Source organism: Anser brachyrhynchus (assembly GCF_964034855.1).
Source record: "Anser brachyrhynchus genome assembly, chromosome: 12".
NCBI classification, from domain to species: domain Eukaryota; kingdom Metazoa; phylum Chordata; class Aves; order Anseriformes; family Anatidae; genus Anser; species Anser brachyrhynchus.
Window position 1 is genome coordinate 12,412,773 of NC_137707.1, and position 208,855 is coordinate 12,621,627.

Below are 208,855 nucleotides of genomic sequence, written 5' to 3' on the forward strand. Positions count from 1 at the left end.
TTTACAACAGCTAGACAAGGAGTATACATGGCCAGTCTCCAAGAGTGACACCATTGAAAAGATACAGGCACGAAGAACTGATAATGAGGATGATGATTCTGATTTTGGCAACAGACCTTCTGCTCCCATTTCATCACCTGAACCTAAGCCCGATTAAACAGCCTCCTTGTACCCTGTTATGAAAGGGTACTGCTGGAGACAGAGGTGCTGCCCCACCACCCCAGGTCTCGATGACCACAGTGGCATTTGATGCAGAACAGCTATGGCAGATGTCCTTCCTCTCCATGGGCTGCTCCTGTTGGGTTTTCCACATGGACACTGACAGTGGCTGTCCAAGATGTCCTTTATGGACAAGATGCCATACCCCAGGGCATGGTGTCTATGTTTAGCAACAGCAGGAGGGAAAACAAAACTCTTGCCAAATCAGTGCCTGGGGGACCAAAGAGCCGAGCCTCAATGTCACATGGTGGAGCCCAAGGCTGGAGCACCATAAGGGCTCAAGGGCTGCAGAATTGGGCAGCCTTAATGGGAATCACCCCCGAAATGCCAGTCTGTTGAAAGGAAGGGTGAGTCAGGCTGTTTCGAATGCCACAGGGAGGTCAGAATAATAAGAATAAAGAAGAAAATGCTTGAAAATCCCCCTTCTGCTCCCCTAGTCCAACTATTGGGAAACTAATAGAGGAACTTGTCCTCTGATCCAGGGAAATCTGACTACCTGTCTCAAGTGACCAAAATTTTAGACTTGATATTAGCAAAAAATAAGTGAAGCAAGGGGCTAATGTGTGTGTGTCTGGACAACCTTGATGCTGTGCAAGCACCACTCGGCAAACAGTCAAAACAGTGGTGTGTTATCAATGACATGTTAGCCATGAATCTAAAAGATACACTTTACAGATTGTTATGAAGAAAACAATCTCCAGTTATGGTATCTGCTTTAGTCTTATTCATATGTATGTGCCATCCAGGGCAGCTCTAGGTGCTGAAAGGACAAATGGAAGAGGAAGTTGAAATTCATGGTATCAGTCTGGTGCTCAGGTTTGTTTTTGTTTATTCCAGACTGTGGACTCAACCCAGAGAAGCTCTTTTTTTGCCATCACAAGACTTTTGCCCATCCTATTTCCACCAGGAGATGCTTTTAGGTGAAGAATTCTCTGAGACAGCATGTGCCCTGCTGGATGTGGCCCAGACATTCATTGACGGTGGAGGAGATTGTTTACTCCTGCCTGCTTGGTGCCAAAATCCAAGTCTGCTCTGCTACTGTGGAGATGTGTCATCTCACTCTTCCAAATCCAGCCACCTCAGTTGCTGGACCCTCCTGTGCTGCTCCCTCTGCTACTGGTTGTGTGAGATTGTACATTTCCTCATGAAAGCTGTAGTTTCTTCTGTTTTAATATGCCAGATGCTCTTGCTATTTCTCCTCTTGGCTGGCAAATCTAGATTTGTAGTAGCAGCAGTAAGTGGTCTTGCCCTTGTCTCAGGGATGACATGGTCCCCAGGTGTTCAGATGAGTGATGACATGATATTTCTTTCACACCTAGACTTCCTAGATTCTGTATTGCCTTCTTGCTTCCTCATTTTGAAAGGAACTCCAGAAATACTTCTGGTTTTGGTAAGCTGCCCTCTAATTTGTCGTGAGCACACAGTTCTGTTGCAGACAATTGTAGGCTGTAAGGCTTCATGTGTGATTTCTGTGGCAGTTCTTGCAAGCCATGGCCTGTTCTGTTGCCTCCAATAGTTGCTCACGCGCTGCATTATCACCACTCAGGCAGGCTCTGTCCCGCTGATTCCTATTTCAGTCAAGAAAGTTTTTCTTGGCACTGCTTGCCCAGAGCAAGTGGTGCAGGAAATTACTGTTAAAACAGAAATCCAGTGGGTACAATAAGGTCAAGCTAATGGACAGTGACAATAAAAAGAGGAAAAGAGTCCTTGAAGGTTTGTGTATAAGCATGATGAATCCATGTAACATCATCACGAATCAATGATTATTTAAATTAAGCTACTTTTGCAAGCAGGATTTGCTGCTTAATTCCTTGCTTCTGCTTTCATTTCCCATGAGAAGGGCTGCTCTGCTGTTGCCGCAAAAGGAACTTGGAAGCTAGTGGTGCTTCTCCTTGGGGAGGCAAACTGGTGTTACACACAACGCAAGCCTCTCTTTTCATGGCACACCTGGTATAGCTGTATTATGAAGATGCACTCTTGCTAATGATCCTGCAAGACACCTGGGAGATGAGGGACTATAGATAACCGAGGGGTAGGACCCTCTGTGCCCAGGCACAAAGCCCTACTGGGATGATGGCCAGGCCCCTAGCCAGAGATCAGCCAATCTGACCAACCGAGCTCAATTACTTGCAAAATAACTCTGAAGAGTTCTCCCAAAGCATTAGTGAAGACTCGCAATGGTAGTTAAAAGGCAAGCAAAAAGAAGGCTCACACAGTGCTGTTATTTCTTACAAACACGAGTTTATTAAGACACAGGCACAACTCAGTGTAGCAGCAAAGGGACCACTGCCAGGATCCGGGCACGAGGCTGGGCCAGCATCTCACCAGGGCACAACTTTCCCTTTCCAGTCGAGAAAGGTCCCGGTGTCCTTCTCAGAGAGGGAGGAGATCACATTCAGCATCCCTCGCACACTCACATCCACTGTCACACGGGTCTGCAGGGACAGAAACAACCGTGTGTGCCCAAGGGGTGGCCAGGATCCGCCCTGACGCCTGCTTGGTTCACTGCCTCCCTGCACGAGGGCTTGGGGCTCTCTGGGGTGAAGGAGGAAAGGCCAGCACAGAGAAAGAAGAGCCCTTGTCTTGTCATCTCATCCCCTCATGTGCCTCAGGGCACCTGCCAAAGAGCTATCCCACAGCCCAGCATGTATGGAAGTGTTCAGTCCACAGAAAGCTCTACATTCCCAAAACAAGAGGTTCTTCCAAATGTTGGTCAAAAACTCTCCTACCTTATCTTCTATTGTGCCTCCCATGTCTGTTTTCACCCAGCCAGGATGGAAAGCAGCACAGAGGATGCCGTGTTCCCGGTACCCCAAAGACTGGCACTTGGTGAGCATGTTCAGAGCAGCCTGCGGGGAGACACCGCAGGGATCAGGGTGGGGAAGAGGATGGGGATATGTGCAGACCCCACAGCACTCTCCCCATGCAGATGCCCAGCCCAGACAGCCCACAGTCCCCTGTGGTCTGGCCAGGGATGAGGCACAGGAATGTGCCATGGGAGGGAAACGGCGACTGACTGCAGCTCAGCTGCAGCCGTGAGAGTTGCAGGGACTGAGGGGAAGGTTGGGAGGTATGCAAGATTGTTCAGAAGGGAAAATGTCCAGGCTCATGCCCAGCAGCGTGGCAGTACCTTGCTGCAGCGATATGAGAGAGCTTGTCCGTACTCCCAGAGATAGACGTCCTGAATGGAGCCAGCATAGCTGGACATGTTGATGATGGCTGCCTTGCTGCAGCTCAGCCCTGAGCCCGGGCTCCCCTGGGCAGCCTTCTTCAGCAGGGGCAGGAATGCCTGAGAGGAGAGGAGAAGCGGGGGGTCCACATAGAGGTGGTGCAGGGGAGAGGACCAGCTCCTTCCACAGTGGGCAGCGCTGCCACCAGCACCACCAGCAGCTGCCTTCCTCTTCCCCCTGCCCCTTAGCACCAGCCCCAGTCGGTTCCACCAGCTTCTTGTGGGAGCTCGGGAGTGCTGGGCCCGTCACCAGAGCAAGAGTGGAGCTGGGCCCTGTCCCACCAGGACCAGTGGGACATGCTCCCGGGAGGAGCATACTTTCCATGCTCCTGGGAGGGCCGTGGGGCCGCAGGGCAGGGATGTTCCTGGAGCTGTGGTGAGGGCCTCACCTGGCTCAGCAGCAGGGGCCCAATGGTGTTGGTGGCGTACATCTGGTACATGTCCTCCTGTGTCACGTTGTCAAGAGAACTGTTATTTCCAATTCCAGCATTGTTGATGAGGAGGTTGAGACCTGAGCCCTTAAGGCGCTCCCCGACGCTGGCTGCAGCTGCCTTGATGCTGGCGGGCTCGGTGACTTCTGCAGGGCCAAGGCGGGGAGGTGAGCACCTGATCCCCTTAGGGGCTGCCACCATGCGTGGTGCTGGGGGTCAGAGTGGTGTGGGCAGAGCGGGGAGCCCAGGCAAGGGACCCTCAGCCTCGGGGTACGGCTGGGGCACTTACCAAGTGGGATGATGACCAGGTTGGGGTGCTTGGAAGCCAAGTTCTGCAGCTCCTGAAAGAGATGGGATGATGTGGGCATGGAAAGGCAGGACTGGCTGCACAGAGGCTCAGCCTTTTCTGGCACCACCTCATGCCCAGCGTCCTGCTCCCTCCATGTACCACGTGTCTCACTCTGCCCACCATGGCCATCACCTGCCCCAGCAGCAGAAGCTCCCTGCCCAGCCCCAAGGAGCCCTGGGCACAGCTCATCCCATGGCCGTCCTACCCCGGCTTTCTGTGCCCTGGGACTGTGCCCAGGGCTGCAGCCCCGTGATGGAGACCCTCACACATCCCCGCCTCGCACCACGGGGCTGCTCCTGCACCGGGCGCTGCCCTGCCCTGCTGTCCCCCACCGCCACCAGCCTCACCTGTGCTCGCTGTCCCTTGGGGTCCCGACAGGCTGCAAAGACCCACTCGGGTGGGTTTGGCAGCCCCAGCAGGTGCCGGACAAACCCCAGGCCGATTCCTCGGTTGGCTCCAGTCACCAGAACGGAGCGGACACGAAGCTCTCCCATATTGATTCTCCTGCCTCTGCTCCAATGTTCATTGTTTGTTCAGTTCCCTAATGCTTCTTATAGTGTGTTGAGCTGCCACCCCACCCACACAGGGCTTGCACAAACCCTTGGCTCTGGGTGCAATCTCTCCAGCTCTTTGAACTCTCTAGGAACCCGGTTCCTGGCTGGGAGCCATCCCTCCTTACTGAAGCGCAAAAATCACCTTGCTTTTTATGGCAAACTCTGCTTGTAAGGTGTGTGGAAGGTCAGTGTTTGCTCCAGAGGTATCTGGTCAAGGCCCTTTTCCAGTGCAAAACCAGATACGGAAAAAGGGAGGAAGCCATAAAGAACACACAGGGACACAGACCTTACCTAAAAAGGATAAGGGAGGGTGACAGAAGACTCAGATGGTGAGGGATCCAACTGGGGAAGGTGCCCCACTTGACCTGTGGTTTGCAAACAGGCAAGGACTTGTGGGTGATGGGATGGTTGGAGGCTATCTTGGGCACAGTGATCAAAATGACGGAGTTTTTGATCCCTAGTGAAGTTAGGAAGGCAGTTAGCAGAACATAAAATCAGAATGGTTTGGGTTGGAAGGGACCTTAAAGATCATATGGTTTCAACCCCCCTGCCATGGGCAGGGACACCTCCCACTAGAACAGGTTGCTCAAAGTCCCATCCAACATTTCCAGAAATAGGGCATCAGTAGCTTCTCTGGGCAACCTGTTCCAGTGCCTTACCACCCTCATAGTAAAGAATTTCTTCCTTATATCTAATCTAAACCTATCCTCTTTTGGTTTAAAGCCATTACTCCTTGTCCTGTTAAGAGTCCCTTCCCAGCTTTCCCGTAGACCCCCTTTAGGTACTGAAGGCCTCTATAAGGTCTCCTCAGAGCCTTCTCTTCTCCAGGCTGAACAACCCCAGCTCCTTCAGCCTGTCTTCATAGGAGAGGTGCCCCAGCTCCTTGATCATCTTTGTGGCCCACCTCTGGACTCGATCTAATACTTCCATGTCCTTCTTGTGCTGGGGGCTCCAGACCTGAATGCAGGGCTCCAGGTGGGGTCTTCACAAGAGCAGAGTAGAGAGGGAAAATCACCTCCATCTCCCTGCTGGCCATGTTTCTTTTGGTGCAGCCCTGGATACGGTTGGCTTTCTGGGCTGCAAGCGCACATTGCTGGCTCATGTCGAGCTTCTCGTTAACCAACAACCCCAGGTCTTTCTCATCAGGGCTGCTTTCAATCCATTCCACACACCCCTCCCAGCCTTTATTTGTGCTTGGGATTGCCCTTTGGTTTCCAGAGGGCAGACTTTTGCCAATTTAGAGACCTGGCTGACAGAGTGCCCTGGGAGGTGGTTCTGAAAGGCAAAGGGATCCAGGGAGGCTGGACATTCTTCAAGAATGTAACGTTAAATGCACAGGAGTAGGCCATCCCAAAGCACCAACGGTGGAGCCACTGGGGGGGAAGGCCATCCTGGCCGACCAGAGAGCTGCTTCTGGAACTTAGGAAGGAAAAGAGAGTCTATAGACTTTGGAAAAAGGGGCAGGCAACACAGGAGGACTGTCAAGCTGTGGTCAGTCTGTGCAGGGAGAAAATTAGCAGGGCCAAAGCCCAGCTGGAACTCAATTTGGCTAGTGCAATAAAAGACTATTAAAAATGCTTTTATAAACATCTCATCAGCAAAAGGAGAATTAGGGAGATTCTCCATCCTGTATTGGATGTGAGGGAAAATGTAGTGATGAACGATGAGGAGAAAGCTGAGGTACTTCCTGCCCTTTTTGCCTGTCTTTATTAGTAAGGCTAATTGTTGTCAGGGTACCCAGCTCCCTGGGTTGGAAGATGGTGATGGGAAGCAAGATGAAGCCTCTGTCATCCACTGGTAAACCGTAAGTGACCTCCTACATGTTTTGAACATTTGTAAGTCTGTGGGGCCAGACGAGATTCACCCAAGGGTGCTGCTGAAGGAGCTGTGGAAACGCTTGCCCTGCCACTTTCAGTAATCTACAGGGAGGTCCCGGGTGAGTGGAGGTTGGCCAGTGTGACTCCAGTCTACAAGAAGGGCGGGAAGGAGGCTGCAGGGCATTACAGGCCTGTCAGGCTGAGCTTGGCACCAAGGCAGGTTATGGAGCGGATCACCCTGAGTGCCATCACGAGGCACATACGGCACAAGCAAGTGATCAGAAGCAGCCAGTGTGGGCTTATGAAGGGCAGGTCCTGCCTGAATAACCTGGTCTCCTTCTATGACGGGAAGCCCCGCTTAGCTGATGAGGGCACAGTTGTGGATGTTGTTTACCTGGATTTTAGTCAAGTATTTGCCACCATCTCCCACAGTATTCTCCTGGAGAAGCTGGCGGCTCAGGGCTCAGACAGGCGTACGGCTCGCTGGATGCAGAACTGGCTCGAAGGCTCCCGGGGAACGGGGTTCAACCCAGCCGGCAGCTGGTCACCACTGGTGTTCCCCATAGCTCAGTCTTGGGGCCAGTTTTGTTCCACAATTTTAGCAGTGTCCAGGAGGAAGGGAACGGAGTGCACCCTCACTAAGTTCACAGGTGACACCAAGGTAGGTGGCACTGTCAAACTCCTTGAGGGCAGGAAGGCTCTGGCAGAGGGATCCGGACAGGCTGGGTTGATAGGCCGAGTCCAACCTCAAGACATCCAACAAGGGCAAGTGCCGGGTGCTGCGCGTGGGTCCCAACAACCCCGTGCAGGCCTAGGGAGCAGTGGCTGGGAAGTTGCCCAGCAGAAAAGGGCCTGGGGGTGCTGGTCAAGAGCCGGCTGAACATGAGGCAGCAACGTGTCAGGTGGCCAAGAAGGCCAACGGCATCCTGGCCTGCATCAGAAACGTGTGGCCGGCAGGACACGGGGTTGTCCCTTGTCTGCAGCTCTCCCCTGAGGAGACCGCACCTCAAATGTTGTGTTCAGCTGTGGGCCTCTCACTCGCAGAAGGACCTTGAGCTGCTTGAGCATGTGCAGCGAAGGGCAACGAAACTGGTGAAGGGACTGGAAAACAAGAGTTGTGAGGAGCCACTGAGGGAACTGGGGTGGTTTAATCTGGAGAAGAGGAGGCTGAGGGGATACCTCAAGGCTCTCTGCAACTCCCTGGAAGGAGGTTGCAGCGAGGAGGGCTTCAGTCTCTTTTTTGAGGTACAAGTGACAGGACATGAGGGAATGGTCTCAAGTTGCGCCAGGGAAGGTTTAGATTGGACATTAGGAAGAATTTCTTCACAGAGAGGGCAGTCAAGGATTGGAACGGGCTTCGCAGGGAAGTGGTGGATTTCCCATCCCAGGAGGTATTTAAGAGACATAGGGTCATAGCACTAAGGATCATGTTTTAGTGATGGGACTTGGATCGGTCAAGTTGGGTCTGGTTGACAGTTGGATGTGATGATCCTGAAGGTCTTTTCCAACCAAATGACTCCTGGATTGCATGTCCTGAGTCAAACCTCCACTTCATCTCTGATTCTAGGGCAGTAAAAAGTGCACTGAAGACAGGGCTGAGCTGCAGCAGGGCCGCGATTGTCAACATGTCCTCCGAAGTGGGCTCCATCGGGCTGTGCCTTGGGGTGCTGGAGGCCCCCATGTACCCGTACCGTGCCAGCAAGGTGAGGGGTTGGGGGAGGTGCTGGGTATGTTTCCCCACGGAGGGGGGAGCTCATGGGACCCCCCCCACCTGCCCCAGGCCACCCATCCCCGGCCTGGTCCTCCAAGGGTGAGCATGCAGAGCGCCAGCCCAGGCTGTGCCCATGCTCCACTGCAGGGCAAAGCCCCATTTCCCACCTCCACAGCCCTTCAGCTGCAAAATATCTCCCTCCCGCCCACACGTACCCAGCTCCCCCAGCCCCGTGTGGTGCTGGCATGCCTGTGCCTCTTCCAGGCTGCCCAGAACATGGTGACCAGGTGCCTGGCTGCAGAGCTCAGGGACAAGGGGATCTTGTGCACGGCGATCCATCCCGGCTGGATGAAGATGGACATGGGGACAAAGCAGGTACTGTGCTGTGCAGGGAAGCAGCAGCAGTGCTGGGTCCTCTGCTGCAGGGGGCCCCCACCTGATATGTGGCTGCACAGTGCTCTGCACCCCAACTGCCTGCACTGACCACCACTCTCTGTGTGCCCTCAGCTGCCTGGGCTCCCATTGGGACCTTTCACTGGATGAATCCTGTGCTCCCGACTCACCCATGTGGCCCCCAGCCCTGGGGAGCCCAGCTCCACAGACTCACAATGTGTGGCAGAGCCTGTCGAGTGCACAGACAGATACAGCGACACCACTGCTTTCAGAAAAGGGTTTATTGAGAATGTGGTCGAGGTCGGGCAGCAGCCAGGATCTGGCATGAGGCTGGTCCAGTGTCTCACCAGGGCACAACTTTCCCTTCCCAGTCGAGAAAGGTCCCGGTGTCCTTCTCGGAGAAGGAGGAGATCACCTTCAGCATCCCTCCTACGCTCTCATCTACTGTCACGGGGGGCTGCAGGGGCAGAGGAAAAACATGATGATGTGTGCCCAAGGGCTGGCCGGGGTCTGCCCTGGAGCCTGGCCCGCAGAAAGCAACAGCTCAACCAAGGGGGAAGTGGAGCCAGGGGAAGAGGGGCTGAGCAGGGCACCCAGGTGATGGGGCCGCCAGAGCTCACTGCAGGGTCCCGGGGCAGGGAGAGCTGCCCACAGTGGTGCTGGAGCAGGCAGGGAGGTCACGCTCTGTAGCTCGGGGTGACAACAGCCTCCCGTGGAAAACCAGCACAGGGGCTCGGATGGACCCACCGTGGTAAAGCTCCTACCGTCTCTCCGGCTGTGTTCCCCATGTCCGTCTGCACCCAGCCAGGATGGAGAGCAGCACAGAGGATGCCGTGTTCCTGGTAGCCCAAGGACTGGCACTTGGTGAGCATGTTCAGAGCAGCCTGCAAGGAGACACCGCAGGGATCAGGGTGGGGAGGAGAAGGTGCCTGCATGGTGACACCTGCAGACCCCAGAGCCGGGGCTGGCAGGGCCAGTTCTCTGCAGCAGCTCTGTCCTATGAAGATCCTCTCCAATTAGGTCTGGGATCAGGCACGGGAATGTGCCTTGAGAGGGAACCAGTGACTGACTGCAGCTGAGCCATGCTGGAGGCTGTTGCAGGGACTTCCAGAGATAACACTGGAGGGCTTATGCAGGCTTTGGTTAAAAAAGAAGTTTGGGTTTGTGCCCAGCACTGCACATACCTTGCTGCAGCGATACGAGACACATTGTACATCTTTCCATAAATAGACTTCCTTGATAGAACCACCAATGCTGGAAATGTTGATGATGGCTGCCTTGCTGCAGCTCAGCCCTGAGCCTGGGCTCCCTTGGGCAGCCTTCTTCAGCAGGGGTAGGAATGCCTGTGAGGAGGGGAAGGAGGAGCATGCACAGAAGAGGTTCACTGAGAGAATTAGTTCCTTACATAGAAGGTCACATCAGAACCCCAGAATCACAGTACTGTTGTGGGAGGCAGAGATCTTTGGAGGTCATCTGGTCCAATCCTACTACTCAAGCCACCTAGAGCCAGTGGCCCAGGACCATGTCCAAGTGACTTCTGAATATTTCCAAGGAGGGACACTTCACAACCTCTCTGGGCAGCCCACGATAGCACTTGGTCACCCATCAGTGCTCAGCACCAAGTCAATGAGTAAATTCTGCTTCCCTCTGGCTCAAAATGTGAGGTTCTGCTCTTTAACATGGTCCCACATCTCTGCACTCTGATCATTGCCAGTGGAGAGACCCCAGGCTCCAAAGTGCCAGAGCCCTCAGCCTGCTGCCCACCATAGTCAAACCAGAAAGCATTCACTGTGCTCAGCATTTCCAGGACTACTTTGGGCACCTGCTTCTGGCAGCAGGAGGCCAGAGTAAGACCTGAAGTGTGTTGGGCCTGTCATGAGGTCAAAGGCCCAGCAGGCAAAGAGCGGAGCAGGGCCTTGTCCCACCAGCCCTTTCCATGCTCCTGGGAGATCCAAAGGGCTGCGGGGCAGGGATGTTCCTGGAGCTGTGGTGAGGGCCTCACCTGGCTCAGCAGCAGGGGCCCAATGGTGTTGGTGGCGTACACCTGGGACATGTCCTCCTGTGTCTCGGCGTCAAGTGTCTTGTAAACCAGCATGCCAGCATTGTTGATGAGGAGGTTGAGACCTGAGCCCTTAAGGTGCTCCCCGACGCTGGCTGCAGCTGCCTTGATGCTGGCGGGCTTGGTGACTTCTGCAGGGCCAAGGCGGGGAGGTGAGCACCCGATCCCCTCAGCGGCTGCCACCATGCGTGGTGCTGGGAGATGGAGCCCCCACCCCAGGGACGTGGGAGGACGCACAGCAGGGAGCCCAGGCAAGGGACCCTCAGCCACGGGGCATGGCCGGGGCACCTACCGAGTGGGATGATGACCAGGTTGGGGTGCTTGGAAGCCAAGTTCTGCAGCTCCTGCAAGAGACGGGACAATGTGGGCACAAAGAGGCAGGGCCGGCTGCACAGAGGCTCGGCTTTGATCCAGCACCACCTCACACCCAGCATCCTGCTCTGCCAACCCGCTCCCTGTGGACAGGTCTCTGCGCATCCCGCACAGCCCACAAGCCACGCGTCTCGCCCTGCCCACCATGGCCATCACCTGCCCCAGCAGCAGAAGCTCCCTGCCCAGCCCCAAGGAGCCCTGGGCACAGCTCATCCCATGGCCGTCCTACCCCGGCTTTCTGTGCCCTGGGACTGTGCCCAGGGCTGCAGCCCCGTGATGGAGACCCTCACACATCCCTGCCTCGCACCACAGGGCTGCTCCTGCACCGGGCGCTGCCCTGCCCTGCTGTCCCCCACCGCCACCAGCCTCACCTGTGCTCGCTGTCCCTTGGGGTCCCGACAGGCTGCAAAGACCCACTCGGGTGGGTTTGGCAGCCCCAGCAGGTGCCGGACAAACCCCAGGCCGATTCCTCGGTTGGCTCCAGTCACCAGAACGGAGCGGACACGAAGCTCTCCCATATTGATTCTCCTGCCTCTGCTCCAATGTTCATTGTTTGTTCAGTTCCCCAATGCTTCTTATAGTGTGTTGAGCTGCCACCCCACCCACACAGGGCTTGCACAAACCCTTGGCTCTGGGTGCAATCTCTCCAGCTCTTTGAACTCTCTAGGACACAGTTTCTGGCTGGGAGCCATCCCTCCTTACTGAAGGGCAAAAATCACTCAGCTTTTTATGGCAAACTGGTTTTCTGGTGAAACCTGGTCCTGTAACCCAGTAGCTCATGGCCACGCTTTCCAGGAGGGTGGGTGCTGGGTGAGGAGAGAGGAAACAAGTGGGAGGGATACAGGATGGATACCCCATGGGTCAGGTACAGATCGTCTTCACGAGCATCCTTCAGGCTAAATGGGCTTTCCAGATTGTACCCATGTAACAACTGAAACAGTCTGGTCTCATTCTCCTTCCCTTGGTTACCTCTGTCAGGTCATGCCTCACATGGCCACGAGCTGATTTTTGCTGCTCTCCTCTGTCTTCCAAGCAAATGCCCCACCACTGATTGTCTCATTAAAGCCCTGTGGAGGAAATTCAGCATGGCCTGCTTGCAGAAGGAGGTGGACCCTGCACAGTCTGCAGGTCATCACTTTGCTCTTCATGCACTTTGGATGCTGCCTCACAGTGCACTAATCTAAGTTACTATCCCACCACTTTGGCCATGCTGGAGCCATTGCTGTTGTCAGGGCTTCCACTCTCAGCCTTATCACTTTGCAAATTAGATCATGTTATTGTGTCTCCCTGCATTTCACAACTTTTAATTTGTTTTCAGGATTAAAGAGGAAGTCATTGATTAACAGCCTGATTATTGCAAATGCGTGACCATCTCTCTGCCTCGTGTACTCGTTGGACCTTGCAGTCATCATCCATATCCTGTGTATGGATTCTGTTCTGTAAAGCCATTCGCTTCACATGGTTGTAGAGTAAAAGGCTAATGTCCTGTCAACAGGTGACCACTTTGGACCTTTCTCTGTGCTTCTTTGCCAGTGGCAGCACCCTGGTATTTGGGCTGTATGAGCATGGCCTGCAAAGTTGTGCAGAAGTCCTTCAGACCATCTGGGCTTTCTGAAGTCCTGCAGGGCAATGGGTCAGAAGGGGCTAAAAACGTTTACTGCTGAATCCTCTAGCCTCTTATCTTTTCCACTTCCTCTTTCTTTCCATTTTCCACCAGTTGAGCAAATCCTTTGCAACAGGGCTACGAAGGGCTCGGTTGCCGAGGGTATTCTCCTGCAAAGATAAATGTCTTGGACAAAGCCCCTTGGTCTACATCACTCATAGCAGTGGGGCATAGATGGCTCTGCACTACCGCCAGTGAAGCCCAGTGCTGCCCAGTTCCTCAAGTGAGGCGTTACAGATTTGCAGTTCTGGGACTGGTGTGGGTGCACATCATGTGTTCCCATCCCCTTCAGTGTCACTGTACCTAGCTCCACTGCAAATGAAGACATTTCCCGTGGCAGCCCCTTGCTTTCAAGCACTAAGTCCCAGAGCCATGGGCACAGGCTGCTGGGTAGATGGGCAGCATGGGAGTCACAAACACTGCCGCCACATTTTGTTCTCCCAGGGGTTGTCTTGGCAGCAGTGTCAACCAGACCTGCTTCCTCCCAGCCGCACTGCCAAAACTACTACAAAGTTCCGCTGTGCCAACGTTACACCCCAGGGACCCCTCTGCCTCTCAGGCCGGCTACACGGTCACCATGGTGCCACCAAGGCAGGTAGTCCTGCCCTGCCTCATTCATCTCCCATCTCCCCTGTGCCAGCACTCACGTTTGGGCAGCTTAATGGAGGGCATGATGGTCCAGCTGCACAAGGGATTGAGTCTTCTGCTCCTAGTCTGCTCTCACCAGGCTTTCCCCCAAGCTTGGCTCGGGCAGTCACAGCATGTTTTAATCCAGAAGAGGACAGACGAGTGTTTTTTCTTAAATCAGCTTGGACCTCATCCAGATGTGGACTTCAGGCCATTGAGAAATACTCTTATTGGCAGTGTGATCAATTATTTCCCAGATGTGTTAAAAATTAATTGTAAATAAAACATTGAGTTTTCCAAAAGGCCTGTTTACCAAGAACCCTTGCAGCAGTAACTGTTTTAAGGACAAGATTAGCAAGTATAGGCATGCCACAAATCACAATGGAGAACTCCACTTAATTTTTGCCAAGCTCAGACAGAAATTCGCAGTTTCTGCTGTGGTGGTGTTGAAATACCATTGCCATGCACATGTCTGTGAGAGAACTGAATTTTGCACATCCTACCTCAGCATCTCAGCAGGAGATATTCAGTCCTTTTAATATGCCTTCTTTTCCAGCTGGATCAGGCATAAACTTCTCTCTGTATCCTGGAGCAACCCCAGCCGCCTTCTGCTCCTGCAGCAAGCTTTGTTAGCATACCTGCACTGGCTTCCACCTCCTTTGAGTAAAATTTACTATTTTGCTTGCTTGGGGTAAATCCTAAGATAAAACCCAAACCACAGGTAAGAAATGCACACAAATACAGTGTCCTGTGTAGTACATGGAATAAAAAATAATGTTTGTCATCAGGCAATACCCAACATTTACCTTTCTGGATCTCGGGACAAATGTTCCCTGATAACTTTTATTGTTTAGTTCTGCTGCTGCTGTTCATAAGTCTTTGCACACAGGTACAATACCACCTTGTTAGGCACTCATACATTTCATTCATTTACGAAGACAATCTCATCACTACCAAGACTAGACTTTTACCTTCTTTACTCTTCTGCTGTTTGTAGCTTTTCTTTAATGATAATTCCCCTTTTTGTAGCCTCATACTACTTTCTGCACCAGCATCCTGTTCCTGCTTTGCTAGTCATCTAGGGCCATACTTTCCATCTTCTTGGTGCAAAATTCCTCTGCTGCTCACCATCAGTACAAATTTCTGGATTTTCCAGCTGTCTCCCCCCCATGAGTTTTGTCTTAGGCTGATCTCTCACTGAAGATTTTGTCAATTCTCCCCTGCCTCAGCACACCTACCAGTTTGTGGGATTGGCTTTCCAGCCCCAATAGTTCTTTTCAATGTCCTTTTCTGTATTTTCACTTTCTTTTTATGACCACAGACCACAACTATGCTTGCCGATATACACTGTTGGCAGAGGAGTGCAGTGCTCTTCCACTTTGTGTAACAGACTTCCTCTGCTTTTCCTCTTCTGCATCATTGCCCACACAGCATGCTAGAAACCTCCAGCGTGCCTCAGAACCAGATAACACCAGAAATAAAAAATAACCTTTTAAATCTCATATTTCTGCTGTGTCATGATGTTTTTGAAGCTTTCAACTGTTTTAGAGCTGTTACGTTATAATGTTGACTTTGCTGTGGGGCCCCATGCTGGATTGTTGACCATTAAAGTCTAAACAAGCACTGCTTCTCCGGGGGTCAAAGTCCAGCCTGGAGCGAATGTGCACAGAAGAAAACAAATAGCCTTGCCAGGCTGGCAATGGAGCTTCATCACAAGTGCTGCTGTCCCCAAGGCTCAGCTGAGGAAGGGACTTGGGAGATGCTCAGGGATGCAGACAGCTTTGTACCGAGACATTCTTGCATGGTCTGAACCCTACAATGAGCAAAAGCAATTATTTTTAATAAATTGCTTCAGAGTCCAACAGTGCTAGTGGTGGAAGGCCCTGCTTTATAACCTGTCCCGTAGACCCTCTGACAGCCGTATATCACATACAGATGCTTTCCATCTTTCCATGTCGGAAGGAGTCAGAGGCAGCTTTCCAGGACGTGATCTCAGCTTCTCCACTATCAGTGACTGCAAGCTCGGTTGTGTTCACACCCATCCAGATATTCGTACAAAGGGCAATTACAGCGCTACTTACAGAAGTATTGGGAAATACACTTTTGTTTGTTAGCCTGGGGAACAGGGCATGGCAGAATTATCTTTACTATGTTTAATCTACCGTGTAAGTAGCAACAAATGTGCTATTATTTATCAAGCCTATTTGCTTGGCAATGTGTTCAAGATTGTATAGGGTCATGTCTTCACATATTCTTTATTTGCCAAAGAATAAATAGATAGCAATGAATGAAAAACTAATCAAGGGGCAGGGTGGGGCTTTCTTCTGCCACTGCCTGTATCCTGAAGCTGGGCAAGGCATGCCTATGTGACTCATTTTCTTGTTGGCTGAAGAGGACTAGTGATACCCCATTGTGAAGAGACTGTGCTTTTAAGCTCAGGGTGAGAACCTGAGCTTAAATACAGCTCCCAGGCAAAGTGAGGAGATCCTGGTAAGGATTCTCATGGCCCCATTTCAAAACCTTGCTGTTTTTCCAGCAGCCAGTATTCTTCAATGCTTCTGGATTTTAGCAGGGCACAACTACCTCCTGCCCCAAACAGCCATCCCCACCACAGCTGAGCTGGTTGTGAGAGGCCTGCTCAAGCCCTCCTGTGATGCTCATCAGGCTGCAGGAATGCAAAGGCTTGGTTGTGTCTTCCCCCTCTTGTCAGGGGGCCATGCAGGGGCAACCTCTTCCAGGGCTGTGATGTGTCCAGCTGCAAAACTCCATCCCGCACTTTGCTTACGTTGTGTGGAGCCTTTCACAGAAATGATCAAGCAAGCCCATCTGTAAATATTTGGGAACAGAAATTTACAGTGAAGGCTGCCACCCCAGAGCCATGGCAAATATGCCTGTGGAATTGTGTGGACCTTGCCAAACACTTGCTGGAATGAAGCTTATTGAAATTGAAAGATTGAAATGAAGCTTATTGAATTGAAGAATGAATGATGAGGAAAATGAGGAGAAGACAAGTGCTTGGGCTCCTGGGACAGAATATGGAAGATGGGGTTGTGCAAAAGTACTCAAGCATGACTAGCTGCAAGACAGACCTTAGGGCACAGAATCATAGATTCTCCTGAGTGGGAAAGGACCCATGAGGATCAAGTCCAACTCCTGACTCCACACAGCACAACCTAAGAGATATCCAAATATCCAAGAACATTGTCCAAACACTTACTGAACACTGACAAGCTTGGGGTCATAACTGCTTCCCCGGGGAGCCAGTTCCAGTGCCCAAACACCACCTTAGTGAAGAACCTTTTCCTAATACTGGATCTGACCCTCCCCTGTCCCAGCTCCATGCCGTTCCCTCGGGTCCTGTCGCTGTCCCCAGAGAGCAGAGCTCAGCTCCTGCCCCTCCGCTACTTTTGTGAGGGAGCTGCAGGCCGCCATGAGGCCTCCCCTCAGCCTGTTCTGCTCTGGGCTGAACAAACCAAGGGACCTCAGCCACTCCTCATACATTTTCCACTGTTGACCCTTTACCATCTTTGTTTTCCTCCAGTGGGCACATTCTAATATGTTTATATCCTTCCTACACTGTGGAGCCCAAAACTGCACGCAGTACCTGAAGTGAGGCCATGTCAGTGCTGAGTATAGTGGGACAACCCCATCTTTTGACCAGTTAGCTAGACTGTGTTTAATGAAGCCCAGGATATGGTCGGATCTTTGGCCACCAGGGCCTGTTGTTAACTCATCAATCAACCCCCTAGACCCTATTCTGCAGGGCTGCACTCCAGCTACTCGTCCCCCAGTCTATACGTACATTCAGGATTACACCTTCCCAGGTGCAGAATCCAGCATTTGTTCTTATTAAATTTCATACAGTTGGTGATTGCTCAGAGCTCTAATCTATCAGTATCTCTCTGTAAGGCCTCTCATCCCTCGAGGAAATACAATTTTTTATCATCTACAAACTTACTTAGGTGCACTCAACTCCTGTGTCGTTGATAAAAACATTGAAGAGAATTCCTTTCTCTGCAGGGGATGGCTTGGTTTCAAGGCCTGTTTGTGAGGGACGTCTCTCCCACAGCAGGACGGGACATTCCTTGTAAAGGTCATGTGGACAATACTAAGGGCTGGTGGAATGCAGAAAACAGGAATATGTTCCAAAATGGACCCAGAATCTCTCCAAGCTATTGTAAAATGTAAGTGCCATCAACAAGTCTGTATGTTACTGTTCAATTAGCGGACAATGGGTGCACATGCCATGACCACTCTGCAAGACTTCTCTGTGCAGGTGGTTCCATGGAAAGGCTCAAGACAAAACCCGTGCTTGGAGTTTGGGAGGTCTGGGGCAGAGTGGAAGGTAATTCTATGGTTCTTGATGAATAAAAGAACAAAGAAACAAGTTTTGACATAAGAAAGAAAAGTGAAGTTGTAACACAGATTGTAACACAAATGCTGTAACAGCTACCCCATAATTACTGCCATTTCATTCAAATCAGGAGACTTGTGTGGGCTTTAAAGATCCTTCTGGTATGCTTCCCACCACTTTGTTTGCAATGGTCTTCTTGTTGATTGCTTCTCAGCTCTTCCTCAAGCTCTTTGCTTGAGTATGCAAAAAGCTGTAGTCCTACTTGCTACTACCACCTATAAAGCACACTCAAGCCACAGGCTTCAACATGGGTGGAAGTTACAGATAAAACCACTGCACTTGAAAATGTGCTCATGGTTATAGTGGCATTCCAAAGACTGCTAATGGCAGAATCATGCTTTACCAAACAGTAGAAAGTTACAAAAGTTTCTTCTTTCTTCCTTTCTTTTTCTTTTTCTTTTTCTTCCTTCCTTCCTTCCTTCCTTTCTCTTTCTTTCTTTTCTTTCTTTCTTTCTTTCTTTCTTTCTTTCTTTCTTTCTTTCTTTCTTTCTTTCTTTCTTTCTTTCTTTCTTTCTTTCTTTCTTTCTTTCTTTCTTTCTTTCTTTCTTTCTTTTTCTTTCTTTCTTTCTTTCTTTCTTTCTTTCTTTCTTTCTTTCTTTCTTTCTTTCTTTCTTTCTTTCTTTCTTTCTTTCTCTTCCTTCCTTCCTTCCTTTCTTCCTTTCTTTCCTTTCTTTCCTTTCTTTCCTTCCTTCCTTCTTTCCTTCTTTCTTTTTCTTTCTTTCCTTCTTTTTCTTTCTTTTTCTTTCCTTCTTTTCCTTCCTTCCTTCCTTCCTTCCTTCCTTCCTTCCTTCCTTCCTTCCTTCCTTCCTTCCTTCCTTCCTTCCTTCCTTCCTTCCTTCCTTCCTTCCTTCCTTCCTTCCTTCCTTCCTTTCTCTCTTTCTCTCTCTTTCTTTCCTTCTTTCCTTCTTTCTTTTTCTTTCTTTCTTTCTTTTTTTTTCTTTCTTTCTTTCTTTCTTTCTTTCTTTCTTTCTTTCTTTCTTTCTTTCTTTCTTTCTTTCTTTCTTTTCTTCTTTCTTTCTTTCTTTCTTTCTTTCTTTCTTTCTTTCTTTCTTTCTTTCTTTCTTTCTTTCTTTCTTTCTCTCTCTTTCTTTCTCTCTCTCTTTCTCTCTTTCTTTCTCTCTTTCTCTCTTTCTCTCTCTCTTCCTTTCTCTTTCTCTCTCTCTCTCTTTCTTTCTCTTTCTCTCTTCCTTTCTCTCTCTCTTTCTTTCTTTTCCTCCCTCCCTCCCTCCTTCCCTCTCTCCTTCCCTTTCTTTGCTTTCCTTGCTTTCCTTGATTTCTTTCCTTTCTTTCAGTTCTTTTTCATTTCTCTTTACAACCTCCTGGAAGCCTCACAACATTTAACTAACAAAGTTGCCAAAAATCACTAATCCTCTGCTTTGAAGCCCAGAACTGGGGCAAGCAACGCCCCCACAGGGAAGCATTCAATGAGAGCTGCTTGCAGCTTGCCTTTTCTCAGGGTTCAGTTGCTTGGATTCAGGACGAGCTCCCGCGGGGCCCAGCACACTAACCCTTTCCAAGCAGCGCATCGCATGCATGTGGGGACCCAGGAGGAGCTGAGCGGTCCCGGTGGGACAGGAGGCTGAAGTCCCGCTCCCCGGTGTGGCTCACCATGACCAGGTGCCTGCACCCCTCTGTCCTTATCTCCAGCCCGGGTGGAGGAGGCGAGAAACCCTGCTCCAGCCTGAGGCAGGAAAAGGGAGAACGGGACTTTTGGTTACACAACGTCCTTAACGAGGGTTTCTGCTTCTTACTTTTTATTATTGTTTTTCTGGTGCATTTACTGGTGCCAGAGGCGTTTTGTCTACTGTTTGTGTGGGGAAAAAAAAAAAAAAAGGAACAAAAACCAGTACCACAAGGGTGCTCTCACGCACGGCAGCTCGCTCCCGGTCACCGGGGCCCAAGCAGCCTCAGCTGGGCCCCAGGAGGGAGGCGCCAGGCCCGGCCCTCCCCGGCCAGCACCAGCGGCCGCAGCGGGCTCGGGGGGCCAGTGTGGCGGGCATGGCGGCGCTGCGGGCGAGCACCGTGCTGCTGACCGGCTCCAACCGGGGCATCGGGCTGGAGCTGGTGAAGCAGCTGCTCGGGGGGCCTCGCCCGCCCGCATGGATCTTTGCGACGTGCCGGGACCCCGAGGGGCCGCAGGCGCAGGTCAGTGCGTGGCCGGCCAAGGGACAGGCCAAGGGACATGGCGCGCGGGCCTGAGCTGCGGGCAGGGCTGGGTACGGGCACGGCCGGGGGCTGCACCGCGGCCTGCCCTGCGGTGGGCGAAGGTGAAGGCGGCAGAAAGCCCCCCTGTGCCACGGGGGGCCGTGGGCGTGAGTGGCCGCCGTGCTGCCGGCCTCTGTGGTGGGCAAGGTCGGTGGTCCCCGGGGTCCGAAAGCAGCCACGGGACCCTCCTGCCCCAGTTTTGCAGTTCGCTAAAATGCAAGTCAGACGCGCATTGTTTCGGCAGGAAGTCACGGGAGCATCTGAAAACGTGCAGCTTTCCTTCTAACAACAACATCAGCTCTGGTTTTCCTCCGCTTGCTGTCACCCGCTGAAATACCAGAGGGGAGGTGTTTGCTCCGCTGGTTTGTTTTGCTGTCCCTCCTCACAGCCCCGCTGCGTGCAGGGCTCGGCGCAGTGCCTGCAGGAATCCCACCCCAAAAAGCCCCCGAGGTAGTCGGGAGCCCCCTGCCCGTGCTGTTCAGGCTCATGGGCAATGGCAGGGAGAAGGCACCCTGCTGCAGGTGCAGAGCTCCTGCTGCTGGTGCCTACGCGAGCTGCATCAGAGCCAGTTCAGCGCTTCCCTTTTTGCCGTGTTCTCCTCCCTACACCTGCGGGGCTCGGGCAGTGCTGAGATCAGAGGACTTTTTGCAGGGCAGACTGGAGCACGTTTCTCCCAGGTGGTCAGGGTGCATTGCTCTCAGTGCAGGGTGCTCTGGTAAGACTTGTGGCGGTGTTTTCAGGACGTTGCTGATGAAGTGGGTGACAGCAGGAGGCAGAAGGCAGGGTGAGCCTCTGTCAGGCTGATGCTACCGCAAGAGCTCTACTCATTCCTCATGTGCCTTCGGATGTTGGGGGTGAGAAGCTGCTGAAGCCAGCAGCTGAGCAAAGTAGCAGGGGAAGGAAAAATGCCCATCAGCCATCAGAAATCGCTGAGAAGTGTCTTCCATCATTTTCTGTGCCCAGAGGGAATGTGGGAACATGGAGCCTGATGGTGACACTCAGAGACACGGGGTCAGTGACTCCCACTCCACAGCGGTGGGATGTGGTCCCAGGATGAGTCCCAGGGAAGCATCCCCTCACAAGGAGCTGCCAGTCTGTTTTCCCTGCAACATTCTCTACGGGCTTGTTTGTGAGAGTTTTTTAATAGTTCTAAAAGTAATCATTTTGGACATGTTGAATGTGGTTTGATTTCGGTTGTCTAGGACCTGCTATAGTTGAAGAAAGCTCAGAGCAAAGAGCTGCTAGGAAGTGTAAAGCTGAGCATTTCATTTGGGATTTTATTATTTTTGAAAACCGATTCTGAATCCTCTACGTCTGGTGGCAGTAATCAAGAAAAATTTGCAGAGGGTTTCGTTTCAGTTGAGCAGGTGAGACGTAGCATCCAGAGCGACTGTGCTGCTTGGCTCCAGACAAGACTGGATAAAAATTCTAGCTGTCTTAGTCTGTTGTGGCACTCAGGACCCGCTCTGACTTTCTTTGGTCAGCGATGCTGGACATGGGAGGATGCAGGGTTGGGGGACCAGGGAGCTCTCAGACCCCTCTTGGTGCAGGGAGAGGTCTCTGGAGATCCTGCCTCATCCCACACCTCCCTGTGTTCTCAGGCGTTCGTCAGATGATAAAATAACCTCTTTTAAACCACTTAGAAGAAAAAAGACAGAGCCATCTGCCAGGTTTTTGTAGGGGGGGAAGCAGATGCTGCTTGCTGTGTAGTTCTTCCCTCCTCATCTTCACACAGGGCTGTGTGTACTTGTGTGAAGGTGCTTTAGGTGCATGCTCCAGGGTTTTCCTGCCTTTGTATTCATCACCCAGGCCAGGATGTTCAGCTGGGCCCTAAGGAGACACAGTCCCGCTGAAAGCACCTGGAAAGCCAGGGAAAGCCAAAGATGGGGCTTTGTGGGGCTGGTGACCCGCAGCAATGAGGATGCTGCCACATCAGGAATGGCAGGAATGCACTCACAGTCATTCCCACACCTGTAACACTGCCAGCAGCCTCTGGGAGATGCTTCTGGCCTTATGCCTGCTCAGTGTGCATCATTTCCTGGGTGAGCTGGTCCTTAATAATAAATGTGCAGTCATCCTTTACTGTGGCTCTGGCTGGGTTCTTGCCTGTAGATCCAGCAGGCTTTGGGAGGGTGGCCACAGTACCTTGCAGGCGTGCTTGTGTTGCACTCTGCGTAAATGGTTTCAGCTTTGTGGAGCTTGGAAAAACCCTGGGTGCCTTATCCAGCCGTCCACAAGTGCTCAGTAACATCCTGAAGATGTTTTCCTTGAGATGGCTGGTCGCTGGTGCCCTGGTATTGTGCTTGGCATCACATCTAGTTGTTTCCATGTTTCTTTTCACAGGAACTGAGAGATCTGGCATCCAGACACCCAAACCTGGTTCTTGTGAAGCTGGGTAGGTGTGCTCTGCCTCTACCATTCGTGTCCACCAGCCACAGTGGCTCCATTTCTCCTCCCCTCCCTGCCACCAGGCTCCGCATTTGCCTCCATCTCTTCAGAGCTGCCCAACGTTTGGCTTCAAGTGCTGCTGCCACTGAAGGCCCAGCTTCTCCAACCCCATCTCACCTTGTAAGGCTGCGCAGAGCCGTCCTGCAGCAGGTCCTGCCACAGCTCATCTGGGGACAGCCCCTCTGGGGACTGTCACAGCAGCGCGTTGTCACCCTGGGGTTGTTTGCAAAGGGCTCTGCCCTGGCCAGGTCCTCGAGCTGCCCGAAGCAGAGCACCCTACACCGCACATTGCGGAGACTGGGGCTTGTGGGTGCCGGGGTGCTCTGGGCTGGTTGCACAGCACCATCTGGTGCCTACAAGTGGAAAAGACCGCTCAGGTCAGGGTGCTCAGCTCTTTCTCAGCTGCTCAACCCCCATCTTCTCCCTTAGGCCCCTTGGGTGGACCCCAGACACAAAGATTTCGAGGATGTTGAGCGTTCAGAAATAAATCTAGCTGTCCTGCTAGGTCGAGGAAAGTTAGACCTATCTGTGGCCAGCTGCGAGCTGTCCTGGCAGCAGACCGTTGGTCAGGCTGACGCACTGCGAGTGAGAGCGACTGCTGCGGGATGGGCGCTGCTTGGGGATTGCAGCCTGTAGAGTAAACCCAGGACAGCTGCTGTGTGCTGAGATCTGGTCGTCCACTGCCACCTGGGTCAAGGCCTGTCGCCCGTCCTGCCCCAGCACCTCCAGTCTGAGCTGTCCACAGGAGTACCCACCGCTGTCAGCGCCCGGTCAGCCCCAGGGCTGCTCTGGCCCAAAAGGAACCGGAAAAACCTGGGGAAATGGGGTCAGCCCTGGTTCTCAAAGCCCTTTCTCTGTCACCGCAGATGTTGCAAATCCCTCAGCTATTGCCGACGCAGCGAAGATTGTGGAGGGGAAGCTGAACGGCGCGGGCCTGAACCTGCTGATAAACAACGCTGGCATCTATGCCCAGGTGTCGCTGGAGACGGTGGACTCTGACGAGATGATAAGGACATACAAGACCAACGCGGTGGGGCCGCTGCTGATGGCCCAGGTAACGCTCAGGTCAGAGCCCACCTCAGAGAGGGAGTTTGGCACAGCCTCTCTTCCTCCTGTTCCTTCTGACTTGGTCAGCCACGTGCCCCGTTGCTGTCTGTGGTCATGGTGGAGGTCGCAGAGTGCTTTCCAAAATTTCCCAAGGCTGTGGGAGGGAGGGGACGGCTCCAGCCTGTGCTCCCACCCCGTCCTGTCTTGGTTTCCCACTGCTCCTCCTCACCCCTCCGCTGTAGACAGGCTGGGTTGCAGTTGCTGTGAGTGGGGCTAGCTGGGGGCACAGGCATCCCACCAGGCTGCTTCTCCCCAGACATTCCTGCCCTTGTTGAAGAAGGCTGCCCAGAACAGCACAGAGAAGGGACTGAGTTGCAGCAAGGCAGCCATCATCAACATCTCCACTGTCATGGGATCCATCGAGAAAACTCCCGAGTCCTTCTGCAAGCCTGTCATCTCCTACCGCTGCAGCAAGGTAGGGAGATGCGGGCTTGGGAGCCGAGTGGGAGTCAGAGCTGGCCTTTGCCAGGCCTGGTCTCAGGGCAGTACCCGAGGCTGTGAGTTGGAGGGACGTATGTGTGCTGGTTGCTGCCTGAGTTCTCCGGGCACCTCCATGTCCAGTCCCTGCCCACCTAGGGGATGCACACACCGTGCTCCATCTCCTGCAGACCTGGCATTGGGTTTTTCTCCCTCACCTTGAGGCAGAGATGGGAGTGGAGGCTGGAGTGTGGTGCTTTCTACTGCTCAATGCTTCCTTCCTCCTCCAGGCTGCCCTCAACATGCTCACCAAGTGCCAGGCTCTGACCTATGGGGAGGCCGGGATCCTCTGCGTGGCGCTTCACCCTGGCTGGGTGAAAACCGACATGGGCACCCAGGAGGTGGGTGCTGGCTGAGCAGGGTCACTGGGATGTGTGGGCATTGCTCGAGAAATAACCTTGCTGCAGGGTGCACCTGGGGAGTAGCATCAGCGCATGCCCCGTGCCAAAGCCACACACCCAGGGCTAGAGGGGGCTTGTTCAGGGGAGAAAAGACTTCGGGCAGTCCCGGAGATGGGCAGAGAGCCCAAATCCAATAGAGCAGAGAGGGGAGGAGCAGCACCTTCCCACAGTGTCCCCCTTCCTCAGAGAGCTGCAGGCCCAGGAGGTCTCACCCATAGGTGAGAAGCCTGCAGGTAGCATTCTGCTTGCAGCAGGATCTTTGACACCGCCTGTTTGGCTCAGCTGGTGTGTGTGGTTCCTGCAGCTGCTCACAAAGCCTGTAGCTGGCTTCCTAGCCCAAGCCACCTCCATCCAAGCCATGCAGATGCCCAACTGTCCTCTCACATAACTGGTCCATCCCACCTCCCATGGCTCTCTCCCCAGTCTGGGTGGAAGGAGCCTTGCTGGGGATGTGCATGAGCTGACTGGGGGCTGGTGGGTGACCAGCAGGGGTTGCGGGGTCCCAGCCCTGCTCCTCACTTGTGCCCATTGCAGGCTGACCTGACGGTGGACATGAGTGTGCGGGGGCTGCTCTCTGTGCTGCCCGTCCTCTCTGAGAAGCACAGCGGGAATCTGCTCAACTGGGAAGGCAAAGTGATTCCTTGGTGACCCCCTGCAAGGGACCGTGCGGTGCCAGGAGGTCTCCGGGTGCCCTGAATCACCAGGGTGCTCGGCCCCCTGCGGCCTGCAGGTGACCTACTTAGGACTCCGCCACCAGGAGTGCAGGGCAGTCTGTGATCCCTGCATCCGAGTCGCTAATAAATGCAGTCACAAGTCGATTAGTGCCTCTGCCTTCTCCCGGCTGCGGTGCCCTCACTGAGACTGTCTCTGCCCTGGCCCGAAGCTGTCCTCTGCAAAAAATAACCTGGCATTAGAGCAGTCTGTCTGCCTTGCCTTCGGCTGCTCTGAGCAGAAGGCAAGCCCCAGGGAGCATTTCGCCAGCCCAAAGCCTTGTTGTCTTCCCTGGCTGCTGAGTGTGCGTGGATCTGCCTGCTCCCTGCTGTACTTGTGTCCATCTCTGGCGGTCTCTTTGCTACAGACATCCTGGTGGCACTTTGTGCTGGGCACCGTGTCCTTGTGAGCAGCCTTGGGGCACAGCTGAGAGGTCCAGCAGTGCCACAGCCCAGTTTTGTGATCCCAGGCAGCCAGCTGTTCCCATACTGGAGCTGCAGCTGGGCACAGCAGCCCTGGGTGTGGGAAATCCAGCCCCAGGGGGAGCACAGCATGGGAATGGCACTTCTCCTGCACGGAGAGGCTGAGAACATCAATAACTGGGCTTCTGCAGCAGACAGGGCTTCTGCATGGGTCGGGCAACCCTGGGCTGCATGATTTTGCTTGAGGGTGGTAACAGCCCTGAAAGAAAGGGCTTTGGGGTGCTGCTGGCTTTTCTCAGCTTTAAAAAGCTGAAGGTTTCCACCCATACCTGCCCTTCCTGGAAGGAGCTTCCCCTTGGGGGATGATGGAGAAAAGCAGCCAGGGGCTCCTCCAAAAGCAGCTGAGCAGAGCAGCCTGGCTTGCAGAAGAGAAAAACCCAGAGCTTTCCCCTGAGCCCCCCATTTCCCAGCCCAGCTCCCTTGCCCAGGCCTCCCCCCGCGGGCGGGCAGAGCACTGGGGCAGATGGCCACGCTGGGGCCACGGCTCAGCGCCACCGAGGTGAGCTGTGCCCCTGCGAGCTCCAGCAAGCCCCGGCACCAGCCTGCCCTCCCCAGCAGCCTGCTGAGTCACAGGCAGCAGTGTTTTCCTCGCTGGCTCCAGGTCCTCCCGAGCCACTGGCGTTTTGGTAGCCCAGACTTCAGAGAGGCCAGGAAAGGTGACAGCAGGGAGCATCTGCCACCTGCGTGCAGCTCGGGCCAGGTTCCCGTGGCTGCAGGTGGCAGAGCTGCCGGAGCTTAAAAGCTTGTACCCCTGTATCCCTCCTTCCTGCGGGCCCCAGGGGAGAGAGGCAAGCTGCCTCTGCAAAGTTCAGGGGTGCTGGGAGCGGATGAGGATGGGTTTCCCTCACTCTGCAGGCAGGTTCTGGAGCCAGGACACCTGGGTCCCAGCCCCGGTTCTCTCCCAGAGCTGCCCCAGCCCTGGCATGAGGCTAATGCCAACTCCTGCCTGGTCGTGCCAAAGGGAGCCAAGCCCCAGGGCTGCTGGGAGCTGTCTGTCTGTCTGTCTGCCCCGTACCCAGGCTTCCTGCACTTTCCAAGCCTGTAAAGCGCTTTCCATGGCACTCAGAGATGGCGCTGTGCGCCGTGCTGGGAGCGCTGCCCATGGGTGAGGCACCCACCGCCGCATGACCCCATCCCGGCAGGGAAATTCTGGCCTCAGCTCTGTCCTCCTGCACCCGGCATCTGTCCCAGCAAACCAAGCAGCGCTGGGGACAGGGAGCAACGCTGCTGTCCCCAGCTGAGGGCTGCTTCGTGCTCCGGAAGCCCGGAGCTGGGCTCTCTCCAGCCACCTGACTTCCCATGCAGGTGCTCGCTCCTCTTTGCTCTTTTCTTTCCCAGCCCCACCTCGCATCTGCGGCCAGAGGAGATCTGTGAGCATCCCTCTCTCGCTGCAGCCCCCCCGGAACATCAGGCTGTGGCAGGGCACCTGTAGGAAGCCTGGCACAGCCGCCTGCCCTGCCCCTCGGCTGCCCGGATGGCGGGCTAAGTGCTGGCTGGCCAGTGCTGGTGCAGTTCAAGCCTGGGGCAGCACAACGCAGCACCTTGCTCGGGGACATGCGAGGGGCCCTGTGGGCAAGTCTCTCTGCTCCAACACTTGCCAAGCGGTGTCGGCTTTTCCTTTGCTCAAGTTCCGGGTGTTTGTGCTCATGCAGCTGATTATCTCCACGCTTCCTCTCCAGCCTGATGTTTCCTGCTTCGCTCACTCCCTTTTGCTGGCGTTGCCCTTTGTGTCAGGCTTATCTCCCGGTTCTGGGCAGCGTCAGACCTCCGTGCTCCCCCTGCTCGCCGTGACGGAGGCTGGTCGCGCCCATCGCCTCTCTGCTCGCTGGGGAACAGATTTCTTGCTTTCTTTGATTTCTTCATTCTTCCAGCTTTCTCTTCCTTCCGTGCCTTGCCCTTTCCTGCCACTGCTGTCCTGGGGGAGGATGGCTGGCAGTGCCACTGCTTCAGTGGCCGTGGGAGACGGGGAGGCTGCAGCAGAGCGTCCTAGGAGAGCCCACACCGTGCCTCCCAGAGGGCTGCAGCAGGGGGCAGCTGAAATGCCAGCTCCGCCTGGCACCTGTCAGCTCCTTGGGAGCACAGGGCAAGGAGGATTTAGGATCCACCTGCATTTAGCAGCTTAAAGCGGGATGTCCTTGATCCATCGATACCCTGAAGCGTTAGGACAGGTGCAAACTGGACTGGAGCATTGCCCGCCCTACAGCGTGCACATCTGCAGAGGACACAGCCCAGAGAAATTAAGGAATTTGCCCTTGCAGGTGGTGGCACTGCAGTGCTGGGTTAGGAGAGCGGGATGCTGGGGCAGTCTCCTAAGTGCACACCCTGGGGCAGCAAGGGCCCGTTTCCCAGGGTCTTCCACCTGGTTTGAAAGACCAAAAGCTGCTGGCAGAGCCGTTCTGCACCGGGAGCAGGGGCCGGACAAGCCCTTGGGGAGTCCCAGGGGGACTGTCCGTGACGGGGAGCCATGGGCAGGTTCTGCGTCAGGGCAGGGAAAGGATCAGGGCAGCCTCCCGCATCCAGGTGGAGGGAAAGAGAGGAGCAGGGCTGGGGCAGGGCTGCTCCTTCCACGGGTCCGATGGCCCCAGCTCTGGGAGGTGGAGCAGCAGGCAGGAGGCAGGTCAGGGACAGCAGCACACGAGGAAGCGCCGGGACGCCAGCGCTGGGACAGCCAGCACAGCCTGTCTCAGCAGCTCCAGACCTTCGCCGGTGGGGGGAGGACCAGGAGCAGAAGCAGCCAGAGCTGCATGGACCTCAGCCAGGACCTGGAGATCCTGTCGGAGTGAGTCTGCATCTTCTTCCAACCCAAAGAGCTCTTCACCCTGCCAAGGTGCGGGCACTGCCCATGGCATGGAGGGACGGGGCAGCAGGACGGTCGCAGTGGGGACATCCCACGGCGCTGCGGTCCCAAGGCTCAGAGCCCCAGTGACCGTCCCCAGCTGGGAGGGCTGGGGATCACCTGGGGACCTGCAGCTAGTGGGGGGGTGCCAGGACGAGCAGGGGAGGGTGCTGGGTGCAGGAGGAATGCAGCTTGGCAGGAAGCACATCCCGAGGAAGCCGAGTGGTGCCAGCAGATAATGCGCCCAGGCTTCCTCCCGCACCACCGCAGCCGCGGGGCCGGGGCTGCCGGCCGCTATCTGGCCCTGCAGGCCCACCAGCGTCGCCCCCCTCTCGCCGTATTATTATCGTTAGCTGGGAGGAAGCAGCTCGCCCATCCCCACCTCGTGCTTAACCCGCTGCTGCCTGCCCCACTGCCCTCTGTCCCTTTGGCCAGGGGCTGGAGGCTCCGTGGTGGCTCGAGGACGGTGCCAGGAGCTCGCCGCTGGCTTTGCCTGCTTGGGGACCAGCATCTCGCCCGGCCACGCTGCGTCCCAAGGGGGGACTCCTTCCTGGCACAGCCCCACGGCCGCCCCCACCACGGGAGGATGCTGACTGGCATTGAGGGAAGGTCCTGAAGGGCTTAGCTGTCTGTGGTTCCCTCCCCATTGTCTCTCCCCTCTCTGAGCTGGTCGGATCCTGCCCGGCGCTTCCTTTGGAAGCCTCCTGGGGAGGCACCGTGGGGCGGCCGCGTGACGCTTCCCGCGCCCGGCTTTGCACAGATGTAGCTCAAGCACCTGGTGAGCACTGCGGAGGAAATCCCTCGTGGGGAACAGAATCACAACATTTCTCCAGCTCCATTTAAAGAGCCAGGACAGAGCTGAGCCACAGGGGCTCTGGAGGAGACTTTTTTCTGCTCGTGGATCCTCGGATAAGCAAAATTCAGTCATTTCAGCGTTCTCCAGATTACCTTGTTCTCCTGCAAGTGAACTCTGCCAAATTGTCCCCCTCCCCATCTTCTTGTCTGGCAGGGAGAGGACCTCAGTCTCCTATCAGCACAGCCTAACCCTCCATGCTGCAGCTGCGTCCTCCAGTGCTGCGCTGAGCGCTGGTGCCCACGGGGCCAGGCAGGAGCCGAGGTACGTCACCCAGCCACCAGCGGCCCCGGGGACACCACGGGGACAGCACATCAAGCCAAAGCAGGAGGGCTGCAGAGCCCAGACAGCACCCTGGGGTGCTGGGCAGGGTGGGACCTTTGGGGTGTGCAGGGTGCAGGATGGACATGTAGTGCAGGAAAGGTCTGGGGAAGTTGGGCAGGGTCCTGTTGGGGCACAATCACTATTTGGATCTTCCATGTGCTGGGGGCCCTGGGGACAGCGGATGGGGTTCGACTGTCCAGGGCCGGGACAACGCCGTGCTCAGCCCCGGGCAGGAGGTGGTTTGCTGGAGGAGTCGTTGCTGCAGCCCCCGGTCCCCTGCACGTCACCACCCAAACACATCGGGGCGACCCCTCTGCAAACCCAGGGGACGGGGACTGGCGCAGGGACTTCAGGGATGTCCCCGGAGACCAGTGGGTTCCCATCCCATGGTTTCTGTTGCAGCCTTTGCTGGAGACATGGAACAGAATGGCCAGGGAGCCAGGAAGCTCCAGGGTTGGTGTCACCAGCCCCAGCATCTCCTGCTGCCCCCTCACCTCCATCAGCATCTCCCACCCCGCACCCTTCCCTTCCACCCCACAAAGTGCCCCATGGGTTGGCCCCGCTGGCACAGAGACATCCATGCCGGTGATGTTCTCACGTTGCCTCCCTGCCCCTGGACTGGGTTTTCATCCCCACCAGCACCGCGTTTTGGCAGCTCAAATTGTCTTTCTCTCCAGTGTCCCCCTCCTTGGAGCCAGGGAAGTGGCGCTGGGGAGGAGCTTGGCTTCTCCTGTTTGTTATTACAGGATAAAGTTACTCTTTAAAGCAGAGCCAGCGCTGTCAGGGCTGCATACCATCAGGGAACATCGCTTGTTCCCAGCGGCTCCGATTCTCTTCTTGTGCTCGCTCGGAGCCACCACGCTCCCAGCCCCAGGCACAGCGAGGGGGGCACGGATGGGGGGACCTGAGAAGGTGCTTGGAGGCTTCTCCTCCCACCCTGCGAGGGCCGAGAGCAAGGAAGACGGCCTCTCCACGAGCAGGAGAGCTCTCCTGGCTCTGGGGTGCATGGGGAAACAGAAACAAAAAAGCAAGAGCCAGGGGCAATGGAAGGGCAGGAGCAGCGTGTCCTTGCTCAGCATGCAACTGGGAGGGCTGGTCCCGGATCCAGAGGTGTCCTTTGCTGGGGCCTGGCAGGGGCCGAGCAGCTCCCAAGTTGGTGTTTTCGGGGGCTCGAGCTGGGGCTTGCTGGGGGCCGGCCCCTTGGTGCTCAGCAGTGACGTGTGCGCGGGGTGGAGGGGAAGGAAACGGAGCTGGGGGGGTTTCCTGCAGAGCTCCTGCACCTTCTGTGCTGCTGCAGATGTCTCCAAGCCGGGCGGGGAGCCGAGACCCCGTGCAACCCAAGCGAGGCGCCAGGTCCCCAGCCCGCGCCCACTGCCGGCAGGGTGACGCCGGCCCCAGCGCGGAGTCGTCCCCGGCAGGACGATGAGAGGCAGCACGTGCCAACAGCCAGCCGGCTGCGGCATGCCGAGCGTGTGACAGATAAAGGAGCCGGGACCTGGCGGCACTGACACGTGTGTCGCGGGCGTGTGAGGCCCCTGGACCTGCGGGGAACCAGGGGGCCCCCGGGGCACAGGGGAGCGTCGGCCGCGGTGGGAGGGCAGGGTCCGTGCTAGCAGCACGTGTCCCCGTGCTGCCGCTGCTCCACCATGAGGACAGGCAAGCAATGGGGCAGAATTGCCCAGAAGTTTGGGTGGTTTCCAGCGCTGGAGGTTTTCAAGACTGGACAAAGCTCAGAGCAACCTGGCCTGGCCTCAGACTGCCCTGAGCAGGAGGTGCCTTCCGACCTGAGTTATCCTCAGGGATTAGGGTTGGAGAGGTGCTGGGGGTGTGTCTGAGTCCAGCGGTGCCCAGAGGGGGATGTAGGCAGGGAAGAGCAGGGCTGATAGGTGGCGATGGAACATGCAGGACACTGTCATGCTCCAGCTGGACATGCACGCCCATTGCTAACTTGATGGGATCATTCCCACAGGAGATGTGGGCCAGCCCTGGCCACTACCGCAGTGGCTTGTGTGCTTTTTCCAAGAAACTTTTGTACCGGGCAGCTGTGGCTGCGTGAGACAGGGCTGCCTTCACCAGGCTCCTTGCATCCGTGTGTCCCCAGGGCTGGCATGAGCCTGGAAGCAGCCACGAAGCCAAGGGTAGCCCGATGCCTGTCCCTGCCGCATGCTGGGATCACTCAGGAGCCTCCTTGCTCCATGACATGCTCTCACTCACATCAAGAACACAAAAAATCGGGTGTTTATGTGCCTTGCTGCATGATCCAGGCTGGTGGAGCCGTAGTCCAACAGGGACAGGAGATGGTTACAGCCGCTTCCTATTGCCCTGCAGCTTGCTCATCCGTTCTCATTTCCTTAACCCATGTCCCAGTGCTTTCTTTGTTATTTTATTTGGAGGGCAGGGATTATTTGCTGAAGGCTGGGGGTTGCTGCTGGGGGTGCTTTCACATATCTCCGGCCGCTCTGGGAGACCAAAGTGGGGCTGCCTGAGCTGTGCCTGGGCTCTCAGTGACCCAGAGCTGGGCCCGGCGTGATGCCGAGTGCCGGGGCTCGCAGGAGAGCGCGCTGCTCCGCTGCCCGGCCGTGCCAGCGCCCCGCCGAGCCGCGTGCCGGTCTTGTGCATGACCTCAGCCTTCCTGCTCGGTGCGGGACAGGCCCTCAGGGGCTGCAGGAATCCTCTGAATCACAAATACTTTCGGAGTGATTACGCCAGGGTGTGAGATGTTTCCTACGGCGCCGAGGTGGGGATGGCTGCCTGCGTGTGGGAGACATCACGGGCCTGGCGTCTGGTCAGCTCTGTGCCTGTCCCCTCCAGCGGGGCCAGCGCTGGAGGTGTTGCTTGCTGTCCTCCCGGGGTGGATCTGCTGCAGATCCGCCAGCTCTGGGTTTTCTGTTTTTGCTGCAGGGCCCGGCCTTGGGTGCCAGCTTGCCCGGCACAGTCTGGCCGAGCTGGCTGGGTTTCCAGCAGGGCTCGGAGGAGCGTGGCCAGCTGTGAGTCAGCTGGGGCTGCGGAGCTGGTTGCTCACACTGCCCCAGCGCTATCCTGCCTCCGTTAACTCCTTCACAGGTCACGCTCCTCCACCGCGCACCCGGAGGAGCCAGGAGCCTGCAGCGGTGCTGGCTCAGCTCGGAGCGTGGGGCTCGTGGACAAGGCACCTTGCTCTGGGGCATGGCCGAGGTGAACCGTGGCTGCACTGCACGAGCAGCCGGACGTCCTGGTGTGAGGCTTCGGACGCTGGAGGCTCCGTCCTGCACCGCTCCAGCGCAGAGCAAGAATGCAGAGCATGCAGCTGCTCCGGGGCGTACGTGGAGGGAGGCATGGAGCCAAGCCCTGGCCTCATGCCCTCTGGAGAGAGGGGAGAGGAGGACGTGGCTCGAGGCCCAGCCTCTAGTGAGAAGAGTGATTTTGGGGGAAGAAAGCCTCCACGTATTTGTCCGTGCCGTGGATGCGGCTCAGAGGGCTCGCTGCTGGCTGGTGGGTGCCGAGCCTCCTTAAAGCCAGGGCTGGTGCTCTGGGCAGCAGCCAGGTGGCTGAGAGCACTCAGGTGGCAGGCTTTTGCTGGCAAAGGTCAACCATGTCGAGCAAACTCCTGGTGACCCCGCAGAGCCCATGGGCCAGGCAGAGCCTTGGCAGAGGGAGGGCTGAGCTCCGGGGACCCGGTCTGGCTGGGCAGGCAGGTGGAGGCTGAGGAGCTGTTTAAAATCACTGCCCCTTGTTCTGTCTCTCTGTTTCTGGAGAGCCACCTTCTCGGCATCGCGGGATGGTTGAGGTTGACCAGGACCTCCAGAGGCCACCGGGTCTAACCCCCTGCTGAGGCAGGGCCACCTCTTGCTGTCAGGGTGTGGGTGAGGCCAGCCTGGCGGTCTCATGTTGGGGTGCGCTGTGCTGTGTTGGCCAGCCCTCTGAGCCAGCTGCTGACCTGCAGGGACAACTGGACGTGCCGTGCAGAGCAGCTGCGGGGTGCAGTTGCAGACCAAATCCACAGCTGCCTTGCCGGGGCGGTGGCAGCTGCCTGAGTTTAAGCGAGCCTGGAAATCCATGGACCAAAGTGCTGACCTGGTGCTGGCACTGCTGGGACTGGGAGCACTCTGAGGATGACCCATGTGTGCTGAGAGCATCCTCCAGGTATTCTGCAGGGTCTTCTTCCCCACCATGCTTTTTTTGGTAAGGACCCCAGCAGGGAGGCCAGCAGAGTGTCTGCCAGGGGCAGGTCCCGAGCTTAGCAGGGCACCTGTGCTTGCACTTTGAAGGTCCACACATCCCTCTGAGCATCCACACATCCCTCTGAGCAGTGTCAGAAGGGGACAGCAGTTTTCTGCCTTCCTCCAAGCACGTGGCTGCCCTTGGAGAGCTTTTGGAGGTGGGCAAGGCAGCGACACCATCCACAAAGTGTGGGTGGAATCCACACAGGACATGACCCATCCCAGATGCTGTCACAGCTGGCGAGAAGGTGCTCAGTGCGCCAGGCATGTGTTGGGCCGTCCTGGTGGGATGGACACTGCGTGGCGCAGGAGCTTTCAGGTGGGTTGATCGATCCCCATGCTTCCATTCAGTTCTCTCCATGCCTGCCTGCAGCAGCCCTTTGGTTTGGCTTTTCCCTGCTATCCAAGGGTTCCGCTGTCCTCTCTGCCACATTTTCTCCGCCACTCCTTCCATACAACCAGGCCAGCCTTGAGAGCTAGGACACCTGGCTTCCCACAGGCTGTCCCTGGCAGAGCCCCCCTGGCTCCACATCTCTGCTCCGCGGCACTGCTCCGCTCCTCGGTGGCCCCACGAGAGCGGTGGTGGCGCAGCGGTTTCCTTGTCACAGATATTGCCCTGCTCTGCTGAGCTCCGAGACGTGGCAACGATCTAATTAGCGCTTTTGCATTGCAGGGCTCGCTGGAGCACCGTGCTGTCTTGTCCTTGCTCCGCGGATGTCTCGCTGGGGCCCAAAAGGCATCAGTCCCACTTAAAACTGGGTCGGTTTGGTATGATCTAGGACGAGCAGAGAACGATGGGCTTGGGAGACAGGGGAGGAGTGGGACGCATTCGCCCTGCAGATGTTCCTGGTGGCGGGGCAGCGTGGCCTCCTCCCTCCCCACCACGCAGGGCTCTGTGGAGATGGCAGTGGCATTTAGGGCTGCCGGGCAAGGCTGCGCTCCAGGGCACGACACGGAGCGCAGGGTATGGCCCGCGGCATCCATCGGGATGGCAAAGTGCACCCACGGCGGGGCTGCCTTCATCAGGGTGCTGGGAGGCTCCTGCCCTGCGGAGGCTGGAGGCTGGTGGAGAGGAAGGCTGTGGGTCTGTGCCTGGGCTGTCCCCCGGCAGAACGGGATTGCTGTTCAGCAGAGGGGAGGTCGTGGTCTGTGCGTGGCTCTTGCTCGCTGGGGGTGGGCAGGAAGGCGGCGAGATCCCCGGGTGGCAGCAGAGCTGGGCTCAGCGATGCTTGGGTCTCCGCCGCCGACTGACCGTGCAGCCTCGGTCACATCCCTTCCCCTCCCAGAGGTGCTTTCCCCTCGGCCTGCACGCTGCATAACGTGCTTGGAGCTGGACCCTGGGGGGCCGTGGTGGCCCGACCGTGGCAGGGGGCTCCATCCACTTGCTCTCCTGGTGGGGACACACCGGGTGCGGGCACGGGTGCCAGCAGCAGCACACAGGGCCACCAACGCCAGCGCCGTGCGGGCTGTCCCCAGGCTCCTCGGTGGGCACGGGCTGGTGGGGGCCCATCACGGTCCGTGGGGACGCTCGTCCTCACCCTGCTGGCTGTGCTGGTCGCGGTCGCAGCGGTGGCGGTGGCGGTGTCACCGGTGGCGGTGTCACCGGTGGCGGTGGCAGCGGTGGCTCCTCGGGGAGGGCCGGCGGGGGAGGCGCTCGGTGGATCCGCCATTGGCGCCGGCCGTGCCGTGGTTTCCTGCCGAAATCACATGGCTCTCGCGTTTCCATGGAGAGTGGCCGGGGTGGGCGCTGCCAAGCGCCTGTGAGCCTTCCCTGCCTGCTCCCCGTCCATGGGAGAGGAACAAAGGCGATGCACCCAGCCAGGCCTGCTCTCGCCACCCGCGCCGTCCCCTGCCTCTCCTGGGACATGTGAGTGCCACCGGCCCCGACACCCGGCCCCATGGTGGGGGGCTCCGTGGCGGGGTCGCGCCGTCAGCTTGTCCCTGCTCGGGTGGGGACAAGGACAGGGCTCGGCTGCTCCGTCCTCGGGTCTGGACGGAGGCACCGAGCGTGGGCTGGGGGCCCCACCGCCGCCGGGCGCGTGGGCCGAGCACCTTGGGGACGCGGGGATGCGGGGACGGAGGTGACACCGGTGACACCGGCTGCCCACGTCGGGGCGGGGGTCTGGGGCAGAGGGGCGGAGGTCCCGTCCTGCCCCACGGGGGACGGGAGGTGACGGGGCTGCGGCAGCGCCCGGTGCGGGGCCCCGGGGCGCCGGGTGCCGGCCATGGCTGGGGGCTGCCTCCTCCTCCTCGCTGCGGCCGGGCAATGGAGGGAGGAATGCTCGGAGGAATTAATGAGACAGATCTGGCTTTGTTGTGGGCCCCATCCTCCTATCTCCCGGCCCTGCCAAGAAATCCTTTGGGAAGCCAAGCGCCGTTAACCCCTTCCCTGCTGTGACACAGGGCTCGGCTGTGCCCTGGCCCCATATGGATCCGGCCACGGCACCCCTGTGGCCATCAAGGGGACCTGGCGTGTCCCACCACCCCTTACTCCCGGCCGTGGCGGCTGGTGGAGGTCCCCGAGGCTTTGCCATGTTCCCGGTGCAGGGGACAGCTCGGTGGGGTGGGAGCTGGGGTGCTCCGTGCCGTCCCCACAGCGGAGCCGAGCAGGGGCGTGGGGACCTGCGGGAGGTGACGCGTGGCTCTGGGCTGTCTCCTTGCGGTGCTCCCGAGGGGGACATCCCGATGGGGTGCCTGGAGGGACCTGGGGCGGGGTGCCCCCCAAAATGCCCTTGTGTCGGGCTCCAGCCCTGGTGGTGGAGGCTGTGACGGGCACACTGCCATGCCCCGCAGCGGCTCTGGCCTGGAGAACCAGGTTTTGGGGTCCCAGGGACGCAGTAAGGGCAGGGCAGTTGTCCCTGCCGTCCCCGGGGGACATGGAACTGTGGAGCCCCAGCTTGGTGTGGGCGGGGGCCGCTGCAGGGCTGCTCCCACCGCCCATCTCCCCGGCTTGTGCTTTGGGGCTATTTATAGGGCTGCCGTTTATATCTGTGCTATTTCTGCCCTGCATGGGGAAGGCGCGAGGAAGTGACGGAGAGGACTCCAGCCTGCTGTGCCCAACCCACCGGGGCCGATTTTGTCACCAGCATTGTCACCTCCTGCCCCCTCCCAGGTCTCCCCCCATGTCCACCAGCTCTTCTCCCCCCATCCTCTTTTGGGTGGCAGCAGCTCCTGTCCTGGCCCCTTGCCATGCCCGTGCTGTCCCCAGGAAGGGCCCGAAATAGCTCCTCCATCACCTTGGCCTTTGTCTAATTGGTGCTGGTGCCACCGGGGGACCCTGCTTCTTGGGCAGGTGGCCTTGGAGCTGTCTCCTCTGTAACACGCTGCGGTGGTGCTGGGGGCAGCAGGGAGCAGCCAGGGATGTCCCCGTGTTTGGTGCAGCAGGGCTCCGGGAAGCTTGTCTTGCTCCCTGTGGAAGGGCAGGCATCCTCCCACAGCGCCTTGGGCTTTCTTTGCCTGCCAGGACCGAGGCCGTGGCCATGTCTCCACCGCGGGCTGGTTGGGTTCTACTGGGAATTAACATTGCGTCTGGATGCCTCTGCACCCTTGAGGGTTTGACGTTTTAAGGAAGAACTGAGCAAAATAACTTTGCCTGTGGCTCTTGCCATGGCCTGATCCAGGGGATCTCCCATCTCGATCCCTGCACCTTGTGTTTGGAGATGCCTTGTTTGGGATGGGGGAGGCTCGGGGCAGCTCTCCAGGCCCAGGAGAGGAGCAGACGGAGGGGACATCCCCTGGAAAACGTCTGTGTGCGGTGCCGTGCCCACGTCCCGTGGGTCTTTTGGTGGTCTCCCAGCGGGTGATGCTGATGGCAGTGCTGTGCCTTCGCTGCCTGCGTTACCGGCCGCCCACTGGCAGCTTCCGCAGAGAGTCCGCGTTAAGCTTTAATGAGGACAAACGAGCTGGCATGGGCCAGGGCTGCGGGCGCGCTGCCTGGGCGTGTGCCGGGCACCAGCCCCATGCGGCTGCCAGCGGCGCCGGCACGGTGAGGCCGTGCAGGAGGTCGGCCTCGCTTGTGCGGCAGCCTCCGCGGCTCAGCAGCCTCCCTGGCCCCGGGGCCGGGAGCTCCGTAGCTAGCTCTGTCAGGGTGAAGGATGCTGTTTCACCTCCTGGTGCGTCCTGCTCAGGGGGTCTGCAGGGCCGGGGGAGATAGGGGATCTCACCACGCCTCGGGGCTGTGCGGGTGGCTGGCTCTGCTCCGTGCCCGTGTCACTGGAGCGGAGGCTGCGGGCAGGCGGGTGACAAGACGCTTCTGTTGCCAGCTCCCTGGCGTGGAGGCCTTCCTCTGCAGCAAGCACCAGGATGTTTTCTGCAGGCTGCTGGCTGCTGCTGGGGGAAATGCCCCCAGATGCCTCTTCCCCGCAACTCCATGTGGCATGAGGGTGGCAGGGTGCACCAATAGCACCCCAGCGCTGTAAGCACCCCGTAAAGATTCTCCCCTGATGCATTTCATCCTGAACCTTGCCTGACCTCCCTCTAAAAGCAGCAGCAAACAGGAAGGGAGCCGGGGAGGGAGGCGTCTCTTCCTGCCGTGGTGACGGCAGCCTTTTCCAGCCGGGATGGGGCCGGGCTGCTCCAGCCTCCTCCTTCGGAGCTGGGGCTACGGCCAGACAAAGGCCAGGACCCAGGCAGGGACCTGTGGCCCCAAAGTGGGTCACATCTGTGCCATGGACAGGCTGCAGGGTCCCCTTGCTGTAGGATGTGCCACGCTGGGCAGCTCTGCCGCTCTCCGGGGACAGAGACTCGGGTTCCTCTTGCCCTTAGGCTCAGCACTGCTCCACAAAGGACTTTTCCGTGTCCTTGCACCTCTCCTGCCCCTTGGGATCCGGAAACCCGTGGGAATGTAGCCTGTTCTGGCTCACCGTTCATGCCCTGCTGATTTTAGTGCTGAATTCCTATGCGGAGTGAAAAGCCTGGGGAGAAACCCCACGTCGTTACAGGTACCACAGCCATGCCCTTTGGTCCCCACATGGGAATTGCACCCAGCATCTTTCCAGAGCCCTGCAAGGAGGTCCTTGCTGAAGCCAGCTGCTGTGAGACACAGGCTAGGAACGTTGGCCAGGAAATCTTTTCCCCTGGCAGCTGCTGCGTGTGGTGTCCACATAAGGTGCACAGCGGGCATGCTGTGGGACACCCGCAGCAAAGCCAAGGCGGGCTTCAAAATTAAACAAAACAAAACAAAACAAACAGAACAGCCATCCAGAAGAGAGCAGCAGCGACGTGAGCGCTGCCTGCTTGTGCTGGGCTTATCAAAGGGGCCCCTTCCCGGTGGAGGGGACGGACGGACGGACAGACGGACGTCCTCCCTTCCCCGGACCTTGAGTCACGGCCGGGGGCCGCGGCAGGGCCGTGATGTCAGCCCGTGGGCAGGGGAAGCGTGGGAGGGGACAGCCGCCCGGGGCAGCCCTCCCCGCGGCCCCGTGCACCCCAGCGGCATGAGAGCCAGCCCGACACCGCTGCCCGCAGTGCCCCGCACGCCGCTCCCCGCCGGACGGGGACGTGCCGCCGCATCCCGCCATGAACGGCAAGCAGAAAGGTACCGAGCGCCCGCCGAGGGCTTCGCTGAGCTTTCACCCAGCTCTAAAATCACCCGGGGAGCTGGGAGCCTCCCAGACACCAAAACGTGGCCGGAGCGGGGCGAGGGGGGCATGGATTGGGGCTTGGGTTGTGTGTGTCTTTCTGGGGAGGGGAGGCTGGGGGTAAGGTGCTCTGTGCCACGGGGAGATGCGGGGCTGTGGGGACGCTGGCTCTGCTCCCCGTAGCCCTGGCCGAAGCAGTGGCCCCGCAGAGAGCTCAGCGCTGATGTGCAGCAGATGTGGCGCTCAGGAGCTCGCGCGTCCCCACCGCTCGGCAGACCCTGGTAACCTGGGGGGGTGGTGAGATGGGGGGGCCCTGAGGTTTGCAGGGCGATGTGGCCGGTCTTTTGGGGGCCTTTTTTGGGTGAGGGACTGCACCCTCCTTGCCCCGGGGAGGAGAGCTGTCCCTGCTGGGGTACCAGGGACGGGTGTCTGTGACCTGAGGGGCAGCTGTCACAACACGTGGTGTCGCGATAGGTGTGTGGTGGTCTAGGACCTGCCACCTGCCAACCCCCCCAGCTGGGGGGTCCTGGGGCTCCTTCCCTACACAGGGACCACGTTCCCCTGGCAGGATTTGGTGGGGAGCTGCTGGTGCCCAGCACGGCACCCTGGAGAAGACCAGGTTGGGGTGAAGGAGGCATTGGGACCTTCGCAAGGTTCTGCCAACCCCACCAGGATCCTTCCAGAAGCACTTGGGAAGCATAGCCCCGTGAGCATCTCTGAGAAGTCTCGCAGCCCACTCCAGAGCAGGAGCAGGGGCTGGTGCCCCTTGGACGGGCCACGTTCCCATCTGGGGGGCATGGAGGTGATCTGCAGCCCCTCCGCCCCCAAAGGGATGGGGATCCTGCTGGGCGCTTGGTCTGCGCCCTTGCTGGTGGGGACCTGTCCTTCTGCAGGGGATCCAGCCTGCTGGGTGCAGCCACCTTCAGTGGGTGGTCCGGGGCCACAGCTCAGATATCCTAGGAAACACACTGTGCTTCAGCACTGCGTTGGGGACACCCCCTGGGTGCCACTTTGGGGCTTCCATCCCCCTCGGGGAGCCCATGGGTGCCCCGGGATGGGCAGCGGGGTGCGCTGTCACTGTGTCCCCCCCGTTGTGAGCCCTGCCCTGCCCTTCCTTGGGGACACTCCGAGGGGTAAATAAGCACTTCCTCCAATTCTTCCCATTCGCAGCTCCTTCCCTTTCCTGCCTCCCTCCCGCTCAAGGAGCCGGCCAGCGAGGGCGGACGCCGACACTGCGCCCAGGGCTCTGCGGGTGCCAGCGGGGTCTGCGGCTCCGGCGGGGGCCGTGACCCGTAGCACCGGGAGTTTCTCTCCTGGTTGAGTCACGGGGGGGCTCTGGTGCCGCTCACGGTCTCTGACTCATCCCGCTCCCAAAGCTGATCCCCCCCTCAGCGTGCCACGGGCTGGGCTGGGGGCAGGCGGGGAAGGGGCCCGGGAGAGGCAGAGCGCGGAGGAGGTCAGAGAAGAGGCGGCTCCCAGGCCCTCTGCTGATCCCCGGATGCTCCCATCCTCCGAGCTGGGGCGGGAAGCAGGAGGCAGAGCATGGCCAAACGCTGTCCCGGGCCGGAAAGGGGCTGGCGGGGGGCCGGGGCGTGCGTGCGGGTTAAGGCAGCAGGGACGCAGCTGTGCAAACAAGGGCGCAGTGGCTGGAGTGGAGGGAACGGCGCCAAACGCCCGCGTTTGCAGGCTCCAAAGGTTTTCCCTGCGGTGCACCCTCCTAGCAAGGGCGAGCTCGCCCAAAGGTGCCCTTGCTGGGGTGCCCCGCGGTGCCCGGGGAGGTGGGTGCACCCTGTTGGTGCTCCAGCCTGGCTGTGGGTCCCAGCCCTGGGGGCCATGGTGCCGGAGGGCGCCGCGCTGGCCACCCTTGGGTGCGATGTGTCTGGACGTGGCGGTGGGGCTGGGGGCTCGGAAGGAGCCGGTTTGGGTTCCTGGGGCGTCCCAGGCTCCCGCGGTGTTGATAAACCCGAAAGAGCGACCTGAGGCTGGTGTCTGAGTGTCAGAAACAGAAACCAGCTGGGACCAACCCAGCCGGTTGGACTGCCCCCTCCGTGCGCGAGAGGAAGCTGGTAGCAGCATTCTTGGTGTCCGAATCATCTGGAGAACACCAGGCACCGGCACAGGGGCTGGCGAGCCCACGGGGAGGGCTCCGGCGCTCCCCGCCGCCGTCGGCACAGCTGGCAGCACCTGGATCCTCTGCCCTCCCGGCTGCCTCCGCGGGCAGGGCTGGACAGAGCGACAGGGACAGACAGACGGACAGACGGACGGACGGGCCAGGCTCCTGGACTGTGCACCGTGGCAGGGGAGAGCTGCGGGTGCTCCGCGACTGAGGCACGGCGAGGTGCAAAGCTTCGTCAGAAGGCGGCTTCATTAGCGCTGTAATTAGGGGCAGGGGGCGGGGGCTTTGTGGGGCTGGCAGGGGCAGGGACGCGAGGCTCCGTGGGGCTGCTCATCTTTGGGGCTGTTTCTCAGAGGGCTCGTGCAGCGGGCTCGGCTGGTGGCGGGGACACGAGCGTGTCGGTGTCCCCCCGGTGCTGACCTCCCTGCACTGAGGGGCTCCAGACCGCCGTGGGCAAGATGCCGGGGCCAGCTGCCCCTTCCGAGCGTGCCTCGGGCTCTGCTGGCGCCTCCGGTACCAGGTACCTCTTATCTCGGTAATGTCAGGAATGCACCGCGCTGGGGCTTCCCCTGTTCCGCGGGAGGAGTGTGCCAGGAACAGACCCCAGCGTGCCCAGCTCGATGCCTGCCTGTGCCAGGCGTGAGCATCCCCCGTGGTCAGCAGGAGGATGGGGTTCGTGGGGCATCCCCCTCCTGGCACAGGGGATGGGCTGCGGGGCACCGCGTGCGGGGATGCAGGTACTGGAGGTGCTGGGAGAAATCACTGGGATGTCGCAATGCGGGGAGCGCTTTGGTATGGGATGAGGCCACCGGTCCCTGGGCTGGGGCACAGGCATGTGGTGCTGTCAGTGGCCACAGCTTGTGGCAGCGCTCCTGGTCCCGATGCTCGAAGCCAGGAGCGTGTCCCAGCTGCTCGAGCCTCTCTGAGGGATTTGGGAAGAGAGGTCGGGCATCACTCCATCCTGGGGAGTTATGCTGCCGAAAGGCATTGCCCCCTGCGACATCCCCAGCATCCTTCCCACATGCAGTACCCGCACACCCCGGTGCCTGATGCCCCTCCTGAGAACCCCCCCGTGCCCCCACGTTGTGATATGGGCAGCACCGGTGCCACAGGCCTTGCTCACTCAGTGGGGAGCAGATTAAACAGCCCTGCAGAGGGTAATCTGCCCAGGCCCTGCAGGGATTACAGCTCCTCCTAATGAGCTTAATTGGGACAGTGTTGTCCTGACGACTGGAGGGACTGGCACCAAGGTAACGCCGAGGCTGCGGGACCCACAGAGCCGCTTGGCTTGGACCGAGCAGCGAGGTGGGGAGGTGGACCTGCTGCTTCCCAGCCCCGCTCGCACGCAGACCATCAGCAGTGGCAGCTGCCGGCTCCTTTTGGCCTCTGCCCAGTGGCCCTGGGAGCTGGGGACGCCCGGGCTCACCCTGGTGCTGGGGGAGGCTGGGGCATGGCTTTGCAGCGGCTCAGCAGGTGCGTGGGGACGTTGGGGCCGGGCTGCAGGGCTCTGCCGCACCGGGGGAGGCTTTGCCTGGCCGTGGAGGTGCCCCAGGCCCAGGCTGGTGACACCGGGCTCCCCGGCCTCTGCTTGAGGCTGCAGGGCCAGGAGGAGCCACAGACCGTCTGTGGCTACGTACCTCCGGCAGTGGCCGGGGACGCAGCGATGCTCTCCACGGTGCAGGGTGGCAGCGGGGTCCAGGCCCCGGCACTCAGAAATCTGCTTCGTCCTGCCCGAGGCGCGCGGCTGGCATTGCCTTGGGGACAGGAGGCAGTTTTGGGGCTTCTGCGGTGGCTGCGGGGACTTCCCAGGGTCCCGGGGGGCAGGGAATGGCTGTGCCTTTCCTTTCCCGATGCAGAGCTCCTGGAAAGGGCCGGGGAGTTTCCAAAGCACTTTGTTGTCCGTGGGTTTCCATCCTGCTCGCCGGAGCGAGAGGAAGTGAGCATGGAGACGGCAAAGGGCCGGGCAGCAGGGTCCGGCCCCGCACCCTTCCTGCCCCGGTGGCGAGGTGGCCGGGGGTGGCTGGGGGACAGAGGGACACATCTGGGGATGAACTGGGGCTCAGGAGGCTGGCCGTGATGTTGGGCACTGGGCATCAGCCTCTTCCCGTGGCTTGCACGGGGCCACACGGGGACATATCCAGGTGCTGCAGCCACCCTGCTGTGTGGGTGCCACCGCTGTCCCTGCCTCAGTGGCAGCCCTGCCTGCGTGCACTGCTGCTGGTGACCCCAAAATCTCGTGTCCCACAGGGAGGCCCTCCAGGTCACACTCAACGATGTCGCTGTCTGCGCGCCCGCAGCGCCGAGTCCTCGTCGCCAAGATCAATAGGAGCCAGTCGTTCGCCGGAGTGAACTCGACAGCGGACCGGCCCTTCAGGTAGGAGAGGGGTGCTGGCGCTGCTTGGTGCGAGGGATGGGGACAGGGACGGGGACAGCACTGGTGGCAGGACCCGAGGTGCTGCCCCTTCCTGCTGCACCTCCTGCAGGGACCTTCGTGGTACCCAGGGGATGTCGCGCTGGGGGCTGCGGGGAGCGTTGAGGCCAGGTGGGACACTGAGTCCATCCCCAACCCTCATCTGTCCCTGTTCCAGCCGGGAGGAAGGGCCCTGCTGCCGGAGCATGGTGGGGGCAGGCATAGCACGATGGTCCTCAGGAAGTCCTTAAGGGTTTCCCTGTGACCACCTCGTCATGTTTAATGACTGCAGTGAAGGAGCCTGTGTGGTTTTGAAGCTTTGTGTCTCGACCGCCTTGACGTCCTGTGGCTGCGAGTTTCTCTGTTTGAGTGCCGGCGTGAGTCAGGGCTTCCTCTGGGTCATTGTAAACCTGTTGCTGGAAGGTTTTGTTGACTGCCCATGAGTTCTGCTGTGAGGAGCGGCGAGCAGAAGGTCCCTGCTTAACCTCTCCACTGCTGGCGATTTTATGGGGCCCATTGTACGGTTCCCCCTTTGCTGAACCTGACATCAAGGGGAACCACCCCCAGTGCTGCTCATCCCTGCACCCTCTGCTCCTTTCCTAGCTCCTCACGGGGAGGGAGCTGCGGGTGCGTCTTGGGACAAGCATGCTGTGGGTTTGGGCTGTGGCATTTTAATGCTTTTGATCCCATTTCCATGCTCCTTACCTCCCAGTGCACCCAGCACCTCCCAGCCAGGAGAGACAGCCGGGTGGCGGGGGAAAGCAGTGCCGAGAGCAAGCCAGGCTCCAGCAGCACCTCTAGGAGCCTTGCCAGGCTGTGGGACGGCAGCGGGGTGGGCACAGGGCTGGGCAGAGCTTCCCCATGCCTGGGAGCAGACCTCCAGCCCTGCTCAGCTCTCGTCCCGAGGAGCTGCTCCCCTTCTGCAGGTTGCTCCTGTCTGGAGCCTCTGAGCCTTTTTGTGGGGCTCCAGCTGCTGGCCACCAGCACACGTCTCTGGACCTGGGGGTGCTGGAGTGGCAAGCAAGCGATGGGGAGATGCTCGTGGTGCCCAGGGCCCTGGAGGATGAGAATGAGGAGGGATGGCCATGGAAAACAAGCACTTGCCCATCGCGCTGGCTTGGGATGAGGCCAAGACATTTACTTTCCCGTACTGATATTTCGGGGAAGTTTTCTGGCCGCTCCTCCAAGGAGCCGCACAGGATGGGAGGTCCGGCCCGGGACGGCGCTGGTGGCACGGCCGCGCTGGAGGGCGGAAGGGAAGATCCGGCCCTGGCGTTGCTGGAGGGGCCGGGGAGCGACTGTTGCACAAGGCAGGAAGGGCGGTGTTGGGGTGGCAGGAGAGATGTCCCTGCTCCGTGTTGCTGTGCCGATGATGGGGTGACAGGCTCCTCGTCCCCACGTTGCTCCCATGCTGACACCGGCTGGGGTCCCTCTCTGCAACCCCACAGTGGCAACCCGGGGTGCTGGAGATGGAGCAGAGCATGGTCACCTTCTGGGGGATGGCCAGGGCTGGAGATGCCCCCATGGCCACTCCAGGAGCTCAGCTTGGCTCCAGGAGGTGCAAGTTTGCCTTTGCTCTCCCTAAAAGGAGCCTGGGACCCCACAGAGGCATCCCCATGGCCAGCATCTCCAACCCCTCTGAGATGGGGTTAACGCCCCGCTGTCCTCCACCATGGGCTAAGCAGGTCTTTCCTTGTCCTCCACGTCCACTTTGGGGTGGCCAAATACATCCAGGGCCATTCTCCCTCCTCGCTCTCCCGTCTGCCGTGGCAGTGAGGTCTGGCACTGCCCGGGAGGGGGCTTCATGGGGAGGCTGAGCAGGCACAGGACCGACCTCGGTGCCTGTGGTCCACGCACCCCAGCTGGCCGCTCTGCAGCACGGGTGCACGAAGCGCTTCTCCTCCCTGCGTGCCGGGTGCCTGAGCTCCCCACCAAATGTTTGCATCACTCCTTTTGGCCCTGGTGCTTCCTCCAGCAGGCAGGAGGATGCTGCAAAGTGCCCGCTGCCACGTGTGGGCGCGGGGTGGGAGCCGTCGGGGCGGGCGACAGCAGGGGCGCGGGGGCAGGCAGCCCCGCAGCCGTGCACAGCCCCGTCTCGCCCGGCCCCGCTGGCCGGTTAGACTGGCTGCCAGCGAGTCGTGGGAGAGGCAGGCAGGTCCGGACGGAGCTCCCAGGACCTGGCCTCCTTTCCGGAGCTCCCTGTCGCGAGACAGAGGGTGCCCAGGGGGACCCCGGCGCTGCGGGCTCACCCTGACTGTGCCGGCTCTGCCTGCCTGTCTCGCCAGGAACCTCTCGCCCTTCACGCCCACCGTCTCCCGCAAGACTGGCTCCAGGGTCAGTAGGATGTTCTCAATGTCCCACAAATCCCCACCACCCAAGGTGCCTCAGCCCAACCGCCTGGACGAGGTGTACGAAGCGCTCAAGAAGGGCTTGACGTAAGTGCTGGGGCCCCCCGCGGCTGGGTGGTTGGAGCCAGGGAGCACCCACGTGGGCCCCCCGTGGCCGGCTTGGCATGGGTTGGGGGTGGCAGCCACCCAGCAGGGACACGCCAGCTCTCCTGGGCACGTCCTGCTCCTGCACAAGAATTGCGTGGGGAATGGGAGTGCGAGTCCCAGGGTCCCACAGCAGGAGGGACGCAGTGGCACCACCTCCCCGAGACCACCCCCAGCTGGGGTGCGCCCAGTGCTGCAGCAGCGCCCCATGCCACATCCCACGCAGAAGCTCACGCGGGCTCCCTTGCTGGGGTGGGGAATGGAGTGTGGGGCCCCGTGGCGTGGTTCCAGACTGACCCCGCGGTGCTGGTGTCCCCAGAGCCTACCTGGAGGTACACCAGCTGGAACTGGAGAAGCTCAGCACCCAGATCCGCGAGTCCAAGAGGAATTCGCGCCTGGTGAGTGATGCTGGGAAGTGTCTCACGGGGAGCGATGCTTTGAGCAGACCCTGGGTTGTGGTCATGGCTGGGACTTGGTCCAGCTGTGCCCCAGGGAACAGCCTGCTTCTGTGGGGACATCAGGGGCCAGCCCGGGCTCTGGTGTCGGGCTGCGCGGGGCTCCTGTCCTGCTGCCATGCACTCTCCAGCCCTGGCTGGGTGCTGCATGTCCATGCTGACATGCTATGGGTGACGGGTGCGCCATGTGCCAGGGCTCCTTGGGTGGGCAGAGCTGGCTTTGTGCTGCGTCTTATCCCTCTCCTCTCTCCTCCAGGGCTTCCTCTACGATCTGGATAAGGTAAGCGGGAGCGGTGCCCCGTCCCCCTTTGCCTCCCCACATCCCAGTGCCAGGGATGTGCCGCCGCCAGCCCCTTCCCTGCTTGTGCTCCACCTCTACTGCCCTCCTTCCCCTGGCTGGCCGGGACTGGGGCTCTGTGGCAGGGTGGCAGGGGACAACACAGAGACTGCTGGTGGCTTTTAGCCCTCTTCTTGGGACATGTCCTAGCTGCAGCACGAGCATGGAGCAGGGCCGTGTCCTGTCCTGCAGCTCCTCTGGGGGAGCCTCTCACGCCATCTCCTCTGTTTTTCCAGCAAGTGAAGTCAATTGAGCGCTTCCTGCGTCGCCTGGAATTTCATGCTAGCAAGGTAGGAGCTGCGGAGCGGCCTGGGCTTTGGGTTTCTGGCCTCCGTGTGGCACAGGGACTGTGGAGCCTGCTTGTCCTGCGGTGCCTCAGGCACTGGGAGACCACCTCAAGAAGCCACTGTCGCTGCCTGCTTCTTGTCCCCCTGCCCCTCACTGCACCTCTGGCCTGTCCTTGCAGATCGACGAGCTCTACGAAGCCTACTGCATCCAGCGGCGGCTCCGCGATGGGGCCCACAACATGGTCAAGGCTTACAGCACGGGCTCGCCGGGCAGCCGAGAGGCACGCGAGAGCCTGGCTGAGGCCAGCAAGGGCTACAAGGAGTACACGGAGGTCAGGCACCAGGCGCTGGGTGGGCTGGGAGGGTGCTGACACCATGGACTGTGGGTGACGGGAGCTCTGTCCCTTGTCCCCAGAACATGTGCCTGCTGGAGAGCGAGCTGGAGAGCCAGCTGGGCGAGTTCCACGTCCGGATGAAAGGTAAGGCATCCCTCCCCAGCCCCGGCCCTACACCAGCACATCTTGTCCTGACGCCCCTCTGCCTTCTCTTGCAGGGCTGGCAGGTTTCGCCCGGCTCTGCGCTGGCGACCAGTACGAGGTTCGTGGGGCTTTGGGCTTACAGATGGGGATCTGCTCTCCTCCCTCCCTGCGGTCCTCGCTGGGTCTGGGGGACGTGGGTGGGCCTTGTCCTGGGTGCCGGTGCCGCGTTTGGGGCGTGTGGTGGGTGGCCCTGGATGTGCAGAGAGCATCTCCCCCATCCCCATGTCTCTGCTCCTTCCCCAGATCTTCATGAAGTACGGGCGGCAGCGGTGGAAGCTGCGTGGGCGCATCGAGGTGAACAGCAAGCAGGTGTGGGACAGCGAGGAGATGGTTTTCTTGCCTCTCATCACCGAGTTCCTCTCCATCAAGGTATGGGGCCCTGCAGGGAGGGCAGCAGTGGGGCAGGTAGGGTGTGGGCCAGGGGGCACCTTCCTGGCCGGAGCCGTGTTAGGGAAACAGCGGCGATGATTGTGGTGAGGACACGTGTGAGGAGCCATGTGCTGGCTGTGGGAGGAGAACATGACCAAGGCAGCACCGGGACCTGGTGGGGGACCAGGACCTCACCCAAATCCAGCCCTTGCTGGGGATGGAAGATGCTGTCTGGTGGTGGTGGCATCCTGGCAGCATCAGGGGTGCTGCGTGCACAGCTGCCAATGGGCTCATCTCATCCTCTCCTCCTCCTCCTTCTCCAGGTGACGGAGCTAAAGAGCCTGGCCAACCATGTGGTGGTGGGCAACGTGTCCTGTGAGACCAAGGACCTCTTTGCAGCTCTCCCCCAGGTGGTGGCTGTGGATATCAACGACTTGGGTACCCTCAAACTCAGCCTGGAGGTGACCTGGAAGTGAGTACCCCGGCAGGCTTTGCTGGTAGCACATGGCAGGGCGGGGGACCCAGCGCTGGCCTTCCTTGAGCTTTCACCCATCCCAAAACTTGGCTGCAATTCTGGAAAGTCAAAAGTGGACTGAAGAGCACACTGCTGTGCTATCCAACACCCTCCCACTCACTGCAGAGCAGGGTTGAGACCTCCTGGCTTGGGAAGCTCCCCTCACCTCCCTGCTCTCCTCCGCAGCCCCTTCGACAAGGATGACCAGCCCTCGGCAGCCAGCAGCGTTAACAAGGCCTCCACGGTGAACAAGCGCTTCTCCACCTACAACCAGAGCCCGCCTGACACGCCGTCCCTGCGGGAGCAGGCTTTCTACGTAAGTGTGGGGCCACATGGAGCTGCCTGTGGCTGGGGCGAGGTGGCCTGCGGTGGGATCTGCTTCATTGAGTTGCGTGTGTCAGGAGAAGTCCCGATGGGTGGCACAGCTTGGGGACAAGGGCGGGCAGACCTGCCCTGGAGCTCTGCTCCATCCGTCCAACCACGGCCCCCGGCACCGGCCCTCCCACCCTCACAGCTCCTCTTCTCTCTGCCCAAGAGCCCGGCGCGCGCAGCCGACAAGCACGGCTGGTCCTTGTTGGACATCTTTCGGGAGACACTCTTGGAGAAGCTGTCTCGGAGCTGCTCCTGCGGCGACGTCTCCTCGGTCGAGCTCAGGAGATGGCCGCGGCCAGGCCGCGTAAGTGCAAGGGCTGGAGCCGGCCTGTAGCGTAGCCCAGTGGCGTGGCCGTCCTGCCGTAGCGTAGCCGCTCCTCGTCTCCTACTTGCCAGTGAGTAGAAGGCCTGGCCGTGTCCCTGCTGGTGGCCGTGGTGTGCTGTGCCGTGGCGGCGCTGGCGTGGCGCTAACGTGGCGCGGCGCTGGCACGAGGTTGGCGCGGTGCTGGCGTGACGTTGGCTGGTGTGACGCTGGGGTGACACTGGTGTGACGTCGCTGTGACGCCGGCGTGACGTTGTTGACATCTCCGTGATGTCATCGTGATGTCACCATGACGTCATCGTGGCATCAGTGTGATGGCGGTGCTGCCCCCTGCGGGCTGGTGGCGGGGCTGTCGCTCTCCTTGCAGCCGAGGCCTCCCGGTGTCGCGCCCGCCACGCTGGGTGCCGCCGGCTGGAAGGGGCAGCAGCGCGCCGAGGGGTGCCCCTTCCAGCCCTGAGGGTCGCCGCGGCTTCGGTGCCTCCTGACACCCTCTCGTCCCCTCCACAGAACATGCTGCGGCGCCAGGAGGAGCTGGAGAACGGCACGGCCTGGTCCATCTCCTCCGAGTCGTCGGACGACTCCTCGAGCCCCCAGCTGTCGGGCAGCGCCCGCCACGCCGCCAAGCCCATCGTGCAGCCCGAGGTGCAGGCCTCGGCCCCCGCCATCGAGATCTCCTTCTCTCAGCAGCAGGAGGAGGCTGGGGCCGGCGGCGGCGTCCCTGCCGGGACGGCTCTGCCGGGGCACCCGGAGGAGCAGGGCGGCCGCAAGAAGGACCCGGTGGCCAACGGGCACGTGCCCTACGCCCGGACTCTCAGCCACATCAGTGAAGCCAGTGTGGACGCGAGCATGGAGGCCAAGGCTGTGGAGAGCCTGTGGGAGCCCTCTCCCAGCCCAGAGGACCCCAGTGCAGGCGAGCCGGATGCGGACTCCCTCCCTGGCGCCTCAAATTCGGTGCCAGAGGCCTGGGCGGGGCAGGACAATGGCCCCGAGGCCAAGCCCCGCGCTGTGGTGGCGTGGGCTGAGACTTGTGAGATGGAGGCCGAGCCAGTGGCAAGCCCGGCACCCAGCCCGGCACCGGCACAGGAGGTTTGCGGCAGTGAGGCCCCCGCGCCGGCCGCGGTGCTGGCACAGGCCCCCGCCGAAGAGGAGCACGTCCTCGCCCCACACTTGGCCGCCAGCCCCCCAGCAGTCCCACGGGTGAAGGCCGTGGACTCAGGGCTGGAGGAGGCCATCAGCCTCCTGGCCTCAGCCCTGGATGACTATCGGGGACAGTTCCCAGAGCTGCAGCCCCTGGAACGGGAGCTCAAACACCTGGAGGAGATCCTGCTGGTGAGGAGGCTCAGAAGGATTCCACAACAGTAGTTGGGGACAAGGGGCAAGGATGGTGGGGCCATCCCTGATGGCACTGAACAGGGACGAGGGTGGTGGGGCCATCCCTGATGGCAGTGGCCAGGGACAAGGGTGGTGGGGCCACTTTGGCTGCCTTGCCAAGACCTGTCCGTGCCAAGACCCATCCATGCCATCCCTTCCTCCACAGCACAAGCAGGGTGTGTTCCTCAGCCGGGCCTCAAGCATCAGCCTCACGGTGGAGCACGCTCTGGAGAGCTTCAGCTTCCTCAACACCTCGGACATGGAGGACTCAGAGGGCTCCGAGGAGGATGCTCTCCAGGACGAGAGGTGGGCAGCAGGGGGCTCGCAGAATGGGGACTGGGGCAGGATGCGGCCCTGGGGCAGCTGGGATGGGGGTGCCCAGTTCTGGTGGGGTGCCTCCCTGCACATCTAGGTGGCCCCATCTCAGCTGGGGACAGTCCCAGCCCGTGAAGTACCAGGATCTGGCCCTGCTGGGGAGCACAGAGCCACCCCGTGTCTCCATGGGCACTGGGTGCCCTGTGCTCCTGGGACCGATTCCTTTGTCCACTCCTGAGCAGCTGTGATACTGTAGGTCCTACAGAAACTGCCCAGTGTTGCCCCCACAGCAGTGGGTGAGGAAGGGCTGGATCCAGGCTTCCTGCACTGACCTGGCTCGGTCTCTCCCTGGTTTGCAGGAGGGCCAGCAGAGCCCGGCGTGGGAGCAGGGCCCCCAGCGCTGGTGAGGTGGGAGCAGATGACGCAGGGACATGCAGTGGCTCCGACGGCAGTGCTGACCCCATGAGCACTGGCAACGAGTTCCTGGATAAGGCCCTGGTGCTTCACCTCCACAACTGCAACCGCCTGCTGCTGGTGAGAACAGGGGCTGGGGCACGGTGTTGGGACACATCCCGGGGTTGGCCGTGGCTCCCTGAAGCTTCTGGCCCTGATAAACCCCCTTGAGACGTCTCGCTGTTCTGCGGTCTGGGCGCTGCGCTCTGACCCTAATGCCCTCGGTGTGCCTGTGCCTTGCAGAAGCTGGGCACCTTTGGGCCCCTGCGGTGCCACGAGATGTACGCCCTGGACCGGCTGCTGCGGGAGGCGCAGGTGCTGGAGATCGTGTGCCAGCTGACGGAGGAGCGACTGGAAGCAGCCTGCTCTGCTGCCGGAGGTAAAGGCGGCGCGGGGCTGCGCGGGCAGGAGGTGCCAGCCCAGCACCAGAGGAGGCTTGACAGCGCCTGTCCCCACAGTGGTGCAGTTCTCGACGCGGAAGGAAGGGGTGCTGCCCCTCTGGGACCGCTGCGTGGAGCTGCCCAACGTCTACACCTGCCCCGTGGAGCGGTTCCTGCAGGTGCTCAGCGCCCAGTACGCAGCGCCCATCAACGAGCGGCACCCAGGACTGGCTGATGCAGGTGAGCCCATGGGATTTGGGGAGGGAGCCGCCAGCCCAACAAGGTGCCTGCGACTGCTGCACAGCCTGACCCCGTCCCTGTCCCACAGTGTGTGTGAAGCTGGTGGAGGATGTGCTGAATCGGCGGCTGCCCCGGCGGCCCGGCGGCACCCAAGGCGAGCAGGTCACCATCTTCCAGTACTGGAGCCACTTTGAGTCCCTCGGCGCCCTGGTGCTTGACACCTACGTGATGGAGCTGGCGGAGGAAGGTGGGTGCCCTCCTGCCCTCTCAAAACCCTGGCTTGGGGTTCCCAGCCCTGAGTATGGGGTGGCACAGGCTGTTGCACCCACGCTGTAGGGTGTGCAGCACCTCCACACGCCACGGGCCACCACCCAGAGGCTCGCCCATTGTTGGGGCAGACCTGATCCATTACTGGTGCACAGCCCCCTCCCATGCTGCCTTCCTGGGCACCTTCTGGACCTTGCAGGTCCCCAGCATCGCAGCTCGGTGCCCCAGCAGCTGGGCACCAGCCCTGGGCACCTTGTGTGGGGTCCCTGTGCCTGGTGTGTGCAGGCTGAGCATGCAGCTGCATGGGGAGGAGGCAGGGGCGAGCGGGCTGGCAGTGCTCACGCGGCTGTCCCCGCAGTGCTGCTGGCGCAGAACCTCAACTCAGACGACCAGGACGTGGTGCTTCGGGCGCTGAAGCGTGTGCCCGAGGGCCGCCTGAAGAAGGAAGGGCTGAAGGCGCTGAGCCTGCTCCTCGTGGAGGGCAACAGCAAGGTGGTGAGCGCCGTGTCGGCCCAGCTCCGCAGCCTGGCGGAAAACCCCCGCTTCCGCCAGCGGGTACGTCGCGGGTGCGAGGGGAGGAGGTGGGCTCCAGGGACGCCGCCCCGCGCAGTGGCACTGACCCCTTGCTCTACCCCAGGCCCTTGTGTGCTACCTGGACCAGCTGGAGGATGAGGAGGTGCAGACGCGCGTGGCCGGGTGCGCGGCGCTGGGCTGCCTCAAGGTGAGAGGGGTGTCGGGAGGAGCAGCAGAGCCCGTGGGCCATTCGCTTTCACGGCTGGGCTGGCCATGGGGTGGATGAAGAGGAATCTGCGTGCCCAGGGCAGCCCAGCAGTGCCCCAGTGGTCTCTGCACGCCCTCTGGCTCCTGGGAGAAATGAGCTGGTGGTGCCCAAAACTTGCCAGAGAACCAGGCAGGGGCACCAGGAAGGGAAAAAGGGAAAGGGCACAGTCAAGGGACTTTGCAGCCCAGGGCTGGGCTGGAGGAAGGAGAGCTCCATGGGGACTTGGGGACTTGCCTTGCCAGCCTGGGTCCTGCCATGGGGACCTGGAAACCTGTGCTGCCTTCCCCTCTGGTCTGTGTCTACGTGGATGGTGCTGCCAGCAGTGCTCAGCCCTTTGCCCCTCTCCCACAGGCCAAGGAGAGCATCGAGCAGCTGGTTTACCTGTGCCAAACCGACAAGGAGCCCGTGCGGGAGGCAGCCAAGCAGAGCCTGATGCTGTGCGGTGAGTGTCCTGCGGCACCCCTGCTCCCTCCACGCTCTCGGCTCCCTCCATGCCCCCAAGGGGCATCTCCAAGCCCCACGCTGCCCGCGGGAGAGGGTGACCTGCGCTGGTCCCTGCCTACGCCACGCTCTGGCTCATGGTGCCCTAAGCTCTGCGGGGCGAGAGCAGGCTGGCGGTGGGCAGTGAGGGCCAGGAGTCCCGCGGCCACAGTGCTAAGCGTGGTTGTTATTTATTATTTGCTAGATGGCACTGAGAGAACCATCTGAGTGGGTTTCTAGGCCTCCAGGTCGCGGCAGCTGCTGCACAGGTTGGGACACGTGAGCCGTCCTCGTCCCCCAGTCCCCGCTCCTGCCGCTTTGCTCACGAATGTCTCCGTCTTAGCGCCTGTCAGCCGTGTCACGTTTTGGAGTCTGTGTGTCTTGGTTGTTCGTAGCGCCCATCCCCGTGGCACCGCCGGCACACGTAGGTGCCTTGTGTCCCGTGTCCCAGCAGATTGTCCACGTCACCAGCTCCTGCTGGGGATGGCCGCTGTGTGCAGATTTGTGTGCGGGGCTGCCAGGCGAAGATCCCTGAGCCAGCTTGTGGTGTGGACGTGTGCATCCCTGTGTTTATGTGGGGGTTCTGGCGAGCCCTCGGGGTCCCCATGTGGGTGCATGCAGATGTGCCCAGCTGTTTGGGGTGCTGTTTGGCACAGCCCCGAGTCCTGGCCAGTTTGCCCGAGCCAGGCTGTCCGCAAGCGTGTGGGGCCAGCGGCCAGTGCTCCTGGAGCCGAGCTGCGGGTGATCCCTGCCCCGTGTGGGCACGGGCATGGCAAGCAGCTGAAGAACAGGACTTGCAGCATCTGAATCAGGAGCTCCGGGGGCTTTTAGAGCCTGATCCCGGCTAGGACCTGTCCAAGGGTGTGCTAAGGAGAACAGGAAAGGTCTCTGCTCTGTCTGAACCACACTGGCTCAGCTCTGCCGGGCATTAGCCATGTTTTCCTTAAAGGCCGGGGAGGGCAGATGGGGACAGGCAACGGCCAGAGCTTCTGCAGTTTGCTTTGCTTCACTGACCACAGCATGTGCTTGCAGGGGAAGATGGCAAATCAGCTCACCGGCGGCTGGAGGAGACCCTGGACAGCCTCCCGAGGATCTTCGCGCCAGCCAGCATGGCCAGTACAGCTTTCTGAGACGCCGCACGAAGCCACCCGCCATCCCTCGAGGGCAAAGGCACCGCTGGGCTACCTGGGCTTGCACGGACTGGGCCCAGCCGGGAGCCAGCAGCCCCCAGCTCGCGGCAGCACAGCGCAGTATTACCCCCGCCGGCAGCTGGCCGCGGCCGCACACTGCCTTACGGAGCACCGCTTCCCCTGCCCCCAGACGCTGGCCATGCGGGGTGCCACGTACGCACCCCCAGGCGAGGAGGGGGGGAGCTCGCCGCACGTCCCACCCTTCTATTGCTATTTAAAATACACGGGGAAACCGCCCTTCCTGCCCCGCCGCCGGGATCGGAGCGGCAGGGAGACGTTCTGGATTTCTCTGCCTCCTGCCTTCCCGTCGCGCGGGGGCACGTGCCCTTCCCCGGAAGGACCTGCACTTTGGAAACGACGCCGTTTCTTTCCAGGAGTCGCCTGGGCTGTGGGGACTGCTGCCCTTTGCCGCCTGGAAGTCCCCAGGACTTAAATAAAATGAAATATGAGATATTAATATATTCTGCTGGCGTTTCTTCTTTCCAGCTCCACGTGCTCCTGTCCCTCCCCAGTGGTGGCTGCAGGGAGTGTAGCGAGATAACGGCCCCAGCCCAGAGCCCTTCCTGCCCTGCTGGGAAGCGCTGTGGAGGGCAGGGGCAGGAGGAGTGACAGAGGGACAGACAGACGGACGGACAGAAGCTGCCACCTTTTTTTGGTTTTATTTTATTTTTTATTTACAGATTTTTGCAGAAAAACGAAAGCAAAAAAATTCTTTTTCTATAATGTCTCTATAAATCTATATATAATGTAATTACAGAGAATGACTAATTTTGATTTTAAACCAGAAATAAAAAACAAACCTTTAATGAGCGTTGGTGTCGCTGCGTGGGTGTTTCTCCGGCCCCGATGCCACGGGGCAGTGCGAGCTACTGGTTGGTGCAGCAGGCTGCGGGGCCGGGAGGGGTCTCACAGGACAGGTGGGATTTCTGCCCGCTCCCAGGGCGCGCCGTGCTGTCCTGCCCTCCAGGGATCCTGTCACGGTGGCGATTTAAGCACTGCTTCCAGTGTTGTCTTTGCAAATGCACCTTGGTTCAGCTGTCTGTCAGGGGAATGCTTCTGGGCCGGCAGAGCTGGGCTCAGCTGGGTGTTTCTCGAGTGTTCGGCAAGCTGAGGATTGACACCGGCCTTCGGCCTCACCCAGAGGAGAGCAGGCGTCTCTTTTCAAGCAGCGGAAGGAGTTTCCACCCTGCCTGAGCTTTGCAGGAGTTACCGAGGTGCTGCAAAACCTTGGCTGCTGGGCACGGGAAGCCTCACCCAGGTGACACGAGTTGGGCATGCCAAAGCAGACAGAGCAGGGTCACAGCAGCGGTGGTGCCCAGCGCAGGGAACCACGATCTGCCCTCAGAGAAGGGAGGTGGTGGCTGCTGGCACGGTGGGCTTGGGGACACCCCAGGAATCAGGATGCTTCCCGCTGGAGCGCTGTCACTACTCCCGGGGCAGCCCTGGTTTCTACTCTGTTTTGTGCCTGTGGCGGGATCCCAGGCAACGGAGCCAGGGTCAGAGCTCGCCCAGCTGGACTAGGTTTTGAAACCCATCTCCACGGGGGATTTGGGACCTCCTGGGTTTCCTCCGATGGCAGCAGAGGCAGGAACCACCACGGTCAGCGCCGTCAGCACCTCCCTGGGTTTCCCAGCAAGTCCCAGCCTTCTGGTCCTCTGCCCTCACTAACGGCCCTTTGCTAGGCTGCCTCAGACCCCCAGCGCTCATCCTGCTGGACATACTCGCACCTGCCCCTTCCACAGTTCTGCCTTTGCAGGGATCCGCACGGACCAGGGAGCTTAGGCTCTCGGGCTCTTCCCTCTGCTTCAGCAGGGGGCTGCCAGCAGAGGTGCATGTCCCCTTGTGGGGAAGGGGGCCCGCAAAAGGGATGGCAGCATGCGGTGGTGCACGGGGTGTCCCCGGGGGAACAACTTCTTTGTGTAACTGGCTAGGAGCACCAAGTCAGAGGCGAGGCGCATGCTGCACCCGGGCACCTCGCGCTGGGGTCTGCGTGAGCACTGTAAGCCTGCGAGGCCAGCTGGTGGCAATGGGCAGCTCTCGGCTGGTCTCTGCCGCTCAGGTCTGCGCTGGGTGAGTGGCACAGAGCAGCGCCAAGCCGACACCTCGGCAAAGCCTGGCACCTGTCCGGGCCTGGGGGCTGCTTTCAGAGGAAGCGTTCCGGACTTGGTTTCACCTGCAGACAGGACTGCAGGAACGGCACTTTGCTGCGGCAGCGCTAGCTTAGCATTCCTCCACCTGCTCTGGGGGCTGCGCGAGCCCCAGGAGGAAAGCGCGGCGCTCCCCCCAAAGCTCTGCATCGCGCTGGCAGCGGCGAGGGTGAAAACGGGGGTCCCGGCTGGCACGTGCTGCAGCTGGCAATCAGCTGAGGACAAGAGCACCCTGGAGGTGGAAAGTGGCCCAGACTACTTCTATCTTTGGTGTTGTTTCTTTTCCCCCTGAGTAACTCCTCGGAATAAGAACAGCCCCGTGCTCCAGTGGCCAGAGCCACGCATTCAATTCACTCATCTACGTGGGTGTCCTCCTTGCCCTGCCAAGCCCCAGCCCCGGCCCTGCAGCACAATGCCGCCTTCCAGGGTAAGCTGCACCTTGGCTGCAGAGATCTGAGCAGGAAAGCAGCCTTCTGTCAGGGCAGGCAGGGCGCTGCACGTCAGGACAAAATGACTCTGCCCCTGGAACTCCTAGGAAGAACCTCTCTTATGTATTTCTGGGGCTATGCGAATATCTGGGAAAAAAATGTAATTTAAGGAGTGTATTTCCCAGCCCCTTGCTCTGAATGGGTCCGTTCCATCACCCAAGGACCTACTGGTGATGCCCATCCCCACGGACACTGCCAGGTCACCTGGAAACGCAGAACCACCATTTTAGCTGGAATAAACTCCTAAGAGTCTTCCCCTTTGGGCAGCACCCACGTAAAGCACTCACTGCAGTTTGCATCCTGCTCGTCTATTTTTTGAGGGCTGCCGGGGAGCAGGGCAGCCGTCACGAGAAGCAGCTGCCTGAAAGGAGGGGGAGGACCGAACTTTCCCCTCCAGGACTTCACGTGTCCTCCAGCCCTTGTGCAGGAACCGCACCGCTTCACGGGACGAGCTCGCCGGGTGCCGCTCCCAGCGCACGGGGACGGATACTGCGCCGCAGAGCACATTTTGCAGCAGCATGTTTGCTCTTTCAAAGGAGACAGTGTTCCAGCACCACGTTTGTCAGCCAAATCTGTGTCAGCGCTTAAAACCTCTCTCTCTCACGGACGTGCGTGCACTCGGCAGCACCAATGACTGTTGCAGCTACTTGCTTTTCTTGTGTGAGCTGCAGTCTGTGGGAGGGTGTCTCTGTCATGGTTACATTAGCCATGTGCTCTGGGATCTAGAAAGATTTTCCTTTCCCCCATTTACTGCTGTTTTCTTCTCAACTAAAGGGGCGCATATGAATTCTGAACCACTTTGCAGTATCGGCTTCTACCCGCCGCTCCCAGGGCAGCATCCCGAGGAGCCCGCGCAGATCTCCAGCAGAAAACAACCGCCCAGCCAACACGGCCTCCAGCAGGGCTGGCACGGCTGCTCAGCGCTCGGCGACACCGAGAGCACCAGCCAGAACGACCCCGGGCAGACACCGCCACTTCGGGGTGGCACAAGCTCTGATTGACCCTCATGCCTAAGAAATGACTCAAATCTTGATGCTCAGCCATGTTCAGGGGGATGTGGGATTGCAGTTTGGGATACTCTTGCTTGAGCAGGCTCAGATTTGGAGCTACCACCTTATCCCAGGCTTGTATGAAACCGCGTTTCCAAGGCATTCGCTACGTGCAGATTTTAAGGCACTTAGAAACGATTCAAACAGCTCAGCACTCTGCATTTAGCCCCAGCAAAGCAACAACCCCCTCAAGATCACCGCCTTGTTCCTCGCAGGGCTGTCAGGTACACGCAGCGCGGGCCTGCTCCCCAAGGACCGCTCCTGAGGTGACAGCCGGGGCTGCATTTCACACACAGACCTAAGCACGCTCCAGGCAGACTCCAAAGCTGAATTTAATGCTAGCTCCCAAATGCGCCCGCTCCCCTGCTTAAGGGACAGGGATGATTCCCGCAGTCTCATTCAGACCGAGGGCGATCGAAGCACAGAGCTGTGAGGAGCAGGAAATGAGGGGTTGAGCTCAGCCGGGGCCTCATCAAAGCGCCTGGGCGCTCCTCAGCTCCGGCTCCTGCATTTCTGCTCCCAGGCAAGCCGTCCCTAGGAAAGGCCTCGCCCAGACAGCTTTCCAGGCAGCAACCCCTGCCTCTGGGTGTCTAATTCAGAGATGCCAGGAGGATGGTTTTCAGGAGGTGGAAGCTGGGGTGCGGGGGGCTTGAATCGTCTGCAAACAGGCTCAAAAACGCCTCCAAGTGAGGAATCCGGGACCAATAGGTTGGCCCCCCCAGCACACGCTGGGGATGGTTTCTGACACTTCTGACAAGGAAGGCCCAGGAGGAGGCGGTGGCTGCAAGAACAACTTCTGCTTCCTAAGCGGTGACGCTCCTAATACAAAAGATAAGCAACATTTGTCATAGGATGGCTATCAACAGAAGGTATGAGTGTTTAAAGGAACGTAAGATGTGACCTGACCTACAGCTAGCGCTTCTCTCCACACTGAGTAACACCTGAGCTAGGTTTTTGAGCTTAAAGTAGGATTTATGGCCACAGATGAAAAATACGCCATTCTCCCCAAAATAACAATTGATGGCTTGACAGCCTACAATAAAACGGCTTTTAAAAATTCACACTGCAGAACCTCTTCTCCCCAGAAATGATCTTAACAGATCCTCCACATTTCTCAAGTCATTAAGACGGTGGAGGTCACGGCTGGGGGCTGCACCCTCTCACTTCCTGTAACCGTCACTTTTTGCCACCGCTTTATCACTGATTTTTTCCACCTCCAGCTGAGGTTGAAGAAGCAGAGCCCCAGCCCAGCAACCCAAGCAGTCGCAGCTCGCCCTCTCCATCTGCTCACCATGCCACAGCTCCCCTGCTGCAATGCATTAATGGACGCGGGTGGTGTCACAGTCCTCCAAAGTGATCTTGGTCTCAGCTACCAACAGCCCTGAGAGGGGCATCGGTGTTCCCCGAGGCCCTGCCACCAGCACAAGGACTGGGGGAGCTGAGGTGAGAGAAGCCCTCAAAGCCAGGGCACAACAAGACGCAGGTCCTCACCTCCTCGCTCACCAACACCTCGGCCAAGCTCTCTCCACACAGCAGCAGCCTGGCAGGCTCTTCTCACCCCCTGCAACACAGCTCAAGAAGGCGCGAGCGATATTCGGGCTAGGATTTAAGGGCACTGTTTATACGCGTTAATATATGCTGCATTTGTCTGATATATTTGTCACTTGCTAAGCAGGTTGGGGTAAAGGCTGGGCTGTTAAACAGCTTCTACTCTGTGCTGCAACGACACCTCACAAGGCGAAAATTTGGGGCAAGATTTTTGTTAACCATTTCAACTGTATCAGCATGAGAACTCTTTGGTCGTAGAAGCAGAGCTCGTGTTTAGGTTTCTTTACATTTAGTCTTCTCTCTGAATTCCCTGCCTTATTATCCTCCAGAGAACAATAGGTGAACAAAAGGAGGAAGAAATGCAGCTTCATTCCATTGCATCTTAAACTATTAGCACTTTAACTTATTACACTCACTTCATTTCACATTTTAATAGTAAGAAAATAAAAAGGGGATGTAGCATGAGCTCACAGAAATTCCTCTTCCTCTCAGCTTGCCTTTGAACCAACACAACTGGAGACGAGAAAGCTTGTTAAACCCAGATCCATCACCACAGGAAACTGCAGAAAACGCCACAGCATGAAGGACGCAGAAACCCCTCCAGTTTTTAAGGATGTGCCGTTGCTCACCACCTTCTCCGCTTTTGCAAGCTGCGCTTGTTCAGAGAAACCTCACCCACCTTTCACTGCAGGCCACTCGCTCCAAACTCAACTAAGACGTAAAATCAAGACCCATCCCAACGCAGGGCCCACGGGCACCACACCCACGTACAACACACTCAGTGCTACGGCTGCCACGGCTGCTTCCAGCTTCTGGGGGGCAGCAGGAGAAAGCTGCAGGCAGAAGTTGGTGTCGGTGGGCCAGAGTCCCTGCGGCAGCGTCCCCAGAAGCTCCCTGTGGGACAGCCGGCACCACAGGCGCCACCTCCCACTCCTACAGCACGCTCCGCTCGACTGCCAGCCTGGAAAGCTTCAAAACCACTGGGAAAACGCGCCCTAACTCCTGTAACTCTTTGGGATTTACAAAATCACCCTAACTCAAGCCAGCATCGCTGACTCCTCACACAGCTTAAGGAAAGGACCTACCCTCGCAGCCTACAGACCCCTCCCTGGCATGGGCACCAACATCAGCTTGGGCTTTTGCCCCAGCCTCGCCCTGCTGGGTCACTCCTGTCCCCACAGCACCTGAGGGGCTGCGCTGCCCTGCCCGGGCGGGCCTGAGGGCTCGGGAGAGGCTGAGGGGAGGCGCAGGGGGGCTGGGGCTGGCGCCAGCCCTGGGCCATGGGGATCTGAGGGGACACAGGGGGACCCTAATGGGACCTCAACAGGACACTAATGGGACACAAGAGGACCCTAATGGGACCCTAATGGGACCCAAGGAACCCAAGAGGACCCGGGGGACCCCAATGGGACCCAAGGGACCCCAAGAGGATCCAAGAGGATCCAAGAGGACCCTAATGGGACCCAGGGGGACCCCAAGAGGACCCTAACGGGACCTAAGGAACCCCAATAGGACCCAGGGGGACCCTAATAGGACCCAAGGGACCCCAAGAGGATCCAAGAGGACCCTAATGGGACCCAGGGGGACCCCAAGAGGACCCTAACGGGACCCAAGGGCCCCCCACGGGACCCAGGGACCGCGGCCATGCGCGGGCTCCCCTCAGGGGCCGGGGGCGGCGCGAGCTCCCCTCAGCCCGTCCCGCCCTCGGCGGCACGTGACGCACCCACGCACGCGCGCACCCGAGTGACGCCGCCGCCGCCGCCCCGGCCCCGCGTTTGAAGTTGGCGCGCGCCCCGCGGCCCCCCCCCCCCGCCTCCCCCCAACCCCGCCCCGCCCCGCCCTCCCAGCCTGCCCCGCGCGGCCGCTTCCCCGCGCGCCGTCCCCTCCTTTCCCCCCCCCCCCTCCTCCTCCTCCTCCTCCCCTCCCCTCCCCGCTCCGGCCGGCGGCCGCGGCAGCCGCGCTCGCGCAGGCGCACTCCGCCCGCCCGCCGCCATTTTGTGTCCGAAGCGACTGTGGAGCGATTAAACCGCGAGCTGGTGCTGGGCGCTAGCGGCGGCCGCGGCGGGGCGTGCGGGGCGCGGCGGCTCCGCGGGGCCCGGGGCGGCGGCGGCGGGGCGGCGGCGGGGCCCGGCGGCCGGGAGTCGAGCTCGGCGGGGCCGCGGGCGGCAGGTAAGCGGCGGCGGGGGGTTTGCAGTCGCTTTCTCCGGCCTCTAGGTGTCACGATGGGGCTCCGCTCCGGCTGGGGCCCCGCAGCGGCCGCCGCCGGGGAAGCAGGGGGCTTTGTCTCCCTCTATCGTCCCCAGCGCGGCCGGCGCCTGCCCGCCCGCCCGCCAGCCCGCCTGCCACCGCCGCCGTTCCCCACAGCGCGGCGCTGGGCTGCGGCCCGAGCCCCGGGGCCTCGCTTCCCCCGCCGTCCCCCGCCCGGCCCAAGGCCGCCTCCGCGCCGCCGGCCGCGGCCTCCATTTTCTTTTCCTTTGTCTCCGCCGCCGCCGCCCCGCCGGGGCTGACGGCCGCCCCCTCCCCGCCGCGCGAGCCGCCGCCGCCCCCCCCCCCCCCCCCCCTTCTTCCCTTCCCGTCCCGGCCCTTCCTCGCCCGTCCCTTCCTCCTCCCCGCCCTCCCCGCCCCGGGTCGGGCCCGCTCCGCTCCCCCCCCCCCCCCCTCCGCCGCCTTGGGCCCCTCACCCGGTCCCCCCGCGCCAACCTCCGCGGGGCCGTGCCCGCCGCGCTGCCCCCGGCCTCCCTCGCCGTCCTTTGCCGGCTGCCGGCCGCGGGCCCGAGGCGGCGGCGGCGGCGGCGGCGCGTCCCCGCTCCTGCCGGCCGCCGCCTCGCTGCGCTGGCGTGTGCTGCGGAGTGAGAGGCGCTGCGAGGCGCAGAGCGGGACTCGAGCTCCCTCTGCAAGGCAGGCTGAGCAGCGCCATGCAGCACCGGGACGCGGGCACGGCGCGGCTGGGGGGCGCCCGCTCTCGCCGCGCTGCCCTCCCGCTGTCCCCCCCCCCATCCCCCCTCCGGCTCCGGTGCCTCTCGGCCCGGGACCCTCGTGGGGGGGCTCCGGCTGCCCCCGCTTACCCCCCCCCCCCCCCAAGGGCTGCCCCGCGGCCCGGCCCGCGGCGGGTTTTTCCCCCGCGGGGTTTGCCGGCGGCTCGCCCGGCTCCCCGAGGCACCGCGGTGGCGGAGCCGGGGGGGCCGAAAGCCCGCCGCGAAAAAGGCTTTTCGCCTCCCCGTCTTGCGTGGGTTTGTTCCGCGGGGGGCAGCGCAGAGCCTGATCCTTCCTGCGATGCGGGAGAGGAAATCGCACATGTTCTGCGAGCAGTTTGCTTTTTGTTCCCTGCATCGACTCTGGGTTTCTCCAGTACAAGGATTAAGGCAGTATCGTACTTCTCCCTGCCTTAGCTGTGTCAAATGACTCTGATACAGGGTTTTTGTCGTGTTGTTACGCGTCTTTTTCTGCTTAATGCAATCCTTAGGACTTGCCTGCTGGTGAGAATGAGCTCGCTTTCCTGTTTGTGACTTCCTATTTTTTTACCCGGTCTTTTTTTTTTTTTTTCCCCTCCCTCAAATAAGCACATAGCCGTTCTTCACCTCCTGCCAGTTGCTGAATTCTGGTAATAAACCCCAGAGGTGTCATTAAAAGTATCTGAAATACTCTGCTTACTGCTTCCAGCATATGTGTTTTTTCTGTTTCAGTGCAGGAAGTGTAAACATTTTCTCAGGTTCTGCAGTTTATTCTAGTTATGCAGAGCCTGTTGATTTTGCAGGAGTCCTTTGGGTATAAGAAATAGCTCTGCGCTGTATCCAAGCTGTAGTTCTTCCATGAGACGCATCTAACCTTTTACGTTAGTACAGAACAAATCATTAAGACTGAAGGAAGTAACAATTTGAGCGTAAGGGCAAAGCAGTGCCTTCCTTTTTTTTTTTAGGGTGATAGATTTTCTTTACCTCTGTTTGGCTTTTCTTCTGGATGTATAGGACTAACTCAATTTCAATATCCTCTGTATTTATAGTATACATGAGAAAGATCGTTAAGATGCACAGAGTGGTTTCCCTAATGCTCGTGAAACACTTTGTGGGATGTTTTTGAGGAATAACGCCAGAATAAAAGGCGCTAAATTACAGGTCTTGTACTCTCAAGTGGCACTACGACTGAAATAATATACAGCAAGTCGTGTCCGATCCAGGGAGAGTTTGGGGAGTTGTCACTACAGCGTTAAGCTCGCTGGCAACTCATGCCTACGCTGTTATCAAGGGAGAGAGCTATTTCAAGAACTGCTTTTGGTATTAGCAGGCTGTATCTTGAATATGAACTAATTTGTGTATCATTACCAGCTTTTGTGGCTGCAGGTTGATACCTGCCTGATGTGGTGCCATTGCTGTTGTCTTAAAAATGCCAGAAGCTGACTTGTGTTATTTCTGTGTTTGTTTAGTGTTTATCTGAAAAATCGAATCATACGTGATTACTAGCTTGCTTAGGAATTTCTTTTCTTCCCTATAGTACTTCATAGCCAAGAACTCCTGCTTTCCTACTAACGTTTCTGGAAGGCAGGTGTTGAGCTTTGCTAGGCTAATCTGCTCTCTGAGCGGAGCCAGAGTGATCCTTTGCCCTTATGCTCCGTACCTAGGCGAATTCTTCATCTCTTGTAACAGCGAGCTGTGGTGAGCTCTCAGCTCTGGATAGCTCTTCCTGCTCTGTCTGAGCAGCTTTTTCTATGTTGGCTCTAGAGAAGAAAAAACAGAAGAAAATAAACAAGCACCCAAAGGGGAAAATACATAAAAAAACCAAAAAAACCCACTGTAATTTAGGCAGGGAGGAACCAAGACCAAAGGTAGTGTTGTGAGGATGTACCTAGGGCATCAGATGTACCGAAGAAGCAAGCCTTGTTCCATTGGATAGAGGAAGGAGAATCCAGTTTCTTCCTTGCTGCAGCAGCCTCCTGCCTTCTTGACTACTACTAGGGAAGTTGTTTCCTGGCCTTGGATCCGGCATTTGGTGTAACCAGGAGCCTGCCTACAAGCGAGAACAGAGCTGTACGCTTCCTGCAACCGGGCATCGGCTGCAGTGCAGGGTGTTGGGGAGGATGCAGCCTCCAGCCTCTGGGAGAGAGACATTTCACTGGCATCTTGGAAGCCACTCTGGAGAGGCTAAAATTGTCTTGGATGCTATCCCATTGCGAAGTTCAAGGCTTCTTTCTTCTACCCATTGATTATGTTTGCTAAACCCTCGCATAATAACTTCGTGATTCTCCCTTCCTGGCAACTTGTGCTTCTCTTACCTCTGTCCACGGGAGATGGGATGCCTGAGGGGGTGGCAGAGCATTAGGATCACAGTGCGTGCTCTAGAGATGCTTGCAGTGAGGAGCGGCTCCGCTGCTACCTGAGCACGTGTTGACTGAGCTGCGAGTCTTCAGCTTCCACAGCGGAGCTAAAAGAAACCAAAGCTTCGACTTGGTGGCTTTGTTTGCCTTAACTTACTGAACTGTAATGATTTATTTGTATAACTGTAAACCTCTGTTCATCCGAGTGGCTCTAGTTCAGATGCCTGGTCCAGTCTTTGTTGTGCTAAACCTTGACATTTCAGTACGGTGTCCAGCTCTGCTGCTCTGCAGTGCTACCTGGTCTTTACATGTAGATCCATGAAATCCATTAAATCCCCCATTTTTTTTGTTTGTTTCAGACTATATTTACTGCTCATAAAAATGGTTCACAACACTGTTTTTGTGTTTTTTCTATATATCTTTTTTTTCTGAAATTTCACATCTTTGTCTTATGGAAAATACAACTCAGATGTTGCTTTTCCTTGTACTGGAGGATGCTTTAATTTCAGTTCAAACCCTCTGTTCTGCTGCTTCTCCCACTTCTTGCTAATAATCCGTCCTTCTCCAGGAATTGTATGGCATGCGCTTGTTCTAGACATACTTAATATGTAATCTAAATAGCTGCTCAGCTGAGTGATCTCAGTATTTTTTGGTTAACAAAAATAACCTTGAAAAGGAGGGTAGAATACATAAAAGGTGGGTAGTGAGTTTTATTTTCAGGTCATGTTAACATTCAGGTACACTGACTAACTCAATTTTGATGTCTAATATAAATTACAGCTAAGATGAAATTTTCCTCGGTGTTATAAAAACTTGGAAGCTGTCAAGTCTAAATGTCTTTCCATTATGGTTCTTGAGGGTGAAAATACAGAAATAGTACAGAGGCTGTTCTCAAGAACTGTGGTGTTAACGTGCGTTACTTGGGAGACCTGTGGTAGGATGGGTTCCTGAAGAGCTGTTCTGTAACTATCCCTGCAGATGAGCGTGCAATTAAAAGTTGTCACCCAGATGTTTAGCTGCACGTTTTATGTGAAGGTCTGATTTTGTGGACCCTTCAGTTTCAGCCCTCCCACGTTTTACCATCAGTTACCCGTGGATTTTGGTGTGCTGTGGGAGCTGATGCTAGGAGGCGAGGCCGGGTATGTTTAAAAGCCCGAGATGTGCAGTGTTCAGTTAGGATGTTCTGGACAGGTAACGCACACAAGGACCGCTGCAGCAGTAGCGGTGCGGCGAGCTGTGTTACAGGGTACTTGCCTTGCATCCTGCAGTTCAGGGGTGTGTGTGTGTGTATATATATATATATATACATATATATATATATATATATACAGGCCCAAGTACATGCTACTTTGTTGGTCAGCTGTCAGCATCCTCTTACTTCTCTGCCACAGAAACAAAGCCCTGAAGTTTTTAAAGCCACCCAAATGTAAAGGCTGAGTAAAGAGACTATGAACTAAGTTTGGGTTATACTGAAAATTTTATTTAACCTCTCTTCTTTTTTCCCCAGAGTCTAAAAATTTATGTTGACATCATTGAACTTGTCAAATGCTAACAAAACGGAAGCCAAAACACAGATTGTTTGGAGCATGAAATATACCTTTGTCTGTACTAATATGCATCAAGATTAGAAGCTTGTATGTCTCTGAAACATCAGCAGGTAAAGTAAGCTATCTGTAAGCTAGAGGAGAAGTAACATTTGTTATGTATTTGGACCAAGTTACTTTAATGGGGAAGTCACAGTAATCCTTACTCCCTCTAGAGGTATTTAGAAATAAGTTGCAGCTTCTGAAATTCCTCTTCCTGTTATTTTTTTTTAATTATTTTAATAAAATAAAAATACGTTAGTACATTGGGAGGGGAGAAAGATGTTTGTTTTGGCCAGCATGTTTTTTCCACTTTGATCACTGGAACCTTCCTAGCTGTAGTATTGGAAGGAGTATTGCATAGATGATGTACTTTGGAATACTAAGGAAATTCCAGGAAACTGGAGAAATGCTGATACAGCAGTATTAAAAGGAGATGAAGCAGATGAACATGACAGCAAGTGATGTAGTGCTCTGTGGGGACATGTGAGCTACCTAGGGTCTTTGACCAGCACTGCGTGATGGTAGCATGTGTGCACACACGTTAATGCCAGCTCTCCTAGTAGTTAACAAGAAAGTAAGTAATTCATCCCAGTAAAGAAGGCTTTCAGGAGACCAGAGCTTGTTATGTTTACTATTTGACTTTTGTGAAAGTACCTCTGTGGTGAGGAACTCACAAAACAAAAACTGGTACACAAAGTCAGTAAATGCTATGCACTTCAGGGCTATACAAGACAGAATAGTTTCCAGGGAGGTTTGGCAAAAACTGGGACTTGTCACAATTTTTCATTACTGTTTTTGTGCTAGTCCAATTTAGAATTTCTTCATGGTAAAATTGTGGTTCATGGAATGGCAAACAGTGATAAGGCAGCAATCGTGACTGTGAGGTCGTCGTTCAAATGTGTGTGTTAAGGCTGCCATATGTAAAGCTATACACCTGGGAACGAGGAAATTCAATTGAATTTAAATCAAGGCAAATGGTATCCTAGAAAGCAGTGGCTAAACTGCGTTTTGGAGTTTAATGGATAAGCAGCTTAAACATGAGTTTCCAAGGTGATGCTGTGACAAAGAAGCTAACGTAACTGCCAAATGCGTTAATGGAATGAGTGGAGATAGCGTTCTTACCTGTATGGTGTGGGGTGAAGTCATTATCATAATACAAGGTACAGCTCTGGCACCAGCACTTAAAAATAAAATAAATAAAAATGTTGGCTGCAAGGATGAATAATCTCTAAATTGACAGAGAGCTGGGAAATATTGCCATGCAGTAAAATGTTAGATTACTGTGCAGCTTCTCAGCAAAACTGAGATGTGACTTGATTAGTCCTCAGATATACCCACTGTTATCTTGCCAGGGAGATTAGTGAGCTTTTTTAACCTTGCTGACAAACACAACAAGAATTTGTAGTCAGATAAGGTCAATTTAGAAGATGTAGGTTTTTCACAGTGAAGGTGATTAACCGCTGGACTGTGTGATATGAAGAACAGTTGTGCATTTCTCTATTTCTCAACATCTTTGAATCAGGTTTGTGGAAAAATACTGAAAATTGCTTCAGTCCACTGCAAGGTACTGAACTTTTTTGTGTACACTTTAAGAACTGTAATTCACAAGAGGTCAGGCAAGGTGATCAAATGTGGGTCATCACGTTAAAGAAAACAGATGGGGAGCAGTTCCTCGTGTTCATCTTTTGCCAGCTTCCCTCTTTTTAAGTAGAGGCTTAGGACTTTTCAGTGGGTATCTAGAATATGAACAAGCCAGTAAAATCGTGTGAACGTGAGGAAGTAAGCAGGTATTTATGTGGATCGGGGGTGTCTGAAAGTAGCGTCCCATATGTTTAGTCTGAGCCTGTGACTGTAAAACTCTTTTATCTGTGGCTATAGAATGAGGGAGCTATTGGTGGAATAAGCGTTCCTTCTTTGCTGCCAGCTCACGTTCAGCTTGCTGTCTACCACCAGACCTAGGACCTTGCCAGCAGAGCTGTCCAGCCAGCCAGTCCCAAGCCTGCATCACTGAAGGGGTTCTTCCTTCTCTGTGAAGGGACGTGTCATGGGATGCCCTCAGTGAGGGTGAAGCAAGGTGGTTGGTATTGAATCCAATTCTGAAAATACAGCTGTGTAAAATCATTATTTTATATGCATTTTGTAAAAAATACTTACTGAATCATTTTTATACGTTGTATTTATATGCATTGTGTAATACTTCATATGCAGTGATCCTTGTTTTAAAATGCATGCTGAGTAAATATACTGAATCAGGAAGGAAACTAAGGAGAGTAAAGCCGTGGAAAAAAGAACAAACAACGTGTAATAACTTGAAGTTGTGATAGTGCCTCACGTCTAGAGGTTTGACAGTTTGACATTTGCTAAGCTCTCCAGTGTTACAGCGAGTAGCCTGACAGTGGACTAAGCATCTCTAGGTGGAGATAGCTGAAATTGTAAAGTACTTTTCATGTCTTACATATGTTGGAAAGATGGTAAGGGGCAAAAGTGAGCTTGAGAATCATCTCAACTGCAGTGTGAGCTTGCATACAGCCCGAGTGTTCTTCTGGCTGGTAGTTTCAATGCAAGCAACTGAAGCTTGAATTTGGCAACTGTGGTTTCTCCTGGCAGTTTGTAAAGAGGGAAAATACAGTAGTTCTGTTGCTACCACTTGTTTACTTTTTTTTTTCCTCCAGGATTTCAGTCTGTGTCCAGTCTGATTGCTATTCTGCAGTGTGGTTCCTAGCATTCACAGAAGGCCAACTTTTTAGGTAGATGCAGTGAGTCCTGTGGTGAGCCTGTAGCATGTAGTAGGAAGAGACAGGAAAAACACAACTGATAGAAAACTTATGTTTGCAATAGGCTTTGGAGACATAGTAAGTTTGGAAAGACACCGGCAAGTCCAGAGAGTAAGATCCCTCGTCCCGTGTTGGGATGAAGGTAGTAACCACAGACAGGACTAGGTCTGATTGCTCTCCTTACATCCCATTTCCTGCTTGAGCTTCTGGAGGACAGGTTACTGGACTAGATGGACACTGATCCTACTTTGTAGGGAGATTTTTCTGTTTGTGTTGGAGAAAGTTAACACCAAAGCATTTAGGGAAGTAGAATTCACGGTTTCCCTGGTAAATCAGGTTTAGCTTCCATTGGGACTGTTGTGACCCCATCTCCTTCCACTTGTGCCCTGCAAATGCATCACCAGGGAATGAGTTGGTCAGGGTACGGACTTTGCATGCCTGTTCTTACACATGTGCACCCACGCAACTAGTTGTAAGTCAAAGTGGAAAAGCTCCAAGTTTGTTTTCGGCCTTTGTGCAACCATGCCTCAAAATATCTTGGGGAAAGTAGAGGCTTTCTGAAAAGGTCAGTTAGACCACAAGTACTGAGCACTACTTGCATCAGAGCATTTGGATATTTGCAAGCATTTTTGACTTTTCTGAAATAGAGCAGTAAATTTTACTGTATGCTTAAAATCACTGTCATAGGAATTGAATTCTTCCATTGTTTAACAATGAAATAAATATCATTGCTCTGGACTGGCTCCTAGAGGAACTTTTCGCTGCCATGGAACCCATAGCGATTTTTGGCCAGTCACTTCACCTTCTTGTGTAGGTTCTCTGTCTGGTTGTGTTCAGTTTGCAAAGCTGTCACCTTGCAACCAACTCTAACCAGGGATTTAAAATGAAAATGGGAAAAGCTGCTGAATTAAAAATGCTCCAAGTTTGGGTTAGATGTACTTGTCTTAAAAGTGCAATAATACTACATTTTAAAATGGTAGCTTTCTCCTGTGTGCTAGGCTGTTTGCGGTGGGGATGTAAATATCAAAATAAACTTCGGTTTTGACGAATTGTAGAATCTCCCAAGTTGGAAGGGACCCCCAGCGATCATCGGGTCTAACTCCTGGCTTCTCACAGGACTACCTAAAAATTAAACCGTACGTCTGAGAGCGTTGTCCAAAGGCTGCTTGAACTCTGGCAGACTCGGGGCTGTGCCCAGTCCCTGGGGAGCCTGATCCACTGCCTGACCAGTCCCTGGACCTGCCGATGCCTTTCCAAACCTACCGTGTCTCCACAGTCTCTTGCTGCCAGTGTCCAACATCCCAATATATACTGCAAGAGAGCCCTTCACAGTCACTTGAGGAGTTCTCAGACCACAGGTTGGAAGTTCTTATTTTTTATTTTTAGGACAGAGGTTTCAGTTAAAGCTTACCAGGTTACTGAAGCCTTTTTCCTTGTTTTTTGGAGGATGGAAGTTAGCATTATCTAGCATGCCTTCTGAGCATATAACTTACTGCGATTTCTGATCTTTGAAGATAAATGTATTGATTTGTATAGTAGTATCGAATACTCAAAAGGTGCTCACTGATTACTTGGTCCTTTTCTGCCTTCCATATTAATGCACTCTTCTCTGGCCTGCTCAGGAATGACTACTGTTGACTTCTACCTACTCTACCGGCCCTTTGAGCTGCCAGAGTGTTACACGAGCCCAGAGTCGTTTATATTTGGCTCCTGTTGTGTGTATGGAAATAGTTTTGTCCTCTTGAAGCAGCTGTGTTCTCTCCCTGTTCTGCCAGTGTTTTGACCTACATGAAAAAGATTTTGGCAGCTTCCGTGGCAGTATGATGGAGCAGACTATCAAATATTCAGTTGTCTGACTTGCCTGACGTGACATCTGTAACGTTTTTGGAGACATCTGCTTTGAGTGGCTTGTGCAAGCAAATCCTTAGGGATGCTTTCTTCAACTCTACCAGATGCAAAGATGGAAGATAACAACGCAGGACAAACATTCAGCGCTATCAGACTGGGTCCCACTGGTTAGAGGTGTTTGGTTCAGTGCACTTACTGGTCAGCATGATGTGTTACTGCTTGTTCTTGTCCCAGAGCTGCCTCTTCACATGGGCTCTGCCTTGCTGGCAGCCAAGGAGCCTTTTCAGCTTCCTCCTGGCACTCCAAGTGTAAGCTCTTGTTAAGGTTCTGCAGAGAAGTGCACACGATAGTCCTTCTTTCTTGAAAGACAGACTTTCTTTATTAGTTTTGATTTGTTTATTGGGGTCCTGGTTTTTTTTCGGCAACTAAAAAAAGTGAGGTCCGTTGTCAGTACTGCTTCCACCTTTTCCATCTGAAGTTCACAGAGGAGCTTTTGTCTGATGTTGGTGTTTGTACAGCGCTGCTTTGGTTTGATATCACACATGGTCTGTCTCTCCTAAACAATGACACAGTAAGCTTCTGCTCTGGTAATGCTGTTCTCTTAAATACTGGGAGGCTTCATATATTCACCCCTCTGAAAGTGCAGGTCATTACTAATTTGCCAAGAATGACAGAGCTTCTGTATGTTAACAGCCCTCTAAGATCTAGTAGGTGTTTGAGGTCTTGCAGAAGTATTCCAGGTCCCCTAGAACTTGCGTGGAAGTGAGTGCTGAGTGAGACCAACAAATCTGTCTTAAGAGCATTATAGTTACAACTGTATAGGTGAATAAAAACTCATTGTGTTTGAAGTTTTGGTTTATCCTTAGTGTTACATAGTCTTGTGCTGCAGAATGGAAAACAATTTGGTCTGGAGGGGATCTCTGGAGGTACTCTGGCTCAACCCCTAGCTTGGTGCAGCTTTGAAGTTAAATGAGGTTGTTTAAGGTTGTGTCTACCAAATATTTTCAGTATCTGAAACAAAAGTTTCCATATCTCTGAGCAACCTGTTCCAATGTTAGACCTCTAAGCGTGTGTGGTTGCATCTTCTCCCCACCCTACCGTTAGGTAGTTGAAGGCAGCAGTAAGATCTCCCTCCCTCTTGCCTTCTCACAGCTAACTGTGTCAACCCGCATATGTCGTTGTGTATTCTGCCCCCAAATCGTCTTGTGTCCCTCTGCTGGGCTCTTTTTAGTATCTGTCAGTGTACTAAGGAGCTCAGAAAACAGCAGATGGAGCAGTTAAATTTCCAGCTAATCCTGGTTTCCTTCAAGCTTATCGTACCTTGCCTACATGTCAGAGATCTGTTTGAAAGGAAAATTCCTGCAAGGCATTTTATGCCAGAAAATATGCGGGTTACTTTTCCAGTAAACAAGTGTAGGAGTGGCTTTTCTTTCGTCTGTGATGCTCTGTGACGTTAACGTGCAGTGGATTAGAACAAGTATGCCTTGCATTTTTGTAATATGTATGTTTGCACTGCTGGGAAACTCTGCTCCTTAGGTTGTGCATTGGTAAGCTGGCGTTTCTTGAGTGGTGGCTGAGCTGCTTACTGCAAAATGTCTCTTTAAAACTCCAGTGGACTGTGTTATAAAGGAGAATATACCTTCTGGAAAGAGAAGGGTGATGGCTGTGCTTTTACCAATCAACAGTCGCAAAGGCCAGATGTCCCTGTAAAATATGCTGAATTTGTGTTGTGTGTGGTGTGGAAAAGAACTACGGTCACCATTGCTTTGTTTCTCTTTTCCCATACTAAGAGGCTGCCCTTGGTACAAATATCTAAAACGGGTCTCTCCACTGTGAAGTCATTAGCCAAGCAGATGACTTGGTTTTGAAAACTAGAAGAAGTTTATTCCTCAATCCAAAATTTTATGGAAAGCAAAGTTAAGATGAACAAACAGGTAGATGAAAAGGATGCTTCTTTCATCTAAATGTGCTTTGTTGAAGAGACCTGGCACGTTTTGTCCAGTGACTAAACTTCTAAGGTGATGCAGTTCCATGCGGGAGGTGGTTGCTTTGCAGCAGGTGTCCTCAAGTCCTTCACTCCTAAGTCTTATTTTTTTTTTTTGGGTGTTAACTTACAAGTTCTTTAGTTTGGGGAAATAGCGGCCTCCTTCCCTGCGGTTACAGGTCAGGAGCAAAAATTCCACTAACAGAAGCGATGTTCTCTGCCTGCCGCTGTGCACAGAGCCCGGGAGGATGCAGCTTGCAGCAGCAGTCATAATGTGCCCTTAGCAGTGGAGCTCCCTGCTGAGCATCCCCTTTTCTGGTCGGTGAATGTATACAGCTTATGGGATTTTTACTAAGTGTTGGCTAAAAAGAGATCAATTCCAGATACTTCTCTGAAAGCTCGCTGTCACTGAGCATCCACAGCTCTGCCAAGCTTTTCAGTAGGGCTCTTTGAGACTGATAAACAATTAAAAATCGACTTGCCAGGGACAAACTGCAGCCAGAAGCGAGACTTGAGTGCTTTGTACTGAATAAATGACAGAAGAACCAGGGGAAGAAGTACCTGAATTCAAAGGGCATAGAAACCAGTGTGAAATTTAACACTGTTTGGCCAGCTCCACCAAGTGGAGCAAGAGCACGTGTTTTGCTTTAGAATTGTTCCTGTAGGGTTGCTTACTGTTCCCAGGGTTTTTACCGTGTATGCACACTAAGGATTGACCAGGATTACAGATGAGAAGTTATGTGCTGTCATGTAACTGTTTTAGCTCTGTGGAAGTGAATATTTTAAGCTCTTAATTGATCAGGGTAATGAAGCTGGCTTCACAACTCCTCAGCTAGCTAAGGCTCTTCTTGTGCAGGGTAACAAGGTCAGAAGTGTGTTAGAGTTGGCTTTATTACTGTATTGATAGTGTTACCTGCTACGTTTACAGTATGTAACAGGTTGTACTTTGTGTAATTTACACTTGTTTGACAATAAAGACTACTTTTATGTTGTGATTTGGTACTCCACAGCACAGGAGAAAAGGACATCTGAAATAGACACAACCAGCTCGAAAATGTTACATTGCACTCTTAATTTCACACTAGATCGATAGAGATTTAGGTTGTAAGAAGTAAATGCTGAAGAATTTGAGAAGAGGTAGAGAGGAGTTTGTAAAACCGTAATTCTTCCTGGTAAAAGCATAAAAGCTGATGAAAATACTCTCTGGGTTTTGTTTAAGGCTTGTTTGATAAGTGGGGGAGTCCATAAGCAATTATCAATGCTGCTGTTCGTAGCAATGTAGGAGTACACATTTTCTATTTAAACAAGCATTAAGCATTCAAACAGTGCTTTTTCACTTATCTTCCGTTTCTCTTCTATGTAGTTTTACTACTGCTACTCATCTATTCAGTTCCAGAGTGCGTTCTGACCTTGAAGAGAACCAATCAGTCCAGGCAGAAGTGCAGAAGCATCAAGAACATAATGTAAATTAAGGGATTTTAATGTGTGGCACGTGTTCCATGCTGAGGCAGTGGTTTCCTGAACACTTAAAGTTAGCGTTCTGCTAGAAGAAACCTTCTTACCATGCTTCTCTTCTGGCTGGCCTGAGTGTTTGGTCACACCAGAGACCTGGGCTGGCTGGAAATAGGTGTCTTTGGGGCTGGGTGAGTTCTGGTCTTGGAAGCACTTGTGCTAACACCAGGAATAGTTGAAGTGACGTGGGTGGGAGCACATGGGCAGTTTAAAGGCAGGGGATGGCTGTTTGGCAAGGTTAGGAGTGTTTGAAAATGACGCCTTACTCCTGGTGGAAAAGTTGTGGTGTTTTTTTTAATCCAAGGTTGAGTGCCCTTGCGGGATTTTCATCTAGCTTGAAGTCTGATTGTAATGGCATTTCTAGGGTGTGGTGTATTAAGAATGTTTGAAACTTGAGTTCAGATGAATTGGAGATGTGTATAAAATGGATTAAACAACTTAAAACTTCAGCGTGAGGACCATTGTGTAGGGTTCATGTGGGTTAGATTCTGTTTACGTATGTTCCAACACTCATTAATTCAGATGAACTTCCCTGAGATCTGTGATTCAGGAGAAGGATGACTTGATTTAGGCTACAGGCGTTTTTCTTGTCCACCACCCTTCTCCCATAGGTGTTTCCAAAACTCTTGGAATTTCCTGTCCCTGCTGCAAGGACAGTAAACTACACCTCTACAGCTGATGTTAAACCAACTAGCACTGACCTTGGTTTTCCTTAAATGCATCAGGGTGTAATTTGTGAGGTGATTAATAGTTACTGCATGCACAGCCTGTTGTTGATGGGGCAGGACCCATGCAGCCATCGCAGGGATGAGCACTTCCTTCTCCTGTGATTTGAAGCTTGAATTCCCTTGTACAGGCAGAGTATCACTACTTAATAAGTGTTTGTGTGAAGATAAAAGGAGTAGCTGTTTCCCAAAAGTTTGCTCCTGGGTGGTACTTCATCTAGATGAAGCCCTAGAGGAAAACGAAATCCAAATATTTGTGCCTTGTTATGAAGTCTCCAGAATGCCATGAAACTTGTCACACTGGTCTCTTTCCAGGTGTGGTAGTATCTGGTGTTGCCATTTTGTTATCATACAACGCTGCATCAGGTGGCCAGAGTATCCTGATTCACGCTTCCATTTAGGTTATTAGCAAGCTGCGAAAAGCAGGAAAAAGTTTCTTCAAAATCAACATGTGTGGGGGGAAATGACCACAAATACTTATTGATAAAACTGTTAACCTTTTCCAAAAATCTGCCTACAGTATCAGACTTTCCCTTTTGTGGCAGTTGACTTCACAGGCTGTTTTGACTTTTGAAATATTTTTCCATTGTTCTCAATTTATTACCTTCAAGTATTCCACTGGTCTTTTTATGAGCTCCTTCATCACTTTTATATTGTGAAGAGCTATAAGAGGGGAGGGACTGAGTAGTTCCCAGACACTATTAATCAGCTGAAAAATGAAGTCTTCTGTGCTTGTTATTTGTAAAATATAAATCTTGCTATATTTTACACCAGATAAAATTGCATGTTTGTCCTTCTGAAATGAACTGTCAGGTTACCAAAACAGAACACCTTACTTAATGTAAGAGAACTATTTCTGAAAAATGGTTGTGTGAGAACATTTAATTCGTATTTTCCATTTTTTCACTTAAAGAATTCTGTGAGTGACTGAAGAACTGGTGTCATCTAGTGAGACTGCAGTAGCTCTTATTGGAAGAAACAGGAAAAAATTAAAACTAGTTGTGTAAGAATGTTTGGTAGCAATGGAAAGAGAAATTGAAAAATTGAACAAGGTTTAAGAACAAGAATATTAAAAAAAGGTGTCCCAACTACATTCTTCTTAAGAGAGCTTTAATTTTGCAAATCTTCAGGAAAAACAAGGAAATACATCGTACTTCCGTAGATAAAGCTGAAATTCTTCCACTGGCCTGCCTTCTTCATGAAGGCTTACTGTTTGAGGGTAGTTGTAGGAGGTTAGTTGTAGGCCAAGAGACTTGAATGCGTATGGGATTCATTGTCAGTAACTGAAGCAGTCTTTCGCAATAGAAGTTTCAAGTAATTCACATTATTCTCTTACGCTTTTCTCGATTGTAGGCTACAGCTTATTGTGGCAGAATTATCATTGTTGGTTCTGGAAGATCTGTGAATCTGACGCCCTTGCCACTGTGAGGTGCAGGAATTATGAGAGAGCTTGTTCTACAAACTGCTTAGGAAAGACACGGAATTGAGATTCTTTCTGTCTTGCTGGGAAGCCTAGTGTATATACACTCTGTCTTCATGTCTTACGAGAGCGTTTCCCCTGAGTTCTTGATCCAAATCAACAGGTTAACTTTATCCTAAGTAATTGTGGAAAACCACTGGTGTGTGCTACTCAGTGAAAAATAGGTACTGGTACTGGCTGCGAGTTCTCATCACTTGGTGTTATCTCTTGAGGCATGATGAATGTTTGAAAGAGCTCTGGTAAAATCCCTGGGTGAGCAGGGAAAGGAGCAGCAGCTGGGAAGATTGCATTCATACGTTATGGACATGGGAGATGTCTTCTGTAAGAGGCTTGAGGTAGCTGTAGAAATGTCACGGGATGCATTGTAATTCTAATCCATTGCCCACAACGACCGTGGTGCTGACTGTCCTGCGTCCAGGGAGATTTATTGGCTGTGCTCTGGGGGAGCGCATAATAAGGGCTAAAAGGTAAAGATTAATTTTGATAACATCTGGCCCAAAGTGTGCTACCTTCACCTAAGTACCTTTGGTTCACAGTGAACAACTAATCGAATGAAGTAGCGTGTGTTTTTGGTGACAGTTGAATGCTAGTGATATTGAAGAGGAGGGTGCCCACAAACTGGCTGTGACCCGGGGGGGGTTGCACAGTGTGTGAGAGAAAGCAGTGTCACTGCAGGGTGCACGGCGTGGAGGGACGCAGCTCAGTGCAGCCACTGGCTTCTGGGGCGCAAGGCTCCTGGTGCTGTGGTTGCTTTTCACTGCTGCTTGTAGTGGTGCTGGCACTTCTAACCTGCTCCCCTACCCTGTCTGCCCAGGCATTCATATGGGGAATTGCATCAGGGATTGAACATGTTCTGACATAATTAACCATTTTTCCTGTATTAACTTTCAGCTGGAGTTAGTTATTGATCAAGTTAATTATGCAGGTGAGTGAATTACTCTGTCAGTGCAAAGGAAAAGGTGAGACCAGCTCTTTGAGCAGCAGCACGGTGTTTTCCTGTTTAAAGTGATTGTGAAATCATTGTACAAGTTAAGAATCTGTTGTCCTATCTGATTAATGGGAAGAAAGGTGGGTTCCTCTAGATGGTAATTTGGCATAGGGATCCACTTAAATGCTTTGAATCATTCCGCGGAAGAACGTGCTCTTCTCCCTGCCCTGTTTAGGGAGGCCAGCAGAGGCACCTTGGTTAGGTAACTACCAGTAGGACTTGAAGCGCTATCAGAGCTGTCTGCCTGTGTCCTGTCCCTAAGGGTCAGTACTTCAGGAAGCCATCCTTCTACAGCTGTGTGCTCGTAACCCTTTACTGCAATTGCAGCTGTCATCCACGTAGCTTTTTATATATTTCTTGGTTTCTTCGTATTGATAGGCCTCTTCTCATACACTGAGAAACCAGAAGCATTTATTAACCCCTGATGAAGTTGTTACTTTTCAATTCCAGGCTTCTTGATTTTTTTTTCAATTTCCTTATTCTCTGAGATGGTAAAATATTTCTCAAAGTATTTGTTTAATAGTGAAATAAAGAGCTTGTCTCTTTTAAAGGAAAAAAAGTTGTCATAGATGTTTGTCAAGTAATATTATTTTTTAAATGTTTTCACTGCCAGGTTCTGGGTGGCAAGGAGGAAACAAAGCAGCTGGAGATGGGCGTAGCAGTTGTAGCCAGCGGATGTAGGCAAATGAAATCTTTAAGTTTGCAGCATGAGAAAATTACTTGATAAAACAAACTGATCTCAGCTTCTTAATTTCTGCTGATGGTAGTAAATCTGGCAAGTTTTGCATGTGATAACACTGTGAAGATATCCTACCCCAGGTTATTCATGTGACGCTGCTACCTGTTTGCTAAATCTTTGTGAGCTTTGTCAAGTAGCTTGACGTTTGGTAGCCTTACCTTTAAAAGAAAAAAAGAGGAAAAGTTGGTTCTCTCTCTCATGTATTCCTAAAGAGTTCGACACAAGACTAAGCCTTTGTATGACTTTTATAATCAGGTGCTTAAGCAAATCTGTCCCTATTAATCTTTTAAATTTCTGTGGACAGTTAGCAACAGAAATGGGTGAGTCTCACGAAATTTCAGTCTTTATATATATAATCTGAATTCTGTTTAAACTCTTGGTCTTTGGTGTTATGCACAGCTAGCCTGTTTGAGTCATCTGAACATCTTGGCTCAAGTGTAGTACCGTGCAGATACGGCTGAGCTACTTCTAGAACCATCTTGAGTTCAAAAGCTTTACAGCTGTGTTTGTGTAGTGCTGAGCCCAAGTTAGCAACCTTGCTTGGGTGTGTGTGGCCCTCCATGCAGCTTTTTCACTACCTCTGTATCACTTTCCCAGTTGTGAGGATTTTTTTGGTTCTAGTGCCACACTGTGTGGAGAAGAAGAATTGGCATCCTTTTAAATTGAGGGGGAGACACATGCACCAAGTTCACCTTCTGGATTTATTTGTTTCTTATAGAGGAGTACTATTGATAAGCCCAGGAGACTGAGAGCAACTGTGATGAGTAGTGGTAGAAGCAGTTGGTGTTAGTCAACTTTAAATCTTACTATAAGAGCAGTGCTAGGAACATCCATACTTAATGCTTTGTGTTGCATTCATGGCATGTTCATCTCTTATCAGCGAAGCCCTGCTGGAACAAATGCAAAAGCTCACCTGTTTATCTGCATTATCTCTGTGTCTAGTGGGAGGCTTTTCGAAAGAAAGCTATGGATATTTTTGGATGGGGAAAGAAGAATGGCCAAGTGCTCCTGCACATTTTTGTGTCTACAGATGTCCTCAGAAAAAATTAAAAAGACATACATGTTGGCAAACAAGAAAAAAATGCACTATTGGATGTACGCTTTTTTCTTTAAATCCTTTTCTTGCTTTAGGTGGCAGAAGCACTGCATGACTGGGGGCCGTTAGGTGAAGTTTTTGCTTATTCCTCCCTTTAAGTCTCCGAAGTTAGAGGTATGCAGGAGAAACATCAAGGTTCCTATGTTTTAACACACAGTTTTATTTCCACTGCCGTATCAATTTTAGTAAGTGTCTAATCCATCAGTGTCAAAGCCATGACAGTTTTGGAGTGGGATGTGTATGTGGATTGACTTGAGTTCAGTCTGAATGTTATAGGTTTTTTTTGCTTGCACTGGTACAACTGCAGAGGCTTTCATTACTTTATGAAGGCCAAAAAAATATAGACAGCTAGCTCTTGGCTTCATTGTTCCTATTGATTTTTGATTTTTTTCTCAAGTGAACTGAAAAGTAGATTTAAAGCCGCAATATACAATTTCTTTGAATGTCCCACAGTTCTTAATGACTGTGCTTTGTTTGGCAACAAATAAATACTTGCTGTTACTTGGTCCATGAAGCTTGATGCAGTTCAGGGTTTGTTTTAGAGGCCGTTGAGAGGCAGGCAAATGTTGTTTTGTGACTGTAGCTTTATTATAAATAACCCAGCTAGAAAAACATGCAATGGCATTAGCAGTCCTAACATGTAAACAACTGTCTCTGGGTTTGTACTGTCTGCGTTGACATCCACAGCAAGTTGTCTTTAATGCTTCTATGACTAAGATTAATGTTATTGTGGGAATGCATTAATTGAATGCTATGTCTCTCAATCTTTTTTACTGTGAGTTCCATCAGCTGTGCTGTACTGGAAGTGTTCTTAAATCATATTTCTAAATGTTAAGATTTTAAACTTTCAAGATGAATGCTGTGCTGGTTAACGAGGCTTTTGCGAGGGGGCCCTGGGTGGCAAATGTTGTGCTGTAACTTGGCTGAGACTTTCTCCTGTGCAGCGGTCAGCAGGGCTAGCTGGAGTTAAGTTACTTTCTCTCAAGCCACATTTTGATTACTTTCTTTGGAATAAGCTGCCCCCATCGTATTTCTGCTTGTTTCAGTTTTTCGGATAAGCAACTCATTAACTATTGGAATAATCTTACATCTGTTTTTTGGCGTTCCAACTTTTTATCTGGTTAGCTGGATTGTGACAGTGCGCTGACCTGGTTAGTGATGCTCTCATCTGAATTGTTAGAGCCTGTTGAGGGAGCAGGTGTGTGAAGGTTTGCTTGAGCTATGGTGTGGGAATTGTGCTAGTTGTTGATTTCAGATGTTCTGTGGTCTTTAAGTGGTCACTCCTCCTTCTGGAGGTTCTTCCCTTGCAGTTCTTTTCAGTCTTGATTTTTCTATAACATCTACTGTTAGCCTGCTTCTTTGTTTTCCTTTTTAGATTCAGTCATTCTGGAACTAAGTTATTGATAAAAGGTAGGGTAACTGTTAGGAAGAAAGATGAAGATAAAGGCCAGAAACAAAAGTTTGGGAGATTGGTAAGATAAAATATGTTCAGCAATTACTATTCCCAGTGTCCTGCTATAATGTCCTTAGTGATAGCAAAGTCCACGTTCTCTGAAATATTGGAAACTGTCTCAGAATTTGGCCTGGGAGGAATATAACTTTTAGGAGCAAAAATACTTGAAGTTAAAGATTGAGAAGTGAAGCTGCATGGGCAGTGCAAAGGTAGAGTCTCTCCAGAGGGCTGGTTCAGTAGGGGAGAGCCCGTACCTTTTACCTCCCCTCCCCTCGAGTTCGGAGGCCATCCTGTGCATCCACATGCATGCATTGCAGGAGGACTTTAATCTGAAGAATCACACTTTCTTGGGAATAAACCTGGGCAGCTGGACATGATTTCTGAGCTGGCCAAGACTCACTGAGATCAGCTGAGACACCTTCTGTACGTTTGCGTGGCTTTCTTTTTTTATTTTTTTGTGGTACATTGCCAACATGGCCTGGATCATTGATAGTTCTCTTTAAGATATTGTAGCACTTCCCCTGGTGACAAGAACCTGGCTTAAAAATACAGCCATTTTTCAGAATAACTTATTTTTACCACAAGGAACAGAGCATATCTCATAGCATGTAATAGGCAGGAGTAAATCCTCATTTGTCTGCTGAATTATCTTGGTTATGAGCTGGGGCCAAGACCCTCCTGGTAGTGCTGCTGCCGTGTGGCTGGCTCACTGCGGGAGGACATTGTGATAGTGCCGGGTAGCTCTGGGGTGAGAGATACTTGTCCCTAGGATAGGAGAAGGGGCAGGGATGGCTTGGTTTCTTTGCTGAGTGGCCGTGAGTCCTTCCATCTGTCATGCGTGTGCACATCCTCCCGTTGTGAGTGCCCTTTGAACAATGTCTTGCTTGCACACTTACCTGGTCTCAGCACAAGCCTGAGCGACCCTGGAGTTACTTCTGGAACTGACAAACCTTCCTGCCAACGTAAGCCATGCGCTGAAATCTTTAAAAGAGAGGAACTTGTTCCTTGGTGGGCACAAGGATGTCCTGGCATGCAGTCTGAGAGGTGATGCCTTGTGCTGGAGCTCCTGCGGGCTCCTCCAGCACGCCGTGAGCCTTGGCCTGTCGGTGGCTCGCAGGGTTTTTGCCAGCTTCAGCAACGGGTCTGATGGGAGCTCCCATCTGAGAGACCCCCCTGAACCGCCCAGTGCTGCTGGCCGCTGCTTTGTTTCACTAAAAGGTATCAAGACAGAATTGCCTTTGCTCTGCAGATGGGCTTGTGCCATTTTTTGGCCTTATCTGAAATCCTTTGCTAATTCCCACCCACCCCAGCCATTTATCACGTTCTTCTGTTTCGCTCCCTCCTTCCTTTCCTTGAGACTTTTGGTCACCTGAAAAGGCTTCTCCTTCTCTCTCCCTACAAATACTTGAGATAATTGAAAGACAATTTGCTCTGATTGTTTCACAGCTGCTCTAGGCCAAAGAGCAAATCTCTGTTCTGATCTCCTGCTGGCTAGTGTTAAGTACTTGCATCATCTTGGGTACTTCAGCTGTTTGTCCATATGGATTTGCTCTGACTTGAAATGCTGAGGGGTGCTAAAGAAAGGAGAGGCAGGATCCCTGCAGGGAGTGCGCATGAAGCCATATGCCGGTATTTCTGGGTATCTGGTGCCCCCTGGAGACTGCTGCTGCCCAAAAGAAATAGAACCAGTATCAAGACCACGCATAAATAGATGACCCTAGTCTGAACAGGCTGAGGAACAGTAAGAACCGTGTTCTCCCAGCAGAAGTGGAGAATATTAGAAAAGCCAGTAAAGTAAAAGCAAGGACTCTCTAAAAACAATATGTCTCTTAACAGCTAATGAGGACTGACAGCTGTGTTTCGTGTATATGTACCCGTGTATTTCCAAAATAAGTATCCAAGATTATGCGTAGATGTTTGAAACAAGTATGATAATGAGCTGAAAAAATAGGTTAAAGAGGTCTGGTCTTGACAGGTCAGGTGATATAATAGGAAAATGTGGAAGTCATAAAAATCTGGTATTGGGATTGGACTTTTATCAGAAGTCCATAGGGAAACTGACATTTTTTTAAATTTTCTTTTTTTTTGAGCAAAAGATATAGCTGTTTAATGACAATTTGAAGCAACCTTCCTACAGAATCAGAGTACAGGAATTGCATACTTCTGGCAAATGCTGAGAAGAGTGCTGGATGGTTTGGGGTGGAAGAAGAGCATAAAATGCTACGCTTGCGTATGGCTATGTTCAGAATTACAACTAAGGCCTTCCCAAACAGCTTTAGCACTGTTGTGTGCTTGGGACTGCGTGGATAAAATTAACCCAGTTCTCATGAGAAGGCTCAGAGTCCCCCAGCTCTGAGTGCAGATCGCTTACACCGAAGTGAAGCTGCTCTGAGCCCTGCTGCTGCTCGTTCAGCCGGAGGAGGGCACTGTGCTCTCACACCAGGCGGCGCCCAGGGGTGGGAGCAGGAACTGAACCTCAGGCTGCTTACAGTATGCTTGAATAACTTATGTCTTTTTTATTTTTGTTTTGATAACGGTACCAGTCAAGTGTGCAGAGAAATTTAAACATATAGGAAATGTTTCCCCTCTCAAACAACTAAGAATATATACAGTAACTTTGAAGACTTAAGTTCTTGCACTCGATTTTTAGTGCTTTTTCTCCCTGAAAAAACTTTGTAGTTCTCAAACATAATAGTTTAAATTGGCAGTTTTTTGCTTGTGATGGTATTTTTTGCCTTTGATATTTATAGACAAAGAGTGACAGGTATTGCTAAGTGAAACACTAAAGAAGCTCAATAAAGAGTAATATTACTTTATGTCTTGCCTGTAGGATTTGCAGTCTTTTAGAAATGGGAATATGTATATTACTTAATCTCTCCTCTTTGTTTTGCTTCCTTTCCAAGGAACTGGTAGAGTCGTCTCACTTCTGAGAGCGTTCTGAGACTGACTTGGTTTACAGTGACAGGAGGCTAGCAGAGACTAATCCTTAATTCTCAGTTTCTGTTTGCTATATAGAATTGCAGTATGTTGCAGCTGTTGAATTGCTTGTTTTCTGTTAGGCTACTTGTCCCTCTGTGGGCTTTGTGCGATTGTTAAAATACCTTGGATGATGTGCAGCATTCATTGTTTTGTTTTTTGTTTTTTTACAGCAAGAAGGTGAAATGGAAGGTGAGGCAGTTGAAGCTATTGTGGAGGAATCAGAAACTTTTATTAAGGGGAAAGAGAGAAAAACCTATCAAAGACGCCGTGAAGGTGGACAGGAGGACGATGCTTGTCATATACCACCAAACCAAGCAGATGGAGGTGAAGTAGTGCAGGATGTCAACAGCGGTGTGCAGATGGTGATGATGGAACAGCTGGATCCAACTCTTCTTCAAATGAAGACTGAAGTAATGGAAGGTGCGGTGCCTCAGGAGACAGAGGCCACGGTGGATGACACGCAGATCATAACACTTCAGGTTGTTAATATGGAAGAGCAGCCTATAAACCTCGGTGAGCTTCAGCTGGTCCAAGTACCTGTTCCAGTGACTGTACCTGTTGCCACCACATCTGTGGAAGAACTTCAGGGAGCTTATGAAAATGAGGTTTCCAAAGGAGGCCTGCAAGAAGGAGAGCCCATGATCTGTCACACCCTGCCTTTACCAGAAGGCTTCCAAGTAGTGAAAGTGGGTGCAAATGGTGAGGTGGAGACACTGGAACAAGGTGAACTTCAGCCACAGGAAGATCCCAATTGGCAAAAAGATCCAGACTATCAGCCACCAGCCAAAAAAACAAAGAAAAACAAAAAGAGTAAGCTTCGTTACACTGAGGAAGGCAAAGATGTGGATGTCTCTGTGTATGACTTTGAAGAGGAGCAACAGGAGGGCTTATTGTCTGAGGTCAATGCAGAAAAGGTGGTGGGCAACATGAAGCCACCTAAACCAACAAAAATTAAAAAGAAAGGTAAGCTTGTCATTTGCAAGTGGATTTTGAGAAGGTGTTTGTTAGGAGGGGACCTTGCAGTATGGTTGCAGTGACTGGGTAGATGCAAATGGGAGTAAAAGAGATGTGTCCAGTGTTACTTGCTGCTTTATATAAGAGTACTCGGGTCTACTGTTTTGTGGGTAAGCCTGCTGTCATGCATATAGGCTACAGAGGAGTTCATTTGCCTTGGTTTGATGATACAGCACTTGTATTCCCCTATAACTACAGTTGAAAAGATTCTGTGTTTTGCTGTAATACGTGTTTAAGAGTTTGTGTACACACTTTTCATCGGTAACAAGCAGTATAATAACCTTTGTTTTTTCTAACCGAGTGCTGAGTAGGGTAAATGATGTAAAATACAGCATTATGTACATCTGCCTTTTCCTTTCTGGAAACTTAAAACTGTAAATTAAGGAGCCCTTTCTAAAGTGGAGTAGGAACATTGAGTACTGGCATACTAATGAAAATTCAAGCCAAGCTAGTCATTGCCTGTGTTCCTAAGGATATGCTGTTGGATTTAATGGCACAAGATTGTTCCTCATAGTAGCTAAACCTACAGGAATCTTTCCTTTTCATTGCTGTTCTCTAATGTTATGCAGAAGACCACAGTACTGTTGAGATTAAAGATTATTTCCTTCATGGCTAGGTGTAAAGAAGACATTCCAGTGCGAACTGTGCAGTTACACTTGTCCACGTCGTTCCAACTTGGACCGCCATATGAAAAGCCACACTGATGAAAGACCACATAAGTGCCATCTCTGTGGCAGGGCTTTCCGGACAGTCACATTACTGAGGAACCACCTCAACACTCACACAGGTACTCTTGCTTTTGTATAAGTTGTTTTCGGAGGATCTGCTTTGTCTTTAGAGCAAAGGAAAGGTTATCTGTCTTGAATCTGTCTGTTTCCTGTTATGGAACAAGCTAAAGAAGAAACTATGCAAGGCTGCTGTCCATTTCTCATATGCATGCTGTTATCCTCTGCCTGGCCAGGTCAGGTGCAGAGCTCATCCTGTACATAGAAAACGAGTCCTGGGCTTGACCTGAAATTACCTTAAGCTGCAGAAAACGTTCCAGTTGTCTTGGTCATTAGTAGTTGTGTTCTAAGCTTCGTGTGGCTGGTGCTTCTTGCAGTAAGGTAAGATGAGGAAAGGCTGGAAATAAACATAAGGGAGTTGAAAACAGAAGCAGGGTGTTTATAAACAGGACCAACTTAGTGGTAGGATCTGTAGCACATTTCTGTTGATCCTTATTTAAATTTCTAGTATAAAATAACTGGTAATTAAACTGTGATGAAACTTAGTGTATTGTGATGTTTCTGCCAAAAAAAAAAAGGTAATCTCTTGTTTTCTCTTCATATCAATACCCACATTATGTCTAGCTGGGTGGTTTGAGATTTGTGAATAACCAAGAGGTATTGTGAGTGTCCTGTATCTTTTTTGTCACTAAATCTGAATGTCATCATCTTCCTGTTTTGCTGCAACTGCTCAGGTACTCGCCCTCACAAGTGCCCAGACTGCGACATGGCCTTTGTGACTAGTGGAGAGTTGGTTCGGCATCGCCGCTACAAACACACCCATGAGAAACCATTCAAATGTTCAATGTGCGATTATGCTAGTGTGGAGGTATGTTAGTTAATTGTTACAGTACTGAATATTTGCTTGTATAGTTCAAGGCTTGTTCACCATCTGTTACAAGCTCTGCTCCTAGGCATTTCCTCCTTGGCCATTTAAAAAAACCTCTAAGCAAAAAAATTATAAATCAGGTCTGTTCTTGGAAACAAATGGTGGATTTTCCTCAGTTAATGAGAAACTAGTTTGAGAGCACTGAGAGCACACTGAGATCCTAGATGACTTCCATTTCCTTTGTTGGTGATAAGTTATTGTTTTTGCTTTTTTTTAAATTGGTCTTAAAGGTGGTGAAAGGAACTGTAGTGTGCTCCATGTTGAAGGAGGCAGCCATCTCCTGAGTAGGATGTGCTTTTCAGACAGTTTTAGAAACATGTATTATACACGGTATTTATGCTGTTAAGGCGACTGTAGCCAAAATTAATGGCCCTTTGCCTCAATATTACTGAAAATCACCTTTGCTGCTATCTGTTGGTTGTTGAATTTGCTCAAGTAAACAAAGCTTATTTAAATGCTTTCCCCAATGCAGTGCTGTTACTGATGCTGCAGAACAACTTTTATGTTGTAATAGAAATTGTACAGCATGATGGGGATAAGAAACTCGAGCAAGATAAGAGCAACATGACTTAAAATATGGAACGTGTGCAGTGGAAGAAGGGTACAGTGGGAGATGTTGAGCAAGGGATTGTGTTTATCTCCCTGAGCTGTGACTGCAGGGCTGTAATTCTGGACCCTGTGGTTTCGAGTGCTGAGTAAACTGCATTTGCAATGATTTTTCATAGTATGCGTTAAGAAAGAATGACCATATTGGTCTTAATGTGAGCTTGTGCTGCATTTTGTAGACAATGGTTGTTGATTATGCAGCATGCTCTTACTTGAGCAGAAAATTCCTTACGCTGATTTTTTTTAACCTGGGTTCACGCCTTCTAGATAAAAGCAGGAGAGTAAAAGAATGAAGTCAACCTGTTGATTGTAGGTCTAGACTTCAGCTCTTCTTAGCAAGAATTTATCTTCTATCTCAAAGGAACTGGAGAACACTCAAGAAAGCACCCTGTGGAGAAAAATGTATGGTGCGGGGGAACATTACGCTCTTGCCCCACCATCCAATATTCTCCTTAGGTGCTTTGGTTTCCCAGAACATTTTCTTGTTTCTCTCCAGGGTAGTTTCAAATTTTAGCATGTCCTCAAACAATGACATGGTTGATACCAGTAAGGAGCACAAGACTCTAAATGAAGCTGTGCTGCATGTGGGAAGGGCAGGGCTTGGCAATGAGGTTGGCAGGTGAAGTACAATGGGAGAGGGGGAGTGGTTTTGCGCCGCATGACAGTGGTATTGAAACATGCTTGCTTATGTTTGTTTTAGTGACGAGGTAAAATGAAAATCTGCTTCTTGACTTGTACTTTTGGAAGTCTGACCTGCTCATCTATGCTAACTTCAGTCTTATTTTTGGCTTTCAGGTTAGCAAATTGAAACGCCACATTCGTTCTCACACTGGAGAGCGTCCGTTCCAGTGCAGCTTGTGCAGCTATGCCAGCAGGGATACTTACAAACTGAAGAGGCACATGAGGACCCACTCTGGTATTGCTGACGTGGTTTTTCTTTTTAGTGTTTGTTTCAGTGTCAGATTGCTGAGACTGTAATGTGTGGTGACACTCTTAATTGGAGAAAAAAAAAAAACAAACTTTCTATTTAATGTAAAACCTTTATAAAGTCTGTAGCTGAAGAGCATGCACCATAGTTTATAAGCACTTTAAATAAAATTCATAAAATGTTAGTAATTACTACACTGAGAAGTGAGCATGGAGGATTCAGATTTCCAGTTTCAATGTAAGGTGTTAAAATATGTCCCCTTCTAGTATGAAAAGAAGATATTTCTTCTATTATTAGTGTTCCAGTTAAAGATTAGAGCCATTTTCAGTTTCATAATTGTGTAGTTATAAAAGCATCTCATGTTTGTAGTCCATAAAGACCCTGATTTTTTTCTTCGATAGAAATAGAATTTTTTAGCACAGAATGTTGCTGGAATGCCAGGTTGATGATACCCCTAAACCTGAAGGGGGGAAAACTGCCCTTGTGTGTACATAAGTATTCAGAAACCCCCGAAAAAAAAAAAATATCTGATGCTATTTATTTTTTTCTGGCAGTCAGCAGGTAGGTCTTCCAGGTATTTCCTCAGGTTTCACTGATTTGTTTAAAGAGTGGACTTGGGATTCTTTGTAGAAAGATGCATAAAAGAACTAAAACTTCCAAAGAGACATTGAGATCTTTCTGTAGTTACTATTTTTATCTTCTAGCTGTCTGTTGTGAGTTTGAGAGGTTTGGGGCTTCTTGGTTAGATTTTTTTAATAAAAGTACTTGTGCTATTTTTTTCTTTCTGCTACTGAAGGAGAGAAGCCATATGAATGTTACATCTGCCATGCTCGCTTCACTCAAAGTGGTACCATGAAGATGCACATTTTGCAGAAGCACACAGAGAACGTGGCCAAATTTCACTGTCCTCACTGTGATACTGTTATAGCGAGAAAGAGTGACTTGGGTATGTATCTCTGAAAAGTGGTCATTTGGTGAAAATACTACAAAAGACTTTCTCAAAATTAGAGTTCAAGTAAGCCAACTGCTGTCTGCTTTTTAACCTAATAGTTCTGATAACTACAAAATGAAGCACAGACTTAAATGTGTGGTTTGTAATACACACTTAGCTTACCATAACTGCTGCAGACTGAGAACGTTCTGTTTCTTTTCATTACTTGAAAGCGTAGGATGCTTTCCAAGTGTACAAGGCAAGTTACTATTTTCAGGACTATAGATATGAGGCATTTATTGAATTTGGACTAATATTACAACTACATGTGGGTTAGGTCTGAGAAACCAAAAAGTCAATTGGCTTGACCTCTTCCATGTTGGAGGCCGTTACATTTCATCCATATACATCTGACTGAGCTAAAAGGCTTGAATTTGAATAAATACTTTCATTTTCCAGGAAGTGGAGCTGTGTGCCACAGACAGAATAGGAGACAGAGTTGCCACAAAAGCCCTGAGTTCTTGCAGTAGCAGAGTGTTGATCTAGTGAGCAGTGATTCCAGCAGGCAAGCTCTCTGATGTACAAGAAGGTGAAAAATAATATCATGCCCAGAGCAGCTGAGAAAGAAGCCACGATTTGGCAGAACTTTCAGTCTGTAAGCAAAATAAGCAAAATATCAACCATGTAATGGAAAGGCAGGCTCCCTTCCAATAAAGAAGAATTTGAAGTGCTACGTTGAGAGGCAGTTTGAGTGGATGGCAGCCAAATGATGTCAGGTGTCTCCCAGAGCAAACGAGAACTGATTTACAACAGAGAAAAACTGATGTTAACTATGAAGAATTTTTCTCCTAATAATGGTTTAGTCTACAACAGGTTACCTTGTGCAGCTGTGGTATGCTCTTAGTTTGAGTATTTTAAAGGAGTTACTAAAACCTCTCTCAGGGATTATCTGCTGGTATCCCCATTGCCTTCTATCCCTGTCACTTTGGCTTCCAGTCTTGCAGAAAATCCTGTTTCCCAACGTATTACCTGGCTTCTGGCTGTATTCAGGCAATTCAGAGTAGTCTTAAGTGTCTTGTGGGCTGTTATGTTTTACTTAGATAATCTTCGTGTGTTACATAAATTTCACTAGCAAAAACTCACATTGCGCTGTCCTCCAAGGGAATCCTTGTGGATGGATACTGTCAGCATCAGACCTGGTCGCTGATGTCTCTGTTGTCTGTTGTGTTTTGAGATTAGTGTAGATGGTTTGAAAAATCATCTAAGATGCCTGCAGGGCTTTTTGTGTATAATAACTTATGTTAAAAAACAAACCTTACGTGGCATAACATCAAATGGAATTGCACTGTGTGAACATTGATGGCTACTAATGAGTAAAATCAAAATTCTGTGGGAAATCTTGGAGTTTTTCTGCAAGACCTTTCTGTCTAGAAATTGTTCTGGTTGCTTTTACTTATGTGTCTGTCTTTTTTGGTGGAATCCTAAACTAACTGTTCAGTCTCCTGACTTGATTCAGGAGTATGTGGAGGGAATAATGCTAAGGGACCGCAAACTGGTCTCTTCCATGTTTGGAAAGCCATCGCGGTTAAAGCCTCTGTTTCTTTGCTCCTAGGTGTTCATTTGCGAAAGCAGCATTCCTACATTGAACAGGGCAAGAAGTGTCGCTATTGTGATGCTGTGTTTCATGAACGCTATGCCCTCATACAGCATCAAAAGTCTCACAAGAATGAGAAGCGCTTCAAGTGTGACCAGTGTGATTACGCATGCAGACAGGTAAGCTGGTGGGACTGGCACCCCTTCTGAGCATTGGAACAGGAGATTAAAAAAGGAGGTAGAAATCTTAGCTGTTAAGTTTGACTGTCAAGATCAAATAAGCTCTCCCCTTCTTTTGAAGGGTGTGAAGGAAAAGTTTGGTGGCCTGTGCTGCTTGGTGTAGTGCTTCCTCCCTGTACCTTCTAAGGCAGATAAGTCACAACCTTGGTGTATCTGTTGATGAAGAAATAAGTCTGTATAGGATGGGAGTAGCTGGGACCGAATATACCATCCATCGAGATGTTCTCACATTCCTGCAGAGCCATCTTTTTCTGACACTGCTCCTAAACTAAAGTTTGGCTTCTTTGTGGCCGAAAATCATCTCATCTGTGTGTGTATGAGTTCTTAAGTTACTCTTGCTGTTTTGATTGTTCCTGTCAGGAGCGGCACATGGTCATGCATAAACGGACCCATACTGGAGAAAAGCCTTACGCCTGTAGCCATTGTGATAAAACCTTCCGTCAGAAACAGCTCCTTGATATGCACTTCAAACGATACCATGATCCCAACTTTGTCCCTGCTGCCTTTGTCTGTTCCAAGTGTGGTAAAACATTCACTCGCAGGGTAAGGGAATATACTGGTTTGGATTACAGATTTTTTGGTGGAATGAGGGTTGGTGGGGGGGAACAGGAACGATGGCATGTTTACCCACGGGGAAGGTACAGGCGACAACACTACCCTTTAAAATAGAACACTTGTTTCTTAGACGAGACCTGGTATAATTCAGAATTAGTACTATTGTGTACTAGCATTGACATTGTGAACAAAGTGAAAATTCAGCTTTCTGAATAAAAGTCATCTTTGTGGGCCTCCTCTGGACCTGCTCTCACAGACCCACCTCCTTCTTGTGCTGGGGCCCCGGACTGGATGCAGGACTCCAAGTGGGGCCTCACAAGGGCAGAGCGAAGGGGCATAGTCACCTCCATCCCCTGCTGGCCGCTCCTCTCTTGATGCAGCCCAGGATGCAGTTGGCCGCCTGGGCTGCACGCACACTGCTGGCTCACATCGAGCTTTTCATCCACCAGAACCCCCAAGTCCTTCTCTGCAGGGCTGCTCTCAATGAGTTCTCTTGGTCCATCCTCGTGTCTCAGATTGCCGTGAGCCAGGTGCAGCACCTTGCACTTGGACTTGTTGAACCTCATTAGGTTCATGTGGGCTCAATTCTCAAGCTCGTCCAGGTTTCTTAGTTAATCAGAAGTTGTCAGAAATATGTTTGTAAATACAGAACCAGAATATTTCATCTTATTTTAACGCATGTTGTGTTTTTTGTTCTTTTCCCTCTTTTCCATGGATTAGAACACGATGGCCAGACATGCTGATAATTGTTCTGGCCTAGATGGTGGGGAAGGAGAGAATGGGGGAGAGACAAAGAAGGGCAAACGTGGCCGAAAGAGGAAGATGCGCTCTAAGAAAGAAGATTCCTCTGATAGTGGTAAGAAACAACTCAGTACATTCTAAGAGTTGGAGACCTGTGATTCACTCCTTGTTAGCTGTTAGTTTGCCCACTTTGCAGGTTTGTTTTGGTACTTGAAAGGCTTTTATCTAGTTAGTAACCAAAAAATAATAGTATACGGTCAGGTACAGAAATGACTGCCTGTAATGGAATGTGAATTCTGCCATCCTGTGCTCTTCCTAAGACCGTGCAGTTGAAAAAACTCAGTTCCTCTCCTGCCTGCTTTTCTGTGCGTTACATTCTCTGGCAGTGTTTTCAGTGTCCCAGAAGAAACTCTGTGTTTCTCTGTTATGAAATGCCACATGCTCCCACTTTGCTGCTACAGGATAGCATACGGCATGTCCAAACAACTCCAGTGTTGGATTAGCTTGGATTCTTCAGTGGGAAAGGGAAGGGAGCATACAAGAGAGTGGTGGAGAGAGTGCAGGCAATTTATGGACTCTTATAAAAGGCCTGCTGAGCCAGTTAAAGGGTCAGGAAGCAGGTGGTGTCTTCCACTTCACAGATGTTGTTGCAGATACACTGGTATTGAGAAGATGGTCATTGAGGGGCTCTTGGAGGTGCTGGCCAACATGCCAGAAGCTGGGTTGGGTGTAATTCATAATAGGGTGGCTACTGTTTGTAAGCTTCTCCAGAACAGGGCAACAGCAAACTGTTGCAGCAGGTAAACTGCCTTCACTGTGGTATTCTTTGTGAAGGGAAAACTCATAGCCTTTCCTCCTGATGGAGGGAAAGCTGTCATGTCTTCAGCAAGAAAATCCAGGTGGAGTCTAAAGACCAGCCAGTTCAAAGATGATTCTGCAAAGGCAGTGTTGCTAATTAGTCTTTCATCTGAAGTGCTTTCTGCAATTAACAAGGGGTGTAGGTTGGGGCAACAGGGATACGTTCTGGTTAGAGAATGTGCATCTGAAAATCTTACGTAGCAAACAGGTTTTACAGGAAATCAGATGGGTATGGTCAAACTGCTGGTTGTGCAAACCTTGACAGCAGAAACTCCAATTTCTGAAACTCGTATTTGTACAGATTCTTGAAAAAGCGTTACAGTCAGTTGGATAAAGCACATGTAACTAATTGTTCATTTAAAACATGGAATCATCTTGGAGCCGGGAGTAAAATCTTGATGGAAACCAAATCAAAACACATTAAAAATTAAATACTCCAGAATCACATCTGGTTTGTAGGCCTCCAGTAAATGTAGAATCATAGAATCACTTAGGTTGAAAACCCTAATTTTATTTAGTTTGTATTATCTGGGTTTCAAAACTGTTTTGGGGGAAGGTGGTCAAGAATCATGCTTGTTAGATGAACTGGTGAGTGTTATGTGACTGGCTCAGACTCTGTGGCTGAGACAACTCCTTCATCCTCACATGAGTTTCCAAGTCTTGACTGACTTCTTCAGAAGTCATCTGATAGAAAAATAATTCACCACTGTGAGCTGAGTAGCAGTATGGAAAAGGTTCCAACTACATTCTCTGCTGAGTTGCAGTGTGCAGTGTTGTTCTTACCTCTTGATCTGCAGTTTCATGAGTTTCTGCAACTTCTACATTTCTAAGAATGGTGAGCAAAGCTGCGATGAAGCAGACCCTTTTGATGAAGCATGCTGGACATGTTCAGGACAATCTGAACATGTTGATGGTGCTAACTTTAAAGAGTGTTCTGAATAGTAAAGTTTAGAGTAATTAGCTCAGTTAACAATATAAAAACCGGAGGGGAAAAAAAAAAAGCAGATGCCACGATTGGAGTCTGCTCCAAAATGCAGTTAGATGCAGAGCTGTCATGGATGGGAGCTGCCATCATAAATCCATTGAGTAGATGGGGCCTCAAAATGTACTTTAGTAGGCTCTCCTGCCTTGGAAGAAGGGCCTCGGGGAAGATCCATTTGGTCACTGCTTGGTGAATTGCGTGTTGGTGGCCCTGGAAAGCACAGTGAATGATCTGCAGAACTGCATTCATTTGTAGTGCTTAAGAACTCCCCGGTGCTGTGTGGTTCTGACATATTTAACTTCGGATTTTGAGGTCTTGGACATAAGTTCCAATGTTAGGGAGCTGTGTCCTGTTTTCCTGTCTGCTTAACAGAAAAAGATCAAGAACGGCACTGTTGTTTTTTGAGGGCTAGGAGACTTGCTTGTGGATCACTTTCAAGTGTTAGTTTTGCAGAAGTACAGTAGTCACCGCTACCAGGTGAAGTGTGTTGGAGGAAAATAAATCATGCCAGAGATCCAGTAGCCCAAGGGAGGCAAGGCTGCTGCTGCTCCATTGCAGTCCAACCAGTAACAGGGCTGAAGGTGAGATTGCAGGAGGCACACGCACACTGAGCGCACGTATAGGCCATGTATGTATGTGGCTGGCCAGAGATCAGAAAGAGCACTCGTGAACACAGGCAGCACCAACAGCCTCGTCCTGCTCCCTCCGTGGCCAAGCAGGCTGGAGAAGTCCGCTAGTGAGAGCACACCTGCAAGGTGAATCCCTCCAGCAAATGGGTTCAGATACTTGGTCTGCCCAGGTGCTTGCACCTGCACATAACCAGCGCTCGAGGCTGCAGCCCTGCTCAGGTTGCTGGTACAGACGGTTGCACATGTGCAGGCTCTCACAGACACCCAGGAATTTCTAGGTCCCAATAATTCTCCCCCTTCCCCCAAGTTCTTACACTGTGCAAGCACTGTCACAACCCAGAGCCAGCCCTTAGGGACCTCCTTACTTCTTCCAGGCCACTTCACCTGTTTCACCAGCTGGTCCAGATTCATCTTTGCTCGTGATGGGACGTGTGTGCCCCTGCACTCCAGTCACTGGACACGCAGGCCCCCCAGCCTATGGTAGATTCCAGTTGCTGCACACAGGATACAGATACTAACCAGGGACAGAGTTAGAAATTTAATAAGGCAATAAGACAATGTGCCAAGGGTATAGCAAGGCAAGAGTACCAACCAGCAAGCTGTTTACACAAAAGGGCCCCTTTTGTGCCTTTGCCATTCTGTTTTCCCATGCTTATTCCTCTCCAAATCACCTAAACCCCTCCCTTTTCCCACTTTTGTTTCCTACCCTGAACATCCCATAAGAAGACCTGTGTGATCCCACACTGCCTTTCCCCACCTCCACACATCCCATAATTTGTCCCAAGCCCAGGCAACAGCCCCTCCTTTGTCCAAAAGGTGATCTAGATTGCTGCTTCCCTTGACTTGTTGTGGTGGGTTTCATGTCTGGACAGTGGGGCTGGTGGCTCTCCTGGGAGTGGCTTGGGCAAGGCGTTTGTTCCTGAGAGTCCTTGGTTTGGGTTCCTGCCTGCTCTTGTGCAGGGGCACCTCTGGGTTGTGCAGGTGGCGCTGCAGTGGGCTGATGGCCCCTCTGATGGGCCTGGGAGTAGCCCAGCAGTGTGGTGTTTGGGCTCCCCATCCAGCCGTCTCTGAGCTCCTTTGTGGGTGTGCAGAGGGGCTTTCATTGCGTAGTCTTAACATGGTCGTGTTTCCTTTTGCTTTTCTAAATGGCCATTTGTGGCCTCTGATGTGAAGGTAACTGGCAGTCTGTGCCACCAGCTTCTCCACAAAGGCTTCGTTTGCCTTCTTCCCCTGGTTTGACTCCTTTTAGATGAGGATTCGATGATTTTTCTGTAGATAGATGTTTCATTCTTGTTTAAACTGAAGACTTACCTGGTACAATGCTTCTTGTAGAGGAAAATGCTGAACCAGATTTGGATGATAATGAAGATGAGGAAGAGACAGCAGTAGAAATTGAGGCCGAACCAGAAGTCGAGCAAGAGGCTCCTGCACCACCTCCCAGTAAGAAAAGAAGAGGAAGACCACCAGGCAAAGCTGCCACTCAAACAAAACAATCCCAGCGTAAGTCACTGTTTGAAGCTCCTGTTACTCTGCTTGAACTGCTTTGTTCCTTGGATTTGGCAATTCTTACAAGAGAACTGATCCCCTCAAATGAGCTTATTAAAAAAAAAATAACTGTACTTGCCTCTACTTTGCAAAGACCACACCTTTTGTTTGAAAAGAGTTGCAAGTGTTTCCTGGTCATGAGGATGCATAATTGCTTCAGCCTATGCAAAAAGGAGAGGACTTTTTTTTTTTTTTTTAAGTATTATTTAAACTATGCAAACTGCTCATTTCTTTTTTTCCCTAGTTGGTGTGTATATTAACGTACAGTTACTGTTAAAGTAATTGTTAGCACAATCACCATGTTATTCTGACCTTTGCAGACTTTTGCAGTATTACCACAAATTAACACACTTCAGGGCTGTACTTCTGAGCATAGCATAAATGCAGACAGTTTCAACTGTAGTTTTCTCTTTAAGAATAAAAATCAATAACTCTGCAAAGTCTTAAATTCAAAACAAAACACAAAAAACAACCAACTAGGTGCAAAGCAGGAAAGGCAAATCTGTTCCTGCAGGGGGTGATGGCTCCCCAGTGGCTTGGCTGTCTGCTCAGTGCTACAGATGTGTCCTTCCTAGAATAACAACCTGCGGAAGCATTTTGTGCTGACTCTGCCACTAGTGTCACCAGACTCACCTAAATTTGAAGCTTTTCCTTGCACCATGCATGAAGAGAGGCTGATTTGATACACACCCATACATTGGTGTAGCCTTGTTTGTGGATTACTCTGCAAAATCCACTGTTTGAATGTCTTAAAGTTCCAGTGTACCTTATGATACTTGTACCAGTAGCAAGTATTTATACAGAGGCAAGGAAACAGAAGGTTGATGATTAGATGAGTGAAGCAGAGTGAAACACTGCACTGATGTGGGAATGCCTTCATTGTGGGCCCCGCCTTCTCTTTCCATGCAGGAGACTAAATACCTACTAAAAAATCATCTGACGAGGCCAGCTCTGGGAAGAAAAAAAAAAAAAAAAGGTGCAATTTTTCTCCCTCACCCTTTGCTTTCTGCCCTTCTAGCTGCAGCAATCATTCAGGTTGAAGACCAGAACACTGGTGAAATTGAAAATATTATAGTTGAAGTAAAGAAAGAACCTGATGCAGAAACAGTAGAGGAAGAGGAGGAAGCTCAGCCTGCTGTAGTGGAAGCTCCAAATGGAGACCTCACTCCTGAGATGATTCTCAGCATGATGGACCGGTGATGGAGGAAGACCACGCTGGATGACTGAACTGGCCTGGGCTGTGTTTAAGCGGCTCAAATCTATTTTTCCTTTTACCTTTTTTCTTGGCTTTGGGAAATGCATCATTTTAGACCATTTTACCAAACATACTGGGAAATAAAACTTCAAAATGATGTTAGAATGTGATTTAACTAGAACTTGCTGTTTTATGTTAGCATTACAGGATCATGGAACATTAGGAAATATTTTGGAGTCCTTGAGGGTTTCCTGTGAGGTGCTTGATTAGTTTTTCTCTGAACTGCATCGTAAACGCGGTCCTTGGGCCAGCTTTACATGCAACAAGTTTTATTATACAAAAGTGGAAGCCTTGACTAGAGTATGTGGTAAACCACTCCGGACTTGCCCTTCCAGTTCCCAGAGTCCTTGAGCCTCCTTCTCTCAGTAGTGTTTTTAACTGTAAATGCAGACTTGGGAGGGTTCTAGACTTTTAAAATGTTTTTTGCTTTTCCCCACTGACTAGCTCCGGTTCTCCAAGTCGGCTGCACACGGTAGTTTTGGCATGCTCCAACTGGTTTCTGTCCTTAATATGCTTTGCTTTCTGCAAAGCATTTCTGTAATGGTCAAGCTTGTAAATAACTTTTTTTTACATTTAAATCTTTTTCCATTAATTAAGAGGTATGCAAAAATGCAGTTTAAATAAACCCCAGTATTTTAATTCCTTTTGAACTAAGTGACAAGAAGATCGATAGAGTGTAAATGTTGGAAAAACTGTTGATAACCAATCACGTAGAGATGTACCCAGACTATTGCTTGCAGAACAACAGAAACCCACACATAAAATCTGGTTTTGAAATGCACAAAACTGGCATTTGAAACATGTATAATTAACCTTCTTTTTGAGTTATAACTTCACGACTACATTTTCTTTGCTCTATCTTGTAGTTGTATTTTGTGTTTATGAATCCTATGTTAAGGCAGAAGTGGTGATTTATAAGTGGGTCACTGCAGCCCTCAAAACCTGGGCCAGGAAATTTTAATAGGTCAGTAATTACACAATTTTGGATCTCTAATAAAGACAAAAAAGGAATAATGTGAAATACAAATGATGCCTGTATATGAAACTGTCACATGTTAAAATATGTAAGCTTTTTATAGAGCCTCAGTCTTGCTGATTTCAAACAAATTTTTCTTCTATGTATCGCTTTTAAGAGAGCTATCAGTTTAGCTATCAGACTCTAGGTTGATGCATTTTTGTACTTAGCTGTACTGTGTGATATTTTTCATTATTTTAGGAAGCCAACATGGGGAAAAAATACTGTTATAAAATATGTAATGGGGTTTGAAAGCTGGGAAGGAGAATATACTGCTGTACAGCTAATAAATAATAATGGATTAACATGCGTGCTCACCGGCTGCTTTCTTTGGGCATAACAACTGTGTGAGCTGGCAGTGATCTCCGGACTGTAAAGCCCCTCTTGGAAGGATGCTGCAGGCCTGCCTGCACAAACAGGGAGCAGCCGCTTACAGTGCAATGGGCTCTTCTCGTCGTGGGTGTTCCTCTGCCGTGTGCTGAATGCAGGGTGACAAGCTATGAAATTAAATCGTGGCATGCTGCTGTCAGTCACAGGTGAGTGTGCAGATAACCAAGCATCATTACTGTGGCGTAGGCAGCGCACCGAGCTATGCTACCTTACAGCAGCTCCTTTGTGTCCCAGGGGTCTAAGCTGCTCTGCTGGGGCTGTGTTGAGGCTGGGCAGAGGTAATGTAAAATGTGCTGGGCTGGCTGCTCACTGACACTTGTATCACTTACAGCTTTAAGCAAGAAGTAATGTCAAGAGTATTTAACTAGGCGTGTGGTGACTACCTATCACTGATCCTGAGACGTGGTCCTTCGTAAACTCGCAGAGGAAAGCTGTCTCAGGGTTGATGCCTGGAATCCTGAGGAGGATGGGAGCTTATTTCATAGCTCGTGTGCTCACGAGCCCAAAGAGATACTTCAGACAGAGGCAGTGCTCCGAAGGAAATGCAATTTTATGTAAGCCTAGAGCTAGGGATGCCTTGTGGTGAGCCAGAAAGCTGAAGGTGTCAGCAGCCGTAGTCCTGCAGCGCGTGCTAGTGCTGATGGAGCAGAGACGTGTAGCTAACTGTGGCTGTTGCCATCCCTCAGCCCTGCTCTGCTTGTGCCTGGCCCAGGGCTCGCGCTGTAGCAGCGGTGTGTATCGATGCCACGTCCCTGGGGTCGCAGTGAATGCTGTCAGTCTTCCTTCCGTGAGCCTGACGGGTAAGCCACGAGCTCTTAGGCACTGGGGCTCGGGCCTCTGCTGCCAAGTGGAGCATGAAAGATGTTTTATGATGGCTTTAACTAGTGACCTGTGGTGGTGCCCTGAGGAGGTGTGTGCGCTCTAGCAGAGGCCATCCTTGGTCTGCATGCATTTTGTGCCTTGCACCCAGCCCTGAGTGACCCCAAATCCCAGGGCTCCTGCTGCCAGCTCTTCCTCCAGCTCCTCTGAGCTCCAGCAATAGCTGCGTGCGTGGCTGGGCTGAACGGAAGGGAGCCTGAGAGGTGTATTTGGACAAAGACTGCAGGAACTGCTCCCGACTCCTCTGCTGTGCTGACAGCGTGCTGTGTTTCTTGGCAGCTCCTGCCCTGCGAGGCGCAGCCTGCTGCAGCAGCACGCGTGGGAAGATGCGGCTGATCTCCAAGGGACCGCTGGCAACTTCTGCTCTGCTTCTTCCGAGGAAACGATTTCTGAGCAGCAGTAGTTAACGCAATAGGTAAGAGCAGTGTTCATGCGTGTAGAGTGGGCATGCTAATTTATCGTAGACTGCTTTGGGAATTTTTCCAGAGGCCCAAGCAAGGGCTTCATGGGGACGAGGAGCAATCACCTGTGACTATCCTTTTTCTTCACCCTCGACTGTTACCTCGCAGTCTGCTCAGTTGACCTGGTTTCCACATGCATGTTCAGTAACCAGTGCTGTTACGCAGCCTGGTTTTCTTCATTTAGATTTGAGCTGGGTCTCCTGCCTCGGGCAGACACCTCTGCTCGTGTATCTCACGGGCTTCTGGTCTGCCCATGGTGGAGCTGTTCTGGAGAGATGCAGGGCAGAGTCCCAGTGCGCTCCCCAGGGCAGCACCTCAAGCCTGAATGAGGACGCCCCACTGCTGTTGATGCTGGAAGAGCTGTGCCTTGTGTTTAGGTCCGTGGGTGAAAAGCCAGTGCTAGCACAGCTCTGAGGGCATTGCTGCCTCAGCCACGCTGAGCTCACAGCTGCTGTAGCAATGGAGGGCTCCCTCGAGCTAGAGGGACCAATTTCTCTTGCATTACGAAGTGGGTACCAAGCCCACTTCTTTAGCTTAGGTTTTGTTGGTACAAACCATGGCTCTTCTGCAGCAATGGAGAAAAACTGATGACCTCTCTTGTCCTCACAAGGGATGGGGGCTTCTGTAACAAGAAGGGTTGCCACAGCAGGAAGGCTGGGGAAAATGTAGGGCTAATGGAGCAGAGGATTTGGTGGCAGAGGACATCGTAAAAAAACACGGTACTCGGTGCTGCTCTTGCCTTGATGTGTGCTGGTGAGGTGAGGTCTGTGCTCAGGCCTCCTGGAGCCCAAGCCTAACGGCAGGCTGAAGGATGCATCTGAGGATGCTGAGGAAACCAGCCAACATCATTGTAAAGTCACACTCCATCGTCTCTTTGAAAAGTCCTGGTGATCTGGGGAGGTTCGTGACACCTGGAAAAAGGCAAATGTCCTACCCATCTTCAGGAAGGGTAAGAAGGAAGATCTGAGGAGCTACAGGCAGATTGTGCTCAGTTTGGTTCCTGAGAGCAAACCCTCTCGGTGCTATTTCCAGGCAGAGAAAGGACAGAGGTGACTGGGAATGGTCCCCTTGGCGCAGGCACATCCAGCCTGACTGACATTCTCCAAGGAGGTTGTGTGGGCAAGAAGTGAGTAGTGAATGCTCATCTGGACCTTGGCAAGGCCTTTAACGTGGTCTCCTCATAGCTAAACTGGGGACATGGGGATCGGAGGCTGGAAAACTGTCTGGGCCACCAGTTTCAGCATGGTCAGCAGTATGAAAGCTGATGCTGGTGGTTCACGGTCCTCAGGGATCAACCCTACAGCCAGCACTGTTTAACATCTTGTTAATTAACATCTTGTTAACAACCTGGCCGGTGCGACAGGTGGGGTCTCAGCAGGTGTGTGCCTGATGCCAAATGGAAGGGAGCAGTTGATCTGCTCAAGGTGGGACCGGAGGGACCTCAGTAAGCCTTGGGCTGCAGGAAACCTCTCGGAGCTGAGCAAAGTGATGGGGGTGGGCGCACCATCCTCCCTCAGGACCTTCTTCTGAGTCCCTGGTAGTGTCGTCTGAACCAATGCTGAGAAATGTTGTGTCCAGTGAAGTCCCACAGCACTGCACAGGAGTTTTCTGCTCCATCCCAGACTGCTTCCACCTTCTTGCCCAATCTGGAGCCTTCCTTGGGAGAGCAGAGTGGGGTTGGTGTGCTCAGTGTGTTAGCAGCTCCAAGGAGGCCACCCTAGTTCCTACTTCTCATCCTTGCTTTGGGGCAGCAGTTGGGGCTGGCCAGGGGGCACCCTGGTGTGAAATTTGGGGCATTGGGCTCTGGAGAAGCACCGCGCCATGAACACCAGCACCCATCTACATCACCAACCCTTGGGTGCCCAACGCAAGGTGAAGGAGCCGGGCTGGCCTCCCCGTGCAGGAAGCCTCTCTTTCTGCACTCGCCATCCATCTCCAGCCACCGAGGCAGAAATGTGTCCCCAAAAACCACCCCGGGGCCGCCGGCTGCAGGGCAAGAAGAGACCAGGGAGCCTCCAACTTGAGGGTGCTGCTCCTGGCCCCCTCGGAAAGCTCGAAGATGCTCTCCAGCGTGGGGTCTCGCAGGCTTTGCGTGGGCCGCGGGCTCCGTCGCTCTCATCTCGCATCTCTTGCTCGCTGGGTAAATCTTGCCTGACGGGGCAGGAAGAGGCACCGAGTGCTGGAAGGGGGAGGAGGCGCTGAGGCAGCAGCGCTGCCGGTTGGTAACCTCAGCGCTTCCTCCCGGCACCGTGCCCCTCGCCCTGAGCAGGGGCTGCGCTGGGGGATGCTGTCCTGATCCCGCCGGCCAGCTCGCCCACGGTCCCCGCGATGGCCACGTCCCCCGGGGGGATCCCCGCTGAGCTGCAAGGTAAGCAGCACCCGCCTCGCTGCTCCTCCTGCCGCGTGGGTGCCCGCTGGTACGCGGCCTCCTCGGCCCCGCAGCTGCGCCAGGGCGAGCGGAGCTGCTTCTGGGCTCCTCGGGGCCTGCAGACACTTCCCAGGGGGTTCTGAGTGAGTCTGCTCCTTCCTGCAAAGCCCGCTTCCTCGAGGATGCTGCTGAGGCCAAAAGCATCCCCAAAACCAGGCTGGTTCCTCCTGCTGACCAGCAGGGTCTGGTGATGCCAAAGCCTTGGGCTGCCCCAGGCTCGGCGGGGAGGGATGCGAAAGGGATGTGAGAAGCCCGCAGCTTCAGGGAAGTTCTTCTGCCTCCTGGATTTGATTGGAGGGAAATTAAAAAGAAGAAAAGTTTGTGGAGGTCTGGAGGTCCTGCAGCCTCACCAGCCCCACCGGTGCTTGCACTGGTGAGGAGCAGCAGGTCACCGCAGCCCTGCTTCCCAGCTCGACCAGGGTGGGTCCCTGGGGACAACGGGAACCTGTGCGGTTCACTTTTACTCTCCTTGCTTCCCTCGGGTGCGTAACCGAGACAGCAGAGCCCCCGTGGGGACAGAGCCACAAAGAAAAATACCCCCGAGCAGGATGGCTGTGCGGAGAAGGGGCTGGGTGAAACCTTTCAGTGTGGGGATGCAGAAATCCAGGCGAGAGCTTTGCCAGGGCAGCTCCCAGCGCACGAGGGACAGGAGCCAGCCGGCAAAGGGTGCAAGGGCTCAGCTGGCTGGGGTCTGCGAGGAAGAGCCACAGGACGCTGCATCCAGCCGGGGAGCAGCAGTTGCCTGGTGGCAGGGCGCCGGGGACACCTGCCCTCGGGGGACGTGTTGGGTGTTTGGTCCCTCTGGAAGGAGGGGACGGGGCTGCTGCTGTGGTTTAGGGGAGCTGGATGCTCAGCGCTTCTTCCTGGCATGGGGAGCAGGGGGATCTCCTTGGGCACATTGTGCCGTGCACCCCAAGGGCACAGGGGTGCAGGAGAGACTCTGACACTGGTCTTTCCAGAGGGTATCACCGCCTCCCTGGGGACAAAGAAGATCCTCCTGGTCAAGAGTGTCCAGCTGCAGGTGAAATCCAAGTACGACGACTTTATCTTGGTACGTGCAGCATCCTGCACTACGTCCCTCTGCAGTTAGCCTGAGCTGGAGGTGGGGGCCCAAACCCATGGCACACGTGGGGACCCCACTACAGCCCCTGGCCCTGCTACAGGCTGCAGACTTCGTTATCTTAATTATTCATTTGCCTTGCTCCTGCTCTCCCCTCTTACTGGCTGCGGAGGGGTGCAGGGCAGCAGCTCCTGCCTCACCCCGCTCCCATCCCACCGATCTCCCCCTGCCTAGGTGCTGACGCCCTGGCGAGCCTACGTGGTGCCGGCGGTGCTGCCAGTCAGGGTGAGCGCGGGGCTTGGGAGAGCCCCCAGGGTGGGATGGGGGAAAGGGGTGAAGGGGGGTCTTGGGGCAGTGTGGGGCGGAGGGGGGGCACCCTTGGGTCCCCTTCTGTGTCCCAAGCCTCCTCTGCCGCAGGTGCACAGCAGCTTCAGCTTCCTGGAGGTGAGGGACATCGCCGTGCGAGAGCCCAGCGTGGTGAGTGGCACCGTGTGGGGCGAGCCCAGTGCCCACCTCCCCGCGGGGGCACCCATGGGTGCTGGGGACAAGTGTGGGTGCAGCCCCGGCCGCTCCTGCTTGGCGGGGACAAGGTGATAAACTGTGGCTGGCTTAACCCAGGCGATGCCAAATTTAGCTGGGAGGTGTTTTAAACCCCGCTAATCCTCTTACAGCGAGGCGACCGAGGCAGTGGGAGCGAAGCAGGGTGCAGCGGGATGCCTGAACGGGCCCAAAGCAGGGCTGCGGTCCCCTTTAGCATCTTGTCTTCGTTGTGCCCATTAAAGCACTTTCAGAAAGAACAGGCTGGGCAACGGGAGCGTTATCTTTTTAGGAGCAGGCTGCAGGTCTGAGCTCGGGGAGCTGGGGCGGGAGTGCAGAAGCCGGGCTCGGGGGCATCTGGAAAGCCCGGAGGCTGCGGTCCCAGCAGATCGCTGCCATCTCGCTCCTGCGGCTCAGCCAGCCTGTAATTAAATCAAGGAGCGTGTTGCCATGGGATCTGGGAGGAGCTGGAAGCTAAAAAAGCCTCGAAACCCAATTAGAGAAATTCAGGGAGGAAACCTCCGTCAGGGGCTGGCTGGCACAGCAAGATGAGCAGGGCAGCGAGGGAGGTTTGTCGAGACCTGGGCTGGGGGACCGCGGGCGTTAAACCAGCACCACCCTACAGTTTCTGCCAGTTAAACCCTATTCTCCCCCTGACTGTTTTGGGATGGCTCAACAGTGGCTAAACTTGAATTTTTGGGGGGGATCGATGCCTTATTCTAGCACATCACATCATTAATGAATTTCACGTTCTCAGCCGTACCTGTGTTCATAGGCTGGGGCTGGGAGCAGAGGCCGGGTGTTTGGTTGCTGTCACCGCCGTGTCTGTGGGTTTGGGGACACTGACGGTGTTCTCAGGCATCTCCCATCCTTTGGCCTCTGCAGGTTGTCATAGAAACGGACACAGCATCGTACTCCTTCCGGCTCATGTCCTTCGATGACTTGGAGCAAGTGGTCATCCATGTCACCATGTCACTTAAGAAGGTCTTCCCAGACTCATCCCCTGGGTGAGGGTCCTCTGCTCCTTGCGGCTGTCCTGTAGCGACCAGAGGGCTCAGAAAGGTCCAAAACATCTGCTGGGTCCTCGTGGTAGGAGAAAGCCACACTGATGGAGGCCAAATGAGCACCCTGTTACCCAAACATAGTGGGATGAGCGCCTCTGGTCATCCTCCAGGCTTGGCACACGTCTTGTAGCTGGCGGGGATGCTCTGCCATCCCACCACCATGCTATACTTGGTCCTTCCCTAGGACACTGCTCAAGAACTCGCCCCCCAACCTGTACGAGAGGATCCGGAGGGTCACGGACTCGCTGGAGGAGATGCTGCAGAGCAACCAGGGGCCCTGCGGTGAGCGCACGCCCATCCCCGGGGGTGGGAGCTGGAGGGACAGAGCTCCCCAAAAAAGGGGCAGGACAGGCGAGGGTGAGCAGCCAGGGATGTTCCCATCCACCTGGTGTGATATGGCTGCAAAACCAGTGGCTTCTTCTGCAGCCCGATTCGGAGTGGGAGCTTTTAAAGCTCCAGAGGTTGTAGAGGGAGGAGAGTTAGAGCGGGATGCGCGGATGAGGAGGTGGTTGCTAAAAAGATGATGATGCGAGCACATTTCCTGGCATACCTCTCTTACTGTTATGGCAACGCCTTCATTTCTCAAGTGATGGGGTCATCGTAAGGGGGGAAACTGGGCACTGGGATGATGCCAGGGTTGTGAGGCTGGGGCTCTGTGGGCAGCAGAAAAGCAGAATGTGCCAGGGGAGCCACGACAGAGGAGCAGAGGCTCTGCTGCTCTGCTAACCCAGGGAGAGCCCCTGCCTTCATCCTGCTGCTTTCTGCCCTCCTCAGGGGTCTTCCTCCGTGTTCTCCTTGGGAAGCAGGGCTCACGGTGCCACCTTCTCTTTGCAGGTGGGTTTTCAGAGACCTACGCCGCCTTATGCGATTACAACGGCTTTGCCTTCCGCGAGGAGGTCCAGTGGGTGAGCTGCTCGGCCCTGCGGGGTGTCACCAGGGGAGCAGGATGGCTCCACTCCAGATGGCGTCCTCATGGGGCTGGGGGACGTCCAGGGGTTGGGGCTGGGGGCGTCCCAGCACAGCAAAGCAGGCTGTCCCCTTGTCCTGGGGGACAACAACCAGCTCTAGGCCCCTGTTCCCACCAGAGCAGGGGCTGCTGTCATCTTCTGGCTGGTGCCTGCAGCAGGGGCCAAGGAGCCACCACGCCATGGTGAAGGCTACCCCCTGTTTGGGACACGTGCCTTGATGGTCAGGGGATCTTTGAAGCTTTGAGGCATCGAAGCCCTTCCCAGGAGCTGGCACTGAGCTCCATCCGTGTGTTTGTCCCCTCGGACAGGATGTGGACAACATCTACCACGGCCAAGACTGCCGGGAGTTCAACCTGCTGGACTTCAGCCACCTGGAGAGCCGGTGAGTGCCTTGGCCCCGCTGCACGGCGCCCTTTGCTGTGCCACCGTGTGTCCCCCCCGTGGCAGGGTTCAGTGGGTGGCACGTCACGCTTCTCTGCTAGCCTTCAGACCTTGCCTTGTGCCTCAGAGAGGACACATCTGCAGCCTGTGCTTGTCCTCCCGCAGCTAGAAGCCCTGTCCCGTGGGGCACGAGGCCGGGCAGACTTCGTTTTTAACATGTAAACGAGGCAGGCAGCCCGTTACCAGTTACGGGGGTGCGAGCAGAAGGCCTCATCAGCCAGGCGTTTCCCCATGCAAAGCAGCCGGCTCCGCTCGCAGCTGCGAGGCTTTGCACGGCTCGGAGGGCTTGCAGCCCTGCTGCCTCCCCAGATTGCTGTTATTGCGTGGGTTCGCACCTCGTGATGGGCCCACAAACTCCAACCGTGCTCAGGGACGCATGTGGGGGGCTGCGGGGATGGCCGCTGACTCCCTCGTCCCCGCCTCCCCCCAGGGATGTGGCGCTGAGCGTCGCTGCCTTGTCCTTCAACCTGTGGTTCACCAAGCTCTCCTGCAAGGACTTCAGGCTGGTGAGTGCGCACGTGCCGAGCCCTCTGTCCCCGCCGGCGGTGCCGGGGCCTGAGAGGCTTTGTCCCCCGCAGAACCAGGAGATCGCCGAGCAGCTGCTGTACATGCTCAGCAAGTCGGTGACGCTGGAGGAGCTGGCACTGGAGAACAGCGGGCTGAGATGGTACGGGAAGGCCTCGCTTCCCTGGGGGGGCCCTGTGGCGTTGCTGGATGAGGGCCTCGGGCTGCGCAGGGAACCCCCTGCCCTTCCTCCTGCTGCTTTGCCAGCTGCGCTGTTGAATTCTTAAAATGGCAAAAGTTTGGGTGCAACACTTGAGCACCTGGCAGGACAAGCTCCTGCTGCCCAAACTGGTGGCTGGAGGACAGGGATGCTGTGGCACTGAACAGGTTTCAAGATGCAGAGGGAATTGGGAATTTAGGAATGTGGGGGTCCTTGGGGTGGGGGGAGAGGCTCTACTTGTGGATCGAGCCGGCATGGTGGCACGTCCCTGCAAGGCCACGGGGTGGTGGCTGCATCTCCCGGGGGTGTCCTCCTCCCCACAGCGACTTTGCACAGAGGATGGCCCAGGCACTCAGCAGACATCCCGACTCCGTCCTGCACACCATCAGCCTCGCCGGCAACCAGCTGGAGGACAGAGGTACCTGACGGCACGAGATCAAGCCCACATGAGATGTTTACCTCCGCATCCCAGCCCTCCATCCATGCCGGGGTCCCCGTGCCCGTGGTGGGGCCCACGCTGCCCCTCTTGTGCGTGATGTGAGCAGCTGGTTGCTGAGGGTTTGTTCTGCTCTCACCAGGGGTAATCGCCTTCAGCCGGCACTTTGAGAAGAGACCCAAGGGCCTGCAGAGCCTCAACCTGGCCAGGACGATGCTTGCTGCTAAAGGTACGTCCAAGCTGGGCTCCTGGAGGGGCCACGGGGCCCCCTGCGGTGCCGTGCTGAAGGATGCGACGTGCTGCTGCCCAAAGCCCATGTCTTCCTCCCCCATGCAGGGATGAGCACGCTGTGCCAGGCGCTCGCAGCCAACGAAGCCATCGGCTCCTCGCTCCGGCACCTGGACCTCTCGGGGAACCCCGGCAGCTTGGCTGTGGAGGACACCACCGTGAGCATGGGGCAGCGCTGCCGGGGTGGGAGATGCCACCAGGAGCGAGGGGGCACCCGGGGCGCTGCTGGGGTTCGTGGGGTGGGTAGCGTGGTCCTGGACGAGGTGCTGAGCCCTTTCTCCTGCAGAGCTTGCAGAGCCTCCTGGGCCGCTGCGCCTCGCTCACGCACCTCAGCCTGGCTGCCACCGACTGCTCCCTGGACACCGTGAGTCCAAATGCGCTGCCGTGGGGCTCAGCACCCTTCCCTTCCTGGTCCATCTTGGGGTTGTGTGCCCTGGCTGAGTGGTGCTTCTCCTCCCCCCATCCCACAGCTCTTTGGGGCACTGGTCCAAGGATGCTGCGCCAGCCTGGTCCACCTGGACCTCTCCAAAAACACATACTCGCACCGGTGAGCCCCAGATCGCAGAGGGGAGCGGGCAGGTGGTTGGTGATGGTGAAATGATGCCATTTTGTGCCCTTCCCTTCCAGGAAGGCGAAAGCTGTCCCTCCTGACATCAAGCAGTTCTTCAGCCAGGCCCGTGTGCTCAGGCACGTCTCCATGGCGGGTACCAAGCTGCCTCCAGATGCCGTCAGGTCTGGGATGGGGATCGGAGCCTGCCAAGGGGGTGGATTTGGGGTGGATTTGGTCCCGGTGCTGTCACCTGGGGCTTTGCAGGGAAGTTGGATGGGGCTGCAAGGGGCAGAGCCCATGTTGCCCATGCTGATGGGTGGCTTTGGGGTCTTTTCCAGGGCCATGCTGCAAGGGCTGGCGTACAACAGCCACGTCAGTGATCTGCACCTGGATCTTAGCAGCTGCGAGGTGAGGGAGGGCACCCACGGGTGCCATGGGTCCGTGTGACAGTCCCGACAGCAGGATCTCATTGGTGGGGCTCCCCTTGTACCAATGTCTTGCTGTTTGCTCCAAGCTGAGGTCGGCGGGGGCCCAGGTCATCCAGGATCTCATCCCCGACGCCAGCGCCATCAGCGACCTGGATCTGTCTGACAACGGTGGGTCCCTTCCTGCACCCGGGGAGGTTCTCCTGCCTTGGGCTGCTCCCCAGAGGCCAGCTCAGATCCGTGGGTGTGTAGGACAGGGGTGGAGTCCCACCAGGCACCCTTGCACTTGTCCTGACCTGCTTCCCTTGCCTGGCCACTCAGAGGACTGTCCTGGTGCGTCCACCCATCACCCACGGCATTGCTCTGTGAATCCCCCCCCTGATGCTTAACCCAACATCAGGGGGTGCTCATTGCCCGTAAAAGTCCTTCCACAGCAGCAGCCACCGGGCAACCATCTCAGCAAAGGGTCTGGTGCCAGGACCAGTGGTTTGAAGGCACCCAAACACCTGCTGTGGATATCTGCCCGAGAGGTTACCACCCTGTCAGGCCTTATGACTTTCCGCCCTCAAAGCCAGAACCTACCTGCCTTCCCCAGGTGGGAAGTCCTTGCGTGTCCTCTTCTCCCTCTGCTCATGTCCTTGCCAGCAAAGTCCCACCTCACCAGCACAGGGCATGGGGCAGCTGCCTCACCTGCTGCCCCTTCCTGCCTCAGGATTTGCCTAAAATCAGGATCTGCCTAAAATTGTCACCTCATGTCTCTCGTGCCACAAACCTCCTCAGCTGGCTTCATCCGAAGCAGTCTGACATTGCTGGCTCAGGTTTTGAGGCTAGGTGAGATATGGAGGTGATCTCTTTGGGCTGACCTTGTCCACGGGAATTTGCTGTCTGTGCTTGACCATGTCCTGCCTCTGCAGCCATGGGGCTATGGGAGAACCACTGTAATTATTGCAGAAATCAATCCTTTTGCCTCTTTAATTTCACCTAAAAGGCCTCAAAGCTTAAAGCGACCTTGCTGAAATCTCACAGCAGATCACACAACATCTCTACAGCCAGACGCCTCTAGGAAAGCTAATGTGTTTTGGGTCACTCAAAACCTCATCTTGGTCTTGGTCCCCTTGGCTCACAGATGCTCCAAAACTCGCTGTTTTAACCAAAATGCCCAGCCAAGCTTCCCCCAGATGTGTTTATGGGAAGAGGGCCAGGGGGTGCTCCAGAGACCTTTCTGCTCTCCTACGTGGTGGCTCTGTGAGGGTCCCTGTGGGGACCACGGTGCCACCTCGGTGCTCCTTTGTGGTCCGGAGGGCTGGGAGCATCGCGGCGTGCTCATCTCTCGCAGGCTTCGACTCCGATATGGTGACGCTGGTGCTGTCCATTGGCAGAAGCAAGTCCATCCGGCACGTCTCGCTGGGGAAGAACTTCAACATCAAATCCAAGTACGTATGGGCAGCGGCACCTTGTCCCCAGGCCAGGAGCCCCTATAGCGCCGTGCACCCTGAGTGCGCGCGTAACCGCCCGCCTCTCCCGCAGGGACGGGCTGCTGGACGTCCTGCACCGCATCGTCCAGCTCACCCAGGAGGACGACTGCGTGAGTACTGCCCATCCCTGTCCACCTCCAACCATCCCACCTGTGCCCTGACCTCAGCCGCTGAGCAGCCTCCATCCCTGGGGCCACCCACGTGTCCCCGCCGCGTGGCTGCAGCTCTGCAGGGCGATCAGGTGTGCCGTGATGGGGACAGCCACATCTCCCCCTCCTCTTCTCCCACCCAGCCCCTCCAGTCCCTGTCTGTGGCCGAGTCGCGCCTCAAGCTGGGAACCAACGTCCTGCTGAGCGCCCTGGGCAGCAACACCAGCCTCACCGCGCTGGACATCAGCGGCAACGCCATGGGCGACACCGGCGCCAAGATGTTGGCCAAGGCCCTGCAGATCAACACGAAGCTCAGGTAGCAGCAGGACCATGCAGACCTCCTCCTGGGGGCTGTTTTGCCGTGGTGGCTGTGATACGATGGCCTGGGTTGGGAAGTTGATGCCACCAGAGGATGCTCCTTGTGACAACAAGCCTGGTCCTGGCCATGCCATGACCGTATCTCGCTCTCGTGACAGCCAGCTGGCAGTGCTGGTGACATGCGTGGTGACACGCAAAGGGCAAGGGAGCAGCTGGGTCTCTGTACCTGCGGGGTGGCCCTGTGCCAGCACATGCCAGCTCTTGGCCACATTTTTGCATCTGCATGGTCCAGGAGGCTACAGCTGGACCCATGCAGTCACTGCCTCACTGTGCTCTGTCATCCAGATCCTAAAATGTCCCTTTTTGACCATGTTCTGTCTGAAAAGGGAAGGAGGCTGCTGAGGACAGAACACAGGCAAGGCTCTGTCCTGCTTGGCAGGCGGGCAAGGCTCATTCCTGTCCTCTTTGCAGGACCGTGGTTTGGGACAGGAACAACACAACTGCCCTTGGCCTCCTGGAGGTGGCTCAGGCTTTGGAGAGGTAAGGAAGGAGCAGCCTGGTCCTCCAGGCCCACTGCCACCATGCAGAAGAGACTGGCATCAGGGTGTCACTGTCCCCAGGGCCTCATATCCCCAGACGCATTGCGCACAGTACCAGTGGGTTGTAAGCAGGGTCCGAGCAAGCTTCCACACAACCTGCAACCCCTTGGGTGATGGCAATTCAGTTCTGGGCTCAGCACCTTCAGGGCTCTGGGGCCAGCTGTGACCCAGCTTTCCCCAGCCCCATCCCTCCCTGAACTATGCCTCAAACTGATCTGCTGCTTGTGGGGACCTGGAGACCCTGTGCTCCTTGCCATGAAGGATGGGTAGAAACATCCACCTACCCGGGCTGCCATGTGGCCGTGTAGGTGCTCTGGAGGTCTGAACAAAGAGGACTTGGGCTGGTGAGGACGGATGGAGAGCATGGGTCATTGCAGCCCCATCGGGGTTTGCTGGTCCACAGGGTTGTCCTTCTCCAAAGCTGGACCTGGGTGGGCTTGGGACCTCCATGGGACGGGACCTACATGGGACGGTCCCCACCAGGCTGCCGTGTCGGGCTCCCTGCCACGCGGGGCAGTGCCCTCGGCTCACCCCATCCCTTCCCCGGCAGGAACTACACCCTCAAGTCCATGCCCCTGCCGATGAGCGACGTGGCGCAGGCGTACCGCAGCAACCCCGAGAGGACGGAGGAGGCCGTGCACAAGGTTGGGGGACGCGGGCTGGGGTTGGGGTCCGGGGAACGGGTCTGGCTGCTGACATCCATCCGTCCGCCTGCTGCAGCTCCAGTCCTGCCTGGCGAGGAACCAGATGCGTCGCGCGCTGCCCGTGCAGACCTTCCGCCTGCAGCAGGGCATCCTGGCCTCCTCCTCCGAGCAGGTGACGCTGCCCCGTGCCTTGTCCCCCATCAGGGACAGCCCTGAGCACCGCGGGCAGGACGCGCAGCCTGCCCCGTCCCCTCCGTGCCCTCTGCTGGCAGGGGAGCTGGCAGCGACGCTCGGGTACCCGCGGGTGACGCAGCTCCTCCGCTCTGCTCCAGATGGTGAACGAGATCTGCTTGAGCGTGCAGAAGCACGTCGACATCCTGAGCTCCTGCCCGGGCCGGGAGGTGGAGGCGGACATCCTCTGTGCCGAGGAAGCCATCAGGAATGCCAACCTGGCCGTCAGCGTGAGTCTGCTGCGTGCGGGGCGGCCCGCATCACACGGGTGCGGGGAGACGGCCCAAAGTGCTCAGATTTGGGATCAAAGCAGTTTATTGATTTGTTAATGGCATGATTAACTGGCAGTCAGCTAACATCGGTATCGTCAGTGCAACAGCTGCCTGTGAGCAAATGCTTGCAAAATGTTAAAGAACAGATACAAAATTTTAACCCCTTTCTGTAACAAGTCCCAAAATGTTCCAACACCCCCTCCACACGTGCATGCAGACTCACTTTTGTGCACGCTTGCAGCCCCTCTTCAGAAAGGGGGTTTCCCTGCTCACCCACCCCTCCTGCAGCAGCTTTGGGGGGCCCCCACTTCAGCAACACCCCTGGCCCACGACACCCATCCTGACTTCTCAGGCTGTGGGGAGATGGAGGAGGACAGCACTGATGGAACCCCAGCACGTTGCTGGTGCAGGGGATGCTCCCCCATGGATGCAGACTTCCCATGGCTGAGCAGAGCAAGGGTGAGGTGCCGCGGGATGACCCACGCGTGCTCTCTCCCCGTCGCAGATCTTGCCCCTGTTGTACGAAGCAGGGAACACCCCGTACCAGAGCGGCAAGCTGCAGCACAAGCTGGAGTGTCTCACGGAGGAAGCGTCGCAGAGCTGCGGCCGGGAAATCCAGGTGGGAACCCTTGGGGAGCTGCTGGAGAGCAGGGGGCTGCCAGCAGCATGGGATGCTTGTCCGCCCTGGCCCAAGATGCAGTGAAGTCCCAGATGCCGGGACTTCCCCCGTCCTTACCCTCCACAGCATCTGTTGGAACAAACAGGAGAACACCCAGCTCCAGGTAAGGTGCTGAAAACTCCCTTTTCTCCCCAAATTCTGGGTCTGCCGCAGGCAATCATGCAGGCAGCGATGGACACGGCGCACAACCTGTGCCCGCCCGTGATGCAGAAGAGCGGGGTGAGGGACCAGCTGATCAACGCCATGTCGGAGCGCATCCACCTCCAGGAGCACCTCAACCTCAGCTCCGTCCTGGACCAGATGGTCACCGACGTCTTCAGCAAGCTGAAGTGGGTGACGTGCCTTGCTCCTTTTTCTTCCAGCAGCATGAGGTTAAGTGGTGGTTCTGGGGAACCCCAACAATGTGATGCTTCTCACTCGTGTCCAGTTTGGGGCTGGGAAGTCCCATGGGGTGCCGTTCCTGCGAGCACATCCCATTGCTGGGAAAGGGGAGCATGGAGGCAGGGGGGCTGCAGGCACCTTACTCTATCCTGCCTTGCCGCATGTCTCCTCTGGGAAGCGACGGCGGGCACCTGCGGCATCCCTGATGCACCTCTCTCTGCTCCCAGCGAGATCAAGCTGTCCGTCACGGCCGCCGTGGCCGACTGCATCGTGGATGCCGTGCTGGGAGACCTGTCTGCTGCCCAGTGCAAGCTGGTGAGTGCTGGGGTGCCAAACCCCATGGAGAGGACGTGGCAAGGCGGGGGTCTTAGCAGACACCACTCAGCATGGTGAGCGTGGGTTTGCTGTCCGCAAAGCAGGACCGTTCCCACCCAGGTTGATGTTCCTCCTGGGACATCTTCTCCCAAGGTGGCCACGGCAGAATTAAGGTCGCGTGGCTCTTCCACGTCCCACGGGGAGGTGTGGTGGGGTGCTGGGGTGGAGCCGGGCACCTGGGCCAAGAGCACCCTGGCGCCACCGGGGCCAGCAGCCGGCTAATCAGCCCTAAATCCCCTTGCAAATCCCAGCCGCAGGCAGGGAGCAGAGCAGCACGTCGTGCTTCAGCCGGAGGGATAATTTAAGCGCTTCCTAATGGTTTTAGGCAGAGAGCCTCCCCACGCATGGGCTGGATCTCCTGGAGCCCACTGAGGACGATGCCGCCGCGCTGGCGCGGAGCAGGAACCTCTCGGACCTCGCTGAGAAAGGCTTCGCGGTGGAGGAGGTAGGGCTTGGTCCCCCCCTTGGGCTCAGTGATGACCCTGCCGCTGCGTGATGATGCCCACGGGCTTTTATCCGCATTATGGGATGATGCCGGGCTTAGCGCTGCTGCCTCTGTGGGCTCGGACAGCCTAAGGCACGTCCTGGCCATGCCCCCGGCCACACGTGTCCCCTCCAGCCTTCTGGCACATGTGGCACGGGGTGACAGCCAGCAGAGCACCAGCCCGGCACCCAGGCCGTGCAGATGCTTATCTGGGCGCCAGCGATGAGCTGGACCGGGGATGGAGGAGTGCACCCAGCGCGGGGCAAAGGCTGGCCGGGTCCATCCTCCCAGCGGGGTGATGCTGGATGATCCTTGGTGGTGATCCATGATGGTGATGATCCGTGAACGATGATCCCTGATGATGATGAAACACGGCCGGATCTCCAGCCTGGAGGACCCCACGGCCGCTGGCTGTCCCTGTGCCACCGGTGGCCGGGAACCACTGCAGGCTCTCTCCACCCTTCTCTCCTTGCAGTACAAGATGGCTCTGCGGAGGAAGAACAAGCATTTCAGGAGCATTCGGCCCACGCCGACCGTGAGAAGTAAGGCCACCGCACAGCTTTCCCTGCTTGCTCAGCGGGCATCCACACCGGGGTGTCCCCATGTCCCCACCCCGATGTTGTAGGGACAGGGGGGGCTTACACCATGAATTTGGGGTGCGATGGTCCTGCAGGGTCTTTGTGGTCCAGCTGGGAAAATTCCCTGAGCTCCCCAGGTGGGATGCTGGGAGGTTTGGGGACAGTTCTGGAGGTTTCAATGTTCCAGCCATCGCATCTGGGGGGGGGGGGAGGGGGGGATCACCCATGGGTGCTGCAGGGTGCTGAGCTGCCCCAGGCTTTTTGGTGGCTGTTTTTATCCCACAAAACCCTGCCCACGTGGGCTGCCTGGGGTCAGCTGGAGTGTGTCAGGATCGTGGCAGGGGGCTGCTGGGGCGGCTTTTGGCTGGGGGGGGCGGCTGTGATGCCTGTCTGCTTTGGCTGAAGCAGTGCTCACACTGCACCCCCGGTGCCTTGCATCCATGTAGACCCCTGACACCCCAAAATCTGCAGCATCCTGCCCCCCCCCACCCCCGGCTTTCCCCAGATTACCCATGCCGAGCATAACCAGACAGCACGGGGAGCTGCCCACCGGGCTGGGACGACACATGGGGGGAAGGAGATGGGGCAGACCCAAATCACCCCCTGCCTGCAACCCAGCCCCGTCCCCAAAAATCCCATCTGGAGGTGGCGGCGAGGGGGGGGGGTGGGGGGTGGGGAGTGCATTTTGGCGACCCACGCGCTCGGTGGGCATCTCGGGGCTGAGCTGCAAGGGTCCCTGAGCATCCCTCCCCCTGCATCCCTGGGGACCGCGCTGCGCCGTCGGCGTGGCAGCAGGATCCGTCCCCGGCTGCGCTGCAAAGCTGCTGCCCGGGGGCTGACGCGCAAGCTCTCCCCGCCGTCAGCGGCGGCACGGAGCATCCACGCATCCCCGCTCCCCGCCGCGTGGCCATCGGTGGGCTTCTCGCCCTTCGCCAGGTCCCTCGGAGCTGGAGCTGCCGGCCAGCGGCAAGGCGCGCCCGGCTGCCACAAAGGATGCTGAGCCCGCCGCCGGCGCGCTCCCCGGCACGCCGCCCGCCGAAGCCCTCATGGACCTTCCGACCGCGGGCGAGAGGCTGGAGCACTGCACCAAAGCCAGGCCCAGGCCCAACCGCAGGCACAAGCAGCCGCCGAGCAAGCCGAACGTGAGCCCCGCGTTGGTTTTTCCTGAGCAGGGAGAGGGTGGATGCGCATGGGTTCTGATTTTTTTATTATTATTATTGTTTTTCTCGGAAGGGTGAATTCCCTTCATTGGCAGGATGAAGGCAGGGAAACGGGGTGCGCGGAGCAGCGGCCGGTTTATTATTTTATTATTCTGTGTTGTGTGCCTGAGCCGCCGCCGCGACCGGAGCTCGGAGGACAGGCAGGGGGCTCGGGGGGGGCAGGCAGGCACCCGCTCCTTGTTTATGACTCTGCGATGCAAACCACAGGGGCTGGGGGAGAATCGGGGAGGGAAAAAAAATCAGAGTGCGTGCAGGGGGCTGTGTGTCTGTCAGTGGCTCTGTCTCCCTCCATCCATCCGTGATGAATTTTCTCCCATGGTTCGAAAATGGTTTTGGGGAGCATCAGGCAGTGAAACGCAGCCCTCGGTGGCGCGGGCGCTGCCAGCCCCAGAGGGGTGGGATGTGCTGGGCAGCTGCTGCCTGCAGCACTTCCCCTGCTCCTCCGGCTGGTTTGGAAGCAAAAAGCAACTTTTGGGTGCTCCGGGAGCAGAGCTCGCGGTGGGGATGGAGGAGGGGAGGCTGGGTGCGTGCAAGGCTGTCAGCAGCTCGGGTCACCCTCTGCCAGGAGCTTCAGCACCCAAAGTGAGCGGGGAGGGGGCTTTGGGGGGACCCGAACCCCGTGGGTGGCAGCAGGGCCGGACCCCGATGGCGCCAGCTTGTTCCCCTGCCACCAAGCTGCGTCTGGATCCGTCCACGCGTCAGAAAGCCCCGGCTCGCCTGGCCACAGCGATGCTCAGGCTGGGCAGGACCTGTGGCCGGCCCACCGGTGGCTCGAGGATGAGGAGGAGCAGCAGGAGCCGCTCGGCCGCAGCCCCAGGGCTGTCACCTTGGCACGCCGCGCTGCAGCGCGGGGGCCGCGGGGGCCTGGCACCGCTGCCGGTGTCGGAGGAGGAAGGAGAGGCACGACTCCAGCTGCAATGAAAAGGCGTTACGGGTTGGAATGCCACCAGCAGGGAAGTGCCTGGTCGATAGGAAGCCACTGACGCGGTGCCAGGGCCAGGCCCTCCTCTGTGGACAGATTTGCTGCCTGGCACGGAGCGGTGACCTTCACCTGGCCACGGGGTTGCCCCGAGGTGGATGAGGGTGGCCTCCACGTGGGGAAGCCTCCGAGGGGCAGCAGCAGCCCGGCTGTGCAGGTGGCAGGATGCAGATCTCTTAGGGCACCAGCCCCATCTCCCTCTGGGGGCACCGATGGCCTTTTCTTGGGGCTCAGATCCCTGCCAAAGGCAGCTGGATCGGAGACCTGGCCCAGCTGTAGGAGGGCTCTTGCTAGACGTGGAGGTGATATCCAGCTGCTCCTCGCCCAGAGGGCAGGCTTGGCCACCAAGTGTCCCCAAGGAGGGTCAGAGAGGCAATGCACGTGCAAGACGGGTGCTGCAGTGTCAGGGTGCCGTAGCGAGGGGGCTGGTGGTGGGGCAGGAGCCGTGCGGGCTGTGCGAGGGGCTGGCAGCACCCAGGGGAGCCCCTGATGGGGGACACAGCAAAGCTGGAGGGGGCTCAGAGCTGGGGCACAGTGCAGTGGGGTTTCCATGCTGGTGGTGGGATGGTGCGATGAGCCTGCTCAGGACACGGGGGCTGTACTTGTTGGTGCAGGGGGTTTTTGGCTGATGTGGGGGCTCAGGGAGCCCACCCGTGGCTGATGACCATGCTTGCCCGCAGGTGCAGCCTGTGGTCCATGAGAACAGTGAGGACAGGAGCATCACCCGCGTGGATGAGGGCCTGGAGGACTTCTTCACCAAGAGGCTCATCAGCGAGGAGCTGCCGTAAGCCGTGGGGGTGGCCGCAGCCCCCGGATGGGTCCCAGCACCCATCCATCACTGTGCATGGTGCTCCTGCAGCCCATGCCCAGGGCTGTCTGTGCCTGCTGTGCTGGCCAAGTGCCTGAAGAGATGCTGGGGGAAAGAGCATGCTGTGCCCTGGGCACCCAGCGGGGCAGAGCTCGTGTTCCCCCCGGGGGGTTTCCATGGGCAAAGTGGGTGGGAGAGGGTGGTGGTGGTGGCAGTGGGAAGTGGTGGTGGCACCTGGTGGGAACAGATGCCTTTGCCAGGATGGGTCTAGGGCCCATAATTTGGGGGGTGATGGGGAACACAACAGCCTCGAGCTCATCTTTTCCCTGTTTCTTCCCCCAGCCCCATGGTGCTGGAGACCGGCCCCGGATCAGCCCCTCTGGTGTCCTCCAGCTCCCGCACCCTCAAGAAGAAAATCGGGAATTTTTTTGCCTTCAAGAAGCCCAAATCCAGCCGGGGCTCGCGGTGCGAGAAGGAGCCGGAGGGCAGCACGGCAGCTCCCAGGAGCCGGCGGTCGATGCTCAGTGACATTTTACGGGCCCCCAGCAAGGCGGGCGAGCCGGGCAAGGCGCTGAGCAAATCCGAGGAGGGGGCCCTCAGCACCGAGCCCGAGCACAGCCAGACCCCCGAGGCTGCCCGAAGGATCAGGCCCAAGTACTCGCGGGAGGGCAAGTCCCAGTCCCTCATCCTGCTGCCCGGGGAGGACGAGGAGGCGCTGGGGGTCAGGCAGGACAAGGTAAGCATCGCCACGACCAGTCCCAAAAATGTCACCTTGGATGACCTTGTCAGTGGGCTGGGTGCTGTTCCCACCAAGGGGGGGGGGGGGGGGGGGATAAGATGGGACCACAGGGAGCCTTGAGCAGAAGACCCATGGGGCTGGGTGCTGTGCCCCTCACCCTGGCACGGTCTTCATGTCCCACAGAAGAGGCACCTGGAGAAGAGCGACGGGGAGCTGCCCAACTCCTTCGAGCAGCGCGTCCACGTCATGCTGCACCGCATGGGTGTCACCAAGGGCCTGGCCGCCGAGGGCAAGAAGCAGCAGGTGGGGCTGGATGGAGCCTCCTGAGGGACACAGCCCGCACCCACCTGGGCAGCGAGGTGGTGGCCCCCTGGGACAGGTGGCACTGAGCTGTGCTGCCACCGCCCTGTCACTTGGCCCACTGCAAGGGGACCATCATACGGGCTGCTACGTGGTGCATGGTGTCTGTCTGTCTGTCCTTCCCAACCCCCCCAGCCTCTTGTCCTTCACCCCTCACCATCTTTCTTTTCCCTTGCAGAGCAAAGACAACGAGATCAAGAAAGCCGGTTCAGATGGTGAGGGCCCACGTCTCCTCCAGCCTCCCTCCACCCCTGGGTGCCACCCCGCTGGGCTCCCTGACGGCCTGGGGGCTGATGGCACAGGGTGACCTCGCTGTACTGAAGCCGGCCGGTGGCCTGTGTTTGCAGGGGACATCGTGGACAGCTCTGCGGACTCCCCGCCGTCCCTGAAGGCCCGCACGCACTCCGTGTCCACAGGTAGGTGGGCCCGGGGTGGGAAGGGGCACCTGGGCAGGGTCCCACCGCCCAGGGCTGCCCAACCCTGGTCAAGGAACCCCGGGATCCCTCGTTCCCCCTCCGCGGGGTCACAGGGACGTAGCCACGCTCTTCCCCGCAGACGTGGCCCTGCGCAGCGCGGCGGAGCCCAGCCCGGCCTGGAAAGCGCTGGGGCGGCAGCTGAACGCGGAGCTGACGGGGCCGAGCTGGGAGCAGCCCCGGCGCTGCTCCGCGGGCCCCGAGCAGAGCGGGCAGCCGGCGTGCCGCGAGGCCTGGAGCAGCAGCCTGCCGCGGCCGGGGAGGAGCGCGCCGCCGCGCCGCATCAGCCACGGCGGGGAGCCGGCCGCCGGCACCCCCCTGCCCACATCGCCCCGCTCTGGCACCGAAGGTACCCGAACCGCCGGCGACTCGCGGCCGTGTGGTGCACCCCGAGCCCTGCTCCGGGGGCAGCCGGACCTTCTGATGCCGTCTCCTGCTGCTTTTGCAGACAATCGCCTGACGCCGCGGCTGGCTGCGCCCAGCGGCCGCCGGGCTGTGTCAGTCCACGAGGAGCAGCTCAGGGAGCCGCAGTGCCTGGCCGAGCTGGGAAGTAAGTGGGGGCCAGCTGCAGACACGCTTGGCACCCGTCCGGCGAAGCGCCCTCATGCCCCACCTGCCCCCTGCTTCGCTGCCATGCCCCAGCCTCGGGCCCAGAGCTGTCCCCACACCGGTGGCACGGTGGTGACGTGCTGCCTGCTTGTGTTTCCCCCAGCCGTGACGATTCCCCTCCGTCTGCGGCGGTCGCCTGTGCTGAAACGGAGACCGGAGGTGACGGGCGAGCCCAGCCCAGCCTCAGAGGCAGGAGGTGAGGCCGGGGGGGAGGTGCAGTGCCCCTCACGCTAAGCGAGGCCTGCACCCGCTCACCCCAGTGTTTGTGGCTTTTCCAGGCACCACGCCGCAGGACCGGCCCCGTGCCGGGCTGGAGGAACCGCAGCCAGGAGCGACGGGGTACGGGGAGCGGCCAGGAGGCCTGACACAGACTGTTGTGAACGCACAAGACTCAGCCGTAGACCAAAGAAGCCCCGTGCCAGGCCGGGAGGAGCCGGCCCTGGGACAGTGAGCCCCTGCATGCCGCTGCACTGTCCCCAATAAAACCCTGCAAGCAAGCGCACGGTGACGGGGTGATTAGCGACAGGGGCGCGGGGTCTGCTCCGTGCCCCGCTCCTGCACCGCGTTGGCGTGGCTGAGGGCCTGGCAGCATCGCCGTCTACTCCAGAAGGCAGCAGCCACTTTTCGCTGCAGCGACGGCCCCGTTTGGGGCATCGGCAGAGCGGCAGTGCCCAGGGGGCACGGACCTGTGGCCACAGCCCCGGGACCCCCCATGATGGAGGGAGGCAGGGATGTGTCAAGCGGCTCGTCTCCCTAGGTTGCCTCTGCTGGCCCAGGCTGGTGGGCTGCAGGTGGTGGCAGGAACGCCGGCAATTTTAGGGAGGAATCTGGGAGGCAGAGCAGGTGGCAGAGGTGCTCGCAGCCTGGCGGTGCGGAGCAGCCGAGACAGTTTTAGCAGGCGTTACCAGGGCCCTGTCACCACGCGTACCAGCCCCCAGCTCACCTCCTGCTCTCAGCTCATGGGGACAACGCGCCCTCCACTTCTCGCAGCGTGACCACAAGCCATCGCACTTCAAACCGCAGCTCCGTAGCCGCTACTCTTTGAGTGACCCAGCCACATCTGCCTCTCCGTCCCTGCAGATCTCCAGCTGTCACCAGCGTTACCCCAAAACCAAGTGGCTTTCTCCTGTGGCAACCACAAGCAGATCACCTCCACTCCACCTCCGGACCAAATGCATTACCTGCACCGATGTTTACGACAAAGCAGCAAGATGCTTTTTTTTTTCCTTTCCCTATTTTTTTTTTAATACAAGAGCTGTGTATTTAAAAAATATATGACTTTTATTTTTAATTTCTACAGCATAACCTTGCAGGATATTTTTTAACAAACTGTGCAGAACCCTATCAAAACCAATCGATAAATGTCCAAACTACTGCACTGGCTTTGGGACAGGGAGCAGGTGCTAGGGCCTTGTAGCTGTATCTGCCCACGGTACAGGGGGAACTGGTCCCTCTTGTTCCTATGTGCCAGGCCAGGCTGTTTGCTCCAAGCTGTGATAGGAACATCACAGGAACAGCATGGTACTGAGGTGGGAGTGAGCCCAGCTCATGCGCTCCAGCGTCCCTGAACAGATGCCTTCCCCCTCTTTGGGCTGGGGGTGCTGGCCTCCAGCAGGTCATGGCTCTGGCCGCGCTGGAGCCAGGGTCTCTGAATCCAGGCCAGCCCCCCCGCCTTAGGGACAGGGGTCTTGGTCCCCTCCCCCTCCCCCCACCTACTCTTCCCATGCAGTTTGCTGAACCGATCAAGAAATGAGACAAGAGGCTGCTCAGAGCACACTTGGGCTCCAGGTGGTCTCAGCTCAGGCATCCACGTCCCTGTCTGTGAGAATCCAGCACGCCCACTTCAGCATTGCCTCGGAGATCCTGCAAAACCAAAACGGGAGCCAGGATGAGAAGGGAACCCAGCTGGGAACACACAACGGTGCCCAGGCAGGCTTGCAGGGGGGAGGGACAAGCTCAGGACCCGGTGCAGGGAAGCTGGAAAGGCCAGAGGGACCCCCTGGGCTGCAGGGTGGAGTGCCCAGGTGCCATGGGGCTAGCAGGCTTCGGGGGTGACAGCAGTGGCTAGCTGTGGCCACAGGGCTCAGGGCTGGGAGATGGCAGGGTCCATCGCTGCACTGACCTGACAGATCTTATTTGCTCGCAGAGCTCAGGGCTTGGGGCCTTGTATTTGTACTGGAGCGGCCTCTCCTTCACGTACTGCAGAAGCAAAGAGGACAGTGAGCTTCGTGCTGGAATGCAGCTGGCCAGCTTGATGGGCCCACAGAAACGTTCTGGTCCCTCCCTTCCTCCCTCAGTTCCTGCCCTTCCACTCTTACTTCACCTGGAGACCTGGAAGAGGCTCCAGCGAGGGCTGGGTCCCACCCAGCTCCCTTCACCCAGCGCCCCAGGTGGCAGGGGTCCTCCCCGCACCCCGCAGCCCTGCTCTGCCCTGCCAGGAGCCAGGAGGGCTGGCTCAGGTGGGGCCACAGCCTGTGCTGATGCCTGCTTTCAGCTGCTCATCTCCCACAGAGCCAGGCACCATCACAGGGGTGAGGAAAGGTCTGGGGGTGTGACACAAGGGGACACAAAGCTCCCCTGGGGCCACGTCAGGCCCATGGGATCCCACCAGCTGCTTCATCTTTACCGGCTGCAGAACTCTGTGCTGCTCTGGCCTGGAGCTGGGGCCGCTCACTGAGGTTGCCTGCTCTTCCTCCTCCTCCTCCTCTTCCTCCTCTGGGGACTCCTCTCTGCGTTGTGGCCTGCGCTCCTCCCTTCTGATCTTCTTTGCTCCCCCTGTGCTCACGGACTCCAGCTTCCTGCGCACCTCTCCCCCTGTGCCCCACGAGGCACTTCGTCGAGGCTGCTTCTGCTGCAGTCCACTGAGGGACCTCCGCCCGTCAGGCAGTGCTGGGCCACCTCCCACCGACAGCTTCCTCTTGGCACCCGCAGCCTTCCTGCTCTCCTCTGGGGCTTCTCCTCCCTGGGTCCTGGCATGAGCCAGGCGATGCTTCAGCATGTCTGGAGGGAAAGCTGTGCCGCTGGAGTCTGCCTGCTCCCGGTGAGGCACCCCTTCGGTATGGGACGCTAGGTGGCTGCCGGGCAGGACAGGAAAAGCTGGAGAGAGAGACGGCAGGTTGGCCTGGGAGTCCCCTGATACCTGCGGGCCTCGAGCAGCACAGGGGGAGGTGCAGGCTGCCTCTGCAGCTGATGTTGCCCGGCTCGTGCCGGCCTTCACAGGACTGATACTGCCATACGAGGAGAGCAGCGAGGGAGAGGAAGTCTGCACCGGGTCAGCCTGCAGCAAGCCCTGGGAAGAGTCACGGCTACACGATTCCAGCAGGTCGGGGGTGTTGCTGTCAGCAGCCACATCCTGCTGGGCCTCCGGCCTGCATGGAGAACTGTGCTGAAAGGACTGCTCTGGTAAAAGAGAAAAAAAAATAAAACACAGTCACGTTGGCAAGGGGCACGCTGCCGGTGGTAACACATGGGAGCAGGACCCGTCCTAGTACGTTAGACAGGGCAGGCGAGTATCAGAGCTGCAACAAGGCAGGTACAGGAAAATGGGACCACTGGGGACACCAGATGGGCACAGCACTACTTTCTAGCCAGGAGAAAGAAAGCCAGAGCCAAGGAGGAGCTGTGCATTCATGCGGCAACAGGAGAGGGACTGTCTGCTCCCAGCAAAGTGTGTGCGCTCCACACAGCAGGAGACTCACCTTCTGAAGAGGTCAGAGTCAAAGACATCGTGGGAAGCATGTTCCAAGGATTGTCCAGCGATGCCTCTGAGCTCCCTGACACCACTGTCGACTCTGCAGCTGCAGAAAAGTGATTTTGGTGAGTGATTTCTCGGTGCAGAACCAAGAAAGCTGTTGTCTACTCCCAACCCTGCAACGGCTGAAAAGAATTCTGAGCTTGTGCAGACCAAGACCTCATCCAGGCAGTGGAGAGCCAGGTAGTGCCCGCAGAGCATGCAGGCAGGAGGAAAGCCTTCCCTTGCACCCTTTCCTTTCTTTTGTGGGACTAGCAGAGTGACCAGCCTCTCGCTGCTGAGGCAAAATCAGAGCCAGGCAGCCACAGCTGGAGCCCACAGCTCCCAGTAACTGCAGCTGCCACCTTCTCCACCCTAGAGCCTGAGAGGTGAGAAACCTCATGGGAGCTGCTCATGGTCTGTGACCTGTGAACCTGGTCTTCATGAGGGACACACAGGTGCCCTCTTCTGCTGCGTCTGGAACAGAGCCTGCACTGCCCAGGACAGGATGCAGGAATAGGACTGCTCCCTGCTCACTCAATGCTGGGAGTCCTGGTCTTCCAGAGACCCGGCCCTGCTGGTACCTCCTCTGCTTAATGCAAGGACAAAAGGGGCTGAGCAGACTTCAGAGGAAAATATTAAGAGGTTGGATGGGATCTGCATGTCCCACTACTCACAGCTGGGCTGCGACATGACACTCTGGTCGCCTGGCACCGTCCTGTCATAGTTGCTCTTCTCAGAAGATGCTCCACATGCATCTGCAATGAAAGGAACACTGCTGCTCACACACCAGCACACTGCACAGCCAGAGCAAAGGAATTCTTTTCCCCTTCCCAGACATCTTAGGCACCTGGCAGCACTTCCAGCACCTCAGCAGTCTGAGGAATGAGATAGCAAGAAAAGGAATGTGCCAAGCAGGCTCAGGACCTACAGAAGAACTTCTCAGGGTGTTCTGCAATCCTGGGGCCTGCAGCTTTCAAAATTCCACCTTCTAGGTGTCCAACTGTTGTGCTCAGCCCATAACCACAAAAAAGTCCCTTATTTCACCTGATTGGGTTTTGAACTGCTGACCTGCCTACCCTCCAAATGAAGCCACAGCACTCACCTGCCTTAGAAGCATCGCCATCAACCACCCCCTCCTCAGGAGGGATTACCAGGACGTTGGCTGGGACCATGAAGGTGTCCTCACGTGGCTGAAATGAGAAACGTTACTTGTTTTTTTGCTGTTCAGTCTCACTCAAGCTACAGGAGCTCACCCACAGCTGGCAGCTGAACACCATCTCGCTCTCCAGCAAACCTCCGGTTCTGCCCACTGCTCTTCCCCTTCCTTCTCCCACTCCTCCAGAGCAGGATCCCCACCACGAGCTGTCACAGCCCTGCCTCAGACGGTCACAGAGAGAGCTCCACATCAGGCACTTCACAGCAGCTGGACTGACCTCTTTCTTGAGTTCTGCCTCCCACTGCGTCACAGGAACCTTGTCCTTCTCTGTCTCTTTGGACACCTGTAAATCCAAGCATTCCTCAGCACTTTCCTTCAAAGTCTCAAGCTGGTTCTGTCCTATCACATCAATCAGCTGTGAGATGGATGGCTCTGTAGCAAGAACAACACACACGTTAGTGGAAGGGACACCTCGGTTCAGGCAAGCCTCATTTGCAAATGATTTTACTTTCTGTTGCATGACTGTCAGGTGCGATCAAACCCATGGAAACACAAAGCTGCATTTCCTGCATTTTTTCTCCCCATCCACAGAGGTCCTCACATACCTTCCTAACACACTACAAGGATTACATCAGGCAGCCATTTCGGAAGCAGAGCACGGAAGCAGATAGGAAAAAGGTAACACCACTGCTTCTGGTCAGACAACCCCGCCAGGACGGACCACAGGAAATCCAAAGGTGTGTTCGGAGCTAGAGTCAGCTCACACATGCAGGCAGCTTCCTGAACTGAAGGGGCAATGGGGAACTCAAGGAGCCCTTCACGCTGCAGCCCAAGGGCAGCCCCTGAAGCAGAGCTCTGGGGCAATTTCTCCAGCCTCTCACTACTTGGAGCAGCAGCACGAGCACGGGCATGCAACGGCCTGTGCTGTTTTAACTGCTAGCACCAACGTGCCCTGCTTTAGGCTTAGCAGCACGGCTTTGTGCTACTGCCCTGGGTGGGTGGGACTGAGCCTGGCTCCTGCAGGAAACACACACAATGCTGCTTCTTGCTATCTGAGCAGCCAAGGGCAGACCCTCCCTGATCTCTGGGGCGAGAGCAGGCTCAAGTCTGCCAGCAGAACCAGGGTGAGCCAGGCTGAGGCAGGCACAGTGCCCTGTCATTCAGCTCACTGGCACGTTTGGTTGCGTTTGTGCTACATCTGCCTAACACAGACCACGCTCAGAGGGGCCACGAGCCCCCAGCAGGCAGCCACAGCACTGTGTGCCCCCCACAACTGTTTACCTGAGCTGGGAGCAGTACCCAGAGAGAGACTCCTCCTGCAATGACCAAGGATAAGAGAAATGGTTAGGACCAAGGCACATGCAAGCCAGCAGCCCTTCGCAGCTCTCTGCTGCAGAGCGTTACAGATTGAGCACTCCGTCTTGGGAGAAAAGGCTCATGGAACTAGCGGATTCCCTGCTGGGGCCGGTTCCAGCCCCAGGCTCCTCTCAGTATCCCTCTAATACCCAGGAAGGAGCCTCAATCCTGAGGACAGACCAGTGGAGACCCCTCCAGATCTCCAGAACTGGGGCTCCCTGGGAGAGGCCAGAGAGAAGAACGAACATGCACTTAGACACGCTGCCCCAGGCTGGTAGGAACACATTCCCCAGAGGTGTTTTCTTCCAGCTCTGCCATTTAAGAGGCTGGGGTTGGAGTCAGTGTCAGCACTGGGCGGAATCCTGTGTCAGCAGGCTCTCACCCATGACAGTGACTCGTTTTGTACTCTCTACTCAGCTCTGTCACATCCCAGGGCAGCAAGTCCCACAGATTAACAAGGAACTGCCACAACGTACCTGCCCTTGCCAGCCCACGCTAACCACATTCAGAGCCTGCACGCTCTCATCGTGGTGTCTGTGTATGTTCCCTGGCAATCGCCAGCCCTGTACTTACAGCCAGAGCTCCTTTATCTTCTGTAGCACAGAGGGCTCGTGGTTCCTGCAACAACAGAGAAGACAGTTACTGATGTGGCACTTCCTCCCATGCATGCGTTCCTTCAAAGCTTCCAACACAGACATTCCTCTGTCAAAGAGCAAGAAAATCTCTATCACAACCAGGTTGCAGCAGCAGATCTCTTAGCCTGGTACTGCTGGTGTGGCAGACACCAGCTGCTCAGCTCTGGGGAGGCGCACAAGCCCCACAAACCAGCAGCTCGAGCCCCAGCCTGCACCTTGGACGTACCCGTTTGACGAATCCATCCTCTGTCTCTCCATGGGCAGCACGATGAACTGATGGGCGGTGAGATAAAACTCGCAGTCCTCCTGTTGGGGTAAACGGAGCCCATGAGGCACAGGCAAGCGGCCACAGCTCTGCTCCCTCCCACTTCAGGGCCGGTGAGCACCCAGCCCAGCCCTGCTAACAACCCTCCAGCAAGTTACTTCCATTCAGCAGGGCACTCACCAGCTTGGCCTCCTCCCGGAAACACACTGTGTACTTTTGCAAGACGATAATTCTACAAACAAGGCTGGAAAGTCTGAGATGAATGTGGGTGCTAGAAAAAGAGCAGAAAAGGACCACCTTGGAGAGATGAAGAATGGAGTCAGACCACCCAGACACATCATGGGGTTCCCCTTACAGCTATGCCAACCACATGGGGGCATGCTGGAATATTTCTCAGCACGAATGTCAGGGACTGAGCGCAGCACAATGCTGAGAGCTGCTTTTTATCCTTGCCTCTGATACCAGCAACCAGCCAGTCACTGCCCCAGCTGAAAAACAGAGAGGTTATGTCCAAACAGGAAAGCTGTGGAAAGCTGCTGGCACTGAAGGAGCAGCCCAGGATACCATGGTTAACACTCCAACTCCTTTCGCAAAGGCTTTTTAGTCATTTCTGATCATGTTAATACGGCATCACTGTTTCTGCCATCGATCCCTGCACTTCCTAACCAGCCATAACTGGAGCACCAAGTGCCAGAGTTCCAGCTGGCCCCATCTAGCAGCAGCTGCCTCTTTCACACAGATTTCCCACCCCATTATTGATTAGGCTTAACAAAACCTGAAAAAAGACCAGGCAGGAGCCCCACTAGCAGCTGCGGAGAGCAGCTGTCCCAGCCACAGCCGAGTCACGACAGAACCCACTTTTCTTCCGCCCGCAGAGCTTCAGCTGTAATGACCACTCGGATGTAGTAGGACCCATCTGAGACTTGTAGTTCAGCATCTTGGAGTGCTCCAGCTTGGTCTGGAGCACTTGAGTCACTCAAAACCTATCAAAACATTGGGGAGGGGGGAAAACAACGTCACCCACAGACTTACCAGGGAACAAGGAGAGCACACCGTGCCTGGCTGAGAGCATGGACTTTTAGAAGAGAAGTTCAGCATTCCCTGTGAAGCCAGATGATAAAGACTGCCCCCGGGCCAAGGGATGCTATATGCGCCCATGCCTCCTGGTAGGACCAGGCAGGCTCAACACCAAGACACGATAAGGGACATGCTGCATTGTGTGAGAGAGTGGTCAACAGTAAGAGGGGAGAGAAGGCACAACCAAGCATTTTTTGCTCAACCCAGCAGCAGGAATTCAAGCAAAAGGGGCTGGGCAGGCTTGCGACATGCACTAACAAAGCAAAGGGAGAGACAGAGCAGCAGTAACTAGCAGAATTACAAAGTTCCTGGTGTATCAACCCTGAGCTGATACTAAGCCACGTACACACTCGATCAATGCCAGCCCTGATGGATGCAACAAGCTTCTCCAAGTCCCACGCATACCTGACAAGCAGGCTGGGAGCTGTGGGTCGGTCCCGGCCTGCCCTAAGCACTGCAGTCCCCTGTTACACACCTATGGTTTGGTTCATGCTCTTCACTCACAGAGGGGACGTGAAATCGCACGTCACACCATGCACTAATGCCACTGGCATCTGACAAAAGACGCGCACGTGTTGTTTAAGATGCTCTTGTCCCCGTCATCCACCAGCCAAGCGACAAAGGGAAGCAACTCTGAATACCAGCATCAAGAGCAGTGTCGCCCACCATGCTCTAAAGATCAGTTGTGGCCAGCTGGGACCTTGTGCTGTCAGTGAGCCCAACAATCCTACTGCATAACCTCCCTGTACGAGCCGACCAGGCTTACGCTCACTGCTGGGTTCAAGGACGTGACAGCTCACCAGCTCACCAGTCTGTGCTTGCTGCGTCCCCTCAGCCTCTGGCCAAAGCCTGGCCACCCCGTGCTCGCTCACCATGTGCAACTGTTCGACTTCCAGCCAAGGCAGACTGGCTTAGCAGGCGCTGCACGAGAGCCCTGGCACCAGCAAGAGACAGAGCTGCTCACAGGACTGGTTAGAAAATAAAAATTAATAAAAATAAAAATGGTAGATTTGGAAGTTACAAGTCCGAAACAGGTAAGGAAGAAGTTAGGCATAACTGGGGCCCACAGCAACCAGGGGAAAGGCTCGGCTGCTCAACACTCTCAACCTTCATTAATTGCTCAGGACGCAGGTGGCTGCAGATTGGAGTAGTCACACTGAGGCACCTCTCTCCATTAATTCCTCAAGCCCTAGCAGGGAGATGCTCACTCACAGCTGGGTCTCCATCATCCCAGAGAAAAAGATCCCCCACCAGGGAGCAGGGACTGGGCCAGGAAGCGGGGAACCAGCGATTTCACCACCTCCCCATCTTCAGATGGGGTCAGGAACAGGAACACAGGGTCTTCCTTCTAGCGGTCATGTTTTTCTCCCCATCTCATCTCTTCTTCCATTTAAAAAAAGAAAAAAAGACAATATCCATCTTTTGCCATCCTTCTCCTGTAAGGGTACAACTCTCCAGCAGCCAGACCATAATCACAACCGAGCACAAGAAACTGCACGTCCTGCCCTTGCCAATCTCACATCCAGTTGTGCGGCTGGGTGTCTCACAGCATCTTCATCCAACCTCTCCAAAACACAGCCCACTAGCCACATCACAGAGGGGACTGTGAAGCATCAGAGGATACCAGTTAGTAATTCAGCTATCTATATATTAATATAACCACATTACTCACACAACTCGTAGTTACCTGACTACATTAGTAAGTCCACAGCTAATGGTAATTCAGCCCGCCTTTCTCCACAGTGCTCGCCGTGAGGTGGAAGAGCAAGGGCAAACATCCACAAGCAGCTCTCACCCTTCCTCCCTGGCCAAAGTGGGCTGCTGCTGGGCAGCAGAGACAAAGGGGGTTAGCAGGGCATCACACCTCCAAGCACCGTCTGAAAGGAGTCAGCAGCACCGACTCAGCTCGGTTGTGTCCTCCTCATTTATGTCACCCAGCAGGCCTCAGACCGACAAGGGTTCCCTCATTACGGCTTTCTCCTGACACTTCAGGTAGATCACCGATCAAGCCTCAGCACAAAAGCTCTCCAGGGGCTGCACAGGAGCAGGTCCTGTCACCAGGAGCCCCACAGCCTGAATCACAGGGCCAGAGGACCTGCGGGAGGAGGAGAGGAACGGCTCGGGGTCCCTCCAGGCCCCAGCGTGAGAAACTAAGTTGTGTTTTTGCAGTAGAGAACTAATTTTCTGTATTCCAAGGTAGTTGTGTAGCCACAATAAGGAGAAATGCTAAGTAGGTAAGTGGAGAGTAGAAGGCCTCACTGGTCCAAAATAAGGTGGAAGCTTGAGAAAAACAGGATGAGCAGTGTGGGAACAGTAAAACAAAGATCACAGGGTCTCAAAACATAAGAAAGGGGAAAAAAAAGGGAAAAGGGAGAAATTAAAGGGTTGAAAAAAAGAAAAATTGTACAGATATGGTATAGAGGTGCATTGAGCAGCTTGTGAACCTGTAGTACTCAGCTAATGAGGAAACAGGGGAGGCGATCAGGCGTCGGGTAATAGGGGATAGAAGGTTATGCTTTGTTTACTATAATGCGGTCCTAACTGGCAGGACGCCCGCCGTTACAATCGCGAATAAAACAGCTTCACAAAAGATCCTGTCTGAAGAAAATTGAGATTTTTCTCACACCAGGCAGGGCAGGGGGCTCCAGACCCCCCGGCACCCGCTGCCCGCGCTCACCCAGCGGCGCGGCGAAGCAGAGCAGGAGGCGGGAGAGAGGAGGGGAGGCTGCGGGCTCCGTGTGAGAAAGCACATGCAGGGGTGCAACACCCAGCCGAGACACCAGAGAAGGGCAGAGCTCCTCCGCCTCCAAAGCCAAGCGGAGGTGTGGAGGAGGAAGGCTCGCCAGCCCTCGGGCACCGAGCTGGGCAGAGCTGCCGGGAACGCGGCTTCCCCTCGGCACCTACCCGCAGCACCTGCCCCGCCAGCAGGTCCCCGCTGGCGTCCCGCTGCTCGTAGTTCACCAGCAGGCTCGCGATCCACGGCTGCAGGACGTACACCTTGGGGGCGGACAAGTTCTTGCTCTCGTACACGAACCTGCGAGGGGCGACAGGAGGCGCCGCGGTCGGAGGGAGGAGGAGGAGGAGGAGGAACACAAGGAGCCGAGCTCCGCTCCCCGCCGGCCGCAGCAGCCTCCTCACGGAGCCGGCCCAGGCCCTCCCGGCCTCGCCTCACCTGGCCCCCGGCGTCGCGGCCGCCCCGCCCGAGCAAGCGGCCGCCGCCATAGCCCGTCCGCCACCGCCGTGGCCCAGGAAGAGAAACCGCGGCCGGGCCCCGCCGCATCCGGGGCGGAGCGGCTCGGGGGGGGCGGGGAGATGGCCCCGGGGCCGAGGGGGCCGGGCTGTGCCCGCGGGACGTCCCCCGCTCCCGGTCCGGGCCCCGCGACCCGGCCCCGGCCGGGGTTTTCCTGGTGTTCGGCCGTTGCTGGTTGCCGTTTAGTCGTTCTTCAGCGAGTTACAGAATCTCCCGAGTTGGATGGGAGCCATAAAGATCATGGAGTCCCAGCTCCTGGCCCCACACAGGTCTACCCAGAATCACAGAATCGTCTAGGTTGGAAGAGACCTCTAAGATCATCTAGTCCAACCTCTGTCCTAACACTAACAAGTCGTACACTAAACCATATCACTAAGGGCTACATCTAAACGTCTTTTAAAGACCTCCAGGGATGGCGACTCAACCACCTCCCTGGGCAGCCCATTCCAATGCCTAACAACCCTTTCAGTAAAGAAGTTGTTCCTAACATCCAACCTAAACCTCCCCTGGCGCAACTTTAGCCCATTCCCCCTCGTCCTGTCACCAGGCACGTGGGAGAATAGACCAACCCCTACCTCGCTACAGCCTCCTTTAAGGTACCTGTAGAGAGCGATGAGGTCTCCCCTGAGCCTCCTCTTCTCCAGGCTGAACAACCCCAGCTCCCTCAGCCGCTCCTCGTAAGACTTGTTCTCCAAAAGTTCTGACCACAAGAATAAGAGCACAGTCCAAATGCTTCTTAAAGTCTGACAGGCTTGGTGTTGTGACTACGGACCTGGGGAGCCTGTTCCAGTGCGCCGCCACCCTCTTGGTGAAGAACCTCTTCCTGATACCCAGCCCGAAATGGCTGAAAAGCTGTGTTTTCACACATCTCCCCATGCTCCCAGGGCTTCCTCAGCTGCCCTAGCACCAGTCCTCCACGGGCGTTTGCCCACTGGAAGGATCGTCCTCCCTGCTTGCCATCTCCTCTTATGTTAACACCATGTAGGTGCTCAAATCTCGCAGTCAGGCAGCAAAGCCCACCTGGGAGGAAGCCAAGGGGACAGCAAATGCCTCCTCCAGGCAGGGCTTTGCGAACCTCACTGACACAGCAGAGAGTACGGTGAGTTCCTTTGTTGGCTGAGCACAGGCCCTCGGCTTCTTGTTCACAGATGAAGTGTCGCAGGAAGATGCCTGGCGGCACAGAAGGTCTCTCGCCAGGCTGAAGTCCCTCCTTGCCCGGGGCCGTGAGGGTCATGGCTTGCCCCAGTCGGCCTCCTTTGGCCCTCAGGCTGGAGGCTGGGGTGAGGGACCCGGCTGGGTACAGCGTGCACTGGCTGTCCCTGAAATGCCACACGTTCCTGCCACACAGAGGAGCAGACAGCAAGTGTTTGGCTTCAGAACACAAGCAACCTAGTTTATTGGGATCTCCACAGAAGTTAACACAGAAGCAAATCTCTTAATGTGACGGTTGGTCGCTGTGCAGATGGTGACAGGAGTCTCTCTTGCAGCAGCATCTCCAGTTGGGGCAGGGGAGATTCCCCCAGCCTGCACCCAGCCGGTCCCGCCTGATTGCTGTGGCACACACATGATCTGCTGTTCTTAATTTTCTTAAACTATCCACATGATATCTCCTAACTATCTTAGATAGGTGCAGAAGACGTTCCTACATGACCATTTCTGCATCTCCAGGAACACCTCCTGCTGTTACAACTTTTGCACAGCGCGGTCCATGCTGCAGCAGAAAACACCTGGGGAGCTTGTGCTACATTCAGATCCTTGCCTGCAAGCTGTTAAGCAGCCCGTGTGGACACACTGGTGGTGCTCATCCACTGGTTTAGGCACAGCAGGAGGTCCTGCCACAAAAGTCCTGTGACGACCAGTCAAATGTTGTCTTTGGAAGACAGCTAGGACTTGGGTCCATCATCTCCGCTCAGGTCAGCCCATTGCCTCACCAGCACAGATGTGAGCCAAGGAGCACTGGGACCACCCTGGGATTGGGTGTCTGTTGTGTGCTGGGTGTGAATTTTGTTCTGTCACGCTTCCAGCTTAAACTCTACAGCAGACTGGTTGGTATAGCAGACCCTCAGGAAAAGGTCTCTTCTGGGCAGCTCGGGAGGGTTTCCAGTCAGACCTGGAAGGGTTCCTGGGTTTTCCAGCCTGTTACGGTAGATAAGGGGCACTCACCTCTCCTAGCTGCTCTGTCCCCGCCCGTGGCTTTGGTGTTGCACAAATTAAGGTCAATAATTGTGCTGCGCATGGCCCACACGTCCGTACTTGCCTGTCTGACCATGAGGGACAGAAGCTGGTGGCCCAAGAGGGAGGAGGCCCCTCCATGCAGCAACAGCGGTAGTTCTGGCCCTGAAAACAAGCAGCTCAGGTTTTGGTGGGGCCGAGAAGAGGAAGGTATAAAGAGCAGCAATGTGACTCCAGCCCAGTGCCTGCGACTCTGAGCGAATGCTTGCACTGCTGTGGCCTTGGGAGCGGAGGCAGCTTTCTTGCTGCCAGTGGGGCAGAGGAGAGAGTGCGTCAGACGGCTTGGTAGTGAGCACCGGATATCCAGACCCGCAGCACAGGGCATTCCCTGCCTGGGCAGGACGCTGGGCACCACGTTTGTCACTCAGCACCAGAAAAGGTGGATCCAGGGTGTGGAAAAAGCCAAGAGGCTGGGGAACCACAAAGATTGCCTTGAAGAGCAGATGCAAGCCCTCATAGGAAAATACGAGATAACTGAGGATTAAAAGGCACCTACAGAGTCAGTGCAGAGGCAGACGGAGCAGCATGGGAGGGCTTCGTGTCCGTTCCGTTCTGGTGACTGGAGCCAACCGAGGAATCGGCCTGGGGTTTGTCCGGCACCTGCTGGGGCTGCCAAACCCACCCGAGTGGGTCTTTGCAGCCTGTCGGGACCCCAAGGGACAGCGAGCACAGGTGAGGCTGGTGGCGGTGGGGGACAGCAGGGCAGGGCAGCGCCCGGTGCAGGAGCAGCCCTGTGGTGCGAGGCGGGGATGTGTGAGGGTCTCCATCACGGGGCTGCAGCCCTGGGCATAGTCCCAGGGCACAGAAAGCCGGGGTAGGACGGCCATGGGATGAGCTGTGCCCAGGGCTCCTTGGGGCTGGGCAGGGAGCTTCTGCTGCTGGGGCAGGTGATGGCCATGGTGGGCAGGGCAAGACACATGGCTCGGGGGGTGCGCGGGATGCGCAGAGACTGTGGGGATTGGGGCACTGGGCGTGAGGCAGTGCTGGGACAAGGCCTCTGTGCAGCCGGTCCTGCCTCTCCATGCCCACATTGTCCCGTCTCTTGCAGGAGCTGCAGAACTTGGCCTCCAAGCACCCCAACCTGGTCATCATCCCACTCGGTAGGTGCCCAGGCTTTGCCCCAAGGCTGAGGGTCCCTTGCCTGGGCTCCCCGCTCTGCCCATACCACGTCCTCCCATGTCCCTGGGGTGGGGCCTCCGACTCCCAGCACCATGCGTGGTGGCAGCTGCCGAGGGGATCGGGTGCTCACCTGCCTGCCTTGCCCCTGCAGAAGTCACCGAGCCCGCCAGCATCAAGGCAGCTGCAGCCAGCGTCGGGGAGCGCCTCAAGGACTCAGGTCTCAACCTCCTCATCAACAATGCTGGCATGCTGGTTTACAAGACACTTGACACCAAGACACAGGAGGACATGTCCCAGGTGTACGCCACCAACACCATTGGGCCCCTGCTGCTGAGCCAGGTGAGGCCCTCACCACAGCTCCAGGAACATCCCTGCCCCGCGGCCCCACGGCCCTCCCAGGAGCATGGAAAGTATGCTCCTCCCAGGAGCATGTCCCACTCGTCCTGGTGGGACAGGGCCCAGCTCCACTCTTGCTCTGGTGACGGGCCCAGCACTCCCGAGCTCCCACAAGAAGCTGGTGGAACTGACTGGGGCTGGTGCTAAGGGGCAGGGGGAAGAGGAAGGCGGCTGCTGGTGGTGCTGGTGGCAGCGCTGCCCACTGTGGAAGGAGCTGGTCCTCTCCCCTGTACCACCTCTGTGTGGACCCACCACTTCTCCTCTCCTCGCAGGCATTCCTGCCCCTGCTGAAGAAGGCTGCCCAGGGGAGCCCGGGCTCAGGGCTGAGCTGCAGCAAGGCAGCCATCATCAAGATGTCCAGCTATGCTGGCTCCATTCAGGACGTCTATCTCTGGGAGTACGGACAAGCTCTCTCATATCGCTGCAGCAAGGTACTGCCACACTGCTGGGCATGAACCTGGACATTTTCCCTTCTGAAAAATCTTGCATACCTCCCAACCTTCCCCTTAGTCCCTGCAACTCTCACAGCTGCAGCTGAGCTGCAGTCAGTCGCCATTTCCCTCCCATGGCACATTCCTGTGCCTGGTCCCAGACCTAATCACAGAGGATCTTCATAGGACAGAGCTGCTGCAGGGAACTGGCCCTGCCTGCCCCAGCTGTGGGGTCTGCAGGTGTCACCATGCAGGCACCTTCTCCTCCCCACCCTGATCCCTGCGGTGTCTCCTTGCAGGCTGCTCTGAACATGCTCACCAAGTGCCAGTCCTTGGGCTACCAGGAACACGGCATCCTCTGTGCTGCTCTCCATCCTGGCTGGGTGCAGACGGACATGGGGAACACAGCCGGAGAGACGGTAGGAGCTTTACCACGGTGGGTCCATCCGAGCCCCTGTGCTGGTTTTCCACGGGAGGCTGTTGTCACCCCGAGCTACAGAGCGTGACCTCCCTGCCTGCTCCGGCACCACTGTGGGCAGCTCTCCCTGCCCCGGGACCCTGCAGTGAGCTCTGGCGGCCCCATCACCTGGGTGCCCTGCTCAGCCCCTCTTCCCCTGGCTCCACTTCCCCCTTGGTTGAGCTGTTGCTTTCTGCGGGCCAGGCTCCAGGGCAGACCCTGGCCAGCCCTTGGGCACACATCATCATGTTTTTCCTCTGCCCCTGCAGCCCCCCGTGACAGTAGATGAGAGCGTAGGAGGGATGCTGAAGGTGATCTCCTCCTTCTCCGAGAAGGACACCGGGACCTTTCTCGACTGGGAAGGGAAAGTTGTGCCCTGGTGAGACACTGGACCAGCCTCGTGCCCAGATCCTGGCAGCAGCCCCTCTGCTGCTTCCCAGCCTCCACCACACCCTCAATAAACCTTTGTCTGAAAGCAGCAGTGCTGCCATCCGTATCTGTCTGTGCGCTCGACAGGCTCTGGCACACTCTGTGAGCCTGCCCCTTCCCGGGTGGTCCCACTCCTCATCTGTGTGCGTGTCAGTGCCCACTGCTCCTGTCCCCTGCCCGTACTGGGGATACCCACGTGTGTCCCACTGGAAATTACTCTCTGGGGGCAGCACAAGCGAGGCAGGGGCACAGGATCCAGCCAGCAAGAGGTCCCCGCAGGGGCTGAGGTGTCCAAGGACATGGAGCGAGAGGCAGTCGGCATGGGCAGAGTTGGGGTACAGGGCGCTGCGTAGCCACAGGTGTGGTGTGGAAGGGGGAGAAGCTGCTTCCTGTGTCCATGGGTGGGCAGGAGAGACGTGGGGGGCTGAGCTGGCGGTCACCAGGGCAGGCTGTTCCCTTCCCAGTCGAGGAAGGCGCCGGAGGTCTCTTGCGAGAGGCTGCCCAGCACCGCCAGGATGCCCTGCACACTGCGCTCCACCGTCATGGGTGCCTGCAGAAGAGGACAAGGATCGGTGTCACTGCCGTGGCCAACGGAGAGCAGCAGGCTCTGACCAGGCTGGAGGGTGCACAGGTGCTGCTGTGCCCTTTCCTCCCAGCTGGAGCAGGGCAGGGTGCTTGTGGGGGCGGACCTCCGAGCTATCCCCAGGCCTTCGTCTCCACCGAGCAGCAGAGGACCCAGCACCGCTGCCCCTTCCCTGCACAGCACGGTACCTGCTCTGTCCCCATGTCCATCTTCACCCAGCCGGGATGGATCGCCGTGCACAAGATCCCCTTGTCCCTGAGCTCTGCAGCCAGGCACCTGGTCACCATGTTCTGGGCAGCCTGGAAGAGGCACAGGCATGCCAGCACCACACAGGGCTGGGGGAGCTGGGTACGTGTGGGCGGGAGGGAGATATTTTGCAGCTGAAGGGCTGTGGAGGTGGGAAATGGGGCTTTGCCCTGCAGTGGAGCATGGGCACAGCCTGGGCTGGTGCTCTGCATGCTCACCCTTGGAGGACCAGGATGAGGATGGGTGGCCTGGGGCAGGTGGGGGGGTCCCATGAGCTCCCCCCTCCATGGGAAAGCATCCCCAGCGCCTCCCCCGGTCCCTCACCTTGCTGGCACGGTACGGGTACATGGGGGCCTCCAGCACCCCGAGGCACAGCCCGATGGAGCCCACTTTGGAGGACACGTTGACGATCACAGCCCTGCTGCAGCTCAGCCTTGTCGTCTGTGCACCTTTCGCCGCCTTCTCCAAGAGTGGCAGGAATTCCTGACACAAGGACACCCGCGCTCTGTTAGTACGGACCCTGGCTTTGAGGCCTGCCCTGAAAGTCCTCACACCATGGCTGCAGACCATGGAGGAGCAGCTGGACGGACACCCCAGGCAGAAGGGCAGTGGGTAGGGAGGGTGCCCCAAGGATGGGCCAGGCCGCCTCAGCTCCAGCCTTTCCTAGGTGAAGCCAAAGCCAGCAGGGAGGACAGGAGCTCCAGCCAGGGAGGAGCAAAACATGGGAGATGCTGCTCCTCAAGCCTCCCTGCTCCCCCAGCCATGGCTCTGTTCCCATCAGTGTGGCTCGTTCCACCCAGGAGAGCATCTCCCTGGGCAGGAGAACCCCCAAAAGCCCTCACATACCTTGGCAACCTGGAGGGGCCCGACCACGTTGGTGGCAAATGCAGCGAGCATCTCCTGCGAGTCCACGGACTGCAGCGTGGCGTGCGAGCCGATGCCGGCGTTGTTGACGAGCAGGTTCAAGCCCTGGCCCTCCAGACAAGACTCCACCACCTGCACGGCCCTGCGGATGCTGGGCAGGTCCACTGTGTCTGCCGGGGCAAAAAGAAGGCCATAACCATATTTGCTTCGTGTATTCAAGGAAGTTATGATTGCATTTTATAAGAGGTGCTTGGTCCTTGCACGCTGAGGCTCCCAGATGTAGTTCATGCGTCGTTTCCACTAGAGGCCAACCACAGCCGAGTGTACAGGTTTTACTGATGGACAGCATTTTTGGAGAAACAATATAAGTAATATAATACACCAAGAGTGTACTTCTGTATTGCACAGCGGCTATTGGGGCTGCTAATGTACTGGGGACAGATTCATTTTATTATTGAATTACACAAAGATCTTTCCTGGATGACATCCACTCAGATCATTTAGAGTGATCTTTTCTATTTTTTTAATAATTTGTGCTAAAATTGATCTTCCACACCGCCGCTTCCCAGGACGTGCAGCAGTTACATGCAGACTGATTCTCAGCCTCCCCTCTTCTACAGATGCTCCGGCCCAGGCTGCGTGTTCAAGCCCTCTCCAGCAACCAGAATTATTGATTTTCCTGAAATTTTTATAACAGGGATAAGCACTTGTTTGGGTCTCTTTGAAAACCTGCTAAGATTTAGTTGCCCTTTAGTGCCCTTTTTCACGAAACCAGTAGGGGTGGTATTTTTTAAGTTTGTGTTTGGTTGCTTGAGTTTTTGGATTTGCTTGTCAGGATCTGCATCACTTGATGAGTACTTTCTCCAAAGAAACGTCCATTGTTCATTTAAAAGGGGTCACATGAACACATTACACATCTGAAATGGGCTGGTTAGACCAACATTTAACATCTGTAGTGCTTTTTTATATCATAAGTGCACCACTGAGCCCGTAAGCTCCATGAATATTCATGTGCATGGGCACCTTGGGCTGTGCCTGTGCTGCTGAGCCCAAGCCCCTGTGCACACATTCCTGCACGCATGCTTTGCAGTGCTGATCTGATGAGCCTGCTGGGGGGAGAATTTGGGGAACTGGCTCTCTTATTGCCCCCCTGCCCTGAATGTTTCCGTTCTCAAGCTTGCACAAGACTGACTTCGCAAGGGTGGGCAGGGCTGAAGACAGCCTGCTCTTCCCTTGAACGGATGAGCACCAGAACAAGCCTTTTTCTTGGCATTTTTAACCAGTTTGGTGGATTTATGGTGGTGGTTGAAGACCTCGAGTCTTCTTTTAAAGCATTTGAGTGACTGGGACTTGCTTCAGCAGCACAGGCCTTTGGGGAGGTGCTATGAGAACATTGTGGGGGGAATTTGATGAGAAAATTGTCTGTGGGATTTGATGAGAAATGCTGTAGTGTGGGAGTTAACCATCCACGGGGCAGCATCGATTTTTGGAAGATTAGCATTGCCTTATGAAAACAGCATCTTTTTCTCAACACCTGGCTTGAATTCAGAGCTGTTTGTGATTTTGGACTTTGACTTTTGTGCTGAGGATGCAGAGCGAGAGCCCAAACGTGTTCAGGTGCCGGTCAGCTCGGGGCTGATGCTGCTGGCACCGAAAGCCTTCCCCCAGCCAACTCACTGCCGGGCTGCTGGGGAAGCAGCCGTGGAATTCATGACAACAGCATGGACATTTCAGCGTGGACATTTCAGCACGAACATTTCATGTATGATCAGCTTCATGACACTTCACTGCACACTTTCCGGTGATTTCTTTTTGGGCAATGAACAAGCGGAGCTCTGGACTCTGTCACTCCACCACATGCAAGGGATTGCCCACTGGCTGGGGTGAATGATTAATTTCTGTGTTTGGACTGGCCAAGTCATTGCTCCAAGGGAGAATGGGGCCAGGCGTGCAGGACAAGTGTGTTCCTATTGCTAGACCAGCCAAATTAGCCTCAGGCAACCTCTTATCTCCCCTCCACAACGGCTGAAACGGTGCCTACAAGCCATGTGCACACCCAGAAGACTCGGCTTTCAGCTGGAAGAAATGAAGGGATTAGAAAGGGAAAGATAGAAATGGAGAATGAAAGAATGTGACAGGACTTACCCATTTTAATTTCTTTCCTTTCTGAAAAGAGCACTACTGTTATCAGTTTGAAGTTAACCATTCCTTAAGATGGAGTTTGGTTTGTTTGTTTGTTTAGCTTATTTTGGGACTTTATAGCCTGTCTTTTGGAGTGCATGTGTTTTTGGAAAGGTTTTTCGTTCCGTGGACAACCCCTTGAGATGTCTCCTTTATGCTTCAGTGAGCAAAGTAAGTTTGCTTTTCCTAACGCATAATGCCAGTTGGGGCTCACAGGTATTTTTGGAGATGCTAATTTTTTATTACAAAGATTTTATACTTTATTAATCTATTCAGTCATAAGAGAGAGATTTGCAGATATTTTTAGTAAAGACTGACTTCAGGGATGCCTTCTTTGTTAAGAAATGCTAAAAATTCACTTGAACTTAGGTTCAAGTCAGGAGGATTCAAGTGAACCTTAGGCTGATAGTGATTTTTAACAAATTAATAGTCGGGTAGAGAAGACAAAGTTCTTGTCCTCTCCGGGTCTGTTTGTCACCGAATCTGGCAGACATCCCAAAAAGGAGCATGCCTCTGAGCCTGAGCAGCAACCTGGGATGCTAACACCAGCGCATGGCCACATTTCCCGTGTGTATCCTTTTAGCCTGTTTCTTTTCTCTCCTTTTATCAATAGCAAAGGAAATGTGACCATGGCCACTTCCAAAAAGACACCAACCCAACCCTGCTACTCAGAAACTGTTTGGTTTGTGAACCTGTGTGTCCCAAACCAAAATGCTAGGCAAACTGGGGCACCTTGAAGAACAGATGTCATGCCTTTCCCTTGAAACTTGGTCTGGACCCACCTCTGCCTCCCTCTGAAGCCAGTTTGATGGCACCCAGCCAGAGGACAGCTCTGCTCGTGGGAAGCTTTGCCAGACATTCCCAGGCATTCCCAGGCTGCCACCACCAAGGTCTGGCAAAGCTGTCCCCGTTCCCATCCCCACGGCGAGCAGAGTGCCAGGAGCATGCCCAGCGCGGGCAGGGAGGTTGCACCATACCTAGCTGGACCAGTCTGATGCTGGGATGCTGGGCGGATAATTCTCGCAGGGCCTGGAGACAAAGGGATGGAGCAGGGGGTTAGAAGTCACCAGTGGCACCGCTGTGGTCCCAGCCACAGGTTCCCACCCATCCCAGCCATGGGACACCCCAGCCAGAGCAGACCGTGGTGGCTTTGCTTTTGCTGGGGGAGTTACCAGGTGAAGGGGTGCTGCTGGGATCGGGGCTGTTCCCAGCCTGGGTGATGCCAGCAGGGAGAAGGGGACAGCTGGCCATCATCATTGTCAGGAGCAAGCACCAGGGCCATGGGCACCCCCTGGGCTCAGCCTGCCTTCCCTCCATCCTTGGACCACCCAGCCAAGCCCACTCCCAGCCAGGACCGGATCCAGCAGAGACCCAGCAGGGTGGTGGGGACCGCAATGCCCCTCGGTCACCTGGCCTAGGGACATCCCCGTGCACTGACCTTCCCTCTTGGACCATCGGGGTCCCGGCAAGTGGCAAAGATGTGCTGGGGGGCCTGGGGGCTGGCGGCGAGCTGCCTCACCAGCTCCAGCCCGATGCCCCGGTTGGACCCCGTCACCAGGACGCTCCGAGCCAGCGCGGCCATCCCCAAGGTGATGAGACAGTCACGGTGGTGACAAACAGGATGCGCCCAGCAGGATTGTCACCTGCTTGGCGTGATGGGAGCATGGGCACAGCCCAGGGTGTGGTTTTGGGCACCCACAGGGACAGCGATGCTGTCAGCAGCAGCCCTGGCACCTTGCCTGCCCTGTGCAGAGCTGGGGGACTAGGGTGGGCATAGTGGGGGGGCCACATGTCTCCTGCATTGCCTGCTCACTGAGACTTGACTTCAGTAAAGCCCCAGCTCCCAAATCTGTGCAACCAGAGAAGAGTCACCTCCACACAGAGCTCAGAAGAGCACTTGGAAACACAACCAGGAAATGGAAGGGACTTAAGCAGGTCCAAATCTGGGCCGTGGCTGGCGATCTCCTGATATGGGAGGTGAGTTTGGGACAGTTGAACCAGGGGATGATAATCTAAGACCTTTTGAAGCCCAGCCTGGGTGCAGAGGGAGGGCAGAGCTCTGTTTGTAGCAGTGAGGTTGCAGCAGGCTCAAGTTGTACACATGCTTTCACCCAGGAGCCAGCTGAGAAGTCCCCCAGCTCCCTGCAGCCCCATCCTCCTGCTGCTGGGCACCAAGCCCACAGCCCTCACCCATCTTCCTGTCCTCACTCCATCACCCATCGTCCACAGGAGGACAATGCTGGATGCCTAGCAGACCAACAGGTGCCCACAAAGCCAAGTCTCCTGCAGCCCAGACCAGCCTGCGGACACAGAAGGCAGAAGTGAGTAACGTGCTAAAGGAAACAAAGAACCACCATGTAAAAAGTCTCAGCCAAAATGGATGTGCTTAGCTGAGGAATTGGAGCAACCTGAATTTAAGTGGGGAGAGGAAATACAAAGAGGAGAGTAGTGGGGATGGATCTGTCACATCTGGATGTGGCCAAAACACACATCCGTTGCTCAGCCCCGCTCAGCCTGGCAGGGGGACAGAGCTGGCTATTCCCTGTGCATGTGGGTGATTCTAGGTCTGGCACTCGCCAAAGAAATATTTGGGCTAGCAACTGGAAGATGCCAAAGGGGCTCTAAGATTGGAAGATGTGCTTTCAGGTGAAAGAGCATGGAGAGGAAAAAGCAGTGATGGTTCCTTCCCTCTTGGTGGGAAGTCTGTGGCCATGGAGAAAGAAATAAGCTTGCTGGGCGTGGATTTGGTTGGCGTTAGACTCAGACCCACTGCAGAAGGTGTTATTGAGGGTGTCATCACCCATGCAAGCAATTGCACTGTACAGACTTGCCTGCTCCTGCTGCTGAGCAGGAGCAAAGCGGCACCGTGAGCAGAATTGCCATTAGGAACCAACAAGACTGGAGTTTCCTCTTTTCCTTCCAGGCTACTTGGAAAGGAGACAGCTGATACAAGCAAAGAGAGCTGAAGGACCAGGATCGGCTGCAGGACAACAGAGCTGAGGAAGGCAAGCAGCCAGCAACCTTTGGAAGTGGCTGATGGCAACCAAGGCCAAGCAAGACAGCAGTGCAGACTTGCTCATGGCTCAGGAAACACAACTTGGGGCCAGAAGGGCTCCAACAGCAGCCAGAAGGGATGCTGTAGGGAAGAGATGAGACTAATCTACAGGAGCGCAATGCTGTCAAGACACCTGCGAAACCATGCTGGATGGAGAGGACCACCCCTGTAAAACATCTATAAAACGTCCATAACATGTACACTGAGTTTGTTTAGTTCATGACTTGGCCTCTGTCTGTTATGGTGTTGACTCAGGACAGGAGAAGTGGTGCATTGCGTTGAGTTTTTGCATGCCAAAGCCACCTCAGATCAGGTCACTGCTGCACTTGCACTGTTTATTGTGAAGCTTGTCCTTCCTTGGTTAGAGTTGTTCTTGCTGTAGTACTTCCTAACACATGCAACTCAAATTGTGGGTTACAACAGTTTAAAAGCGTAGCCGTTACAGTCTCCACCCATTTCCCCTTTGGACCAGGCCATAGAGTTCAACACTGCAGTGAACCCTTAACCCTGCTGCAGCATGGACTTTCCATGGGGCACAGTCCCTTCAGAGGTGCACCTGCTATGACACGGCACGCTTTCATGAGACCCCACCTGGAGCACTGCATCCATCTCTGTGGCCCCCAGCATAAGAAGGATATGGACCTGCTGGAGCGGGTCCAGAGGAGGTGCTCTCCTACGAAGAAGGGCTGAGAGAGCTGGGGATGTTCGGCCTGGAGAAGAAAAGGCTCTGGGGAGACCATACGGCAGCCTTCCAGTACCTAAAGGGGGCTACAGGAAAGCTGGGGAGGGACTCTTTGTCAGGGAGTGTAGTGATAGGACAAGTGGCAACAGCTCTAACTAAAAGAGTGCGGATTCAGGTTAGACATTAAGAAGAAATTCTTCACTCAGAGGGTGGTGAGGCCCTGGCACAGGCTGCCCAGAGGAGCTGTGGCTGCCCCATCCCTGGCAGTGCCCAAGGCCAGGCTGGATGGGGCTTGTAGCAACCTGGCCTGGTCGGAGGTGTCCTGACCATGGCAGGGGTTGGACTAGATGACCTTTAAGGTCCCTTTTAACCCAAACCACGCTGTGATTCTGTGATTCTGTACAGGAACGCAAGCAGAGGAGCCTGCCAATTAGCAGCTGCACCATGACTTTGTCACCTCTGACCCATGGCTTTGTAAGCTCTTGACCTTCTAGGTCTGAGCCTTGGGAAGCTCCTTGTGCCCTCCACAGGAGGGGACGAGGCCAAAGGATCGCATGCGGGGCTGCACCGGGCAGCAGGAGGCCCGGGGCCACAGGGCCCTGCCCCTACGGTCTTCCCTCCATCGCGGCCCGGGGCAGCCCCCCGAGCCCCCTTAGAGGGCACACTGCGGGCAACCCTAAAATGGCGCCTCCCTGCTCGGCTTCACCCCAGCCGCGTCACGTGGCCTCTGCGTCCCTCCATTGCATCAGCCGGCGGGCGGCCCTCCCCGTGGCCGGGAGAGGCGGAGCGGGCGGGGCTTCGGCTGAGCGACGGCTCCGGCAGCCAATCGGAGGCGGGCGGCGGGCGCTGCGGGCTCTGCGGTGAGGCCGGCGGCGCGGAGCGAGGGGCGGCGGCGGCGCCCGGCGAGGTAGGGCCGGGGCCGGGCGGGGGGCGCGGGGCCGGGGACCAGGACCGGGACCGGGGACCGGGACCTCTCGCAGGCGGCCGGGGCCGATCGGGCCGGGGCTGATCCCGGCTCCCCCGGTGCCCTTGGGCCGGCTCCTTCCCTCCTCGCCGGGGCCCTGCGGGCGATGGTGGCTCCGCGCGGGGCCGGTCCCCGTGGGCTCCCCCGTGGCCGGGGGGGGGATGCTTGGGTCTGGGCCAGCAGCGCGTGGGGCAGGCTCATCGCGAAACCGAGGGGCTGCTGAGAAGGGCTATCGAAGCGGAAGGGCCCTTGCAGGAGATAAAAGCGGTGATCCTGATGTTCTTGCCTGAGATGACAGCGCACAGGAGCCGGTGACGTTGGTAGCAGGGGGATGGTTGGGCCAGATGATCCTGAAGGTCTTTGCCAACCCTAACGATTCTGTGATTATTGTCTCCTCAGACTGCACCGGGGCCTTGCCGCTTTCCCTTCTGCTTGCTTTGGACAGCTGTGACCTGCAGCTTCAAGATGGAATCTACGCTGACAGCGAGCCAGATCCGGCAACGATTTATTGACTTCTTCAAGGAAAACCAGCATACCTATGTGCACTCTTCCTCTACAATCCCCCTGGATGACCCCACGCTGCTCTTTGCTAATGCTGGTATGAATCAGGTAGGTCTCGCTCTGGTCCTTGTGAACATATCCTTTAGCAGCTGCAATCTGAAGCTGTATGCAGAGCTTTTGGAGTGCCCATTTCTTCCTAATAAGCTTCTACTGGACAACAGGACTTAGCAATTGTTTATTAGGCAATAAATGGATCTTAAAACCTCCTGCAGATAACATCTTGGCGGTGCGTTTACCCTTCTCTTTTTAGGTGGCTCCTTTCCACGTAAGGTTGGTTCTGTAAGTGCTTCAGCTTGCAGGGAGTTCAGTTCTCCCTTCACCTGTCAGTGCCTGCTCCCTGGGCTGAGCTGGTTGCTTTGGTTTCGCTAAAGTGAGGTTTATATTTGGCCCTTTGCATCCTGAAGATAGAATTTTCAAACAGACAAAATAATTAGCAGTTTATTCTGTGGATCATGTGGAAAATTATTGTTGCATTCTCCTTCTTCTGGTCACAAAGAGGTGGCTGGTGTGTCTGCTGGAGTCCCATGTGCTATTGCAGAGCTGGCAAGATCGCTGGGAGAAGTTCCTGTGCCTGCTGGGCTGATTGTGATGCAGCATGAGCACTGCCAGTCTCTCTTCCTTGACCCTTTGGACCACAGCTAGTGCTGCAAAGAGTGGCAGAGAGAATCTTGGCACAAACTAGTAACAGTATCTTTAACGAGCAGTTGGGGCTGGGCTGCTGGAAGAGTTCTGCTGGAGTCTTCAATGGTTTTGGCAATTGGGAACCTGGCTGTTTTCAGTCCCTTTGGAAGTCCTGGGGTTTGGTGTGCCTCAGGCACATGTGCAGGTGTGCTGGGCCCTGCATCCTCCTCACATGCAGCAGACAGCAGGCTCTTTCTGAAGGCTGCCTCAGGGGCATCCAGACCAGCGGTACTGTGATGTAGATGACACTGCCTTGCTGGGGCTTTCAATATACGAAAACAGGCTCCTTGATTTCCCCTTTTTTCTGTCCTCTCAGTTCAAACCCATCTTCCTCAACACTATCGACCCCTCGCACCCGCTTGCTAAACTGAGCAGAGCTACCAATACTCAGAAGTGCATCCGAGCTGGGGGCAAGCACAATGACCTGGATGACGTGGGAAAAGATGTCTACCACCACACTTTCTTCGAGATGTTGGGGTCCTGGTCCTTTGGGGATTACTTCAAGGTAAAATAGGCTAATCTGAAAATTATGTGTCTCTATGAACTCAGCAGAGCATTTGCCAAGAGGAATAAGAATCTCTTGAAACAGAGTAGCTCTTAACATACATTTGATTTCCTTGGAATAAGTGCCTGAGACTGCAGAATGTTTTGTGATTAATTACTTAAAGTTGACAAAGCTGATTGTATTAAGTCTGGCAATTCGGAGTCTTCAGGTAGAGGTTTTAGTGGTTGTCCTGGAGCTGTGGGGAATTGCATATGCTGTGTGACTAGATGGACCTCATATAGGAGTGATCATGAAATATCAATGTCCTTTCCCAAGCTTCTCGCTAGTGTAGGGTTCATATCACAACGGGGATGTTAAGAATACAGCATAACAGCAGATTTCAAAGGCTTTTTTTTTCACAGAGAATATGATAACTGGAAAGCTGGGTGAGATGTTTCTCATGCCCTTTTTGCTGTGTATATTAATTTGCCTGTTTCTTGTGCCAAAAACCTGAAAGCTCTTGACTGTTTCAGAGCGGAGAGCTGCTTTGGTCCAGCTTCTGTCTGCTAAAGCTGGTAATACAAGGGGACCTCAGGAGAGACTTGGTGTGGAAGGTTTCTGCATGTTTGTGAGAATTACTGGGTAGATCCAAGGCAGCCAGGGATACCTACAGCAGCCAGTACTCTGCGTGGGCAGGTACTGCACATTGAAGAGAGGCTCTGTTTGCATTCGCTTGCTCACCTCATCTTTGCTTCTGCAGGAGCTTGCTTGTAAACTGGCACTGGACCTTCTCACCAAGGAGTTTGGCATCCCTGCTGAAAGACTCTACGTCACTTACTTTGGTGGAAATGAGGCTGCAGGACTGCAACCAGATCTGGAATGCAAGCAGATCTGGCTGAATTTGGGGTGAGGGCCTTTAACCGAGAAAGCTGCGTGTTTTGATGAACAGTAGCCATGTGGCTTTATTCAGAGAAAGATGCCATGGGCTATGAGGCAGAGCACTTATAACAGGAGGTTTTAACAAAATTGAAATGTCACAAATAATGTTTGCAGCGTGGTGGAGCTACAAAGCCAAAAGGAAGCACTGGCATTAGATAGAAGAGTCTGAGACTCGGGTCAGGCCCTAGAGCTTTCATTTCAAAATCTCTTGTGTAAGCTTAAGAACATAAGAAGGGCCCTGCTGGGTCAGATCGGTGGTCTGTCCAGCCAAGTGTGCTGCCTCTGAGGGCAGTCGAGAAGATGCTGTTCAAGGAAAGCAGGCAACCCTGACTATGGTCTCTACTCTTTTCATCTTCCCTTCCCTGCATCCACAGTCATTTGTTTAAGTATGTTCAGAGATCGCCCGTGTATTCCTCTTAGTCGCTGCCTGGGGGACCTGTGCCTTCAGAGTGTGTCTGATTCTGCTTTGAACCTCTGGGATTTTTCTAACCCTCAGTCATAGTCTGCCACTCAGCCTCGTCCTCTCCAGTCCCACTCTTTTCTCTTTGTAAGGCAGATGTTCTACCCCTAGGTAATTTCAACTGCCCTCACGATTCATCTGCTCATCCAGGGAAGTAGCGCACTGAGATTTCTGTTGTGAGATTCCTCCTTAGGTGGGGGAATTCTTGCCTCTGTTGGTCAGCGGGAGTTTCTTGTTACAGGCTGCCTGAGGGCAGGATTCTGCCTGGCAATATGAAGGATAACTTCTGGGAAATGGGAGACACAGGCCCCTGTGGCCCTTGCAGTGAGATCCACTATGACCGGATCGGGGACAGGGATGCCTCGCACCTGGTCAATCAGGATGACCCCAACGTCCTGGAGATCTGGAACCTGGTGTTCATACAGTTCAACAGGTGAGTAAGCCCTGCTTCCCAGCCCAGCAGCTTGGCTACGCTCCCAGCGCTCTAACCCAGGCACCTCTGTACTGCTTTGCTGTTTGCTGTGCCCTTGTTCCTATACCCGCAAGCATCACCGGCAATTTGGGTGCTGTAGGAAGCTGCCGAACTCTGGTGTTGCCCCACTGGTGGAAGTGAGAGCTGTAGGGGAGGCTGAGCACACTGCTGTTGACCTGGGGAGCACCTTTGGAGCCTTGCTTTTCATTTAGGGTCTCCCATCGGGTTCTCGAGACCAGGAGGACTGGGTTTGCTTGTCCTTCCCACTTGTCTGGGAGCTGCGTGCTTTGCGATGCTCTGGCCCCAGCCCACCTGTATAGAAGAGATCAGTCATGCTGGTTTTGGGGATAGACTAGACATGCTCTCTCTGTTCATCGGTCAGGAGTCCGTTGGACATAAACGCCATCCTCCTCTGGGTCTAAGTTGCCATTGAGTCTTGTTAATTCTATTTTATTAAAGTTGCCTTGTGTGTGGCTTGTCTGTGGGCCCGTGTCATAGATGTGATAAAGGTGAGAGGAGAGTTGGGGATGCCCCTGCAGAGCCTCCATCCTTAACAGCTTGTGGGTTTTTTTTGTGACTGGGCAGGGAAGCTGATGGCACCTTGAAACCTCTTCCCAAGAAAAGTATTGATACTGGGATGGGTCTGGAGCGGCTGGTTTCGGTGCTGCAGAACAAGATGTCCAACTATGACACCGACCTTTTCCTTCCTTACTTTGAAGCCATCCAAAAGGTACAAACTGGAGAGCCAGGGCCTGATCCAGTTGCATCCATTCCCTGGGTCTCTAGGGAGATGCACGGGGCAGGTCAGACAGGGATGGTCATGTCTGCAGGTCTCTGCTTTCCCAGCTGCTTCTAGCCCTTGTGGGTTTGTACTTTGCCGAGGGTGGGAACTCTGGCTGGCCCGGTAATTGTTGCCTTGGGACATGTTTGCAGAGGAGAACAAGGGACAGGAGCAGTGCAGTTCTCCCAGGTGTTTCCAGTGAACCACACCACTTGCAGGCACTGCTTTGTTACAGCAATGTCTTTCCCTTGGGTACAGATGGAAGTGCCCTAAAAGAGGGGGCTGGGACCCTGTCCCATGTGACAGAATTTTAAAGGTTTCTTGGCTGGGCAGGTTATGCCAGGGCAGAGCCCGTGAGCCAGTGAGCCAGACAGATTTCCCTTTTGGTTCCCTGTATGCTCTGCCCCCCTCCCTCCCTCTTCTGTCCTGGGCTCTTGATGGTGGGATAAGTTGGCTTTACCTCCCTCTGGCCTTGGACACCCTTCAGCCCTGGAAGCGCAGGCAGCACGCACAGCCTCACAGCCCTCCGTCTTCCCCAGCTTCACCGAGTCACCCCTTTCCCAGAGGAGTGTGCCAGATCCCTGCTGTCCGTTATCACCCCGTCTGCCTAACGCCTTCTCCTCTCTCTGCGCAGGGCACGGGTGCCAGGCCGTACATGGGGCAGGTCGGCGCTGAGGACGCGGACGGCATTGACATGGCCTACCGCGTGCTGGCGGACCACGCGCGGACCATCACGCTGGCCCTCTCCGACGGGGGCAGACCTGACAACACTGGCAGGGGGTAAGAAGGGAGCTGCCGCAGTGCTGCTGCACCCCTTCTGTTCAGCACGGCCTTCCCTAAGGGCAGTGGGACCTGCTGTGTCTCTGGGATGCCTGAATTCATCACTGAAGCAGCAGATAGCAGAGCGTTTGCTCAGTGTATTTGTATCCCTGTGGCAAAATCCTCCCAAAAGGCCAGGACACACAGGTCTGAGGGTTCTTGTGAGTACCAGTCCTGCTGTATGAATGCCCAAAACAGATTGCTGTGGACAGATAGGCACAAAAGTCTGTTTTGTGCAGTGCTGCTGTCAAAAAGGCAATGAAGTTTGGGCTGGGGGGCTGTGCCATGGGTTCTGCTGGACTCACAGGACTGACTTTTAAGCTCACAGTGAGTTTGAGTCCTGGGGCTGAGGTCTGGGAAGGGAGTGCTGGTAGGTGGGTGCCGGTGGAGCCCCCGAGAACAAATCAGAGGTGTGATGTTTGCACTGAGGGGCTCTGCTGTTCCTAGGTATGTGCTGAGACGGATTCTCCGACGGGCTGTGCGCTACTCCCATGAGAAGCTCAACGCCCCCAAGGGCTTCTTTGCTACGCTGGTTGACGTTGTGGTGCAGTCACTGGTGAGTTCTTCCCCCTCTCCACTGTACCTGCTGAAGACTTCATCTGCTGAGGTGTGCAGATCTCCATGCTGAATCCTTTTGGGTCTGCAGGGAGATGCCTTTCCCGAGCTGAAGAAGGACCCAGATATGGTGAAGGACATTATCAATGAAGAAGAGGATCAGTTCCTGAAAACACTCAGCAGAGGACGACGTATTCTGGACAGGAAGATCCAGAGCCTGGGCGACAGTAAAACCATTCCCGGTGAGGCTGTGGCTCCTGTCTGTATGCACCGCAAGGCATTTACCGTCTGGGACCAAGGGCTGAGTTGGGCTGGGAACTGAGAGATGGTGGAAGGTGGGGTGGGCACAGAGCTGGAATCAAAAGATCTTTGCTCAGAGCTGGGCCACCCCTCTCTTCTCTGGCCTGTGTTCACTTGCTCAGATCTCTGAGGTGCCCATGGTAGTGCGATCTCTGTGGCCTGAGGAGGAGCGAGGAGCTTTTTAGCTGTTTGTCAGCGAGGAGCCTTTTAGCTGTTCGTGTTCACCAGCCCCATTTGTTGTCCTGCAGTAGCACAAAGCCAAGGGGAGAGCACTAGCTCACGGAACAGGCATGATGATTTCTCTTCTTTTTCTCTGAAGGCGATACTGCCTGGCTGCTCTACGACACCTACGGTTTTCCTGTGGATCTGACTGGGCTGATTGCAGAGGAGAAAGGCCTCGTTGTGGACATGGAGGGCTTTGAAGAAGAGCGGAAAAATGCACAGGTAGGTAACAGCTGTGGGGGAGCTGGGCTGAGAGTGGGCAGGGAGGAGTCCCCTCATTTTATTTTGTGGTTATGGGTCTCTGCTCCTTTCTTAGGGGGTGCACTCTCCCCTCAAGCTCCCAGTGCCCTGTGGGAAAGACCAGGGCACAACACCAGCACTGGCATCCGCTGCTGCTGGGGTAGGTTTTCTTAAGCTTTGATGCTTGTCATTGGCAGCTCAAATCCCAGGGCAAGGGTGCTGGCGGGGAGGATCTCCTCATGCTGGACATCTATGCCATCGAAGAGCTAAGGGCCCAAGGGCTGGAGGTGACCGACGACTCACCAAAGTACGGTTATACGTCAGATCCCAGCGGGACCTACGGTATGAGAAAGCCCTCTCAGAAGCAACCTCTGCTGCCAAACCCTTTCCTCCTGCATGTCTTTGGGGGAAGCTGATTTGTCTTCCTAGCACGCATCTCAGCAAGGTCCCCTCTGGGCTCGTCTTTTCTGGGACACGGAGGTGGGAGTGGAAATGGGTGCAGGTGGATAGCCTGCTTGTGACAAGTGGGGCAGAGAAAGAGAAGGGCAAGACTGTCCAAGGTCTGCCCTTCTGTTCAGATCTGTTGCTGACCTGATCAAAGAGACTTAAGGGGATTCCAGTTCTTGCAGCTTTGCCTCTCCACACTCCCGTGTTTGTGTTTCCCGGCTGCTCCTTTGCCAGTGTCACAGGGGACTGCAGATTCTGCTTGGTCCTTAAAGGCTCCTCAGCCCACTTTGTTTGCTGTGGCTCTTTCTGCTCATTCTTTGATTTGGTGGAGATGCAGGAGCCACCAGGCTCGTAGATGTGGAAGGAAGTGACTGTGCCTGCCACGGAGAGCACTGAATGAAATTCCCTGTTATCCAACTGTTGCCCTCGTTCTTCCTCTTTACCCTCTACAAATGTGATAGCTCCTGGAATGTGTTGCTGTGAAGTTCGTTTGTGTGGTGTCCACAAGGTTTTCCTATTTTACTGACACTGCCTGTTGTCTTGGTGACAGATTTTGGGAGCCTTGTGGCCACAGTGAAAGCCATCCGCAGGGAGAAGAAGTTTGTGGAGGAGGTGTCCACTGGCCAGGAGTGTGGGATAGTGCTGGACCGGACCTGCTTCTACGCCGAGCAGGGTGGGCAGATCTACGACCAGGGCTACATGGTCAAGGACGACGACAGCAGGGAGGATGTGAGTCTTTCACTGAGAACCTTTCACTGGTCTCGGTCTGACCTGGGGCTGGGCAGGTGTGTGCAGAGGAGAAGGAGCCAAGCAAGCTCTACGGGTCTCCTGTCTGTGGCAGGTGTTGGGAACTGCACAGAGTTCCTTTTCAGGGGTGCAGCATGGCACAGATGTTCTGGAGTTGGCTCTTTTTGCTTTTTGGGAGGCTGTGCTGAACTCTGCTGCAGCATCAGGCTGTCGCCAGGATGTGGGTGCCTCTGGTGGTGGTGCTGCTGGGGTGGCTGTGCTGACGGACAGTGCTTTCGAGCTGAGGGCCTCTTTCAGCTGTGCTGTGTCCCATAACAACGCCCCTCTTTCACTCCCTTCTCTGCTTCATGGCCCTGTGTGCTCTGTCTGGGGACATTTCGCTTTCTCATACCTCGTGTACCAGTCCAGCTCTCACTGATGCCTCTCCGGTTGTAGTTCAGGGCTCTGGCTGGACTCTGTGCCTCCTTTGGCCTGTCACCCCCCTCACTGTGTGCATTTCCCTCTTTGTACAGAAAACTGAATTCACTGTGAAGAACGTGCAGGTCCGCGGAGGCTACGTGCTTCACATAGGAACTCTGTATGGAAGCTTGAAAGTAGGAGACCAGGTCCTGCTGTCTATCGATGAGGTGAGTTAAGGCACAGTGTTACAGATGGGTTCATCTCTTGTCCCTGGATTTTGTCTCCTTTCTTTGGAGCAGCATTGGTACTGCTCTGGAGACTTGGAGATCGGGTCCTCCTCTCCTCACAGCACACGATTCAGGCAAGCAACGTGGCCCTTCCAGGCCTTCTGAGTCAGGGCATCTCCCTCCTGGAATCTGGCTTCCTCCTTCCATGAGGCAGATAACACCCTGCTGGCTCATCCACACTCGCTGGGTCTTGCTGAGCAACAGCAGAACCACACTTCTGGTCCTGACTGGGAGCTGGATGTCTACTGAGCCCCAAGCATTGCGATGGCAGTGGAGAGCCTGGGCTGTCTGCCCTGCTCCAGATACAGCTCCAGCAGGCTCAGCCTGCTGAGGGAGTGCTGGATGGAGCCCAGTCTGCAGAATGCATCTCCCCTCCCTGTAGAGGCACCTTTAGAGCAAGAGAGGAGGCTCCCGTCTTGCAGTGCTTTTCCCTGTTGAGTGGAGATCAGTGTCTGTGACCTGCTCTGTCCTTGGTGTCTCTCCAGAAAGGCCCAGCAAGGGGACTGGCAGGGAAAAGCCACGTACAAATGTGCTGGGGGATGTCCTGCTCTCTTAGCTGGGGCTCCAAGGCAGCAAGGTGTTCCTGGTCACCTCAGCTACTTCAGGCTTCTGTTGAACGAGCATGTTAGCCTCCACTTCCAGTGCCAGAGGTGATCCTGGGACCAGTATGGCCCTAGTACGGGACCCCAGCTAACGGTGCCTTTCTCCATCAGACAAGGCGGAGGCCGGTCATGAGCAACCACACGGCCACTCACATCCTCAACTTCGCCCTGCGCTCGGTGCTGGGAGAGGCTGACCAGAGAGGGTCGCTGGTCGCACCGGACAGGCTGCGGTTTGACTTCACAGCCAAGGGAGCCTTGTCTACCCAGGAAATCAAGCAGGTTGAAGGCATCGCCAACCAGATGATTGAGGAGGCAAAGGTGGGTACGGGCTGCAGGGGTGAGCCCTGTGGGGTGGGATGGTGCTTAGCTGGCTCATTGCCCCCATCCTCCGGGAAGGATCCCATCCTTTTCCTGGCTTGCTGCAGGGTTTGGACTGGGCTCAGTGGACAGCTGAGGCACCAGCTTTCAGGAGGAGTCTGGTTTGAATCCCATTCCTTCACTGTGCTCCCCTCCCTGGGACTGAGTTGTGCATTGTACTGTTTGTCAGTGCAGTTCAACGTTTGTCACATTGCTGTTTCCCCAGCGTGTCAGGGCAGAGAGGAAGATTATGCCTTGTCCACCTTTTTCCACTGACCTCTCATACAGGGGTCAGCTCCCCCTCTTTGATCCTTGGGTTTGGCTGGTAGAGGTATACTCAGGAAAAAAATAGCCTGAGTCAAGTTTTTGGATGATCTGGGATAGTGGAAGTTTGGCCTAGTAGGAGTCTTCTGAGCTGCTGATGCATTACTGTGCATGGATTTGCATCACCTCAGAGGATTTTGAGTGGGAAACCTCCATGTACAGTGATCTGTTCATTGCTACCGAGCCCTCTGCAGGGTTGGAGCGGTTCCTTGCCTGCTCTAGTGTCATATTGTCTGCAAAAGCCAAGGAGTTTATCAGAGTGGTGATGTGTCCTCAAAGACAAGAGAGTTGCTCTGTATAGTGCCAGCCCTGTGCCAGATCAGACCCCAGGAGGACCTCTGAGGTCCTGCTCAGGAGTTCCCAGTTAGAAACCATTTGAATGTACAGCAGCACAGCAGGTCTGAGCAGGCACAGATATTGGGGGCTTTGAAGATTTGTCAGTTATCCTGGGATCCCTGCAGCTCCACAAACCCCAGGTCAGGTGAGGCATGTAACTTCCCTCTAAGGATCTTTCAGAGGAAGTCAGGATACCCTGGAAATGCAGGCCCTCAGTCACAGCTCACAGGACCAGCTCTCACCTGCACCCCTTTCCTGTGCTCTGCAGACTGTCTACGCCAAGGACTGCCCTCTTGCAGCAGCCAAAGCTATCCAAGGACTGCGGGCAGTTTTTGATGAGACCTACCCCGATCCTGTCCGCGTGGTCTCGATTGGCATCCCTGTGGAGGAGCTGCTGGCCGACCCCTCTGGCCCTGCGGGCTCCATCACTTCCATCGAGTTCTGCGGAGGGACGTGAGTATCAGGAGAGGCCGGGGAAGGCAGTAAAGGAGTCCCTGTGGAGCCTGGGCTCCTGGGGGCTGTTGAGGTGCGGGTATATGGTGGGCAAATAGGGAAACTGCCTGCACGCTGTCCCTGCTCACATGCAGAGTCTCTGGCAGTGCTGGGCCTTGCCACCCTCCCCTCGCTGCTGTGCTTTTGGCAGCTAGGTTGGGCTTTCTGTCTGTCCCTGGCTGTGCCTCCCTGACAGGGTGGTTTTCTGGTTTCCATGCTGAATCCTGCTGAGATGAGAGGTGGACTTGTAACTTTCTCTTGTTATGGGTCTGTTTCTGGGTTCTTTCCAAAGGCACTTGCAGAACTCCGGCCATGCTGGCCACTTTGTGATTGTTTCAGAAGAAGCGATTGCTAAAGGCATCCGGAGGATAGTGGCAGTCACCGGAGCCGAAGCTCGGAAGGTAAGAGGAGGCAGGAGAGTTCTCCTGTGAGATCCAAGCCCTGCAGGAAACCACTGGCACGTGCGTGCACATGTATTAACCCTTTGCCAAGGCTGATTTCATTAAATCTGCCCAGTGTCCCTGCTGGGGTACTCAGCACAAGGGTATGTTGGCTTGAGAGCCTGAGGGACTCATGGCTTGGACTCTGCCAACGCAGCACAAAGAGAGATCGGGGTGGGAGGGAAGTCTTGGCAGCAGCTGCCGTGTTAGAGTGGTAGAAGGGCCCGGGGTGGTCGCAGAGGTGGCTGCAGGGTTAGCTCGTGGTGGTTTGCAGAATGGGCTGCAGGTGCAGAGCTCTCAGCAGTTGGCAAACCCCAGAACTTGTTCAGCCCCTTGGCACTGTGGTCTCCGTCAGGTGTGGGGATGGCAAGGAACAGGGAGGTGGGAGCTGTTCCCACCTGACATTTGTGCAGTCCTCTGCTGCAGGGGCAGGTGGCTTTGGTCCTGGGCGAGCTTGGGCTGGTGCTGCCTGAAGTGGAAGAAGGGGGTTGATGTGGGAGCTGCTGTCCTCTTTTGGGAGGATCTTGGCATTCCTTCTGGCAAAGAAGAGTCCGGCCAGTGTCACACCGTGGCTCTGGACAAGCACTGCATGGCTCAGCTACTTCCCTAGGAGTTACTGAACTCCATGCCTGGGGCTGCAGCCTTCCTGACCCTTCTCATGGGGATGGCCAGGAGCCCAGCCTGGAAGCTCTCCCTGCATGATATAACTCAAAATGCGTTCTGCTAGGCCCTCAGGAAAGTGGACAGCCTCAAGAAATTGCTGTCAGCCCTGGACGCCAAGGTGAAGGTCCAGACAGCTCCCAATAAGGATGTGCAGAAGGAGATCACGGACCTAAGCGAGGTGAGGGTGGTGGCAGTGCTGGGACCTTGCTTGCCAGCACCAGGTGGTTTAATGAGGCCCAAGTTCAGCTTCCTGCTCCTCTGTCTCCCCTGGGGTCACTTCATCTCAATTAGTCTCAAGGGTTTAATTGCTGGTGAATTGAAGTCTTGTGCCAGCACCCTGTAGGACACAAGCTCAAGAGAGGTCCCAGCCCTGCGTCCCGTGGGAGCTGCAGCCTCACACCTGAGCTTGTCAGACATTGGGAGAGGGGAGCTCATCAGGCTCTGCCAGACAAGGCCCTTGAGGTTGATGAGCGCAGTGCAGCGTGCCCTGCCTCCTGTCACGGTCACCTGTCCCTTTAACCCTCCACCCCTGCCTGTTTTGCAGACACTGGCCACTGCTGTTATCCCGCAGTGGCAGAAGGATGAACTCAGAGAGGCTGTTAAGGCACTGAAGAAAGTTATGGATGACCTGGACCGTGCAAGCAAAGCTGACATCCAGAAACGAGTGAGCCCTGGGTGGGAATAAAGGACAGCGTGGGGGTGCTGATGGGCAGCTCTTCTGGGAGCTCCCAGTGTGGAAGGGAGCTGAGCTGTGGCTGCCTCCATGCCTGCTGCCTTGGAAGATGGGGTGCTCCCGCCGTAGCGGTGGTGTCCCTGCACCTGGGTGCAGGGTAAGGGCAGTGCGTGGTTCTGCCTTTAGATCCCATTGGATTTTCCTGGAGGAGGAACCACGTGCAGCACTGCTGCTGCCTCGCAGAACACACGTGCACTTTTGAGCATCTTTTGTTCCTGGAACGGCAGTGTGGGGCTGCTCCAGGCTGGGCCGTGGGTACATTGGGGCACCCTGGGGGCCTCTGTCGGCAGGGAGGTTCCACCTGGGTGGTTCCTGTGTCTGTATGCAATGTGTGGGTGTCTGAACACTGCTCTCTTCAGGTGCTGGAGAAGACCAAGCAAGTCATTGAGAGTCACCCTAACCAGCCGTTGGTCATCATGGAAATGGAAAATGGAGCCTCAGCAAAGGTACGGGAAAGTCTGGTCCCTCCTCAACTACCTCCCGTGTGCCTGAGGACCAGTTGGGTGGTCTCTGCTTGCTTGGGGAGACAGAGGTGTCTCACCACCTACCAGCCCTGAGCAGCGATAATGAAGAGGGGCAGGACCTCTCTAGTAATGCCAGCATCCCACTGGGTTTACAAATGGGCCTGCAGGGCTGGGGAGGTCTTAACCATTTGCTGAGCTTCCAGATCTGGTGAGGATAGGGACCCCTGTGGAAATTGCATCAGGTTCCAGGTAAAGGAGTCCTGACACAAAAGTCCTCCCAAAGGAGTCCTGACACAAAAACGCAGGCTTAAAGATCAGCTCTGGAAACTGTCCTGGGCTAAGCGTGGACAGGGCCAGATCACAGAGCTGCCCCCCAGCTCCAGGGCATTTCATCCGCTGCAGCAAGGCTCCTGTTCTAATCCAGCCAGGGCTGAAGCTGCCCCCTTCCCCCTTAGCACAAGTTAAATTTCTTTCTATTGTGAATAAAAGCTCCCTTGTGTGTGCTCTGTTGCACCGCTGTTCCTCGCAAGTGCCATGCAGCGGGGGCTGATCGTGCTATGAGGCTGGAACAGCCAAGTTTTAATGCCCTATTTAAATTTCCACTTTGGGAGCCTTGGAGCTGGTGCTGCTCAGACTCCTGCTTGCCTTTTCCATTGCTGTCTCCATCTCGACACCGGCGCTGCTGCTCGCAGCTGTGTGGGAGTCAAAAACTACTTTGTTTGTGAGGCCCTCGTCGCAGTGGGTGAGAATGTGGCATGGCAATCTGACAGGGAAACCTTTGTGATGGGTCTGATACCCTTGCAGCTTCTTTACGCTGTAGTCGAGTCCTGCTCTTTGCAGAACATTTCCTCCCTCCTGCTGGGAGCTCTCATCGCATCCTGGGCAGAGCATTTTCCCCATTTTCTACCATTACACTTAGGCAAAACACAGGTGCTTGCTTTGGGGCTGCACAGCCACGAATTCTGCAAGTCCCAGCTCCCTGCAGCCGTGAGGGGACAGGCAGCTGTGCCCAGCATTCAGCAGCTGGGGGAGAAGGCAGTCTGCCGAGAGGCCAAAGATAGTGCAGAAGATGACATGGGAGAATGGGCACTGCAGGATGCTGCTGCCTGTTTTAATGCAAGTCCAGGTCCTCAAAGTCTTCGTGGGGCCCTGGGGGCTGCACAGTACTGCGGGGGCTGGAGCAAGGCTGGTTGGAAGCCCAGAGGAAGGTGTGCCACTGTGACTTTGTCCTCTACAGGCCCTGAACGAATCGCTGAAGCTCTTCAAGACTCATTCCCCCCAGACTGCCACCATGCTCTTCGCTGTAGATAACGAAGCTGGCAGAATCACCTGCCTGTGCCAAGTACCCCAGGTAACACTGAGAGTCTGTGTGAGTGTCTGTGCCTTTCTGTGAGCCTTGGTGGTGTGTCTGTGTGCCTTGGTGGAGGATCCACGGCCTCCAGACAGCAGCTCTATCTGATGTTACAAGGCCAAAAATCATTCAGGTCGGCAAGAGCCCCAGCCTTGTGCTTTGTGTTATCAGGGTGCTGCAGCAGGGGGGAAGAGGCTCCGGGTCCTGTTTGTGGAGCAGAAGGGGAAGGGGGAGAGCCGCGACTTGATGTGGCCCTAGGCGTAGGACCAGATGCTGCACGTGGAGGAGCTCTGTCCTGCCGTGCCCTGCTCCTGCCCACCTTCCCTCCCTGCTCCACGTCAAGCTCCTTTTTGCCTTCTTTTCCTCTCCAGGAGACGGTGAAGAAGGGCCTGAAGGCCAGCCAGTGGGTGCAGGAGGTGTCCGGCTTGATGGACGGTAAAGGCGGCGGCAAGGACGTCTCGGCGCAGGCGACGGGCAAGAACGTGGGCTGCCTGCCCGAGGCTCTCCGGCTGGCCACGGACTTTGCCAGGCTGCACTTGGGCGAGCTGAAAAACTGACGGACCCCCCCCGGGACCCCCCACCCCGGGACCCCCACCGGCTGCTGCTGCCTGTGCCCCCCGTGCCCCTCGGAGCTGACAATAAACGCCGCTGCCCTCCGGCTGCTGCTGCTGCTGCTGCTTGCGGGGCGGGCTGGGGCGGAGCGGGCCGGGCTCCTCCTCCTCCTCCTCCTCCTCTTCCTCCTCCTCCTCCTGCCGCGGCCATGCCGCTGGATCACCGCCGCCTGCGGGGCCCGGACGAGTCCCAGCCGCCGGCGCTGTGGGCGGCGGGCGCCGAGGAGGACGAGGCCGGGGCCGGGGAGGGAGAAGCGGCGGCGCCGCCGCGGGACCCCTGCGCCCTGCGGCCGCTCTTCGCCCGCGCCGGGCTGCTGAGCCAGGCCGAGGGCTCGGCCTACGTGGAGCTGAGCGGCGGCACCAAGGTGCTGTGCGCCGCCTGGGGGCCGCGGGAGGCGGCCGAGCCGGGGGGGACGGCGGCGGCGGCGGCGGGGGGGCGGCTGGCGTGCGAGTTCCGCCGCGCCCCCTTCAGCGGCCGGGGCGCCCGGCCGAGGCCCGGCGGGGCGGCGGAGCGGGAGGCGGCGGCGGCGCTGCGGGAGGCGCTGGAGCCGGCCGTGCGCCTGGCGCGGTACCCGCGGGCCCGCCTGGCCGTCAGCGCCCTGCTGCTGCAGGACGGCGGCTCCGCGCTGGCCGCCGCCGTCAGCGCCGCCTCGCTGGCCCTGGCCGACGCCGGCGTGGAGATGTACGACCTGGCCGTGGGCTGCGCGCTCTGCCGGGACCCCGGGGACCCCGCCGGGCCCTGGCTGCTGCAGCCCGGCGAGGCCGAGGAGCGCCGCGCCGCCGCCCGCCTGACGCTGGCGCTGCTGCCGGCCCTCAACCAGGTGTCGGCGGTGCTCGGCGGAGGCCGCGGCGGGGACCCCGAGGGCTGGGGGCAGGCGCTGAGGCTCGGCCTGGACGGCTGCCACCGCCTGTACCCGGTGCTGAGGCAGAGCCTGCTGCGGGCGGCGCGGCGGAGGGACGCGGCGCACAGCGCCTGAGGGGCGCCCCCCGTGGCGCTGGGGGCTCCGGGAGCCTCCCCTGGTGCCGGCGGAGACCCCCGGGGCCTGCCCGAGCCGCCCCCCGCGCGGCCGGAGATGTGCAGAGCCAGCCTTCGTGCCGCCGGAGACCCCCGGAGCAGCTCTCGGCGCTGCCGGAGGCCCTCAGAGCCTGGCAGAGCCGCCTCTCGCACCGCCGGAGACCCCTCCAGAGCCACCCCTGGTGCTGCTGGACAATTCTAGGGGCTCCCCAAGTCGTCCTGGGCGCCACCAGAGACTCCCCACCTGAGCCACCCCTCGTGACGCTGGAGACCCTCGGGCAGCTGAGCCCAACGCATCCTGCCCGGCCACCCGCAGGCTCAGCACCACCACAAGCCCTGGCACCACAACGTCCCCACTGCGACGGCCCCACCATGACCACCGTGTCCCGTCACAGACTTTGGACCTCCGTGACTCCTGCCCGTGGTGCTCCAGGGTGGCAGAGACATTGTGCTTTGTTTTGGTTTGTTTTTTTTTACAATAAATTAGGCTTTTCTGGTGAGTCTTCTGCCTGCCTGAGTCTGCTGGGGCCCTCTTCCCTGCAAACCCTGACCTGGTTTGGGGGAAAAGGAGCTGGAGCCAGGGTCTGGCTCTGCTGGGGCTCGCCTCAGCACAGCAGCTGGATTCGGCCGCGCTGCGTGCAGTGCTGGCTGCTTACCCAAAGCGCCCAGCCCCCTGCAGAGCTCAGCTCCAGCTGCAGCAGCTCTCAGACACACCTAAAGCGGTAAAAAACCACCTCGGAGTCAAATAACCAGAGAAAAGAAATACAAATTTTATTTTTTTTTTCCTTTCCAACACAATACACTCTTTTACCGGAGCAAATTAGAGATACAGAACAACTTCCTACCAGCGAGAAGGACGACCTAGAAACGAGGGACACGGACACGTGGCACAGCTCTGCGGGACGGGGGGAGTGGGGCTGGGGGCGCGACTTCCCGGGGCAGAGGCTCCGTCCTGCCGACAGGAGCGCGGTGGGAGTCCTTGGGGAACCAGTAAGGAAAACCCAGTTGTGAGCACGGGCGACTGGGAGCCGCCGGGCCCTGTGCCATGGCGCTGGTGGCACGGGGCTGTGGCTTTGTGCTGTGCTGAGAGCCCCTCTGGTTCCTCTTTAGGGCGGTCACCTCCAGCAGCACGAGCCCACCCTCGAGTGTGCAGGCAGCTGGGGGCACGCCTGGGGGGCAAGGGCTCGGGATGTGACCGGTGTGTATGGGACACTTTATCCAAGGAAGGAGGACACCGTGGATTTCTGCTCCAGGCTGCTGCTCCTTCGGGACGTGGGCCTTCTGCCCTCCAACCCTCCCTTCCCTGTGCACTTATCCCTAGCTGGAAAACAGGAGGAACAAAAAAAAACAAAAACAAACCCAAAGCGCACTCAAACACAGACTTCTCTCACCGTGGCTGGCCAGGGTGGGACACGGGGCTGCTGGCACCATGGCAGGGGACGTGAGTGCTGGGAGCGGGCACCTGGCACCAGCGTGGCACGAGCTGGAAGCCTCGAAAGAAAGACGGACACAAGACAGGAGCTGCTGGCACACCGGGAAGGCTCCAGCATACCCAGTCCGTCTAGTGGCTCCCCTCGGGGTCCGAGATGTGCGTTTTCATCTGCAAGGAGAAAAGCAGAGCGGGGTCCTCGGGTGCACCCCAGGGAGCACGGAGCGTCCCTTCCAGAGCCCACCAGGACCCGGTTTTGGCAAAGCAGGGAGTTGGGGGAAGGCAGCTGGCCCCCGCCTTACCGTCTCCTCTGTGTCCGTGCTCTCCTCTGCGCTGTCGATGGTGCGCAGGTCACTGCGCCCGTCCCCTCCTGTCCCCTCCTTGCCCCGGGAGCCCTCTCCCACCGGGGACGGCGACGCTGCGCCCACCTCCGCCCTCTTCTTCTCACTCTCCTTGCACCCTGCGGGGACAGGGATGGTGGGAGCTCGGCGTGCCCGTGCAGAGCACCAGCCCCGTGCTCACAGGGCAGGGGGCAAAGCCCCATGGCACCAAAGGGGACGAGGGGAGGGGACCGGTGTGGGGAACGTCTCAGCGGGGTTTGGACCTGGCTGAGTCCGGGGCAGGCAGCATCCCTCACCCGAGAGCCGCTCTCTCCGCTGGTCCATGCGGTCCAGGCTCTCCAGCAGGCTGTCCACCTGCGCCTTGATCTGGCTCAGCTCCCCCTTGATGGAGTGCAGCTCCTCGGCTCGCACTGCGGGCGAGAGGAGCTTTTTAGGGATCCCACCCCGCGCCTTGCAGCAATGAGGTTAGCACCGAGCAAGATGTGTGGGCACAGGCACTGCTGGAACGCACCGAGGTGCACGCAGCCAGGCTCCCCGGCTCGCCCCCTCCCGCAGGACCCAGCGCTTCCCCTCCGGCCCAGCCACCGCGTCCCGCTCACGTTTTGTCCGTGTCCCCGCGGAGCTGCTGCTGCTGCTGCTCCGCGCCCCGGGCTGGGGGCTCGGGCTGCTTTTGCCTCCTGCTTCTGCGTGAGTTCTCCTGGCCTTGACGGGGATGCGGTTAATGAGGGGTGGGATCTTCTGGTACTCGTACACCCTGCGAGGGCACAAAACCAGCAGCGTGAGCATAAAAACGCTGCCCCCACCCCAATGACTGGCACAGCCCCGGCACGGGTGCTGCTTGAGGGCAGCGCAGCCTCTGCCAGAGGTGGGGGAAGGGGTGCTGGGGCTGCCCGCCTGGGCCCCCCGCTTTGTGCCGCCACGCTCACCGGTACGGGAAGTCGTCCCTGTAGAGATCGTAGTCCAGGTCACAGTTACTGCTGCGGGAGGGGACAGAGGACAGCAAGTCACCAGCCGTGGCACCGCAGGGCAGGGACAGCTGCCCACCGTGTGTCCCCATCCCCGGGAGTGGGCTCTGCGGTTGGGGCTCTGGATTTGGAGCTGGCTGATGTTGAATTTCACAGTCCCTGGCTCCAGGAGCACGCCGATGGCTCGCTCAGCTCCAAATTAAGAGGCGATCTGTCATCGAACTGCCTCCCGCGCGGGCAGCCGACACGCTGGCAATAAATCACGCGCCGCGGAGGAGGAAAGGTGCTGATGCTCATTTTGCCGCTTCAGCTCTCGTGGAGTCGATGAGCGCTGGATTAAGCCTCGCACGAGGTGAGACAAAGCTCAGAGCATCGCCACTGCCACAGCAGCCTCGGGCACCTGCGCTGTGTCCCTTGCTGCCACAAGGGCACCGTGTCCGGCGGGGGAGGAAGGAGCGCCCCGGGACCCGCGGTGTGCCTCCTGCCATTTCTACGCACGAAGCCGGACGCGCGCGGTCACCGGCTCGCCACGTGCTGGCCTCGCTTTGCAGTGTGACCCTGAGATGGGCTTTGGTGTGGACGAGCGCGGCTCCTCAGAGCATCCCGCGGGAAGAGCGATGCAGCGGCTGCCGTGCTCCAGCAGCCACGGGGACCGCGGTCCCTGCCCTGCCAGCGCTGCATCCCTGCATGGCCCCGGCGCCATGGCAACGGGCAGAGCAATTAATTCAATCCAGAAGCTCTCTAACGAGAGACAGAGCCCGGTGCCGGCTCTGGTCCCCTCTGTGCCACGTGCCGGTGTGGCAACCAGCAGGGATGAGGGTCCCTGCGGAGCCCAGGAGCTGAACACACACAAGAACAGGGACCTGCCCTCCTGCTGGTGGCCCCCAGCCCCCCGTGGGTAGGACACCATGCCCCCAGATCTCTGCTTGGGCACCTGTCCCCCAGGGGACCTCACTTAAAAGCCCAAACTGCAACCACGTGGAGACCACAGGGATCTTCTCTTCTCCTGGGCAGAAGAAGCCTCAGAGCCTTGGTGAGGAGGGTTAGGGTTGGGGTTAGGGTTAGGGAGGTGCCCATGGGGACAGGGTAGGGACATCCTATGGCGCCAGGTGAGCATCCACAACCAAGGGCATGCAGAAGGATTGGAGGGAGGAAGAGCAGGGAGAGGAAGAGGAGCTCCCACCACTTCCATGCCCCCTCCCACCGCTCCCCACCACGCCATGGCACTCACTGGTACAGGCTGCTGCTGTGCTGCCTCTTCTGGCCCAGCCTGGCCCGGCTCGGCTTGGCTTCCCTGGCCATGTCCAGATCTGAGGGGAGAGAGAGCAGGGGAATGAGCAGTGCGAAAACAGAACGAGAACCGGGAGCCCTGCCGGACGGCTCCTCTCTTGCTGAAGCTTTCAGCGTCTGTGTCGCAGCCACCAGCTCCCTCCAAGCCAAACCCCCCGAGAAGCAGCAGGAGGACGGGGACCACCCCGGCTGCCCCTGCAGCAGCCCCTTCCTGTGGACACCCCGCAGGCCCCACGAGCCCCAACCATTCCCATTAGGAAGCAGCTCTGGCGATGAGGGTGATTAACCCCCGCAGATGTGTCCCCCTGCTGTGGTGAATCTGCCTGACAACGAATTTAGGCATTTTTCGGAGCGCCCCGGAGCAGGCTGGAAGCCGATGATGGGGACGCAGCACCCGGGTGGTTCACGCTCCCGAAGGAGCCCACGGCTTCATGAGGTGCTCCACGCCTGTCCCCAGATGTGCTGCCACTGGCCTCAGCCCAGATGTGCCCAGAGCTGTACTGGGCACCAGGGGGCTGCCGCATTTCCTGACATCCACTAATTCTTGGGGGCTTCACCAGGAGGTCACCGATGGGCATCTCCTCGCCCCGCGCTCGTCCTCTCCCCCAGCGCCGAGGCTCCGCTCCCAGCTCCGTCTCTTTGCAGCTCCGCAGCCAGTTCCCAGCCGTGTAAAGTCCATTTAAAGCCAGCTTCCATCAGGAGTATATCCTTGAGAGCCATCGATGCAGCCCCTTACTAACATCGAGATAGATTTAATGTTGTGATTTTGGCTGGAGGAACAACATGAAATCTCCTGGCAGAGCTCTCCTCATTACAACCGCTCCCCGTGTTGCTCGCAGCACGATTCCTCCCCGGGTGCTCACTGCTGGCTTCCCACCTCCCGCGCTCGGGTTGGAGCCGGGTGGCGAGGTGGCAATCGCCAGGATCCACTCGGCTTCCTCCCCTGCAGCCCTGGGGTTACGTTTGCTTTCCCACGCCGTGATGGGTAATGGGTTGAGGGCTTAGGAAAGAGTCAAAGAAGAGCAAAAAAAGCCCGGATCCTGGAGGGAGGCACAGGCTGGAGGATCCTAAACCCCTGGGATAGGAGCTGGTGGCTGTGTTGAGTTCTCCCTCTTGCATGGTCACAAGCACCGTAACCACCACCAGCTGTCCCACGGGCGTCACCGGCACCGTAACCACCACCAGCTGTCCCACGGGCGTCACCGGCACCGTAACCACCACCAGCTGTCCCACGGGTGACTCCCAGCGATGCGGGTGGCTCCCATAGGACTCACTCCACTGATGCACTGCTTGCTTTTAGCATGACCCCCAGCCTAACCCATGCCCCCAGCAGCCCCTCGTGGCGTGTGCCCTGGCCCCCAGCAGCTCGACACCTTGCATGGAGCCGTGTGTGAGCGGCATGCAGGGGGTGTTGGTGGGTGCTCTGCTCCCTGTGGTGGCCCGTGACAAACTGAGGGGGTCAATCAGGACAGGAGACCAGAGCCAGAAGGGCTCCATCACCCCTGGGACACTGGTCCTGTGCTGGGGCTCCTGCCCCAAACTGGTGGGGATGTCCTTGGCCTGGGGGTGATGGCATGGGGACATCCCAGTACTAGGGGACATCCCTGTCCTGCAGGTGATAGCACAGGGACATGCCGGTACCAGGGGACGTCCCTGTCCCGGGGGTGATGTGGCACGGGGACATCCCGCTACCACTGGACATCCCTGTCCTGGGGGTGATGGGATGGGGACATCCCGGTACCAGGGGACATCCTCGTCCTGGGGAGGGACAGGCACTGGGGAACGGGTCACGGGAGGCCCCCCCGGTGGCGGAGCCCCAGCCCCGTTCCGGGGGAGGAGCGGGGACGTCGCGGTGCGGCTCCGGGAGGACGCCCCCGTTGCGCGGAGCATCCCGCCGCCAGCGAGCATCCCTGGCCGGGGCTGTGCCGGGGCCGGGCCGCGCACCTTCCCCGCGGCCCCCCCCGTCCCCGCCAGCCGCCCGGTGCCCGGTACTCACATCTCCAGCAGGCGTCCCGCCCGCCCGCCGCGCTCATGGCCCCGCCGGAGCCCGGCCCGGCACGGCCCGGCACGGCCCCCCCCGAGCGGCTCCGGGCCGAGCGCGCCGCCCCCGGGCCGTACCACGCCGCCGACGGCAGGGGGAGCGGGGCGAACCACGGCGGGGGCGGGCGGGGGTGGGCGACAACCGCCCCCCCCCGGTTCCGAGCTGCCTCCGCTGCCGGAGGCCCCCCGAGCCCCGCCGGGGGAGGCTCCGCGGTCTCCGTGCGCCCCGCGTCCCGTGCGCCGCGGGGGGACGGCCGGTGCCGGCCCCTTCCCAGGGGACGTGCCCCGTCCTGGGGGGCGCTTCTGGCCTCCGCAGGACCCCCCCCATCCTCTGCAGGACCCTCGTAGCCCCGCGGTCCGGCCCCATCCCACCCTGCCGCCGTGTCCCCGTGTCCCCGCCACGGCCGCTGGGACCCGCTGGGGACACTGAGCAGGAGCCAAGCGTGAGCCCCTGGGCGCAGCGGGAGGCAGCGTGGGCAGGACGGGGGCCGTGGCCGAGACAAAAAGGGACAAGGAGACAAAAGGGCTCTTCCGAGTGGAGAGAGGTCTTTGTTATCCACCCGGCTGGTGGCAGGGGACCCGCGGCGCCAGGCTGGTGGCTTCGTGGCGACACCCGTGTCCTGCTGCAGGCGGCCCCACGCCGAGCCCGGCCCTCACCCCGAGCCACCCAAGGTGTGCGTCACCCAAGGGCCCCGCTCGGCTCCTCGCTGGACACAGCCCGGCCACCAGTTTAAGCTGTCCCAGGCTGGGCGTCTTCTTGCCCTGGTGGTTGTCGACAGAGGAAGGCGAGGAGCAGATGACGCCACATCTGGGATGCTGATGCACAGCGTGCGCCCTTCTCAGCCGGTCCCAGTGCCACGCTTGTCCCCTGTCCCCGTCCCCAGCTGGTGCTGGAGGTGCCCGCACGGTGGGCAGGGGGCACAGCCCGGGGCTGCCTGCTCAGGGGTCCTGCTGCCACTGGGAAATGTGCTCCTGGGCTGCAATGGGAAATGGAGTCAGCGTTCCCCACTGCCCTGAAGGTGGCACCTCCATCGGGATGCTCCCGGCCACACAAACGGGACAGAGGAGACCCGGGGGCTGCGGCCACGTGCTCACCGAACTGGCAGAGGTACCGGTTCCGGGTCTTGCAGCGCTGGTCGTTCCAGTTGAAAGCGGCTGATGCCTGCATCTCCACGCAGTTCCCGAACCTGTGCGGGAGAGGAGAGGGACAGGGTGGGGGCACCGAGGTCACCACATCTCCCGCGGGAGTTGGAGGGGCCGGGACACCGGTGGGCACCTACCCCTGGTTGTCCGGCTGCCCAAAAGCAAAGCTGGTGAAGGTGGAAGGCTCGCCCGTGTCCCAGCGGAACGAAGCCTTGGACGTCTTGTAGGTGAGACCTGGGGGGAGCCAGCGCGGTGGGATGTCCATTAGAGGCGTTAGAGGGGTGCGATGTCCATTAGAGGGGTGGGATGTCCATTAGACAGGTGGGATGTCCAGCAGGGGGGTGGGACATCCAGCAGCACCCTGGCAGGACTCACCAATCCAGAAGTTTTGGGTCTCGAAGTCGGTGTCTGTCACCCTGTTGCTGCTCTCCAGGCGGCTGAGGAAGAAGGCCAGGATGTCCTGCACCTTCTGATTGCTGACTTGGGCCAGCATGGCCCCTTTCTCCTGGAGGGAAGCCACGGAGGCAGCGGATGTCTCAGACCTGCTCCTCTGCGTCCCAGCACAGGCTTGGGGTCCACATGTGACCACCGTAGACTGAGCCATGGGGCTTTGGGACATTTTAGGAGGGACGGGGCTCACCTGGCACTTGGCCTTGGCTCCGTAGTACGTGTCGGCCTCGGGGGACACCATGAAGCAGTTGCCATCAATTGTCACGTCACAGGTGTGGAAGGGGAACCGGACCCTGGCTGTGGGCACAGGTCAGCAACACCGGGGACACCCCCCTGGCCTCGGGGCAGCCCCCACTCACCACCGCACTCGGCGCCGCCGTAGCCAGCGTCGCAGAGGCAGGAGCACTCCTCCTGCCTGAACTTCCCATGGAGGCACCGCACGCTGCACCGCACTGCCAAAAAGGCACAGAATGAGGTCGCCGCGGGGCAGCCAGCCCCAGGACCGTCCTCCCTTGCCCGTGTGCTGCACGAGCTGCGTGCATGTGCTGAGCTGAGCTTGCACACACACATGCTGCACTACTGCGCGCGCACACAGCAAGCAGGCTATGGGCACTGCACGGCCCATGCACACACATGCACAGCAGCAAACATGCACATGCACACATTGCAACAAGGCATGCAGTGCACCAACCGTGCCTGCACTGTGCCAGCTGTGCACACACGTGTACTGCACCAACCGTACCCATGCATGCACCGCACCGACCATGGACACGTGCGCACTGCACCATGCACTTGCATGCACGGCACCAACCGCTCACACGCAGCACCAGCCATGCACACGCACGTGCTGCAACAAGCATGCACACAGGGAACCAAGTGCGCACGCCGTGTGCTAACCTTGCACGCGCACGCCCCGCGCGCTGCAACCGGCCGTGCACACCCATGCACCGCTCACTCCCGAACACCGCACTCACCCCACGCACACACTGAGCACACGTGTGTGCACTGCTCACACGCCTGCCTCGTGCTGCCGGCATCCAGCTCGTCCTCGTCCACGCCAGCAGGCGCTCACCTTGGCAGTAGCGTCCCGTGTAGCCGGGGGGACAGTGGCACCGGCAGGTGCTGACGTTGAGGTGCCCGCCGTTCCTGCAGCTCATGCGGCACGGGTTCCTGGGGACCTCTGGGTGGGCAGACGGGAGGCACGCGGCGCTCAGGGGCTGGGCACGGCCGGGCGGGGGCCGCTGTCCGGGGGGTGCGCGGGGACTCACCGCAGAGCCCGCCGCCGTGGTCCCAGGACTTGAAGCAGCCGGAGAGGCCGGCGGTGCAGAGCGAGCACCAGGGCCCGCGCTGGTAGGGGGCGATGGGCGCCCCGGACAGCTCCCAGTTGCCCCTGCCCAGGGAGGCGGCTGGGGGCGGGGCCACAACAAGCCCCGCCCACGACCACACCCACAACCGGGTGGCCACGCCCACTCGACCCAAGCCACGCCCCCTCGCGGAGTGAGAGCACCCACAGTGCCAAGCCACGCCTACTTCTGGGGGCTAGGCCCCGCCCACACTGCCTCCGCCCCGCCCCTAAAACACGAAGCCCCGCCCACACTACATGCCCCGCCCCCTATCGGCACAAAGCCCCGCCCACCCCACCCAGGCCCCGCCCACACTACATGCCCCGCCCCCTATCGACACAAAGCCCCGCCCACCCCACCCAGGCCCCGCCCACCATGGCCACGCCCACCGTGGCCCCGCCCACCGCAGCCCCGCCCCTCCCCAGGCTCCGCCCCCGGCCCCTTACCCCGGCCAGTAGGCGCAGGCGAAGGCCTGGCTGCGGCCCCGGCTCCCGGCGCAGAGCTGCCTGCCGCAGCCCACCCGCCCCGACGTCGCCCACACCAGCTGAAGGAGAGGCGCTGCCGTCACACGCCGCCACCCCCGGCCGCCCGCCCGACCGCCCACCCGCCCTCACGCCTCGCCCCACCTGCGTGTAATGGCGGCAGGTGGCGTTGCCGGCGCAGCGCGCCGCCCCGTAGTCATAGCGGCGGCCCTCGGCGAACCAGCGCTCCAGCAGCTCGGTGAAGCCCCCGGCGCCCTCCGGGAGCAGGGTCTCGCTCCAGCCCAGCTGTGGGGCCGGCGGGGGAGCGGGGGCTGCCAGGCAGCCGGCCACCCGCGCCACCGCCAGCTGCGCCAGCTCCTCGCTCCACTCCTGCTGGGACAGCGGGCTGGGGGCACTGGTGGTGGGGGGGGGGCATCGTGGAGGCACCCAGGGGATGATGGGGGACCAGCGGGGGGTGCTGGACAACCACCAGGAGGTGACTGGGAACCACCAGGGGATGTTGGGCAACCATCAGGAGATGACTGGGGACCACCAAGAGGTGACTGGGGACCACCGGGGGATGTTGGGCAACCATCAGATGACTGGGGACCACCAAGAGGTGACTGGGGACCACTGGGGGATGTTGGGCAACCATCAGGAGATGACTGGGGACCACCAAGAGGTGACTGGGGACCACCGGGGGATGTTGGGCAACCATCGGGAGATGACTGGGGACCACCAAGAGGTGACTGACCACCAGGGGATGACTGGGGACCACCAAGAGGTGACTGGGGACCACCAGGAGTTGTTGGAAAACCACAAGGAGGTGATTGGGGACCATCACAGCCATTGGGGACCATGGCTGATCACCAGGGGATGACTGGGGACCACCAGGGGATGTTGGGCAACCACCAAGAGGTGATTGGGGACCATCAGGAGGTGACTGGGAACAAGCAGTGGATGTTTGGTGACTTGGGCACCACCAGGAGATGACTGGGGACCACCAGATGATGGGCGACCACCAGGAGATGTCGAGCAAGTGTCAGGAGACATCAGAGGACCATCACGTGACATTGGGGACCCCGGGAGACCAGCCCTTGGTGTGCGCTGGGCTGGCAGAGTCAGGTGGGGCACTCACCAGCTTCTGCATGTTGGCAGCGGGCGGCTGCACTTTGCTCCTCAGCTTGTTGTGCAGCGAGAGCACCAGGAAGGTCTCCTTCGTGCTGAGAGCTGCGGAGGGCGAGGGGCGGCCGGGGGCTGGGGCCGGGGGCCGAGCGGGTGCCCCCGCCGCGGCCGGTCCCGTGCGGCAGCCGGGGATATGGGGAAGGCGCCCGGGTCTCCATGGAGACCGGAGGGGAGCGAAGGAAGCGCTTTTGGGCAGGAGCACAAAGGGGACGGGGGCCGGGCAGGGGGAGGCGAGACCACCGGGAATGCGCCCGGTCCCCAGATGGCATGGGGGTGTCTGACACCGCGCTGCCTCCCTCTGGGATGGACCTGTTGCCAGCCCCGAGCTCCCATCACTGTGCCTGGGTCCCCACCACCAGCCCCACACCCCCATCACCAGCCCCATGTCCCTATTACCAGCCCCGTGTCCCTACCACCAGCCCCACGTCCCCATCACCAGCCCCATGTCCCTATTATCAGTCCCGTGTCCCCTGCACGAGCCCCGTGTCCCCACCACCAGCCCCATGTCCCCATCACCACCCCAGACCCCTGCCCTCCTGGGGAGCACCTAGTTAGGGGCAGGACTGGGGAACATCCACCCTGTCCCCTTAGGGACGATGCTCAGGGCTCCCCAAGCTGCCCCCCAGCCCTGCCGTGGGCAGTGCCCCCCCTGTCCCCTCTCCTCGTTACCTCGGGGCCCCGGAGCCAGCGGGGACAGCTTCTCCGTCTCGCCTGCCCTCCAGGCCAGGCAGGCCAGCAGCACCAGGAGCCAGCCGGCCGGACCCCTGCCGTCCTCCATGCCCCGCAGCCGCTCTCACAGAAGGGAAGATTTGGGAGGGAAGGGAGGATTTGGGGAGGGACGAGCTGGTCCTGCGTGCCTGTGTGTCTGCTTCCAAGATTTGATCCTATTCAGGACTTCAGACAGGCACTGCTGGTCAGCCTGAACAAAAGGTTGACGGGTGAGTAATAGCTCTGTCAAAACAGACGCGGGCGGTGGAGACAGCTCAGGGGCCCCTCCGCCGAGCACATGGGGTGGATGCAAATGGGGGGCTCGGTCCCAGCCCCGCCACCGTCCTGGGGACAGGACGGGCAGCAAAGAGAGGATGCCATGGGCTGGGGGACGGCGGCATCGCCCCCCCAACCCCACTGCTTGCTTTCTTCCTGCCCCATGAATTAAACATGCCGGGGAGGTAATGCACACCACCAGGGAGGGAGCCGTGGGCACGAAGCCAAATTCCCGCTCCGGCGAGCTGGGCAGCGTGGATACGGGGTGGGCAGCAGCGGGAGAGATGCTTGGGGTTGGACAGGGGGCTCTGCTGCGGGGGATCTGCCCCAGCTTGGGGGGACCCCTTGGTATGGGGAAATGTCTGAGCCCCATCACAGTGAGCCCCCAAAAGCAAGGGGCTAACGCAGCCCGTTGGTGTCCTGCACAGCCCCTGCACACATCCAGTGCTGACACCCCCACCAGCAGCGTCAGCCAGCTCGGGGTGTGGGGAGGGGCCAAGCCCCCCACAGCCCAGCCCAGAGACCAGCCCGTGTCCCCCATGCTGCTGCCGCAGTTCTCGCTCCCCTCTCGTCCTGGCTCCTGCAGCGAGGGGTGATGCTGGAGCTCCATGTCCCAGCCTGATGGCACCTTCCTGGGCTTCCAGCCTCAGGGGTGGCCAGGGGACAGTCACCCACTGCCATTCCCCCTCCTCTGGGGTCAAGTGAGGCCGGTCCTTCCCACGCGGGACAGTCTGGGAGCATCCCAATCCTAACCCTGACCCTAACATCAACCCACACCCTGATGTTGATGCCGACCCTAATGCTAACCCAACCCCAGCCTGCAGTGAAGCCCGGCTCCCCCCTCCGCCCTGATGCAGACCCCAAAGCCACCCCTTGTCCCAGGAGCCTTCCCCGTGCCTGTCAAACACACCGGATCGGCCTCATCCCGCACACCCCTGTGCGCTTTGTGCACCGGTAGCGCTGCGAGCGCCGTGACAGCCACCGCCTGGCCCCGGCCAGCCCATGTGAGCGGCAGCACGCCGTGTCCGCAGGGAAAGCCGGCATCTGCTGCCCGTGTGACATGAAAGGCCCCAAACCCTCTGATCTGCAGAGAGGGAAGGGAGAGGCCAGCGCGGGTGCCAAGAGGAAACTTTCCTACGGCTTGGGCAGGGGAAAAACCAACAAACACTCAGGCACGCAGACACGCGCCAAGGATAAATCCCAGCGAGCGGAGGAGCGCACGAGCAGGAGCGCGAGGCTGCGAGCGAGCGACCAAAAGGGGTCGAGCTGGGCTGGGTGCGTGGGACACATCCCTCCTCCCGGAGCCCCCGAATCCTGGCCAGGTCCCTCCGCGGGACAGCCCAGCAGGTCTGTGGGTGAGGTGGCCTTGGGGTGATGCCACATGGCAGTGGCGGTGCCATGCCACCGCGGGAGGGGGGGTGTCTGCGGGACCCACGGGGGTGCTTGGAGGTGTCCAGGGCGGTGGTGGGGGTCTCTCAGTGCTGCACTGGTGGTGTGGCCGCAGGAGTACAGGGTGGCCTGGACCGGGGAGGGGACCTCGGTCCTCTCTTGGTGGCCCCGGGGGAGTGGGGCAGGACCGGACTGCTGGCATCTCGTCCTTGCAGCCTGCGTGGCAGCAGCCAGCCCCGCCGCGATGCTGCTCGTCCTGCTGCCAGCCTGGGTGGCCCTGTGCGTCCCGCAGCTGCCCCTCGGCAGCACCCAGGTAAGGACCCTGCACCCAAGATGGGCACAGACGCGTCACCCGTGGGGCTGCCCCGGGCCATGGGGGTGGTTTGGGGGCTCAGCCCCTGCCGGGGAGGATGCTAGACCCACCCGGGGTGTTCCCTCAGCACCAGGGCAGGGCCAGGCGGAGGGGCCGGGGTTGGAGCAGATGCAGAAGCAAAGACAGACCCCGCAGTAGGATGGGGAGAGATGAGCTCAGAGCATCCCAACCGTCCCCAAGTACTGCCCGCTTGCATGGGAGGGGACACGGTGCAGCCCAGCGGGTGACGGGGAGAACCTTGTCTTCACCCAGGAGTGCCTGAGCCACCAGCAGGTGCTCAGCACCGTGCGGCAGATGCAGAAGCTGCTGTCGGCGCAGGAGGCTGCCCACCTCCAGGGCACGCGCAGCCTCAAGAAGCAGCTCTCGGCGCTGCAGAGCCGCGTCCAGAGGCTGGCCGGCAAGCGCAACGGTAACGCCCGGCATCCCCACAGCACTGGGTCAGTCCCCAGCGAGAAGCTTGTGGAAGGATCCCAAGCTCTGGGCCAGGGACTGGGGCTGGCTCCAGCCTGGTGATGTCCCGTCCTCACCCATGTCCGTCTGTCTGTCCGCAGAGACCTGTCCGCAGCTGGCAGTGCCCGCAAACGGGCGGAAGCTGGGCCGGAGCGTGCGGGTGGGCCACGACGTTCACTTCGTCTGCGACGCTGGTTTTCGGCTGGTGGGCTCGGAGACACGCACCTGCCGGCGCGACCGCACGTGGGGCGGCACCCAGCCCTTCTGCAGAAGTGAAGTGGCGCGGGCTCGGGGACGGCTCCTCCATCGCCCTGCTCCCGGCCACAGGACTGCACAGGGAGCAGCCCAGAGGCCACCGCGATGGGCACCGGGGCTGTGTCCCAGCGGGGCCGGGTGGCAGGAAGGGGCAGGGATCGGCTTCCCCAGTTCCCCAGCCCTGGTCTCGTGGTATTTATGAGCTCCTTCTCCCCAGGTATTGATGACTGTTCCAGCAACCCATGTGCAAACGGTGGGACCTGCGTGGATGGCAACCAGAGCTACACGTGCCTGTGCCCACGGGGCTGGTCGGGAACCAGCTGCCAGAGCCCCATTTATGCCTGTAGGTGCCCTCAGACCCGTCCTGAGCTCGACAGGGGCTCGAATTAGGGCTGCCCTGTACATCCCCTGGGTGGAGGAGGATGGGATGCTCACGGGGCCATGCTGTGCCCATCCCATCCTTCCCTGGTGGTGACACCACATCCTCCCCACAGACTGGGTGACGCTGAGCAACTCCTCCTTCAGCCGCCAGCCCCGTTGTGCCGAGGGCCGCCCGGGCTCGCGGCACTGCAGCTGTGACGCCGGCTTCCAGATGCGAGCTGGAGGCGTGTGCCAAGGTATGGGGGAAGAGGAGGGATAAGGTTCGTCGGGGACAGGCTGCCCCACATCCATCCCTGCTGTGCCCCGCAGATGTCGATGAGTGCCAGCTTTTCCAGCCCAGCCCCCAGACCCGGCTCTGCCTACACGACTGCCTCAACCTCCCGGGCTCCTACCGCTGCCTCTGCCCCCAGGGGTACGTGCTCCATGCTGACCGCAACACCTGCGAGGGTAAGATCCAGGACAACAAGCATCCTGTGCTCACCGTGGCAAAGGGCATCCTGTACAGCCAGGAGGTGTGGGGCCGTCCCCGTTCACCCCCTTTTTGCCACCGCAGACGTGGACGAGTGCACCGGGAGCCAGCACAACTGCACCCACGGTGAGCTTTGCATCAACACCTTCGGGGGCCACCGCTGCGTGCGCCCCAAGTGCCCCCCGCCACGCCACAACACCAGTTATGTCAAGACATCCAGCTTGTGAGTACCGTGCGTGGCGTGGGCTGCATTGCACCCTCTTAAAGGAGGAGATGGGCCCTACATGTGCCCAGAGAATCATATCATAGCACCCAGGGAGCAAGCAAGGAGAGTGCTGGCAGCAAATTGTCAAACAGGGAGTGCTTGGCAAGCTCCAGGATGACTCTTGCCAAAGGCTTTGAGATGCCAGTGGTTGGGGGCGTGGGCAGGAGCACCCAAATACAAGGTGGCTTTATCCAGGCGCTGCACAGTGCTCAGGGCTCCAGCCAGAGCAAAGCACCTCTGTCCGGGAGTTGTGCTACAGGCTGGCTTCACTGGAGCATTAATCAAATGCCAGCAGCGCTGGTGCCCAGGACTCCAGGGGGAACTACGCCATTTCCCCTCCTCTGTACGTTCATGCAGTGCCTCTGGCTGCAATCCATCATGCAAACAGCCCCCCGGTCCTGCTCGCGAGACTGAACTGCTTTGTGCGCGGCTGCCAAGCACAGCCGGCCCCGCTGGCTCCTTCCCCCTCGCCTGGCACAGCTCTTGCAGCACCCCAGGCAGAGCAGAATCCCTGCACCAGGCTGCGGATCTGCCTCCAGATCCCATGCCCAGCCCAGGGACGCAGCTTGGAGGCTGGGCCTCCTTGGATGTGGCTTTCTTGTGTTGCTCCACCTCAGGACATGAGGCTGGAGGTGCTCAGAGTGGTTGAAAGGCCACCATAAGCTTGTTTGCAAGCAGGCAGCTCCCAAGTGCTGCCAACCACGGTGCTGAGTTGTGGTACCTCTTGTCTCCTGGCAGCCAGTGCGAGAGGAACCCCTGCCCCATGGACAGCCGAGCCTGCCGCCTGGCTGCCACCTCCATCTCCTTCCACTACCTGCCTCTCCAGGCCAACCGCAGTGTGCCCCGCGTCCTCTTCAAGATGTCCACCACCCGCTTCGTGGGCGACAGCCTGCGCTTCGCCATCATGGGCGGCCGTGGCCAGGGCGTCTTCGCTGTGCGGCGCTCCGACCGACAGACGGGAGAGCTGGTGCTCACCAGCCCGGTGGTGGGGCCAGCCACGTTGGAGGTGGAGCTGGAGATGAGCGAGTTCTCCCGCAAGGTGCTGCTGGGCAAGCACATCTTCAAGGTCACGGCCTTTGTGTCCCCGTATGAATTCTGATCCCTGCTGGAGGCAGATGTGGGGCCAAGCCAGGGTCTGCCCTGTTCAGGGCACCAAGCAGGTTCAGCTCGGTGACCTCCGTTCTTGTCCCATTAGAGACATACCAAGGAGTTGGACTTGGTGATCCTTGTGGGTCCGTTCCAACTTGGGATATTCTATGATATTCTCCAATCCCTCTCCCACAATGCTTGCTCACGGCTGTTAGGGCAAAGCAACTGCAGAAGGCATCCCGCTCATTGCTAAGGCTGCAAGGAAAACCCCAGAGGCCATGATGGGGGTTACAGCAGGAGATGCGCATTGCAAGGGGACCAGGCTGCGTGCCCACCTGTGCCAGCCCTCCTTACCTCTGCCACCGCAGCCCGCCAGCACGCGATGGGGCATGGCAGAGCATGCAGACCGCACATGCCGTGCAGGTCTGGCTCCTTGCGCCTTGTAACCTCCGATAAAATGAAAACAGCTGTAGGAAGGATGTCCTCGTTCTGTGCTGAACACAATGTCCTGCTGCTCACAGCCAGGGGGTCTGGCTCGTGCCCAGCCCCTTTGGCAGGTGCCAGACCCACAAGTGGTGTGGAGAGGGCAGCAGGGCTCCCAGCCGCGCAGGGCACGTGCCAGCCGGCTTCACCCCACTATGGCTGTTCCTCCCCCCTACCTGCTGCCATGGGGAAGGCGATGGGTGGCGAAGGCAGAAGCGGTGGCAGGCTCTGCACCCCCTGCATCCATCCTGTGTGGGGTGAGGGCCGTGGTAGGCGGTCGAGGAGGTGGTGAGGGCCTGTGGGGACAGCGGGTGAGGGCGGCAGCCTCCGGCCGCGCCGGGCCGGCGCCCCTCGCACAAAGCCGCCCCTGTGCACAGCCCACGGGCAGCTCATAAAGACCTCCTTGTGCTCCGGGCCAGCCGGGCACCCGCTCGCCAGCACCTGAGGGCCGCTGCTGGGGCTCGGCACGGGAGAAGCCTCCCCAGATACTGGCTGGGCTGAGGCGGTGGAGGTGGAGGCCACGGCACCATGCGGGAGGCCCGTCCACCGGCCTCACCCCTCAGGTGCAGACCCTGGGGAGCCTTGTTTCTTGTGAAAACATGGCCAAATCTCCTGAAAACACCTCATGGCCGGCTCAGGGAGGTGTAAGGAGCCAAGCAGCAGCACTGCAGCGCAACGCGCCCAGCGCCGCTTGGCGCCTGCGCCCCGCCGTAGACCGGCCATTGCCATGGCGACGGGCCCAGCGGCCTGAGCCCGCCGAGGCACCGGGAGCTGCCGCCCGTCCCCGGGCATGAGGCGGGTGCGGGGCCACCCGGAGCCGCCTCCGCGGGGAGAAGGTGAGGAGCGGGCAGTGGTGGAGGCCCCCAGCGTGGCTGCTTGGGACTCCGCAGGAGCCCTCGTCTCATCTCGCCGCCTCCTCCGAGGCCCTGGGCCTCGCCGCTCGCTGCGTGCCTTGTCCGTCCCCGCGTCCACCCGCTCGGGGACTGCGAGCAGAGAAACCTGCGGCCTCCGAGTTAATAACCAGCATCAAATACGTGGCCTCTCCTCAGCGGCGACCGAGTAAGCCCCCAGTGTGCCCTTGCACCCTGCTGTCATTGTTCAGCGTTCTCTGTGGAAAGGAAATGCGAGGGGCTGGGGAGGGAGAGGCTGTATCCTGCAGCCTCCTCACTTAACAGTGGTTTTCGTCACTGTCAGTGGATAATCAGTGCATAACCACAGGAGAAACCTTCGAGTCGTGAGGGAAGGGCAAGAGGAACACTGGTCTGGCTCTTCTGAGGGCAGCGTCACACAGGTGTCTTCTGGGTTTCTGGAAAGTCTGTTAGGAATCAGTTGTGGGGCGACTGTAGTCTTACGAACTGTTTAGCTAGGAAGTAGTTTACAATAGCTTTAGGCACAGTTCTGTTAAAACTTCTCTCTGTAGAACCGTACAAAAATACTAGATGACTTTAAAAACACCCGATGTTATAAAACAGTCTCAGGAAAGCCTTGCAGCAAAGCAAGGCTTCCAGAGTCTGCGTGGACCTGGCTCTGCGGCCAGGCTTTTTTTAGGAGAAAGGAGAAACCTGGGAGTTTTCTCAAGTCATCTGAGCAGTTTTTGTAACAGGTAGCTCAGAGTGAAATGCAAGCAAGTTTTGAACAACCTTAATGAGAAAAATATTGAATTATTAATAACTTTGTCATAACTGATGAGTCAGTGGCCATGTAGAAATTTGAACTATGAATGTAGGCAGACATTGCTAATTTCTTCAAAGTTAGTTTGTTTGTTTTTTCCCAAACTGGTTGCTCATAAGATTGTGCTGATGAGCATAAATTATATTGTTTTATATTCTTACTCCTACTTCTTTATCACTTGACCCCAGTAGTCATCTTTGCTTGGACTGATGGTACAGTTGGTGTACCAAAGTCTGAACCATTTTGCTTGCTCTTTCAGCACGTTGGCATGTTTGCTGTCTTCCAGCCCTTTGGAATTTCTCTGGTACTGGAACCGTTATCAAAAACAACATGAGTGAGCCAGAGACCTCCTCCTCATCATCTTTCAGCACACTAGTGCAAAGGGACTAGCTGAAAGCAGAGAAACCCAACTCTCTGCTGTCCCAGGGAATGAAGAACTGATGTATTTCTTTTACCAAGGCAGGTTTTGTTAAAGGTTCACCCTGGCTCAGTGGCAAGCAAAGAGCAACAACTAACAATCCAACACAAACTGAAATAGCATCTGAGGTTGTAGCTGTTGTGCAAACACATAAACGCCAAGAACCTTCCAGTTATGGTTCCAGTATGAGTTATGGTTTGTAACTCATCTTTGCAGTTAAATCTTGCTCACTCATGCTGGCAGTCCAGACGTTGTAGGACAGCTAAATAGTTTGGCAGTTTACTGCATGGATGTCCTGCATATGTGTGAGAAACTAAGTTGTGTTTTTGCAGTAGAGAACTAATTTTCTGTATTCCAAGGTAGTTGTGTAGACATAATAAGGAGAAATGCTAAGTAGATAAGTGGAGAGTAGAAGGCCTCACTGTTCCAAAATAAAGTAGAAGCTTGAGAAAAACAGGATGAGCAGTGTGGGAACAGTAAAACAAAGATCACAGGTTCTCAAAACATAAGAAAGGGAAAAAAAAAAGAAAAAGGAGAAATTGAAGGGTTGAAAAAAAAAGAAAAATTGTACATATATGGTATAGAGGAGCATCAAGTAGCTTGTGAACCTGTAGTACTCAGCCAATGAGGAAACAGGGGAGGTGATCAGGCGTCGGGTAATAGGGAATAAAAGGTTATGCTTTGTTTACTATAATGCGGTCCTAACTGGCAGGACGCCCGCCATTGCAATCGCGAATAAAATAGCTTCACAGAAGATCCTGTCTGAAGAAAATTATTTGAGATTTTTCTCACAATCTGCGGGCTCGTCCGGGATCTTGTCACCTGCCGAAGATTTCTTGCCACCACAGACAGGAAGGTGCACCCCGCTGATTTCAGCGATCCTGTCGGGGGTGGTGGGTCGTCTTGGTATGGCCGGCAAAGGACTGAGACTGTTAGTCTGAAGACAGGCTCTGCGAAGCTCTGGGGAGAAGGCAGGCCAGCTCTGACATACACAGACACAGCCCAGACATAGTCCAGCCCGGATCGGGTACAGGCACAGGGATTACTACTGATAACCCGGACTGGGAAGCCGTGCACGGACCGAGGTAAGGGAAACTTTACCGTATCTTGCCTTGGGTTGGGTTCAGGGAGAATCTTGTATGGAGTGTGAATGAGACTCACTTTAAGTGCAAAGCGAGTGTGGAGTCCCGATCCGCGAGGTTCTGTAGTCCTGTGAGGGGACGAACGAAGTCCCCTCGGCTGGAGAGGGACGAAGTAAAAGAGACAAGCAAGAGTCTCGGTGGCTTGAGCCCTTAGGTGTACGGTACCCTGAGCACAGTGAAGTGAGGTGCTCAGCAGTACACCCCACCTCTGTCCTCATCCTAGGTGAAGGCGCGTGGTACCCCGTGCGTGGTAAAGTCCACAGCAGCACGTCAGGAAGAGATGGGGGATAAGGGTTCCAAGAGTCAGCAGGGTGGGGATGGAGACCCCAGGATTGTGCCTAAAGATAGCCCTTTGGAGAGAATAAGGATTTGGAAAAACAATCCAAAAACTAGGGAAAAAGATTTAAAATATATATATATTTAAAAATTGTTAGATATCGTGTAATTGTCCGGCCTAAAAAGCCAATAAAAGGAACTTCAGTATTTTGGCCAAAATACGGGTCTGATGAAAATTCAGGCTTGAAATGTATATGTAAACAATAAGACTCCTTTTTTGGAGGAGGAATAAAGTTATGCTCCCCATAATCCTAATATTGCACCTGAGGCAGCGGCAGCTGCTCCAGGAGGGGAGGCAGAGACCGCAGTTGATGCTGTCCCTGGAGAAGTCGCGCTGGGGAGTGTGGAACAGCAGGAGCGGAGGTCCCGGTGGGACCATGCAGGGCTGATGCAGGGCCGGTGCCACTCCCCCCTTACCAGCACAGGGGTTAGGAGTTTTAAGAAGGAAATGAAGTCTTTAATTGAGGGCCTAGCAGAACAGTCAAATCCATTTCTAAGGCCTAATTTTTATTCCTGGGAGGGAAATGTCAATCTTGAGTATGTTATTCACTGGAGAAGAATGTTTAGGGGGAGAATGATTCGGCAGGCAGCTATGCAAGAATGGGAAAGAACTAACACCCTCCCCCCGGACCGAGAGTAATTCCAATAGAGCAGAAACATTCGCTTATCCAACCGAAATAATAACAACCCACAACATAGAAATCATATGAGAGACTCAGGGTCAGAATGAGAAAGTACTCAGGGATGAATCCTGAGGACCCAGTAGCCCAAGGGCTCTTTGAAGTTCATTTTGTGATTAAAGCCTGGCCAGATGCACAGAAAAAGCTCCAGAAGGTGGGAGGATGGAGTGAACAGTGTAGGTAGTATGAAGGTGTATGCCAGGAGGGGAGATGAGAAGGAAAAGCAGAGAGCGAAACAAATGGTATTCACAGCATACTGGGGAGAGAGGCAGAGGGGGAGATAGAGGGCCCAGGATGGAAAGGAGAGGAAGGGAGATAAAGGAAGGACAGAAAAGGAAAGCTACCTGTGTTGCAGCCTAAATCCTAGCAGGGACAGGCTTTGAGAAGATGTTTTAAGTGTGGCCAGACCAGCCACTTCAAATAGGAGTATCCGGAGTGGAAGAAGGAGGAGAGACTGCTGTTACAAATTCAGAATAGGGGAGCTGGGGCTTCTCAGAAAGCTAGCTCCCTGATACATGAAAAAGTGTATCTCGAGGGCTCCTGCACTGACCTTGGTGTCTGCAGGGAGGTTTCTCACTCCTCGCTCTCCCAGCTGCTGTTGTGCAGCATTTTTTTTTCTCCTTTTCTTGGATGTGCTCTCACAGAGGCACAAACTGCATTGCTCATGGCTTGGCTCTGGGCAGCAGTGAGCCCCCGTGGAGCCAGCTGAAACTGGCCCTTATCTAACATGGGGCAGCTGCTGGATTCTTCCCACAGGGACTACCGCTGCAGCCCCCCCCGCTATCAGAACCTTGCCATGTGAACCCAATACACTGAGGCAGCAAGGTCATTACTGGCCTGTAAAGTATCAAGGCTTAAATTAACTAATCAAACCCTAAATGTGATGGGGGTAGAAGGGGCTGGGATAACAGTGCCACTTTTTGGGGACACCAAGCTGAGACTAGGGACAGAATGATCACTGGGCAATTATTGTATGCACCTGAGGCAGGGGCTGAGTTGTTGGGAAAGGATTTGATAATGAAATTGGGCATTCAAATAGTAAATTGTTAGGCTAGAATAATGGTGTTATTAATGGGGTGCTCTCAGATCCTGAGAGCAAAGATATATTTGCCTTTGAGTGGAAAGACTCTGAAACGGGGCGGAAGCAGCAATACAGAAGGACAAATTTACCTCAGGGGTTTACAGGGCCACCGATTTATTTGGGCAAGTTCTAGAACAAATTTTGGAGTAATTCCAACCTCCAAAGGAGGTGTTACTGTTACAATATGTGGATGATCTTTTATTATCAGGACAGGAGAAAACAGCTGTGAAGGAAGCCACTGAGAAGCTATTCAACTTTCTGGGAAAACAGGGCTTGAAAGTATTGGAAAATAAATTAAAATTCGTAGAAAGAGAAGTCAAATATTTAGGGCATCTAGTGTGAAGAGTAAGAGGCATCTAGAGTGAAGAATAAATTCAGAGAGGATTCAGGGAATTGTTGAGCTACCCCTACTCAAAACTAAAAAGAACTAAAAAGTTTTAAGAGGAAGAAGTACTTAAGGAATTAGGAGTCACGAAGTCCAAAGGAAAATAGATACTCCCTGATGGGAGAGAAATGCTGAGTAAAGTGCTAATGAGGCAAATATTAACTGTTTTACATCAAGAGGGTCATTGGGGAATTCAAGCAATGTGTGACGCTGTGCTATGGAAATACTTATGTGTAGGAATATATATACTCTGGCTGAACAAGTATGCAGGAGTTGTGTAGTATGTTAAAAGGTAAATAGGAAAAGTATCCGCTGTCAGCCCAAAGGGAGGCGAGAACCAGGGATTCAACACTTCCAAAATGTACAGGTAGATTTTACAGAAGTCTTTCGAGTATGTAGATTTAAATACGTACTAGTCTTGGTAGATCATTTGTCAGGGTGGATGGAAGCTTTCCCTTCAGTATCTGCTACTGTGAACATAGTAACTAAAGTAATTCTGGAACAAATAACTCCCAGGTAGGGAATTGTTGAAAATACTGACTCTGATCAAGGAAATCTCTTTATGTCAGAAATATTGCAAGGGCTAATGTGGACTCTAGGAATTAAGTGGAAATTTCACACTCCTTGGCATCCTTCCTCTTTTGGAAGGGTGGAGCGGATCAGACAGTAAAGAAGGCATTGACTAAGTTCTGGAAACTCGGCTTTCCCAAACGAAGTGCTTACCTTTGGCACTTCTCCGAATTCAAACTGCACCAAGAAAAGATGTGGGAGTTTCACCATATGAAATATTATTTGGATTGCTGTACATGGACAAAGAGAATGAATTACCTCAACTCGAGACAAAAGTTGCTTTTCTTAAGAACTATATGCTCGGGCTGTCGTCCTCTTTGTCATCTCTCAGGACCCGTGGATCATTAGGTCAAACCCCACCCTTGGAAGTCCTGATCCTTCCATTCCGAGCAGGTGGTTGGGTTCTGATGCGAACATGGAGAGAACTGAAACTGCAGCCTTAGTGGGATGGACTGTTCCAAGTGCTCCTGACTACTGGGATGGCAGTGAGAATAGCTGAGAAAGGGTGGGCTCATACCCGGGTAAAAGCATCAGTTAACCCTGATACCTGAGAGACTGCATTAGCAAAGGCTTTTAAGGTTAAAACTGTTAAAACTATCTATTGTAAACCTTTAACTTCTCCTTAGAAGAATTCTTAATGAATTAATGAGAACACAGAATTGGAGTGTTTCCAGGGAACACTCCCTGGAAGTGGGAGAAAAGGGGGGTATTTAATCCCCACCGGAAGAATCCTTATTAGTTTGTGATTTTTATTGTTTTTCTTAATTATTATTTCTCAATTATTATAGGGGTGTATATATATAGAAAGAAATGATGTATTTTAAGTTTATCTTAGTAATACCTATTCTAAATGGATTAGTGATAGGATGGAGGGAAAAATCAGCATTTCCAGTTAATCCAGAACATCTCTTGAGTTCTATCTCGAAATAATTGTTGGATTTGCACCTAGGTGCCTGGAAAGATTGAAAAGGCCTTGTCCCTGATTGCTACTTCCAGCAGCAACTGTGTCTGGATTCTCTAGATTTCTAAAAACGACAGATCATACACAGTCCTGGGAAGGAACATATTTTGAAGTTGAGCTCCCTACACATAATACTGGCTACATTATACTGTGTTATCAAAGGTGCCTTTTAAACAACATTGATAGAAAACTCAGGGGGCAATATTACCGACCCTGGGTGTGGAAGTACCCATGAAATAGGGAATAATCCATATTGTACTGAATATGGTAGCCACGGGAATGCTAATATGCATAACGCACACCAGATACAACATGAGAATCCTGTAACCGGATAGTCTGTCCCAAATGGCAAGGAGTGGTACTGGCTATGTGGCAATAAAGCCAGGAAGGTGTTGCCCCTAGGATGGAAGGGAGCTTGCACCCTGGAAGCAATAATTCCAAATGTAACTATTATTGAAGACCCACAAAGCCAAATCCCCTTAAGACCATACGCAGAATTAAGTGGACTTTAGATAATTCTCTAGTAAAATTCTCTAGCATTTCACAGCTTTGCAAGGTGGTTTTTACCTTGGTTAGGGGTGAGTGAATTAGAAAAAGCTATTTTAAATATCTCAGCTATAATTGAAGAACTAGAAAATAAGTTAGATAACTTTGCAAAAATAGTACTCTAGAATCAAATAGTATTAGATTTATTAATAACCTCATAAGGAGGAGCATGCACTGTAATTAATTCTAGTTGCTGTATATATGTAAACCGAATGGGATGAATTTGACTGATCTCAAAAATATTTGGAAAAAACAAAACAACAAAAAACCAATATCCTACATAGAGTAGATCAAGATGACACTTCCTGAGGACTTAAAAAATTTGGGAGAAACTAACTTCGTGGTTACCTGAATAGAATTGGCTCAAACAACTATTTGTGGGTATTGTAATAATAATAGCATTGTATATCTGTCATCTCCCGTGACATCCAAAGAAGAATATTGCACCTTACTGTTGGAAAAACTCAAGAGTGCGGAACTCACAAGTTCTCAAAACATAAGAAAGGGAAAAAAAAAAGGGAAAAGGAGAAATTAAAGGGTTGAAAAAAAAATTGTACATATATGGTGTAGAGGAGCGTCGAGTAGCTTGTGAACCTGTAGTACTCAGCCAATGAGGAAACAGGGGAGGTGATCAGGCGTCGGGTAATAGGGAATAAAAGGTTATGCTTTGTTTACTATAATGCGCTCCTAACTGGCAGGACGCCCGCCATTGCAATCATGAATAAAATGGCTTCACAGAAGATCCTGTCTGAAGAAAATTGAGATTTTTCTCACATATGTAACATTCTGTTTTTTCTTCTAGCAACAGCTGGCTTTATAGTTGCGTTGTGAGCAATTCCTGCTCCTTTTCCCCTTTTTGTTCACTTTTTTATTTTATTTTTTTAAGTTACTAGTCTTTCCACTTCCTTTGTTGCTGACAAAGGGGTCTGTTTTCTTGGGTGCTGTGTAGCGCTAAAGTTGTGATTCCAGACCATGTCCTCCAGTGGGGGTATTGGCTTTCACTGTACTTCTTGTCACTAGCTGAAAGGAATATATGGCATACATGAGACAGGTGAAAGCATGTGTTTTGCCATCACCTGTAAAACAGCTCTGTGAAATGAACACATCCCCCAAACAGATCATATCATACTCCGTCTCCAGACTGCCACCCTATGCTCTTTTTACTTGATTTTGGTCTAGATCCATCAAAAGACTGGCAAAACCTGCAAGTTTCCCTTAGCTAAAAGTTTGAGGTATTGTTGTTTCTTGCAGCTATTAGCACTTGCTTTTAGATTGTGTAATTGTTTTTCCCCTTTTGTCACTATAGGTTATTAATCCTCGTTGCAGAGAGAAATCTTTCCTCCGATGCATTATCTTGGTCTCTTGGACTTTCTGTCCATCCTCTTGGAGCATATCTCCAGGAGCAGGGCTCAGTAACCATATTTTTATATCACATATTTTGTTTCCCCTTTTTTATTTCTGTAGATGAATATCTGCAATAAGCCTCCTAATAAGACAGCTCCAGAGAATTTCGGCGAAGCTGTTCCTGAGGTGCAGGTCCAACGCGCTCGAAGGAATGGCTGGAGCTGGCCTCTGCACCCTTTCCAGATTATTGCCTGGTTGCTGTACCTCTTCTTTGCACTGGTTGGCTTTGGAATCCTCGTTCCTCTCCTGCCCCTCCACTGGCTGCCCGCTGGCTATATCGTATCCTTTGGTCAAGAGGAGAGCATGAACTGTAATAAACTATCAACAGTTTGTTGGTTTTTTTTAATATAAAAATGTTGTTAGGTAGCATATAAAGCATAGGAGAAGCGGCTGAGCCAGAATCTTGATCTTTTGTCTCTAAAAAACACATATTTTGAGACCCACTCTGTCCCTCCACTTAGGTAGATCACTAACATTCTACTTGCCTCCTTCATCACTCTCTTTCACTATCTTTGCCTTCAAAGCTCTTCTGCTGTCTACTCCTGCCTATGTATCTCCTTTGCCTTATCTTTTTCTACAAGTGGGCTGCAGCGTTCGAGGGAAGTCATAGGGAAAAGAAAAGCCCCCAAACATCCTTGCCATGATGAGCTGCCTCACTTTCCTGTGCTGACTGAACGAGTCTTGAAAGGCAGCTTTATAAGTGTATGATCTTATGGTGTGGTTCCTTGTGATAACAAGCAGTTGATCTTTTCCCAGAAGCCTCTTCCTCTCCTCTGTAGGAAAGCTGTGAGTGAAATACAAGGTGGCGTAGAGTGACCATAGGAGGAGAGGTCTATCATCTATCTATTTCTTCCAAATGCAGGCAGTATCTGAAGCTGAGGTGCTCATACTGTCAAGTCATCTTCTTCTGTGCCCAGCCTGAGCACGCTTTCCTCCTCCTGTCCTCTTCCCCACCTCCCATCACGTTTCTCCCACTCCCCAGCAAGGCCATGGGATGGAGCAGAGCTGGCTGCAGGGTCTGGGGCTGTGCGCCTCCAGAAGGGGCTGTGCTGGAGTGCGGGGTCCTGTGCTGGGGAGCAATCCTAATGCACTCAGTGCCACCTTGTACTGTCACCTGCACCAAGGAAGGCACCTCCTCAAGGCCAGGCCCTGGCTCCTAGTGGATTTGATTGTCTGGGAAGTTGCAGACTAGAAGAAGGAGTCCTGAGATTTGAATTTATTGCTAACCAAGCTGGTGAGGGATTATAATTTGTGTGTATCTGTGTGGTTTTGTCATTTCTCCCGTAGCATATTTCCTGGTGAAAAGAAAATTGACAAAGTGGCTCAGCGAGATTAAAGTCAGGAAGTCTGACCTATCTTATGAAATGTCAAACAAAGCCAAAGCAGATTTATGCATGTACATATATATGTACACACATTTTAATGTATTTAGGACTTCCTGTTGTCAAGGGTCAAATTAGAATGAAATTAAACAGGCGCCATTTTTGCTTTTTGGCAAAAAAAAAAATTTTTGCTAGGTTAATCTCTGGCAATTTGTATAAAGATTACTCCAGATGTGTCAGTCTTTCTGTGGCAGAAACCAAGGGGAATGTTTAACATTGTTCTGTAACTGGAAACAAGAAAATCCTTTAGTAGCAGCCTATTTTATTTTTTATTTTAGTAGCAGCCTTTCTTATTTAAAGCTTTCTTAGCAGAACCAGATAACCCAGAAATATTACAGACAGAATCTTGGGAAGAGTTCTGAAAAGATGCTCCTGGGATATGCACTTACGCAATTTGTACATGTGGTATTCATATATTCATATGTCCATACAACCTTTGATATTATTGTGACTGATGCTTTTGTTTATAGTTTTACTTACTCTTGCATGATTTAGGCATTATTAATATCCTTAGCTCACAGTTGTCTTACAACTGCCTATCTTACTGAAGTCCTTGGTATTATCAAGGCTTGAACTTCATAAATTTGTATGCCAAATATCTTCATAACTCTGTCTAAAGTCATTCTAACTCATCAGATTAATGTATCCCAAAGCTTTACTACCAGTTATTACAGCACAAATGTCTCTCTCTCTCTCTCTCTCTCTCTTATTTCCTTACAACACTTCTGTGTTTTCCATAGACTTTAATATGATCAATGATGTGTTTATATCTGGTTTTATAGCAAATAAACTGGAAGATTAATTGTTGCGTGCATGCTCATCTATCACAGTGTATTGAGGAGCAAACTCTGGAGCACAGTGGTTTTCCAGATATGTAAAGCTGCTGCTTTGTAGTCTTTCCAAATATTGGCAGTCACTTGAGGTTTGATCAGAAGTACTTCTAAAGCTTATTTGCTCTAACTTGCTACTGAGTTTGGAATTAAGAATCCAAACAGATAATAGTTGGAGAAACAAATGAGAAATTTTGGATATTCTCTGTCTCTAAATTCTGTAGGACCCTACTTTAGAGGGGTGATCCTCTTGCTTGGGATTCAGACTAAAGAAAAGGAAAACAAGGTGATCGGTACTGGTTACTTGATGTGACTTTTTTTTCTCTTTTTTGGAAGTTTGGTCTTGTGAAGGGGCATGTGCACGGCCTTAACTGACTGTTCCTTTCCAAGGATTCTGTATGGACTAAGAAGTGTGGACCTATGCCAACAGCCTGCACATGGGGTCAGATTCTGGTAAGTAAAGGTAATTTTTAAAAACTCCTGTGCTAGGGAGGACATTTCTGTGAGGCAGAATAGTACATTATAAGGAGGGTTGTTCCTGTAGATTTAGTTTTCTTTTTGCAGAGGATATTTATTACCATGAGATAGGGAAACTTCTTTGTTAATAAAGCTCAGATTAATGTGCCATAATCAGTTATATGGTAATTTCTAGTTACAAGCCATATATTTCTCGTCTGTGTGGGCTTTGTGTATTAAGGATAAATATATATGCATTAAACCACTCATACAATCCTTAACTGTGTACTTCAGTGTCCAGGAGTGTGTTTTATCTATCATTTAGTTGTTCATCTTACTGCAGTCTCCATTGACCCTGCGGATGCAAATGTGCGAGAAAAAAACTATTTAGGGCCTCTGGCCACCTTCAATCGTAATCAACATGCACATGTCATTGAAAACCATCATTGCCATGTCTGTGATGTAAATGTGTAAGTATTTTCTCTTTTTCTTCTATTTATCTTTCTTCTTCACCATTACACTTCACCTTAAAGCTCTTCTTATTGTTAGACTATAAGATTGAAATCGAGTCCCTGAAACCCTTAACTCTATAGTGCCAGTAAAACTTCATCCTGTGGCAGGCTTCAGTTAGTTGGGTAGATGCTCACTGTCAAATGTGTGCATGGTTCAGTGTTTTATTTAATTGCTCTTGTGTTGCGTGGAGAGAACTATTCTGTTCTGTGTTACCTGGATGTTGGTGTTAGATCTGAGAACAATATGTAACTTGTGTGTGCGTGCTTGTATTTGGCTAGATGCTAATTGGATAGCAAGAAATGCTTGGAGGGCAGACTTTAAGATCAAAATTTGTAGAATTGCTAAAGAGTTTGGGATCTCTAAACTAGAAATCGCACAGTGCGTTAAAAAGACAAACTTTGCAGCATCTGGGAATTTGGTCCAACAATGCCAATATGGCCAATATGTTTGGTAGTTTAAGTATTCCCTATATCATAGGTATTCTCATGACTACCAGGATCTCTACTGCTGTATGCCCCTGTACCTGTGTCACTGGGAAGGCATGGTAACCTGTTGGTGCTGCCACTCTAACACCACCCTTTCTTTGGCAGGAGTGCCAAATCAAAGCACTGTGGAACTTGCAATAAATGTGTGTGTGGCTTTGATCACCACTGCAAATGGCTCAACAACTGTGTGGGAGAGAGGAATTACTGGTAAGGGCCTGGCACTGTAACAAGAACACATCGCTGCTTAAGTAATATCCCCCTTCCAGGGATGCTCCTGCATCTCAGTGTAATCTGGACTGAGCCACTCGAAACCACTTTTCTTTCAGATCCCAGCTGCATAAAGTCAGTCATGAGAAAACCAGATCAAAAATGCAAGCATGACTATGGCATCCCAATAACCAGGGATAAAATTCCTACACATAGAATTTTGTAGTCAAGCTTTTACAAGTAAAAACAGAAAGCATGCTCTTATTATTTGGTATTAGAAAAAGCTTATGTGATGGTAACTGGCTGTCCTTAATGTCTGTGAGAACTGGAGTGGGAATAGAACCATGGTCATACTGTTGTTCCCATCTCTGAAACAACATGAATCCAAACTGCCTGCTCTCCCTAAGAGACTTGCCAGTAGGCAGGAGTTACAGCAGCATACAGGTAACTCTAATCTAGGCCAGGTTTAAGATAAAGAATAGGGAAGCTATCACTGATTATTGCTTCTCAGCCAGTTTTCCTGCACTAGAACTGCATGGGAAGCAAAGAGTTGTAACTGCTGATTGCCACGATACACTGCTGTTAGATTTTGTGCCGGGAGCTGTCTATCATAAGTATACTTCATTGCCTTCTAACTAGAATTGCTCTAACGGGTCACAGTTTAGGGTAACAAATAAGACTCTTGCCCAACATCTGTGAAAGTGCCACAGTAATCTGGGTTGTCTGTCCTTTGAATTGTATGTGTGAAGTTATTGAAGCCACTCAGAGCTCTCACCTTTTTGGCAGGTTCTTTTTGAATAGTGTCCTGTCTGCCATTCTGGGCCTTGGGCTTCTGCTGCTCGTTGCTTGCTACGTCTTCGTGGAGTTCTTCATTAACCCCATGATGCTTCGCTCTGACCAGCACTACGAAGGTAACAGCAATGCTTCAGTGAAGCATCCTGTGAGTCAGCCAGCATATCTCAAGGGCCAGCTGCATGTGGGACTGGATTCCATGGGCTTTCCCACTGAGGAGGAGCTCCTGTTCCTTATTCCTTTCCTGTTATATTTGTACAGGAGCGTCTCTGTTCAGGTGATGCAATGTGTTTCCTTCCAGAGCCTACTAAGCTGCTCTTCCTAAAGGCCTTGCAAATATAAAATTTCTTAAGCCTCAAGTGCATAATGGACCTGCAGCCACTTCTGAGTTAACAGTATTTCCAGCTGTAAAGTCGAGTTAGAGATACCTGGACAATCTGCTGACCTCTCCTGTTTTTGATTTACAGTTCTAAAGAACCACACGGACGTCTGGTTTGTGTTTCTTCCTGCTGCTCCTGTTGAGACTGGGGCTCCAGCCATTTTGGTTCCAGCTGGGACTTTTATTCTACTGAGCCTAGTGACCGTGTTCCTGCTAGGCCACCTCTTGACCTTTCACATCTATCTTAGTAGGTATTATGTTCCTGTCATCTGCGTCCCCATTTCATTTTCTTCATTTTATATGAAGAATAAGTAGAATAGCTTCTACTATTTCTTCTATTTCTTTCATTTTCTTCATTTTAGCTTATACTCATTCTGTGTGTTCACCTGTGTTACAACTATGCACACAACGTGCAAGATTACCACTGAAGAGGTAAAAAGTTGGAGTTAACATTATACTTCTGATTTTCCCTAGAGGCCCTCTCTTACTGCAGTGTGCAGAAGTCCCATTAGATGCTGCTTCCAAATTTCACTAGTTCACTCAAGTTTTTCTTTCACCAAGGGCAACAGAGAATCCACCAGGGAGAAAACACTCTACACATGCTTGACTTGGGATGAACCTCTCATCCTGTCTGTAAGACCTCAGATAAATGTTTTTGTTGTCTCCAGGATGCAAATTAACCTCATAGATATCTGTAGAATAACTCTATGCAACCCAGAGTGTGCATTTGGCCTAAATGTACCATCTCATCTCTGACTGTTTTCTTCTAGGGATAGTGAGGAGCCTATCTGTTTAGAAGCAGATGGCTTCTGTCTAGAGAACTATCTAGAGGCTTTTTGTGTCTTTCAAAAGGGTGGAGTGGAGCCAGTGAAATACCTTTTCCCACTTTAGTGAGATACCCCAGGAGCATCTTGAAGTCATTACCTCAGAAAGCTCTAATAAGGCCACCTCCCATCAGTACCATTTCCTTCATTCAGGGCTGAATCATAGAAATCATACAAAAACTTAGACTCCAGATAAACTTAGAGTTCACTTGCTGAACTACATCAGTGGCTATTTCCAGAATGTCTTGGATAGTGATTGGGCAGTTGCTAGTAAGTCCTAGATATTAAAGGATGGCATCTTGAGTACAAGGTGCCAATCTTGAGTACAAGTACAATTTGAGTACAATTCTTTCTTGAATGGAAGAAAAAAAATAATAAAAGTAACTAAATTGTTCTTGGTTAATATAGTAATGAAAGACTTTATATATAAATATGTAGGATTTTATATAGTCCACATGAAGTTTATCCAGATCATATTCATCTGGTTTGCTAATTAATGTTGCATCCCAGGTGGTTTTGTGTAATGTCAATTTCATGCTGTAGGACTTGCTAAAGCACAATGTGATGTGAGCAAGGTGCACTCCCATGTCCTTTGCCATTCTGTAAAACCAGCTTAGATCTTCTGTGCTTGGTACTGACCCCAAACTGCAAGCACCTGGGCGAATGGCAGAGAGGCCAGGTGAGATGGAGTGGTTAATTCCAGCTCCATGCCAGTAATGGCAGATTCAATTGTCTCCACTGGCTTCTGAGGGTCTTCACTGATCCCGTCTGCTTCTGTAGTATGAGAGGTCCTGTTTCTCTGTTACCCAAGAGAAGTGGCGATGGTATTGGCCTAATTTTCTAATAGGAAGTCCAACTTCCAGATCAGGTCCCATTGTGGAAGTTGTGCTGTACTGACACGAAATGACTTGTGGAACTCAGAGGGAGAACTTTTCAGAAAGGCTCCACATTAGATCTCCTACTTGTTGCTCCTGATGGATAGAAGGGATAGCTTTGCCTGGAAGTACAAATGGTCATCAAAAACCTTTTTTCTGTCATCGTGTGAAGTGAAGACCATGCTATTTGTCTGCCTTACGTAAATTGTGATGAGAGAAGATCTCGCACTTGCTGAAGTCAGTGGTGCAAAAACTAGGGGAGAAGGGATGTGTGAGAAGAGAAGTGAAGACTGCTTGCAGACAATTCTTGGGTGGATTCTTAGGTTGTCCATTAACGGTGATACAGGTGTGAACACAAATTAAGCCAGCACAAATCAGTGCAGTTCCAGACTTGGTCACAGTCCACAGTTTTGCTTTCTTGGTGCAATTAAAAGTTGACTTGACTTGGTTAATGGTGTGATGCCTGGAGATTTCGAAGGTTGACCTAGCAATGCAGACTAAAAGCCTCACAGTGCTGGGGTCACTCCGGGAAAATTTATTTTGGATGAAAAAAACAGGATTGTTCTTTCCAGTGCTGAGCTGTAGATTATCCTGTCTTTGTGTACAACTTCCACAAGAGGGTGCTCCCTCCTTGGGATAAAGTCGTGCCTTCTCTTGTCAAACAGAAACATGCATGTTTAACACCAGTTCTACTCCGGGGTTGATTTTTTTTGTTTTCTTGGGGGGATTTTTTTCCTCTTTCAGAATAAATTTTGAGCCTAATTAACTTTTAGTTTTGACACAATTTATAATATTTATGAGTTACATGGAAACAGAATTTAATTATTGTTAATTTTCGTTATTTTATTATGTTGACATCTGGTACTTTATTGAAGCTGGTTTAAGCTGTGCTCCATGCTGTGCAAAAGTGTGTTGTGTAAGTCCTTGCTTAAAAGGAGCAACTTTGCCACATTGAAGCCTATATTGTATGTTACAAGGTATGCATTATTTTGACAACTAAGATTCAGGGAGAGAGACATATTATTTGTGTTTTAAATTCATCTTATTTCACACATTTAATTTTCAGTGGTCTCATCTGAATACTTTAAGGTAGACAGTATTGGAATGAACCACCCTTTTGAAACATAATTACTGGTCATGAATATTTTTTCATGAATCTTTTTTTCCTGTGTAATTAAATTATAGAACAAAAATAGCACCCCCATGGCTGATATTGCCTTTAAGTTTTGCATTAAAAAACAACAACAACAACAACAAACTGGCTTGAATCAGATTTAGCTATGAAAATCTTTGAATGTCTGTGTTGCGAGCACAGTGAACTTTTCAGAATTTCTGTCCTGGTTTTAACTACTTGGTGCTATCACAGTAGATTGTTTTCAAAGTAGTAGATCTGTGTGTTCAAAATTAAGTGTTGATTGAGATTAATTTGTAGAGGCATTCAGGGAAGCATGGCTCTTCAGAATTTTGGAGGGAGGTGTCTTTTTTGATTATGTGTTACACATTATGTGCTGCAATTATGTGCTGTCTGGACAAATGTAGTATTTTTTGACTAAACAAATGTTAAAATATTTTAAAAGTTGCTCTGCTAAGTATTCAGAAACCAATGAATTCTAAACTAAAAATGGTATATAGCCCTTTGCTTCTGAAGCAATATTCTGTTTCTCAAATCATGCATTCAGATTCAATTCTAGTAGCATTTGCCAGCACTTGGTACCATCCTCATTAAGTGCATTCAGTAATCACTTGGCTTCAGACTCGCATTCATCTTTATGTTCTGTCTTCCTGGCCAAATGGATATTGGATTCTTTGTTCTTCATATGGTCGCTGCTTTAATAGGAGGGGCACCTTCTCCTCTGTTCTTCCCCACTTCCCTATGAACTAGTCCTGTGTTTATGGCATGGTTTTGAGGGGTAGGATACTACTGGTACAAATGTATTCAGGCAGAGCAAGGATTTTAGTCTAGATGTCCCATACCCTAGGCATCTGATTTAACGGCTATGCTACTGTAAACAGGAATAAGGCTTACCAGGCTGTGCAGTAAAAAGCTGCAGCATCCATTTGTGGTCTAAAAATACTTACTACATCAGGGTCATGAGGGGAGGAATGTCTTAGTTTTAGATGTTTTGAGTCTCATGAGAAAACCAAGCTGCTCAGAAATGTAAAATGCTTTTGCTCATTCATGGAAGCAGATGTGTTTGTGTGTGGGAGACCTTAAGAGCATATAAACTCAGGCACATAGGAGCTTTGGACGTGTCTATTTGGCATGAGATGAGTCGGGCATTTGGTGCTCACTGTTTTGGACATTAATTGTCTCAATCTTCTTTATGGGACACACTAACCTGCTGAATTTCTCTTCTACATTTAGCATTACATCCCTTTTGACTGCTCACTGAGCTTTCTATATGATACGGATGTTTCTCATATTGGATATGAATAATGGTTTTGCTCTGAAATGAGCGGAATGAATTGTGATAGCTTAAAAGGCTGTACTGTGTGTACGAGGCATCAGACATCCAGCTGAACGCTGTGCCTGTGAGAAAGTGTTGTGGTGATCACAATAAAGGATACAGTAAGATAGACAGTGTGAAGGTACTTTTCTCTTAGAATACCAGTTTTCTCATATTTATAGTTCCTAATTAAATATTGTATAGTTTTTCAGGCTGTTTGTGGGTGGCAAGTAAAATTGGGAGGGGCCTTTCATGCACTGACAGCTCTCTCTTTCCTCCCAGTGTGGAACAAGCTGACTACGTATGAGTACATCCTGCAGCAGCGTCCCCAGCAAGAGGCCAAAGAGGCAGACAAGCAACTGGAATCTTGTCCCTCCCAAGTGATCCCCAGTCAGGTACTCATTGTACTTTCAATCCATTTCTTGTAAAAAAGCCACACTTGTTCACTGTGTAGAGTTTGCCACAGCTTTGCAAGCTCCAAATTTTAGAGGCAGTGGCTACAGGTAAGGCTTCTGAAGTACTTCTGTGGAGTAGAATGGGATGTGAGAGAGTCTAAGGCCTGTGACTTGATGAACACTCTAGGCATAAGCAAGTACTGATTTCAAATGAATCACTCCCACCCCTTCTCTTCCGCCACTTGTTTTGGGCCCCGGACTATCTATTCTGCTCTGCCAGCACAGCTGTTTGTTACAGTCATGCACTGAACAGGGTGGGGGAATTTGTCCGTGTAAGAATAAACTTACTTTATTAAAAAAATAGTTGAGGTAGTGTTTAGCTGGGCCAGCTCCCTCCCCTTTGGTTCACCAAGCAGTCACGTAAGTGCTTGTGTCAGCATGAAAGAGGATGACTGGAGAGTGGGAAGGACCTGTCACTGGAAAGGGCACAACCATCTGTTCTGGTGGCAGTGTGCATTTTGATGGCTTATGTGCGTGGTACTGTAGGTCATGACTGAAAGCAGGCAGGCTCTAGGACTGGAGAAACTGGGGTTAACTGTTGAGCAGCTAATACTGAACAGTTTAAAGCTTCTGAAAAAGAAAAGGGCACCAGTCATGGTCAAAAATGACCCAGATAGCTTTGTTTTTCTTCGTGTTTATGTAGTGATAAGGGTCCTTGTGATTACCATGATGTTGATCTGTATTGCTGTAAAGGAGTTCTACAAGGCTTCAGTCCTGCTGCACTGTGCAGTGGCAAATATTGCGGTATTAATTGAGAGGTTCAGGGTAATTTATTTTGCTGCAAGACAACTCTGTCCCTGGAGTTAAAATTTGACTGCACAACATTTGTATTGGTTTGGGCAGGGGATTTACTAGAAACTTCCAGAAGTTCTTCCCAGTCTAAATTATTATGTGATTCTGCGATCCCATGTAATTCTACCTAGCTTTATGCAAGTGAGTTGCCTACTACACAGCCAGTTTTATATTTCATAAGAAACTAATTACATCCAAGCTTAATCCAGGTGTTCTGTGTAGAGATACTGGGATCTCTCTGGACACATTAAAAGCTTTACCTTATCAAAGGAAAAGGGAAAGTGAGCCAATTCTCTTTCTGTACAATATGGATACCCCAGCTTTTCATATACTTCTTTTACTGTCTTGGAAAATTTGAACTTTCAGTTTAAACGGAGGTTTCCATAACAACAAGGATGTTTGGCGCTTTGTGTCAGAGAGCATGAAAATTAAAGCAATAATAAAACATTAGCTCTAATGATTTCCTAGTTACCAAATTTTGATTGATACTGAAAATATTTCTGAACAGAGGTGGACTCTGGTGTTGGGGGTACATCAGGGATGTGGCCATTCAGTCCTGTTCTCCTGTCTGTGCTGCTGCTTGTCCAGGTATGTGTGAATCTGGTTAATTTGTAGCAGCAGCGTGGAAGAAGCAGGGTGAAAAGTTCTGTGTTTCAGAGCTACAGTTCGTACCTTGGGGAACAATAAAGACTGGAAGATGCCCAGTAACATTGTTAAGAAAAATGTTAACCCACCAGATTTTCCTTGTTCCTTACATAGCAACCAGAGATAAACACAAACAAATACATCGGAGTAGGAGTACACCAAGTGACTCGCCTTTTGTAAGCTGTGTTGACTACAGCCTTTAGTTTGAACACAGAAGTCCTTTGTAATTGATCCAAGATCTTGCAAGCATAAAATAGAAATCATGTTCTTCCCACCTTTGTCTTAACTGCTCGTTAATTGTAGAGAGTAAGAAGAAACATGCAATTCCCCTTTAATCCTTGTATTTGAGGCTTCTTCAAGCTTAGATGTTGGTTTTGGCTTCCATTTTCCATGTTTGTCTGCAGTTAGGTCTTCAGCTATGTTCAGGTTGAAGGATTCTTATATACTTGTGAAATCTTTCTCAGGACACGCAGAAAATAAAAGCACTGTTTGCACACTTATATGGTTCAGATATCACAAAAATGCAAAAAGGTTGGACATACAGCCTTTGCCTCTATTACTATAGCCAAAGCAGCAAGTGCAAGTAACTGTTTTGTTGTTGTTGTTGTTGTTGTTGTTTGGTTGGTTTTGTTTTTGTTTTCTGTAGACAATTATAGAACAGTCAGAATTTATAACCACGAAGTTTGTGGGTGGGCACGGCTGTAATCAACCTTTAGAGGAGGTCTGAGCATGGGCAGGACCTATAAGTTGGCCGTGAGCTTTGCTAACTGAGATTCAAATTGGTTTAGCAGTCTATTCTCAGGAAGAGCAAGAGATGAAGGCTAACAACCCGGGCGGTAAGGGTGTCTCTGTCTTGCTGTCACGGTTGACAGCTGGCTGTCCTGTGGGAGCTGAGAGAGGCTGGGGCTCTGCACTGTGCTTGTAGCTTTCGTCATGCTGAGAGAACATTGCATTTCCTACTGATCGAGTCTTCTTCCATTTGTTTCTGCTTGTCAGCTCTAATCCTTTACTTTCTTCTATGCGGCTGCTTTGGTTATACATAATTTAAAAGGCTGAAATACACAGAATGGATTTTAAAAGGCTCTTTTATTGCCTGCTTGGAAAGAATTGTTCATGGTATTCTGAAGATGCATCATTTGTTATCCTCCTTTGAAATGCCAGGCCTGCACTTCTGTTTGTATGCTGTGCATGTTGAGTCCTGATCGTTTTCAGTAGCTGTGCACAGTCTTACAAGGACGTCTCCTGCTGCAGCTCACTGCAGCCATGGTGAGTTTTCCTCTGGAAAGGCCTGCATCTCCCCACCCTGCTTTTTCCAGGCTTGCTGCTTCAAATTGACATGAGGTTGTGTCTGCTCTCCTTCATTTGAGACTCAGGTGCATGAGGTTTGAGTGTAAATGTTAAGAATTTGGTCCTCAAGGAGCTGTAAGGAACCATTTATGTACACTTGATGTTCTGTCAATAATGATCAATGATATGGCTTGAGTTACAAGTTCTATGTGAAACATATACGGGTTAAATTTCTGCAGATCATGAATCTGCACAGGGGTAAACTGCTGATAGTAGTGAGCCCAAAATTTCATAGTTTGCAAACCAGAAAGTTCAAGCACTCAAAATTGCTGAACCAATTCTCTTCAAATTTGATGTTAGCACCTACAAGACAGTTGTAAATTTCTTTCCACCTCTTTTTTTTTTTTTTCTTTACATATTTGCAAGACCAATTAAAGTAAGAGCACTTTACAAAATGCAACAAGCCTGAACTCTTTCCAGTTTGGCAGCCCCCTTATCTACAATTATATGAGTACCGAGACTTCAGGCCTCCATGCCAGGATTTTTGAAAGCAACTAGTAAATTTGGAAGTTTCTCTGCTGGCGTGTAAAGAAGGCTGGGCAAAGATGATCAGGGCAGTGTGCTGGCTCTGACGCTGGGAGCATAATCCCCAGTACCCTCTCCCAGCATTTGGCAATATGTGTCAGGGGCTTCTGGAACACAGAGCATCAAATGGCTTTGTACTTGCTGCTTGCTGACACAAGCTTTTCTAATTTATTCTTGAATCTGTGTAACATTTAGCACCTGCACCATACTACAGTGGTGAGTGCTACAGCTTAGCTCCATGCTGTATCAAAACCACAACTTTTCTTTAGTTCCTTTTGAAGATGTTGCCTGATCCTTTTTCATTTGATGCTCCTTAAGCGTTGTATTGTTGAGATGTGAAACAGTTATTCCCAGTTTGTGTACTCCAAGCCACTCATATCTGCCCTGAGTATTTTGCCTCCTGTCTGAAGGGCCCTGGCCCATTAGCTGTTTCTTGTACAGAAAGTGCTTGATACCTTTCATTGGCCCTGTCACTCTTCTCTGTACCTATTTCCAGATCTTCTGTGGGTGAAGAGGCTGGAATGATGTAGAGAATACAGAGTCCAGGCTGCCTATGAATTTATCCAGTGACATGAAACCATTATCTCTTTGCTTTTTTTTATGGCTTTCCTTCTCATTCCTATCATCTGAAATGATTTCTTGGCTGCCACTGAGCATGTAACTCCATGAATTCATTTCTAGTTCAGAGAGCACTGCTTTGTATATAACGTTTGCACTACTTTTCCCAAGTGCATCACTTTACATCTTTACATCTAGCAATATTGATTTTCATGTGCCATTTTATCATGCTGTAATTCAATTTTACACGAATCTTCTGCAGCTCTTTGCAGTTGGCTTTCATTTTTATTGCCTTACATAAGGGAGCATCATCACCAGATTTCATCTCACTGTTCTGCTCTTCTGTTTATGAATGTGCTGAACTGCAGAGGCCCTGGGTCTCTCAGGAACCCGTCTGTGGGACGTCCAACTTTGACTTCATTTTCTCAAGTCTGCTGATCAGGCTGCTCAGCCGAATAGGTCTTCCTGTGCTTAAGGTTTTTGTTTATTAAGCTAATGCCTATTGCATTCAAAATCGCCCCCCGTCTTTACAACCTAAATTTTGCCTCACAATATATATACAATATATGTGGGTTTTTATAGTCACTGCACACTAAAATACTGAAAGCTGTCTCACTAATTATTCAAATATAAGAGAGTGCAGCTACTGAAAATAGAGCATCAAGGTTCTCCTGATCACAGTTTGTCTTTTTTTTTTTTTTTTTGAGGTCAGGGCTTCATAATCTGCATCAATTAATAATAATCTGCAGAGGTCCTCTGAACCTCTGACCATCCTAATTGCGTACTTTTGGGGGGAGAACTGGGAGCCCCTTTTCTGTAATTCAGCTACTTGGATTTAGGAGGCTTATTTGTCAAGCCTTCTTTTATGTTTATGTGGGTATGCAACTTCAAAAGTCAGGATGGCATTACTTGGAATTCATCTGTACCTCAGGAGAATGAGTAATATATTGCCTTTTTTTTTTTTTTTAAATAGCACAGTTATTAGCCATAAAGCATTCACACAAGAAACAGAAAATACTTTATGGCTTTCCTGTATATTGCATGTTTTCATTTTTGTCTCCTCCATTTTGAATTTAAAAGAACTTTTCTGCCTTCACTGCTTAACTCCTATTATTGAACTGTATAACTAATGAAGGCTTTAAGTGATATTTTGAATGCGGTCCCAAGAAATGATTCAGCTGGCCTCTGTAAGTGTTCTCTGATGTGATTTTGAGTCACATGAAATACTGGCTGGACTAAATGAATGAATCGGGGACTTCTAATTGTCTCAATCTTGGTTTTCCATCTTAAGCAGCAGACTCCTCTGCTGAGATTCAGCTGTGCTAGATGTAATGACAGAATACGTTTGGCATATGGCTGAGGAAGGAGGAAGAGAACACTTCAGTAGTGAAAATCCCTCTTCTCCACTGTGTCCATATTGTTCTGAAAATGTTAATTCTTTTTTTTTTTTTCTTTTTCAGGAAATGGACTTTTTTTCAGGTAACCCTGGCTATACAGACCCTGGTATTCAGGTAGAGGACTTCACAACAGTAACTTCAGGAAAAGGGTGAGTAAAGTAAATAGATAGAACTCTCCCAACAGCATGTATGCTGAATGGGAAATTGTCATCAAAGTCACTTTAGGAATGTATGGAGCACTGGTATTTTGACCAAGACATGCTGAAATCTTTGAGTTTCAGGAGGATAAATACCTGCAGGAGTACTTGCCTTTGCTCCTCTGGGAAAATAACATTCCTAGAGCACTCTGTTGAGACTGTTTTAAATTAAAATTCATTTAAAGCTGCCTGAAATATAGCTGGGAGCTCCACCTAAGCTTGTAACAAAGTTTCTACAATGCCACTGAAAAAGGAGATGGTCTGCTTTGTGAGCAAATGTGAAATCTGAAAGCCTGTAAAGTTCGTGATTAGGCTTAGAGCATTTTTGTATAGGAAGTCACAATTAATCAATATCTGTGATTGCCTTGGAATTAAACAGAATACCCAACTATAGCAGTTTTGAGAGCTTGTTGTACATACCTCACCATCTGGGTGGCCCCTACAAGCCATGTCTGCATTAAGTTAGAATTTGCTCATATACTTAACAATTCCAAGGTTTTTTGGAAGAGATCTAACTTAAAGCTCAAGTCTAGCATGACATTTAATTAATATATTTCCCAGACCCTCATTTTAGAATACTCTTCATATTCATTTAAAATGTAAGAAGGTACAAGGAAGGCTCAGCTGAAACCCTGACCCTGTGCATTTTTGCTGCTGTGCCTCAATTCATCAGCTGGTCAAGTGACTTGCTCAATGTGATGTCCTAGAGCGCTTTCACATCAGAAAATCCAGCCTTATCTCATTTCCTGTTGCCCTAGAGTTTTTTCTGTAATAGATTATAAGAGATCAAGCTCAAAAACATCTTTAGGTTGTGTTTGTACCAGTTCAGTATTTATATCCCCACATCTGAATATCTCAGATTTCTGAATCTGGGTGTCTGAATTCTGATTATCTGAATTTCTCAGGCCATAAGCATTTTCTGTCAAAATCAAATTTCATCTCCACGTGGAAGCCAAATGACAACACAGTACTGATAATATACGTTGCTAAGAGCCATTACATCACAAAAAAATGTTTTCTTCTGTTACCATCTTAAACTTCTGGGTGGTTTTGTCCCATAATTCCTATATTGCACTCATTATAATTATATGATTTCAGGTTGTCAAGAGACCTGAATCACAATATGAATCAGCATAGTTTTAATACGAGGCGAGCAGTCATGGTAAAACAGCATCCTTCTCTCTTAATTAAGCCTTGCCTATTAACTCATGTCCCTGGGGAAGGGAGAGGGAATCCTTTATGTTTTATGCACAGTTGCGCAGGAACAGCTACCCTGCAGTCATGCTGGGAGTGCTGTGCAAAGCAAGGGATGCCTTAGTCAGCCTGACTGAAGCTGGGTAAGTGCAAGAAAAATGGGAGTGAGGGTACAGCAGTGTCTAAGGACAGCGTCTTGTGTATCTGCCATGTGTTTTAGCTTTTCAAAGCTCTACGTCCACAATGATGAAGCTGATCCTGAGCAGACCGCCTCTCCTGACCTCCCATCTCTTCACTTTGCAGTCCCTTCACAGGTAAGCAGGAGACTTGCTACATACCAAAACCTCTGCTGCTGATGATTCATCACATTGCATGGGTACAAACTCGCTCTGGTGCAGACTGTGGTTACGTCCTTTCTACACTCAATCTTGCTGTCCTCAGCGTGTATGTGCAGGGCTGGCCATGCCCTGCAGTCATGACATCCAAACAATACTCTCCCATCTCAGCTCACACACGTGATCAGATGTATTCTGCTGTTGCTTCATAAGCTTGCAGCTCAGCTGTAGTACATAGAGCCTGTACAATATCTTGCTGTTCCAGTGCTGTTCAGTGACTGTATCTATACCACTGTGCATGCTTCTGTAGAGCAAAATCCAACAGTTAATACATTCAAATATGGATACTAAAGTATCTGTCCAGGGAAATATGATGCATGCAGACATGAAGCTTTAGTGTATAAAGCAGTTGTTCAAAGTCAAGTTTTCTGCTTTTTTGATATTCCTTTTCCTACATCCAGATGCTTTCCGCACTTCCTCAAATGGCAGGTGGTTGTGTTCTCCCCCTTTCCTCCAGGCTTATTAATCAAAGTTTTGTCATCTAAATGATAAGAAAGCTTCCTTTTCAACTACACTTGTATTTTAGATACCGTATTTTGTGACTTTGGGGCTTCTTGCTTTCACAGAGACAGAAGAAAAGACGAAAGAAGACACACAAGACTTCTTCTTCAGCAACGGAGAGCAGATCTAAAACACATGCTAGACCTTGGCCCCCTTTCCCAGGTCCTCAGTCAGGTGAGAGTGCGTCAGTCAGCTTCCTTGCTTCGTAACTGTTCCAGTTCACTGAAATGTGAAGGATTTAATATGAACATGACTTTAGAAAGTAGAGACAAGAAAAAAGTGAAGAACAGAAACTCCCGTGAGAATAAAAAATATGAACTTTACTTTGAAAGCAGCTGTGTTGTGAAGAGCTAATGGGGTTCCGATGCCAAATTTTCCTTGCTCTTTATTAGGGATTGCAGCCTTAAAAGTGATAGGAGAGAAACAAGAGCTGCCACCAGGAACTGGAATTGGAGTGTGCAGAGGAATGAAATGGAGAGCAAAGCAGAGAGCATGAGGACCTTGTAAAGACCAAAACACTTTTGAATCTAAAAATTGGTTGAAATGGCTATTTCTTGGAACCATTAGTTCTAGGGTAGCTGAGAAGAAGGACTCTTCTAGCTCCTATCATTCTGATCAAGCTGTTGCTATAACAGCACAGTTAAACAATAGTGATGCTCATTTCAGTTCCATATTTCCGAGGAGGAAGTCACAGAAAAAGTTGTTGTGGTAGCAAACAGCTTTACCAAGGACTGCTTTCATTTTTAAAGGAAAAATTAGTCAGATGAGCAAGAGGGTAAACTATGTCTTCATAAACAATATTAGGCTACTTAGGCAACTGTGTCAGCAACACAGATGGCAGGAGTTCTCTGACTCTAAAAAGAAGAAAGAAAAAAGCTAAACAAGTGCTATTCTATAGCAAGGAGTTGGCTGAATTTCACTCATTTTTATCCAAGGCAAAATTAGGAAAAAATAATTCAAATGAATTCAGAGGGTAAAACATAAGATGAAAATTAAAACAGACGTTGAAGAACTCAAGAATAAATAACTGAGTATCTGATCCTGAACATGTTTGGGTAACTTTATGAAAAAATATGCTCATAATTATGTTAGCCAGAACATTAACAGAACAGGTGAGAAAACCTTGCATTTCTTGACTTCTTGAAATGCAAGAAGGGATCTCCAAAAAAGAGGCTATGCCATAACTATTGCTTTCCCTAAAATTGCTATAATTTTCAATGTGCAACAGTTCATCTGTGAAACTAGACTGATAGCCAGCCATCTGGAGTAGCTTTCTGGTTGCTGGCATACAGAAATGAAAAGTGTCATGAAACCCCAGCACTGTCAGGAAGTTAACCGGCCTAAGAAAAGAAGGGAAAATGAGAGTTTCTGAGAGCTTGGAGGCACTTTGAAATGATCGGAGTTGGGTACACTGCTGAGTGGAGAATTCTGCACATTTTCACATCTAATTTTGCATAAATATGTGTATGGGGGTTTTAAACACAAGTGGATCATCCATATCAGAGTTCTTGGGCATGTTGACGTCTTTGTGGGGCTGAGGGATGTCTCTCGTCTTAAGCTTTCTTTTCTCTTTCTTTCCGTCTCTAGAGTTTCCAGCCACAGCTGCTGCCACCTCCTCTTCCCACAGCCTTCGCCTCGTAGTGCCAGCTTTCCCTCTGAGAGCTGCTGTGCCCCCCAGCAGCACTGGTCCCATCCAGGCATCAGGACCCCCAGCTGACTATCACTCAGAGTCTGCTGAGTCCATGGATGAAATTCCTGTGGCTCAGACTCGCCTTGGGAGCACAGCCCCTCATGGTCCTTCTAAGAATAGCTCAAGCAATGCTCAGCATTATCCTGTGTCCACGGACAATCCCAGAGGTAACAGGGAGAAGAACCTGTATTCTGGGCACAAGGTAAAAAGGAAAAGGTGCCAGCAAGACAGACACATGGAACAAGACCTGGAACTTTTTTCTAAGATTCCTGCTGTGTTTGTAAGTAAGAGCAGTGGAGAACCTCAACTGTCACAGCCCGAGCCTGCTGGGAACACATCTGAGCCACACCACAGAAAATGCACCAGCAAGCAGCATTTGGGCAGACACAATCCACGCTTAAAGGACATAAGGACAAACACCACAGTGGCCTAGTGATCAGCCTTCCAAAGCCATACCCTTTGGGAATGAGACAAGAGGTTCTCTTTCTATTTGTATGTTGCTGTTCAAAGATCTTGACTCCAGAAACTCATTCTCTGGAGGTAGCAGCGTCCCTTTACATGATGCTGACCATCTTCCAGCAGACCTAGCTGAGAGGCAGAAAAAACCCTGCTCTATCTTTTTTTTTTCTTTTTTTTTTTTTCTGGCTGCTGCATCTTCCTAAGCCAGAAGTGCCCCTGAGCCCAATACCACTCTCCTTGTCGAGGGGAACAGAACTCCCCTGACAGGGATGTGCCCAGGGCAGCCTCTGGCCCTTAGCCAGTGTTAGCACTCTGTAGGGCAATGAGGGCCTCATCCCCTCACTGTGTGCGTGCCATCACACCACAGTGAGACATTTCTTGCTGCCTGGCTAAAGGCAACAGGCAATAAGGAGACAAACCTGAGGTAGGCGCGTTGAGAAGCTGCTAGAGAGAACTAAAACAGTGTTTTCCATAGGAAGGGGCTGTCCCCTCCTGGCCCTCTGCAGACCAGTACTGCAGTAACTTTTGGTGTGTGGGAAAAAAACAAGGCTGCATCTCTGCCATCCCTCGGTACCCTGAAAACTAAATTTTCCATCTGCCTCTACCCAGTCAGTCTCTGGATAATGCCTGGGGGCCTCAGCAGGTAGACAGGGAGTAACCTCAGGATTGCTCTGCCCCTATACCACTTTCCACTGTGCACCTTCAAGCCAAGTCCACCAGCATGTATTCTCTAAAGCAGTGTGGTTTGACCTACTCAACTGCACCTTCCCAGCAGCCTGAAGTGCCCCACAGTGCAGCTTTCTCATCAGAAACTCTGGGACGCAGCAGGTCCTGAAAGCTTTCCATCTCCTGGGCTTGCCAAATCAGCATCAGTCCACAGCCAAGCTTGGACTCTCTGTATTGCAGAAAAATCCCACACCAGACACCGGGGCATGTGGCCAGTGCCTGGAGTCACAGCTCTGTGCCGGTGGTGAGAAGCAGAGAGCTGTCTGGGCTGCAGAGCCTGTGCTTTCCCTGTCCTCCTGGCTTCCGCAGGCAGCATGCCCTGCTGCAAATTCCTGGCTGAGCACCGAGGCCAGGGCTGCCAGGAAGCCCAGATCTGCCTAGCAGCCAGCTACCTCAGAGCCCAGGATAGCAGCAAAGCACGCATCCCGGCAGGCCTGGCCACCAGCACGTATGTGCCTGACACCGTTTCCCATCTGACAGCTGCACAGC

General features: G+C 54.4%; 15 protein-coding genes and 1 long non-coding RNA gene across 45 annotated transcripts; 9 read left to right on the forward strand and 7 right to left on the reverse strand.

The window, feature by feature from the left end:
- Nucleotides 1–2,440: 2,440 nt before the first annotated feature.
- LOC308176634 (C-signal-like) lies at nucleotides 2,441–4,773 on the reverse strand. The gene is made up of 6 exons (XM_080552671.1): nucleotides 4,576–4,773; nucleotides 4,169–4,220; nucleotides 3,838–4,025; nucleotides 3,350–3,508; nucleotides 2,949–3,068; nucleotides 2,441–2,654 (listed from the first exon to the last, which is right to left on the reverse strand). Exons 1-6 carry the CDS (start codon nucleotides 4,720–4,722, stop codon nucleotides 2,541–2,543), a joined length of 780 nt encoding a protein of 259 aa, XP_080408797.1. The 5' UTR covers nucleotides 4,723–4,773; the 3' UTR covers nucleotides 2,441–2,540.
- A 4,193-nt stretch (nucleotides 4,774–8,966) lies between these two features.
- Nucleotides 8,967–12,417, reverse strand: LOC308176633 (C-signal-like). The gene is made up of 6 exons (XM_080552670.1): nucleotides 11,506–12,417; nucleotides 11,055–11,106; nucleotides 10,706–10,893; nucleotides 9,888–10,046; nucleotides 9,468–9,587; nucleotides 8,967–9,160 (listed from the first exon to the last, which is right to left on the reverse strand). Exons 1-6 carry the CDS (start codon nucleotides 11,650–11,652, stop codon nucleotides 9,047–9,049), a joined length of 780 nt encoding a protein of 259 aa, XP_080408796.1. The 5' UTR covers nucleotides 11,653–12,417; the 3' UTR covers nucleotides 8,967–9,046.
- A 7,261-nt stretch (nucleotides 12,418–19,678) lies between these two features.
- Nucleotides 19,679–25,294, forward strand: LOC308176636 (C-signal-like). Of its 3 annotated transcripts, XM_080552673.1 has the most exons (6): nucleotides 19,689–19,983; nucleotides 22,387–22,438; nucleotides 23,358–23,545; nucleotides 23,855–24,013; nucleotides 24,306–24,416; nucleotides 25,011–25,294. In XM_080552673.1, the coding sequence occupies exons 1-6, from the start codon at nucleotides 19,837–19,839 to the stop codon at nucleotides 25,122–25,124; spliced, it is 771 nt and encodes a 256-aa protein (XP_080408799.1). In that variant the 5' UTR covers nucleotides 19,689–19,836; the 3' UTR covers nucleotides 25,125–25,294. The 3 variants fall into 3 exon arrangements, with proteins under 3 accessions (XP_080408801.1, XP_080408800.1, XP_080408799.1); XM_080552675.1 differs by lacking the exon at nucleotides 23,855–24,013 and having other exon boundaries at nucleotides 19,679–19,983; XM_080552674.1 differs by lacking the exon at nucleotides 24,306–24,416 and having other exon boundaries at nucleotides 19,682–19,983.
- A 2,750-nt stretch (nucleotides 25,295–28,044) lies between these two features.
- On the forward strand, nucleotides 28,045–55,960 carry RIPOR1 (RHO family interacting cell polarization regulator 1). Of its 9 annotated transcripts, none has more exons than XM_080552619.1 (23): nucleotides 28,357–28,496; nucleotides 29,515–29,622; nucleotides 43,824–43,950; nucleotides 46,272–46,421; nucleotides 46,798–46,876; nucleotides 47,190–47,213; nucleotides 47,507–47,560; nucleotides 47,737–47,889; nucleotides 47,973–48,036; nucleotides 48,111–48,154; nucleotides 48,340–48,465; nucleotides 48,789–48,937; nucleotides 49,166–49,295; nucleotides 50,181–51,002; nucleotides 51,211–51,350; nucleotides 51,719–51,893; nucleotides 52,056–52,191; nucleotides 52,271–52,432; nucleotides 52,521–52,679; nucleotides 53,058–53,254; nucleotides 53,337–53,420; nucleotides 53,832–53,922; nucleotides 54,993–55,960. In XM_080552619.1, the coding sequence occupies exons 3-23, from the start codon at nucleotides 43,850–43,852 to the stop codon at nucleotides 55,088–55,090; spliced, it is 3,138 nt and encodes a 1,045-aa protein (XP_080408745.1). In that variant the 5' UTR covers nucleotides 28,357–28,496; nucleotides 29,515–29,622; nucleotides 43,824–43,849; the 3' UTR covers nucleotides 55,091–55,960. The 9 variants fall into 9 exon arrangements, with proteins under 9 accessions (XP_080408748.1, XP_080408745.1, XP_080408746.1 ...); XM_080552617.1 differs by lacking the exons at nucleotides 28,357–28,496; nucleotides 29,515–29,622 and adding exons at nucleotides 31,377–35,748; nucleotides 54,166–54,229; XM_080552622.1 differs by lacking the exon at nucleotides 29,515–29,622 and having other exon boundaries at nucleotides 28,045–28,496.
- On the reverse strand, nucleotides 55,791–62,086 carry LOC308176641. Of its 2 annotated transcripts, XR_013938450.1 has the most exons (3): nucleotides 61,992–62,072; nucleotides 60,126–61,877; nucleotides 55,791–59,653 (listed from the first exon to the last, which is right to left on the reverse strand). It is a non-coding gene; the product is annotated as an uncharacterized lncRNA (long non-coding RNA). The 2 variants fall into 2 exon arrangements; XR_013938449.1 differs by having other exon boundaries at nucleotides 55,791–61,877; nucleotides 61,992–62,086.
- Nucleotides 62,087–62,402: 316 nt separating this feature from the next.
- Nucleotides 62,403–99,704, forward strand: CTCF (CCCTC-binding factor). 5 transcript variants are annotated; one of them, XM_080552637.1, is made up of 13 exons: nucleotides 62,403–62,551; nucleotides 67,198–67,347; nucleotides 69,155–69,353; nucleotides 85,025–85,817; nucleotides 86,485–86,655; nucleotides 87,328–87,461; nucleotides 88,923–89,043; nucleotides 89,852–90,001; nucleotides 91,599–91,759; nucleotides 92,180–92,362; nucleotides 93,095–93,230; nucleotides 96,917–97,084; nucleotides 98,148–99,704. In XM_080552637.1, exons 4-13 carry the CDS (start codon nucleotides 85,037–85,039, stop codon nucleotides 98,327–98,329), a joined length of 2,187 nt encoding a protein of 728 aa, XP_080408763.1. In that variant the 5' UTR covers nucleotides 62,403–62,551; nucleotides 67,198–67,347; nucleotides 69,155–69,353; nucleotides 85,025–85,036; the 3' UTR covers nucleotides 98,330–99,704. The 5 variants fall into 5 exon arrangements, with proteins under 5 accessions (XP_080408763.1, XP_080408762.1, XP_080408761.1 ...); XM_080552636.1 differs by having other exon boundaries at nucleotides 69,201–69,353; XM_080552635.1 differs by having other exon boundaries at nucleotides 69,230–69,353.
- A 1,467-nt stretch (nucleotides 99,705–101,171) lies between these two features.
- CARMIL2 (capping protein regulator and myosin 1 linker 2) lies at nucleotides 101,172–121,920 on the forward strand. The gene is made up of 40 exons (XM_080552612.1): nucleotides 101,172–103,497; nucleotides 104,517–104,608; nucleotides 104,852–104,902; nucleotides 105,035–105,094; nucleotides 106,040–106,161; nucleotides 106,403–106,500; nucleotides 107,053–107,123; nucleotides 107,495–107,568; nucleotides 108,058–108,133; nucleotides 108,206–108,294; nucleotides 108,675–108,769; nucleotides 108,930–109,016; nucleotides 109,124–109,233; nucleotides 109,362–109,439; nucleotides 109,546–109,622; nucleotides 109,703–109,807; nucleotides 109,964–110,033; nucleotides 110,140–110,221; nucleotides 111,387–111,483; nucleotides 111,578–111,635; nucleotides 111,818–111,990; nucleotides 112,464–112,532; nucleotides 113,142–113,235; nucleotides 113,312–113,407; nucleotides 113,568–113,696; nucleotides 114,244–114,357; nucleotides 114,571–114,746; nucleotides 115,026–115,113; nucleotides 115,499–115,618; nucleotides 116,133–116,199; nucleotides 117,172–117,377; nucleotides 119,115–119,218; nucleotides 119,585–119,978; nucleotides 120,165–120,284; nucleotides 120,520–120,556; nucleotides 120,689–120,757; nucleotides 120,897–121,163; nucleotides 121,263–121,364; nucleotides 121,527–121,619; nucleotides 121,702–121,920. Exons 1-40 carry the CDS (start codon nucleotides 103,458–103,460, stop codon nucleotides 121,872–121,874), a joined length of 4,323 nt encoding a protein of 1,440 aa, XP_080408738.1. The 5' UTR covers nucleotides 101,172–103,457; the 3' UTR covers nucleotides 121,875–121,920.
- Nucleotides 121,921–122,685: 765 nt separating this feature from the next.
- LOC308176620 (uncharacterized protein) lies at nucleotides 122,686–132,966 on the reverse strand. The gene is made up of 14 exons (XM_080552639.1): nucleotides 132,818–132,966; nucleotides 132,550–132,679; nucleotides 129,427–129,551; nucleotides 128,749–128,839; nucleotides 128,530–128,609; nucleotides 128,242–128,286; nucleotides 127,594–127,628; nucleotides 126,590–126,744; nucleotides 126,259–126,346; nucleotides 125,831–125,911; nucleotides 125,122–125,220; nucleotides 124,050–124,822; nucleotides 123,546–123,622; nucleotides 122,686–123,286 (listed from the first exon to the last, which is right to left on the reverse strand). The coding sequence occupies exons 1-14, from the start codon at nucleotides 132,865–132,867 to the stop codon at nucleotides 123,223–123,225; spliced, it is 1,893 nt and encodes a 630-aa protein (XP_080408765.1). The 5' UTR covers nucleotides 132,868–132,966; the 3' UTR covers nucleotides 122,686–123,222.
- Nucleotides 132,967–133,092: 126 nt separating this feature from the next.
- Nucleotides 133,093–143,497, reverse strand: LOC308176630 (C-signal-like; the record flags this gene model as incomplete). 4 transcript variants are annotated; one of them, XM_080552665.1, is made up of 6 exons in its annotated part: nucleotides 138,251–138,509; nucleotides 138,731–138,841; nucleotides 139,113–139,271; nucleotides 139,635–139,822; nucleotides 142,811–142,862; nucleotides 143,272–143,497. In XM_080552665.1, the coding sequence occupies 6 exons, from the start codon at nucleotides 143,413–143,415 to the stop codon at nucleotides 138,396–138,398; spliced, it is 768 nt and encodes a 255-aa protein (XP_080408791.1). In that variant the 3' UTR covers nucleotides 138,251–138,395. The 4 variants fall into 4 exon arrangements, with proteins under 4 accessions (XP_080408792.1, XP_080408791.1, XP_080408793.1 ...); XM_080552666.1 differs by lacking the exons at nucleotides 138,251–138,509; nucleotides 138,731–138,841 and adding an exon at nucleotides 133,093–135,232 and having other exon boundaries at nucleotides 143,272–143,415; XM_080552667.1 differs by lacking the exon at nucleotides 138,731–138,841 and having other exon boundaries at nucleotides 143,272–143,415.
- LOC308176635 (C-signal-like) lies at nucleotides 135,122–138,027 on the forward strand. The gene is made up of 6 exons (XM_080552672.1): nucleotides 135,122–135,799; nucleotides 136,176–136,227; nucleotides 136,398–136,585; nucleotides 136,915–137,073; nucleotides 137,373–137,492; nucleotides 137,800–138,027. Exons 1-6 carry the CDS (start codon nucleotides 135,653–135,655, stop codon nucleotides 137,911–137,913), a joined length of 780 nt encoding a protein of 259 aa, XP_080408798.1. The 5' UTR covers nucleotides 135,122–135,652; the 3' UTR covers nucleotides 137,914–138,027.
- Nucleotides 143,498–146,337: 2,840 nt separating the features above from the next.
- Nucleotides 146,338–161,348, forward strand: AARS1 (alanyl-tRNA synthetase 1). Of its 4 annotated transcripts, none has more exons than XM_080552629.1 (21): nucleotides 146,338–146,477; nucleotides 146,934–147,143; nucleotides 148,093–148,281; nucleotides 149,021–149,166; nucleotides 149,901–150,092; nucleotides 150,717–150,861; nucleotides 151,547–151,692; nucleotides 152,179–152,287; nucleotides 152,378–152,528; nucleotides 152,906–153,030; nucleotides 153,246–153,390; nucleotides 154,046–154,224; nucleotides 154,755–154,868; nucleotides 155,642–155,848; nucleotides 156,816–157,000; nucleotides 157,332–157,440; nucleotides 158,207–158,320; nucleotides 158,687–158,806; nucleotides 159,235–159,321; nucleotides 160,577–160,690; nucleotides 161,062–161,348. In XM_080552629.1, exons 2-21 carry the CDS (start codon nucleotides 147,000–147,002, stop codon nucleotides 161,245–161,247), a joined length of 2,907 nt encoding a protein of 968 aa, XP_080408755.1. In that variant the 5' UTR covers nucleotides 146,338–146,477; nucleotides 146,934–146,999; the 3' UTR covers nucleotides 161,248–161,348. The 4 variants fall into 4 exon arrangements, with proteins under 4 accessions (XP_080408755.1, XP_080408756.1, XP_080408758.1 ...); XM_080552630.1 differs by having other exon boundaries at nucleotides 146,471–146,845; XM_080552632.1 differs by lacking the exon at nucleotides 146,338–146,477 and adding an exon at nucleotides 146,510–146,850.
- Nucleotides 161,349–161,443: 95 nt separating this feature from the next.
- EXOSC6 (exosome component 6) lies at nucleotides 161,444–162,816 on the forward strand. Its single transcript, XM_080552669.1, has one exon. It carries the CDS (start codon nucleotides 161,451–161,453, stop codon nucleotides 162,276–162,278), a length of 828 nt encoding a protein of 275 aa, XP_080408795.1. The 5' UTR covers nucleotides 161,444–161,450; the 3' UTR covers nucleotides 162,279–162,816.
- A 249-nt stretch (nucleotides 162,817–163,065) lies between these two features.
- LOC308176637 (RNA-binding Raly-like protein) lies at nucleotides 163,066–168,493 on the reverse strand. Of its 2 annotated transcripts, none has more exons than XM_080552677.1 (7): nucleotides 168,338–168,493; nucleotides 166,283–166,361; nucleotides 165,013–165,060; nucleotides 164,686–164,840; nucleotides 164,383–164,496; nucleotides 164,048–164,205; nucleotides 163,066–163,916 (listed from the first exon to the last, which is right to left on the reverse strand). In XM_080552677.1, exons 1-7 carry the CDS (start codon nucleotides 168,372–168,374, stop codon nucleotides 163,878–163,880), a joined length of 630 nt encoding a protein of 209 aa, XP_080408803.1. In that variant the 5' UTR covers nucleotides 168,375–168,493; the 3' UTR covers nucleotides 163,066–163,877. The 2 variants fall into 2 exon arrangements, with proteins under 2 accessions (XP_080408803.1, XP_080408802.1); XM_080552676.1 differs by having other exon boundaries at nucleotides 165,013–165,063; nucleotides 168,338–168,491.
- A 412-nt stretch (nucleotides 168,494–168,905) lies between these two features.
- Nucleotides 168,906–173,900, reverse strand: LOC308176628 (C-type lectin domain family 18 member A-like). Its single transcript, XM_080552662.1, has 12 exons — nucleotides 173,633–173,900; nucleotides 172,917–173,008; nucleotides 171,944–172,168; nucleotides 171,764–171,861; nucleotides 171,243–171,364; nucleotides 171,047–171,154; nucleotides 170,334–170,426; nucleotides 170,165–170,271; nucleotides 169,900–170,029; nucleotides 169,662–169,758; nucleotides 169,477–169,568; nucleotides 168,906–169,358 (listed from the first exon to the last, which is right to left on the reverse strand). The coding sequence occupies exons 1-12, from the start codon at nucleotides 173,739–173,741 to the stop codon at nucleotides 169,321–169,323; spliced, it is 1,311 nt and encodes a 436-aa protein (XP_080408788.1). The 5' UTR covers nucleotides 173,742–173,900; the 3' UTR covers nucleotides 168,906–169,320.
- A 9-nt stretch (nucleotides 173,901–173,909) lies between these two features.
- Nucleotides 173,910–181,755, forward strand: LOC308176629 (fibulin-7-like). Its single transcript, XM_080552663.1, has 10 exons — nucleotides 173,910–175,294; nucleotides 175,552–175,649; nucleotides 175,962–176,118; nucleotides 176,261–176,431; nucleotides 176,632–176,757; nucleotides 176,909–177,031; nucleotides 177,105–177,242; nucleotides 177,349–177,487; nucleotides 178,268–180,160; nucleotides 181,032–181,755. The coding sequence occupies exons 2-9, from the start codon at nucleotides 175,581–175,583 to the stop codon at nucleotides 178,626–178,628; spliced, it is 1,284 nt and encodes a 427-aa protein (XP_080408789.1). The 5' UTR covers nucleotides 173,910–175,294; nucleotides 175,552–175,580; the 3' UTR covers nucleotides 178,629–180,160; nucleotides 181,032–181,755.
- On the forward strand, nucleotides 179,817–208,244 carry ZDHHC1 (zDHHC palmitoyltransferase 1). Of its 8 annotated transcripts, XM_080552644.1 has the most exons (12): nucleotides 179,823–179,937; nucleotides 188,356–188,605; nucleotides 190,844–190,970; nucleotides 191,307–191,433; nucleotides 192,067–192,168; nucleotides 192,955–193,079; nucleotides 193,428–193,586; nucleotides 197,768–197,880; nucleotides 203,268–203,353; nucleotides 204,816–204,909; nucleotides 205,557–205,665; nucleotides 207,079–208,244. In XM_080552644.1, the coding sequence occupies exons 3-12, from the start codon at nucleotides 190,928–190,930 to the stop codon at nucleotides 207,612–207,614; spliced, it is 1,494 nt and encodes a 497-aa protein (XP_080408770.1). In that variant the 5' UTR covers nucleotides 179,823–179,937; nucleotides 188,356–188,605; nucleotides 190,844–190,927; the 3' UTR covers nucleotides 207,615–208,244. The 8 variants fall into 8 exon arrangements, with proteins under 8 accessions (XP_080408768.1, XP_080408770.1, XP_080408767.1 ...); XM_080552642.1 differs by lacking the exon at nucleotides 190,844–190,970 and having other exon boundaries at nucleotides 179,817–179,937; nucleotides 188,356–188,574; nucleotides 191,258–191,433; XM_080552641.1 differs by lacking the exons at nucleotides 179,823–179,937; nucleotides 190,844–190,970 and adding an exon at nucleotides 182,091–182,275 and having other exon boundaries at nucleotides 188,356–188,574; nucleotides 191,258–191,433.
- The last annotated feature ends 611 nt before the right edge of the window (nucleotides 208,245–208,855 follow it).

Bases quoted from the DNA above. Each gene is read 5' to 3' on its own strand.
- LOC308176634 (XM_080552671.1), bottom strand. From the start codon at position 4,722: ATGGGAGAGCTTCGTGTCCGCTCCGTTCTGGTGACTGGAGCCAACCGA. The intron at 4,026-4,168 runs GTAAGTGCCCCA...TTGGCCCTGCAG, and splicing joins CCTGGTCATCATCCCACTTG to AAGTCACCGAGCCCGCCAGC. The intron at 3,509-3,837 runs GTGAGGCCCTCA...CTCTCCTCTCAG, and splicing joins GGCCCCTGCTGCTGAGCCAG to GCATTCCTGCCCCTGCTGAA.
- LOC308176633 (XM_080552670.1), bottom strand. From the start codon at position 11,652: ATGGGAGAGCTTCGTGTCCGCTCCGTTCTGGTGACTGGAGCCAACCGA. The intron at 11,107-11,505 runs GTGAGGCTGGTG...CGTCTCTTGCAG, and splicing joins CCAAGGGACAGCGAGCACAG to GAGCTGCAGAACTTGGCTTC. The intron at 9,588-9,887 runs GTATGTGCAGTG...GTCTCCTTGCAG, and splicing joins TCTCGTATCGCTGCAGCAAG to GCTGCTCTGAACATGCTCAC.
- LOC308176636 (XM_080552673.1), top strand. From the start codon at position 19,837: ATGGCGGCGCTGCGGGCGAGCACCGTGCTGCTGACCGGCTCCAACCGG. The intron at 22,439-23,357 runs GTAGGTGTGCTC...CTGTCACCGCAG, and splicing joins CCTGGTTCTTGTGAAGCTGG to ATGTTGCAAATCCCTCAGCT. The intron at 24,417-25,010 runs GTGGGTGCTGGC...TGCCCATTGCAG, and splicing joins CCGACATGGGCACCCAGGAG to GCTGACCTGACGGTGGACAT.
- RIPOR1 (XM_080552614.1), top strand. From the start codon at position 35,670: ATGGGAGAGGAACAAAGGCGATGCACCCAGCCAGGCCTGCTCTCGCCA. The intron at 43,951-46,271 runs GTAGGAGAGGGG...CTGTCTCGCCAG, and splicing joins ACAGCGGACCGGCCCTTCAG to GAACCTCTCGCCCTTCACGC. The intron at 47,214-47,506 runs GTAAGCGGGAGC...CTGTTTTTCCAG, and splicing joins TCCTCTACGATCTGGATAAG to CAAGTGAAGTCAATTGAGCG.
- CTCF (XM_080552634.1), top strand. From the start codon at position 67,327: ATGTCTCTGAAACATCAGCAG. The intron at 92,363-93,094 runs GTAAGGGAATAT...TCCATGGATTAG, and splicing joins GTAAAACATTCACTCGCAGG to AACACGATGGCCAGACATGC. The intron at 93,231-96,916 runs GTAAGAAACAAC...TGCTTCTTGTAG, and splicing joins AGAAGATTCCTCTGATAGTG to AGGAAAATGCTGAACCAGAT.
- CARMIL2 (XM_080552612.1), top strand. From the start codon at position 103,458: ATGGCCACGTCCCCCGGGGGGATCCCCGCTGAGCTGCAAG. The intron at 105,095-106,039 runs GTGAGTGGCACC...TGGCCTCTGCAG, and splicing joins CCGTGCGAGAGCCCAGCGTG to GTTGTCATAGAAACGGACAC. The intron at 106,162-106,402 runs GTGAGGGTCCTC...GTCCTTCCCTAG, and splicing joins TTCCCAGACTCATCCCCTGG to GACACTGCTCAAGAACTCGC.
- LOC308176620 (XM_080552639.1), bottom strand. From the start codon at position 132,867: ATGGCGGCGGCCGCTTGCTCGGGCGGGGCGGCCGCGACGCCGGGGGCC. The intron at 128,287-128,529 runs GTACGTCCAAGG...CTGTTGTTGCAG, and splicing joins AGGATGGATTCGTCAAACGG to GAACCACGAGCCCTCTGTGC. The intron at 127,629-128,241 runs GTAAGTACAGGG...TGGTCATTGCAG, and splicing joins AAGATAAAGGAGCTCTGGCT to GAGGAGTCTCTCTCTGGGTA.
- LOC308176635 (XM_080552672.1), top strand. From the start codon at position 135,653: ATGGGAGGGCTTCGTGTCCGTTCCGTTCTGGTGACTGGAGCCAACCGA. The intron at 136,228-136,397 runs GTAGGTGCCCAG...TTGCCCCTGCAG, and splicing joins CCTGGTCATCATCCCACTCG to AAGTCACCGAGCCCGCCAGC. The intron at 136,586-136,914 runs GTGAGGCCCTCA...CTCTCCTCGCAG, and splicing joins GGCCCCTGCTGCTGAGCCAG to GCATTCCTGCCCCTGCTGAA.
- AARS1 (XM_080552629.1), top strand. From the start codon at position 147,000: ATGGAATCTACGCTGACAGCGAGCCAGATCCGGCAACGATTTATTGAC. The intron at 154,225-154,754 runs GTGAGTCTTTCA...CTCTTTGTACAG, and splicing joins ACGACGACAGCAGGGAGGAT to AAAACTGAATTCACTGTGAA. The intron at 159,322-160,576 runs GTACGGGAAAGT...TGTCCTCTACAG, and splicing joins AAAATGGAGCCTCAGCAAAG to GCCCTGAACGAATCGCTGAA.
- EXOSC6 (XM_080552669.1), top strand. From the start codon at position 161,451: ATGCCGCTGGATCACCGCCGCCTGCGGGGCCCGGACGAGTCCCAGCCG.
- LOC308176637 (XM_080552676.1), bottom strand. From the start codon at position 168,374: ATGAGCGCGGCGGGCGGGCGGGACGCCTGCTGGAGAT. The intron at 165,064-166,282 runs GTGAGTGCCATG...CCCCTCCCGCAG, and splicing joins CACAGCAGCAGCCTGTACCA to CAGTAACTGTGACCTGGACT. The intron at 164,497-164,685 runs GTGAGCGGGACG...TCTCGCCCGCAG, and splicing joins CGCGGGGACACGGACAAAAC to TGCGAGCCGAGGAGCTGCAC.
- LOC308176628 (XM_080552662.1), bottom strand. From the start codon at position 173,741: ATGGAGGACGGCAGGGGTCCGGCCGGCTGGCTCCTGGTGCTGCTGGCC. The intron at 170,272-170,333 runs GTGAGTGGGGGC...CTGTGCCCACAG, and splicing joins CGGCGGCGCCGAGTGCGGTG to CCAGGGTCCGGTTCCCCTTC. The intron at 170,030-170,164 runs GTGAGCCCCGTC...GCTTCCCTCCAG, and splicing joins GAGCCAAGGCCAAGTGCCAG to GAGAAAGGGGCCATGCTGGC.
- LOC308176629 (XM_080552663.1), top strand. From the start codon at position 175,581: ATGCTGCTCGTCCTGCTGCCAGCCTGGGTGGCCCTGTGCGTCCCGCAG. The intron at 177,243-177,348 runs GTAAGATCCAGG...TTGCCACCGCAG, and splicing joins TGACCGCAACACCTGCGAGG to ACGTGGACGAGTGCACCGGG. The intron at 177,488-178,267 runs GTGAGTACCGTG...GTCTCCTGGCAG, and splicing joins TATGTCAAGACATCCAGCTT to CCAGTGCGAGAGGAACCCCT.
- ZDHHC1 (XM_080552642.1), top strand. From the start codon at position 188,356: ATGAATATCTGCAATAAGCCTCCTAATAAGACAGCTCCAGAGAATTTC. The intron at 193,080-193,427 runs GTAACAGCAATG...TTTGATTTACAG, and splicing joins CTCTGACCAGCACTACGAAG to TTCTAAAGAACCACACGGAC. The intron at 203,354-204,815 runs GTGAGTAAAGTA...CATGTGTTTTAG, and splicing joins ACAGTAACTTCAGGAAAAGG to CTTTTCAAAGCTCTACGTCC.